Source organism: Tursiops truncatus, chromosome 2, assembly GCF_011762595.2.
Source record: "Tursiops truncatus isolate mTurTru1 chromosome 2, mTurTru1.mat.Y, whole genome shotgun sequence".
Taxonomy (NCBI): Eukaryota; Metazoa; Chordata; class Mammalia; order Artiodactyla; family Delphinidae; genus Tursiops; species Tursiops truncatus.
In genome coordinates this window covers 148,938,878-149,227,235 of record NC_047035.1, presented here as the reverse complement: position 1 = coordinate 149,227,235, position 288,358 = coordinate 148,938,878, and the positions used below count along the sequence as shown (strand labels likewise).

Sequence of the window (288,358 nt, the reverse complement as noted above, 5' to 3'; positions counted from 1 at the left end):
ACCCTTCCCCGAAGCCTGACCCTCACCCGTCCCCTAATCCTAACCCGTACGCTAACACTAACCCGCGCCCTCACACGTACGCTCCCCCTAAAGCGTTGTCGTACCCTCACCTGGACCCTAAACCGTCCCCGTCCCCTAACCCTAACCCTAGCCCGAACCCTAACCCTAACCCTTCCCCGAAGCCTGACCCTCACCCGTCCCCTAATCCTAACCCGTACGCTAACACTAACCCGCGCCCTCACACGTACGCTCCCCCTAAAGCGTTGTCGTACCCTCACCTGGACCCTAAACCGTCCCCGTCCCCTAACCCTAACCCTAGCCCGAACCCTAACCCTAACCCTTCCCCGAAGCCTGACCCTCACCCGTCCCCTAATCCTAACCCGTACGCTAACACTAACCCGCGCCCTCACACGTACGCTCCCCCTAAAGCGTTGTCGTACCCTCACCTGGACCCTAAACCGTCCCCGTCCCCTAACCCTAACCCTAGCCCGAACCCTAACCCTAACCCTTCCCCGAAGCCTGACCCTCACCCGTCCCCTAATCCTAACCCGTACGCTAACACTAACCCGCGCCCTCACACGTACGCTCCCCCTAAAGCGTTGTCGTACCCTCACCTGGACCCTAAACCGTCCCCGTCCCCTAACCCTAACCCTAGCCCGAACCCTAACCCTAACCCTTCCCCGAAGCCTGACCCTCACCCGTCCCCTAATCCTAACCCGTACGCTAACACTAACCCGCGCCCTCACACGTACGCTCCCCCTAAAGCGTTGTCGTACCCTCACCTGGACCCTAAACCGTCCCCGTCCCCTAACCCTAACCCTAGCCCGAACCCTAACCCTAACCCTTCCCCGAAGCCTGACCCTCACCCGTCCCCTAATCCTAACCCGTACGCTAACACTAACCCGCGCCCTCACACGTACGCTCCCCCTAAAGCGTTGTCGTACCCTCACCTGGACCCTAAACCGTCCCCGTCCCCTAACCCTAACCCTAGCCCGAACCCTAACCCTAACCCTTCCCCGAAGCCTGACCCTCACCCGTCCCCTAATCCTAACCCGTACGCTAACACTAACCCGCGCCCTCACACGTACGCTCCCCCTAAAGCGTTGTCGTACCCTCACCTGGACCCTAAACCGTCCCCGTCCCCTAACCCTAACCCTAGCCCGAACCCTAACCCTAACCCTTCCCCGAAGCCTGACCCTCACCCGTCCCCTAATCCTAACCCGTACGCTAACACTAACCCGCGCCCTCACACGTACGCTCCCCCTAAAGCGTTGTCGTACCCTCACCTGGACCCTAAACCGTCCCCGTCCCCTAACCCTAACCCTAGCCCGAACCCTAACCCTAACCCTTCCCCGAAGCCTGACCCTCACCCGTCCCCTAATCCTAACCCGTACGCTAACACTAACCCGCGCCCTCACACGTACGCTCCCCCTAAAGCGTTGTCGTACCCTCACCTGGACCCTAAACCGTCCCCGTCCCCTAACCCTAACCCTAGCCCGAACCCTAACCCTAACCCTTCCCCGAAGCCTGACCCTCACCCGTCCCCTAAACCTAACCCGTACGCTAACACTAACCCGCGCCCTCACACGTACGCTCCCCCTAAAGCGTTGTCGTACCCTCACCTGGACCCTAAACCGTCCCCGTCCCCTAACCCTAACCCTAGCCCGAACCCTAACCCTAACCCTTCCCCGAAGCCTGACCCTCACCCGTCCCCTAATCCTAACCCGTACGCTAACACTAACCCGCGCCCTCACACGTACGCTCCCCCTAAAGCGTTGTCGTACCCTCACCTGGACCCTAAACCGTCCCCGTCCCCTAACCCTAACCCTAGCCCGAACCCTAACCCTAACCCTTCCCCGAAGCCTGACCCTCACCCGTCCCCTAATCCTAACCCGTACGCTAACACTAACCCGCGCCCTCACACGTACGCTCCCCCTAAAGCGTTGTCGTACCCTCACCTGGACCCTAAACCGTCCCCGTCCCCTAACCCTAACCCTAGCCCGAACCCTAACCCTAACCCTTCCCCGAAGCCTGACCCTCACCCGTCCCCTAATCCTAACCCGTACGCTAACACTAACCCGCGCCCTCACACGTACGCTCCCCCTAAAGCGTTGTCGTACCCTCACCTGGACCCTAAACCGTCCCCGTCCCCTAACCCTAACCCTAGCCCGAACCCTAACCCTAACCCTTCCCCGAAGCCTGACCCTCACCCGTCCCCTAATCCTAACCCGTACGCTAACACTAACCCGCGCCCTCACACGTACGCTCCCCCTAAAGCGTTGTCGTACCCTCACCTGGACCCTAAACCGTCCCCGTCCCCTAACCCTAACCCTAGCCCGAACCCTAACCCTAACCCTTCCCCGAAGCCTGACCCTCACCCGTCCCCTAATCCTAACCCGTACGCTAACACTAACCCGCGCCCTCACACGTACGCTCCCCCTAAAGCGTTGTCGTACCCTCACCTGGACCCTAAACCGTCCCCGTCCCCTAACCCTAACCCTAGCCCGAACCCTAACCCTAACCCTTCCCCGAAGCCTGACCCTCACCCGTCCCCTAATCCTAACCCGTACGCTAACACTAACCCGCGCCCTCACACGTACGCTCCCCCTAAAGCGTTGTCGTACCCTCACCTGGACCCTAAACCGTCCCCGTCCCCTAACCCTAACCCTAGCCCGAACCCTAACCCTAACCCTTCCCCGAAGCCTGACCCTCACCCGTCCCCTAATCCTAACCCGTACGCTAACACTAACCCGCGCCCTCACACGTACGCTCCCCCTAAAGCGTTGTCGTACCCTCACCTGGACCCTAAACCGTCCCCGTCCCCTAACCCTAACCCTAGCCCGAACCCTAACCCTAACCCTTCCCCGAAGCCTGACCCTCACCCGTCCCCTAATCCTAACCCGTACGCTAACACTAACCCGCGCCCTCACACGTACGCTCCCCCTAAAGCGTTGTCGTACCCTCACCTGGACCCTAAACCGTCCCCGTCCCCTAACCCTAACCCTAGCCCGAACCCTAACCCTAACCCTTCCCCGAAGCCTGACCCTCACCCGTCCCCTAATCCTAACCCGTACGCTAACACTAACCCGCGCCCTCACACGTACGCTCCCCCTAAAGCGTTGTCGTACCCTCACCTGGACCCTAAACCGTCCCCGTCCCCTAACCCTAACCCTAGCCCGAACCCTAACCCTAACCCTTCCCCGAAGCCTGACCCTCACCCGTCCCCTAATCCTAACCCGTACGCTAACACTAACCCGCGCCCTCACACGTACGCTCCCCCTAAAGCGTTGTCGTACCCTCACCTGGACCCTAAACCGTCCCCGTCCCCTAACCCTAACCCTAGCCCGAACCCTAACCCTAACCCTTCCCCGAAGCCTGACCCTCACCCGTCCCCTAATCCTAACCCGTACGCTAACACTAACCCGCGCCCTCACACGTACGCTCCCCCTAAAGCGTTGTCGTACCCTCACCTGGACCCTAAACCGTCCCCGTCCCCTAACCCTAACCCTAGCCCGAACCCTAACCCTAACCCTTCCCCGAAGCCTGACCCTCACCCGTCCCCTAATCCTAACCCGTACGCTAACACTAACCCGCGCCCTCACACGTACGCTCCCCCTAAAGCGTTGTCGTACCCTCACCTGGACCCTAAACCGTCCCCGTCCCCTAACCCTAACCCTAGCCCGAACCCTAACCCTAACCCTTCCCCGAAGCCTGACCCTCACCCGTCCCCTAATCCTAACCCGTACGCTAACACTAACCCGCGCCCTCACACGCTACGCTCCCCCTAAAGCGTTGTCGTACCCTCACCTGGACCCTAAACCGTCCCCGTCCCCTAACCCTAACCCTAGCCCGAACCCTAACCCTAACCCTTCCCCGAAGCCTGACCCTCACCCGTCCCCTAATCCTAACCCGTACGCTAACACTAACCCGCGCCCTCACACGTACGCTCCCCCTAAAGCGTTGTCGTACCCTCACCTGGACCCTAAACCGTCCCCGTCCCCTAACCCTAACCCTAGCCCGAACCCTAACCCTAACCCTTCCCCGAAGCCTGACCCTCACCCGTCCCCTAATCCTAACCCGTACGCTAACACTAACCCGCGCCCTCACACGTACGCTCCCCCTAAAGCGTTGTCGTACCCTCACCTGGACCCTAAACCGTCCCCGTCCCCTAACCCTAACCCTAGCCCGAACCCTAACCCTAACCCTTCCCCGAAGCCTGACCCTCACCCGTCCCCTAATCCTAACCCGTACGCTAACACTAACCCGCGCCCTCACACGTACGCTCCCCCTAAAGCGTTGTCGTACCCTCACCTGGACCCTAAACCGTCCCCGTCCCCTAACCCTAACCCTAGCCCGAACCCTAACCCTAACCCTTCCCCGAAGCCTGACCCTCACCCGTCCCCTAATCCTAACCCGTACGCTAACACTAACCCGCGCCCTCACACGTACGCTCCCCCTAAAGCGTTGTCGTACCCTCACCTGGACCCTAAACCGTCCCCGTCCCCTAACCCTAACCCTAGCCCGAACCCTAACCCTAACCCTTCCCCGAAGCCTGACCCTCACCCGTCCCCTAATCCTAACCCGTACGCTAACACTAACCCGCGCCCTCACACGTACGCTCCCCCTAAAGCGTTGTCGTACCCTCACCTGGACCCTAAACCGTCCCCGTCCCCTAACCCTAACCCTAGCCCGAACCCTAACCCTAACCCTTCCCCGAAGCCTGACCCTCAGCCGTCCCCTAATCCTAACCCGTACGCTAACACTAACCCGCGCCCTCACACGTACGCTCCCCCTAAAGCGTTGTCGTACCCTCACCTGGACCCTAAACCGTCCCCGTCCCCTAACCCTAACCCTAGCCCGAACCCTAACCCTAACCCTTCCCCGAAGCCTGACCCTCACCCGTCCCCTAATCCTAACCCGTACGCTAACACTAACCCGCGCCCTCACACGTACGCTCCCCCTAAAGCGTTGTCGTACCCTCACCTGGACCCTAAACCGTCCCCGTCCCCTAACCCTAACCCTAGCCCGAACCCTAACCCTAACCCTTCCCCGAAGCCTGACCCTCACCCGTCCCCTAATCCTAACCCGTACGCTAACACTAACCCGCGCCCTCACACGTACGCTCCCCCTAAAGCGTTGTCGTACCCTCACCTGGACCCTAAACCGTCCCCGTCCCCTAACCCTAACCCTAGCCCGAACCCTAACCCTAACCCTTCCCCGAAGCCTGACCCTCACCCGTCCCCTAATCCTAACCCGTACGCTAACACTAACCCGCGCCCTCACACCTACGCTCCCCCTAAAGCGTTGTCGTACCCTCACCTGGACCCTAAACCGTCCCCGTCCCCTAACCCTAACCCTAGCCCGAACCCTAACCCTAACCCTTCCCCGAAGCCTGACCCTCACCCGTCCCCTAATCCTAACCCGTACGCTAACACTAACCCGCGCCCTCACACGCTACGCTCCCCCTAAAGCGTTGTCGTACCCTCACCTGGACCCTAAACCGTCCCCGTCCCCTAACCCTAACCCTAGCCCGAACCCTAACCCTAACCCTTCCCCGAAGCCTGACCCTCACCCGTCCCCTAATCCTAACCCGTACGCTAACACTAACCCGCGCCCTCACACGTACGCTCCCCCTAAAGCGTTGTCGTACCCTCACCTGGACCCTAAACCGTCCCCGTCCCCTAACCCTAACCCTAGCCCGAACCCTAACCCTAACCCTTCCCCGAAGCCTGACCCTCACCCGTCCCCTAATCCTAACCCGTACGCTAACACTAACCCGCGCCCTCACACGTACGCTCCCCCTAAAGCGTTGTCGTACCCTCACCTGGACCCTAAACCGTCCCCGTCCCCTAACCCTAACCCTAGCCCGAACCCTAACCCTAACCCTTCCCCGAAGCCTGACCCTCACCCGTCCCCTAATCCTAACCCGTACGCTAACACTAACCCGCGCCCTCACACGTACGCTCCCCCTAAAGCGTTGTCGTACCCTCACCTGGACCCTAAACCGTCCCCGTCCCCTAACCCTAACCCTAGCCCGAACCCTAACCCTAACCCTTCCCCGAAGCCTGACCCTCACCCGTCCCCTAATCCTAACCCGTACGCTAACACTAACCCGCGCCCTCACACGTACGCTCCCCCTAAAGCGTTGTCGTACCCTCACCTGGACCCTAAACCGTCCCCGTCCCCTAACCCTAACCCTAGCCCGAACCCTAACCCTAACCCTTCCCCGAAGCCTGACCCTCACCCGTCCCCTAATCCTAACCCGTACGCTAACACTAACCCGCGCCCTCACACGTACGCTCCCCCTAAAGCGTTGTCGTACCCTCACCTGGACCCTAAACCGTCCCCGTCCCCTAACCCTAACCCTAGCCCGAACCCTAACCCTAACCCTTCCCCGAAGCCTGACCCTCACCCGTCCCCTAATCCTAACCCGTACGCTAACACTAACCCGCGCCCTCACACGTACGCTCCCCCTAAAGCGTTGTCGTACCCTCACCTGGACCCTAAACCGTCCCCGTCCCCTAACCCTAACCCTAGCCCGAACCCTAACCCTAACCCTTCCCCGAAGCCTGACCCTCACCCGTCCCCTAATCCTAACCCGTACGCTAACACTAACCCGCGCCCTCACACGTACGCTCCCCCTAAAGCGTTGTCGTACCCTCACCTGGACCCTAAACCGTCCCCGTCCCCTAACCCTATCCCTAGCCCGAACCCTAACCCTAACCCTTCCCCGAAGCCTGACCCTCACCCGTCCCCTAATCCTAACCCGTACGCTAACACTAACCCGCGCCCTCACACGTACGCTCCCCCTAAAGCGTTGTCGTACCCTCACCTGGACCCTAAACCGTCCCCGTCCCCTAACCCTAACCCTAGCCCGAACCCTAACCCTAACCCTTCCCCGAAGCCTGACCCTCACCCGTCCCCTAATCCTAACCCGTACGCTAACACTAACCCGCGCCCTCACACGTACGCTCCCCCTAAAGCGTTGTCGTACCCTCACCTGGACCCTAAACCGTCCCCGTCCCCTAACCCTAACCCTAGCCCGAACCCTAACCCTAACCCTTCCCCGAAGCCTGACCCTCACCCGTCCCCTAATCCTAACCCGTACGCTAACACTAACCCGCGCCCTCACACGTACGCTCCCCCTAAAGCGTTGTCGTACCCTCACCTGGACCCTAAACCGTCCCCGTCCCCTAACCCTAACCCTAGCCCGAACCCTAACCCTAACCCTTCCCCGAAGCCTGACCCTCACCCGTCCCCTAATCCTAACCCGTACGCTAACACTAACCCGCGCCCTCACACGTACGCTCCCCCTAAAGCGTTGTCGTACCCTCACCTGGACCCTAAACCGTCCCCGTCCCCTAACCCTAACCCTAGCCCGAACCCTAACCCTAACCCTTCCCCGAAGCCTGACCCTCACCCGTCCCCTAATCCTAACCCGTACGCTAACACTAACCCGCGCCCTCACACGTACGCTCCCCCTAACGCGTTGTCGTACCCTCACCTGGACCCTAAACCGTCCCCGTCCCCTAACCCTAACCCTAGCCCGAACCCTAACCCTAACCCTTCCCCGAAGCCTGACCCTCACCCGTCCCCTAATCCTAACCCGTACGCTAACACTAACCCGCGCCCTCACACGCTACGCTCCCCCTAAAGCGTTGTCGTACCCTCACCTGGACCCTAAACCGTCCCCGTCCCCTAACCCTAACCCTAGCCCGAACCCTAACCCTAACCCTTCCCCGAAGCCTGACCCTCACCCGTCCCCTAATCCTAACCCGTACGCTAACACTAACCCGCGCCCTCACACGCTACGCTCCCCCTAAAGCGTTGTCGTACCCTCACCTGGACCCTAAACCGTCCCCGTCCCCTAACCCTATCCCTAGCCCGAACCCTAACCCTAACCCTTCCCCGAAGCCTGACCCTCACCCGTCCCCTAATCCTAACCCGTACGCTAACACTAACCCGCGCCCTCACACGCTACGCTCCCCCTAAAGCGTTGTCGTACCCTCACCTGGACCCTAAACCGTCCCCGTCCCCTAACCCTAACCCTAGCCCGAACCCTAACCCTAACCCTTCCCCGAAGCCTGACCCTCACCCGTCCCCTAATCCTAACCCGTACGCTAACACTAACCCGCGCCCTCACACGTACGCTCCCCCTAAAGCGTTGTCGTACCCTCACCTGGACCCTAAACCGTCCCCGTCCCCTAACCCTAACCCTAGCCCGAACCCTAACCCTAACCCTTCCCCGAAGCCTGACCCTCACCCGTCCCCTAATCCTAACCCGTACGCTAACACTAACCCGCGCCCTCACACGTACGCTCCCCCTAAAGCGTTGTCGTACCCTCACCTGGACCCTAAACCGTCCCCGTCCCCTAACCCTAACCCTAGCCCGAACCCTAACCCTAACCCTTCCCCGAAGCCTGACCCTCACCCGTCCCCTAATCCTAACCCGTACGCTAACACTAACCCGCGCCCTCACACGTACGCTCCCCCTAAAGCGTTGTCGTACCCTCACCTGGACCCTAAACCGTCCCCGTCCCCTAACCCTAACCCTAGCCCGAACCCTAACCCTAACCCTTCCCCGAAGCCTGACCCTCACCCGTCCCCTAATCCTAACCCGTACGCTAACACTAACCCGCGCCCTCACACGTACGCTCCCCCTAAAGCGTTGTCGTACCCTCACCTGGACCCTAAACCGTCCCCGTCCCCTAACCCTAACCCTAGCCCGAACCCTAACCCTAACCCTTCCCCGAAGCCTGACCCTCACCCGTCCCCTAATCCTAACCCGTACGCTAACACTAACCCGCGCCCTCACACGTACGCTCCCCCTAAAGCGTTGTCGTACCCTCACCTGGACCCTAAACCGTCCCCGTCCCCTAACCCTAACCCTAGCCCGAACCCTAACCCTAACCCTTCCCCGAAGCCTGACCCTCACCCGTCCCCTAATCCTAACCCGTACGCTAACACTAACCCGCGCCCTCACACGTACGCTCCCCCTAAAGCGTTGTCGTACCCTCACCTGGACCCTAAACCGTCCCCGTCCCCTAACCCTAACCCTAGCCCGAACCCTAACCCTAACCCTTCCCCGAAGCCTGACCCTCACCCGTCCCCTAATCCTAACCCGTACGCTAACACTAACCCGCGCCCTCACACGTACGCTCCCCCTAAAGCGTTGTCGTACCCTCACCTGGACCCTAAACCGTCCCCGTCCCCTAACCCTAACCCTAGCCCGAACCCTAACCCTAACCCTTCCCCGAAGCCTGACCCTCACCCGTCCCCTAATCCTAACCCGTACGCTAACACTAACCCGCGCCCTCACACGTACGCTCCCCCTAAAGCGTTGTCGTACCCTCACCTGGACCCTAAACCGTCCCCGTCCCCTAACCCTAACCCTAGCCCGAACCCTAACCCTAACCCTTCCCCGAAGCCTGACCCTCACCCGTCCCCTAATCCTAACCCGTACGCTAACACTAACCCGCGCCCTCACACGTACGCTCCCCCTAAAGCGTTGTCGTACCCTCACCTGGACCCTAAACCGTCCCCGTCCCCTAACCCTAACCCTAGCCCGAACCCTAACCCTAACCCTTCCCCGAAGCCTGACCCTCACCCGTCCCCTAATCCTAACCCGTACGCTAACACTAACCCGCGCCCTCACACGTACGCTCCCCCTAAAGCGTTGTCGTACCCTCACCTGGACCCTAAACCGTCCCCGTCCCCTAACCCTAACCCTAGCCCGAACCCTAACCCTAACCCTTCCCCGAAGCCTGACCCTCACCCGTCCCCTAATCCTAACCCGTACGCTAACACTAACCCGCGCCCTCACACGTACGCTCCCCCTAAAGCGTTGTCGTACCCTCACCTGGACCCTAAACCGTCCCCGTCCCCTAACCCTAACCCTAGCCCGAACCCTAACCCTAACCCTTCCCCGAAGCCTGACCCTCACCCGTCCCCTAATCCTAACCCGTACGCTAACACTAACCCGCGCCCTCACACGTACGCTCCCCCTAAAGCGTTGTCGTACCCTCACCTGGACCCTAAACCGTCCCCGTCCCCTAACCCTAACCCTAGCCCGAACCCTAACCCTAACCCTTCCCCGAAGCCTGACCCTCACCCGTCCCCTAATCCTAACCCGTACGCTAACACTAACCCGCGCCCTCACACGTACGCTCCCCCTAAAGCGTTGTCGTACCCTCACCTGGACCCTAAACCGTCCCCGTCCCCTAACCCTAACCCTAGCCCGAACCCTTACCCTAACCCTTCCCCGAAGCCTGACCCTCACCCGTCCCCTAATCCTAACCCGTACGCTAACACTAACCCGCGCCCTCACACCTACGCTCCCCCTAAAGCGTTGTCGTACCCTCACCTGGACCCTAAACCGTCCCCGTCCCCTAACCCTAACCCTAGCCCGAACCCTAACCCTAACCCTTCCCCGAAGCCTGACCCTCACCCGTCCCCTAATCCTAACCCGTACGCTAACACTAACCCGCGCCCTCACACGTACGCTCCCCCTAAAGCGTTGTCGTACCCTCACCTGGACCCTAAACCGTCCCCGTCCCCTAACCCTAACCCTAGCCCGAACCCTAACCCTAACCCTTCCCCGAAGCCTGACCCTCACCCGTCCCCTAATCCTAACCCGTACGCTAACACTAACCCGCGCCCTCACACGTACGCTCCCCCTAAAGCGTTGTCGTACCCTCACCTGGACCCTAAACCGTCCCCGTCCCCTAACCCTAACCCTAGCCCGAACCCTAACCCTAACCCTTCCCCGAAGCCTGACCCTCACCCGTCCCCTAATCCTAACCCGTACGCTAACACTAACCCGCGCCCTCACACGTACGCTCCCCCTAAAGCGTTGTCGTACCCTCACCTGGACCCTAAACCGTCCCCGTCCCCTAACCCTAACCCTAGCCCGAACCCTAACCCTAACCCTTCCCCGAAGCCTGACCCTCACCCGTCCCCTAATCCTAACCCGTACGCTAAGCACTAACCCGCGCCCTCACACGTACGCTCCCCCTAAAGCGTTGTCGTACCCTCACCTGGACCCTAAACCGTCCCCGTCGCCTAACCCTAACCCTAGCCCGAACCCTAAGCCCTAACCCTTCCCCGAAGCCTGACCCTCACCCGTCCCCTAATCCTAACCCGTACGCTAACACTAACCCGCGCCCTCACACGTACGCTCCCCCTAAAGCGTTGCTCGTACCCTCACCTGGACCCTAAACCGTCCCCGTCCCCTAACCCTAACCCTAGCCCGAACCCTAACCCTAACACTTCCCCGAAGCCTGACCCTCACCCGTCCCCTAATCCTAACCCGTACGCTAACACTAACCCACGCCCTCACACGTACGCTCCCCCTAAAGCGTTGTCGTACCCTCACCTGGACCCTAAACCGTCCCCGTCCCCTACTCCTAACCCTAGCCCGAACCCTAACCCTAACCTTCCCCGAAGCCTGACCCTCATCCGTTCCCTAATCCTAACCAGTACGCTAACACTAACCCGCGCCCTCACACGTACGCTCCCCCTAAAGCGTTGTCGTACCCTCACCTGGACCCTAAACCGTCCCCGTCCCCTAACCCTAACCCTAGCCCGAACCCTAACCCTAACCCTTCCCCGAAGCCTGACCCTCACCCGTCCCCTAATCCTAACCCGTACGCTAACACTAACCCGCGCCCTCACACGTACGCTCCCCCTAAAGCGTTGTCGTACCCTCACCTGGACCCTAAACCGTCCCCGTCCCCTAACCCTAACCCTAGCCCGAACCCTAACCCTAACCCTTCCCCGAAGCCTGACCCTCACCCGTCCCCTAATCCTAACCCGTACGCTAACACTAACCCGCGCCCTCACACGTACGCTCCCCCTAAAGCGTTGTCGTACCCTCACCTGGACCCTAAACCGTCCCCGTCCCCTAACCCTAACCCTAGCCCGAACCCTAACCCTAACCCTTCCCCGAAGCCTGACCCTCACCCGTCCCCTAATCCTAACCCGTACGCTAACACTAACCCGCGCCCTCACACGTACGCTCCCCCTAAAGCGTTGTCGTACCCTCACCTGGACCCTAAACCGTCCCCGTCCCCTAACCCTAACCCTAGCCCGAACCCTAACCCTAACACTTCCCCGAAGCCTGACCCTCACCCGTCCCCTAATCCTAACCCGTACGCTAACACTAACCCGCGCCCTCACACGTACGCTCCCCCTAAAGCGTTGTCGTACCCTCACCTGGACCCTAAACCGTCCCCGTCCCCTAACCCTAACCCTAGCCCGAACCCTAACCCTAACCCTTCCCCGAAGCCTGACCCTCACCCGTCCCCTAATCCTAACCCGTACGCTAACACTAACCCGCGCCCTCACACGTACGCTCCCCCTAAAGCGTTGTCGTACCCTCACCTGGACCCTAAACCGTCCCCGTCCCCTAACCCTAACCCTAGCCCGAACCCTAACCCTAACCCTTCCCCGAAGCCTGACCCTCACCCGTCCCTAATCCTAACCCGTACGCTAACACTAACCCGCGCCCTCACACGTACGCTCCCCCTAAAGCGTTGTCGTACCCTCACCTGGACCCTAAACCGTCCCCGTCCCCTAACCCTAACCCTAGCCCGAACCCTAACCCTAACCCTTCCCCGAAGCCTGACCCTCACCCGTCCCCTAATCCTAACCCGTACGCTAACACTAACCCGCGCCCTCACACGTACGCTCCCCCTAAAGCGTTGTCGTACCCTCACCTGGACCCTAAACCGTCCCCGTCCCCTAACCCTAACCCTAGCCCGAACCCTAACCCTAACCCTTCCCCGAAGCCTGACCCTCACCCGTCCCCTAATCCTAACCCGTACGCTAACACTAACCCGCGCCCTCACACGTACGCTCCCCCTAAAGCGTTGTCGTACCCTCACCTGGACCCTAAACCGTCCCCGTCCCCTAACCCTAACCCTAGCCCGAACCCTAACCCTAACCCTTCCCCGAAGCCTGACCCTCACCCGTCCCCTAATCCTAACCCGTACGCTAACACTAACCCGCGCCCTCACACGTACGCTCCCCCTAAAGCGTTGTCGTACCCTCACCTGGACCCTAAACCGTCCCCGTCCCCTAACCCTAACCCTAGCCCGAACCCTAACCCTAACCCTTCCCCGAAGCCTGACCCTCACCCGTCCCCTAATCCTAACCCGTACGCTAACACTAACCCGCGCCCTCACACGTACGCTCCCCCTAAAGCGTTGTCGTACCCTCACCTGGACCCTAAACCGTCCCCGTCCCCTAACCCTAACCCTAGCCCGAACCCTAACCCTAACCCTTCCCCGAAGCCTGACCCTCACCCGTCCCCTAATCCTAACCCGTACGCTAACACTAACCCGCGCCCTCACACGTACGCTCCCCCTAAAGCGTTGTCGTACCCTCACCTGGACCCTAAACCGTCCCCGTCCCCTAACCCTAACCCTAGCCCGAACCCTAACCCTAACCCTTCCCCGAAGCCTGACCCTCACCCGTCCCCTAATCCTAACCCGTACGCTAACACTAACCCGCGCCCTCACACGTACGCTCCCCCTAAAGCGTTGTCGTACCCTCACCTGGACCCTAAACCGTCCCCGTCCCCTAACCCTAACCCTAGCCCGAACCCTAACCCTAACCCTTCCCCGAAGCCTGACCCTCACCCGTCCCCTAATCCTAACCCGTACGCTAACACTAACCCGCGCCCTCACACGTACGCTCCCCCTAAAGCGTTGTCGTACCCTCACCTGGACCCTAAACCGTCCCCGTCCCCTAACCCTAACCCTAGCCCGAACCCTAACCCTAACCCTTCCCCGAAGCCTGACCCTCACCCGTCCCCTAATCCTAACCCGTACGCTAACACTAACCCGCGCCCTCACACGTACGCTCCCCCTAAAGCGTTGTCGTACCCTCACCTGGACCCTAAACCGTCCCCATCCCCTAACCCTAACCCTAGCCCGAACCCTAACCCTAACCCTTCCCCGAAGCCTGACCCTCACCCGTCCCCTAATCCTAACCCGTACGCTAACACTAACCCGCGCCCTCACACGTACGCTCCCCCTAAAGCGTTGTCGTACCCTCACCTGGACCCTAAACCGTCCCCGTCCCCTAACCCTAACCCTAGCCCGAACCCTAACCCTAACCCTTCCCCGAAGCCTGACCCTCACCCGTCCCCTAATCCTAACCCGTACGCTAACACTAACCCGCGCCCTCACACGTACGCTCCCCCTAAAGCGTTGTCGTACCCTCACCTGGACCCTAAACCGTCCCCGTCCCCTAACCCTAACCCTAGCCCGAACCCTAACCCTAACCCTTCCCCGAAGCCTGACCCTCACCCGTCCCCTAATCCTAACCCGTACGCTAACACTAACCCGCGCCCTCACACGTACGCTCCCCCTAAAGCGTTGTCGTACCCTCACCTGGACCCTAAACCGTCCCCGTCCCCTAACCCTAACCCTAGCCCGAACCCTAACCCTAACCCTTCCCCGAAGCCTGACCCTCACCCGTCCCCTAATCCTAACCCGTACGCTAACACTAACCCGCGCCCTCACACGTACGCTCCCCCTAAAGCGTTGTCGTACCCTCACCTGGACCCTAAACCGTCCCCGTCCCCTAACCCTAACCCTAGCCCGAACCCTAACCCTAACCCTTCCCCGAAGCCTGACCCTCACCCGTCCCCTAATCCTAACCCGTACGCTAACACTAACCCGCGCCCTCACACGTACGCTCCCCTAAAGCGTTGTCGTACCCTCACCTGGACCCTAAACCGTCCCCGTCCCCTAACCCTAACCCTAGCCCGAACCCTAACCCTAACCCTTCCCCGAAGCCTGACCCTCACCCGTCCCCTAATCCTAACCCGTACGCTAACACTAACCCGCGCCCTCACACGTACGCTCCCCCTAAAGCGTTGTCGTACCCTCCCCTGGACCCTAAACCGTCCCCGTCCCCTAACCCTAACCCTAGCCCGAACCCTAACCCTAACCCTTCCCCGAAGCCTGACCCTCAACCCGTCCCCTAATCCTAACCCGTACGCTAACACTAACCCGCGCCCTCACACGTACGCTCCCCCTAAAGCGTTGTCGTACCCTCACCTGGACCCTAAACCGTCCCCGTCCCCTAACCCTAACCCTAGCCCGAACCCTAACCCTAACCCTTCCCCGAAGCCTGACCCTCACCCGTCCCCTAATCCTAACCCGTACGCTAACACTAACCCGCGCCCTCACACGTACGCTCCCCCTAAAGCGTTGTCGTACCCTCACCTGGACCCTAAACCGTCCCCGTCCCCTAACCCTAACCCTAGCCCGAACCCTAACCCTAACCCTTCCCCGAAGCCTGACCCTCACCCGTCCCCTAATCCTAACCCGTACGCTAACACTAACCCGCGCCCTCACACGTACGCTCCCCCTAAAGCGTTGTCGTACCCTCCCTGGACCCTAAACCGTCCCCGTCCCCTAACCCTAACCCTAGCCCGACCCTAACCCTAACCCTTCCCCGAAGCCTGACCCTCACCCGTCCCCTAATCCTAACCCGTACGCTAACACTAACCCGCGCCCTCACACGTACGCTCCCCCTAAAGCGTTGTCGTACCCTCACCTGGACCCTAAACCGTCCCCGTCCCCTAACCCTAACCCTAGCCCGAACCCTAACCCTAACCCTTCCCCGAAGCCTGACCCTCACCCGTCCCCTAATCCTAACCCGTACGCTAACACTAACCCGTGCCCTCACACGTACGCTCCCCCTAAAGCGTTGTCGTACCCTCACCTGGACCCTAAACCGTCCCCGTCCCCTAACCCTAACCCTAGCCCGAACCCTAACCCTAACCCTTCCCCGAAGCCTGACCCTCACCCGTCCCCTAATCCTAACCCGTACGCTAACACTAACCCGCGCCCTCACACGTACGCTCCCCCTAAAGCGTTGTCGTACCCTCACCTGGACCCTAAACCGTCCCCGTCCCCTAACCCTAACCCTAGCCCGAACCCTAACCCTAACCCTTCCCCGAAGCCTGACCCTCACCCGTCCCCTAATCCTAACCCGTACGCTAACACTAACCCGCGCCCTCACACGTACGCTCCCCCTAAAGCGTTGTCGTACCCTCACCTGGACCCTAAACCGTCCCCGTCCCCTAACCCTAACCCTAGCCCGAACCCTAACCCTAACCCTTCCCCGAAGCCTGACCCTCACCCGTCCCCTAATCCTAACCCGTACGCTAACACTAACCCGCGCCCTCACACGTACGCTCCCCCTAAAGCGTTGTCGTACCCTCACCTGGACCCTAAACCGTCCCCGTCCCCTAACCCTAACCCTAGCCCGAACCCTAACCCTAACCCTTCCCCGAAGCCTGACCCTCACCCGTCCCCTAATCCTAACCCGTACGCTAACACTAACCCGCGCCCTCACACGTACGCTCCCCCTAAAGCGTTGTCGTACCCTCACCTGGACCCTAAACCGTCCCCGTCCCCTAACCCTAACCCTAGCCCGAACCCTAACCCTAACCCTTCCCCGAAGCCTGACCCTCACCCGTCCCTAATCCTAACCCGTACGCTAACACTAACCCGCGCCCTCACACGTACGCTCCCCCTAAAGCGTTGTCGTACCCTCACCTGGACCCTAAACCGTCCCCGTCCCCTAACCCTAACCCTAGCCCGAACCCTAACCCTAACCCTTCCCCGAAGCCTGACCCTCACCCGTCCCCTAATCCTAACCCGTACGCTAACACTAACCCGCGCCCTCACACGTACGCTCCCCCTAAAGCGTTGTCGTACCCTCACCTGGACCCTAAACCGTCCCCGTCCCCTAACCCTAACCCTAGCCCGAACCCTAACCCTAACCCTTCCCCGAAGCCTGACCCTCACCCGTCCCCTAATCCTAACCCGTACGCTAACACTAACCCGCGCCCTCACACGTACGCTCCCCCTAAAGCGTTGTCGTACCCTCACCTGGACCCTAAACCGTCCCCGTCCCCTAACCCTAACCCTAGCCCGAACCCTAACCCTAACCCTTCCCCGAAGCCTGACCCTCACCCGTCCCCTAATCCTAACCCGTACGCTAACACTAACCCGCGCCCTCACACGTACGCTCCCCCTAAAGCGTTGGCGTACCCTCACCTGGACCCTAAACCGTCCCCGTCCCCTAACCCTAACCCTAGCCCGAACCCTAACCCTAACCCTTCCCCGAAGCCTGACCCTCACCCGTCCCCTAATCCTAACCCGTACGCTAACACTAAACCGCGCCCTCACACGTACGCTCCCCCTAAAGCGTTGTCGTACCCTCACCTGGACCCTAAACCGTCCCCGTCCCCTAACCCTAACCCTAGCCCGAACCCTAACCCTAACCCTTCCCCGAAGCCTGACCCTCACCCGTCCCCTAATCCTAACCCGTACGCTAACACTAACCCGCGCCCTCACACGTACGCTCCCCCTAAAGCGTTGTCGTACCCTCACCTGGACCCTAAACCGTCCCCGTCCCCTAACCCTAACCCTAGCCCGAACCCTAACCCTAACCCTTCCCCGAAGCCTGACCCTCACCCGTCCCCTAATCCTAACCCGTACGCTAACACTAACCCGCGCCCTCACACGTACGCTCCCCCTAAAGCGTTGTCGTACCCTCACCTGGACCCTAAACCGTCCCCGTCCCCTAACCCTAACCCTAGCCCGAACCCTAACCCTAACCCTTCCCCGAAGCCTGACCCTCACCCGTCCCCTAATCCTAACCCGTACGCTAACACTAACCCGCGCCCTCACACGTACGCTCCCCCTAAAGCGTTGTCGTACCCTCACCTGGACCCTAAACCGTCCCCGTCCCCTAACCCTAACCCTAGCCCGAACCCTAACCCTAACCCTTCCCCGAAGCCTGACCCTCACCCGTCCCCTAATCCTAACCCGTACGCTAACACTAACCCGCGCCCTCACACGTACGCTCCCCCTAAAGCGTTGTCGTACCCTCACCTGGACCCTAAACCGTCCCCGTCCCCTAACCCTAACCCTAGCCCGAACCCTAACCCTAACCCTTCCCCGAAGCCTGACCCTCACCCGTCCCCTAATCCTAACCCGTACGCTAACACTAACCCGCGCCCTCACACGTACGCTCCCCCTAAAGCGTTGTCGTACCCTCACCTGGACCCTAAACCGTCCCCAGTCCCCTAACCCTAACCCTAGCCCGAACCCTAACCCTAACCCTTCCCCGAAGCCTGACCCTCACCCGTCCCCTAATCCTAACCCGTACGCTAACACTAACCCGCGCCCTCACACGTACGCTCCCCCTAAAGCGTTGTCGTACCCTCACCTGGACCCTAAACCGTCCCCGTCCCCTAACCCTAACCCTAGCCCGAACCCTAACCCTAACCCTTCCCCGAAGCCTGACCCTCACCCGTCCCCTAATCCTAACCCGTACGCTAACACTAACCCGCGCTCTCACACGTACGCTCCCCCTAAACCGTTGTCGTACCCTCACCTAGACCCTAAACCGTCCCCATCCCCTAACCCTAACCCTAGCCCAAACCCTAACCCTAACCCTTCCCCGAATCCTTACACTAACCCGTCACCTAGTCCTAACCCATACCCTAACACTAATCCGTGCCCTCACACGTACGCTCACCCTAAACCGTTGTCGAACACTCACCTGAAGCCTAAACCATCCCCGTCCCCTAACCTAACCCTATCCCGAACCCTGACCCTAACACTTCCCCGAAGCCTTACCCTAACCCGTCCCCTAATCCTAACCCGTACGCTAACACTAACCCGTGCCCTCACACGTACGCTCACCCTAAACCGTTGTCGTACCCTCACCTGGACCCTAAACCGTCCCCATCCCCTAACCCTAAACCTAGCCTGAACCCTAACCCTAACCCTTCCCCGAAGCCTTACCCTAACCCGTCCCCTAATCCTAACCCGTACGCTAACACTAACCCGCGCCCTCACACGTACGCTCCCCCTAAAGCGTTGTCGTACCCTCACCTGGACCCTAAACCGTCCCCGTCCCCTAACCCTAACCCTAGCCCGAACCCTAACCCTAACCCTTCCCCGAAGCCTGACCCTCACCCGTCCCCTAATCCTAACCCGTACGCTAACACTAACCCGCGCCCTCACACGTACGCTCCCCCTAAAGCGTTGTCGTACCCTCACCTGGACCCTAAACCGTCCCCGTCCCCTAACCCTAACCCTAGCCCGAACCCTAACCCTAACCCTTCCCCGAAGCCTGACCCTCACCCGTCCCCTAATCCTAACCCGTACGCTAACACTAACCCGCGCCCTCACACGTACGCTCCCCCTAAAGCGTTGTCGTACCCTCACCTGGACCCTAAACCGTCCCCGTCCCCTAACCCTAACCCTAGCCCGAACCCTAACCCTAACCCTTCCCCGAAGCCTGACCCTCACCCGTCCCCTAATCCTAACCCGTACGCTAACACTAACCCGCGCCCTCACACGTACGTTCCCCCTAAAGCGTTGTCGTACCCTCACCTGGACCCTAAACCGTCCCCGTCCCCTAACCCTAACCCTAGCCCGAACCCTAACCCTAACCCTTCCCCGAAGCCTGACCCTCACCCGTCCCCTAATCCTAACCCGTACGCTAACACTAACCCGCGCCCTCACACGTACGCTCCCCCTAAAGCGTTGTCGTACCCTCACCTGGACCCTAAACCGTCCCCGTCCCCTAACCCTAACCCTAGCCCGAACCCTAACCCTAACCCTTCCCCGAAGCCTGACCCTCACCCGTCCCCTAATCCTAACCCGTACGCTAACACTAACCGCGCCCTCACACGTACGCTCCCCCTAAAGCGTTGTCGTACCCTCACCTGGACCCTAAACCGTCCCCGTCCCCTAACCCTAACCCTAGCCCGAACCCTAACCCTAACCCTTCCCCGAAGCCTGACCCTCACCCGTCCCCTAATCCTAACCCGTACGCTAACACTAACCCGCGCCCTCACACGTACGCTCACCCAAAGCATTGTCGTACCCTCACCTGGACCCTAAACCGTTCCCGTCCCCTAACCCTAACCCTAGCCCGAACCCTAACCCTAACCTTTCCGGAAGCCTGTAGGTCTAGCGTCCCCTAATCCTCACCCGTACGCTAACACTAACCCGATGCCTCACACGTACGCTCCACCTAAAGCGTTGTCGTACACTCACCTGTACCCTAAACCGTCCCCGTCCCCTAACCCTAACCCTAGCCCGAACCCTAACCCTAACGCTTCCCCGAAGCCTGACCCTCACCCGTCCCCTAATCCTAACCCGTACGCTAACACTAACCCGTGCCCTCACACGTACTGCTCACCCTAAAGCGTTGTCCGTACCCTCACCTGGACCCTAAACCTGTCCCCGTCCCCTAACCCTAACCCTAGCCCGGACCCTAACCCTAACCCTTTCCGAAGCCTTACCCTCACCCGTCCCCTAATCCTAACCCGTACGCTAACACTAACCCCGCCCTCACACGTACGCTCCCCTAAAGCGTTGTCGTACCTTCACCTGACCCTAAACCGTCCCCGTCCCCTAACCCTAACCCTAGCCCGAAGCCTAACCCTAACCCTACCCGAAGCCTGACCCTCACCCGTCCCCTAATCCTAACCCATACGCTAACACTAACCAGACGCCTAAAAGTACGCTCCCCCTAAAGCCGTTGTCGTACCCTAACCTGGACCCGTAAACCGTCCCCGTCCACTAACCTTAACCCGTAGCCCTAAACCCTAACCCTAACCCTTACACGAAGACCGTAGCCTCACCCGTCCCTCTAATCCAAACCCGTACGCTAACATAACCCATAAGCCTAACACGTACGCTCACCGTAAACCGTTGTCGTACCCTAACCTGTACCCTAACCGTCCCCGTCCCCTAACCCTAACCCTATCCCGAACCCTAAAACTTTCCCGAAGCCTGACCCTAACCCAGTCCCCTAATCCTAACCCGTATCGCTAACACTAACCCGAGCCCTACACACGTACGCTCACCCTAAACCGTTGTCGTACCCTAAACTGTAACTTAAACTGCCCCGGCCCCTAACCCTAACCCTAGCACTAACCTTAACACTTACCCGAAGACTTACCCTAACCTATCCCTTAATCCTAACACGTACGCTAACACTAACCCATACCCTAACACGTACGAACACCCTAAACCGTTGTTGTACCCAAACCTGTACCCTAAACGTTCCCTTCTCCTAACACTAACCCTAGCCCTAAGCCTAACCCTAACCGTTACTGGAAGCCTTACACTAAATCCTCCCTTAATCCTAACCCGTATGCTAACACTAACCCGTACCCTAACACATACACTCACCCTAAACTGTTGTCATACACTAACCTGTACCATAAACCGTCCCTATCCCCTAACCCTAAACCTAACCCTGACCCTAACCCTAACCCTTACCCGAAGCCTCAGCCAAACCCGTACCCTAATACTAACCCTTACGCTAACACTAACCCGTACCCTAACAAGTACGCTCACCCTAAACCATTGTCGTACCCTAACCTGTACCCTAAACCATCCCCATCACCTAACCCTAACCCTACCCCAAAACCTAACACTTACCCAAAGCCTTACCCTATCCCCTCCCTTAATCCTAACACGTATGCTAACACCTACCTGTACCCTAACACGTATGCTCACCGTAAACCATTGTACCCTCACCTTTGCCCTAAACCGTCACCATCACCTAACCCTAAACCTAGTGCTTACCCTAACCGTAAACCTTATGGGAAGCCTTACCCTAACCTGTCCCCTAATCCTAACCCGTACGCTAACACTAACCCGTACCCTAACAAGTGCACTCACCCTAAACCGTTGTCATACCATAACCTGACCATAAACCGTCCCCGTCCCCTAACTCTAAGCATAGCCCTAACCCTAACCCTAACACTTACCCGAAGCCTCTGCCTAACCTGTCCCCTAATACTAACCCGTAGGCTAACACTAACTCGTACCCTAACACGTAAGGTCAACCTAAATCGATGTTGTACCCTAACTTGTACCGTAAACCATCCCCATCCCCTAACCCTAACCCTTACCCGAAGCCTCAGCCTAACCCGTCCCCTAATCCTAACCCGTACTCTAACATTAACCCGTACCCTAACACGTACGCTCACACTAAACCGTTGTCGTACCCTAGCCTGTACCGTAAACCGTCCCCGTCCCCTAACCCGAACCCTTGCCCTAAACCTAACCCAAACCCTTACCCGAAGTCTCAGCCTAACACGTCGCCTAATCCTAATTTGTACGCTAACACTAACCTGTACTGTAACACATACGCTGACCATAAACCATTGTCGTACCCTAACCTGGACCCTAAACCGTCCCCATCCCTTAACCCTAACCCTAGCCCTAACCCTGAAGCTAACACTTACCCGAAGCCTTACCCTAACCCGGCCCCTAATCCTAACACGTACGCTAACACTAACCCATACCCTAACACGTATGCTCACCCTAAACCGTTGTCCTACCATAACATGTACCCTAAACCATCCCCGCCCACTAATACTAACCCTAGCCCTAACCCTAAACCTAACCCTTACCCGAAGACTTAACCTAACCTATACCCTAATGCTAACCCGTACGCCAACACTAACCCGTACCCTAACACGTCCACTCACCCTAAACCTTTGTTGTACTCTAACGTGTACCCTAAACGGTCCCTGTCCCCTAAACCTAAACCTAGCCCTACGCCTAACCCTAACCCTTTCCCAAAGCCTTACCTAACTCGTTCCCTAATCCTAAGCCGTACACTAACACTAACCAGTATGCTAACATGTACGATCACACTAAACCGATGTCGTACCCTAACCTGTACCGTAAACCATCCCCATCGCCTAACCCTAACCGTAACCCTAACCCTAACACTTACCCGAAGCCTCAGCCTAACCCGTCCCCAAATCCTAACCCGTACGCTAACATTAACCCGTACCCTAACACATATGCTCACCCTAAACCGTTGTCGTACCCTAACGTGTACCCTAAACGGTCCCCGTCCCCTAACCCTAAACCTAGCCATAAGCCTAACCCTAACCCATACCCAAAGCCTTACCCTAACTCGTCCCCTAATCCTAACCCGTACGCTAACACTAACAATTACCCTAACACATACGCTCACCCTAAACTGTGGCTGTACCCTAACCTGTACCCTAAACCATCCCCGTACCCTAATCATAACCCTAGACCTAACCCAAACCCTAACGCTTACACGAAGCCCCAGCCTACCCCGTCCCCTAATCCTAACCTGTACGCTAACAGTAACCCGTACCCTAACACTTACGCTGACCCTAAACCGTTGTCGTACACTAACATGTACCGTAAACCATTCCCGTCCCCTAAACCTAACCCTAGCCCTAACCATAAACCTAACCCTTACCCGAAGCCTCAGCCAAATATGTCCCGTAATCCTAACCCTTACGCTAACCCTAAACCGTACCCTAACACGTACGCTTACCCTAAACCGTTGTCGTACCCTAACCTGTACCCTAAACTGTCCCCGTCCCCAAACCCTAAGCCTAACACTAACCCTAACCCTAACCCTTACCCGAAGCCTCACCCTAACCTATCCCCTAATCCTAACCCATACACTAACACTAACCCATACCCTAACACGTACGTTCACCCTAAACCATTGTCATACACTAACCTGTACCCTAAACCGTCCCCATCCCCTATCCCTAACCATAGCCCTAACCATAACCCTAAACCTTACCCGAAGCCTTACCTTAAACTGTCGCCTAATCCTAACCCGTACGCTAACACTAACTCGTACTCTAACACTTACGCTCACCCTAAACCATTGTCATACCCTAACATGTACCCTAAACCGTCCCTGTCCCCTAACCCTATCCCTAGCCCTAACCGTAACGATAACCCTTACCCGAAGCCTCAGCCTAACCTGCCCACTAACCTAACCCGTATGCTAACACTAATCCATACCCTAACACGTACGCTCACCCTAAACCTTTGTCGTATCCTAACATGTACACTAAACCGTCCTCGTCCCCTAACCCTAACCATAGCCCTAACCCTAACCCTAAACCTTACCAGAAGCCTTACCCTAACTCGTCCCCTAATCCTAAACCGTACGCTAACACTAACCCGTACCCTAACATGTACGCTTACCCTGAACCATTGTCATACCCTAATCTGTACTGTATACCGTCCCCGACCCCTAACCCTAACTCTAACCCTAAACCTAACCCTAACCCTTACCCGAAGCCTTACTCTAACCCGTCCCCTAATCCTAACCCGTACGCTAACACTAACCCGTACCCTAACACGTACATTCACCCTAAACCGTTGTTGTACCTTAACCTGTACCGTAAACCGTCCCCATCCCCTAACCCTAACCCTAGCCCTAACCCTAACCTTAACCCTTACCCGAAGACTTACCCTAACCTATCCACTAATCCTAACCAGTACGCTAACACTAACCAGTACCCTAAACCTACACTCACCCTAAACCGTTGTCGTACCCTAACCTGTACCGTAAACCGTCCCTGTCCCCTAATCTTAAGCCTAGCCCTAACCGTAACCCTACTTTACCCGAAGCCTTACCCTAACCCATCCCCTAATACTAAACCGTACACTAACAATAACCCATACCCTAACACGTACGCTCACCCTGAACCATTGTCGTACCCTAACCTGTACTGTACACCGTCCCCGGCCCCTAACCCTAACTCTGACCCTTAACCTAACCCTAACCCTTACCTGAAGCCTCAGCCTAACCCGTCCCTTATACCTAACCCGTACGCTAACAATAACCCGTACCCTAACACGTACACTCACCCTAAACCATTGTCATACACTAAAGTGTACCCTAAACCGTCCCTGTCCCCTAACCCTAACCCTAGCCCTAACCCTAACTCTAACCCTTACCCGAAGCCTCAGCCTACCCCGTCACCTAATCCTAACCCGTACGCTAACACTAACCCGTACCCTAACACGTACACTGACCCTAAACTGTTGCCGTACGCTAACCTGTACCGTAAACCGTCCCCATGCCCTAACCCTAACCCTAGCCCTGATCGTAACCCTAACCCTTACCCGAAGCCTTACCCTAACCCGTCCCCTAATCCTAACCCATACTCTAACACTAACCCATACCCTAACACGTATGCTCACCCTAAACCGTTGTCGTACCCTAACCTGTACCCTAAACTGTCCCCGTCCCCTAACCCTAATCCTAGCACTAACCCTAACCCTTACCCGAAGCCTTACCCTAACCCGTCCCCTAATCCTAAACCGTATGCTAACACTAACCCATGCCCTAACATGTATGCTCACCCTAAACCGTTATCATACCCTAACCTGTTCCCTAAACCGTCCTGGTCAGCTAACCCAAAGCTGAGCCCTATCCGTATCCCTAACCCTTCCCCGAAGCCTTACCTAACCTGTCCCCAAATCCTAAACCGTAAGCTAACACTAAAGCGTACCCTAACACGTACGCTCACCCTAAAACTTTGTCGTACACTAACCTGTACCATAAACCGACACAGTCCCCTAACCCTAACCCTAGCCCTAACCCTAACCCTAACCCTTACAAGAAACCTCAGCCTAACCCATCATCTAATCCAAACCCGTACACTAACACTAACTCATACCCTAACATATACGCTCACCCTAAACCATGGTCGTACTCTAACCTGTACCCTAAACCGTCCGTGTACTGTAAACCTAACCGTAACCTAGCCCTAACACTTACCCGAAGTCTTACAGTAACCTGTCCGGAATCCTAACCCATACACTAACTCTAACCCGTAAACTAACACTTACGCTAACCCTAAAGCGTTTTCGTACGCTAACCTGTACCCTAAACCATCCCTGTTCCCTTAATCTAAACCGAACCCTTACCTGAAGCCTTACCCTAATCTGTCCCCTAATCCTAACCCGGACTATAACACTAAACAGTACCCTACAACTTACGTTAACCTTAAATCTTTGTTGTACCCTAAGCTGTACCCTATCCAGTCCCCGTTCCCTAACCCTATCCCTAACCCTAACCCAAACAACTTACACAGATGATTGTATTTTCACAGAGTAAGAAACTCCCAGAGTTAAAAAAAACTATTCTTATCTAAAAGGAAATGTGGCAGGAATGGAAAATTAAGATTATGTTTACCATACGTGTACAAATACCTATTGAATACATATATCAAAAAGACAGACGATATAGCTATGGAGGTCAATGGAACACTCTGCAGTAATTTACATGGGAAAAGTTTCTGTACATGAATATATTATATATATTTATATACATATGCATATATATTTATGTATATATATGTATATATGTATATTGATATGTGTGTGTATATATATATATATATATATATATGTACTGTACAAATGAACCAGATTGTATAAACCTAGGACAAACAATATTCTGATTGTTACCCCGATTTAAAAAAAATTTTAAAAAACGGAAAGGAAATATTGGGATATAAACTTACATGGTTTTTTCTTGGCACATTCCATTCTAATTTACAACCTGGGAACACGACTTCCAGAATGGCTGTGCTGCCCGAGTAACCAGATTTGGGAATGGAGAAATGCTGCTGCCTTGTGGCCGTTTCTCACAAGAGCAACTTTAAAATCTGTGCTAATGGTCACTAAATATTCACACTCATTGCAAGCCTGTAAATTACACCTTCTCCTAAAAAAATCCTGGGGTCAAAAGTCAAAGAAAAAATTCAAAAGAGGGCAACCTTCCAATAAGACAATTTTAAGAGGTTTATTGTACTCATAGTTTTTTTCTCTGTTTTGTTTAACAAAAATAAATCAAGACGTGGAAAAATGCTGCACATTAGGAATAATTAAAGACAAGCAAATCCAAATTACAAAAACCTATCAGCTCACACTAGTCAGAATGGCCACCAGCAAAACTTTTACAAAGAATAAATGCTGAAGGGGTTGCGAAGGAATGTGTACACATGCTTCAAAGTACAACATGGTAAGACCCAGTAATGAAAACAAAAAAGAGATGCCTTGGAAAAGTAGATATTGAGCTACCATTCAATCAAGCATACCCACTGCTGTGCCTATCGCCTGAGAGGTTGTGAATCAAAAAGACACATGCTAGCAATCTTGCACTCCAGGAATATTTACCGCAGCCAACACTTGGAAGCAACAAAAATGTCCGCCAAACGAGGAATGCACAAAGACGTAGTGGTCAATGTACACAACGGAATATTACTCCAATAAAAGAAATATAAATTCAATTTAGAAACCATACATAAGTAAGGAAAAATCAACTTTTGCAGAGTTATCCGGGCACATTCCAATCTAATGTATAACCGAGGAACACCACTGGCAGAAAGGTCTGTTTCCCTTGTTACCAGAGTGGGGAAAGCAGAAATGCTGCCACCCAATGGCCGTTACCTGCCACAGCAGCTTTAAAACCTGTGCTTATGATCAATTCCTATGCACAAGTACTAGAGGGCCGTAAAAGAAACCTGCCTTCAAAATGTCCTCAGGGAGATAATGGCCAAAATATTTCAAAATGAGGTAAATACTTCAAGAAATCCATTTGAAGAGGTAAGCTGTACTCACAGTTTGAAGAAAAACAGCACATGCCTGAAAGCTCAATGTCAAGGGATTATGAGATGCATGCAAATCCAACCACAAAGAGTTATCAGCTCACACCAGTCAGAATAAACATAAGCAGGAAAACTACAAACAATAAATGCTGAATGGGTTGTGGAAAAGTGCGAACCCTCATCTTTAAGTGGGACGTAACCTGGTAAAAGCCATTAATGAAAACAGAATGGAGCTGCCTTTACAAGGTAAAGGTTTGTTTGCCATATCATCCAGCAGGCCCATTCCTACATGTATAACCGAAGAAGAGAGAATTGGAAAGACACAGGCAGGCAAATGTGCATTGCAGCAGTACTACAATAGCCAAGACATGGAAGCAAACAATAAGTCCACCAACAGATGAGTGGACAAAGAAATGGTACACGTACAGATGGAATATTAGCCAAGGAAAAAATGACACAATGCCATTTGCAGCACAGTAGATGAGTCCAGAAGTAATCACGCAACTTGTAGTAAGTCAGAAAGCAAAAGACACATATCCTATGATATCACTTATAGGTGTTACCTAAAAATTGATACCAGTGAAGATATTTCCACAAAGAAAGGCAATCATAGATTCATTAAACAAACTTATGGTTCACCAATGGAAAGGTGTGAGGATTGGATACATTAGGATGCCAGGTTAAACAGAGATATACAAACACAGGTGAAGTATAAAATCACCATAGACCTACGGAATACCACGAGAAGACTACTCAACATTGTGTCATAACCTACAATGGGAAAAGGATCCAAAGAACAACAGATATATGTATATATGTAAAACAACAACATCTTGCACACCTAGAACAAGCAAAAATTGTAATCACCCTTGCTGTGATAAAAAATGAAAATTACATTTAAAACACGAACAAGAAGTAGTCAGATATAAACTTAAGGGTTTTTTTCCCGGCACATTCCATTCTAATTGAGAACCTAGAACATGACTTCCATTGAGGCACTGTTGCTCTAGTAACCAGAATAGGTAAAGGAGAACTGCTGCCACCTTGTGGCCGTTTCACACAACAGCAGCTCTAAACCCAGCACTAATGGTTACTTGATAGTCAAAATAATTGCAGGCCTGTAAATGACACCTGCCCTCAAAACAAATCCTTGGGTCGTAAATCGAGCAAAAATCTCAAAGATGTGCATATATCAAAACGACAATTTCAAGACCCAGATTTTACGCACATTTTGTATTCTCTTTCTTTCTTTTTTCTGTTATGAAAGAAAGGGCATGGGAAAATGCTTAATATCAGGAATTAATAAAACCATGCAAATCCAGTCTACAAAAACTTTCACCTCACAGTCGTCAGAATGATCATCAGCAGAAAGAGGCTACATAGTATAAATGCTGAAGGGGTTTTAGAGAACTGTGTACCCTCTAGCTGCTGGTGGGATGTAACCTGGTAACAGCCAGTACTGAGAAGAGAATGGAGGTTTGTTTAAAGGTAAAAATTGAGCTACCATGTGATCTGGTAGGGCAATTGATGGGCCTATCACCTGAGTAGACCTGAATCAAAAAGGCAGACTGGCAAACCTGCACTGCAGCAACATGTACCAGAGCCAAGACCTGGAAGAAACCAAAATGTCCAGCAACAGAAATAGGCACCAAGAAGAAGTCGTCCATGTACACAATGGAATACTAGCCATGGAAAAGCATGGAACAGTGCCATTGACACCACCATAGAAGGATCTAGAGATAGTCACCCAACTTGAAGTAAGAAAGAAACCAAAAGAAAAATATCCTCTTACATCACTTATAGGTGTTACATAAAAAGTGATACCCATGAAATAATTTCCAAGAGAAGGACACTCACAGATTCAGAAAACCAAATTATGTTTAACCAAATGGAAAGGTGTAAGGAATGTATGAATTAGGATATGGGGGTTAACAGACATGTACTAATATATATGAAATATATAATCACAAAATAGCTATAGAATACCAAGAGAGGTCTACTCAACACTCTGTAATAACCTACACGGGAAAGGATCCAAAGGTGAATAGATCGATACATAGATATAATGAGCCAGATTCTGTACACCTAGAACACACACATTTTTCGCAAATTTGCTCTGATAAATAATAAAAATTATATTTAAAAAGCAAACTAGAAGTAAGCAGATATAAGCTCTTGGGGGTTTTCCCTGGCACATTCCACTCTAATTTTCAGCCTACAAACACGATTTCCAGGAAAGCTCTGTTGCCCAAAATGCCAGAGATGGAAATGTAGAAATGCTGCCGCCTTGTGGCCGTTTCCCGCAAGAGCGGCTTTAAAACCACAGCTAATGGTCACTTAACATTCACAAGGACGCAGGACTGTAAAGGACAACTGCCCTCAAGAACTGTGCAGAGGTATGGAATGGCCAAAAAAATTCAAAACTGGCAAATTTCTCAAGGAGATAGTATGAAGAGCTAAATTTTACTCACTATTTTAAAAAAAAGGAAAAAGGGTAAAAGCTAAACATCAGGAATTATTAGACTCATGCAAATCTAGCCTACAAAAAGGTTTCAACTCATGCAAGTCAAGTACCATCAGCCAAAAGTCTACAAACAATAAATGCTGATGGGGTTTTAGAGAACCGTGTACCCTCTAGCTGCTGGTGAGATGTAATGTGGTAAGAGCCAATAATGAGAACAGAAAAGAGCTGCGTTTAAAAGTAGAATTTGAGCCAGCATTCCACTCAGCAGGCCCAGTGCTGAGCCTCTCACCTCAGAAGACCAGAGTCGAGGAGGCACAGGCTGCAACAGCTTCACTGCAGGAGTTTTCACAATAGCCAAGACACGGAAGCAACCAAAATGTCCATCAGTGGATGAATGGATAAAGAAGAAGTGCTCCATGTACACAATGGATTATTAGCCATGGAAAACAGTGAAACACTGCTCTTTGAGGCACCATAGATGAACCTAGAGATAATCACAGAACGTGAGGTAAGTCGGAAAGCAAAAGATATACTATGATATCACTTATAGGCGTTATCTAACAACTGACACAAATGATGGTATTTTCACAGGAAAGAAACTCACAGACTTAGAAAACAAACTATTCTTATCTAAAAGGATAGGTGGGGAAATGGAAAATTAAGATTAGGGTTACCATACGTGTACAAATACCTATTAAATACATATATCAAAAAGACCGACCATATAGCAAGGGAGGTCAACGGAACACTCTGCAATAATTTACATGGGAAGAGTATCTGTACATGAATATATATTATATATATATACATATATACAAACACATACATACATATGTAATGTACAAATGAACCAGATTGTATACACCTAAGATAAACAATATTCTAATCATTACCCCGATTTTAAAAAATTAAAAGACGAACAAGAAATAATGGGATATAAACTTACGGGGGTTTTTCCTGGCACATTCCATTCTAATTTACAACCTGGGAGCACGACTTCCAGAAAGGCTGTGCTGCCCTAGTAACCAGATTTGGGAATGGAGAAATGCTGCCTCCTTTTGGCCGTTTCCTACAACAGCAGCTTTAAACCCAGTGCTAATGGCCACTAAATATGCACCAGAGCTGCAGTTCTGTAATGAGACCTGCCCTCCAAAAAAAATCCTGGGGTCGAATATCGACCAAAAATTCAAAAGAGGGCAACTTTCCAAGAAGACAATTTCAAGGGATATATTGTACTCACATTTTATTTTTAACAGAAAAGAAAAAGGCGTGTAAAATGATGAATTTTTTGGTATTTTTAAAGACATGCAAACCCAAATTACAAAAACCTATCAGCTCACAGCTGTCTGAATGGCCATTAGCAAAAATGCTGCAAACTACAAATGCTGAAGGGATTGTGGAGAACTTAGTACCCTCGGTTCTAAGGGGGATGTGGTAGGAGCCACTAATGAAAACACAATGGAGGTCTTTGAAAATGTCAACATTGAGCTACTAGTCAATCAGTCACACCCACTGCTGGGCCTATCAGCTGAGAAAATGAGAATCAAAAAGTCACATGCTGGGCTTCCCTGGTGGCGCAGTGGTTGAGAGTCCGCCTGCTGATGCAGGGGACGTGGGTTCGTGCCGCGGTCCGGGAAGATCCCGCATGCCGCGGAGTGGCTGGGCCCATGGGCCATGGCTGCTGGGCCTGTGCGTCCGGAGCCTGTGCTCCACAACAGGAGAGGCCACAACAGTGAGAGGCCCGTGTACCACAAAAAAAAAAAAAAATAGTCACATGCTGGCAATCTTGCACTACAGCAATACTTAATATAGCCAACACTTGGAAGCAAGAAAAATGTCCATCAACAGAGGAATGCACCAAGAAGTGGTCCATATACACAATGGAATATTACTCCAATAAAATTATAAATTAAATTTAAAATCAAACAAATGTAAGGAGACATCAGTTTTGGGGTTTTATTCAGGCACATTCCACTCTAATTTATAACCGACAAAGACCAGTGGCTGGAGTTCTGTTTCCCTAGTACCAGCATGGGGAATGAAGAAAGGCTGCCACACTCTGGCCATTACCTGCAAAAGCAGCTTTAAAGCCTGTGCTAACGGTCACTTCATGTTTACAAGTACTGCAGGGCTGTAAATCAAACCTCCCCTGAAAATGTCTTGAGGAAGGTAATGGCCAATAAACTTCAAAATGTGACACATACTTTAAGAAAACACTTTGAAGAACTAAGTTGTAATCACAGATTGAAAAATAAAAGTACATGCCTTAAAGCTCAATTTCAACGGATTATGAGTCACATGCAAATTCAACCACAAAGAGGTATCAGCACACACCAGTCAGAATATCCATCAGCAAGAAAACTACAAACAATAAATGCTGAATGTGTTGAGGGAAATTCATACCCTCAACTTTAAGTGGGATGTAACCTGGAAAGAGCCACTAATGAGAACAGAATCATGGTACATTGAAAAGGTAAACCCTGAGATACCATATGATACAGGAGGCCCACTCCTGGGCCTATAACATAAGAAGACAGAATTGGAAAGACACAGGCAGGCAAATGTGCAGTGCACCAGTATTACAATAGCCAAGACATGGAGGCAACCAAAAAGTCCATCAAGAGGTGAGGACAAAGAAAAACTGGTACATGTACAGATGGAATATTAGCTAGGGAAAAAAAATGAAACAATGCCATTTGCAGCACCGAAGATGATTCTGGAGGTAATCAGGCAAATTGCACTAAGTCAGACAGCAAAAGACACATATCATAAAATATCACTTATAGGTGTTAGCTAAACATTGATAACAATGAAGATATTTCCACAGAGAAAGGCAATCACAGATTCATTAAACAAAGTTATGGTTCACCAAATGAAAAGGTGTGAGGATTGGATACATTAGGATATTGGGGTTAACATAGATATAGAAACACATGTTAAATATACAATCACCAAGATCTATGGAATACCAAGAGAAGACTGCTCAACAATTGTGTCATAACCTACATGAGAAAACGATCTGAAGAAGTATAGATACATGTATATCTGTAAAAGAATGACATCTTACACACCTAGAACAAACAAAACATTTTAATCAAATTTGCTCTGATGAAAAATAAAAATTAAATTTAAAAAAGAACAAGAAGTAATGAGACATAAATTTAAGGGGATGGTTCCTGGCACATTGCATTCTAATTTTCAACCAGAACGCGACTTCCATTAAAGCTCTGTCATCACTAATAAAGCAGCTTTATAAGCAATGTTGAAGGTAGCTTAAAAGAAGTCTCACTAATTATTCATAGTAACAAGAAAACAAACAAAAGTAAAAGTCTCACTGCAAAAAGTATACATAGAGTAAGGGTAGTAGATCAAACACTTATTAAACTTCTGTCAAGAATAAGACAATAGTAGTATGTTTTTTTAAAAAAAGACAGGGCTCAAATAAATCAGAAATGAAAGAGATGATGTTACCAGAGCCACCACAGAAATACAAAGTATCCTAAGGTACACACAGGGTAACTCAGGGCTCAGACTGGACAGAGCCCACTCTCCATTCCCCTGTACATGACTTACAGGAGCTTCAGGAACTGAGGAGGGGCTCCCTGAGGAGAGGCACAAGATAAAAGACATTAGGCATTAACATGACTGCATTCATCTTAAACGTGCCTGAACGACATTCACATGAGATTATTTTGTCCTGTATGTACCTCATCACCTCTAGTCGGAACTGCAGATCTTTGGCTTCACCACCTCTACTGACAGCATTAGCTTCACCTGCTGTGGACCGTCTCCTATAGGATTTCTAGAACCACAAAGCATCGAAGCTTCACAGGACCCAGAGTCTGTGGGACTCCACTCCCAGTCTCAGAGTCTCAACTGCACTCAGAGACTCAGAGTCTCATCAGAGACTCCAGTCTTGGAGGGCACACACAAAGTAGTGGGCACATCAGGACCCAGGGGAGGAGCAGTTATCCCGTAGGCAAATGACCATACATACCTGCTAGTTTTAGAGGGTCTCCTGCAAAGGTGGGGAATGGCTGTGGCTCACCATGGGGGCAACGACAATGGCAGCATAAGTTCTGGGAAATACTCCTTGGTGTGAGCCCTCCCAGAGTCCACGATTAGCACCACCAAGAGCAAGGTAGGCTCCAGTGCTGGGTCATCTCAGGCCAAACAACGAACAGGGAGGAAAGCCAACCCTATGTATCAGCAGACAAGCAGATTAAACTTTTTATTAAAATTTTATTTAATCCACAGACAAGAAGATTAAAGTTCTGCCAACCAGAGCAACATCCAGCTCTACCCACCACCAGTCCCTCCCATAAGGAAGCTTGCACAAGCCTCTAAGATAGATTCAATCACCAGAGAGCAGACAGCAAAAGCAAGAAGAACTACAATTCTGCAGCCTGTGAAAGGAGAACCACATTCACAGAAAGATAGAGAATATGAAAAGGCAGAGTACTTTATACTAGATCAAGGAACAAGATGAGACCCCAGAAAAACAACGAAATGAGGTGGGGATAGGCAACCTTCCAGTAAAAGAATTCAGAATAATGATAGTGAAGATAATCCAAGACCTTGGAAAAAGAATGGAGGCAAAGATCGAGAAGATGCAAGAAATAGTTAACAAAAACCTAGAAGAATTAAGGAAAAAACACCTAGAAGAATTAAAAACAAACAAAGAGAGATGAACAATACAATAACTGAAATGAAAAATACACTAAAAGGAATCAGTAGCAGAATAACTGTGGCAGAAGAACGGATAAGTGACCTGGATGACAGAAAGGTAGAAATCACTGCCATGGAACAGAATAAAGAAAAAGAATGAAAATAAATGAAGACACCATAAGAGACCTCTGGGACAACATTAAATGCAACAGCATTCGCATTATAGGGGTCCCAGATGGAGAAGAGAGAGAGAAAGGACCCAAGAAAGAGATTATGGTTGAAAACTTCCCTAGCATGCGAAAAGAAATAGCCACTGAAGTCCACGAAGTGCAGAGAGTCCCAGGCAGGATAAACCAAAGGAGAAAAATGCCAAGACACACAGTAATCAAATTGACAAAAATTAAAGACAAAGAAAAATTATTTAAAGCAACAAGTGAAAAATGACAAATAACATAGAACGGAACTCCCATAAAGTTAACAGCTGATTTCTCAGCAGAGAATCTACAAGAGAGAAGGGAGTGGCATGATAAATTTAAAGTGATGAAAGGGAAGAACCTACCACCATGAGTACTCCACCCAGCAAGTATCTCATTCGGATTTGATGGGGAAATTAAAAGCTTTACAGACAAGCAAAAGCTAAGAGAACTCAGCAACACAAAACCAGCTCTACAACAAATGCTAAAGGAACTTCTCTAAGTGTGAAATACAAGAGAAGAAAAGGACCCACCAAGACAAACCCATAACAATTAAGAAAATAATAATAGAAACATACATATCGATAATTACCTTAAACGTGAATGGATTAAATTCTCCAACCAAAAGACACAGGCTAGCTGAATGGATACAAAAACAAGACCCATATATATGCTGTCTACAAGAGACCAATTTCAGACGTAGGGACACATACAGACTGAAAGTGAGGGGATGGAAATATATATTCCAGGCAAATGAAAATCAAAAGAAAACTGGAGTAGCAATACTCATATCAGATAAAATAGACTTTAAAATAAAGAATGTTACAAGAGACAAGGAAGGACACTACATAATGATCAAGGGATCAATCCAAGAAGATATAACAATTATAAATATATATGTATTCAACATAGGAGCACCTCAATACATAAGGCAATTGCTAACAGCTTTAAAAGAGGAAATCGACAGTAGCACAATAATAGCAGGGGACTTTAACACTTTACTTACACCAATGGAGATCATCCAGACAGAAAATTAATAAGGAAACACAAACTTTAAATGACACAATAGACCAGATAGATTTAATGGATATTTATAGGACATTCCATCCAAAAACAGCAGATTACACGTTCTTCTCAATGGCACATGGAACATTCTCTGGGATAGATCACATCACAGGTCACAAATAAAGCCTCAGTAAATTTAAGAAAACTGAAATCATATCAAGGAGCTATTCTGACCACAATGCTATGAGATTAGAAATCAATTACAGGGAAAAAAGCGTAAAAAACACAAACACATAGAAGCTTAACAATAAGTTACTAAATAACCAAGACATCACTGAAGAAATCAAAGAGGAAAGCAAAAACTACCTGGAGACAAATGACAACAAAGCTCGATGATCCAAGACCTATGGGATGCAACAAAAGCAGTTCTAAGAGGGAAGTTTATAGCAATACAAGCCTGCCTCAAGAAACCAGAAAAATCTCAAATAAACAATCTAACCTTACACCTAAAGGAACTAGAGAAAGAAGAACAAAACCTAAAGTTAGTAGAAGGAAAGAAATCATAAAGATCAGAGCAGAAATAAATGAACTAGAAACAAAGAAAACAATAGCAAAGATCAATAAAACTAAAAGCTTGTTCTTTGAGAAGATAAACAAAAATGATAAACCGTTAGCCAGACTCAAGGAAAAGAGGGAGAGGACTCAAATCAATAAAATTAGAAGTGAAAAAGGAGAAGTTGCAACAGACACCACAGAAATACAAAGCATCCTAAGAGACTTCTACAAGCAACTCTATGCCAATAAAATGGACAACCTGGACAAAATGGACAAATTCTTAGAAAGGTATAAACTTCCAAGACTGAAACAGGAATAGAAAATATGAACAGACCAATCACGAGTAATGAAATTGAAACTGTGATTAAAAATCTTCCAACAAACAAAAGTCCAGAACCAGATGGCATCAGAGGTGAATTCTGTCAAATATTTAGACAAGAGCTAACACCCAACCTTCTCAAACTCCTCAGAAATTTGCAGGGAAAGGAACACTCCTAAACTCATTCTATGAGGCCACCATCACCCTGATACCAAAAGCAGACAAAGATACTACAGAAAAAGAAAAGTAGAGACCAATATCACTGATGAATATAGATGTAAAAATCCTCAACAAAATACTAGGAAACAGAATTGAACAACACATTAAAAGGATCATACACCATGATCAAGTGGGGTTTATCCCAGGGATGCAAGGATTCTTCAATATACACAAATCAACCAATATGAAACACCATATTAACAAGTTGTAGAATAAAAATGTGATCATCCAAATAGATGCAGGAAAAGCTTTTGACAAAATTCAACACACGTTTATGATAAAAATTCTCCAAAAAGTGGGCTTAGAGGGAATCTACCTCAACATAATAAAGGTCGTATAAGACAAACCCACAGCAAACATCATTCTCAATGGCGAAAAATAAAAGCATTTCCTCTAAGATCAGGAACAAGACAAGGATGTCCACTCCCACCACTATTACTCAACATAGTTTTGGAAATCCTAGACACAGCAATCAGAGAAGAAAAAGAAATAAAACGAATACAAACTGGAAAAGAAGAAGTAAAATTGTCACTGTTTGCAAATGACACGATACTACACATAGTGAATCCTAAAGATGACACCAGAAAACTACTAGAGCTAATCAATGAATCTGGTAAAGTTGCAGGATGCAAAATTAATGCACAGAAATCTCTTACATTCCTATACACTAACAATGAAACGTCAGAAAGAGAAATTAAGGAAACAATCCCATTCAGCATTTCAAAAAAAAGAATAAAATACATAGGAATGAGGTCCTACCTAAGGAGGTCAAAGACCTCTACTCAGAAAACTATAAGACACTGCTGAAAGAAATCAAAGATGATATAAACAGATGGAGGTATAAACCATGTCCTTGGATTAGAAGAATCAATATTGTGAAAATGACTATACTACCCAAAGTAATCTACAGATTCAATGCAATCCCTATCAAATTATCAGTGGCATTTTCTACAGAACTAGAACAAAAAAATCTTAAAATATATATGGAGACATAAAAGACCCCGAATAGCCAAATCAGTCTTGAGGGAAATTAAAAGAGCTGGAGGAATCAGACTTCCTGACTTCAGACTATACTACAAAGCTACACTAATCAAGACTATGTGGTACTGGCACCAAAACAGAAATATAGATCAATGGAACAGGATAGAAAGCCCAGAGATAAACCTACATACCTATGGCTAACTCATCTATGACAAAGGAGGCAAGGATATACAATGGAGAGAAGACAGTCTCTTCAGTAAGTGGTGCTGGAAAAACTGGACAACTACATGTAAAAGAATGAAATTAGAACACTCCCTAACATCATACACAAAAATAAACTCAAAATTGATTAGAGATCTAAATGTAAGACCAGACACTATAAAACTCTTAGAGGAAAACATAGGCAGAACACTCTATGACATAAACCACAGCAAGATTCTTTTTGACCCACCTCCTAGAGAAGCGGAAATAAAAACAAACAAATGGGACCTAATGAAACGTCAAAGCTTTTGTGCAGCAAAGGAAAATAAACAAGATGAAAAGACAACCCGCAGAATGGGAGAAAATGTTCTCAAATGAAGCAAATGACAAAGGATTAATCTCCAAAATTTACAAGCAGCTCATGTAGCTCAATATCACAAAAAGAAACAACCCAATCCAGGAATGGGCAGAAGACCTAAATAGACATTTCTCCAAAGAAGATATACAGATTGCCAACAAACACATGAAAGGAAGCTGAACATTACTAATCATTAGAGAAATGCAAATCAAAACTACAGTGAGGTATCACCTCCCAGCAGTCAGAATGGCAATCATCAAAAAATCTACAAACAATAAATGCTGGAGAGGCATTTATTGGAGAAAAGAGAAGACTCTTGCACTGTTGGTGGGAATGTAAATCGATATAGCCATTAGGGAGAACAGTATAGAGGTTCCTTAAAAAACTAAAAATAGAAGTACCATACGACCCAGCAATCCAACTACTGGGCATTTACCCTGAGAAAACCATAATTCAAAAAGAGTTATGTTCAACAATGTTCATTGCAGCTCTATTTACAATAGCCAGGACATAGAAGCAACCTAAGTGTCCATCGACAGATGAATGGATAAGGAAGATCTTGCACATATATAAAATGGAATATTACTCAGCCATAAAAAGAAACAAAACTGAGTTATTTGTAGTGAGGTGGATGGACTTAGAGTCTGTCCTACACAGTGAAGTAAGTCAGAAAGGGAAAAACAAATACTGTATGCTAACAGAGATATATGGAATATAAAGAAAAAAAAGTTTGTGAAGAACCTAGGGGCAGGACAGGATAAAGGACACAGACGTACAGAAAGGACTTGAGGACACATGGAGGGGAAGGGTAAGCTGGGACAAAGTGAGAGAGTGGCATGGACATATATACATTACCAAATGTAACACTGATAGCTACTGGGAAGCAGCCACATAGCACAGGGAGATCAGCTCGGTGCTTTGTGACCACCTAAAGGGGTGGGATATGGAGGGTGGGAGGGAGATGCAAGAGGGAGGGGATATGGTGATATATGTATATGTACAGCTGATTCACTTTGTTATACAGGAGAAACTAACACACCATTGTAAAACAATTATACTCCAATAAAGTTGTAAAATGAAAAAAAAAAGGACAGAAAGCCCAGAGATAAACCTACACACCTATGTCCAACTAATCTATGACAAAGGAGGCAAGACTATATAATGGAGAAAATACACTCTCTTCAATCAGTGGTGCTAGGAAAAATGGGCAGCTACATGTAAAAGAATGAAATTAGAACACTCCCTAACACCAAAAATAAATTCAAAATGGATTACAGACCTTAATGTAAGACTGGACAGTATTAAACTCTTAGAGGAAAACATAGGAAGAATACTCTGACATAAATCACAGCAAGATCTTTTTTGATCCACCTCCTAGAGTAACGCAATAAAAAAGAAAACTAAACAAATGTGACCTAATGAAACATAAAAGCTTTTGCAAAGCAACGGAGACTAAAAACAAGATGAAAAGACAACCCTCAGAATAGGAGAAAATATTTGCAAACGAATCGATGGACAAAGGTTTAATCTCCAGTATATATATAAGTACCACGTGCTAACAGATTGTGCCACTGAAACTTCTCCAGTATATATAAACAACTCATGCAGCTCAATGTTAAAAAACAAACAAACAACCCAATACAAAAATGAGAAGAAGATCTAAATAGACATTTCTCCCAAGAAGACATAGAGATGGCTAAGATGCACATGAAAAGCTGCTCAACATCACTAATTCTTAGAGAAATGCAAATCAAAACTACAATGAGGTATCACCTCACACCTGTTAGACTGGACATCATCAGAAAATCTACAAACAACAAATGCTGGGGAGGGTGTGGAGAAAAGGAACCCTCTTCCACGATTGGTGGGAATGTAAATTGATACAGTCACTATGGAGAACAATATGGAGGTTCCTTAAAAAACTAAAAATAGAATTACCATATGATCCAGCAATCCCACTACTGGGCATATACCCAGAGAAAAACATAAATCAAAAAGACACATTCACCACAATGTTCATTGCAGCACTATTTACAATAACCAGGTAATGGAAGGAAACTAAATGCACACAGACAGACGGATGGAAAAAGATGTGGTACATATATAAAATGGAATGTTACTCAGCCATAAAAAGGAATGAAATTGGGTCATTTGTAGAGACGTTGTTGGATCTAGAGACTGTCATACAGAGTGAGGTAAGTCAGAAAGAAAAAACCAAATATTGTATATTAATGCATATATGTGGAACCAAGAAAAATGGAACAGATGAACCGGTTTGCAGGGCAGAAATAGAGACACAGATGTAGAGAACAAACATATGGACACCAAGGGGGGGTAAGCCGTGGGGGGGGGTGGTATGAGTTGGGGGAATGGGATTTACATGTATACATTTATATGTATAAAATAGATAACCAATAAGAACTTGCTGTATAAAAATATAAATTAAATAAAATGAAAAGATTAAAAAAATAAAACAGAACAAAAAGTTCTTCCTTTCACATACATGTATTTATATGAATGAATTATTTCCAAGCTTATATCTATAAATACAAAAAAGAGTAATAAAATCTACCTTGAACCAAAAAAGAAAAAAAAAAAACAGAATCCACCAGTTATACAGAGGAAACCCCTATCAGGGCACTTGCTCCAGTGGTAAACAATTCTGAAGATGGTCAGAGGTGGGGAATCGTCTCCCATGCAGCCAGCAGCCCCCCCCGCAAAGAGCATCCTCATTTCAAAGCTGGGGGACCGTGCCGAGGCATCTGTGAGTAAATGTGAGCTGAGCCCCATGTCAGCTGCTGCTGAACTGTTCCCACCCTTCCCAGGTAAAACACCTGAATGTGTGCAAGGACTTGAAAGCCTAGAGGAAGGGTCGTAGAGCCACACCAGTGACAGCAGGCAGGCCGACTTTGTGCCTGCAGGCCAGCCAGGATGATCCTGGCCCTGGGTGCTCTTCTGGAAGCTTTCCATTTCCATGCCTGAGATACCCTCCTGTCCCAGCTCCCACTGCTTCTTTCCTTCCTCACCTCTGCCCAGGGAGAAATTCCAGCAGCAGGTATGGGTGACACATCCTCTTCTTCAGCAGTTGGCAGCTTGGCAACTCCTGCTGAAAGCCCAGCAGAGCCCCACTCACACTGGGCCACCCACAAAACCGTGGCCCCTCACTCCCTCCCACCAGCCCAGCCCCGACACTGCTGACGGGGCAGAGAATATGGCGTCAGACACAGCTGCAGGGGCTCTTGCTGTCTGGAGCGGTGTTTATATTGACCTCAAACCAGTCACACCTGCAGAGGGCTGGCCATCAGTGTCAGGCTGCCCAGGTCAGCCAATCCTCGCCCCTCAGGGGCTCACAGCTGCAGAAAATGGACCTTGATGAACCGACCAGGTACAAGGAACAGGTGTGGGCTCCTGAGAGTCAGGATAGACAAGGGGCTGCAGCTCTGGCTTGTTTCTAATCATTTTATCTGGCCCATGAGTGGGAGACAACTTCAAGAAGACCCTCTCCTAATGAGAGGAACCCAGTAGTCAGGGAGAGGAGGGGTGGTTGGTGTAGACAGAGGCCTGGTGTCCCGACTGCAGTGGAAGTCTCTGGAAGGCCAGGCGGAGGGAAGCCACACAGAGCGATGCCCAGGGTCACAGACCTGTCTGAGCTGCTGTTTTTTAGTTCAAGTCCTGCTCTGTGGTGCTCTGTGTCAGCTCTGAGCGACAGGTGAGCTGGGGGTGCTCTGCAATGAGGGCTATGTGCAATGTTCCTGTGTGCCCAGCCCTGCCAGGGTGCCTTCCCAGGGGAGCTCTGTATCCTGGGAGGGGCCTGACCACGAGAGCCCCATGGGCTGCTGGGTAGCTGCCCAGATGAGCTCCATACCCTGAGAGGGGACTGACCAGGAGAGCCCCGTGGGCTGCTGGCGACCTGCCCATGTGAGTTCCATATTGTGGGAGGAGCGTGACCAAGAGAGCCCTGTAGGCTGCTGGAGACCTGCCCAGGTGATCTCCATATCCTGGGAGAGTCCTGACCATGAGAGCCCCATAGGCTGCAGTGGCATGAGGGGTACCTGCCCAGGTGAGCTCCATATTTTGGGAGGGGCCTGACCACGAGAGCCCCCTGGGCTGCTGGGGATCTGGTAAAGGACGTCAGCACAGTCAGTTAAGCCACCGTAGATATACATCCAGTAGTTCCTAATTCCTACACCCTTCTGGTCATTCTACCACCCACCAGGACATGGTATTCTGTATTAGACTTCAATGATGCCTTCTTCTGTATTCCATTAGTCCCAGAGTCACAATAAATTTTGGCTTGTGAGTGGCAGGTCTCAACATACAACAAAAACAATACTGCTGGGTGGTCCTGCCCCAAGCGTTTAAAATTTCCCACACCATCTTTGGGGAAATGTTAGCTAAAGAACTAAAAGTTCTACCTCTGGAAAAGGGAACCCTCCTTCAACATGCAGACGACATGCTGATCACCAGCCCTACTAAGGAGGCCTGTGAACTACCTAGCCAATAAAGGATAGAAGGTGTCCAAGAAAAAGGCTCAAATATCACAGACTAAGGTGACCTGCCTGGGCTTCATTCTCACAGAAGGTCGGAGAAGCCCATCCTAGGAAAGGGAAGAAGCCATTTGCAGCCTTACCCCTTCTAAAACTAGAAGACAGCTTAGGGGTTCCTGAGGAGGCCGGGGTTTGCTGCATCTGGATCCCTAACTACAGTCTACTAGCTGGGCCTCTATATGAAACATTGAAAGGAAAAGATGATGATCCTTTCGAATAGAATCCAGAAGCGGCCTTTAAAGAATGGAAAGAGCAGTCAATTCAGACCCTTGCCCTGGAACTCCCTAATTTAGCTAAACCCTTTGACCTTTACATTCCCGGTGAAAGGTGAATCGCCATTGGAGAATTAGTGCAAAAACTGGGACCACTTGAAATGGAACAACGCAAGAATGCCCTCCAGGTAGGAGAAGCTACAGTCACCAAGGGCTTGGCCCGCCGCCCCATCCGGCCAGGATACTGGCGGTATCTAAAAACCTGGAAATCAGCAGCCCACAAAATCAGCTCCCTCCTAAGGGAAAAGGACCCCACGTGGTGATCCTAACCACCCACCATGCCCTGCAGTTGCAGGGGTCGCTCCGTGGGCACACCGACCTCGAGTGAGGAGGTCTTCCAACTCCAACCTCCAGAGACAACCGGGGGCAACAGGCCCCCATGACGACTCGTGTGACCATCACTTGACATGGAGTTTCCTCAGAAAACAAGAGTGTGCCCCAAAAGAGCAGACTACTGCTTGCAGGATTTACTGCACCCAGAGGGGAGCTAATAAGCTTGGCGGGGAAACCGTATATCACACTGTCACCAGAGAAAAACCTACAGACACTGCAGTGACGGCGGCCAATAAGACCGGCTGGACTCCTCGCTACTTCAAAATTTCTTGTGACTCTGGGACTAATGGAATACAGAAGAAGGCATCATCTAAGTCTAATACAGAATACCATGTCCTGGTGGATGGTAGAATGACCATCAGGGTGTAGGAATTAGGAACTACTGGATGTATATTCTCAGTTGCTTCAATGACTGTCCTGACGTCCTTTACCAAGTACCCAGTAGCCCATAGGGCTCTTGTGGTCAGGCCCCTCCCAGGATATGGAGCTCACCTGTGCAGGTACCCAGCAAGACTGGGCACAGAGGAACCGTGCACATAGCCCCCATTGCAGAGCACCCGCAGCTCACCTGTTGCTCAGGGCTGACACAGAGCACCACAGAGCAGGACTTGAACTAAAAAACAGCAGCTCAGACAGGTCTGTGACACTGGGCGTCACTCTGTGCAGCCTCCCTCCACCTGGTCTTCCAGAGACTTCCACTGCAGCCGGGACACCAGGCCTCTGTCTCCACACACCACCCCTCCTCTCCCTGAATACTGGGTTCCTCTCATTAGGAGAGGGTCTTCTTGAAGTTGTCTCCCACTCATGAGCCAGATAAAATGATTAGAAAACAATCCAGAGCTGCAGCCCCTTGTCTATCCTGACTCTCAGGAGCCCACACCTGTTCCTTGGACATGGCAGGTTCATCAAGGTCCATTTTCTGCAGCTGTGAGCCCCTGAGGGGCGAGGATTGGCTGACCTGGGTAGGCTGACATTGCCGGCCAGCCCTCTCCAGGTGTGCCTGGTTTGAGGTCAATATAAACACAGCTCCAGACAGCAAGAGCCTCTGCAGCTGTGTCTGACGCCATATTCTCTGCCCCGTCAGCAGTGTCGGGGCTGGGCTGGTGGGAGGGAGTGAGGGGCCACGGTTTTGTGGGTGGCCCAGTGTGAGTGGGGCTCTGCTGGGCTTTCAGCAGGAGTTGCCAAGCTGCCAACTGCTAAAGAAGAGGATGTGTCACCCATATCTGCTGCTGGAATTTCTCCCTGGGCAGAGGTGAGGAAGGAAAGAAGCAGTGGGGGCAGGGACAGGACGGGTATCTCAGGCAGGGAAATGGAAATCTTCCAGAAGAGCACCCAGGACCAGGACCATCCTGGCTGGCCTGCAGGCACCAAGTCGGCCGGCATGCTGTCGCTCGTGTGGCTCCATGGCCCTTCCTCTAGGCTTTCAAGTCCTTGTATATATTCAGGTGTTTTACCTGGGAAGGGTGGGAACAGTTCAGCAGCAACTGGCCTGGGGCTCATCTCACGTTTACTCACAGATGCCTCGGCACGGTCCCCCAGCTTTGCAGTGAGGATGCTCCTTGCGGGGGTGCTGCTGGCTACATGGGAGACGATTACCCACCTCTGACCAACTTCAGAATTGTTTACCTTTGGAGCAAGTGCCCTGATAGTGTTTTCCTGTTTATGACTGGTGGGTTCTGTTTCTTTTTTTTTTCTTTTTAGGTTCAATGTAGGTTTTATTCCTCTTTTTTGTATTTATAGATTTAAGCATGGAAATAATTCATTCATAGAAATACCTGTAAGGGAATGGAAGAACTTTGTTTTCTGTTTTACTTTTTGTATGTTTATTTATTTTTTAATTTTTTTATTTTTATGCAGCAGGGTCTTTCTGGTTATCGATTTTATACATACAGGTGTATATAAGTCAATCCCAAACTCCCAATTCATCCCAGCACCACCCCCCCCGCCACGGCTTTCCCCCCTTGGTGTCCATACGTTTGTTCTCTACATCTGTGTCTCTATTTCTGCCCTGCAAACCAGTTCATCTGTTCCATTTTTCTTGGTTCCACATATATGCATTAATATACAATATTTCTTTTTCTCTGTCTTACTCCACTCTGTATGACAGTCTCTAGATCCATCAACGTCTCTACAAATGACCCAATTTCATTCCTTTTATGGCTGAGTAACATTCCATTTTATATATGTACCACATCTTTATCCATTCATCTGTCTGTGTGCATTTAGGTTGCTTCCATTACCTGGCTATTGTAAAGAGTGCTGCAATGAACACTGTGGTGAATGTGTCTTTTTGATTTATGTTTTTCTCTGGGTATATGCCCAGTAGTGGGATTGCTGGATCATATGGTAATTCTATTTTTAGTTTTTTAAGGAACCTCCATATTGTTCTCCATAGTGACTGTATCATTCCCACCAATCGTGGAAGAGGGTTTCTTTTCTCCATACCCTCCCCAGCATTTGTTGTTTGTAGATTTTCTGATGATGTCCATTCTAACAGGTGTGAGGTGATACCTCATTGTAGTTTTGATTTGCATTTCTCTAAGAATTAGTGATGTTGAGAAGCTTTTCATGTGCTTCTTAGCCATCTCTCTCTCTTCTTGGAATAAATGTCTATTTAGATCTTCTGCCATTTTTGTGTTGGGTTGTTTGGTTTTTTAATATTGAGTTGTATGTGCTGTTTATATATTATTGGAGATTAATCCTTTGTCTGTTGATTCATTTGCAAATATATTCTCCCATTCTGAGGGTTGTCTTTTCGTCTTGTTTTTAGTTTCCTTTGCTTTGCAAAACCTTTTATGTTTCATTAGGCCCCATTTGTTTATTTTTCTTTTTTATTGCATTACTCTAGGAGGTGGATCAAAAGAGATCTTGCTGTTATTTATGTCAGAGTATTCTTCCTAATTTTTCCTCTGAGAGTTTTATACTGTCCGGTCGTACATTAAGGTCTCTAATCCATTTTGAATTTATTGTTCTGTATGGTGTTAGGGAGTGTTCTAATTTCATTCTTTTACATGTAGCTGCCCATTTTTCTCAGAACCACTGATTGAAGAGACTGTCTTTTCTCCATTGTATAGTCTTGCCTCCTGTGTCATAGATTATTGACCACTGGTATGTAGGTTTATCTCTGGGCTTTCTTTATTTTTTTTCATTTTACAACTTTATTGGAGTGTAATTGCTTTACAATGATATGTTAGATTCTGCTGTATAACGAAGTGAATCAGCTATACATATACCACCATATCCCCACCCTCTTGCATCTCTCTCCCACTGTCTCTATCCCACCACTTTAGGTGTTCACAAAGCACTGATCTGATCTCCCTGTGCTATGTGGCTTCTTCCCAGTAGCTATCGATGTTACATTTGGTTATGTATATATGTCCATGCCACTCTCTCACTTTGTCCCAGCTTACCCTTCCCCCTCCCCGTGTGCTCAAGTCCTTTCTGTACGTCTGTGTCCTTAATCCTGTCCCGCCCCTAGGTTCTTCATAAACTTTTTTTTCTTTAGACTCCATATATCTGTGTTAGCACACGGTATTTGTTTTTCTCTTTCTGACTTACTTTACTGTGTAGGACAGTCTCTACGTCCTTCCATCTCACTACAAATAACTCAGTTTTGTTTCTTTTTATGGCTGAGTAATATTCCATTTTATATATGTGCAAGATCTTCTTTATCCATTCATCGGTTGATGGACACTTAGGTTGCTTCCATGTCCTGGCTATTGTAAATAGAGCTGCAATGAACATTGTTGAACATAACTCTTTTTGAATTATGGTTTTCTCAGGGTAAATGCCCAGTAGTTGGATTGCTGGGTCGTATGGTACTTCTATTTTTAGTTTTTTAAGGAACCTCTATACTGTTCTCCCTAGTGGCTATATCAATTTACATTCCCACCAACACTGTAAGAGTGTTCCCTTTTCTCCAATAAATGCCTCTCCAGCATTTATTTTTTGTAGATTTTTTGATGATTGCCATTCTGACTGCTTTGAGTGATACCTCACTGTAGTTTTGATTTACATTTCTGTAACGATTAGTGATGTTCAGCATCCTTTCATGTGTTTGTTGTCAACCTGTATATCGTCTTTGGAGAAATGTCTATTTAGGTCTTCTGCCCATTCCTGGATTGGGTTGTTTGTTTTTGTGATATTGAGCTACATGAGCTGCTTGTAAATTTTGGAGATTAATCCTTTGTCATTTGCTTCATTTGAAAATATTTTCTCCCATTCTGAGGGTTGTCTTTTCGTCTTCTTTATGTGTTCCTTTGCTGTGCAAAAGCTTTTAAGTTTCATTAGGTCACATTTGTTTATTTTTGTTTTTATTTCCATTTCTCTAGGAGGTGGGTCAAATAGGATCTTGCTGTGATTTATGTCATAGAGTGTTCTGCCTATGTTTTCTTCTAAGAATTTAATAGCGTCTGGTCTTAACATTTAGATCTCCAATCTATTTTGAGTTTATTTTTGTGTATGTGTTATGGATGTTCTAATTTCATTCTTCTATGTGTAACTGTCCAGTTTTCCCAGCACGATTTACTGAAGAGACTGTCTTTTCTCCATTGTTTATCCTTGCCTCCTTTGTCATAGATGAGTTAGCCATAGGTATGTAGGTTTATCTCTGGGCTTTCTATCCTGTTCCATTGATCTATATTTCTGTTTTTGTGCCAGTACTGTATAGTCTTGATTACTGTAGCTTTGTAGTATAGTCTGAAGTCAGGAAGTCTGATTCCTCCAGCTCTTTTAATTTCCCTCAAGACTGATTTGGCTATTTGGGGTGTTTTTTGTCTCCATATAAATTTTAAGATTTTTTTGTTCTACTTCTGTAGAAAATGGCACTGATAATTTGATAGGGATTGCATTGAATCTGTAGATTACTTTGGGTAGTATAGTCATTTTCACAATATTGATTCTCCTAATCCAAGCATATGGTTAATACTCCCATCTATTTATATAATCTTTGATTTCTTTCAGTAGTGTCTTATAGTTTTCTGAGCATAGATCTTTGACCTCCTTAGGTAGGTTCATTCCTATGTATTTTATTCTTTTTTTTGAAATGCTGAATGGGATTGTTTCCTTAATTTCTCTTTCTGATCTTTCATTGTTAGTGTAGAGGAATGCAAGGGATTTCTGTGCATTAATTTTGTATCCTGCAACTTTACCGAATTCATTGATTAGCTCTAGTAATTTTCTGCTGTCATCTTTAGGATTCACTATGTGTAGTATCATGTCATTTGCAAACAGTGAAAATTTTACTTCTTTTCCAATTTGTATTCCTTTTATTTCTTTTTCTTCTCTGATTGCTGTGTCTAAGACTTCCAAACCTCTGTTGAATAATACTGGTGAGAGTGGACATCCTTCTCTTGTTCCTGATCTTAGAGGAAATTCTTGTAGATTTTCACCATTGAGAATGATGTTTGTTGTGGGTTTGTCATTTATGGCCTTTATTATATTGAGGTAGATTCCCTCTATGTTCACTTTCTGGAGACTTTTTAATCATAAATGGATGTTGAATTTTGTCAAAGCTTTTCCTGCCTCTATTGAGATGATATTTTTCTTCTACAGTTTGTTAATATGGTGCATCACATTGATTGATTAGTGTATATTGAAGAATCCTTGCATCCCTGGGATAGACCCCACCTGATCATGGTGTATGATCCTTTTAATGTGTTGTTCAATTCTGTTTCCTAGTATTTTGTTGAGGATTTTTACATCTATATTCATCAGTGATATTGGTCTCTACTTTTCTTTTTTTGTAGTATCAATGTCTGGTTTTGGTATCTGTGTGATGGTGGCCTCATAAAATGAGTTTAGGAGTGTTCCTTTCCCTGCAAATTTCTGAGGAGTTTAAGAAGGTTGGGTGTTAGCTCTTGTCTAAATATTTGACAGAATTCACCTCTGATGCCATCTGGTTCTGGACTTTTGTTTGTTGGAAGATTTTTAATCACAGTTTCAATTTCATTACTTGTGATTGGTCTGTTCATATTTTCTATTTATTCCTGTTTCAGTCTTGAAAGGTTATACCTTTCTAAGAATTTGTCCATTTTGTCCAGGTTGTCCATTTTATTGGCATAGAGTTGCTTGTAGAAGTCTCTTAGGATGCTTTGTATTTCTGTGGTGTCTGTTGCAACTTCTCCTTTTTCACTTCTAATTTTATTGATTTGAGTCCTCTCCCTCTTTTCCTTGAGTCTGGCTAACGGTTTATCATTTTTGTTTATCTTCTCAAAGAACAAGCTTTTAGTTTTATTGATCTTTGCTATTGTTTTCTTTGTTTCTATTTCATTTATTTCTGCTCTGATCTTTATGATTTCTTTCCTTCTACTAACTTTGGGTTTCTTTCTTCTTTCTCTAATCCCTTTAGGTGTAAGATTAGATTATTTATTTGAGAGTTTTCTGGTTTCTTGAGGTAGGCTTGTATTGCTATAAACTTCCCTCTTAGGACTGCTTTTGCTGCATCCCATAGGTTTTGGATCATCATGTTTTTGTTGTCATTTGTCTCTAGGTTGTTTTTGATTTCCTCTTTTCTTTCTTCAGTGATGTCTTGGTTATTTAGTGACGTATTGTTAAGCCTCCATGTGTTTGTGTTTTTTACGTATTTTTTCCCTGTAATTGATTTGTAATCTCATAACCTTGTGGTCGAAACAGATGCTTGATATGATTTCAGTTTTCTTAAATTTCCTGAGGCTTTATTTGTGACCCAAGATGTGATCTATCCTGGAGAATGTTCTGCTTGAAGTTGAGAAGAACATGTAATCTGCTGTTTTTGGATGGAATGTCCTATAAATATCAATTAAATCTATTTGGTCTATTGTGTCAGTTAATGTTTGGGTTTCCTTATTAATTTTCTGTCTGGATGATCTCCATTGGTGTAAGTAAAGTGTTAAAGTCCCCTGCTATTATTGTGTTACTGTTGATTTTCTCTTTTACAGCTGTTAGCAGTTGCCTTATGTATTGAGGTGCTCCTATGTTGAATACATATATATTTATAATTGTTATGTCTTCTTCTTGGATTGATCCCTTGATCATTATGTAATGTCCTTCCTTGTCTCTTGTAACATTCTTTATTTTAAAGTCTATTGTATCTGACATGAGTATTGCTCCTCCAGCTTTCTTTTGATTTTCATTTGCATAGAATATCCTTTTCCATCCCCTCACTTTCAGTCTGTATGTTTCCCTAGGTCTGAAATGGGTCTCTTATAGACAGCATATATATGGATCTTGTTTTCGTATCCATTCAGCAAGACTGTGTCTTTTGTTTGGAGCATTTAATCCATTCACATTTAAGGTAAATATTGATATGTATATTCCTATTACTATTTTCTTAATTGTCATGTGTTTGTTTTTGTAGATTCTTTTCTTCTCTTGTGTTTCCCACTTAGATAGGTTCCTTTAGCCTTTGTTGTAGAGCTGGTTTGGTGGTCCTGAGTTCTCTTAGCTTTTGCTTGTCTGTGAAGCTTTTGATTTCTCCATCGAATCTGAATGAGATCTTGCTGGGTAGAGTTCTTTTGGTTGTAGGTTCTTCCCTTTCATCACTTTAAATATATCAGCCCACTCCCTTCTGGTTTGTAGAATTTCTGCTGAGAAATCAGCTGTTAACCTTATGGGAGTTCCCTTGTATGTTGTCATTTTTCCCTTGTGCTTTCAGTAATTTTTCTTTGTCTTTAATTTTTGTCAGTTTGATTATTATGTGTCTCGGCATTTTTCTCCTTGGGTTTATCCTGCCTGGGACTCTCTGTGCTTTCGGGACTTGGGTGGCTACTATTTCCTTTCCCATGCTAGGGAAGTTTTCGACTATAATCTCTTCAAATATTTTCTCGGGTCCTTTGTCTCTCTTCACCTTCTGGGACTCCTATAATGCAAATTTTGTTGCGTTTAATGTTATCCCAGAGGTCTCTTAAGCTGTCTTCATTTCTTTTCATTCTTTTTTCTTTATTCTTTTCTGCAGCAGTGAATTCCATCTTTCTGTCTCCAGACCACTTATCCATTCTTCTGCCTCAGTTATTCTACTATTGATTCCTTCTAGTGTATTTTTTTTTTTTTTTTTGCGGTACACGGGCCTCTCATTTTTGTGGCCTCTCCCATTGTGGAGCACAGACTCTGGATGCGCAGGCTCAGCGGCCATGGCTCACGGGCCCAGCCGCTCCGCGACATGTGGGATCTTCCCAGACCAGGGCATGAATCCACATCCCCTGCATCGGCAGGTGGACTCTCAACCACTGCACCACCAGGGAAGCCCCCTTCTAGTGTATTTTTCGTTTCAGTTACTGTATTGTTCATCTCTGTTTGTTTGTTCTTTAATTCTTCTAGGTCTTTGTTAACTATATCTTGCATCTTCTCGATCTTTGCCCCCATTCTTTTTCCAAGGTCTTGGATCATCTTCACTATCATTATTCTGAATTCTTTTTCTGGAAGGTTGCCTATCTCCACCTCATTTAGTTGTTTTTCTGTGGTTTTATCTTGTTCCTTAATCTGGTACAAATTCCTCTGCCTTTTCATTTTGTCTATCTTTCCGTGAATGTGGTTTTCCATCCACAGGCTGAAGAATTGTAGTTCTTCTTGCTTCTGCTGTCTGCCCTCTGCTGGATGAGTCTATCTTAGAGGCTTGTGTAGCATTCCTGATATGAGGGACTTGTGGTGGGTGGAGCTGGGTGTTGCTCTGGTGGGCAGAGCTCAATAAAACTTTAATCCGCTTGTCTGCTGATGCATGGCGCGGAGTTCCCTCTCTGTTCTTTGTTTGGCCTGAGGCGACCCAGAACTGTGGCCTACCTGGCTCTTTGGTGGGGCTACCTGCGGACTCTGGGAGGGCTCATGCTAAGGAGGACTTCCCAGAACTTCTGCTGCCAGTGTCCTTGTCCACACAGGGAGACACAGTCACCCCCCACCTCTGCAGGAGACCTCTAAAACTAGCAGGTAGGTCTGTTCAGTCTCCTATGGGGTCACTGCTCCTTCCCTTGGGTCCTGATGTGCACACCACTGTGTGTGTCCTCCAAGAGTGGAGTCTCTGTTGTGACTCTACGTCTCTGAGTGGGGTTGAGACTCTGAGACTCTGAGTGGAGTCTCACAAACTCTGTGTCCTGTGAAACTTTGATGCTTTGTGGTTCTGGAAATCCTATAGGAGACGGTCCACAGCAGGTGAAGCTAATGCTGTCGGTGGAGGTGGTGAAGCCAAAGATCTGCAGTTCAGACTAAAGGTGCCAATGTACATTCAGGACAAAACAATCTCATGTGAATGTAGTTCAGGCTGGTTTAACATAAATACAGTCAGGTTAATGCCTAACATCTTCTATCTTGTGCCTCCCCTCAGGGACCGCCTCCTCAGTTCCTGAGGCTCCTGTAACTCATGTACAGTGGAAGGGAGACTGGGCTCTGTCCAGTCTGAGCCCTGAGTTACCCTGTGTGTATCTTAGGATACTTTGTATTTCTGTGGTGTCTCTTGTAGCATCATCACTTTCATTTCTGATTTATTTGGACCATCTCTTTTTTAAAAAAACATACTACTATTGTCTTTCATTCTTTACAGAAGCTTAAAAAATGTTTGATCTATTACCCTTACTCTATGTATAGGTTTTTCAGTGAGATTTTTACTTTTGTTTGTTTTCTTGTTACTATGAATAATTAGTGAGACTTCTTTTAAGCTTAAGTAAATTCCTTCAACATTGCATATAATGGTTCAGGTTGTTACATTCCCGGGTCTCAGAGAAGTGGCCTTATATAGGAGATGACTGATAGGGCCCAGCAGCACATTTTCCTCTGGCCAGCAGAGCCACATGCTCCAGGGGTGTCCCCTGTGTGGGCTGCACACACCTCTCTCTTACAGCAGGGCCAACAGCTGTAGACAAGCTGGTAGGTGGTGTTGGACCCTGGCCGAAATGGCTGTGAGCCCCTGCAGTATGTGATTGCCATGGGTGTGCTGATATCCAAGGCAGCCCTCCATTATGGGTGGCTGTGTGGTGCTCCAGGTGCACAGGCAGACAGCATAGGCCCCCAGTGTGTCTGGTTGTGAGGCCTTCTGGTGCAGGAGTGCTATGGGCATGGTGGTAAATTGGGCAGGCCCCTGATTCTAATCAGTTCCAGGGAAGACTCTAAAATGTTGCTTGCCAATGTCTCAGTTCCTAGTGGGAGTCCCAGTTGCCTCTTGCCTTTCCAAGAAGCTCTCCGAGATTAGCAAGTGGGTCTGACACACGTGTCTTTCACTCTATTGGCTCTGCACAGGGACTGAGAACATGTGAGATTTGTGTGTGCCCTATGAGAGCAGTCTCAGTTTCCTTTAGCCTCCAGATTTCCTGAAAATAAGCCCGGCAAGTTTTCAAAGCCAGACCTGCTGTGTTCTTTTCTTCCAGTGCAGGAACCCTGGGCTGAGCAGCCTAATGCCAGGCTCATACCCTTCCCTCCATGTGGAGGACCTATGCAATTGTGATATCTTCCAGCTGTGGGTCACTGTGCTCCATGTGTGGGTTCCAGTTAGACTGTGTTTCCAGTCCTCCTACCTGCCTGTGGTTTCTCCTTCCTTATATCTTTAGTTGTGGAAAACGTTCCCTGCTAGTCTTCAGAGATTATTTCCGTGAAAGTTGTTGTAATTTGGGTGTGTCTTTGGCAGGAGGGGAGCTCAGTATCTTCCTACTCTATCATCTTGATCCCCTCTCAAGAATTCTTTGAAAATATATGCGTTTATTACTGTAAACATAACTCTTTGAATTGCAGTCTTGTTCCTGTATTCCATAAATTTAGGTACTTTGTGTTTCCAATTTTGTTTGCTTTAAGATTTCTTTTAAATTTCCGTTTTGATTTATTCCTGTATGCATTGGCTATTCAGGAGCTTATTGTTCAATTTCTAAGTGTTCTTTAATTTTCAATTATTCTTTTTAATATTGAATTTCAGTTTCATACCATTGTGGTTGGAAATGATCCTTGATATGATTTCAATATTCTTGGATTTTTGAAGACTTGTTTTGTGGCTTAACATAGGATCTACCCTAGGCAATGTTCTATGTGTACTTAAGAACAATGGAAAGTTTGCTGCTGTTGAGTGGAATATACTGTAGATGTATGTTAGGTTCATTTGATATCAAGTGTGTGTTCAGGTTCAGCGTTTCCTGATTGATATTATGTCCGGACGATCTATACAGTGTTGAAAGTTGGGTATCGATGTTTCTTACCATTATTTTATTTCTTCACATTTTCCCCTTCATGTGGGTTAATATATTCTTTATATGTTGAGAGACTCCAAAGCTGGGTACATACATATTTATAATTGTCATGATTTCTTGATGAATTAATCCATTTATCATTATATGATAACCTTCTTTCCTTTGAGAGGTTGGACTTCAAGTCTTTTTTACCTCATAATAGACTAATCAGTCAAGTATCATTTTCATGGAGTATTTTTTCCCCAATCTTTCAATTTTATGCTATATATGGATGGGAAGTTAACATGAATATCTTGTACACAGTATAATTGAACTTTCTTTAATCCATTCATCCACCCTATGGATTATTTAAATTGAAGTATAGTTGATTTACAATATTACATTAGTCTCAGGGGTACAACTTATGGATTGAATATTTTTATAGATCAGGCTCCACTAAAGTGATTACACAATAATGGCTATATTTCCCTGTGTTGTACTATATATCCTTGTTTGTTTATTTCATACATAGGGGTACTGGATCTACAGAAACAAACTACTGTTTTTCCCTCCCCCTTTTACTCGCCCCACCAGTAACCACTAATTTGTTCTCTGTGAGTCTATTTCTGTTTTGTTATATACATACCTTTCTTGCATTTTTAGATTCTACAAAGAAGTGAGAACATAGTGTATTTGTCCTTCTCTAACTTAAGTAGGTATAAATATTCTAGGCCTATCCACGTTGTTGCAAATGGCAGAATTTGATCCTTTTTAATGCTGAGTAATAGTCTATTGTGTATACATACCACATCTTCTTTATCCACTCATCTGTTGATGGACATTTAGTTTGCTTCCATATGTTGACAATTGTAAATAATGCTGCTATGATCATTGGGATGCATGTATCTTGTCAAATTGGTGTCTTCATTTTCTTTGGACATATACCAAGCAGTGGAATTGCTGGCTAATATGATAGTTCTACTTTTAGCTTTTATCAGCACCTCTATATTCGTTTCATAGTGGGTGTACCAACTTACAATCCCACCAACAGTGTACTAGGATTCCCTTCTCCATGTCATGAACAACATTTCATATTTGTAGACTTTGGAATAATAGCCACGTTGAGAGGTGTGACCTGACGTCTCATTATGGGTTTTCTTGTGGGTCATTCATTAAACTTAATTTACAAAAGAAGGTGATAGGCTGGATGTGATCTCCAGGTTTAGTTTGCTAATGCCTGGTATAGGTTAATTTGGGGAGAATTAATACCTTTACAATGTTATTTATTGCTTACATTTTTCAGGTTGACATTTAGTGATTGGAAACATTTAAAATTTTTTCTCCCTGAAGGATATCTGAAGTCTGTTGGTTTGTTTCTGTTTTATAAATTTGTTCATTTCTATCATTTTTTAGACTCCACTATAAGTGATATCATATGATATTTGTATTTTTCTATCTGACTTACTTCACTTAGAATGAAATAATGCCATTTGCAGCAACAGGAGTGGACCTAGAGATGATCATGCTTTTTTATTTCTGAGTAATATTTGATTGTGTACATGTACCACTTCTTCATTATCCATTCATCTGTTGATGGACATTTTGGTTGCCTCCATGTCTTGTCTATTGTAAACAGTGCTGCAGTGCATGTTTGGGTTTGGGTGCATTTGTCATTTTCATTTCTGGCTTTCTGCAGATGTACACCCAGAAGTAAGACTGCTGGATTATATGGTAGCTCTATTTTTACTTTTAAAAGGCATCTCCATACTGTACTTTATAGAGGCTCTCACCAGCTTACATCTCACCAACAGCACAGGAGGGTTCCCTTTTCTCCATGTCCTCTCCAGCATTTATGGTTTGTAAACTTTTTGATGATGGCCATTCTGACTGCGTGAGGTGATACCTTGTTGTAGTTTTGATTTGCATGTGTCTAATAATTCGAGATTTTGAGCATCTTTGCATGTGTTTTTTTTAAACACTGTGAGAAAAAGTTACAGTTGACATTGGCTTTTTGAAAGTCCGACTATTTTGAACTTTTGTTCGATAACTACCACAGGACATTTGTTAAGGGCAGGTGTCATTAACACCCTGGCAGTCCTTGTGAATATGAAGTGCCCATAAGCACATGTTTTAAAGTTGCTGTTGTGGAAATGGGCACAGATGGTAGGATTTCCTTCATGCCCCTCTCTGGTTACTTGGGTAACCAGACCCACTGTGGAAGATGGGCTCCTGGATTGTAAATTAGTGTGGGCTGTGGCAGAACAAACACCCCAAATCTTCTGTTTTGTTACTTCTTGTTTTTGTTTTAATTTAATTTTTCTTTTTTATTGGAGTAAAGTTGATTTAAAATATTCTGTGTGTGGTAGGCGTACAGAATCTTGTTCAGTTATGTATATTCATATGTCTATTCATCTTCAGATTCTTTTCCCATATAGGTTATTAGAGAGTGTTGAGTAGACTTCCCTTTGTTATGCAGTAGGTCCTTGTTGATAATCTGTTTTATATGTATTAGTGTGTAAATATTTTCCCCAGCCTCCTGATTTATTCCTTCTACCCACCTTTCTCATTGGGTAACCATAAGTTTGTTTTCTAAGTCTGTGAGTCTGTTTCTCTCTCTTTTATTTTATTTTTTGGCTGTACTACAAGGCATGTGTGATATTAGTTCTCCCAACACGAGGGATCAAACCCATGCCCCCTGAATTGGAAGCTCGGATTCTTAACCATTGGACCACTTGGAAAGTCCCTGTTTCTCTCTTGTAAATTAGTTCATTGGTATCAATTTTTAAATTTCAGCTATAAGTAGTATCATATGATATTTGACTTTCTCTTTCTGACTTACTTCACTTAGTATGATTATCTCTAATTCTATCTATGATGCCGCAAATGGCATTCCTTCATTCTTTTCATTTCTGAGTAATATTTCACTGTGAACATGTACCGCTTCTTTATCTGTCCATCTGCTGATGGATATTTTGGTTGCTTCCATGTCTTAGACATTGTAAATTGTGCTGCGGTACACATATGGGTGCATGTGTGTTTTCCAATTCTGGTTTTCTCCTGTTATACGCCTGGGAGTGGGACAGCTGGATCATATGGTACCTCTAAATTTACCTTGTAAAGGCACCTCCATACTCTTATTTATAGTGGCTGTTACCATGTTAGATCCCAACAGCAGCATAGGAGGGTTCCCTTTTTTCTACAACCTCTCAAGCATTTACTGTTTGTAGACGTTTCAATCGTGGCTATTCTTACTCATGTGAAGTGATCCCTCATTGTAGTTTTGATTTCCATGATGCTAATAATATAGGAATTAGAATATCTTTTCAAGTGCTTTTCTTTTAAACAGTGTAAAATTTGCCTATTAAAATAGGATCTTGAAAGTCTGTTCCTTTGGAATTTATTTTGCTTACCTACCCGTGGACATTTCCTGATTGTGGGTGTCATTTACAGCCCAACAGTTCTTCTGAATATTAAGTACCCATAAGCATTGTTTTTAAAGTTGCAGTTGCAGGAAAGAGCAACAAGGCAGTGGAATTTATTCATACTCAACTTGATTGCTCGGTAAAACATTGGCTTAGTGGAATTCCTCTTCCTAGATTGTAAATTGGAGTGTAAAGTGCCAGGACAAATACCCAAAATCTTGTGTCACATTACTTCTTGTTTAATTTAATTTTTATTTCTTATCAGAGTAAATTTGATTACAATGTTGTGTTTGTTCTAGGTGTAAAGAAGCTGGTTCATTCATATGTATACATATATCTAATCAGGTTTAGATTCTTTCCCATGTTGGTCATTAGAGAGAGTTGAGTAGACCTCCCTTGGAATCCAGTAGGTCCTTCTTGATTATATATTTTATATGAATTATTAAATGCATGTTAACCCCAACATCCTAATTTTTCCATTCCTTTCACCTTTTTCAAAGTCTGTATGGGTCTTTTGCAGTAGAAATATGTTCATGGGTATCAATTTTTAGATAACACTAGTAAATGATGTCATCGGATATTTGTCTTTCTTTTTGTGACTTACTTTACGTAGTATGATTACCCCTAGGTTCATCAGTGGTGATGCAAAAGACATTGTTTCATCATTTCCATGGCTAATATTTGATTGTGTACATGTACCACTTCTTTGCCCATTCATCTGTTTTTGAACATTTTGCTTGCATCCATGTCTGGCTATTGTAAGTATCGCTGAAGAGCATTTTTGGGTACCTGGGTATTTCTGAATTCTGGTGTTCTCGGGTTACAGGCCCATTAGTGTTTTGGCAGGATCACATAGTAGCTCAATTGTTACCTTTTAAAGGCACCTTCATTCTGTTCTGATTAGTGGCTGTTACCAGTTTACATCCCAGCAACAGCATATGAGTGTATCCATTCTCAGAAACCCATTCAGCATTTATTGTTTGCAGACATTTTTCTCTGATGGCCATTCAGACTAGTGTGAGCTGATACCTTTTTGTAGTTTAAAATTTGCATGTCCCTAATAATTCTTTTTTTTTAACATCTTTATTGGGTTATAATTGCTTTACAATGGTGTGTTAGTTTCTACTTTATAACAAAGTGAATCAGTTATACATATACATATATTCCCATATCTCTTCCCTCTTGCGTCTCCCTCCCTCCCACCCTCCCTATCCCACCCCTCCAGGCTGTCACAAAGCACCAAGCCAATATCCCTGTGCCATGCAGCTGCTTCCAACTAGCTATCTACCTTACTACGTTTATTAGTGTGTATATGTCCATGACTCTCTCTCGCCCTGTCACAGCTCACCCTTCCCCCTCCCCATAACCTCAAGTCTGTTCTCTAGGAGGTCTGCGTCTTTATTCCTGCCTTACCCCTAGGTTCTTCATGACATTTTTTTTCTTAAATTCCATATATATGTGTTAGCATACGGTATTTGTCTCTCTCTTTCTGACTTACTTCACTCTGTATGACAGACTCTAGGTCTATCCACCTCATTACAAATAGCTCAATTTCGTTTCTTTTTATGGCTGAGTAATATTCCATTGTATATATGTGCCACATCTTCTTTATACATTCATCAGATGATGGGCACTTAGGTTGTTTCCATGTCCGGGCTATTGTAAATAAAGCTGCAATAAACATTTTGGTACATGACTCTTTTTGAATTTTGGTTTTCTCAGGGTATATGCCCAGTAGTGGGATTGCTGGGTCATATGGTAGTTCTATTTGTAGCTTTTTAAGGAACCTCCATACTGTTCTCCATAGTGGCTGAACCAATTCACATTCCCACCAGCAGTGCAAGAGTGCTCCCTTTTCTCCACACCCTCTCCAGCATTTAATGTTTCTAGATTTTTTGATGATGGTCATTCTGACTGGTGTGAGATGATATCTCATTGTAGTTTTGATTTGCATTTCTCTAATGATTAATGATGTTGAGCATTCTTTCATGTGTTTGTTGGCAGTCTGTATATCTTCTTTGGAGAAATGTCTATTTAGGTCTTCTGCCCATTTTTGGATTGGGCTGTTTGTTTTTTTGTTATTGAGCTGCATGAGCTGCTTGTAAATTTTGGAGATTAATCCTTTGTCGGTTACTTCATTTGCAAATATTTTCTCCCATTCTGAGGGTTGTCTTTTGGTCTTGTTTATGGTTTCCTTTGCTGTGCAAAAGCTTTGAAGTTTCATTAGGTCCCATTTGTTTATTTTTGTTTTTATTTCCATTACTCTAGGAGTTGGGTCAGAAAGGATCTTGCTGTGATTTATGTCATAGAGTGTTCTGCCTATGTTTTCCTCTAAGAGTTTGATAGTTTCTGGCCTTATATTTAGGTCTTTAATCCATTTTGAGCTTATTTTTGTGTATGGTGTTAGGGAGTGATCTAATCTCATACTTTTACATGTACCTGTCCAGTTTTCCCAACACCACTTATTGAAGAGGCTGTCCTTTCTCCACTGTACATTCCTGCCACCTTTATCAAAGATAAGGTGTCCATATGTGCATGGGTTTATCTCTGGGCTTTCTATCCTGTTCCATTGATCTATCTTTCTGTTTTTGTGCCAGTACCATACCGTCTTGATAACTGTAGCTTTGTAGTATAGTCTGAAGTCAGGGAGCCTGATTCCTCCAGTTCCTTTTTTCGTTCTCAAGATTGCTTTGGCTATTCGGGGTCTTTTGTGTTTCCATACAAATTGAAAAATTTTTTGTTCTAGTTCTGTGAAAAATGCCAGTGGTAGTTTGATAGGGATTGCATTGAATCTATAGATTGCTTTGGGTAGTAGAGTCATTTTCACAATGTTGATTCTTCCAATCCAAGAACATGGTATATCTCTCCATCTATTTGTATCATCTTTAATTTCTTTCATCAGTGTCTTATAATTTTCTGCATACAGGTATTTTGTCTCCTTAGGTAGGTTTATTCCTAGATATTTTATTCTTTTTGTTGCAGTGGTAAATGGGAGTGTTTTCTTGATTTCACTTTCAGATTTTTCATCATTAGTATATAGGAATGCCAGAGATTTCTGTGCATTAATTTTGTATCCTGCCACTTTACCAAATTCATTGATTAGCTCTAGTAGTTTTCTGGTAGCATCTTTAGGATTCTCTATGTATAGGATCATGTCATCTGCAAACAGTGACAGCTTTACTTCTTCTTTTCCGATTTGTATTCCTTTTATTTCCTTTTCTTCTCTGATTGCTGTGGCTAAAACTTCCAAAACAATGTTGAATAAGAGTGGTGAGAGTGGGCAACCTTGTCTTGTTCCTGATCTTAGTGGAAATGCTTTCAGTTTTTCACCATTGAGGATGATGTTTGCTATGGGCTTGTCATATATGGCCTTTATTATGTTGAGGAAAGTTCCCTCTATGCCTACTTTCTGCAGGGTTTTTATCATAAATGGGTGTTGAATTTTGTCAAAAGCTTTCTCTGCATCTATTGAGATGATCATGTGGTTTTTCTTCTTCAATTTGTTAATATGGTTTATCACATTGATAGATTTGCGTATATTGAAGAATCCTTGTATTCCTGGAATAAACCCCACTTGATCATGGTGTATGATCCTTTTAATGTGCTGTTGGATTCTGTTTGCTAGTATTTTGTTGAGGATTTTTGCATCTATGTTCATCAGTGATATTGGCCTGTAGTTTTCTTTCTTTGTGACATCCTTGTCTGGTTTTGGTATCAAGGTGATGGTGGCCTCGTAGAAGGAGTTTGGGAGTGTTCCTCCCTCTGCTATATTTTGGAAGAGTTTGAGAAGGATAGGTGTTAGCTCTTCTCTAAATGTTTGATAGAATTCGCCTGTGAAGCCATCTGGTCCTGGGCTTTTCTTTGTTGGAAGATTTTTAATCACAGTTTCAATTTCAGTGCTTGTGATTGGTCTCTTCATATTTTCTATTTCTTCCTGATTCAGTCTTGGCAGGTTGTGCATTTCTAAGAATTTGTCCATTTCTTCCAGATTGTCCATTTTATTGGCATAGAGTTGCTTGTAGTAATCTCTCATGATCTCTTTTATTTCTGCAGTGTCAGTTGTTACCTCTCCTTTTTCATTTCTAATTCTATTGATTTGAGTCTTCTCCCTTTTTTTCTTGATGAGTCTGGCTAGTGGTTTATCTATTTTGTTTATCTTCTCAAAGAACCAGCTTTTAGTTTTATTGATCTTTGCTATTGTTTCCTTCATTTCTTTTTCATTTATTTCTGATCTGATTTTTATGATTTCTTTCCTTCTGCTAGCTTTGGGGTTTTTTTGTTCTTCTTTCTCTAATTGCTTGAGGTGCAAGGTTAGGTTGTTTATTCTAGATGTTTCCTGCTTCTTAAGGTGGGCTTGTATTGCTATATACTTCCCCCTTAGAACTGCTTTTGCTGCATCCCACAAGTTTTGGGTCGTTGTGTTTCCATTGTCATTTGTTTCTAGGTATTTTTTGATTTCCTCTTTGATTTCTTCAGTGATCACTTCATTATTAAGTAGTGTATTGTTTAGCCTCCATGTGTTTGTATTTTTTACAGATCTTTTCCTGTAATTGATATCTAGTCTCATGGCATTGTGGTCAGAAAAGATACTTGATACAATTTCAATTTTCTTAAATTTACCAAGGCTTGATTTGTGACCCAAGATATGATCTATCCTGGAGAATGTTCCATGAGCACTTGAGAAAAATGTGTATTCTGTTGTTTTTGGATGGAGTGTCCTATAAATATCAATTAAGTCCATCTTGTTTAATGTATCATTTAAAGCTTGTGTTTCCTTATTTATTTTCATTTTGGATGATCTGTCCATAGGTGAAAGTGGAGTGTTTAAGTCCCCTACTATGAATGTGTTACTGTCGATTTCCCCTTTTATGGCTGTTAGTATTTGCCTTATGTATTGAGGTGCTCCTATGTTGGGTGCATAAATATTTACAATTGTTATATCTTCTTCTTGGATCGATCCCTTGATCATTATGTAGTGTCCTTCTTTGTCTCTTTTAATAGTCCTTATTTTAAAGTCTATTTTGTCTGATATGAGAATTGCTACTCTAGCTTTCTTTTGGTTTCCATTTGCATGGAATATCTTTTTCCATCCCCTTACTTTCAGTCTGTATGTGTCTTTAGGTCTGAAGTGGGTCTTTTGTAGACAGCATATATATGGGTCTTGTTTTTATATCCATTCAGCTAATCTGTGTCTTTTGGTGGGAGCATTTAGTCCATTTACATTTAAGGTAATTATCGATATGTATGTTCCTCTTCCCATTTTCTAAATTGTTTTGGGTTCGTTATTATAGGTCTTTTCCTTCTCTTGTGTTTCTTGCCTAGAGAAGATCCTTTAGCATTTGTTGTAAAGCTGGTTTGGTGGTGCTGAACTCTCTCAGCTTTTGCTTCTCTGTAAAGGTTTTAATTTCTCCATCAAATCTGAATGAGATCCTTGCTGGGTAGAGTAGTCTTGGCTGCAGGTTTTTCTCCTTCATCACTTTCAGTATGTCCTGCCACTCCCTTCTGGCTTGTAGGGTTTCTGCTGAGAGATCAGCTGTTAACCTTATGGGGATTCCCTTATGTGTTATTTGTTGTTTTTCCCTTGCTGCTTTTAATATGCTTTCTTTGTATTTAATTTTTGACAGTTTGATTAATATGTGTCTTGGCGTATTTCTCCTTGTATTTATCCTGTATGGGACTCTCTGTGCTTCTTGGACTTGATTAACTATTTCCTTTCCCATATTAGGGAAGTTTTCAACTATAATCTCTTCAAATATTTTCTCAGTCCCTTTCTTTTTCTCTTCTTCTTCTGGAACCCCTATAATTAGAATGTTGGTGCGTTTAATGTTGTCCCAGAGGTCTCTGAGACTGTCCTCAGTTCTTTTCATTCTTTTTTCTTTATTCTGCTCTGCAGTAGTTATTTCCACCATTTTATCTTCCAGGTCACTTATCCGTTCTTCTGCCTCAGTTATTCTGCTATTGATCCCATCTAGAGTACTTTTAATTTCATTTATTGTGTTGTTCATCGTTGCTTGTTTCATCTTTAGTTCTTCTAGGTCCTTGTTAATTGATGCTTGCATTTTGTCCATTCTATTGTCCATTCTATCTCCAAGATTTCGGATCATCCTTACTATCATTATTCTGAATTCTTTTTCAGGTAAGCTGCCTATTTCCTCTTCATTTGTTAGGTCTGGTGCATTTTTATCTTGCTCCTTTATCTGCTGTGTGTTTTTCTGTCTTCTCATTTTGCTTATCTTACTGTGTTTGGGGTCTCCTTTTTGCAGGCTGCAGGTTTGTAGTTCCTGCTGTTTTTGATGTCTGTCCCCAGTGGCTAAGGTTTGTTCAGTGGGTTGTGTAGGTTTCCTGGTGGAGGGGACTAGTGCCTGTGTTGTGGTGGATGAGGCTGGATCTTGTCTCTCTAGTGGGCAGGTTCACGTCTGGTGGTGTGTTTGGGGTGTCTGTGGCCTTATTATTATTTTAGGCAGCCTCTCTGCTAATGGGTGGGGTTGTGTTCCTGTCTTGCTAGTTGTTTGGCATAGGTTGTCCAGCACTGTGGCTTGCTGGTCGTTGAGTGAAGCTGGGTGCTGGTGTTAAGATGGAGGTCTCTGGGAGATTTTCGCCGTTTGATATTATGTGGAGCTGGGAGGTCTCTTGTTGACCAGTGTCCTGAAGTTGGCTCTCCTACCTCAGAGGCAGAGCCCTGACTCCTGGCTGGAGCACCAAGAGCTTTTCATCCACACAGCTCAGAATAAAAGGGAGAAAAAGTAGAGGGAATTAGTAGAAGTATGAGGAAAGAAAGAAGGAAAGGAGGGGAGGAAGGAAGGAAGAAAGAAAGAAAGAAGTAAAGAAGGAAAGAAGGAAAGAAAGGAGGGAGGGAGGGAGGGAGGAAGGAAGGAAGGAGGGAAAGAAGGAAAAAAGACAGAAAGAAAGAAGATACAGTAAAAATAAAATAAAGTATAATAAAATTATTGAATTAAAAAATTCTTATTTAGGAAAAAAAAAAGGGACGGATAGAACCTTAGGACAAATGTTGGAAGCAAAGCTATACAGACAAAATCTTACACAGAAGCATACACATACACCCTCACTAAAAGAGGTAAAGGGGGAAAAATCATAAATCTTGCTGTCAGAGACCACCTCCTCAATTTGGGATGATTCGTTGTCTAAAGGAGGGAAGGAAGGAAGGAAAGAAAGAAAGAAAGAAAGAACGAAGGTAAAGTATAATAACGTTATTAAAATTAAAATTGATTATTAAGAATAAAATTTTTTAAAAAAACCATGGACGGATAGAACCCTAGGACAAATGGTGGAAGCAAGACTATACAGACAAGATCTCACACAGAAGTATACACATATACATTCACAAAAAGAGGAAAAGGGAAAAAAATCATAGATCTTGCTCCTAAAGTCCACATCCTTAATTTGGGATGATTGGTTGTCTATTCAGGTATTCCACAGATGCAGGGTATATCAAGTTGATTGTGGAGCTTTAATCCGCTGCTTCTGAGACTGCTGGGAGAGATTTCCCTTTCTCTTCTTTGTTCTCACAGCTTCCAGGGGCTCAGCTTTGGATTTGGCCCTGCCACTGCGTGTAGGTCGCTGGAGGGCGTCTGTTTTTTGCTCAGACAGGGCGGGGTTAAAAGAGCTGCTGATTCGGGGGCTCTGGCGCACTCAGGCCGGCGGGGCGGGAGGGGCACGACGTGCGGGGCGGGCCTGCGGCGGCAAAGGCCAGCGTGACTTTGCACCAGCCTGAGGCCCGCTGTGCGTTCTCCCGGGAAAGTTGTCCCTGGATCCCGGGAACCTGGCAGTGGCGGGCTGCACAGGCTCCGCGGAAGAGGGGTGTGGAGAGTGACCTGTGCTCGCACACAGGCCCCTCGGTGGCCTTATCTTCTCCCGCCCGTCTCTGGGGTCCGCGCTTTCAGCCGCGGCTCGCGGCCGTCTCTGGGGTTCGCGCGTTTAGCCGCGGCTCGCACCCGTCTCTGGAGCTCCTTTAAGCAGCGTTCTTAAACCCCTCTCCTCACGCACCAGGAAACAAACAGGGAAGAAAAAGTCTCTTGCCTCTTCGGCAGGTGCAGACTTTTCCCCGGACTCCCTCCCAGCTAGCCGTGGTGCACTAACCCCTTCAGGCTATGTTCAAGCCGCCAACCCCAGTCCTCTCCCTGCGCTCGGCCTCAGCTCGCAGCCCCGCCCGCCCCGGCAGGTGAGCAGACAAGCCTCTCGGGCTGGTGAGTGCCGGTCGGCACCGATCCTCTGTGCGGGAATCTCCCCGCTTTGCCCTCCGCACCCGTTGCTATGCACTCCTCCGCGGCTCCGAAGCTCCCCCCTCCGCCCCCTGCAGTCTCCGCCCGCGAAGGGGCTTCCTAGTGTGTGGAAACTTTTCCTCCTTCACAGCTCCCTCCCACTGGTGCAGGTGCCGTCCCTATTCTTTTGTCTCTGTTTTTTCTTTTTTTTTCTTTTGCCCTACCCAGGTACGTGGGGAGTTTCTTGCCTTTTGGGAGGTCTGAGGTCTTCTGCCAGCGTTCAGTAGGTGTTCTGTAGGAGTTGTTCCACGTGTAGATGTATTTCTGGTGTATCTGTGGGGAGGAAGGTGATCTCCGCGTCTTACTCTTCCGCCATCTTCAAGGTCCCCCCCCTAATAATTCTTGATGTTGAACATTTTTTCATGTCCTTAAAAAAAAAACACTGTGAGGAAATTTACCTCTTGAAATTGTCTTCTCCGGATTTTCTACTGTTTTGCATATTAATGTCCATTCCTGACCGCAAGATATTTTTTGAGGGCAGGTGTCATTTAAAGCCCTGCAGTCCTTGTGAATATTAAGTGACCAATAGCACTGGGATTAAAGCTGCTTTTGCGGGAATTGACCACAAGGCGACAGATTTCTACATTCCCAACTTTGGTTACAAGGACAGGAGAGCCTTCCTGGAAGTTGTGTTCCTAGGTTGCAAATTGTAGTGGAATGTCCCAGGACAAACTCCCAAAAGCTTATGTCTCCTACTTATGTTTGTTTTCTAAATTTATTTTATGTTTCTTATTGGAGTAATTTTTTTTAAACTAAATGCTTCCTCGATCTACAATTTCCCCTTTCTTCTTTGCCTTTAATATTTATTTATTTATTTTTGGCTGTGTTGCATCTTCGTTTCTGTGTGAGGGCTTTCTCTAGTTGCGGCAAGTGGGGACCACTCTTCATCGAGGTGCGTGGGCCTCTCACTGTTGCGGCCTCTCTTGTTGTGGAGCACAGGCTGCAGACGCGCAGGCTCAGTAGTTGCGGCTCATGGGCCTAGTTGCTCCGCGGCATGTGGGATCCTCCCAGACCAGGGCTTGAACCCGTGTCCCCCGCATTGGCAGGCAGATTCTCAACCACTGCGCCACTAGGGAAGCCCCTATTGGAGTAAATTTTATTAGAGTGTTGTGATTCTCTGGATGTACCAATTAGGATCAATTTTTCATACATATATCTGTTCATCATTGGATCCTCTTACCATGTAGCTTATTACAGAGTGTTGAGTAGAGCTCCCTTGGTATTTGGTAGGTGTTTGGTGATTATATAATTTATATATATTAATGATTATATAATTTGTATATTTTATATATTATAAGTTTATATACTTATAACATATATTAGTGTATGTATGTTAACCCCATAATCCTAATTTACGCATTCTCCCACCTTTCATTTTGGTTAACCGTTAGTTTGTTTTACACGTCTCTGAGTGTCTTTTCCTTTGGAAATATGTTCATTGGTAGGAATCTTAAGATAACATCTATAAATTATATCATAGGGTATATATCATACACTTTTGACTTCACATAATATGATTATTTCTAGACTCACCTGTAGTCATGAAAAGGACATTGTTCATTTTTTTGAAAGCTAATCTTCCATTAGGTACATGTACCACTTCTTCTTTGTCCATTCATCTGTTAACTGACATTTTTGCTGCTTCCATGTCCTGGCTATTTTCAGTATTACTTCAGTACAGGTTTGTCAGAGTGTGTCTTCTCGATTCGGCGCTTAGGTGATAGGCCCAGTGGTGTGCGTGTTGGATCAAATGACATCTCAATTTTTACTTTTAAACGCAGCTCCTTTCTGTTCTCATTACCGGATCTTACCACTTTACATCTCACAAGCAGCTAGAGGATACACAGTTCTCTAAAACACCTTCAGCGTTTATTGTTTGTAGACTTTTGGCTGATGGTAGTTGACTTGTGTGAGTTGAAACCTTTTTGTAGACTAGATTTGCATGAGTCTAATAATTCCTGATGTTGAGCTTTTATCCATTTTCTTTTTTTTTTTTTGAAAAATAGTGAGTAAAAATTAGCTCTTCGTACTATCTCCTTGAAAAATTTGCCAGATTTGAATTTTTTTGGCCATTCCATACCTCAGCACAAGTTTTGACGGCAGGTGTGCTTTACAACCCAGAGTCCTTGTGAATGTTAAGTGATGGTTACCTGTGGTTTTAAAGCCGCTCTTGTGGGAAATGGCACAAGGTGACAGCATTCCTACGTTTCCAATTCTGGGTTTTTGGGCAACAGATCTTTCCTGGAAATCATGTTTGTAGGCTGCAAATTAGAGTGGAATGTGTCAGGGCAAACACCCAAGAGTTTATATCTCCATAATTCTTGTTTGTTTTTTTAAATTTAATTTTTATTAATTATAAGAGCAAGTTTGAGAAAATTGTTGTGTGTGTTCTAGGTGTACAGAATCTGCTTCATTATGTCTATGTATAGATCTATTCATCTTTGGATCCTTTCCCGTGTAGGTTATTACAGAGTGTTGAGTAGACCTCTCTTGGTATTCCATAGCTATTTTGTGATTATATATTTCATATATATTAGTACATGTCTGTTAACCCCCATATCCTAATTCATACATTCCTTACACCTTTCCATTTGGTTAAACATAATTTGGTTTTCTGAACCTATGAGTGTCCTTTTCTTGGAAATTATTTCATGGGTATCAATTTTTATGTAACACCTATAAGTGATGTAACAGGATATCTGTCTTTCGGTTTCTTTCTTACTTCAAGTTGGGTGATTATCTCTAGATCCTTCTATGGTGGTGCCAACGGCACTGTTCCATGATTTTCCATGGCTAATATTCCATTGTGTACATGGACGACTTCTTCTTGGTGAATTTTTCTGTTGATGGACATTTTGGTTTCTTCCAGCTCTTGGCTCTGGTACATGTTGCTGCAGTTCAGGATTGCCAGCCTGTGTCTTTTTGATTCAGGTCTACTCAGGTGATAGGCCCATCAATTGCCCTACCAGATCACATGGTAGCTCAATTTTTACCTTTAAACACACCTCCATTCTGTTCTCAATACTGGCTGTTACCAGGTTACATCCTACCAGCAGCTAGAGGGTACACAGTTCTCTAAAACCCCTTCAGCATTTATACTATGTAGACTTTTTTGCTGATGATCCTTCTGATGGCTGTGAGGTGAATGTGTTTCTAGACTGGATTTGCATGGCTTTATTAATTCCTGACGTTGAGCGTTTTTCCATGTCTTTTTCTATAACAAAAAAAGAAACAGAATATAAAATGTGCATAAAATATGCCTCTTGAAATTGTCGTTTTGAAATATGGACGTCTTTTGAGATTTTTACTCGATTTACGACCCAAGGATTGTTTTGAGGGCAGGTGTCATTTACAGGCCTGCAATTATTTTGACTATCAAGTAACCATTAACACTGCGTTTAGAACTGCTGTTGTGTGAAACGGCCGCAAGGCGGCAGCTGTTCTCATTAACCAAATCTGGTTACTAGGGCAACAGAGCCTCAGTGGAAGTCCTGTTCTAGGTTGTAAATTAGAATGGAATGGGCCAGGAAAAAGCCCCTTAAGTTTATATCTCACTAAATATTGTTCGTTTTTTAAATTTAATTTTCATTGTTTATCACAGCAAGTGTGATTACAATGTTTTGCTTGTTCTAGGTGTGCAAGATGTGGTTGTTTTCCACATATACATGTCTCTTTTCTTCTTTGGATCCTTTTCCCATTTTAGGTTATGACACAATGTTGAGTAGTCTTCTCTTGGTATTCCGTAGGTTTTTGGTGATTATATACTTCACCTGTGTTAGTATATCTCTGTTAACTCTGACATCCTAATGTAACCAATCCTCACACCTTTCCATTGGTGAACCATAAATTTGTTTAATGAAACTGTGATTGTCTTTCTCTGTGGAAATATCTTCACTGGTATCAATTTTTAAGTAACACCTATAAGTGATATCATAGGATATGTGTCTTTCACTTTCTGACTTACTACAAGTTGCGTGATTACTTCTAGACTCATCTATGGTGATGCAAATGGCATTCTGTCATTTTTTTCCTTGGCTAATATTCCATCTGTACATGGACCAGTTTTTCTTTGTCCACTCACCTGTTGATGGACTTTTAGTTTGCTTCCATGTCTTGGCTATTGTAACACTGCTGAAATGCACATTTGCTTGCCTGTGTCTTTCAATTCTGTTTTCTTCGGTTATAGGCCCAGGAGAGGGCCTGTTGGATCATATGGTAGCAAAATGTTTACCTTGTAAAGGCGTCTCCATTCTGTTCTCATTAGTGGCTCTTACCAGGTTACGTTCCACTTAAATTTGAGGGTATGCCCTTGTCCACAACCCCTTCAGCATTTATTGTTTGTAGTTTTCCTGCTGATGTTTATTCTGACAGGTGTGAGCCGACACCTCTTTGAGGTTGGATATGCATGCATCTCATAAACCCTTGAAATTGAACTTTCAGGCATGTCCTTTTTTTTTCAAGCTGTGAGTAGCGCTTACCTCTTCAAATTGTTTTCTTGAAGTATGTGCCACATTTTGAAATATTTTGGCCATTAGATCCCTGAAGACATTTTGAGGGCAGGTTTCATTTCCAGCCCTCCAGTACTTGTGCATATGAAGTGACCATTACCACAGGTTTTAAAGCTGCTGTTGCAGGTATCGGCCATTGGGTGGCAGCATTTCTCCTTTCCCCATTCTGGGAATTAGGGAAAGAGTCCTTCCTGCCTGTGGTGTTCCTCGGTTATATATTGGAGAGGAATGTGCCCAGATAAACCCCCAAAAGCCGATGTCTCCTTACTTATGTTTGGTTTCTAAATTGAAATTATATATATTTTTTATTGGAGTAATATTCCATTGTGTACATGGACCACTTCTTCTTTGTGCCTTCCTCTGTTGATGGACATTTTTGTTGCTTCCAAGTGTTGGTTGTGGTAAATATTGCTGGAGTGCAGGATTGCCACCTTGTGTCTTTTTGATTCTCATCCTCTCAGGCCATAGGCCCAGCAGTGGGTATGTTTGATTGAATGATAGCTCAATATTTACCTTATCAAGGCACCTCCTTTGTGTTTTCATTACTGGTTCTTACCATGTCCCACTTAGAAACGAGGGTGCGCATTTCTCCACAACCCCTTCAGCATTTATTGTGTGCAGAATTTTTGCTGATGGCCATTATGACTGGTGTGAGCTGATAGCTTTTTTTAATTTGGATTTGCATGTCTTTAATAATTCCTAATGTTCAGCATTTTTCCATGCCTTGTTTTATTTCTGTTGAGCAAAAACAGAAAAAAACTGTGAGTACAATAAATCTCTTGAAATTGTCTTCTTCTGTCCTCTTTTGAATATTTTGGTCGATTTTTGACCCCAGGATTTTTTTTGAGAGCAGGTGTCATTTACAGGCTTGCAATTTGTGTGAATATTTAGTGACCATTACTACTGGTTTTAAAGGTGCTGTTGGGGAAAATGGCCACAAGGCGGCAGCATTTCTCCTTTCCCAAATCTGGTTATTAGGGCAGCACATCCTTTCTGGAAGTCGTGTTCCCAGGTGATAAATTAGAATGGAATGTGCCAGGGAAAAACCCCATAAGTTTATATCCCATTATTTCCTGTTCGTTTTTTTAAATTTTTTAAATCGGGGTAATGATTAGAATATTGTTTGTCCTAGGTGTATACAATCTGGTCCATTTGTACATTACATATATATATATGTGTGTATATACATATATGTGTGTGTGTGTGTATATATATATATATATATATATATATATATATATATATACAGATACTCTTCCTATGTAAATTATTGCAGAGTGTTCCGTTGACCTCCCTTGCTATATGGTGGGTGTTTTTGATATATGTATTTAATAGGTATTTGTACACATATGTTAACCCTAATCTTAATTTTCCATACCACCCACCTTTCCATTTAGATAAGAATAGTTTGTTTTCTAAGTCTGTGCGTTTCTTTCTCTGTGAAAATACTATCATTTATGTCAGTTGTTAGATAACGCCTATAAGTGATATCGTACTATATGACTGTTGCTTTCCGACTTACCTCATGTTCTGTGATTATCTCTAGGTTCATCTATGGTACCTCAAAGAGCAGTGTTTCACTGTTTTCCATTGCCAATATTCCATTGTGAACATGGACCAATTCTTAATCCATTCATCCATTGATGGACATTTTAGTTGCTTTCATGTCTTGGGTATTGTGAAAACTCCTGCGGTGAAGCTGTTGCAGCCTGTGCCTTCTTGACTCTGGCCTTTTCAGGTAAGAGGCTCAGCAGTGGGCCTGCTGAATGGAATGTCGGCTCAATTTTTACTTTTAAACGCAGCTCCTTTCTGTTCTCATTATTGGCTCTTACCACTTTACATCTCACCAGCAGCTGGAGGGTACACGGTTCCCTAAAACCCCTTCAGCATTTATTGTTTGTAGACTTTTGATTGATGGTAGTTGACTTGCGTGAGTTGAAACCTTTTTGTAGGCTAGATTTGCATGAATCTAATAATTCCTGATGTTGAGCTTTTATCCATTTTCCTTTTTTAAAAAAAAAACAGTGAGTAAAACTAACCTCTTCATACTATCTGCTTGAAAAATTTGCCAGTTTTGAATTATTTGGCCATTCCATACCTCTGCACAATTTTGAGGACAGTTGTTCTTTACAGTCCTGCGTCCTTGTGAATGTTAAGTGACCATTAGCTGTGGTTTTAAAGCCGCTCTTGCGGGAAACGGCCACAAGGCGGCAGCCTTTCTACATTTCCACCTGGGTTTTTGGGCAACAGAGCTTTCCTGGAAATCGTGTTTGTAGGCTGCAAATTAGAGCGGAATGTGCCAGGGCAAACCCCCAATAGCTAATATCTCCTTACTTCTTGTTTGTTTTTTAAAGTTAATTTTTATTATTTATCAGAGAATATTTGAGAAAATTGTTGTGTGTTCTAGGTGTACAGAATCTCGTTCATTATACCTATGTATCGATCTATCCATCTTTGGATCCTTTCCCGTGTAGGTTATTACAGAGTGTTGAGTAGACCTCTCTTGGTATTCCATAGGTATTTTTTGATTATATATTTCATATATATTAGTACATGTCTGTAAACCATCATATCCTAGTTTATACATTCCTTACACTTTTCCATTTGGTGAAACATCATTTGGTTTTCTGAATCTGTGAGTGTCCTTCTCTTGGAAATTATTTCATGGGTATCAATTTTTATGTAACACCTATAAGTGATGTAACAGGATATCTGTCTTTCTGTATCTTTCTTACTTCAAGTTGGGTGATTATCTCTAGATCCTTCTGTGGTGGTGCCAACGGCAATGTTTCATGCTTTGCCATGGCTAATATTCCATTGTGTACATGGACAAATTCTTCTTGGTGCCTATTTCTGTTGACGGACGTTTCGGTTTCTTCCAGGTCTTGGCTATGGTACATGTTGCTGCAGTGCAGGATTGCCAGCCTGTGTCTTTTTGATTCAGGTCTACTCAGCTGACAGGCCCATCAGTAGGCCTACCAGGTCACATGGTAGCTCAATTTTTACCTTTAAACACACCTCCATTCTGTTCTCAGTACTGGCTGTTACCATGTTACATCCCACCAGCTGCTAGAGGGTACACAGTTCTCTGAAACCCCTTCAGCATTTATACTTTGTAGACTTATTTTGCTGATGATCATTCTGATGGCTGTGAGGTGAACGTTTTTGTAGACTGGATTGGCATAGCTTTATTAATTCCTGGTGTTAAGCATTTCTCCATGCCCCTTTTTGTATAACCAAAATAAATAAATAAAAAGAGAATACAAAATGTGCGTAAAATATGCCTCTTGAAATCGCATTTTGAAATATGCACATCTTTGAGATTTTTGCTCGATTTACGACCCAAGGATTTGTTTTGAGGGCAGGTGTCATTTACAGGCCTGCAATTATTTTGACTATCAAGTAACCATTAGCGCTGGGTTTAGAGCTGCTGTTGTGTGAAATGGCCACAAGGTGGCAGCAGTTCTCCTTTACCTATTCTGGTTACTAGAGCAACAGTGCCTCAATGGAAGTCATGTTCTAGGTTCTCAATTAGAATGGAATGTGCCGGGAAAAAAACCCTTAAGTTTATATCTGACTACTTCTTGTTCGTGTTTTAAATGTAATTTTCATTTTTTATCACAGAAAGTGTGATTACAATGTTTTGCTTGTTCTAGGTGTGCAAGATGTTGTTGTTTTACATATATACATATATCTATTGTTCTTTGGATCCTTTTCCCATTGTAGGTTATGACACAATGTTGAGTAGTCTTCTCTTGGTATTCCGTAGGTCTTTGGTGATTATTTACTTCACCTGTGTTTGTATATCTCTGTTAAACCCGACATCTTAATGTATCCAATCCTCACACCTTTCCGCTGATGAAACATGTTTGTTCAATGAATCTGTGATTGCCTTTCTCTGTGGAAATATCTTCACTGGTATGAATATTTAGGTAACACCTATAAATGATATCATAGGATATGTGTATTTCGTGTTCTGACTTACAAGTTACGTGATTACTTCTAGACTCATCTACTGTGCTGCAAATAGCATTGTGTCATATTTTTCCTTAGCTAATATTCCATCTGTACATGTACCAGTTCTTCTTTGTCCACTTACCTGTTGATGGACTTTTTGGTTGCTTCCATGTCTGGGCTATTGTACTACTGCTGCAGTGCACATTTGCCTGCCTGTGTCTTTCCAATTCTGTCTTCTTCAGTTATAGGCGCAGAAATGGGACTGCTGGATCATATGGTAGACAAATATTTACCTTGTAAAGGTGTCTCCATTCTGTTCTCATTAGTGGCTCTTACCAGGTTACGTCCCACTTAAAGATGAGGGTATGCACTTTTCCACAACCCATTCAGCATTTATTGTTTGTAGTTTTCCCGCTTATGTTTATTCTGACTGGTGTGAGCTGATACCTCTTTGTAGTTGGATTTGCATGCATCTCATAATCCCTTGAAATTGAGCTTTGAGGCATGTCCTGTTTTTCTTCAAACTGTGAGTACAGCTTACCTCTTCAAATGATTTTCTTGAAGTAAGTGCCACATTTTGAAGTATAATGGCCATTGCCTCCTTGAAGTAATTTTGAGGGCAGGTTTCATTTACAGCCCTCCAGTACATGTGCATATGAAGTGACCATTACCACAGGTTTTATAGCTGCTGTTGCAGGTAACGGCCTGCATTTGGCGGCAGTATTTCTGCTTTCCCCATTCTGGTAACTACGGAAACAGACCTTTCTGCCAGTCATGTTCCTGGATTAAACATTAGAGTGGAATGTGCCTGGATAACCCTCCAAAAGCTGATGTCTCATTATTTATGGTTGGTTTCTAAATTGAATTTATAATTTTTTTATTGGAGTAATATTGTGTACATGGAGTAATATTTTTTTATTGGAGTAATATTGTGTACATGGACCACTGCTTCTTTGTGCATTCCTCTCTTGACGGATATTTTCGTTGCTTTCAAATGGTAGCTGTGGTAATTATTGCTGGAGTGCCGGATTGCCAGCCTGTGTCTCTTTGATTCTCATCCTCTCAGGCGATAGGCCCAGCAGTGGGTATGCTTGACTGAATGGTAGCTAATATTTACCTTTTCAAGGCACCTCCTTTGTGTTTTCATTACTGGCTCTTACCAGGTCCCACTTTGAAGCGAGGGTACACTTTTCTCCACAACCCCTTCAGCATTTATTGTGTGCAGAATTTTTGCTAATGGCCATTCTGACAGGTATGAGCTGACAGTTTTTTTAATTTGGATTTTCATGTCTTTAATAATTCCTAATGTTCAGCATTTTTCCATGCCTTGTTTTCTTTCTGTTAAACAAAAACAGAAAAACACTGTGAGTACAATAAACCACTTGAAGTTGTCTTCTGGGAAGGCTTCCCTCTTTTGAATTTTTTCTTCGATTTTCGACCCCAGGATTTTTTTTGAGAGCCGGTGACATTTACAGGCTTGCAATGAGTGTGAATATTTCGTGACCACTGTTACTGGCTTTAAAGGTGCTGTTGGGGGAAATGGCTACAAGGCGGCAGCATTTCTCCATTCCCAAAACTGGTTTCTAGGGCAGCACAGCCTTTCTGGAAGTCGTGTTCCCAGGTAAATTAGAATTGAATTAGGATTGAATGTGCTAGGAAAAAACCCCGTAAGTTAATATTCCATTATTTCTTGTTCGATTTTTTAGTCTTTTTAAATCGGGGTAATGTTTAGAATATTGTTTGTCCTAGGTGTATACAATCTGGTTCATTTGTACTATATATATATATATATATATATATATATATATATATATACACACACACACACACACACACACACACACACACATATATGTAATATATTCATGTACAGATGCTCTTCCCATGTAAATTATTGCAGAGTGCTCCACTGACCTCCCTAGCTATATGGTCAGTCTCTTTCATAAATGTATTTAGTAGGTATTTGTACACATATTGTAACCCTAATCTTAATTTTCCATACCACCCACCTTTCCATTTACATAAGAATAGTTTGTTTTCTAAGTCTATGAGTTTCTTTCATTGTGAAAATGCTATCATTTTTGTCAGTTGTTAGATAACGCATATAAGTGATATCATACTATACGTCTTTTTCTTTCTGACTTACCTCATGTTCTGAGATTATATCTAGGCTCATAAATGGTGCCTCAACGAGCAGTGTTTCACTGTTTTCCATGGCTAATATTCCATTATGTACATGGACCACTTCTTCTTTATCCATTCATCCATTGATGGACATTTTGGTTGCTTCCATGTCTTGGCTATTGTGAAAACTCCTGCAGTGAAGCTGTTGCAGCCTGTGCCTTCTCGACTCTGGTATTTTCAGGTGAGAGGCTCAGCGGTGGGTCTGCTGAATGGAATGCCGGCTTAATTTTTACTTTTAAACACAGCTCCTTTCTGTTCTCACTATTGGCTCTTACCAGTTTACATCTCACCAGTAGCTAGAGGGTAAAGAGTTCTCTAAAGCCCCTTCAGCATTTATTGTTTGTAGACTTTTGGCTGATGGTAGTTGATGTGCGTGAGTTGAAATCTTTTTGTAGGCTAGATTTGCATGAGTCTAAAAATTTCTGTTGTTGAGCTTTTATCCATTTTCCTTGTTTTTAAAAAATAATGAGTAAAATTTACCTCTTCACACTATCTCCTTGAAAATTTTGCCAGTTGTGAATTTTTTTGGCCATTCCATACCTCTGCACAAGTTTTGACGGCAGTTGTCCTTTACTGTCCTGAATCGTTGTGAATGTTAAGTGACCGTTAGCTGTGGTTTTAAAGCCGCTCTTGTGGGAAACGGCCACAAGGCGGCAGCACTGCTACATTTCCAACTCTGGGGTTTTGGGCAACAGAGGTTTCCTGGAAATCGTGTTTGTAGGCTGCAAATTAGAGTGGAACGTGCCAGGGCAAACCCCCAAGAGCTTATATCTCCTTACTTCTTGTTTGTTTTTTAAATTTAATTTTTATTTTTTATCAGAGCAAATTTGAGAAAAATGTTGTGTGTGTTTTATGTGTAGAGAATCTGGTTCATTATATCTATGTATCGATCTTTTCGTATTTGGATCCCTTTCCGTGTAGGTTATTACAGAGTGTTGAGTAGACCTCTCTTGGTATTCCATAGCTATTTTGTGATTATATATTTCATATATATTAGTACATGTCTGTTAAACCCCATATCCTAATTCATACATTGCTTACACCTTTCCATTTGGTTAAGCAAAATGTGATTTTCTGAATCTGAGAGTGTTCTTCTCTTGGAAATTATTTCATGGGTATCAATTTTTATGTTACACCTATAAGTGATGTAATAGGATATCTGTCTTTCAGTTTCTTTCTTACTTCAAATTGGGTGATTGTCTCTAGATCCTTCTATGGTGGTGCCAACGGTACTGATCCATGCTTCTCCATGGCTAATATTCCATTGTGTACATGGATGACTTCTTCTTGATGCCTATTTCTGTTGATGGACATTTTGGTTTCTTCCAGGTCTTGGCTATGTTACAAGTTATTGCATACCGTACCAGTTCCCTAACCCTAAACCTAACCCAAAGCCTCACCCTTACCCAAAACCTGACCCTAACTCATACCCTAATCCTAACCCGTACACTGAAACTAACTCATACCCTAACACGTATGCTAACACTAAATATTTTTCATTCCCTAACCTGTACACTATAACGTGTGCGTTCCCTAAACTGAACCCTAACCCTAAAACTACACCTTAAAATAAGCGTTAACCTACCCTGTACCCTAATCCTAACGCTATCACTGACACTAACCCATACCCTAATACATACCCAAACCTAAATGTTGTCATACACAAACCTGTTCCATAAACCGTATACCTTACCTAACACTAAGCCTAACTCAAACCCTAACCTTAAAACTAAACCTAAGCCTGACACTAAACCGTACCGTAATCCTATGTTGTACACTAACACTAACCAGGACCCTAACAAGTACCATAACCGTGATCCACTGTCATACACTAACCAGTACTCTAAACCGTATCCGATCCCTAACACTAACCCTAACCTAACCCTCATCCTACCCTTACCTGAAACCTTACCCTAAGCCATACCATAATCCTAAATGGTACACTAACACTAACCCGTACTCTAACAGGTACGCTAAACCTAAACACTTGTCGTACCCTTCCCTTTACCCTAAACTGTACCCAATCCCTAACCCTAACCCTAAACTTAACCCTTACCCAAAGTCTTACACTAAACCGTACCCTAATCCTAACCCAAACACTAGCACTAACTGGTACCCTAAAACGTACGCTAAACATAAACCGTTGTTGTACCATAAAGTGTACCCTAAACCGTACACGTTCCCTAACCCTAACACTAACCCTATCCGTAAACCTTACCCGAAGCATACCCTAACCAGTAACATATTCCTAACCCGTACACTAACACTAACACGTACCCTAACACATATGCTAAATCTGAACCATTGTCCTACCATAAACAGTACACTAAACCGTACCAATTCACTAACCCTAACTCTAAACCTAAAGCTAAGTCTTACCTGAATCATTACCCAAACCCGTACCCTAATCCTAACCCATACAATAACACTAAACCGTACGTAACACGTACGCTAAACCTAAAGAGTTGTCATACCCTAACCTGTACCCTAAACAATACATGTTACCTAACACTAACCCTAAACCTAACACTTACACGAAGCTTTACCCTAACCCCTACCCTAATCCTAACCCGTACACTAACACCAAACATTACCCTACTACATAAGCTAACCCTAAAACGTTGTCGTACCCTAACCTGTACACTAAATCGTCCCCGTTCCCTAACCCTAACCCTAACCTTTACCCGAAGCCTTACCCTAACACGTCCCCTAATCCTAAACCTTACAGTAATACTAAACTGTACCCTAACATGTACATTAAACCTAAAACGTTGTTGTACCACAATATGAACCGTACACCATCCCCGTTCCCTAACCGTAACCCTAACCCTAACCCTAACCCTTAACCTAACACTAACACTTACACGAAGCCTTACCCTAACCCGTCACCTAATCCTAACCCGTACAATAACACTAACCCGTACCCTAACACGTACGCTAACCCTAAACATTTGTCGTACGCTAACCTGTACCCTAAACCGTCCCCGTTCCCTAATCCTAACCCTAACCTTAACCCAAACACTAAACCTTACCCGAAGTCTTACCCTAACCCGTACCCTAAACCTAACCCGTACACTAACACTAACCTGTACACTAACACGTACGATAAACTTAAACCGTGGTAGTACGCTAACTTGTAACCTAAACTGTCCCCGTTCCCTAACACTTACCCGAAGCCTTACCCTAACCCGTCCCCTAACCATAACACGTACACTAACACTAACAGGTACCCTAACATGTACGCTAACCCTAAACCGTTGTCGTACCCTAATTTGTACCCTAAATTGTATATGTTCCCTAACCCTAAACTTAACCCTAACCCTAAACCATACCCGAAGCCTTACAGTAACACATCCCGTAATCCTAAACCATACACTAACACTAACACATACCCTAACACATATGCTAAACCTAAACCGCTGTCGTACACTAACCTGAACCCTAAACCGTCCCCGTTCCTTAACCCTAACCCTAACCCTAAAACTAACACTTAACCGAAGCCTTACCCTAACCCTTCCCCTAATCCTAACCCGAACACTAACACTAACACATACCCTAACACGTACACAAACCCTAAATTTTTGTCGTACCCTAAACTGTGCCCTAAACCATCCCCGTTCCCTAACCATAACCCTGACCCTAACACTTACCCGAAGCTTTACCCTAACCCGTCACCTAAACATAAAACGTAAACTAACACTAACGCATACCCTAAAACGTACGCTAACACTAAAACATTATCGTACCCTAACCAGTACTCTAAACTGTCCCCGTTCACTAACCCTAAACCTAACCCTAAGCCTAACCCTTAACCGAAGTCTTACCTTAAACTGTCCCCTAATCCTAACCCATACCCTAACACTAAACCATACCCTAACACGTACGCAAACTGTAAACTGTTGTTGTACCCTAACCTGTACCCTAAGCTGTTCCCATTCCCTAACCATAACCCTAACCCTAACCCTAACCCTAAACAATACCCAAAGCCTTACCCTGACCCGTCCCCTAATCCTAACCCATACACTAACAGTACAAGGTACCCTAACACGTACGCTAACCCTAAACCATTGTCGTACCTTAATCTGTAACCTAAACCGTCCCCATTCCCTAACCCTAACCCTAAACTTAACCCTAACCGTTACCAGAAGCCTTCCACTAACCCATCCCGTAATCCTAACCTGTACATTAACATTAACCCATACCCTAACACATACGCTAAACGTAAACCGCTCTGGTACACTAATCTGAACACTAAACCGTACCTGTTTCCTAACCCTAAACCGAAAACTTACCCGAAGCCTTACCCTAACCCGTCCCCTAATCCTAACCCGTACACTAACACTAACCCGTACCCTAACATGTACACTAATCCTAAACAGTTGTCATACCCTAACCTGTACTTTAAACCTTCCCTGTTCCCTAACACTAACCCTAATCTTAACACTAAACATTACTCCAAGACTTACCCTAACCTGTCCCCTAATCCGAACCGGTACACTAACACTAACTCGTACCCTAACATGTACGCTAACACTAAACTGTTGTCGTACCTTAAACTGTACCGTAAACCATCCCCATTCCATAACCCTAACCCTAACCCTTACCTGAAGATTTATCCTAACACGTTCCCTAATCCTAACCTGTACACTAACACTAACCCGTACCCTAACACGTACGCTAACCATAAACTGTTGTCGTACCCTAACCTGTACCCTAACCGTCCCCATTCCCTAACCCTAAACCTAACCCTAACACTAAACCTTATCCGAAGCGTTACCCTAACCCGTCCACTAATCCTAACCCGTACACTAACACTAACCCGTACCCTAAAACATATGCTAACCCTAAACCATTATCGTACCCTAAGCTATAACCTACACCGTCCAGATTCCCTAACCCTAAACCTTACCCAAAGTCTTACCCTAACACGTCCCCTAATCCTAACCCGTAAACTAACACTAACATGTACCCTAACACATACGCTAACCCTAAATTGTTGTCGTACCCTAACCTGTACCCTAAACCGTCCCCATCCCCTTACCCTCAACCTAACCCTAACCCTAAAGTTTACATGAAGCCTTACCCTCACCCATCCCCTAATCCTAACCCACACCCTAAATCTTACCCCTACCCTAACACTTATGCTATCCTTAAACCATTGTCATACCCAAACCTGTACCCTAAACCATCCCCATTCCCTAACCCTAACCCTAAAGTCTACACGAAGACTTACCCTTACCCGTCCCCTGATCCTAACACGTACACTAACACTAACACGTAATCTAACACGTGCGCTGACCGTCAACCATTGTCGTACCTTAAACTGTACCGTAAAACATCCACGTTCCATAAACCTAACCCTAACCCTTACCTGAAGCCTTACCCTAACCCGTTCCCTAATCCTAACCCGTACCCTAACACTAACCTGTACCCTAACACATACGCAAAACCTACGCAGTTTTCATACACTAACCTGTACCCTAATCCGTTACCATTCCCTAACTTTAACCCTAATCCTAACCGTAAGCATAAACCTAAACCTTACCCTAAGCCTTAGCCTAACCATTCCCGTAATCCTAAACAGTAAACTAACACTAACCCATATCCTAACACGTACGCTAACCCTGAAGTGTTGTCGTACACTAACCTGTACCTTAAAATGTCCCCGTTCCCTAACCCTAAACCTAATCCTAACCTTAACCCTAACCCTAACTCTCCCTGTTCCATAACCCTAACACTAACCCTAACGCTAAGCCTTACCCGAAGCCTTAACCTAACCCGTCCCCTAATCCTAACACTTGCACTAACATTAATCCATACCCTGAAACGTACATTAACACTAAACTGTTGTTGTACGCTAACCTGTACACTAAACCGTCCCCGTTCCCTAACCCTAGCCCTAAACCTTACTCAAAGCCTTACCCTAACCCGTCCCCTAATCCTAACCCATACGCTAACACTAACCCATACCCTAACACGTAGGCTCACGCGAAACCGTTGTCGTACCCTAACCTGTACCTTAAACCATCCCCATCCCCTAACCCTAACCCTAAACCTAACCCTAACCCTTACCCGAAGCCTTACCCTAACCCGTCCCCTAATCCTAACCCGTACGCTAACACTAACACGTACCCTAACACGTACGCTCACCCTAAACCGTTGTCGTACGCTAACCTGTACCCTAAACCGTCCCCGTCGCCGTGCCCTAAACCTAACCCTAACCCTAACCCTAACCCTTACCCCTACCCGAAGCCTTATCCTAACCCGTCCCCTAATCCTAACCCGTACGCTAATACTAATCAGTACCCTAACACATATGCTCACCCTAAACTGTTGTCATACCCTAACCTGTACCCTAAACCGTCCATGTCCCCTAACTCTAACCCTAACCCTAACTCTAACCCTAAATCTTACCCGAAGCCTTACTCTAACCCGTCCCCTAATCCTACCTCGTACGCTAACACTAACCCATACTCTACAACATACGCTCACCCTAAACCGCTGTGGTACCGTAACCTGTACCCTAAATTGTCCCTGTCCCCTAACCCTAACCCTAACCCTAAACCTAATCCTTACCTGAAGCCTTACCCTAACCCGTCCCTAATCCTAACCCGTACACTAATAATTACACTTACCATAACACGTATGCTCACCCTAAACCATTATCATACCCTAACCTGTAACCTAAACCGTCCCCGAACCCTAACCATAACCCTAACCCTAACCCTATCCCTAAACCTAACCCTTACCGGAAGCCTTACCCTAACACATCCCCTAATCCTAACCCGTACACTAACACTAACCCATATGCTAACATGTATGCTAACCCTCAACTGTTGTTGTACCCTAAACTGTAACATAAAACATTCCCGTTCCCTAACCCTAAGTGTAACCCTTACCCGAAGCCTTACCCTAACCCCTACCCTAATCCTAAACCGCACACTAACAGTATCCCTTACCCTAACACGTATGCTAACCCTAAACCTTTGTCGTACCCTAACCTGTACCTTAAACCGTACCTGTTCCCTAACCCTATCCCTAACCCTATCCCTTACCTGAAGCCTTACCCTATCCTGTACCATAATCCTAACCTATACACTAACACTAATCCGTACCCTAACATGTACACTAACCCTAAACCGTTGTCGTACCCTAACCTGTACCCTGAACCGTGCCCGTTCCCTAACCCTAACCCTAACCCTTACCCGAAGCCTTAACATAACCCATACCCTAATCCTAAGCCGTACACTAACACTAACCTGTACCCTAACACGTACGCTAACCCTAAACTGCTGTCGTACCCTAACTTGTACCCTAAACCGTACCCGTTCCTTAACTCAAACCCTAACCCTAACCCTAAACCTTACCCGAAGCCTTACCGTAACCCGTACCCTAATCGTAACCGTTACACTAACACCCGTACCCTAACATGTATGCTAACCCTAAAACTTTGTCATACCCTAACCTGTACCCTAAACCATACCCTTTCACTAACCCCAACCCTAACCCTTATGCAAATTATTACCCTAATCCGTACCCTAATCCTAACCCGTACACTAACAATAACCTGTACCCTAACACGTACGCTAACTGTAAACCGTTGGCGTACCCTAACCTGTACCCTACACCATACCCGTTCCCTAACCCTGACCCTAACTCTCACCCTTACCCGAAGCCTTACCCTAACTCGTACCCTAATCCTAACCTGTACACTAACACTAACCCGTACTTTAACAGCTACGCTAACCCTATACCGTTGTCGTACCCTAACCTGTTCCCTAAACCATACCCGTTCCATAGCCCTAACCTTAACCCTAACCCTCACCCTTACCCGAAGCCTTACCCTAACTCGTACCCTAATCCTAACCTGTACACTAACACTAACCCTACTCTAACAGCTACGCTAACCCTATACCGTTGTCATACCCTAACCTGTTCCCTAAACCATACCCGTTCCATAACCCTAACCTTAACCCTAACCCTAACCCTTACGCGAAGCCTTACCCTAACACGTACCCTAATCCTAACCCATACACTAGCACTAACCTGTGCGCTAAAACGTACGCTAACCCTAAACCGTTGTCATACCCTAACGTGTACCCTAAACCATACCCATTCCCTAAACCTAACCCAAAGCCTAAACCTAACCCTCATGCTTACCCAAAGCCTTACCCTAACACGTACCCTAATCTTAACCCTTACACTAACACTAACCCATACCCTAACACGTACGCTTACCCTAAATCATTTTCGTACACTAACCTGTATCATAAAACGTACCCGTTCCCTAACCCTAACACTTCCCTGAAGCCTTACCCTAAGCCATACCCTAATCCTAACCCGTACACTCACACTAACCCGTACGCTAACACGTACGCTAACCCTAAACAGTTGTCGTTCCCTAACCTGTAACCTAAACTGTACCCGTTCCCTAACGCTAACCCAAACCCTAAACCTAACACTAAACCTAAACCTTACCCGAAGCCTTACCCTAACCCTTGCCCTAATCTTAACCCGTACACTAACACTAACCCATACGCTAATATGTACGCTAATGCTAAACAGTTGTCGTACCCTAACCTGTACCCTAAACCATCCCCGTCCCCGTCCCCTAACCCTAACTCTAACCCTAACCCTTACCAGAAGCCTTACCCTATCCCATACCCTAATCCTAAACTCTACACTAACACTAACCCGTACCCTAACACGTACGTTAAACCTAAACCGTTGTCATTCCCTAACCTGTACCCTAAAGCATACCCGTTCACTAAGCCTAACCTTAACCCTAACCCTAACCCTTACCCGAAGCCTTACCCTATCCCGTCCCCTAATCCTAACCCGTATGCTAACACTAACCCATACCCTAACACTATGCTCACCCTAAACCGTTGTCGTACCCTAACCTGTACCCTAAACCGTCCCCGTCCCCTAACCCTAACCGTAACCCTAACCCTTACCCGAAGCCTTACCCTATCCCGTATCCTAATCCTAACCCGTACACTAACATTAACCCATACCCTAACACATGCGGTAACCCTAAACCATTGCAAAATGGATGACAAAACTCTATGGCAAAAAAAAAATCAACATTTTAAATAAAGACAGCATTACTATTCCTGATGTTTTTCTTGCCTCAGGCTTCAATATGTCTCATCACAAAACTGTCTTTATGTCAGATTTTGATACTTTGTTCATGATTTGTTGCATTAATTTTGATGTTTTGACATGTATTAAGATGGTATTTTTCTGTATTCCTGAGAGTGCTTTTATTTTCTTCCTTGTTTGGTTCCTCCTTAAATGTCACACCCAAGTGCATCGCTCGGCCCCTCGCTGGCTGCACCCCATCTGTAGAGAGGGGTGCTTTGCTCTTCCTCAGAGTCCTGGGGGCTGGGGTTCCTGGATCAGGCACCAGACACTCAGCGTCCGATGAGAACCCGCTTCCTGGGCTCTTAATGGGTCACATAAGGTCGTCAAGTTGTATCCCGTCTATGGAAGTCTTGGAATGATAAGGCAAGTTTTAAGTGACACATTCTTGGAAAAAATATTAAATATAGAAGGATCTGAACTTGCCTGCGGTCGTGTTCACCCCAAACCCGATCACCAGGAGTCTCCAGTTCAGATTCATCTGAGTTGTTTGCTGGGCACTGTGCTGGGCTCCTCACCCCGCCCTGTTCCATCTTTCCCCATTAGCATCCCAGAGGTCCCGGGACGGATGCCGAGACTGAGTGCACTGGCAAAGTTCTCAGCCAGATAACGTGCCACCAGCTTGAGCAGAGGACCTGGGAGGAGGGTGGGCAGCCTGGACCCAGAGGGACAGACGTTGTAGGGCATCCGAGAGTCAACTCCAGTGAGCTGTCCGTGAGGACGCCATGTGTCTTCCCCACAGAGATAGCAATGCCTGCATCCCAGGACATCTGAACTCTGTGAAATAAAGCTGATATTCTATTTCACAAAAATTATTCTTATTATTACCAGACAATAAAAGAGCCCCTCCTCCCCCGTTATTGATTACAAAGGCTTACAAACTCCCTCCAGGAGGATTTTTCCACAGGTTGTTTTATCATCATGGCTATTAAGGTCCTTCCTAGCAAAGTGCTAAAATTGTGATAGAGAAATAGAAACCTTTCTGCCTTTGCAAAGAATTGTTAGGCTGAAGAGTATGTGAATTGCAAAATAGCGTAACAAAGATTTGCAATGCATTTCTGTCATGTGGAAGAAGAATCGAAGTTACTCGACTTTATTTAAATGTTGTTGACAGGAAGTGGCTGCCTTCACGCCTAGGCATGGTGACGATTCACACGTACTTATAAACTAAAATGGTGGAAAAGAGACACTTGTCAATACAACCCTTAGAAAACCCAGAGACTCTTGGAACCTGGGAGCAGATTCATGGGAGAAAAAGGAGAAGTTGACAGCAGGGAAACCATGAAGGCCTCCCTTGGCTTCCATCTGCAGGAGCTGACGGGGGTCAGGACATCCCCAAAACGGGAGCTAGGAGTGGGGTTACAGGGCCCAGATCCTCTCCTGTCACCTGAAGGTTTGAGCTGCAACACCTCGGGTCTTTCCTCAAGCTCCTGCATCCATGCTGCTGTGAGTGGCTAATGCAATTGTTCCTATCAGCATCCAGGCAGGTCCCCTGTCTGCAGGTGCAAAGGAGGGAGCTGAAGTTTAGAGCAGTGAGGCAAACTTGTCCATGGCCATGATGGGGTTCAGGACACGCCTCCCAAATATGGCACCTTGGCACATTGAGTATTTCAAGGGGAAGGAATCTGAGGAACGGCAGGTGCATGTCGTGAGACCCTCATGTGAGAGGTGCCCTCCCTCTACCCCAAGGAAGGGAGCATCCTTGCCTCCAAGAGGAGGGATCCAGAGAAGGAACCCCATGAAGAGGCCTTGGCAGGTCCCCCCATTTCACCACCCTGAGCGCAAACTCTTTGCCTTTCACATCTTTCCATGACTCTCCACTCTTATCATACCCAGTATAAAAACTTCCAAGTGTAACCAGGTCATCATTTCCTTGTGAAGGCTCCCATGTCACATAAAACTTATATGGAATAAGTATGTATGATTTTCTCCTGTTAATCTGCCTTTCCTTAGAGGGCCCCAGCTGAGAATCGCCTTGATGCTGTTCTACATAAATCCCTCTCCCAGGCCATATTCTTGAGCACAGGAAACGTCTCTGATTCATCTTTGGAGTTCCCACAAAACCTCGCCCACCACCTTGACCTGTTAGAAAGCACTAATGATACTCTTATCTATTCCACAATCTTTCCTAAGTTGTACGTCTGAAACCCTGAGGTTCACAAGAGCGTTGTGGTGGGATAACATTTTGGTAGATTAACAATTTCTCCCACCATTTTCTGTTCACACCCTTCCCTCTGTTCACACAGCCCAGGGTTTGTCTTAACTGCCTCAGGAACCGAGGACAGGGGAGCAGCCCAGAGAGAAACAATAGAGGCAAATTCCTAGCTCTGGACTTTTGAAAAGTGGAGGTAGAGGCACAAAACAATAGATGTGGAAGGATATTTTTATCTGAGAGCCAGCTTTTCTCTCCCCCTACTTCCAGGCTAAAAGTGTTTTCCTAAATGGGAAGAAATGGAGAAAAAGGATCAGTTGGGAGAAAAGAAAAATAAAAACATTTAAACGCTAGTGGACTCCTGAGAAGGGACCTCTGCCTGTTCCCTGAGGAGGGGAGGAGAGGATTCTCAGATGGGCAGGGGATCCTGGTGAACACAGACCAAGGCTCCCAGTCTGAGAGTCAGTCCTGAGGAGACACACAGCCCCCTGCTGACAGCCACTGGGGTGTTGCAGAAATGCCCAGCCGAGAGTCTGACTACTCAGGCCAGCTTAGCCCCAGAAGTCCTGTGTGCCTGGGGTGGAGGGCAAGCAGTGGATTCATCTCCTCCACCCCAAAAGCAGAGGTCAGAGTGGGGCGAAGCTGAGACAGATGGACATGGGAACACCTTGTGGACACGAACAAGGGGGCACAACAGCGTCAGCCCATGGCCTAGCCAGGGAGGACCCCAGAGACAAGATGCTTCCAGCAGAGGCCAGGTGGCAAGTGACAAGGGAGCCCCAGGGACAGCCCTTCCTGAAGCCGAGAGCCCCAGGAAAAGAGCACAGTCCCCAGAAAGTTCAGGGGCCCAGGGTTACCTGATAATTGGCAGGAAGTACGTCCCCCACTAAATGGATGGAGCTCAGAACATACTGCATGTGGATATAAACTATGTGGCTGTTTTCCTGCCTGAATCCTAGAGAAATATGGTTTTCAAAGTGGGTGAAACCTCTCTCTGGTTGGTGTCTCATGTCTGGCAGTTGGACCCCCAGGAATGCAGACCGTGGTGTGGGGTTGGAGTTTCTGCGTGACTTTGGAGAAGGCTGCTCCTGGTAGAAACTCTACAAACTGTGGGGCTGCCTTCTGGTGGGTAAAATACTGCACTTTGGACCTTAGCACTCAGATGAACGGGGCTAACAGATACAGATCTGGGTATCCATGTCTCTGGTTCACTGCATGGACTTGGAGTAAATTGCAGGCATCACCATCCTAACGGCCCCTTTATCATTTCTTCTTAATCAGGGTGGACACGGCCCACAGCCTCCAGCCACTGCAGATCCCTCTGCTCCTTGTTGCAGCAAAACTCCTTGAATGGCTTGTCTGTGTCTCCGGCTCCATTTCCTCTTGTTACTGACTGTCCCATTCTGGCCCCAACAAGGGTCCTCCTGCCCGGTGTCGCTGGAGTTCAGTTCAGAAGCGAAGGAAAATGTGACTCCTTAGTCCAAGAAGGGAGCAGGGCCAAGGGCTCTAGGGCACATGCTCTCCTGACGGCGGGGTAGGTGGGGCGGGACTGCTCTACAGGGATCCTCAGGGGGCCGGATGGGCTCTGGGGGTGGGGGGGTGGGGCTGCGCTGCTCCTGTGCTCGCTCCTATTTCACGTGCTCACAGCGTCTCCCTAGCCATATCCGTGCGCACAGCCCTCAGACCCCGTCCTGCACTGAGGTGTTGGCACGTCCCTCCGCCCCAGGACCTCTGGTCTGCGACGCCAGGTGCAAGGCCTCTGCACCGCTCTGTGAGCAAGTGAAGCTAGAGGAAGCACAGAATAAAAGGTTAGACTTTGTTTTATTACCAGATCCTGTTTTTAATTGTCAGTGGGCTTTGCCTCCTGCTGGGCATGGAGTCCTGACCCGTTGGAGGAGCAGAGCTTGGTGGCCCCCAGGCCTCGGCCCAACTGTTCGTCGCTCTGAGGGACCCTCCCGATTTGTCTAACCTTTTGGGGACAAAGGAACCCGGACAACTTAGCTCCATGGCCCAAATATCAGCTAGAGTCATGGTCCTGACAACGCAGGTCCAGGACTTGGCTTGCGGGCAAGTGTGCCCTGAGGCCGAGGCTCCCAACGGCCTGGATCTCCCTGCCCACACGGCGGAGAGGCCTCAGGTCCGAGGGGATCCCCCGAGCCAGCAGGAGGCCATGGCCGCAGGTCGTCTCTGCCAAGGTGGGGGCTCAAGGCCTTTTCCCTCGAGTGTGAATTCTGGGCAGATGGGTCACCAAGGGGGATCTGTCCACTTAGCAGGGAGCTGGGCTTGCAGCCTCCAGTTTCCCCTGGGGTCCCAGCCGGAAGGGGTGGGGGGTCGGGTGGGGGGTGCAGGCAGCACCTGGTCACCTTATTCCATGAGACGTTTCCTGGTTCCTCCCACCTGACCGGCGCCCTTGAGTTGTTGCACTTCTAGGGGGCTTAGGTGTCCCTTCTCTCGGGCTGGGGGTGGGTCCTACCATCAGGAGTTCAGACACATGGAACATCCCTCGGGGCTACCGCACGCAGAGCAGGGCCATGGGAAGCAGCTGAACCCAGTTCTCTTGAGTCTTCTGACACAGTTTGGCTAAGATCTGCTTCAAGGTCTGACGGTGTCTCTCTACTTTCCCTGAAGACTGTGGTCTCCAGGCTGAGAGTGAGGTCCATTTTATGTCCAGGGCACTCATCATCCCCTTTGTCTCTTGAGACACGAATGCTGGACCATCATCGCTTTGCAGGGATCCTGGGAGCCCAAACCTGGGGATTATCTCTTCTAGTAACACCTTAGCCGCTTCACCTACTGGTTCGGTTCTAGCTGGGAATGCTTCTACCCACCCAGAAGACGCATGGCCAAGCACCAAGAGGTACCTGAAGTTGCCTGGTGCTCTGGGCGTGGTGGTGAACACAATCTGTCAGTCTTCCCCAGGATATGATCCTCTGGCTTAAATGGGCCTTATCTGGGGCCTCTGGCAGGTCTGGTGTTGAGATTGTTTATTGTGCAGATGGGGCAGGTCTCAGCTCTCCGACTGATTATATCAATACCTTTCATGCCAGGAGTTACCATGACCTCAACTCACTAATTATATAGGGCTTCCCTCCCAGGGTGAGCTCCTTGATGAGCCTCCCTGATGGCTGACAAGCTGCAGGTGGGGAAAAAAGTACGGCCCAAGTTCATTAACTAGCCATCCATGGCCTCCTAGATGTCTACTGAAACCCCGTTTTCAGGCTTTGTCTAATTCTTCCTCTGTGTAGATTGGGGATGATTGGATGGACCTGGTCTTCGAGGTGTGAGGGGTAGTTGCCAAGTTACTGGTTCTAGGGCTGCCGTTTGGCAGTTGTTTCCACCTGTTGCATCCCCCTTTTGGTGACCCCCACAGTGAGTCACTACCACCTTTTTGGGAAGCCGTAGTGCTTCTGAGAGCTTCACTGTGCTTTCAGCCATGTTTCCCCTGTTTATTCTCCTCAGTAAGCCTACCTCTTTCCTTCCAGATTGCCCCGTGTGCATGTAGGAGTCTGTGTAAACATTTCAGATCTTCCCTGTCCCGAGGCCTAAGGCTTGGGTGAGGGCTACAGCTCCACCTTTGGGCTGAAGTCCCTGGGGAGGCTTCGTGCCCCTCTGACTTGGGTCTGGGAGGTCACTGCGTATCCCACCAGCCTTTTTCCCTCCCTCCTGAAACTGACCCCATCTGTGGGCCATTCCTCTTCAGCACCTGGGAGAGGCTCACTTCCTAGGTCGGGCTAATGGAATAGATCGTGTCTGTGGTTTCTATACAATCATGCTCCAGGGGCCCTGTTTCCGTGGGTAGCAGGGTGGCAGGATTTACCATGTGACAGTTTCTTATGGTAGACACTGAGTTGTCTAAAGGCACAACCTGAACTTGAATCAACCTTCGGGGGATAGCTGTTCTGTTCCCTTAGAACTTACCGAAGCCTTACCTGGTGTGGAGCCCATATAGTGATTGGCTGACCGATGTTCACTTTCCAGCCTCCTTAGCAGGGTTATCACAGCTGCCACTGCCTGTAGGCAAGGAGGCCACCCCTTAGCGTTTTGACCTGATTGTTTGGAGAAGTAAGCAGCCACCCGAGTAAGAGACCCTGTGTTTGAGCTGATAGCCAAAGGGTGATTCCCCTTCTCTCATGAATGTAGAGGTCAGAGGGTTTAGCTGAATCTAGGAGGACCAGGCCAGGGGCCTGACGTAATTGCTTTTTCAGTTCTTGAAAGGCCCCTTCCTATTCTGAATTCCATTCAAAAGGGTCATCATCCTTTCCTTTCAACATTTCATATAGAGGCCCAGCTATTAGACCACAGTTAGGGATCCAGATGCGGCAAAACCCGGCCTTCCACGGGAAACGCTAAGCTGTCTTCTAGTTCTGGCGGGGGGGGGGGGGCAAGGCTACAAATGCCTTCTTTGCTTTCCTGGGGTGGGCTTCTCTGACCTTCTGTGAGAATGAAGCCCAGGGAAGTCACCATCGTTTGTGACATTTGAGGCTTTTCCTTGGACACCTTATATCCTTTATCAGCCAGGTGGTTCAGGGTGGTTACAGTATTTTGTCAGAGGCCTCCTTAGTAGGGCTGGTGATCAGAATGTTATGTACATACTGGAGGGGGGTTCCCTTCTCCAGATGTAGATCTTTTAGGTCTTTAGCTAAATTTTCCCCAAAGAAGGCAGGGGAATTTTTGAACCCTCAGGGCAGGGCTGTCCAGCAGTATTATTGTTTTCGTTGCGTGTTTGAGTCCTGCCACTCAAAAGCAAAAATTTCTTGTGCCTCTGGGTCTAATGGAATACAGAAGAAGACATCTTTTAAACCTAATACAGAATACCAGGTCCTGGTGGATTGTAAAGTGGCCAGCAGGGTGTAGGGATTAAGGGCTGCTGGATGTGTATCCTCAGTGGCTTCATTACTGCCCCGACATCCTGTATCATCCGGTATTCCCCACTGGGTTTCCTTACAGGGAGAGTGGGGCTATTACAGGCTGATTGGATGGTCTAACAAGGCCCTAGGGCAGTGCCCCACAAGGCCTCCTGATGGAGAGGGTATTGTTTTCTACTGGGCCATGTGTGTCCAGGTTTTAGATGGACGATCACGGGACTGGCTCCTACAGCTCATCCCACCTGTCCCTGGGCCCAGACCTCAGGATTTACTCCAGGGAGGTTTGTCCTCAGCCATTAACATCATCATCTTGTGTCCCTTTGTCTATGGGGACACCAATCTCCAGTTTGTCTCCTGTTAGGTGGATAGTAGCCCCCAATTTATGTGATATATCTCTTCCTAGCAGGGGTACAGGGCATTCGGGAACATAGGAGGGAATGGGTGAGCGTGTGTTCATCCAATTTACATTCTAGTGGCTCTACGAATGCCCGTTCTTGGGCCTTCCCTGCTAGCCCCATAATTTTACAACTCTTGTGACCAAGTGTGCCTGATCTGGTGTTCAGAACTAATTAAGTGGCACCAGTGTTGACTAAGAATTTGACAGGCTTTCCCCCTACATCCAGTGTTGGCCGGGGTTCCTCAGGGGGTCAGGTGGAGTGCCATCTTAGGAGACCCTGACCCCATCATTCTTCACCTGTGTGGACCATCTGCCTTTGAGGGTAGTGGCCAGGATCTGCCATTTCCATCCCCCTTTGGGGGTGGCAAGGATGTTCTCTCTTCCACTGTCTCCCTTGTTTACATATGGCACACTGGTTGGGTCCTATTTCCTTGGCTTGTTGTCCCTCAGTGGGGGCCAGGGGTCACTCACCAGAGTCAAGAGTCTCGTGGGCATTTAGTCCAGATTCCTGTGCCAACCAGTTGACATTGGAGGCCAACAGCCAGTAGCTGGGGCTGCCTCAGGGCCTTTTTCTCCTCTATATCTCAGTTATTAAGTACCCGGTAGGTGACCTTGACCAAGCGAGAAGTAAGGGGTACCTGGTTCTATTTCCAGTTTCTGAAGTGTGTGCCTAATGTTGGGGCACTTTGGAGAATGAAATACGACCTCAGGATGGCGTTCTCTTCCAGTGACTCAGGGTCTGTGTAGTGTAGATTCAGGGACAAAACAGTGGGCAAGACTGCCATGGCTCCCTCTCATCCACCAGTCCCCATCGTCCCTGGACATCTGGCGCTACAGGCAGACGTGTGTGAGTTTCCGTCTCTGATCTCCTGAAGGGGGCACAGTCCAGATTACTCTGGGGGCTATGCTGTGTGTGCACCACACCCGGGTATGGGGTTGTTGGGCAGAGTTGCTGTTAATTTGGCCAAAGCCTGATACGTTCTGCCCTGTCCACGTTCTCAAAGACCAGAGTCATCCTCACGCCAACCTCTGAAAGCCTCCACCGTCCTCCCACTGGAGCCAGGGCAAGCCTGGAGCCTAGGGGGTGGGTGCTGGTGAAGAGGCCACAGTCTGTCCCTTCGTGGTCACCAAAATTTTGTTACCAACCCTCTGGAGCCAGGCCCTAACAAGGGTCCTCCTGCCTGGTGTCATTCAAGCCAATAGAATGAGACCAAGTTCAGTTCAGAAGCAAAGGAAAGTTTTATTCTTTGATCAAAGAATGGAGATGTGCAAGCTTGCACTCTAGAGCACATGCTCTCCCCAGAAGGCCATGGGCGGGGCTGCCTTACAGTGTTCTTGTCAGCGGGTAGGGGGCAGGGTTCTTGTGGGTCAGGCTTACCTGTGCAGCTCCAGCTCCAGATCGAAGGGTCAGGCACAGCATCTCTGTACATGGAACACCCGCTGTCCTATCTTGAATTGCAGTGTCAGTGACATGCACCCTCAGAGCTGCCACCTCCATCTGCCCACCACAGGCTTCCCTCCCTGGTCCACAGGCTTCATAATTAGAAGCTCATACAAACGTGTACCCAGGCATGAAGCTTTTTGTAGCAAACATCCTGCAGGTCAATCCCCCGCTTTAGGAAACAGGCATCCTCTCTCCCTAAACCTCTAAGCCAAATCCCAGATGTCTCACAACTGATGTTTTTAAACTTGGAGAAAGAATGACTTGTCTTTACTTTCTGGAAACAATGTGCTATTTTGGAAAAAAACAAAACAACCAAAAAAAACCCCCAAAACAAACAAAACAAAACTCACTAAAAATCTCAGATTCTTGAACATCTCCATGGAAGGGAATGAGTCAACATCACTAGATGGTCACTGCGGTTTTAGGGAAGCTGGACCTTTGCTCTCTGGGAGCTCGAAATGAGCAACACAGGTTGGTTCAGTGGGCGATTTGCTTTGCCTTCCTGGCAAAAGGGTACACCTCTGGTATTTGCTCAGGACAGGTTGGGCACAGAAGACACAAAATCAGCTGTGAGCAGGTCGTTCAGAGAGCTGGCTGATAAGTACACAGGGGCTTATAATTCTACTTTTACATATGTCTGAAATTTTCCATATAAAAAGTTTTTTAAATTCACATCTGTCTCTGGAGCAGTGCCAGCATCTCCCACCCCTGTGGTACCACATCCAGTCTAATCCCATCTGTTCCCCTCAGGATTATCAAAACAGATTTTCAGACCACCATACTCCATCTAAATTCCAGAAATAGTCAGATCACTGCAACTTTCAAGCATTGTACCTGAGATAATTAGGAAAAAAAGAAGTCTGTGTTCATGTGTCCAGGATCATTAAAGAGTTTAGGAAGCAAGCCAAGGTGAGGGGAAAAAATCTTTCCTTTTATTAAAGTTAACTGTTGGTAGTTTATCCCAAGTCCGTTTTATTTTATGGATGAACCTTCTGAAACTCATGATATTTATATCCAGCAGAAGACTGTCTTCTCTTAGCCCAATGAAGAGAAGGGGGGTCAGGATGGCTGGGAAGCGGTGGGTGGGATGGTTTCTGAGCCCCCGTCAGCCTGATGCAGGCAGCCACTGTGAAGGTGCCAGTAGTGACAGAGTAGAGCCCACCACGGTCTCCCGGGAAGGCCTGCCAGGGCTGCCCGACTCAGCTCCTTCCAGAGCCCTCCTGCCGAACAGATCATGTAGATCCATTAAGCAGATCCCTGAACTTACACAGAAATTCAGACACAGAGTCAATGCCAATACCTTGGCATGGAGAGGCTCTGGGGGGGCGGGGGGCAGGGGCGATGAGAGTTGATGTGCTGTGTAACAGCATCTCCAGACAGAATGGGGTGGGGGGCCACCATGCTGTGAGCAGGGGCCATGCTGCTCCTAACTTGTCCCTTTGTATTTATTCTGGCGCTGAATTTAGGTTTCATCCAGTTATTATTCACATAGTCTTCGTCCTTTGCAAGTAGAGGCTTATAAAAATACATGGACTTTAAAAGAATGATGTGAAAGATGAAATCAGAGCAAGGGAAAAAGAAAGCAGCAGCAGCAGTGGGTTTAGCACACAAAATGCACACAAAGACTCTATTATATCCTTGGAGATGAGCCAAGGATTGGGCTCTGCACTGTCTACAGATGCTCCAAAGAGGAAAACATACCACAACAGGCCACGGGGTGCACATAGGTACATCTAAACTTACTTCCTGGGAGATACATCCCTAGTGCTGGAACAAGATCAGGGAGAAATTCCTCGAGAGTCTGTTGTTAGAGTTAGTCCATCTTATCTTCCAAGGGATAAGTGCTTTGCAGTGGGAAGATAGGACATGAGAAGGCAGAGGCAGTGACACAAACGCAAAGCAACTTGAGGTGGTCATAGCTATTTTTTTGGAGAGTGGTGCTCGCAGACAGTAGCACACCTAGCTAAACATTGAATCTACCTTCCTTGGGAAAGACTAAGATTAGACTCCTTCTTTTGATATACACATGGGCAACTGGCCTTCTCTGCTCCTGGGTGTTGTTTTATAAAATGGGCTGAGGCCAAAGGGCCTAGTACCAACCCTCACCATCACCATTATCAACACCATCACTAATATCACCAAAACCAAAAGCATCACCACCAACAACAACACCACCATCACCATCATCAACATCATCCCCATCCCCAGCACCATCACCATCACCAATATCACCAAAACCATCACAACCAACAACAATACCATCACCACCACCAACAACACCATCACCATCATCAACAACATCACCATCACTAATACCATCAGCATCACCAATGTCACTGACACTTGGACAGGGATTAAAAATCTCAATAATTAAGTATGCGAGGGAGTCAGGCATGAGCTTGTGATGCTGTGACATAAAATTGCACAGTAGTATACATGGAGACTAGGAGAACATAAGTAACAGTATTTTACTGAAAATTATGGGTTTTGATGTAAAGTTTTAACTTTTCTCAAAGATCTGTTGAACCAAGCAGTGGAATGAGAATAAAGATGAAGATGTTGCCTGGGGGGAAGAGAGAAAGCCCAGTAAAGGCCAATAGGAGTGGGACTAACGGGCAGACAGGATGCTGCCTTCTGCTGCTGGGGTGGTAGCTAAGCACCTTGGGGTTGACAAATGCCAGGTCTGCCCAGATCTTGCTTCTTTGAAGGTGGATAAGGAAAGAACAAATGGGGTTTCCCTGGAGGCACAGTGGTTGGGAATCTGCCTGCCAGTGCAGGGGACATGGGTTTGATCCCTGGTCCTGGAAGATCCCACATGCAGCAGAGCAACTAAGCCTGTGCGCCACAAGTGCTGATCCTGTGCTCTGGAGCCCACAAGCCACAACTACGGAACTCGCTTGCCACAACTACTGAAACCTGTGTGCCTAGAGCCCATGCTCCACAACAAGAGAAGCCACCGCGATGAGAAGCCCATGCACTGCCACGAAGAGTAGTCCCTGTTTGGCGCAACTAGAAAAAGACTGCGTGCAGCAGCGAAGACCCAACGCAGCCAAAAATAAATTAATTAATTTTTTTTAAAAAAAGGGCTCCAAGTGATCCCTTTAAAAAAAAGAGAGAGAAAGAACAAATGGCACAAGACCTTAAAAAACAGTGTGTGTATTTGTGTGTCCACATGTGTGCACACACGTGGGAGGCAGAGGAAGGTTCCGCCTCTAGAGTTATTTCCTGGGGACACAGACCCTTGGATGCCCTTCAGCATTCACTCTCAGTTGATGGCACCCAGATGCGGCTCCCATGAAAGAGGAGCACAGGACGATGGGGAGAAGGGGACAATGAAAAAGCAATGGAAAATACGAGTAAAGTAATAGACAAGAATGGACTGAAAGCACCTCTTACAGCAGCAGATGTGAATTTGAAAATAACCACTACACAACTGGACCAAGAATTATATTTAGAGCCAAAACAGAGAAAATAAAAATAGAAGAGTTAAATTCTGTAGCCGTAAATAATATAATTGCTGAATAATCGAGCCAGTCAGGTAGTCAATGAGCTTAAGAGAATAAGAGGAATAAGAGAATGCAGAGAAAAAGGATGAAGAGACCAAGTATGGGTAAAGTGAGACAGGCTGTGAGTGACAGGGAAACAGTATACAAATAAATGCCTTTCAAAAGGAGGCTCCAGGATGAAAAGAAAAAGCAAAGAAAAAACTAAAAGAAAACATGTCAGGGTATTCAATTTACAGTGCATACAATATCCCAAGCAATATCATCTGGGCACATAAAAACGAACAAGCAATAATACTTAAAGGAAAAAAACTCTGCAAACCCTCTGGTGGTTGGCATAGAGTAGAGTGGGTAGAAGTCTAGGGCAGAATATTAGCCCAGTCCACACAAAGAAACATGCAAAACACCGAATTCCACAGTGAAGGAGAAGTGAGGCAATGTTTTTGATACAAGGATTTTATACCAATCTGTGAAGATGGTAAAGTGAGAATCCCACAAATTTGAGACATCTGAAAATACTCCAGCCAGACACTTTTTGAAAGAGGGTGCTGGGGACACACACTGACTGATGGAGGGAAGGATGGAGTCTGTCTACAAGAATCCAGCCACTGTCGCTCAGATGAGTGAAGAGACAGCCACTCAACCAGCCATGGAGATCAGTCTTACTCTGTTCTGATAAGCTCCTTTCCATCCTTTTGCTATTACAAAGTTCAGCTTGAATAGCAAGCCTCACCCATACAGTGCATTTTTCAATCTCGTCTCTAAAGAGTAAAGTTTAAGTTGTTAGTAATGTGTGACTTTGTTTAAAGGAAAAATGTCAAATGCAATTACAGTAGCACCAGAACTGACCTATTTGAAAGCTGATTTAATTTAAGAGCGATCTATTTTTTCCCCAAACTATTGGTATCTTAGCAAGAAATTTAGAAATAATAAACAGTTCTGAAGCTACATTAAAAAGCCGAAAAATACACCATAATTTTTGCCCAAATTTCTAGCTGGTGGGTTTACCTCAGTGATGACAACATCTGTGGGCTGAGAACAAGGGCAAAAATAAACCTAAGGAGTAGCATGAATTGCCAAAGCACACAGAAAATGGTAAAGGGGGAAGTTTGCTCTCCAGTAAGATGCATGATGGCCTCAGAGTTTCAGGTCATTTAGTGATGGCCCACTCAGTGACTACAAGGTCAAGAGCAGCTTCTCTTGTTGACTAAGCGGAGCCTGACTTAAGGGCAGGGTATCTTACCAGGTGTGTGCTGGGGGAGGATGTGCAGCTCAGCTCCGAGGATGCACTGGGCCAGGGGTGGGGGCAGCGCTGAGGGAGGAGCCTGGCTCCTGCTTCTCCCACTGGGGGGTCTTCACCCCGGTCCCTTAGATCCAGGTGAGGGGCGGTGACACCCCTAGCAGCATACTCTCCAAATGGAGCTGTAGTCAGGGGACCCCGAGGACCAAGCTTTCCTTCCCTCTGCCTCTGGTCCCATTGGATGGAGAACCCTCTGCTCTCTCCCAAGCACTCAAGAAACTTCCTGAATATCCAAGGGCCAAGGACTGGCCTAGGTGCTAAAGCTGCAGAGTTATCACCCTTAAATTCACCCCATTCCTGTCTTTATCCACTCACACGGCTGACGAGGATGTCCAACACCTAAGAAAGCACACCAAAAAAATGTCCCCGTGAGTCCTGGGGGCCCTTGTGCGAGGCTGGCTGGCCTGACATGTGTCCCATTTATCTCCCTTCCCCCTCCAGCCTCCACAGGGGGCACAGGCCAGCCCTGCCACAGAGTCTCCAGAGGCTGTACCTCCATGAATGTACCCACGAGCTGTGTTCTCCTAAGGTCGCAGCCCCCTGGGGAAGTCTTCTCAGGCATTTCTACCATTCTCCCAGGGGTCTGGGGTCCACATTGCCAGATACTCCCTATTCTTCCCTTTCTTGCCTCTGAAGAGATGCTGTCTTAGCTCAGGCTGCTGTAACAGATTCTACAGACTGGGGGCTTCTAAATAAGAGACATGAATTTCTCACAGTTTTGGAGGCTGGACATCCAAGATCAAGGAGACCACAGATTTGTTGTCTGGTGAGAACACCTTTCCTGGTTCACAGATGGTGTCTTCTCCCTGTGTCCTCACCTGGAGGAAGGGGCGAGGGAGCTCTCTGGGGTCTCTTTTATAAGGACACTGATTCCACCATGGGGGCTCCACCCTCATAACCTCATCACCGCCAGAGGCCCCACCTCCTGACACCATCCCCTGGGGGGTCAAGTTTCCTTCTGCACCTGAATTTGGCGACACTCAGCCCATGGCAGATGCACGTGAGGCTTCGGTCTCTCGAGTTTATGTGTCTTAGTATATGCTTCAACAAATAAGCGATTAAGCGCTATTTTCTGTAATACAACTGCTGATAAAATTCCCACCCAACTGAGTCCCTTCAGCCACCACCCCTTGAAGGATCCCACAAAGGCACGCGGAAGCTGGGACATCACCCCACCCCAACTGGGAGGACCGCTCAGTTCCTGGGTGGGGACTCTGAGGTCCAGTGCGCCTGTGAGACTGTGACCGTCTTCCATGCCCACAGTTCACCTCATGGAAAGGGAGGCTCCCAGAGAGACCCAGGGAAGTCAGTCTCACCAGCGTCTTGTCAGTCACTCCAGGCGCCACACCTGTGCGCTCAGCCAGCTGAATGGGGGTGGCAGAGATGGCGGTCACCAGGGCAGAAGTTTCAGGAGCCACCTGGGGTCCCCCCTTTCTTTCCCTGTCCCTGCATTTGTGGGCACGTGGGTTGAGGGAGGTCGATAGATGGGTGACCACGAAGACAGCACTCCCGGCCATCCCACTGGGCTGACCCTTGCAGGAGAAAGCCCTTGCCTGCTGCTCCCACAGCAGAGCTCAGCCCATGGCCCCTTGGCACGTGCTCCATACTGAGAGCACGTCAGGCCCTGGACGTCACTCCCCATAAAGCCCGTGTGTATCTATGTGTCCATCTTATGCAGATTGTACGTTAGAACATGACTTCCCCTCCTTTTGCCCTTTTTCTTTGCAGAGAGTCGTGTAGGGCCCACGGAGCCCAGGAGGCCTCTGCTCTTCACCCCAGCCTGTCCTCTAGTTCACATCGTCTCTGCGTCAGGAGCTCACACGTGGGGCACTCAGCTTCAGGCATGGCTGGCCCCAACGGTCACTCCCCAGCGGGAGGCCTAGGGCCGGGAGGTCTCCACTACCCCTGGACCCTGTCCTGTCTCAAAGCCACTCCATCTTACAGGCGCTCAGCCTCTTTCTAACCAGTTCTTCATCCCAGCCTCGTACAGGAGGCCGCTGGCCAAGGGCAAGCATGGGACCAGTGGGGCTAGAGTGAGTCCTGTGTGAGTATAGGTCATGTTACCCTAGTTATTGCCAATGCCAAGAGATTAAGCTGCCCCTCTCTGGACAGGACGGCTGTGGCCCACTTCACAGAGCACAGCACCGCAGGGCCTGAGGTCCAGACATCCAGCCTTGGGCCCCCGCCTTGTGCAGCACCGGCTGTCACTGAAATCACAGCCTAAGGGGCCGGGGCACAAAGAGAGGTCTTCTCCCCTGACCGCAGGCCTCCTCTCCCCCTGCCCCCCTTCTCTCTCCGCACGCACACCGTCTGTGTCCATATTGCACTGCATTTCTCTCCATAATTCAAACCATAGTGATTGTTACTTGTGGTGAAGGGCAGCCTGGTGATTCCACCTTCTAAGGTAGCATCTCACACCCGTGATAACCTCACACAACATCCACCCCTGTGACTGATACACGAGAGAAACCCGAAGAGACCTTTTGTCAACATATGAATGTATGAATTGGAATTGATTAGTTAAGTTTCTGGAAACTACTTTACAGAGAAAGTTTGTTAATTCATGATTAATTTTACTTTTCATTTGCATTTCATTTGATGGTATTAATGAAGGGCTGATTGAGCATTAATGTGATTGGAATCTGAATTCATGTATTTTGATAATTTATTGTTTTCATCAGTCCAAGACAATAGGATCAGATGGATGGACCTCATGTTCTTAAACCAGTGGAATTCAAAATGAAAAGCCCATTTTACCTTCAAATACACTTAAATCTCTCAGTGAAAATTGGCTTGTCCTAGCACAATCATTTTCCTTGGTGATGACAAGTAGGTAAATTTTCTGGCTCTCACCAAGAAAACCCCATTTTTGTGAATCTGGAGGCCCGTCCTTCAGTGTTAAGAACGACAATGCACACGGTTCAGTAGCTGGTGGGGCTGTAATTCAGTCTTGAGACTGAATTCAAAAGGTGTAACCTTTCATCTGGCTCACACGCTGGAAAATTCTTGTCTGAGTTATGCCTTCGGTCCCATCCCTGCAGCCACCCCATATATTTCTCCCATGTAAATAGCGACGAGAGCACGATGTATGGATCACTGCTGTTGGCTGTTGCTGGTCAATAAAACATCTGTTTTCTTTTTCATTGTAAACAGATGGAAGCCACACAAGATGGAATTCGAATAATAATCCTGGGTGAGTTGAATCAAGTTCAGTTATCATTTCTAAGACACTGAGCATTGAAAAATCTACATAACTATGTTGAGTCTCACAAAGTGAAGTTTATACATGGACCACTTTTTTTGTTTTTTGCGGTACGTGGGCCTCTCACTGTTGTGGCCTCTCCCGTTGCGGAGCACGGGCTCCAGACGCACAGGCTCAGCGGCCATGGCTCATGGGCCCAGCCACTCCACGGCATGTGGGATCTTCCCGGTCTGGGCCATAAACCTGTGTCCCCTGCATCGGCAGGCAGACTCAGCCACTGTGCCACCAGGGAAGCCCCACACAGACCACTTTTAAAATTTTATTTGGTCCAATGCAAGTTATAAGTTATCTGATTTGAGCATTTTTACATGTCCGCAGCTAATTATTTCAGCTGAACAATGCATTAAGTGTGTGTAAAGCCACGTGTGAGGTGTTACCCTGGTGAAAAATGGAAAATAAAACCACGAACGCCTTTGTAATATGAAGGCAGGTGTAGTGTCTCAGAAATGTGTGCTTGAGACCATGATCTTAATGTCCATTAAGGTCTGTGTTAAAATACTTTAACGATACTGCTTACAAACTGAGCCGCCATTCTATTTCACGGTGTAGGAGTTTGGTGGTGTGATGTCACATCACAAATTAGGCTGTTACTGCCTTTTATTGAGTGATTTAAATAGATTGGTTACTGTGCCAGGTTAATACCTATGAGGTACAGTCCCACACGTCTGACCTGGGAAGCCACACAGAGAACTTGGAGGTGTGCAATGGAGGGTCAAAAACATAGTGACTGCCCTTCAAAGTAAACATAGCAAAGTCTGAAAGGAGCTGGACAGCAGACACTTTCTGACTGACCAGTAAGATTCTGTCAATAAGCTACAGCTATTTATCACAGCTGTGGTCAAAATTCTTGATAAAAATTCACCTGCTCATGATTTTTTTTATCTACAATTTAAAGTAATATTGAATGATTGGGGGAAGGATGAATAGGCAGAGCACAGAGCGGTTTTAGGGCAGTGAAACTATCCCGTATGACACTCCAGTGATGGACACATGTCATTATATGTTTTCACAAACCCACAGAATGTACACCAAGAGTGACCCCCTAATGTCAACCGTGGACTCTGGGTGATGATGACGTGTCCACGTAGGTTCATCAGCTGTAACTGATGCACCACCTGGTGGGGATGTTGATGGAGGGGGAGGGTATGCATGTGTGGAGGGAGGAACGGGGCATACGTGGGAAATCACCTTACCTTCCTCTCAGTTTCACTATGAACCTAAAACTGCTCTAAAAATATAAAATCTTTTTTTTAATCAAAATTACTGTGATATGTTAACTAAATCTCAGAGTATCTTACTTTTGGAGATGGTGTGGTTGGAAGATGCAAAGGGGAAAGTGAGAATATTCTATAGCTCTAAACGATCTTACATATCTATAAATTTATAAAGTGTTTTTTTACTATGGGAAAAAAAAGGAAATAGGGTAGAACATTCTAGTTGGAAAGAATTACTTCAACCACTTATCTTTAAAGCTAATCAGAACCCCTTATCAATATCCACCTTCCAACACAAAGCCTTTTATCCCTCCAGATGATTCGTGCTTTTACAAGACTCTTTCGGTAGGCATTGCTGGCCACCTCCCACTGTGTGTGGCAGAGGTCACACCTGCTCATACATATGGATGGATGGCTCCACGTGGTGGGCTGTCTGTAACAAGGCCCAGGCACAGGGATCCTGCTGTAAAAGCCCTTAAACCGATGTAATCCCAGGAGCCCATGGAATACACGGACAGTGTCTTTACAATCCAATCAGGATGTGCATTTTTTTTTAATTTCCCATTTTGGGGGTTTTTTTAAAATAAGTTTATTTATTTATCTTTGGCTGTGTTGGGTCTCCGTTGCTGCCCGTGGACTTTCTCTAGTTGCGGCGAGCAGGGGTTACTCTTCGTTGCAATGCATGGGCTTCTCATTGCAGTGGCTTTTCTTGTTGCAGAGCATGGGCTCTAGGCATGTGGGCTCGTGGTTGTGGCTTGTGGGTTCAGTAGCTGTGGCTCGTGGGCTCTAGAGCGCAGGCTCAGTAGTCATGGAACATGGGCTTAGTTGCTCCACAGCACGTGGGATCTTCCTGGACTAGGGCTCGAACCGTGTCCCCTGTATTGGCAGGCGGATTCTTAACCACTGGCACCACCAGGGAAGTTCAGAACATGCATTTTTGATAGAATGTTATTTCTGATTCTGCGGATACTGAGAAAAATTGGTAGAGTGAGCATATACTAGATGTTTAATACAAGGAATTCATTTATCAGCTTGTGATAATTATGTAAGGAGCATTCTTTCCCAGCTATCAGTTGCTTTTGGGTGCATTTGGATAGTTCTGAAAATATACATGGTAAATGATTTGAATATAAGGATAGACTGGGGAGATTTCATCTTCTGCTCACTCACTGTTAGCAGTTTCTGTTATATCCTTCCAGCTGGCCTAGATTATCTGTATTTAGGAATTTTTATTTTTTACTCAGACCTGTTACACTGTCCTGGGTCTTGCCTCCATTATATGATATGCTTTCTGTGTGTGTGTGTGTGTGTGTTTAACTTTTTTAAAGTTTAATCGTGCTAAAATATACATAACATAAAATTTACCATCTTCACCCTTTTTAAGGGTACGTCTCAGTGGCGTTAAGTACATTCACATTGTTGTGCAACCATCACCACCATCCATCTCCAGAACTTTCTTATCTTCCCAAACTGTAACTCTGTCCCCACTAAACACTCACTCCCTATTCCCCCTCCCCCAGCACCCACCATTCTACTTTTGTCTCTGATTTTGACTGCTTTAGGGACCTCAGGAATCACGTCTGTACTTTTGTATCTGGCTTATTTCATTTAGCATGGTGTCCTCAAGGTTCATCCGTGTTGTGGCCTGTGTCAGAATGTCCTTCCTTTTTAAGGCTGAACAATATTCTGTTGGGTGTGCAGACCACAGTTCTTCATCTGTGCAGCCGTCCATGGACACTACGTTGCTTCCACCACTTGACTATTGTGAATCATGCTGCTAAGAGCACGGGTGTACAGGGACCTGTTTGAGAGCCTGCTCTCACTTCCTTTGGGTTCATACCCAGAAGTGGAATTGCAGGTTCTATCTCTCATTTTGCTTTCTGTTTTCAATGCTTCTTCTTTTCCTTTTTTTTTTCCTTAAATTTTTCACTATGTGGTCTATGAGTGTAATGTTTACTTTATATGTGCTTTTGTGTCCTTTCTTTCATGCTAATTTAAGTTTTTCATTTTGCTTGTAGCTTTTACTACATTTTATTTACAATTTTTGTAGTTTTATATAGTTAGTTTTACAGTTTAAAACTAACTGTATAGTATGCTTAATCCTCTAACCCTCTTTAGACAGTATTTCTAGACTTCCTATTCAGTATGAAATTAGTGTATTTCTAACTTCTCTGTTCCCTCTTTTCTTAGCTCAACAATTTTAGTTTATTTAATTTTATTGTCCCTAGTTCTTCTAATGCTTTATACTTTCAAATATGCATCATTTGTCATTTTTATGCCATATGTTTAAACTCCAGACTACACAAGAAGAGGAACGCTGCCTATTTATACCACTGCCCATTCCCGTGATGGTGTCAGGGCTGTGGCATCTTATTTATAACATTCTGCTGTTATAATATTCTGCTGTGATACCATAATCCTCACCGTAGTTCTCGTCTCATTCCTGCATTTAAATGGCTTCAGGGCTCGCTACCCATGTTTCACTTCAGTTTCTCCACACACTGCATAGTAACCCCCAGGAAGGTCCAGGGGACAGAGCCACTGGGTCTTACATGCTCCAGGCTGCTCTACTCCCTTCTGGAATTAAGTATCGTTGGCAAGCATGAGGACAGCAGATTTTCCCCTTATAATATCTTGTTCTTTGTTTTGTTTCCTTGGCCTGGATGCCTAAAGAAACTTTTCTTCATCTTTTAATAGATCCCTGTTACTCATCCATTGTCAGTGTTTTCTTAGTGTCTGGCATGCTCTTGCAGTCTGCAGAGAGCGATTTATGCTTCTTTCTGTATCAGCTTGATTTAAATCTGTGCCTTTTTGACTTCTTCCCCTTGGTTGGTCTTGATACTGTTTTGTCCCACTCTCTGCCTCCATCTTCCTGCCCACTGCCGGCTCTTCCAACGGTGGCTTCCCTTCTGCCCTGACCTGCTGTTCCCTCCTGCTCTGGCTGAGGGCCCAGCGGAGCACGTGGGCCTCTCCCCATCTGTCTGAACACCTCCTGAGGGAGAGCGTTTCTACGAGCTCCCTGGACACACCAGGCCCATCCCTACTTGTTCCATGGCCCATCGGTTCCCATTTGTTTGATTTCTCCCTTCCCTCTATTTTAAAAAATAGTATCTTTAATAGACCCCTGCTTTTTTCTTTCTTGTTAAATTCATCTTTTAACAAAGGGAGTCTTTTCTGCACCAGCTACTTACACACCATACAAATGGGGCTCTTTGTGACTCAGGGCTGTGTGAGTGTTTGCACATGTGCATGCATGTGTGTGTGTGTGTGTGTGTGTGTGTGTGTGTGCATTAATTCCATTATTTCTCCCCAGCTAGTAGAGAGTGAGAACTGTGGGCTGCTCAGTCTGGAGTCTGTCCCCTTCACAACACTGTTACATGGCCTGCTGCAGAGGTTAATGTCTAAGTGTTTAGCATAACACCTGACACAAGCCACCAGATGCTCAAAAAGTACACTTGTTCTTTGTTTCTTTGTGCACCATCTCTGCTCCTCTGCGGTACTGGGGAAGTGTCTGCAGCTCCCATCTCCTAACCAGGCTCCACGTCACTCGGGAAACCTGAGGCACTGCCGGCTGTGTCTGGAGCCCAGGTGGTGGCCCCTGTCCACGGTCTTCCGTTCCCCATGTGATCTTCCTGCATTTGACACCCTTCCACATGCATGTGGTTCGTGGTTATGCTATAAGCTTCATGGAAGAGAGTTTGTTTTCTGGATTTGTTCTTATTCTCCGGGGATCACTTTGGAGAGGAGAAGATGGTCGAGATGTCTTTGCTGCCTTAAAGTGGAGACAACATATTGTTTTGTTTTGTTTTTAAGAGATAAAAAGGCCATCTACTCTAGGGTATTTCTTCACTCGTTATCATCCAGCAGAAGTTGATTTTGTGTTTATGTTGTTAACTTTGTTGGGTGTGAGGCATACAAAAATAAACAAGACCCAGGACTTCCCTGGTGGTGCAGTGGTTAAGAATCCGCCTGCCAATGCAGGGGACACGGGTTCGAGCCCTGGTCCGGGAAGATCCCATATGCCGTGGAGCAGCTAAGCCCATGAGCCACAACTGCTGAGCCCTTGTGCCACAGCTGCTGAAGCCCGCACACCTAGAGCCCGTGCTCTGCAAGAGAAGCCACCACAATGTGAAGCCCGTGCACCACAAAGAAGAGTAGCCCCCGCTCGCCGCAACTAGAGAAAGCCCATGTGCAGCAACGAAGACCCAACACAGCCAAACGTAAATAAATAAATTAATTAATTTAAAAAACCAAATAACTAAAAAATAAACAAGACCCCAAAGAATTGAAAGCAGAGACTTGAACCTCTATTTGTACAGCCATGTTCACAGCATGACTCACAGCAGCCAAGTGTGGATGTAACCCAAGTGTCCATTGACAGATAACTTGGTAAACAAAATGCCGTGTAAACATACAGTGGAATAATATTCAGCCTTAAAAAGGAAGGAAATTCTGACACAGGCTACAACATGGATGAACCTTGAGGACATTATGCTCAGTGAAGTAAGCCAGATGCACAAGGACAAACGTATGATTCCAATTATATGAAGTCCCCAGAGCAGTCACGTTCATAAAGTAGAATTGGGGTTGCCAGTGGGTTGAGAGAGTGAGGAATGATGATTTACTGGATACAGAGTTTAAGTATGAGATGATGAAAAAATTCTCAAGATGGATGGTGGTGATGGTCGCACAACAGTATGAACGTACGTAATGCCACTGAACTGTGCACTTAAAGATTAAGATGGAAAGTTTTATGTTGTGTATATTTTATCACAATTAAAAATAAGTAAACAGGGCTTCCCTGATGGCACAGTGGTTGACAGTCCGCCTGCCGATGCAGGGGACACGGGCTCGTGCCCCAGTCCGGGAAGATCCCACATGCCGCGGAGCGGCTGGGCCCGTGAGCCATGGCCGCTGAGCCTGCACATCCAGAGCCTGTGCTCCGCAACGGGAGAGGCCACAACAGTGAGAGGCCCGCGTACTGCAAAACAAACAAACAAAAATAAGTAAATAAGACACCGTCCCTGCCTTCAGGAAACCCACAAAACGGCGGGGGTCGACTTTGGTTGGGAAGAGATCCTGCTCCCCTGCAGATTCATGAAGCTCGGAGATGTCAGTACCCTGTCTGGCCCTGGTCTCTGCATCACTAGCACAGAGGATGGGGCAGAGTCTCCAGGTTCTCTGATATTCTATGATATTATGATCTTGCTTAATATTGCCCCAAACAGATCGTAAATATGAGTTGTTATCACACAACCCAGGCTTTTGCACACACAGGTCCCCTGCAGCATGGACAGGTCTGTACACACAGGGGCAAACCGAGGTGGAAAGTGCTAGGGTTTTGGAGATCTGTGCAGGGCTCAGGCCAGAGGCACCTGCTGTGCTTCACAGCCATCGCTGCCTGGTGACCAGAGCCGGCTTCCTGGCCTTGACCTCAGCAGGCGTCCGGCCCCGCCTACCTCATGCCCCGCCGGCACCACCTTGAATGGGGGCCCCACGCTTTCACGATGCACAGGGTTCCCGATCACGCAGCCAGTTCTGAATAGGCCTTAACCCAAAGTGGAGAAGGTCAAGTTAGAGTTACTTAATTTTCAAAGGAATCTGGCCCTTGGCTTCACTATGAAGACAGCTGACCAGGGCTTTAAAATAGCGAGAAGGACAGTACACCAGGAGCCCATAAACATGTCAGAGAGATGACGTAAAACCCTGCTTTATTATGCTGGAACTCTTGGCGTGGAGCTGGAATGAAGGGTGAGTCTGGGAGTCGGCTTCAAAATGACCAAACTCGGACTAATTTACATCACTTCTTGGCCTACACACTTGGCTCTTCGATTAGGGTTTATTTCTCTTCCACTCGCCCCTCCCTGGAAGGCTCCTTTCTCTGATCACAAATAGATGTTTACTAGCATTTTTTGAGAAGAAAAAGGAGCACAGGAGAGAGGTTAGGTGGCCCTCGTCGGCTTGGTTCTGCTTTAGGTGGCCATTCCTCACTGAAATTTAAATAGTTAACCATCTGGAAAGTGAAGAAAATAAAAGACAGCACTGGCTCGGCACCTCTTGGCTGTCGGCTGGGGCCGCAGTGGGTGCCCTTTCCATAAACTCAAGAGCTTCAGTTTACAGGACTACAAGGTTAAGGCAGTAAAGACCCAGCCCGGCCCTTCCCGCTGCCCAGGCCCGAGGCCCTCCGGCGTCAGAATCTCCACTGCTTGCCTCCGCCCTGGGCTGGTTGAGGGACGTGAGGTTTCCCAAGATCGCTCGCAGCCTCAGTTTTCCTGGCTGTAAAGTGGGAACCTTTCACAACTTCTCTAGAATGCATTGGGGTTTTGTGCATTTAAGTGCAGTAGCACGTGAAAGAACCTAGAAGGAACGTAAATGCCATGCTTGACCAAAGACAGGAAGGGTGTTAGAGCCTTTCCATTACCTTAAAACACCGCTGTCACCCGGGAGGCACAACGTAGCAGAGCTCCTGGGTGGGAGTCCCCAACTCACCTCCAAGACGTAGAATCTGGCCTCACCTCACCTTCTTGACCTCTTCTGCACTCTGGCCATCCCAGAGTATTCTCTGACTGCCCCCTGGGAGACCTGAGACTTTGCCATGCTGCCCCCTGCCTGGAACCCCCCTCCTCTGTTTTCCTTCTTACATTTCAGGACCTGTGTGTTCGTCACTTGTCCCTGCAAAGCAAATCACACAGATCTAGTGGCTTAAAACAAGGCCCCAGATCAGCTCTTAGTTCTCCAGGTCAGAGTCCCGGTGGGCCCAGCCACCTCTCTGCTTAGGGTCTCACAAGGCCAAAATATAAGTGTCGGCCCGGCCAGGCTCCTGTCTGGAGGCTTTGGGACAATCCCCCTTTGAGCACATTGGTTGTGGGCCGTGATGGTTAATTCTATATGTGAACTTGGCTGGGCCACTCTGTCCTGGTATCTGGTCAAATATCACTGAGTATTTCTCTGAGGGTGTTTTGGGTGAGACACTGAGTGAAGCACATTGACCTCCAGCGTGGTGGGCCTCGCCCAAGCAGATGCACTGCGGCACTGGGCTCAGGGGCCTGACACCCTCCACACCTCCCTGGGTGGACCCTCTGCTTGCTGTCACAAGCTGTCACGAACTGCAATGGGTCCGAGGTGTCCTCCACCCACAGGCTAAGTGGCGCACTGGCCACAGCCTGGGGACAACTCCTGGGTCAGAGACTATCGAGCCCATCACTCGCAGGAGCTGCTGGAGCCAGACTGTCCGCATTTGGGGTGTCAGCCCTTGAGCCCCAGTTCCCACACGGTGATGCACAGAGATGCCGGGTGATGTCTGCACATGTAGAGAGAACCCTGTACTTGGGGAGCCTGGGCCTGAGGAGGAGCCCAGGCCCAGGAAGCACAGCTGCTATCTGCTCCAGAGAGGAACGCCAGCCCTGCACGGGATGGACGATCGCCACACAGACAGCCCAGGGAGGAGCCTGGAGTGGAAGCAGCCAGGGCGCCGCCCCCAGCTCTGCAGAAGCACCCAGATGCGGGAGCGCCGTCTGGGCAGTAGCTGTGCTCAGAGGCAAAGGCCTGGGTCTGGTGACCGTGGCCTCGCTGGGAACAGCCAGAGGTCAGGGGGCCCAGCCGGCAGCCCCTCCTTCCCTGCCACGCTGTGAAGGCAGGCCCCACACCCCTTTGCCCTGGCCGTGCTCGCACTGGACTCTCCATCTTGTGTGTATCTTTAACAACAGCTTCTGTCTCTCCCCCGCCTTCTAAAGACACTCTTTATCTTCTCATGCCATGGGTCCCTTTGACAGTCTGGTAAGGACCCCTTCTCCAAATAAAATACATAAGAAAATAAAACACCTAAGAAAACGAGAAAGAATAAAATAACTAAGAAAATAAAGGAACTATTGTTACTGTTATTGAAAACCACTTGTCAGATATTTTAAAAATATGTAAAAAATTTAAAAACCTATTTGAGATTAAAATATGTGCTGCTTTGAGTATGAAGTAAAACAACCCAGCAGTGGGTCTGATAGATATTATAACTTCAGAGCAGTCTGGGGCATAAAGAATATTTAGAGATCTATGAAGCCCTTGCCCCCCGTGTTTGGAGCAAAGCCGATGTTCCAGACAAATTGCTGCCATCTGGGTCTGGTGCACGCAGGCGGGCAAGTGGAGACCCCATGGAGCAAGGGAAGAAGAGGGGAGACCCACAGACACACACGTGGGCCCTTTGATGTGTGGGGACTACAAGCTGCTTAAAGTCACTGAGTGGAGAGCAGAAGGCTAGGTCCGGGGGGGATGGGAGCCCAACAAGCAGGGCCCCACTAGCCTTCACCCCTCCACAGTGGCTGGGCTTCCTAGGATTCAGAAGTGCTTCTTTACTGGTTGGGGAACAGCAGCTGCCCCCAAAGTCCCTGCAGTGACCTACTGCCCAAATGACCCCGACTCCTCCCACTGACTCCCCAGCACCCCCAAATCCAAAATGGACAGGTTAACTCCCAGCCCAGCAGGGACCCTGGGGCCCTGCTCCTCAAGTGTTGGGTGTGGCTAGAGTGGCCTCTCCTCATGGTCTAACTTCACTGCTGCATGGAAGAGGAGGCAGGGTCAGCAAGCTGCTTGGGGGACAGACCGAGGGCCCAGAGGAAGGCCGGGGCTCCCTGTGGCCGTCTCTTAGCCTCAGGAGTGAGATGAGGCTCTTGGCTGTGGTCACAGAAGGAACTGGGTTGGTGGAACATTAAGGGGTGTCTGGAACCACGCCAACAGCTCAGGCCAAGAGGGCACCTTCAAGGTGTGGCCCTAGGACCACGGCCAGGTCACGCTCCTTGATTCTGAACCCTGCATGGGGTCAGAATAGCTTTCACGAATCAGTGTGAGGTTCTCGGGCCTCAGACTCAGACCAGGACTACAGCACCGGTCCCTGGATGGCAGCCTCCATAATCATCTGAGTCCGTTTCAGTGATGAATTTCCTGAGATACAGGTATATCTTATTGGCTCTGTTTCCATGGAAAACCCTGCCTGATACGGTAATGCAATGTGTGAAAACACAGATAGTGCAAATGTTCTATTTTAGTCAACATTCATTGAATATTTTATATTTCTTGCAGACAGGTCTCTGAGGTTTTCTTAGTTTTCATTTTTATTTTGGAATAACTAGATCTTGTACAGTGCCTGGCATACAGTAGATGCTCAATAAATTATCTGGACTTGTAAAGTTTATAGGGAAGTTCAAGGTGCTGATTAGGTATCTCAGTTATAATTAGGTACCTTCGTGAAAAGAGTGGTGAGAACCCAAGTACCAAGTACAGAAAACCCTAATGACAGTGGATACTAGCGACAGACGGGAAGAAAAGCCTGGAGATGATAGCCTCCCCTGGGGACGAGATGCCCATAAATACATCTGCTTCTGTTTTTAGATGCGCAAAATAGAAAGTTAAGATGAGCCCAGACCCAGGAAAACAGATTAGAGGACTAAAAAACTGTTCTTGAATCCCTAGATCCAGTGCAACTACCAAAATGAACCTGTGTGGACTCTTCGGAGACTTTACTTCACCAAGGGAAATGTGTCTGAAGGTGAGCTGGACACCTGGCCAGGTGTGCTGTGTCCTGACTGATGGGAGGGATTCCATGGTCCACGCTTCCTGCTCAGGGCTGATGCCCTGCATGGGGCGTTTACCTCCACGTGGACCAAATGTTTCTGGGTGACTTTGGAGAAATCTACAATTATCACAGTGGCTATCATTTATTTCTAAAATTTGTTTATTTTTATTGAAGTATAGCTGATTTACAATGCTGTGTTACTTTCTGCTATACAGCAAAGTGACTCAATTATACACATATGTACATTCTTTTTAAATATTCTTTTCCATTATGGTTTATTACAGGATATTGAATACAGTTCCCTGTGCTATACAGTAGGACCTTGGTTATCCATCCTATATATAATAGTTTGCATCTACTAATCCCAAACTCCCAATCCATCCCTCTCCCAGCCCCCTCCCTCTCAGCAAGTACCAGTCTGATCTCTACGTCTGTGAGTCTGTTTTGTAGATACGTTCATTTGTGTCATATTTTAGATTCTACATATAAGTGATATCATGTGATATTTATCTTTCTCTTTCTGACTTACTTCACTTAGTATGATAATCTCTGGTTGCATCCATGTTGCTGCAAATGGCATTATTTTGTTCTTTTTAGCTATCATTTATGAAGCACTGACTCTGGGCCTTGTACTGAGCTACATGTTCAATATATTTTCTCATTTAATGTCACAATCCCTGTTTGAGGCAACAGACTTAAAAAAGGTAACGCAAACACCACAACTAACAATCAGCTCATCTGAGCCCAGGTCTTTCTTATTCCCTCTCACTTTGACACCTCCCGTCCCAAACGAGATCACTCGTTTGAGCTGAAGAAGCTACAGATGTAGTGTCTGCATCCCCCAGACCCAAATGGTGAAACGTAACCCCCAGTGTGATGGTGTCAGGAGGTGGGGCTTTGGGAGGTGATGAGGTCATGAGGGTGGAGCCCCCATGATGGGATCAGTGCCCTTATAGAGACCCCAGGGAGCCCCATCGCCCCTTCCTCCAGGTGAGGACACAGCAAGAACACGCCATCTATGCACCAGGAAGCATAGGTCCTCACCAGACACTATGTTTGCTGGTGCCTTGATCTTGGACTTACAGGCTCCAGAACTGGGAGAAATGCATGTCTGTTGTGTATAAGCTGCCCAAGGAGACGGAGACCACAAGGTTACACAGGTATAAAAAGGCCACAAATGAGAATGAGTACACGACAGAAGACAATTTTGGGGGCTGCTTAAACAGTTCTGCAAATTCATGCAGCTAAGAGACAATAGTCATTGATGGTGTCGTGCCACAAATATTAGCATTTCAATGCTCATTAATTTTTTTCACCTGATTGAAAAAGCAGTGTTTTCAATTTTCTTCTCATACACCAGACTCCTATTTCCTTAAATCAGTATATCCGCTTGCCCATAGCCCAGGCGGTCCAAAGTATGATGTAAACACTGCACAGGTCTGTGGGGTTGGGGTGTGTATCCCTCCTCACAAGCGAAGAGCAGGATATCTTTTCTCTTTAGTGCTTGAAGCAAACTAGAACCACAGGTTAATATCTCTATTTTATGTTATTAAAGGTAATCTTCTTTAATTAACATAATCAGAGGAAAATAATATACTTTGGAGGTCAAAAAAGTGGCATATCTTAGATCAAAGATTCTTCCTGGTGATTGTGTTTGATTATCTTTCAAAAACATGCATCATAAGAATTTCTAGATTGTGGTAATTTGATTCTTGGCTTTATTTACTTTCTATAATACTTATTCCGATTTTTAAATCGTAGGACAACAGGGGGTTTCCTTTTATAATGTTTATGTGGTTGGTAATTCAGAGGGGAAAGTATATAAGCTGTACATTTTCTTAATGTTTATGAATAGAATTACACCTAGACCTGAAATTACTTTCTTATGAACAACTTTATTGAGAAGAGAGCTTGCCCCCAGCTGCCCCTGTGTTCCCAGTGCCTCCCTTCTTTCCATCTGTGGGAGAATAAAAAGAAAAAGCCGTAGCTCCCACACCTACAATGCTCATGTGTGTCTGTGTCTGTGTGTCTGTGTGTGTGTGTACATGTGTGTTTCTGTGTGTGTCTGTGTGGGCACGTGTGTGTGTGTGCTTTGAAGAACTGCAAGCCCCAGTGCGGTTAGGACTTTGCATGTCCCATGGAAGATCCATTGCGTGAGGCCCCTGCATAGACTGTTGCCTTTCAGAGACCCTGAGCTGCTGGCCTTCCTGAATCTCAGTTTTTCAGGTGCAGCAGGTGCAGAGAAGGCCATTGCTAAAATAAATGAGATAACACACAGGAAGTGCAGGCGGGCCCGGGAGTGCCTTCGGGGTGGTCCTGGTGAGCGCCCTCTTCCGGGCCTGCAGATGGCGCCTCCTCGCTGAGCTGTCACCAGCGGGGAGCCAGCTCGTGGGTCCCTTCCTCTTGTTATAAGGGTCCTTTCAGATCAGGGCCCCACCTTCATGACCTCATTTAACCTTAATAATGCCCTAGAGACCCCATCTGTAAATGCCTTCACATCGGGGGTCAGGGCTCAGCGTGTAAATTCGGGGGGACACAGTTCAGTCCCTAACAGGGGTCCCAGGGACTCCGTTGCAGTGTCCTCGTCTGTGTTTTGCTGACGTACCTGTCCTGACGGGACAGTGTGAGAGGGTTTGTGGGACACAGAGACCCGACCTCAACTTGAGACCTGGGTCCTGCTAAGTGGGGCAGCGAACACTGAGGAGGTGACTGCTGGCCCAGCCAGGGTCTGTTCTGCACTGAAAATCCTGGACACACGTGAATGCCATCACAGGACACCACTCGTGTCAGCTCGTGCACACAGAGTCCTCGGGACCTCACGATACTGGGGCTTTTCAGTGCACGTTGAAAGAACTCACGAAAAGAGCAAGGTATTGGCAAAGTCATAATAGAGGGGGAAGCCTTGGCTTTGGAAGCTATACCCGCCCTTGACTATAAGCCTGGGCAGTGTTTTCTGTTATGGAGTAAACTCGGGGCTACAACTCGTGGAAAACCCCGAGGTCGGACAGTGCGTCCGTAATAAACAGGGTCACCACTGTGAATGACCATGACAAAGCAAAGCATGTTCTTCCTCTCGTGTGAGACCAGGTGTCATTGCTGAAGGGCCCCAGGTTTTCCTACACACCTGTCCAAGGACAGGCAGCGCCGACCTGCTGAGCCAGGCCATCGGGAGGAGAGGGGCTGCCGACCACTAGAGACCGCTGTTACACACGCCCATCTGGAAGGACAGCCGATGTGAAAGCATTTGAGTGAAAGCTTTGAACAGAGCAGAGTGTAAATGTGAGGAAGGAGGGATTTTAGATTTCAAAGGTGGTTGGAGGAAAACATTTCTGTGCCACAGAAAATGGGTGAAATTTATTATCCCAGGTGTAACACAAGGTAAACATAAAATGTCCTGAAGGCGCCTTTGTGTAAGACAATGAAAGATTGCTCCATGACCGATTGCTGTAGGTAGGTAAGGATAGGTATTCCGAGGATGCTGGGCTGGACCATCTGCTGAGCTGTTGCCACAATGATCCTCTGCTGCTTTAGGGTCACGGCTGAAAGCAAACTGGTTCAGCTGCAGCTGTGTCTCTGCTGTCACAGTGAGACATGGTGCGTGAACTATGTGATCCCACGTGACATCTGAGCTTCTAACCCGTCCGATTCACACGGCAGTCAGGTAGATGTGGGTTCATGATTGATTTGGAATGCATTAAATATTTCTTCTTCCATATATACTTTTTTCTTCTTCAACAAGTTCTCTCAATGTCCTCATTTATCTTTGGCTTGTTTTCTTTCAAAGGGGTTCTATATCCCCTCTTCCGTTTTCCTAATACTTTCAGTAGACGTGACCCCAGATTTGAAAGAAAGAGGTAATCACCATCTGTCTTAGGGAGGGATGATTGGGGCCCTCTCTGTGTTGGCATTTCCAGTGAAGGGGTCCATTAGGAGAAAATGCTCACCCTCTTCAACCGTGGACGTGCCCTGGGTCCTTGGAACAGCTCTTCATTGCCCTGTCCAACCAGACAGCAAGGTTCCCAGGACAGTGGAACCTCCAGGGTTCTGACACAACCCCTGCGATGCCTTCCTGGGAGGTCAGCAGCCGGTGGCTAGTACACCTCTTAGCTGCTGTTAGTCTAGCCCTTGCCGGGATTTGGCTGGGATGCACTGCAGCCTGCTTTGTCAGAAACTTAGTTTTCCTTTTATTGTCTGGAATTCACACTCTAATTTCCTGTCTATTGTCTACACCCTAGTGAGTCCTTAGAGCTCTGAGCTTTTTATAACAGAGAATGTGATTAAAGCTATTTGACCCTCTTCTTAGAAAAAAATGTGGATATAGATACATGCAAAAAAAGTTGCAGCTGACTTTAGAAGGTCAAAGTCCATAGAAGCTTGAATAATTCTTGAGATTTCCAGGTTGAAACAAGGTGAGCAAATAAATTCCAAACCCCACAGAACCATTAGGAAAATTTTGACTAAGGAGTTTTCTGTGGACTAGTAGATGACAGTAAACTGTTCACTTGTTCCACCCGCTAATTTACCCCCATTCCCAATGTACCTGGGAGGTCTTAGAACCACCCCCCTGTCCAGAATTACAGCCCTGAGCAATGTTTCAATGCAGAGTTATTGAAATGTTGTCTGTGGGTGCTGGAGTGTGTGTTCTTTATTATATTATGATACAGCATCTACTGTATGTCAGATCAGGTTGGCATCCTGGGGCAGTGCCCACCGGGTTACCAGCTACTGTCCAGTACCTGTCTGATCACACAGCGATTCTGGAAGCAGCCTGTTCTGTGTTTTCTGCTGCCAGATCTTCTTCATTGCCACAGAGTTTTAGGTCTTCTATTTATGACCTTAAGATATTCTCAGATTGGGAGACAAAAAGATCACGGGGGGAAAATTGCATCCCTGACTCTCGGGGGATTTGAAGAGTTCTTCTAACCTAAGAAAGAAGCCTTTAGTAATATTCTAGCACAGTTCTTACTTCCCTGGTTCCTGATAAGAGGTTAGGACTTTGTTTTTAAGAAAGGTGTTTAAGACTGCAGCTTCAGTTAGTAATGTATTTGTTTTTAATAAAACTCAACAAAATGTATCTATCTCAGCATCTCTCTAGGACATTATTTTATATTTTGCTATGTTTGGTTTCTTAATTTTCTTTTGTGGTGTGGAAGAATGGGGGAAAGCATTCATTAGCAGAGAGAAAATTGGACAGATAATCAACTGGATTCCTGGAGGTTGAGTCATCTGACTGGCCTGAACTTTGAGGAGGGCATTCTTCATTTTGAGCTTATCTTCTTCAATTTCTGCCTCATTAATAATGCCTGATTTTTGTTTGCTCCTGTGGGTGCACCATCTCCGGGTCTTTACTGCGGTCAGAGGTTTCAGATATTCCATTGTTATTGCCCCAAAGAAACAGTCTCACTATTGTGCCGAACTTGGAACACAGAACAATGAACATTTTTCAAAGAGGAAGAAATCTGGGAGATTTCTTTTCATTTCACAAACTTCTTAGTGGCCGTTTCAGGAAATGGAGTCTACCCAGGTGACAGGAATTCAAGAGGAAAAAAAAACTTTTCTGAGAAGCAGGTAAAGAGAGCGTTTGGGATACAGGAGAGCTTGGCTGAAGCGAAACCATGAAGATGTGTCACCAGGGCCCTGCATCCTCCATCCTCCATCAGGTGATGAGAAATTACCTGCAAGTGTCAAGAGTCCCTCAGGCTGTTTGCCTGGGATCCTTTGAAGACCAAAGCATGAGTGCATTTCAGATGTCATGGCAAATATTTCCAAAATTATTGTGCAGGTTCTCCCTGGGCTTATATATCAGATATCTTATTCACATGTTGGCTTGAAAGCTTGTTGTGTAATAGCTGGATAAGAACGACAGGAAGGAGTACATCCAGGATACGTGACAGGTGAGCACTGGATAGTTATTGCTCTGAACCTCTCTGAATAGGCCACCTAGGATCCTTTTTGTGGGATGGAATGGACCAGGCTGTGTGTGAAGCAGCAGATGGCTGTTGCTGTCACCGAGTTATAGTGACCAGCACAAATAGGAAGGTCATTATCATTGGTGCTTTTTTTTTTTTTTGGCCGCACCGAGCAGCATGCGGCATCTTAGTTCCCCCAGGGATTGAACCCGTGCCCCCTGCAGTGGAAGTGTGGAGTCCTAACCAGTGGACTGCCAGGGAAGTTCCTCATTGGTGCTGTTTGCACAAGTCTCAGCACGGACACTTGCTCCAGGTTAATCCCAACCTTCTCAGCTCCCAAAGCACAGAACACATACCTCCCACCTTCCCTCTCCTGCTGGAATACAAACCACTGCACCCCGGAACTAACCTATTTATGTCTGTATTTTCAGAGCTTCGTGCGTGGCCTGACACACTAATTTCTATGCCCCAAACACGTGTTTATTGAATGAATGAATAAATGAATGTATGAGTGAAAACTAAGTGATTCATTGTGTTTCAAAAGTACCTCTACCACGTGTGCATTATTTAGAGGTAGGGGCACCTCTGAGGCAGTTACTTTCCCACTCTTTACTGTAAACTGTGCACTAGGTCAGGCTGCAGTCTGACAACTACCCTCTATCCACTCAGTATCCTTCTCCCCACTGTGTCTGGTATCCTTCCTTGTTTAGTTGAACAGGTTGTGATGCTACATCTCCCTCAGACCATGCCCTCCCATTTCCCACCTCTCCATCCCCCCTGTACCACTACCCCTGGCAACAGCTCTGACCTGAAGTCACCAACCATTCAACTCACTCTGAGCTGTCACTGCTGACCTGATTTTCACAGCAGAGCAATTCAACCATGCTTCACGTGGTTGTGAGCCTCCGCGTGTTACCTGCCCAGCAGACCGCTGCCAGGGGGGACCAGATCTGTCTGTGGACCCCCCTGCCCTCCCTCTGAAGTCAGCCTTTCCCAACTCGCTCTCCCCCAGCCCTTCAGAAGGTTCCTGTGGACGATGGGAAAGTGAGGATTCCGCGTGGGATGGCTCCGCGAGAGTCCGGTTCTTTTCATTCCAGTTAGCTTCCATGCTCAGGGACATCAGGGACTGCCCCCATCCCCTGCCCCAGCCTCCCCAGTGCTGGGTCCACGCTAGGCTGTACAGCCCGAGCCACGGCCAGGTGCTCCCACTTCTGGGAGGAGCCACAGCCGTGCTGGGATCACCAGGTGTGGTTCCTGTCGTTGCCTCACTTTGCCCTCAAGGTCACACAGGTGACCACCTGTTTTTTTGGTGTGTTACCTGCCTGCCTCTGGGAATGTCGCTCTGGTTTCTGCTAAAACTAAATGCAGCCAACTTTCCAGCAGGCGGGAGCATATCTGGGGCTCTGCAGGAGTGGAGGGGAAGCAGAAGGGCTGGGGGCTTTGGCTCTGTCCCCCCAGCCCCCTGCCCCTCACAGCCTTTCTGCTGCTTCTGCACAGGCTGAGCGATCTCCTCCTGTCGGGTTGGGGGCAGTGGGGAGTCACCTGTGTCATGAGCTCGGGTGGTCGTTAACAGGTACCACGTATGGAAGCTTGTAGAAGGCTGACATTTATCTCTCTCACTCCTGGAGGCCGGATGTCCAAGATCAAGGTGTCAGCAGGGCTGGTTCCTCTGAGGCCTCTCTCCTTGGCATGTAAATGTGGTCTTCTCCCTGTATCCTCGTGTGGCATCCCTCTGTGTGTGTCTGTGCCCTAATCTCCTCTTCTTGTAAGCACACCAGTCAGACTGGATCAGGGCTCACCCACTTGACCTCATTTTACCTTAATCACCTCCTTTAAAAGCCCCATGTCTGAATACAGTTACATGGGTTTAGGGCTTCAGCATATGAATTTGAGGGGGTGTAAATCAGCCCATAACACAGGCACAGGGTTCACCAGTGTCATGGACTGAATGTACCTCCCCGAAAATCCATATATTGATGCCCCAGCCCCCAGTGTGACAGTGTCGGGAGGTGGGGCCTTTGGGAGGTGATGAGGTCATGAGGATGGAGCCCCCATGGTGTGCTTAGACTTTATAAGAGACACCAGAGCTCTGTCTCCATCATGTGAGGACAGTGAGGACACAGTGAGAAGGTGGCTGTCTGCAGGCCAGGAAGTGGGTCCTCACCAAGAACTGGAAACACTGGCCCCCTGATCTCTGACTTCCTGCCTCCAGAACTGAGAGAAATAAGTGCCTGTTTTTGCAGCTCCCAGTCAGGGGTGTTTTGTTGTAGCAGCCAGAGCTGAGTGAGACACCAAGACCACCTTGTAAACTGGTTTCCGTGATAGAAAAAGTGCTTCCTGGAGCAGAGTTTAGCCCTGAGCCTGGTTCTGAAAACCTGGTTATTCCATTCCCAGATAATAGAGTTGACTCTACTTTAGACTGTGCTCAAATGCCAGAGAATAAACAAGGAAATGCAGTGTTTAAAAAGAAAATAAGGTTTGAGTTATATCAGTGACCCACATGTATCCAATTGACTGGGTTTTCACCTTCTTAAGTATGTATTTGCACAGATGCACAAGGGAAACTGTATTCCTAAGTGTCACTTGAGGAGACAGTTTTGTGGGGTCTCGTGACCTGCACCCGCTTTAGAGTCTGTTTGCTCGGTTGAACACGGAGCTCCCCAGCCCCCCAAGAGCGACCGGCCCCGTCACAGGGACAGGACAGTGAACTCTTTCCCGAGGCCCTTCTCCTTGCTTCTTCTCTCCAGTGACACCAAACACAGACCTTTGTCTCTGATAAGCCTTGTTAGTCCCAGAAATACCCAAACAGAGGCATGTCCCTGCGTTACTGTGCTTTCGAGAAGATCCCAGAGGACGTGTTGAGCCTCATTTGCTCCAGCCGCTTCCTGAAGGGCCTGTGCTGACCGCTGGGCCTGTAGGAGGAACCCGCACAAGCTGACCAAAGAGCAGCAGAGGTCCCACCGGAGAGCTTCCAGGCATTTCCCTGCAGTCACCCTGGTTGGCACGTCAGCTGGGCCTCTGCTGCCACCCAGTGTCCCTCAGTTGCCAGGTTGATGGAGGTGGGGCTGCAGAACCTGTTCAGGGCTGCTGAGCTGTCTCCCGGGGTGAGGGCCGGGCGCCCCCAGGATGCGGAAGATTCACAGGAACCGCTGAGCCTTCAAACTCTGGTTCTCCCTTCTCCCAGCACTTTTCTTTATTGGTAAAAACAGGTGAAATGAACCCACAAAGGTAGCCTTCAAGGTGGGAGACTCCAAACAGAAGCCTTGGAAGACAGTGTGAGGATTAACCCTTTATTCTCGGCTTTCTTCCTTCCTCCCACGTGCCCCTCAGGGGGTGGGACCTTCTAGTATAAAACACCAAGGACACCTGCCCCCGGGTGTCTGGGTTGGGACCGACCTGCAGTACCCTCTCCTCCGTGGATGAAAACGAGTCCCATGGGCCCCAGCGGGCAGGACGTCTCCCATCACCACAGATACGGTGCCTGCTGTTGTCCCTGGATGAAAGTGTCCTCAGTGCTTGCTGGGGTGGGTCTTGGGAAACCGCCAGAAAGTCAAAGAAGGTTACAGAGACCACGCTGAGGTTGGAATGACATGCTCACCGTTCACTGACTGGAGGAAACGTGACTGAAACAAGAATGGGAACCACACCCGCTTTGGAAAGATGACCGACTGAAAAGCGCCCAGATTCTGAAGAAACTCAAGGCGCATCTCCCAGGGGAGAGAGGGCCGTGGCGGGCAGGCCAGGACGTGGCTGCACCTCAGGCAGGTGTTAGACCCACGAGACCATGCTACCTTCTTCCCCAAACTGGGGGAGCCCTCAGGGCACAGCGCTGGGGCGAGCAGATCACCAAGATGGGTACAGCCTGTGGGCCACCTCCCAGGCCCAGCCTGGGGCCTTGTCTGTGTGTCTTGCGAATGTGGCCTTAAAAGATGAAATGTCAATGCCAGGCGGCCTCTGTACCCCCGAATAGAGTATTCCACTTTGGGCCTGGTTGAGATAAACTGGCTTCAGAGAAACAGTGCGTCAGTAAATGGAGCAAATTGAGTTTTGGCAAACTGGACATTCTAGAAATGGGTCAACCATGAGCTGATTTTTGGTGGGTTGGCCGGTTTCTGGATTTATGACCAGTGTCGGGTCAGGTGAGCAGAAGCTGTTCTCAGTTCCACTAGAATTATTATATCCAAGGGAGGACCTCCAAAGCAGCAGAGGGAGCCTTGCAACAGGGCGTCCAGGCAGGGTGCATGCAGGGCGAGTCACAGGAAGTGACAAACAGGAAACTTACTTGGGAGCCACTCACGGATCCTCACTCACCATCGGGGATTCACCCAGGACACGGGGACACGGCAGTTTCTGTGCCAACTGTGGGGATAGGGATAATAGTAATAGGAGCAAACATTTACATCTCACTTATTCTGTGCCGGGCACTTTGCATAAATTTACTGGCTGATTTTTACAACAACCCTTGAGTTAGGGACTGCGATTCCCACCCCGTTTTGCAGAAGACGAAACTGAGTCATGGGGTACGTGACTCCCCGGGGCCAAACTCTCTCGGTGGCAGAACTGGGTTCCAGCCCAAGCAGGGGGCAGGCATCACGGGAGACCACCCTCTTGAGCCCTCTGTCAGACCACCCCCCGCCACCCCTGTCTGAATGTCCTAGCTCAGTCTTGGACTATTTTAACGAACGTCTCCGCAAAATTGCAATAAAATCTCTCTTCAAGCGAATTCATGAGAACTTCCTATTTCCTCCACCTGTTCTCTCAAGCCGTTTTCCCTCCAGTCACTAGCTTTTCCTGAGTCAACCAATATTTCTTTCAGGAAGGCATGAAATATATAGGAAGGATGCAATATTGATCCTCCTCTTTGTGATTGCTTTGATAGGCAAACATAAAGCAATCAATAAGTATTTACGGAAACCTGACGATATGCATGGACGTACACGGCATGTTTGATAAGATCTTCATGTAGCATAAGTTCACAAAATGACGGTCAAGTTCATTTGACCGAGTGCCAAACACATGTCCCTACATTTTGTACAGGAAATATGTGATTACTTTATAAATTTATTATTTTTGGCTGCATTGGGTCTTTGTTGCTGCATGCGGGCTTTCTCTAGTTGTGGCGAGTGGGAGCTACTCTTCGTTGTGGTCCATGGGCTTCTATTTTGTGGTGGCTTTTCTTGTTGCGGAGCACGGGCTCTAGGTGCGCGGGCTCAGTAGCTGTGGCGCGTGGGCTTAGTTGCTCTGTGGCATGTGGGATCTTCCCGGGCCAGGGCTCAAACCCATGTCCCCTGCACTGACAGGTGGACTCTTAACCACTGTGCCACCAGGGAAGTCCCTATGTGGTTACTTTAGACAAACAAATTAATAAACTCTAATTTATTAGAGTTAGAAGCCTAGTTGATTCTTGGGGCTTCCCTGGTGGTGCAGTGGTTAAGAATCCGCCTGCCAATGCAAGGGACATGGGTTCGAGTCCTGGTCTGGGAACATCCCACATACTGCAGAGCAGCTAAGCCCGTGCGCCACAACTACTGAGCCTGCGCTCTAGAGCCCACGAGCCACAACTACTGAGCCTGCCTGCCACAACTTCTGAAGCCTGCGTGCCTAGAGGCCGTGCTCCGCAACAAGAGAAGCTACCGCAGTGAGAAGCCGGCGCACCGCAACAAAGAGTAGCCCCCGCTCACCGCAACTAGAGAAAGCCCGCGCACAGTAACGAAGACCCAACACAGTCAAAAATAAATTAATTAATTATTTTTTTAAAAATATCGGTAAGCAATAAGGATCTCTTGTGTGGCACAGGGAAATACAGCCGTTATTTTAAATAAAAAAAAAAAGCCTGGTTGATTCTTGCTTTGGAAAATTAAAATCTGTGAGCATCCACATTCTAAACTGCATGTGGAATAAAATTCAGTTTAGAAATGGGGGTACAAGTAAGTGTGCATCCATGTGGATTGAAGTAGAAGGGGCTGTCTCGGGCTAAGGGGATTGATTTGTATTTTTAAAAATAAAGAAACATAATTGAGGAAAAACGAAACAATAGTCATGGGCTAACATAAATTGAAGTGTCAGACTCCATTTTCTACTGTAATAAGGATGAAAACCTGGAGATGGAAATCGCCACAGTATTTTCATGATGTTAACTCTATTTAATTTTACCAAATGTTACCTTAAATACCAAAATGTTAACTCTATTTAATTTTACTCACCTAATATTCAATTCTCATTATAATCTCCAGTCTCCCTGGAGAGGTTTCCCAAGTATGATTTTGTAAAACAGTTCACAATTCACCAAGATATTCAACACAAAATCCAATCTCAAATTAATGTAAGTGCCTGAAATGAATTACCCATGACAAATGGAGAAATGAACCGAGAAATGAATGATGTTCTCTGACCAAAGAGAGCACGGGTGCTGTTGTCAGCCTCCTGCCCCGGACGGAGGAGCTGCCTATGGTGGAGGATGTGTGGGCACCGCTTCTGTCTGCAAGTGAGGGTGTGCGGGCATCACTTTGATCTGCAGGTGAGGGTGCACGGGCACCATTCTATCTGCAGGTGAGGGTGCATGGGCATCGTTCCGTCTGCAGGTGTGGTTCAACTTGTTGCCAAAGTTCAATCCCTTCGTGACTCCCTGTTAGCATATTTTCTCCTCAAAATAATTGCAATTGGAAGAGTTCTTTACTAGTAGGAAAAATGTCTTATGTTAGAAAAGCCAGTGGGAGCTTCCTAGGGCCATTTAAGGCTATTTTTTAATATTCAAAGTTATATTGTGAATCTCTGGATGAGGGTATTCTAAGAGACAAACTGATATTCAGAAGTTCTGACAATGATGATTCAGGAGAGGCAGCAGAGTGTGAAGGGATAAGTAGTCTGATTGTAGAATGGAATGCTGCACAGCCATTAAAGATTATGACATAGCAGAATATACAAGAGCATAGAAATACTAAGTATGACTGTATCTTTACAAGCATGTACATAGAGAAGTACTGAAGCATATGGGTAGCAGGAAGAGAGGGGTCAGGCTTAGGGGTTGTTATAATTAAAGGAAGTCCCTACGGCTGGGAGAGCCCTGTACGGGTGAAGGGGGAGCCATGGGTGTTTGGGAAAAGACTGTGCTGCGGGAGGGAACAGCAAGCATAGGCCCAGATGCAGGGTGCGCTTAGAGTAGGATACTGATGGACCTATCATGTTATTTTGAAGACCTGGGCTGGTACCAGGAAGTGTGAGCGCAGAGGGCGGCTTTCGATTGTTGCTCAGCTGACAGTCAAGGGCTTATGAGATAAAGACGCGAGACCCAGAAGACAAGCGCCCCCGTGTAGAGGATGTATTTCAGCCTCTGTACCCTCCCCTCTCGACATCCCCCTTTTTTCATGGAATGTTAAGCCACCAGGGTGACGAGAAGAAGCCCTGCCTGAACCATCCTGAGTCCTCACACCCTTGGGTCGGAGAGATGGGCGTGCTGTTTCTTGAGAGCCGGCAGACGGAGCCGCGGCTACGGAAGTCCAATGAGAAACTGTCGTCCCAGCAAGAAGGCGCCAGGCTCTGTCCGCCAGCACACACCAGGGAACCTCAAAAACACGAAGTGAGTGAAGATGGGGTGAGGTGTATTTCCAACACCACAGCTAGAAAGCAGTCAGGTCAGAAAATCAACAAATGAATTTTGACTTTGTTTCTCCAGGAGTTTGGGCTGCCAGTAAACGGAGATGGCTTAAAATCGGGAAACTGCCCAAAACCCAAGAACAGAGAGTGCTTCGGAGCACAAAGGCTGCCTGGTCCCGCTTTGCCACTGCTTCTTCAAGTAGGGACTCAGGCTCTGTTCTCTTCCCCCAAGTGAAGAGTGAAAATATCCTTCCGTAGAGTCCAAAAAAGTTCTAAGAAATGAGTTAATTGCTTGAATCTTTGGCCTATTCCTTAACCAGTTTCTGTAGCTGGCGGCACAGAACGCTCTGGCAGGCCTCAGTGAGGAGCTGGATGAGTCCGTGCAGAGCAGGGCTGGAGGCCGTTGGGGGAGTTCACGGATGCCCTGGAAGCCAGTAGCGCAAGACTCACTCCTCCATCGTGAGGCACTGCTTATCATTTGTTTATTGTAAAAGCACATAAAGCACAATAGGAATTCCTTGTGGTTCTAAACTCCCTGTTACTTTTCATTTATTTACAGCGACCATGGCTTGTCCTTTTAACAGTGCCAGCCAAGCAGGCTGAAGTGGTTCTAAGTGTGAATAACTGCCATGAAAGCAATTTCAGTGAAAATAAATAAACCGGGTAAAAGAGTATTTATGCAAAAGCAAGATCCTTGCCACAGAAACGGTGAAATTTAAGGAAAAGTCACCACCTAGTGGCTGCCTCTGTTCACACCGTCGCTGAAAACCGAATTGAAGGCTTTGGGAAGACAGCTCTGTTGGCGAGGAAACTATTTTATCTTTTCCGTGGATGAGAGTCATTTCCAGGTGGCTGAGGGACCCTGGAAGATGTGTCTCTGACTGCACTGAAATCAGTCCTCCAAATCACTACTTCCCCAACTACCTGTGATGAAGGACAAGTTTTGTTTTTTTCAAGTGTCCAATCCTGATGGGCTGATACTTTTCTAAAATTAAAAAAAGGAATTATTTTAAAAGGGCAAAATAAATACGGAAGAGGAATCTTGAATTTTTAATATTAGATTTAAAGAAACGTTTCTGAGTTAGAATGTCATAAAAGCTTCTAAACTTACGAAACTCAATTTCTACACTTAATTTCTTCAGTTTCTAATCTCTTAATTTCAGAATGTTAACTTCTAAACTCTCAGGTTTTGAATTTACCTCATTTCAGACCAGAAGCAGCTGCTCACGGAGCACCGTGAGTAGCCCAGAACGCGACACCTCTTTGCAGTGATTTGAACTTGGCAGAGCATGGGGGAGGTTCACGCTTTAACTCTGTCATGTCAATTTCATGAAAGTTACATAATTATATTTCATATCGTTAGAGACCAGGCCTACTGAATAAGAATAAATTAAAATTTTGAATTCCAGTTTTATTTCACATAATGATTGATCATGAACAAGCCATTGAATCCTAACCTGGTTTTCCAATTGAGTAAATTTATCTATAACCACTGCATATTGATTTGGAGGCTAAGTCTTTGCAAAGCAATGCATGAACTCTGTTGGAATTCACTTAGAAGATTGTAAGGCAATTAATCAGCTCACCAAGTAGTTGATCCGAATCATTTATAATGACAACTAAGACAGCAGGCTCACCTGGTTCACCCTTAACATATATTGTGTTCTCTGAATATTAGGTTTAATGTTCCCCTTATAATATTCTAAGAATTTGAATATTCAAAATGTCTTCTAAATGCCAGAATCTGTTTAAATCATTTATATATAATTTATGTTGAAAAAGAAAAATCTAAATGAGATACTTTAATTCAATGGTTAGATTATCTGATACAAATGAATAATAAACACACAACAATGAGCTTGATGGTCCATGTGATGGCATTAGTAGGGAAAATTACATATTTACTCCTAGTGGGAAAAAATGTACTGATTCTGGATAGTTTTCTAAATATGCCCTTCTGTAGTATCACACAATTAACAGCATAACTGTAGTGTGAGAGAATAATTCAGAAGCTTTGGTAAAGGTACTTATTAAGTGGACAATGTCCTGAGAAACGGAAGTGCTGGAAGAAAGGGTAAAAACAATGAACGGTGAACAGCTTTACTCTTTTTATCAGAGTGATAAATAAAATTATTATGAGAACTATTTGTGGGACACTTTGATGAGCGCTTCAGATACATTATCTCCTTAAATTTTAGCTAAATCCCATGAGATGAGTTCCATTATGATCAGCCCCCGTTTCATTTCACAAAGGAGAGTAGTTTTATGTGATGTGAGTTAAAGGGCTAATCATACATCCTGACAAGTCCAGGGTAATCTATTCCTCTGAGTTAATTGAAACAATCTCTAAAATATCAATTTCCAAGTTAAATATTTCCAAGCTAAGAAATCTGTTTATCATTTGTAAAGAAACAACAGATTATAAACTCTTGTGTTCTGTTTTTATGTATTTTAAAGTGACATTTCTTTACTAAGGAGTAGACCCTTTAAGAAATCTGTTTAGAGTAAGTTAGATGATTAGAATGACAATTATCATTATAATGGTAGTAATTGGTAATGTCAATTTTAAAGCTTTTACAGTACCATTTATTCAGTTCCTACTATGAAAAAGACGCTATGCTAAGTATTTTATATTTTCTATGTGGTAGGTGATATTGTCTATTACAGAAAATTGAAATTTAAAGAATTTAGGTCATGTGCTGAAGGTCAAATGGCTCTAAGTGGTGGGACAGACATCTAAATCCAGACGTTTCTAACTACGAAACTGTATTCAATACAACAGCTTCCTCTCAACTTAAGGATAATCCTCAGCAATTTGATGGAAATTATATTTTATGTAGGTTGAAGTCAGATGAAGAACTCTTATGGGAGTAAAGGCCGCGTGATAGAATTGAGGCACAAAGATGCCTCTTTTCTGTCTGAAGGGAAACAGGAGAGAGAAAGTGAGCGACAGAGAAGAAGTGATCTCCTCTGCAAAGCAGAGGCTGTAGAGGTAGGAATTACTCACAGCCCAGGTGGTGTTCTCAGGGATTGGCCAAAACAGCCACTAATAACAGAAAACACTAAGCACTGTCCACATTCTAGAAATGGCATTAGGCACGGGTGACATGAATATAAATTATGCACCACCCCTGCCTTCAAGGAGCCCCCAGACAAATGAATGAATATCGTTCTTTCCCGGGAAAATTAATGCAGAAAATCAGAAACTGTGAGCAGCACACCTTAAATTCATCCAGGAAAGGAACTGGGTAGAAGCCTGAGGCTTTTCTGTTTGATGTTTTCTATTAATCTGTTGGAAAGCATATCGATGGCAATTGTACACATTCTTATTCCTTGTTATTACTGAAGTAATATACAGTTCTGAAAAAAATAACCAGTTCAGAAAGGTGTAAAGTGAAAGGAAAATGTTCTCTGATCCCCACATTTCACGTCTACTCCTTTTAGATAACCATTATTCATGGATTTGTATGTTTCCAGACTTTTTTTTACTTTTTTTTTTTTTTTTTTTTTTAGCGGTACGCGTGCCTCTCACTCTTGTGGCCTCTCCCGTTGCGGAGCACAGGCTCCGGACGCGCAGGCTCAGCGGCCATGGCTCACGGGCCCAGCCACTCCGCGGCAAGTGGGATCTTCCCGGACTGGGGCACGAACCCGCGTCCCCTGCATCGGCAGGCAGACTCTCAACCACCACGCCACCAGGTAAGCCCTTCCAGACGTTTTTGATTGCTGTGAGGTCTGTGTCTGTTCCTATATTTTTATTTTAACCATTTTTATTTTTATAAAGGATCATATTGATGGTTTCTCAGAAAAGTAAAAATAGAATTACCATACAATCCAGCAATTCTACTTCTGGGCACGTACCCCAAAGAATTGAGAGCAGAGACTCAAACAGATATTTGCATACCCATGTTCACAGCAGTGTTATTCACAATAACCAAAGGTGGAAGCAACCCAAGTATCCATGGACAGGGTAGTGGATAAACAAAATAAAGTAAATACAGACAATTATTAGCCTTAAAAAGGAAGGAAATCATGACATTCTACAACATGGATGAACCCTGAGGACATAATGCTAATTACAATAAGCCAGATGCAGAGGGATGAGTATTGTATGATTTCATTCGTATCAGGTACTCATAGAGTCATCAAGATCATAGAGACAGAAGCAGATGGTGGGTACCAGAGGCTGGGGGAGGGAGAATCAGGAGTCGCTATTTAATGGGGACAGAGTTTCAGTTGGGGGAAGATGAAAAAGTCCTGGAGATGGATGGTGGTGATGGTTACACACAGTGTGCGTGTACTTAATGCCACATAGTGTACACTTAAAAGTGGTTAAAATGGTCAGTTTTAGGTTATGTATATTGTGTCACAATTAAAAGTTAATTTAGGGCTTCCCTGGTGGCACAGAGGTTGAGAGTCCGCCTGTCGATGCAGGGGACACGGGTTTGTGCCCCGGTCCGGGAGGATCCCACATGCCTCGGAGTGGCTAGGCCCATGAGTCACGGCCGCTGATCCTGCGCGTCTGGAGCCTGTCCTCCGCAACAGGAGAGGCCACAACAGTGAGAGGCCCGCGTACCGCAAAAAAAAAAAAAAAAAGTTAATTTAAAAAAGTAAAGATACTTTTCACAAGTTGCAATGTTTACATAACACAGTGGATTGGCCATCTTGTCGTGTGGGCACAGGGAGCCCTGTCCCATTGTTATTGTAGGAAGATATTGAACGGGTTTTGTCTCCTGAGAATCTGTAGGAGAGTGTCTATCCCATGTCAGGGAGACGACACGCCCCCCCTCCCCCCCAGCAGGAGCTTGATGGAGGTTCCATTAGATGAACATAAAATAACCTGTTGGAGGACATTTAGGCGTATCTGCATTTACAGCTTCCCTGCACGTATATTTTTCTGCAATCTTTTGTGAATATATGCACGTGGTAAGCTGTGAGAGGTAAAACTGCCACTCTCAGGAATGTGTATTATTTTACCATTTGAGTAACATGCCAAGTACTGCTCTAAAATATTCCTAGCAATTGATATTCCCACCAAATTATGTGGGAGTAGTTACTCGAGACAGCAACCGTTTTCAAACCTTAAATCTTTGCCAACTGGATTGGTTAAAAATGGTTTCACATTTTAATTTTCTTAGTTCTGAGGCTGAGGGTCTTTCTTTTTTGTTGGTCATTTGTAATTCTGTTTTTGAACCAACTCTCCTAATTTTTTGATTGGCATTTTTCTAAGAGATTTGTAAGAATTATTTGTATACTAAGGCCTTTTTCTGTCATGAGATTTGTAAATTTTTTTTATGGTTTGTTGGTCTTTTGTTTGTAATGATACTTTTGTTGCACACATATTTGAGAATTTTTACTGACAAAGATACCAGTTTTTTTCTTTACGGATTCTAGATTTTTATACCATACTTATAAATAATTCATAAATTATGTTTTACATTTACTCATCTTTTATGTTTTTATGAGCCCATTTTATATTAAACGCATTGATCTATCTGGAATCTCTTTTGGTGTAAAGAATGGGTCAGTATTGAACTGATTTATCTCAACTTCGTTTCTTAAACAATCTTTTCCTCAATGATTTAAAATGCTTCCTTTATCGTATATGAAATTTCATATGTTCTGGGTCTGTTTCTGGACACAGTATTCTGGGTCCCTGAGATCAATCTGTCTTTCCCCTCTTGAGCAGTAGCCATCTATGCTGGTTTTCTAGGGTCGCAGGGGGACAAATACAACACCCTGGGGTCTTAAACAACAGTCATTCATTGTGTCTCAGTCCTGGAGGCTGGAAGTTCGAGATCAAGGTGTCGGCAGGGCTGGATTCTCTGGAGGCCTCTCTTCTTGGCCTGTAGACGCTTTCTCCCTGTGTCCTCACATGGTCGTCCCTCTGTGTGTGTCTGTGTTTTCATCTTTTAAGGGTACCAGTCAACTTGGATTAGGTCCCACTCACCCTAAACAATTTTATGTTAATCACCTCATTAAAGACCCCATCTCTAAGCACAGTTACATACTGAGGTCCCGGGGCGTCAGGTCTTTACAATATGCATGGGTGGGGGGGACACAATTCAGCTTCTAACAGCATCTCATAACCATAGACAAAAGATGGGTCCAGCAGAAGCTAAAATCAGTTAGAATATAAATTCCTGTCTGTTTAATCCGTGGTGACTTGGGTCATTTTCCACTTTCAAAGCACTACTAAATGATCACAAATAGATAGTCCAACTTTTAGTTTCCCTAGAAATACATTGGACAAGAACACAAGGGTAGCAATGGGCCCATGAGTCACAGCAGACAGAATCGGCTTCCAGCTTATCTCTTAGGACCAGATTCCCCCCCTGCACACCATACACTTGCAGGGAAGCAGCACAGTGGAGAAGGACGTGCCGAAATCCCTCAGCAGCCGGTGCTTTGCCTCTGACCAACTTCTTTCTGCTCCAGTCACTGAACCTTAGTTCTCTCTCTCCTTGGACGTGGATTTCACATTGGAATGTAGTCCTTCCCAACTTTGTATTTTCAAACTCAGGTGCCCTCAAGACCCTCACATTAGAAATAAGACCAGTTCTGCTCTTCCCACTCTGGGAATATTATCAGTATTCCCCAAATTTGATATTATTTAATATTTGATGATTATCAGTTCCCCAATTGATAATATAGATAACATTATCAATATTATTGATACAAAAGTAATTTTAATGATTAGTACATTAAGAGATCTGTTGAAATCAATCTATTTGAATGATGATATGGTCTCTGAGTTTAAAACAGGACCAATTGAGAATTAATTAAAAACAGCTTTTCCCCCATTGAGCTTTTTATTGTATAAGTATGCTGTTGCCTCTGGCTTGTTTCCAGTAAAAAGCCATCTCACTAATGAATATTTATTTCACTGCCACAAACAATAATACATTAAAATGTTGTACAAATGCTATCATGTGTATTCTTTTCCAACCTCCTACCTGCAATAGTACTCATCTATTCTTTCTCTGACAGATATTTGTGTCAAAGCTCCAAAAAGTGATGTGTGAAAATTCAATTACAATATATTTTTTTCTATTTCTGGTGTGTTAAAGTTCCCCCTTCATACAAGTAAGGTAGAATATTGTAGAATGTTTTGCTGAGAAAAACAACAATTTTGGAATAAACTTCACATTTGTTTCATGAAATAATGATTTTGACCAGTAAATAAAGTCAGGAAAGAAGCTCCGGGGAAAAACAAAAAAGAGTGAATGGATATCAACAGACTGCCTGTTTTTAGGAATAGAAACCCGACAATTTTGTTCTCACATATCAACAACAGATTAGTAAGACATTAATTTTTACAACTAAATATTTTTTTAAAGACTTCTGGCATTTCATAATATAGGAGGTGATTTATTTTAACACTGTAGTAGGTAGCATAATGGCCCCAAAACATGCCACTTCCCAGTCCCTGGAACCTGTGAGTCTGTTGTGATTTGTGGCAAAGGGGAATTAAGGTTGTCAATCAGATGACCTTAAAATAAGGAGATTATTTTGGATTGTCTGGGTGGGCCCAGTGTAATTACAAGGGTCTTTAGATAGGGAAAAGGGAGGCAGAAGCATCAGATCCAGAGAAATGGCATCGGAAGAAAGACTTGGACCAGCCATTTCTGCCTTTGAAGTTGAAAAGAAGGTGCCATGAGTCAAGGAATGTGGGCATCCTCTAGAAGCTGGAACAGGCAAGAAAAAGGATTCTCCCCAAAGCCTCCAGAAGAAACACGCCCCTGCTGACACCCTGATTTTAGCCCAGCTAGACCAAAGAGCCCATAAAAGTAGGGGTCGTGTCTTTAATCTCTGCCTGAAGAGGTAATTTGTAAAAATTTACCCAAAATTTAGCAGCAGAAAAGTATGCAGCCTGTCCTAGGAGCTCAAAAAAATTTTATCCAACAAGAGAGTGATTATGAACACATTGCACTCCTACCTTGGAAAGCGATTACAAAATTATTATAGAGTGTTACAAGTATTGTAAAATGATTTATCACATAAAGCAAGTAATTCATGACCATGGAGCAGAAAAAAGGTCAGACATGGAGCCTTGAACTGGATGGTTCTGTGTTGTAACCAACTGAGTAAACCGTGGTTTAGTTTTACAAGTTACCAAATCGTTCACAAGGAAACAGTAGCTTTTGAGTTGCTGTTAAAACATCTGAAACATATAAAATGATTAAAATTTGAGTAATGGCTACCCTTAGAAAAGAAACATTTGAAGAGAATAAATGTTGTCTTTGGAAGTTTCTAGGTTATATTTTTTTCCCTCTTCATTTTCTCATTTCCACCTGGCGATGAACCCTTTGCCCATATCCTTTGACATTCTTTCTGTATCCCCTGTCAGTCATGTTCCTTACACATGGTCAAGAAGAGTCATTCACTCTCAGTGTGATTTTAAGAAAATGGGTATTGCATTTCAAGCATTTTGCTGAATTTGGAACATAATTTTCTCCCACTGCGGTATTTCAGGCATCAGTGCTTGCATGCTGAGGACGATGGGGTGGGAGGGAAGGTCCTTCCTCTGCCTCGACTCCAACTTAAAATTGTACCATGAGTCAGGGGGCCAACCTAATGACTCATTCTGCGGGCATTTTAATCTTCAGGATTTTTCTATTACAGGGAGCAGAAACAAAATTCAAACTACATGTATTAAAAGCATAAGTGAGAAAAGTAAAACTTTTAAGCCCTTAGAAGAAGTATAATATCATTGTGGCCTTGAGGTATGTACAAAGTGATTTGAAGTAGCAATTCCACTTTTTTCCCATGTAATTTACAAGATTTATTGAATCTGTTCTCCAGTGCCCTAGGTGTCTATTCCTGGCTTTTTCTAGATTCTTTCAGCCTCTTTGCCTCTCTCTCCCTCTGTGTTAATACACACTATCTTATTTGCTATAGCTTTGTAGACTTAATAAGTCTAAAAGTCCTTGATAAGACTTTTTAAAATTCCTGCTAAAATAAGTTTCCCACACTGTGCTTCAAAATTGCTTTGCCTGTTCTTTAGTCTTTTCTCCTTCATCTCTGTCTTAGGATCACCTTGTGCTCCTAATCTGTTGGGATTTTTATCAGAATTGCATTGCATTTTTGGAGGGGAATGACATCCTTATCATACTGAGCTTCCTGTCCATGGAAACAGAACCCCTTGCCCTTTATTTAGGTCTTTGTTAAATGCCTTTTGCTAAAGTGTTATATTAGGTTCACAATTAAGATCTCCTTTTTGACTCATTCCACTCAAATGCAAGTGTATTTTCCCCACTCAAGTGAGAGCTTCAGCGTGCATCCGGATTTTTTTTTTTTTTTACTAATTTGTGCTGGATAGATAGATATAGATGTAGATATAGATATATGAAAGATAATACATATCTATTTCTACTATCTGTGTAGTATTTAATTATATAAATGTGTTACATTTTATTTAAGAAAACCCCTCTTGGTAGACTTGTATGTTCAATATTTGTTGTAGTCAGAAAGTGCTGCAGGGAACATTATTTATACATCATTGTGCCCATGTGAGAATATAGCTGTAGGGTAATTTTCATGAAGTGAAATTTCTGGTGAATGAGTACATGCATTTAAAATATGCATAAATGATGCCAAAGTGCTTTCCAAAAGGTAAATATATATAGTATAGCTCCCAGAGCATAAAAATACCTGATCCCTGTAATTTCACAGACCTCACTAGCCTTGAGTTTTATCAAACTGTTACATTTGATAGATAATATCTCATTGTTATTTTAATGTACCTTTTCTTAACCATTAATCCTGGCCTTTTTGTCTCATAGTTATATGTATATTTGTAGTTTTTTTTTTTTAAGTATTATTATTAAGGATTTTAGCCAAGAGGAATCTCAACAACATCTTAGGTTTTCTAAAACAATTACTTAAAACACCCAAAGTTAAACTAATTTCAGGGGAAGAGGTGATGTGCATCAGAGGTGGACATCAGGGAATGTACCTAGAAGTAGAAATGAAATCAAAATCTGCGAAATTATGTGAATTTCTGAATGGGTCATTTTAAACAGACAAAACAGAAGACTGAAGTCAGTGTGTGACCAACGTCAAAATTAAGACCTAAGATGACAAAACTATAGGACCTTAGGGTTGAAAGTCAACTGAGAGAAAATTGGGACCTCTTTCTCTACAGACAATCCCGGTTTTACAAGCTCAACAGAAAGATGAAATGCTTTATGCAAACTTATCGGTAGAAATATTCAGTGGTTGCAAACAGGTGACACAGAATAAACATTTATTGAGTGAAAAAAAAATAAAAGAGTGCTAGGATTGCAGTTTGGGTTTTAGTCTGAGGCTGTTTCCCCTTATTTCATGTTATCAGCACTGAGTCCGTTAACATTTTATACCTTTCCTTCATGCCAACTTTGGAGACACTTACTTTGCATTTCCAGCAGTCATCACTTGATTGCTGTTTATGAAGGATTCAGAAATAAGGGATTTGCAAAAGCATGCATTTTATCGATGACATGAAATCCTGAAAACAACATATTCAGTTAAACTACTTCATATTTTTCTTCTGGAGGTAAAAGAACCATGACATCTTGGTATTAATTTGCTAGGGATTTGTAACAAAGTACCACAAACTGGGTGGCTTAGCACAGCAGAAATTTACTGTCTCATCATTCCGGAGTCCAGAATTTGGAGAGCAAGGTATTGGCAGATTGGTTCATTTTGAGGCTGTGAGGGAGAATCTGTTCATAGCTCTCCCCCAGCTTCTGGTGTTGCTGGTAATCCTTAGGTACCTTGGCTTGTAGAAGCATCACCTCAATCTTTGCCTTCATCTTCACGTGGTCTTTTCCTGTGTGTGTCAAGGTGCCTAACTATCCCCTTTTAAAAGGACACCAGTCATATTGGATTATCATTTTAACTTGTTTACCTCAGTACAAACCCTATTTCTGAATGAGGCCACATTCTGAGGTTCTGGGGGTTCAGACTTCAACATATCTTTTTGGGGAGACACAATTCTACACATGACACTCCGATATTCGCTTGATTGCCTTTCTATGTCCCAGGCACAGTCTATTCTGAGAATGCTCACTTGCTAATCTTACTAACACAACGTTTCATTATAACATAGGATTTGTTTTTGTAGCAAGATATTGCATAGACAATTTTTGATGTTTCTTTTCTACCTTGCAAAGATTTGTGTTAATGTAAATTGAGATTACATATGAATGTTAATATTATGTTGGTGCTGCTAAACATAATTATGTATAAATTCTTAGTGTGTATGTGTGGGTCAGCCATCAGTGAGGTTTATCCAGTGGAAACATTCTACTAAGTGGCAATTACTGGATTTATGTAGCATTTATTCTTCAGAGATCAAAATTCTAGAACCTTCCAGTGCCTCAGTTTCCTGCACAATCACAGCAGGGTTAATAACACCCAACTGTCTCCCCCAAGATCACAGAGATGTTGTGGGTCTAACATTTATCACCCAAATTCTCATCAGAGGAAAGGTATTTGCACGGAGTATGTTTGTGTCCGTACCTTCTCATCATTACCCTTGTTTGTCCTGGTTCAGCTGGATTCTCCTCTGAATAAGTGGTTAACTGCAGACTCTTCTGCATCGTGGAGAGGTTTTTGTAGGCTTTGGTGACTTTTCCTTGCCTTATTACCCTTTACGTTGCTGTCGAAGCGTTTCGTGTTCAAATCAATTGCACCTGTCTACTTAGCGTTCTTTCTTTAGAACCTGGAGGAAAGGTCAGGGAGATATGAGTCCCTTTGAAGTCCCGGGATGGGGGAGGGGGTGGGTGGGATGCGGAAGTCCAGAGAATGGAGGAAACAAAAGCTCTGAGGTCGGACTCGGGTCCTGCATTCTTCCAAGTCCCTGCCATACCGTGCCCAGGTGTGTTTAATCCCAAATGCCCTTGACAGCCCACAGCCGCCTGCCGGCCCACCCACTCATGCTCTGCCCTCCTGGAGCCACTCCCTTAGGTTCGAGTAGGCCACGTGTGTACTCCCCCCAGGCACGAAATGCCGGTGGGGAGCTGCCCTGCGGTTTGCTGTGGGTATTCTGGTTGGGACCGTTCGTAAGTAAGAGCATGACATCGTGGAATCGTGGCCGTGGAAAGCAGGTGATGCAGTCCTCGAACCTTATCCACGAAGCTACACAGCCCGGGGCTAGGACACCCGAAAGGAGCCTGAAGCTGGACGCCCTTCTCACTTCACTGCCCGAGACCTGCTAACGGACGCCTGAGTACGCACAACCTCCATTCCGGAGACCAGCGCCCACCTGCGGCCAGAGGACCACGCAATTCACCTGGCTCAGAGTAAGTCCGCCCCACCCCTGCACACGCCCGCCCCTCCCTACGCCTGCCCGTGGCTCTCAGCCCCGCCTCTCCGTCGCCTCGCCCTCCCCGCCCTCGAGTCCCGCCCCGCCACAGCGGGGCCCGCCCCCTTCCTCGCCAGCCTATTGAGGGAGCCGTCGCCTTGCGCACTGACCAATACGGTGGCGGCCGGCTCGTCCCGCCCCGCGCCGTGCGTCGGGTTAAGTGGGGTCACGGCCGGTGGTGCGCCGGTCACAAGCCATGTGGCGCAGCGGGTGCAGAGCCCGGGTTTTGCTGCGGAGGCCGAACGGCCGGTGAGAGGCGGCGGGGGGGAGGAGAGGGGGAAGTTTATGGGGAGCGAGGAAGCGGAAGGGAAAGTGAAGCGGGTAGGGAAGGTGGGCGGCGAGGGCGCCGGGAGCCCGGCGGGCGGGCGGGTGCTGGAGGCCTCGGGGTCTCTCTCTGGTCCGGGGTGCCGCACCTCACCTCCTTTTTCTGGGGCTCCCGGGGTCCCTTCGCCTCGGGGCTCCTCTGCTGCGGCCTCCTGCACCCCCGGCCCCCTCGTCTGGTGGCTCGTGCACCCCGGGGCCCCTCGCCCGGGACCTCTCGCTCCGAGAGCCCGTCGGGATGGCAGAGCATCCCCTCCAGTGGCCTCCCCCAGAGGAAGGGAGTTCCTGTCCAGTTACCAGGGTTGGGGTGCTGCAGCCAGGAAAGACTGGGGTACAGCCGTGGAGGACCCGGCCTGACCCCTCTCCCTCCGGGCCTCCCAGAGCGGTGGCCCTGCGTGCAGGCTGTCGGGGCTTTTGAGGTGAAGACTGTCGTTGGTGTGGATTTTAACGCGAGAATGAAAGTAGGCGGCAGTTACGGGTCTCATTAGGCGTTAGCTCCATTCCCCTGTGTGTAGTTGTGGGCAGGGAGGCCTCAGGCTCCGCACCTGCCCTTACTTACCTGCGGCCTTGATGAGAGTGGCGCCTCCGGGAGTGGAGGAGCATTGTGTTTAATGAGAAGGTTTATGGAAAAAGAGTGTGTTTAGCTGCAAACCATGAATAAGTATCATGTCTTTTGAGTTTGTAAAATAGGACAATATTTTACTTTTTAAACAAAGATGAATTGTTTAGTTTCATGCTAATTCACAGAATCTTGTTGAGTTTGTAAAATATTGCAACATTTTACGTTTTAAAGAAAGATGAGTTGTTTAGTGGCACGCTAATTCACAGAATCTTGTTGAGTTTGTGGTGGAGTTTAGCTGCTGTTAGCCCAGGGGAGGGAGCAGGGGGGTGTCTGTTGTTGGGCTGCCCTTATTGGTGTTTTGGGTTAAAATCCTCTATCTCATAATTCTAAGAGTGGCTAAATCGGGGAGGGAAATGTTGGTTGTTTATAGAACATCCCCGTACTATTGCCTGATATTGAATGAGTCAGTGTATTGTGTGCTTATCTTAAATATTTTTGGGATACACCGTTAATGTAGAAAACACCATAAAACGTATAATGCAGGTGAGACAAAAATTATTTAAAAATAAGCTGTGTCACCATTACCCAGTTTAAGATTGCTCCTTACCCGTCATACGTCATAATTCTCCTCCCTCTTAAATGAAATTGCCCTTCTGGTTTACAGAAATAACCTCCTTATTTTTCTTTGTGTTTTTACCATCCATCCATACTCCCACGCTACGGCGTTACCTGATTGAACAGTACCTGTTTAGACTAATATTGCGTCTGTCCTTTGTAATTTTTTTTGGTTTAGCATCATGTGCCCACATCTTTGATACATGTAGTTGTAGTCCATTAATTCTTAGGACTAAGTTTATCAACTAAATAGTCCACAATTTATGTGTTCTCTGTTGCTGGACATCTGGGCCGCTGGGGTTTGGGGCTCTTGGGAATGGTGTATGTGGTGTGTGTGTGTGTGTGTGTGTGTGTGTGTGTGTGTGTCTGTCTGTGTGTCTGTCTGTGTGTCTGTGTGCACGCGTACGGGCGCGCGCGCCAGGGCATGAGCGCAGGTCTCCAGGGCACATACATCCAGGGGAATGAACTGCTAATCTGAATAAGGCCAGTGCTCTTTCGCAGTCTCCATTCAGTGTGCACACCCAGTGGCTGTGTGTGACTCTCTGGTAATAACTAGACTTCTTGGTTTTCACCCATTTGGTAGGTACGTAATGGGACTTTATTGTAGACTCAGTTTATTGGCATACTGTGATTTTGACATGAGTTGTTTTTTACACAAGGGAAGTGGGTGTCATAATTGTATTATAGTTATTTATGGACATGTACAAATAAAAGGTTTTCAGCATTTATTTATTAGTTGACGTTGCATGAGTTGAGATAAAACTGAAAGAACTTTAATGGAAATTTCCTGGAATGTGTTTAGAAGATGCAGGTTTTCATTTTTCTTTGAATTCTTTATCCCATGACAGCGTTTTCATTATGTTGCTGAATTATGTTAGCCAATCTCCCTGCAAATCATGTAACTTTGATTATTTTCCTTAAACATAGCACCACCAGCCTCGGAGCATGGAGGTGGGCGAGCACCATGGCCTGTGAGAGGGCGCTGCTGCGGTACCGGGTCGGAGAGAAGATCCACGGCTTCACTGTCAGCCAGGTAGGCCCTGTGTGCTCTTCCTGTGTCAGGTCCCAGAGCAGAGACCGCAGGGGTTTTCATCTTTGTCCCCAGGCCCTGGCTTCCTCCTGTTTCACAGCAGGTGCTCAAAGGAGCGTAGTTTTGCAAATGAAGGGATTTTCTGACTCTTAAATGAGTACAAATCCCTAATGCCTTCCCTGAATCCCTACACGTCTCACATCTTTTCAGAGCTCAGAAAGTAAATGAACTCATTTTTGTTTCTGCATCAGTCGTGACCGGTAATGAAGACTGAAGGCCCCACATCTGTTCAGGTCAAGTTTCACCATCGGCTGAGTTTGCTCCAAACTTGGGCAAAATCTTTCTGTTTTTGAGCCATTTGGGTTTCAGGATTATAGAAAAGAGATTGTGGGCCTATAGGTACTTAAGTTTATGTAAAAATGGATTTTATTTTGTTATTGCTTTGTTTGGCTTAAATTTTCACATTGTTTTTTTCTTTAATGCTATAATTGAAAACAATGCACATCATATAATTGACTGGTTGCTGGTGTCACACTGTGCTTGACACTCTAATGAAAACAAAAGCAAGCAGCTCACAGTCAGAAGGACACGTGTGCAGCTTCAGGACAAGGAACAGCTTGCTGAGGTGCAGAGAGCAAGAGGAAGACGCAGGAGAGGGGGCTGCTGGGCGCTGGGTGGGGACAGGTTTGTAGAGCATGAAAGGAGAGCCGCCATCTGTCTCCAGGAAGTGGGAGCGGGCCCAGCGCAGGGGCAGGGAGTGTTCAAGGCAGGGTCCAGGAGCTTTGAGCCACTTAGAGGGGTTCATGGCTGTGGGAGAGAGCCCCTAAAGACTCCCGTTTAGGGGCCTTTTGTGAGGCCCCTAAAGACTTCTCAGGGGACTTGGGATTTCTAATACAGTTGTGGTTAATAATGCCTTGTTCAGAGGCTGATTCTTTTCCTTTATGTTTCAAGTGTTGTAGAAACTTACTTATGATAAGCTATCAGAAACTTAGTTTATGATAAGCTGTCATGCTTTTTAGAAACAGTTACTGTGAAAGTTGTTTATGAGGCAGACTGGTTTTAAATTCATTGATCGCGTCTTACAAAGTATAGTTGTGAACTCTGAGGTGTAAATGATTTTGAGACAAGTGATTTCATAGGTATAGCTTACGTGGGCATCAGTAGAGCACTTGAAGCACATAGCTTTTGTGGCAGGGCCCCCCAGAGCAGCCTCAGGACACCCGAGTTCTAATCTCTACCCTGCCAGTAAGTTGTCAGCGAAGACAAGTCACTCTCACGGCTGTGTGGTGGTTACGATGACGCGGTGCTGCGGTTGAAGGAGAGGGACCTTGACACAGTTGCTTTAGTACCAAGGACAGTGGAAGTTACGGAAGCACGCCCGCACACACAACCTCCACCGGGGGTGAGAACGGGTTTGCCTCTGTGGGGAGTGATCTGTACCCTCATGGACCCTCCCACTAGGAACAAGTAACTGGTGATAGCCCCAGCTCACTGCCAGGAACTCAAACCAGTAGAAGCAAAGTTTAGTCCCAAGAGCATCCTTCAGCTGCCCCAGGCTCAGGTCCATCCCCGTGTTTACCTCCTGGCAGGGCTGTTCTGAGCGTCCCTGGAGGTGAAGTGTGCAAGAGACACCACAGACATTCCAGGCGAAAGCCTGATCTCCTTCGGGGCAGCCTGGTGTGACGGAAGGGGTCTCAATCCAGGCTCTGTGGTCTTAGCAAACTGTCTCATCACCCTGATGGGGTGGGAATGCTTGCTTCCCAGCGTTACCTGTGGCGCAGTCAGGCAATCCCTAGCCAACAGTGAGCATTGAGGAGAGAAGGTGTGCCTTGTACTCAGCCCCGGGTCCTGTCTTCCTGGTCTGTGGGCTCTGGACGTGGTGGTTCCTGCCAGTACTGCCTTAGCCTCAGGCAGGTGAGCTGGTCCTGCAGACCTGGATGCACTGTCACCGTCCTGGATGCCTTCCCAGCCGAGTTGAGTTCTTCCTGTTTTCCTTGTTGGTTCAGGTAACATCTGTTCCTGAGCTGTCCCTGACCGCCGTGAAACTCAGCCATGACAGCACGGGAGCACAGCACTTGCACCTGGCCAGAGAGGACAGAAATAACCTGTTCAGGTGTGTGCTGCGTCCTGAGGTCACGATCTGGATGCTCTGCTTGGAGCATCTACTGCACCTTCAGCAGTTTAACAGGGAGAGTAGAGGAGTTTCCCTCCTCCGCTCCCCATGGCCAGGCGGTGGCTGACCAGGTGAGGACCCTGTCCCCGCAGTGTGCAGTTCCGCACCACCCCCATGGACAGCAGCGGTGCCCCGCACGTCCTGGAGCACACGGTCCTGTGTGGCTCTCAGAGGTACCCCTGCCGGGACCCCTTCTTCAAGATGCTGAACAGGTCGCTGTCTACGTTCATGAACGCCTTCACGGGTGAGACGCGGTCTCGGGACACAGCCCTGCCTTCCCGCAGTTTCTGAGATGGCGGGAGGGGGTGGGGTGTTGGCACTCAGGAGACTGGGGTAGATTTCCCATTCCCTGTCTGGAGGACGTTAGAAGCTTAATCATTTGGGAAAGCCAAATTGTGGTTGATTATAAAACCTGGAGTTTTAGGAAAAATGTGTCTGAGTTTTGTCTGGAAAAGGTGACAGCCATTTTCTTTGGGAAGTAATGTTATAAAGCTCGGCCTCTGGAGCTTAGGTTAGCGGTGATGGTGCTGGTGTCTGGGTGGTGACTGCAGGAAGCCGGGCAGTGACGGACTGGCGACGGGGGCGGCTGGGCACACACAGTGGGCGCTCCGTGGGCCAGGCCGTCCTCTGGGCCCGCGGTGACCCCGGCGCCAGACCTGCCGCCCAGAGTGGGTGCTGCTGCCTCTGTGCCCCTGCCAGGTCAGGCCTGCCGTGAGGCTGAGACGGGGCTGAGGTGGAGGAGTCCTGCGGGAACTACTGCTGTATTTAAAATCGCCCTCTTCATTGTGTCCAGCTAGTGATTACACCCTGTACCCATTTTCCACACAAAACCCCAAGGACTTCCGGAACCTCCTATCCGTGTATTTGGACGCAGCCTTCTTTCCCTGCTTACGGGAACTGGATTTCTGGTATGTTGTGATTGGTTAATTGATCTTTACCTTAGTGATAGAGTCACCGTCCCCATGTAATTGTTTGTTACTCTTTAGGCAGGAAGGATGGCGACTAGAACATGAGGATCCCAATGACCCCCAGACGCCGTTGGTCTTTAAAGGAGTCGTCTTTAACGAAATGAAGGGAGCGTTTGTGAGTGTTTTCCTTTTTCATGTTGGGCTAAATTATCTTACTGTATAAAGTGTTGAAGTATAAATAGGCTCGGTAGCTAGTTGGCGTCATGCCATGTCACAGTTTTCTCACTATGAGAACTGGAATTAGCGGGCACAGTGCTGTGAGCAGGGACCGCAGGACGGTGAGCTGGACAGCAGTTCCCAGCTGTGGTGTGGGAGCCACTGTGACCTGTGACCTGCAGGGCGTCAGCCAGGTGAAGACCGCGTTTCTGACGATCCCGAGACCGTGTCTTTTCCACTCTCTCTTGCCCGAGTGTATGGTGGGGTTTACAGATCTAATTACATATCAAGTTATTGGTAAAGACCACTGCATAAAGGGAACGTCTCAGGCGGGTCGCGGGGTTTTTTGGCTCCCGGTGCGTGTAAAAGTTATGTGTACACTTTACTGTAGGGCTTAAAAGTGTGCGGTAGCACCACGCCTGAAAAAACCATACATAGCTTAATTAACATCACTTCATGGCTGAAAGATGCATCGGTGGGCGTCCTCATGTACCACGAGAACAGTTGTCCTTGCGGGATGTTGGTGGGTGTGCTCCCAGGACGTGGCTCATTTGTTGAATTACACGAACAGTGCCTGCGTTGGTCTTCACGTACACGTGTACTTTTACTTGAAGACAGATAACGAGAGGATGTTCTCGCAGCACGTTCAGAGCCACCTGCTTCCCGACCACACATACTCAGTGGTCTCCGGAGGGGACCCCTTGTGCATCCCGGACCTCACGTGGGAGCAGCTCAGACAGTTCCACGCCACACACTACCACCCCAGCAACGCCAGGTGACTGCCTTGTGAAGCTCGGTGCCAGGAGTTTGCTTTCCTTGCACTGTCATGCTTTTCTCCAGTTCGGCTTGGAAAGGTTTGCTTAATAATGGGTGCGTTTAGACACTCCTTCGGGTCTGCGGCGGTAACTCTCACACGCCCAGCAAGGTGAGGGCCTGGGCTGCCCGCCTGCCTCCTCTGCAGCTCAGCTTTGTGCTGAGGGGGTGACAGGGGAGGCTGGCAGGTCCTCCTTGCAGGCTGACATGGGCCCTGGAGAGGTGCCCCCAAAGTGGCAGCTGCATCAGTAAACCTCAGAGATTTACTTCCTATTAGATTGCTTGTGTAAGCTACTGTTAATAATAAAACGCTAATAGCCGTGTTTGCAAATACATTAAGCGTTCACGTAAAGTCATACTTGCAAGATTATTTTAAGTGCAAAATTTTAAAATTTAAATTATGAAAAGTCTAAAGCATCCAGGAGAGTGTAAAGAGTAGAACAACGAACTCTGTACACTTACCGCGTAGCTTCATCCTTTGGACGTGTACATGGGTATACGTAGATACATGCAGATATGTTCGAGGATGTTCTTTTACATAAGATAATAGCATTTTCACGTTTAACAAAATAAAAAATAATTGATTAAAACTGATTAAAACCACCTATACCTCAGCCCAAATTGATTTTCCAGTTGTCCCTGAAATGTTTGATCAGATGAGGCCCACAAACTGCCTTTCCCTGCCGTGTCTCCTAAGCACCCTTTCTAGTGGGACAATGCCCCCTCCTCATTCTCATGGACCAGTTGAAGACGTTAGGCCAGGCCCCCTCTTGACTTTCTCGCCTTCTGGGGTGTCTCGCCGCTTCTCTGGTATTGGCGGACGTGCTTCTGTGTTTCCTGAGAGCTGGACGTGGGTCCAGAGACTGCCTGCACCCTCGTAGGTGATGCCTGCATGCCTGCGGCACCCAGCGGGGATGCCAGGGCTGGTGGGATGGTGATGGCGACCTCGCTCCACTGAAAGCCCGCTCCCCCTGCGGACCCAGGCCGTCTGCTGGGGTGGCGTGCTGGCCCCAAGAATATTCACACTCCTCACGGCCTGGGAGCGGCTCTCATGTTCAGTGATAATTGTTGCCTGGAGCAGTTACTGTGATAGGATTTGCAAATTTTCTAAAGAATTCTGTAATTTCTTCTATGTTTATTGGCTGGGTTTCTGTAAAGAAGAATTTACCCTGAAGTACTGTTCTCCCGGGAAAGGCGGTGGGTGGGCAGTGGGAGTGAGGTTTCCCTTGGCTGTCCAGTTTTGGGGGCTGGCACTCCTCCAGTGACGACAGAAAGGACTTTTTTTAGTCTTGTTTGAATTATTTCATTTTTTTAAATATTATTACAACCTCATGGAAACGTTTTCATATATGTGTATATTTAAGGTGTGATCAAGTGAAATTAAAATAAATTTTTTTAATGCTCAAATTTGCCCCACTGTGGCCTAAGGAAGTTCCTTGACAGTCATCCTGTCTTTCTGAAGGTCTTTAGTCTTCAGTAACTTCACTGGTTTCTGCCCCAGCCCCAAATCCAGGCTCATCCTGCCCCCAGTCCATAGCTGGCCTTTTCTCGGGGAGTTCTGGAGCTAAATGCAGACGGGCATATAGAGACTGTGTTTAGATGGCACCGGGGGTGCTTGTTGCCCTGGATTATCACATTCTATATTCCGAGTGGGAGATGTGACGGGATCTTTAGGATGCTACTTCCCTAGCCCTTAAGCGTAGCTCACACAGCATTCTGTTACAAAGATGAAGTCTGTCATTGTCTTCTTTATCCCCGATGAATAATATGTTGTCTTAAAAACATGTGTGACCTGAAACTTGTAGCCTAAATTTGAAGTTTGTGAATTAAATTTTGTTTGGTAGTCTTAGGTGGATTATTGTGTTACTGTAGCTAAGGTCTTAAGTATTTTAATGTGCAACTTCTTTGGTTTTTGAAACACCTTTAATAGTAGATTCAAAATGAAGAGCAATTTTTGCCAGAGTACATTTAATTAATACCTTTTGTACAGTTTGTGTTTTGTTTGAACCATATCTTGTAAAAAGAGCAAAAGCCTCCTCAGTGTTTGTGGTTAAATTAAGTGAAAAAAGGTGTTCCTGTGTGAAGTTCACTTCAGCCTGGAAACTGGCGTGTTATCGGCTGTCATGTCCTGCACACCCTCCAGTTCATACAAAGCCGTCTGTGTTGATTTCTAATCTTTTAACCTAAAATAAACTAAGGTATTCTCTCAAAATTTCAGGTTCTTCACTTATGGTAATTTTCCGCTAGAACAGCATCTGAAACAAATTCATGAAGAAGCACTGAGTAAATTTCAGAGAATCAAGCCACATACCACAGTGCCAGCCCAGAAGCCTTGGGATAAGCCTGTAAGTGCCGGGTCCAGAGTCATAAGTGTCACCAGGCCTGTGAGATACATGCTACGGAGGCACGGGCATATGTTAATAGGGTTTTCAGATGCCGTGGACTGTGCCGTGTACGTAACAGCTTCTCAAGCCTGAAGAGCAGTTATTTGTTTGGGAGGAAAGTTAATCTAGTGAAAAGTATCCTGTGGACCGTTCTATACATCAGGTAACCTGTGCTTGGTTGAACCCCTTCACACACGCTCTGTCCTCTTCCAGAGGGAGTTCCAGATCACATGTGCCCCGGACTCTCTGGCCGCAGGCTCCTCAGAGCAGACGACCATCAGTGTCAGCTTCCTTCTGCCAGAGTGAGTGTGCTCACGCTGCTGACCCAGTGGGGACGGGGTAGCTGGGAGGTCGGGGGCGGGGGACGCTCCACTTGGGCGTAAGTGAGTGGACAGTAAGAATTCAGGAGTCCAGCAGTGTTAGCTGTGGGGTGTTTTTAACAACGTCTGGGATGGTTTGGGTTTAGTGTTGGGGGTCGGGGATGCCTCTGTGTGTGAGAAGAGCACTGTGAACTGTGGCCTTGAAAGAACATTTGTTCACACGAGACTAATCCCAGAGGCCTGGACCCGCAGGGTGTGTGGGCAGGAAGGGGTCCTGTCTGTGTCTGCCCTCTGCAGCTGCACAGCCTGACCGAATGGCCTCGTTTCCTGTGTGTCTCTCATCTGCGTGTGGGCGGTGCGGTTATACTGAAACAGTGCACGTCAGAGTGCTGGGCACCCTGTTGTATGATAGCATGCGATGTGCAGCTCTGTTAGCCTCAGGGTTTGGGAGCCCCAGAATCCCAGCATATGAGAGCTTTGAATATCAAAAAATACTCTCTTTACCCGTGTAACTGTTAAAATAGAAGTTGAAATGCAAGAATTTCTAGTAGAATTTCAGTTTTTGGGGGAAATAAGTGTCAATTTATTAGTGATTTTAATAATTTTGAAAACATTTATAAGGGCCAACCATTTCCCTTTTTTTCTCCCCCCTCCCGTGTTTATAAATGAAGCATCACTGACACATTTGAAGCTTTCACGTTGAGCCTTCTGTCTTCACTCTTGATCAGTGGCCCCAACTCGCCCTTCTACAAAGCCCTCATTGAATCTGGACTCGGCACAGACTTTTCCCCTGACGTTGGGTACGTTTTATTATCAGATCAGATCATTAGTCCACGATAGGGGCAATTTTGACATCTCACAATGTCGGGACACATTTTAGGTTGTCACAACTGGCAGCTCATGGGCGGGGGTCAGGGGTGTAGATGCTCCACATTCCATAGTCACAGGACGGCCCTCTTCCCGCCCCAGCTATGGTTCCAGGACAAGCTGTTTGTGTCCCCTGCAGGGGACATTTGGCAAAAAAACCCAAACAAAACCCAACAAGGTAGCTCTTCCAAGATCTCAGAATGGCATACTGCTGCCTGTTTTAAAAATCAGGCCATTAAATATTCTTTGAAATCTTAAGATTTTGTTAAAACTCTCTAGATTTATTCTGCTTTAAATCTAAAATTTAAATTGTGATTTTTAGAAATGTTAAAAGGACATGAATGTAAATGTGACTAGTTGTATCTGAGCAGCAAATACCCGAGGACGCTGCTTTACTGGCGTTCTCATGGGGGAGTCCTTGCCTGTGTCCTGTAGAGGATTTGATCTCAGTAAAGCATCTTATAAACGAGTGATGGAGGCTGTACAGATTCTAACGCATTACCTGCTTTTGTATCCCAGGTACAATGGCTGCACACGGGAGGCCTACTTCAGCGTGGGCCTGCAGGGTATCGCAGAGAAGGACATTCAGACAGTCCAGGACCTCGTGGATAGGACACTGGATGACATCATCGAGTACGTGAGGTGTCTGTGGGGCTGGGCTGGAGTGCCCCCTCCTGAGTGTAGGGGGCACTTTACGTCACAGAACACATACTCCTTCATGGGAGCTGCCTTGTTCAGAAACATGGATTTCTTAACATCTGAGTTCTTGGTGTTTCTATAGGAAAGGATTTGAAGATGATCGAATCGAAGCCTTACTTCATAAAATTGAGATACAGATGAAGCACCAGTCTGTCAGCTTTGGACTCGCCCTGACGTCTGTGTGTATTGCTCAAACGCCTCATTTCTCTTTTTTTGTTACCTTTATAATTAGTGGTTCTCGAAAATACAGATTGTTATTCACAGCACCTTTCATTTGAACCTTGAAAGTTAACGGTGTTTCAGATCGGATATAAAATTACTGTTAATTTTAGTAATACGTTGCTTGTCTTTTTACTAGCTTAATTCATTAGCTTTCCGATGTCTTATTTTTTAATAGATTTATGCAGAGTGCTTTAAACGGATAGGGATTTATGGTAACTATTAGTAATTATATTTTCCAAAAAGTAATTTTTGAACCTGTGCTTTTTAATTTGTTAGGAAAAAAACTCACATAAAATGAGTTTAGTTTTCCTTCTTCTAGCCAAAGAATGACTTAATTTTTGTCATGAACAGTCATCTGTGATATTTTTAAATATAGAAACTGAGTCTTAATGAAAAGGCAGGCTTGGATGTTGGCTGAACCGACGCAGAGTTCACAGGTAACGTGCCACATGTTGTGACCCCCGTTGCAGTACGTAGCTTCCTGCTGGAATCACGACGGGGACCCCGTGGAGCTCCTCAAGCTCGGGAGTCAGGTGGCCCAGTTCCGGAAGTGCCTGGAGGAAAATCCAAAATTTTTGCAAGAAAAAGTAAAACAGTATTTTAAGGTAAGAAACTTGGAGGATTTATATCTGTAGTTTTGAAGTGGAATTTTATAACAATGAAGGGAACATTAGGAATATAATCTACATTGTGTAAGTCCATTTCTGCTAATAGGTGACATAATTTCTTACTTACTAATTAAAATTGTAAATGGTCATGTTAGCTTTAAAAATTCAATTTTCCAGATTCTTAGGCAGGTTGGTTTTTATATGAATATGTGCATGTGTTTTTTTACGTGTGAATTGTGTAGGAATGTGTATAACAAAACAGCTGCCTGTGTTTTTGTCGTGTTTTGGTAATGGGATATATAGAATACAAGAGTCGCCTAAAAGTGTAAATGTTCTGGTGGTTTTTACCAAGGCGTCTTCTGGTGCTCGCTTGTTTGTCTCCACAGATTTGTGGGCTTTTGTGCTTGGTGTGTGTTCCTTGGTGGATGGTCATTAATAGGACAGAATGTCATCTACCTCCCTTTCCCTGGGGGTCGGGGGGTGGGGGAACGACACCGTCCTGCCATGAGTGGGAGCCACGTTCCTGTGCGCCAGCATTTGGGACCATTCAGCCAGCAGTCTCTCTTGAGTTACGAGTTATTTTGCATGAGGTGCTTGTCGTGCTGTACTTCTCCCACTCTGTGTAGTGTCACAGGTGAACCTTTTGCGTGCGTGTGTTTCTAGTGGCTGCGTAAATCGGGCACATTAAGTCACCTAACATTTATTTTCACGTTAGGGCAACATCTGTTTTGTCCTCATAATTTATAAAAATATTGAGTGCAGAATTTAGTCCCAGCCTTTGAGAAGTTAACAGTATAATGAAGACTAGGTAAAAATTAAATAACTTTATTGTACGTTATTTTCAATTTAGACTAAAGCCAAAGGTTTATAATATTAAAAAGTGCAAGCGGTTTCTTTGTACAACCAACGTGTAAAGGGAATGTTGAATGTCAACGCGTTTGTGGTTAAGACGTAGTAACCACAGTGGTCATGTCACAGCACCGGCCTGTGTGGAGTACGTGGTCCCCGCAGAGCACATGGACCTCGAGGATTGCGTGTGGACCTCAAGGATTGCGTGTGGCGCACAGGCTTTCCGCACACAGCCCTTCGGGGCGAGTTCTGTCGTCGTGACTGTGTGAAATGGGAAAATGGAACTGCTCGAGGCTGGCTCGGTGCTGGACATGATAAAATCTTGTTTTAATTTGGCTTTTTTGTTGCAGAATAATCAGCATAAGTTGACTTTATCAATGAAACCAGACGACAAGTATTCCGAGAAACAAATGCAGCTGGAAGCAGAAAAACTGAAGCAAAAGGTCAACTCTCTTTCCCCGGAAGACAAGCAGCAGATCTATGAAAAAGGTCAGGCCTGGTAATTCCCTCGCCTTCGCCCAACCCCACTGTGCTGTTTAGGGATAAGTGTCGTTTCAGCCAACAATCCTCTGTTGGGTGCCTATGGAGTTCTCTGTTTGGTGCAGTGGGTTCAACCCCAGTAGGATTGACCCTGTTTTTAGAAAATCCACCCTGTGATTCAGCAGGAAAGGCAGGCATACTGGAAAAGAGGTGGCTTTATAAGGTTTATTCATTCACAGATTTTACAAATGCCTTTTCTATACCAGCGGCTGTAATAGGTCACTAAATGTGTGTTGTGTTGCAGTACATAGTTAACTGCAAACGGGCCCTGTGGACAGTGTGAGCTGTGGGTTCAGGAGAGGCAGGTCTCGGGGGCGACACAGGCCTTGAGCTCCTCATGGAACCCCCCCCACCCCGGTCCCTGTGGTGCAGGCGCTATGAGCACAGAAACGGGTCTGTGGTATATCCCAGTGCTAACCTGCACTGCCTGTAAAGCCCGGTGGTCCTACTCCTGAGCGTTTACCCAAGAGAAGTGAAAGCATCGGTCCACACAGAACTTGAGCTAGCCTCATTTCCACCCACGTGGTGTCCACACAGGGAAATACTGTGAAATATCCACACAGTGAAATGCTGCTCAGCCATAAAGGGGACCAAAATACTGATACACTCAATATCCGTGAGCCGCAAAGCATTGTGCTAAGTGAAGTTAGGGGCACAAAGGAACACCTGTGGAACAGGTTCATTTACCTGAAGCCCTAGAAATGGCGATGCTCTAGTGCCAGAGGCTGGTGAGTCCAGGAGCACAGCAGGGATCACCTGCGGGGAACCTTCTGGGGGTGGCGGCACCTTCCGTATCGTGATACCTTTGTCAGAATCCATTGGGTTGTATCTTTAAAGTTGTGAATTTTATCATATGAGACTTTATATTAATGAAGTCTATTAATATATATATGCATACACACAGTGCACACAAATACATATACACCCCCCAACCCCCCCGCTGAAAAAAAAAAGTTGGCTGGGATTACATGAATTTATCAGGCTTGTCAGGAGGTGGATTTGACTTTAAGTGAAAAGTAATTCCATTTGATCATGCTAAGTTGGAGGTGATATAATTTTGTAAAGACAATGTCAACTTATAACCTATTTATAATCTCTGAATTCTTTAGACATACAAAGAGTTAGTTACTTTAAGCTCTTGCATAAATTTTTTTTTAATTGAAGTATAGTTGATTTACAATGTTGTGTTAGTTTCTGGTGTACAGCAAAGTGATTCAGATATAGCTATAGATTCTTTTTCAGACTTTTTTCCATTATAGTTTATTATAAAATATTATGTTTTTATACAGCAGGTTCTTATTAGTTATCCATTTTATACATATTAGTGTACATATGTCAATCCCAATCTCCCAGTTCGTCACGTCATTCCACACCCCCCTGCCACATTCGCACCTTGGTGTCCATACGTTTGTTCTCCACATCTGTGTCTCTATTTCTTCCCTGCAAACTGGTTCATCTGTACCATTTTTCTAGGCTCCACATATATGCGTTAATATACAATATTTGTTTTTCTCTTTCTGACTGACTTCACTCTGTATGACAGTCTCTAGATCCCTCCACGTCTCTACAGATTTCGTTCCTTTTTATTGCTGAGTAATACTCCATTGTATATGTGCACCACATCTTCTTTATCCATTTGTCTGTCGACGGGCATTTAGGTTGCTTCCTTGACCTGGCTATTGTAAATAGTGCTGCAATGACCATTGGGGTGCATGTATCTTTTTGAATTATGGTTTTCTCTAGGTATATGCCTAGTAGTGGGATTGCTGGGTCATATGGTAATTCTATTTTTAGTTTTTTAAGGAACCTCCATACTGTTCTCCATTGTGGCTGTATCAATTTACATTTCCACCAACAGTGCAAGAGGGTTTGCTTTTCTCCACACCCTCTCCAGCATTTGTTGTTCGTAGATTTTCTGATGATGCCCATTCTAACTGGTGTGAGGTGATAATGTCACTGTAGTTTTGATTTGCATTTCTCTAATAATTAGTGATGTTGAGCAGCTTTTCATGTGCTTCTTGGCCATCTGTATGTCTTTGGAGAAATGTCTATGTAGGTCTTCTGCCCATTTTTGGATTGGGTTGTTTGTTTCTTTAATATTGAGTTGCATGAGCTATTTATATATTTTGGAGATTAATCCTTTGTCCGTTGATTTGTTTGCAAATATTTTCTCCCATTCTGAGGGTTTTCTTTTCATCTTGTTTGCAGTTTCCTTTGCTTTCCAAAAGCTTTTAAGTTTCATTAGGTCTCCTTTCTTTTTGTTTTTATTTCCTTTACTCTAGGAGGTGGATCAAAAAAAGATCTTGCTGTGATTTATGTCAAAGAGCGTTCTTCCTATGTTTTCCTCTAAGAGTTTTAAGTATCCAGTCTTACATTTAGGTCTCTAATCCATTTTGAGTTTATTTTTGTGTATGGTGTTAGAGAGTGTTCTAATTTCATTCTTTTACTTGTAGCTCTCCAGTTTTCCCAGCACCACTTATTGAAGAGACTGTCTTTTCTCCATTGTATATCCTTGCCTCCTTTGTCATAGAATAGTTGACCATAGGTGCGTGGGTTTGCCTCTGGGCTTTCTATTCTGTTTCATTGATCTGTATTTCTGTTTTTGTGCCAGTACCATATTGTCTTGATTACTGTAGCTTCTTAGTATAGTCTGAAGTCAGGGAGTCTGATTCCTCCAGCTCCGTTTTTTTCCCTCAAGACTGCTTTGGCTATTCACGGTCTTTTGTATCTCCGTACAAATTTTAAGATTTTTTATTCTAGTTCTGTAAAAAAAAAAAAAAGCCATTGGTAGTTTGATAGGGATTGCATTGAATCTGTAGATTGCTTTGGGTAGTATAGTCATTTTCACAATATTGATTCTTCCATTCCAAGAACATGGTATATCCCTCCATCCCTCCATGGTATATCCCTCCACTAAACTAAAGTTTTGTGTCATTTTTAATTTCTTTCATCAGTGTCTTACAGTTTTCTGCATACAGGTCTTTTGTCTCCCTAGGTAGGTTTATTCCTGGGTATTTTATTCTTTTTGTTGCAATGGTAAATGGGAGTGTTTCCTTAATTTCTCTTTGCCATTTTTCATCTTTAGTGTATACAAATGCAAGAGATTTCTGTGCATTAATTTTGTATCCTGCTACTTTACCAGATTCATTGATTAGCTCTAGTAGTTTTCTGGTGGCATCTTTAGGATTCTCTATGTAGAGTATCATGTCATCTACAAACAGTGACAGTTTTACTTCTTCTTTTCCAATTTGTATTCCTTTTATTTCTTTTTCTTCTCTGACTGCCATGGCTAGGACTTCCAAAACTATGTTGAATAAGAGTGGCGAGAGTGGACATCCTTCCTTGTCTTGTTCCTGATCTTAGAGGAGATGCTTTCAGGTTTTCACCATTGAGAATGATGTTTGCTGTAGGTTTGTCACATATGGCCTTAATTATGTTGAGGTAGGTTCCCTCTATGCCCACTTTCTGGAGAGTTTTTTTATCATAAATGGGTGTTGAATTTTGTCAGAAGCTTTTTCTGCATCTATTGAGATGATCATATGGTTTTTATTCTTCAATTTGTTAATATGGTGTATCACATTGATTGATTTGCATGTATTGAGGAATCCTTGCGTCCCTGGGATAAATCCCACTTGATCATGGTGTATGATCCTTTTAATGTGTTGTTGGATTCTGTTTCCTAGTATTTTGTGAGGAATTTTGCATCTATATTCATCAGTGATACTAGTCTGTAATTCTATTTTTTTGTAGTATCTTTGCCCGGTTTTGCTATCAGGGTGGTGGTGGCCTCATAGAATGAGTTTGGGAGTGTTCCTTCCTCTGCAGTGTATTGGAAGAGTTTGAGAAGGATGGGTGTTAGCTCTTCTCTAAATGTTTGGTAGAATTCACCTGTGAAGGCATCTGGTCCTGGACTTCTGTTTGTTGGAAGATTTTTAATCACAGTTTCAATTTCATTACTTGTGATTGGTCTGTTGATATTTTCTTTTTCTTCCTGCTTCAGTCTTGGAAGGTTATACCTTACTAAGAATTTGTCTGTTTCTTCTAGGCTGTCCATTTTATTGGCATAGAGTTGCTTGTAGTAGTCTCTTAGGATGCTTTGTATTTTTGCAGTGTCTGTTGTGACTTCTCCTTTTCATTTCTAATTTTATTGATTTGAGTCCTCTCCCTCTTTTTCTTGATGAGTCTAGCTAATGGTTTGTCAATTTTGTTTATCTTCTCAAAGAACAGCTTTTAGTTTTATTGATCTTTGCTATTGTTTTTGCTGTTTCCTTTAGGTGTAACGTTAGATGGTGTTTTTGAAATTTTTCTTGTTTCTTGAGGTAAGCTTGTATTGCTATAAACTTCCTTCTTAGAACTGCTTTTGCTGCATCTCACAGGTTTTGGATCATTGTGTTTTCGTCGTAATTTCTCTCTAGGCATTTTTTGGTTTCCTCTTTGATTTCTTCAGTGATCTCTTGGTTATTTAGTAACATATTGTTTAACCTCCATGTGTTTGTGTTTTTTATGGTTTTGTTCCCTGAAATTGATCTCTAACCTCATAGCGTTGTGGTCAGAAAAGATGCTTGATATGATTTCAATTTTCTTAAATTTACTGAGGCTTGATTTGTGACCCAAGATGTGATCTATCCTGGAGAATTTGCATGCGCACTTGAGAAGAAAGTATAATCTGCTGTTGGATGGACTGTACTATAAATATCAATTAAATCTATCTGGTCTATTGTGTCATTTTAAGCTCATGTTCCTTATTAATTTTCTGTTTGGATGATCTGTCCATTGGGGTAAGTGAGGTGTTAAAGTCCCCCACTATTATTGTGTTACTGTCGATTTCCTCTTTTAATTAGCAGTTGCCTTATGTGTTGAGGTCCTCCTATGTTGGGTGCATACATATTTCTAATTATTATGTCTTCTTGGATTGATCCCTTGATCATTATGTAGAGTCCTTCTTTGTCTCTTGTAATATTCTTTATTTCAAAGTCTGTTTTATCTGATATGAGTATTGCTACTCCAGCTTTCTTTTGATTTCCATTTGCATGGAATATCTTTTTCCATCCCCTCACTTTCAGTCTTTATGTGTCCCTGGGTCTGAAGTGGGTCTCTTGTAGACAGCATATATATGGGTCTTGTTTTTGTATCCATTCAGCGAGCGTGTGTCTTTTGCTTGGAGCATTTAGTCCATTCACTTTTAAGGTAATTATCGATATGTATGTTCCTATGACCATTTTCTTAATTGTTTTGGGTTTGTTTTTGTAGATCCTTTTCTTCTCTTGTGTTTCCCACTTAGAGAAGTTCCTTTAGCATTTGTTGTAGAGCTGGTTTGGTGGTGCTGAATTCTCTTAGCTTTTGCTTGTCTGTAGCTTTTGATTTCTCCATCGAATCTGAATGAGGTCCTTGCCGGGTAGAGTAACCTTGGTTGTAGGTTCTTCCCTTTCATGACTTTAAATGTATCATGCCACTCCCTTCTGGGTTGTAGAGTTTCTGCTGAGAAATCAGCTGTTAACCTTATGGGAGTTCCCTTGTATGTTATTTGTCGGTTTTTCCCTGTTGGTTTCAATAATTTTTCTTTGTCTTTAATTTTTGTCAATTTCATTACTACCTGTCTCGGTGTGTTTCTCCTTGGGTTTATCCTGCCTGGGACTCTCCGCACTTCCTGGACTTGGGTGGCCGTTTCCTTTCCCGTGTTAGGGAAGTTTCGACTATAATCTCTTCAGATATTTTCTTATGTCCTTTCTCTCTCTCCTCCTTCTGGGACCCCTATAATGCAAATGTTGTTGCATTTAATGTTGTCCCAGAGGCCTCTTAGGCTGTCTTTATTTCTTTTCATTCTTTTTTCTTTATTCTGTTCCTCGGCAGTGAATTCCACTATTCTGTCTTCCAGGTCACTTATCCGTTCTTCTGCCTCAGTTATTCTGCTATTGCTTGCTTCTAGTGTAGTTTTCATTTCAGTTATTGTATTGTTCATCTGTTTGATCTTTAATTCTTCTAGGTGTTTTTTAAACATTTCTTGCATCTTCTCGATCTTTGTCTCCATTCTTTTTCCCAAGGTCCTGGATCATCTTCACTATCATTATTCTGAATTCTTTTTCTGGAAGGTTGCCTATCTCCACTTCATTTAGTTGTTTTTCTGTGGTTTTATCTTGTTCCTTCATCTGGTACAAAGTCTTCTACCTTTTCATCTTGTCTGTCTTTCTGTGGATGTGGTTTTTGTTCCACAGGCTGCAGGATTGTAGTTCTTCTTGCTTCTGCTTTCTGCCCTCTGGTGAATGAGGCTATCTAGAGGCTTGTGCAAGTTTCCTGATGGGAGGGACTGGTGGTGAGTACAGCTGGCTGTTGCTCTGGTGTGCACAGCTCTGTAAAACTTTAATCTGCTTGTCTGCTGATGGGTGGGACTGGGTTCCCTCCCTGTTGGTTGTTTGGCCTGAGGCGACCCAACACTGGAGCCTGACCCAACACTGGAGCCTACTGGCTCTTTGGTGGGGCTAATGGCAGACTCTGGGAGGGCTCACGCCAAGGAGTACTTACCAGAAATTCTGCTGCCAGTGTCCTTGTCCCCATGGTGAGACAGCCACCCCCCGCCTCTGCAGGAGACCCTCCAACACTAGCAGGTAGGTCTGGTTCAGTCTCCTGTAGGGTCACTGCTCCTTCCCCTGGGTCCTGATGCACACACTACTTTGTGTGTGCCCTCCAAGAGTGGAGTCTCGTTTCTCCCAGTCCTGTCGAAGTCCTGCAGTCAAATCCTGCTAGCTTTCAAAGTCTGATTGTCTAGGAATTCCTCCTCCCGTTGCCAGACCCCCAGGTTGGGAAGCCTGACGTGGGGCTCAGAACCTTCACTCCAGTGGGTGGACTTCTGTGGTATAAGTGTTCTCCAGTCTGTGAGTCACCCACTTAGCAGTTATGGGATTTGATTTTACTGTGATTGCACCCCTCCTACCATTTCATTGTGACTTCTCCTTTGTCTTTGGATGTGGGGTATCTTTTTTGTTGAGTTCCAGTGTCTCCCTGTCAATGATTGTTCAGCAGTTAGTTGTGATTCCCGTGCTCTCACAAGAGGGAGTAAGCGCATGTCCTTGTACTCTGCCATCTTGAACCAGTCTATTGTGAAATATTGAATATAGTTCCCTGTGCTATACAGTAGGACCTTGTTGTTTATCTATTTTATATATAGTAGTGTGTATGCTAATCACAAACTCCTAATTTATCCCTCTTCCCTTTCCCTTTGGTAACCAGACGTTTGTTTTCTATGTGTGTCTGTTTTGTAAATAAGTTCATTTGTATCATATTTTAGATTGCACATATAAGTAATATCATGATACTTGTCTTTCTTTGTCTGACTTCACTTAATATGATAATCTCGAAGTCCATCCATGTTGCTACAAATGTCTTCCATAAATTTAACATACTAATTGTGATTAATATGATAAACTTCTGCCTTGTGAGTGCCAATTGACAAGTTCCATCTTCCTTTTTTTTTTAATTGAGGAATAACTGACATAATGTATTAGTTTCAGATGTACGACATACTGATATGATACATTTGTATATTGTGAGATGGTCATCACAATTAGTCTAGTTAACATCTGTCACCACATGTAGTTTTTTGTCTTGTGATGAGAACTTTTAAATTTTATCATCTTAGCAGTTTTCAAATCTCAATACAGTATTACTGACTTTAGTAACAGTGCTGTACATTACACCCTCAGGGCTTACTTAGAACTGCAAACTTGTAGCTTTGACCCCTTCATCCATTCCCCGCCCCCCCCACAACCACCAGTCTGTTCTCTGTATATATGAGCTTGCTTTTTTGTGTTTTTATTTTGTAGATTGCACCTATAAGTGAGTTCATAGGTATTTATTTTTCTCTATCTGACTTATTTCACTAAGCATAATACTCTCAAGGTTCATCCACATTGTTGCAAATTGCAGCATTTCCTCCTTTGTGACTGAGTAGTGTTCCACTGTGTGTGTGTATCACATCTTTTTTTACCCATTCATCCGTCAGTGGACATTTAGTTTGTTTCCATATCTTGGCTGTTGTAAATAGTACTGCTGTGAACATTGGTGTGCATATATCTTTTCAAATTAGTGTTTTTATTTTCTTCAGATAAATAACCAGGAGTAGGAGTGCTGGGTCATATGGTAGTTCTAGTTTTAATATTTTGAGGAACTGCCATACTGTTTTCCATAGTGGCTGTACCAATTTACATCCCCACGAGCAGTGCACAATGGTTCCCTTTTCTCCACATCCTCACCAACACTTGTTATCTCTTGTCTTTTTTATTATAGCTATTCTGACAGGTGTGAGGTGATGTCTCATGTGTTTTGATTTGCATTTCCCTGAAGAGTGATGTTGAGTACCTTTTCTTATAGCTGTTGGCCATCTGTGTGCTTCTTTGGAGAAATGCCTATTTAGGTCCTCAGCCCATTTTTTAATTGGATCGTTTGTATTTTGCTATTGAGTTCATTAAATATTTTGGATATTAGCCCCTTACCAGATAATATTTGATTTGCAAGTTTTCCCTCCTGCTGTGTACATGCCTTTTCATGTTGACAGATTCCTTTGCTGTCAGAAGCTTTTTAGTTTGATGTGGTCCCACCCATCTTCTGTCTGTGCTTATAGCCATTTGTGGCACAGAAGGTAATTCCATGCCTCAGCACAGACCGTGCGTTCCCTGAGTTGTCAGGCGTCTGGCCTGGCCGTGGAGGTACGTGTGAAGGGATGCAGGGCCTGGTTAAAGAGCGTGTTTCTGTCTTCCAGATCACTGCACAGTCCCTTAGGGAGGACACAGTGCTAGAGCATTTACTGTTAGGATAGTAAGTCTTGAGTGTGGACTTCAGTGCAAAGAATCAGTGAGTCAGGGTCCAATCTGGAGATGAACACCAATGAGAAGTGGGAACGGGAGATTAATTTATTGGAAACATCAAACAAACAATCTTCCAGTTTGGGGGTCTGTGTGTATCGTGTGAAGGGCCGTGGCTGGACCGTTGGGAGCCTGTGTCTGGTGGAGGAGAGTGCTCGCAGCCTCTGCTGCCCTGATGCACTCCCCCCCCCCCCAGAGGAGCAGCATCCAGACGGGAGCAGCTGAGCTGGGGCCGGTAGGTGTGTTCTCCAGGACAAGGACAGGAGGCCAAACGCAGAGAATGAGGAAGCGTCTGAGGGGTGGTGTTGGGGTGCTCTGCTTGACTGTGGGGAGACGGCCAGGTCGGGGGGCCTTGAAAGTGCAGGGGGTTCCTCAGAGCATGGGGAGCCAGGTCCTCGGGCTTCCACGGGGCACAGGTGGGTGCCTGGGAGCAGCTGCGCCGAAACCCCTCCGCGGGCCCGGGGACCCAGTGCTGGGGACTCGGGGAGGTAGGCATGGGGGGTGAGGTGACAGCGGGAGCACTGACTTTACCCTGTGACGTCCCCCAGCTACAGCCCGGGGCCCCTCCCCATGGGCTGCCCAGTCTGTACAAAAGGGGCATCTACCCTCTGATCAGGCCCAGAAAATGTATTTTACCCATTTTTGTAATTTGTGAACTTTATGTAATTACAGAAGCATATTGCTGAGGTTTGTGAAAATGACATAAGAATAAACAAGCACAAAAGTTAGTAAGTTTCAATCCACTAGTTCAGTCTCTAGTAGAAAATTTTGGTTGGGGGCAGAGGGGAAACTGCTTGAGCAAACTGCTCCCCGCTTCCCCCAGCAAAATCGTTCTCTTAAATTGCTGAGAATGAGAATTAGGAAGAGAGCTGCCTGCCGAGCTGGTTATTATGCTTCTAAATCTGGTTTCCTGGGAAACCTGAACCCCAGTGCTGACAGGCTCCCCACACTTGGCATGGGAGAGGCTGAGTCTTAATGGAAGTTAATAAATAGCTGAACTGAGTAAGAGCTTCTGAGTATCATCCTGGATGTTTATTCCCCTCTTAGGTTTGGAATTACAGGCGCAGCAAAGCCAACCTCAGGACGCGTCGTGTCTGCCCGCGTTGAAGGTGTCGGACATCGAGCCCCGCATCCCGTTCACTGAGGTGGAGGTGGCTCTGGCAGGTCAGTGGGGGGTCTTGGTGCCCCGGCTGGGGTTTAGGCTGCGTCTCAGCGTCCACAGGGGGAGAGTCACCAGTGGGTGTCTTCATAGGACGTTCAAGCCCTGTTCCTAGTCCAGCTCAGCGATGGCAGATGTGGACTCGAGGGCCTGCGTGTGTTTTTCCCCGGGTGGGTCCGACAGGGCCGAGCTGCCTCTGGGGGCGGGGAGGCCTCAGGTTCCGCTGTGTGTGTGTTCATGCAGTTCTCAAGGGCACAGGCATGCTCTGGGCCCCTTGCCCACGCCCACTCCTTAGCCCAGCCGGGGTCCAGGGGCCCACAGCACTAGGTGTCGCATTGTGGGGCACGGAGGGGGTGGCAGCCGCTCCTTCCTGGCATCCCCCCACGTCTGCGCGCATCACTCGCTTCTGCTGGACACAGACATGCCCTGTGGTGCTGACGCTTCTCCACATGGCTGTGATGTGACTTTGCTGCTCCTTCCCGAGCAGGTCTGACAACAGCCTTACACCTTCACTGGTTCCCGCGTCTAGTTTAGGATTCAGGCTGTGCGCGAGCATCCCTTTGACTTGTGTGACATGCCTGTTGTCGTCGTCCCGGGGCCCGTCCCGTTTACCACACCTGATGCATTCATTTGCGCATGTACATGAGGCCTCCTCTCCGGCCCAGGCTTCTGGGAAGTGGGGTTCATGTGCCACTGATCGTTTAACCCCCTCAGGTTAGGTTTATCAGTGAAGTTCATTGTGTTCAAGGAAGGAATCAGTGAAGTAATTTGTCGTCAGTAGATGCCTTAGATCCTCCGCTGGTTCAGGGCACTGCGCTCGGGGTGTAAAAAGTAGAACACACAGTTGTGAGGGACCTGGGGCCACAGAGGCCTGGGGTGTCGAGCGTGGTGGGTTCCAGTGTGCTGTGGGTCATGAGGGTCCTCGGGTTTGGGGACAGGACTTGTTAGGGGGTGAGTTGCGTTTGGGGTGGGTGAAAGTGAGGTCACCTGTTGTGGGAGTGGCCTGCCAGAGTCCCTGCCGATACCCAGGAGGGTCTGGGTGCAGGCGGGGAGGGCGGCTGGACTGCAGCTGGACTGTGGGGTGTTTAGAAAACCCCAAGAACGTTCAAAGCGCAAGGATTACTTAGCGTTGAAGACTTTCAGCTTTTGTTGTAATGAAAGTCCAAGAGGGAAATTTGTCTCAATTATGGCAAATGAATAGTGTTTTTTTGCTAATATAAAATGTAAACCATCATCCTTGAAAAGCTTTAGCATTTAAAAAATATTAAATGATGGTTACATGGTTAAAACTTTACTGGTAAAAATTATAAAGAAGTGCCTTTGCTCCTGCAGCTGGGGACATACCCGTCCAGTACTGCACGCAGCCCACCAATGGCGTGGTCTACTTCAGAGCCTTCTCGAGTCTGAACACCCTGCCCGAGGAGCTCCGGCCCTATGTGCCCCTCTTCTGCAACGTCCTCACCAAGTAAGGGGCTCCTTCTGGGGCGAAGACACGCATTTATAGAACTCTGCACGTCGTCTCATATTTATTAGTGGATGTTTTCTGTGTGTGTTGTTTCAGTGTATCAGTAATCAATTTTCAGTGAGTCATTTTAATTTTCAAATCCCGTAGTGTTACAGAAAGATGGATGGTGTATTTGTTGAGAATTTTCCTTATGGTAATCATATTTTCTTACTAAAATACAGTACATTAAAATATTTATAAATGTAGAGCACAAGGTATTACAGATATAGCTATATCTCAACAACTGAGTTCTTTTTAAGATTATGAAGAGATGATTATTTTCATCAGAAAATGTAAGCCTTTAACTATGACGTGTAGGCCTGGGGTCACCCCCGGAGGAGGTGAACCTTTCCTGAGTTCTCTGCCCTTTTATCAGTATGGCTCCCACCACCTGCCCTTCCACGGCGGCGTGGATTCAGGAAAACTCAGTCATCGCCTCGGCTTGAATTAGTTCTTACATTAGGAACAGCGATTAGAAAGTTTCTTACAAAAGAAGTCGAAGTGACTTTCTTTTCTTAAGGCTCGTTCTTCACATTTCACCCCCAAGACTACCTGACCAGAGCGGCTGCAGCCTGCAGAGTTTGGGGGTGGGGGCGGGAGCAGCTGCTGGGCTGGCAGGCGGTGGTTGGGGGGACATGCTGCATGGGAACCCGGCCCTCCCCGGTGACTCCACGCTCTCCCTGCACAGGCTGGGCTGCGGTGCCCTCGACTACAGGGAGCTGGCCCAGCAGGTGGACCTGAAGACGGGGGGCCTGGCTGCCACCCCCCACGTGCTCCCTGACGACTCACACCTCGATACTTACGAGCAGGTAGCCGTTTCCTCAGCACAGGGTGGTGAGGGTTGGCTTCTCCTGCGTCTTTTTTTCTTTTAAATTACATCATAATTAATTTCTTATTCTTTTTCTTCTGCCATGATTTAGGGTGTGCTCTTTTCATCTTTCTGCCTTGATAGAAACCTACCAGACATGATGCATCTGTGGAGTGAAATCTTTAACAAGTAAGTATTTGCAAAGACGTAAATCCCCAGACATGCCAGAGACCCGAGTCTGCCGGGTCCTGAGAGCGGAAGCTGCATGCCTTTGTTGGTTGTTGGTTTCTTTCCCCCTGTGACTCCTATGGACTCGTGACATCTCCAGGGGCGGTTTACATCATCTAAGAGCCTACACTTAGCAAATTTCCCTGCTGTTGAAGGGGGCGTGGCTGGGTCTCATTTACTACCTTTTCTTTCTCTGCAGCCCCTGCTTTGAGGCCGAGGAGCACTTCCGAGTGCTGGTGAAGATGACAGCTCAGGAGCTGTCCAACGGGGTCCCCGACGCAGGCCACCTCTACGCGTCCATCAGGGCAGGCAGGATGCTGGCACCCGCGGGGGACCTGCAGGAGACCTTCGGGGGGATGGACCAGGTGACGCGCTCAGGGGCGGCTGGGTCTCCGGGGCTCGTAATAGATTGTTCGTGTCTCAGGAAGTCTCACTCAAACTGGCCAAGTTTCATGGGGAAAAAGTTTTTTCGCTCACCCTCCTCCTTCCAGCCTGCAGCCCCTCCCGCACCCCCCCAGCCGAGCAAGTACGCATCCCCCACAAGCACAGAACCTGGCCCTGCTGCTGCCCCACCCCGTATCCCCGCGGGACCCCGTATCAGGGAAGTCTGGTCCAGGCCAAGGGCGCGTCTATCTCTACCTGTCAGTTCTCTGGCTTAGGTGAGGCTCATGAAGAGAATCGCAGAGATGACAGACATCAAGCCCATCCTGAGGAAGCTCCCGCACATCAGGAAGCATCTTTTGAACTGTGATAACTTCAGGTGGGGTTGCAGTTTGTTTCTAAGCAGAGACTCCATCCTCATCCTGTGTCACCACGTGTAGTTTTAGATGCTTTTTAGAAAACGCTTGGGAGACTACAGAACCGTTCTAGACTCCAGATGTTCTAACCATGAAAGAGCTGTTTTATACAGAATTTGAACAAGTGTCTTGGGAGGTGGGGAGGAGGGCAGGCTGCTTTAACCTGGAGCCACAGGTGGACTCCCTGCTGCACGAGTCAACAGCCGATGTTCCGTAAATGAGCCTCAGCGAGACACCGCCGAGGTCCTCTTGCCCGAGGCCACGGTGAAAGCGCAGAGGTTCTTGTGAGAGTAATTGTGCACCAGTTTGGGGTGAACACCAGCTTCTGCACGTGGTCGGCCTTCAGCTCAGGTTGTGACACGAACGAGACTTAAAGGGGACGACAGCTGTTGAGGTGGCAGCACCCGCCTCACCACCAGCGCCGCTGCCTTAGATGAGCTTGCAGCTCCCTCCCTGGAACACGCCCCAGGACGTTGGCCCGGCAGTTCTTGGGAGTCACTAGCAGGCTCTCCCGGACCATCTGGGCAGCAGGAGGTTGGGGCCTCTGGCCAGCAGAGCTGGTGCCCAGTTAGTTCCTGGGCCGCCCGTGCACTTACGGCTGGAGTCTCAGGGAACTTAACCACGGGGACCTTCTCTGTTTCCTCCATGAAATAGTCCTTTGCAGGTTTAGGGCAAGGAAAGAGCATGTTTGCAAAGCAGTTGGTCTAGAGCCTAGAACACGTTGTCATAGTACCTGTTATTTCAACGAAAATAGACTTAGTATTTATGGCCAAAACCAGAAAGGATACAATTTGTCAGTATGTATGATGGTGTCTGTGATTCTGTAGAGTTCAGAAGAGCCACAGAGAAATGTTTTTGGGGAGCGTGGCAGTTCTTTGCCTAATGACCGGTTCATTCTGTTCCAGACAGTAATTACGTTTTCAGTCCTCTGATACTGCAGCCCTGAAGGCACTGTTGGAGATCTAGTCTCTGCGTCCTCCTTGTTCTCAGGAGAGCACAGAGTTTAGCGGAGCTGGCTGCTTATTGTCTGTAACACACTGAGATAAGGGACAGGCTTTTTTGTACCTGGAAAACATGTAGTGAAGGAAGACGGCTGTAGTGTTGCCTTGTTTGGCTGCTCTTTTATTCGGTTTTTGTTTTTGAGCATTATTTTGTATGTGATTCATTTTTGTTTTAATTATGCAAAATGTAACATTTTTATTTTTCATAGTAATGGTTTTCTGCACATAGACTTTTTTAAACAGATGTTCCGTGAATGCTACTCCCCAGCAAATGTCTCAGGTGGAGAATTCGGTGGACAACTTCCTCAGGACCCTCAGCCGGAGTAAGAAGGAGCGGAAGCCTGCGCACCCACACGTGGTGGAGGTGAGGCTGTGCCCCCTGCCCGCCTGCCTGCCCGTGGGGCCAGGAACCCCAGTGAATCCAAACCCTGTAGTCTGGCCTTCGATGCTGTGCTCCCCTGTAGCCACTTGAGCCTTGCAGTGAAGTCTCCTGATTGGAGGACCACTTGGGCTGGGGATGCAGCAGCCTCAGAGCTTGAAGCCTTGAGCAGATGTGCCCTGACGCTTGTCGTGAGCTCTGTGCACTTCCTGGAACGTACCTTACCTGCCCACGTGAGCTTAGGTATTTACTCATTTCTCTGGGAAACTTTACTTTCAGAAACCTGCACCTAAGGGACCTGGCAGGCACTCCCCATTCACGAGGAAGCTGGTGACGGTGAGTCCCTTCTGCTTAATGCCCTGCCCGCTGCGCATCCGTGGGCCCTTCCGTCACCAGCTGGGCGGTGTCGGGTAGGACCACTAGGTGCTGTCTGTGGACGCCTTGTGTTCAGTCCACCTGTGTTTAAACGTCACTGCCACATAGGGGTCACCTCCCCTCCTGTGCGCCCTGCTGCCCCTGAGCTCTGGTGGCTGGCCTGGCTTGTCCTTGGGGAGTGACCGAGCAAGATCACACACACTGCCCTGGGAATGGCGTGGCATGAGATGGTCCCAGGGGAGTCTGGGTTGGGGGTAGGATACCTCATTCAGCTGTGAGGTGAGGTGGTGCAGGACGAGGTCATCAGTGCCTGGCTGTTACGTGTGGGGACGTGGCTGGTGCCACCCAGGGCGTCGCAGTGCGGGGGGGCTGGGTACTCGGGGCACCTGCCCAGCTGGCCCCTGGGCCACACGTGGTGACGGCCTCTGCCCCTAGGACCCCACCTTCAAGCCCTGCCCGCTGAAGACGCACTTCCAGCTCCCGTTCCCGGTCAACTACGTAGCCGAGTGTATCCGGACTGCCCCGTACGCGGCCCCGGCCCACGCCAGGTGCGAGGGTGTGGGGCGCCGCCGGGACGCTTAATGGTGGGTGCAGAGCAGGTGTGGAGCGCGGCGCTGCCGCCGGGCTCACGGGAAAGTGTGTCTGTGGGAAGTGTCATCACAGCTCCGCTTTTCCATCAGCTTGTTTCCGTGTTTACAGGAATCAGACACTCTGCCAGGCCATCAGGAGTAGGAACGTGTGTTTCAATGTTGAATAGAAAGATGTAGTTGAATAGAAAGATGTAGGTTCAGAAACAAAAACAAGAGGTACCTACTCCTGGGTGCTGGGATTATAGGTGTTTTTTCCATTCTTCTGTATTTTATAATTGCCCTTACGTAACAGAAATAAGTTTCTGAAAAAATGCGTGGAGGGTGGACCCCCCCCCATCCCTGTTGGGGATCAGGGCCTATCTGCATGGGGTCTCCACCCTCTCCTGGAGCCTCGGGTTCACTCCTCCACCCGCGTCCCCTCTGCCTGAGTCGACTGCTCTGTTGTAGAAAAGACCAGTCAGGGGGCTGGGGGGCATGAGTGGGCAAGTCCCCCGTCGGGTCGGCCTGGCTGCTGTCCTTCCGGAACCACCTCGGCTGTGCTGGGGCAGCAGCTGTCACTGCTCACGATGGAAGTCATGGGGACGTGGGACCCCTGATAGAAGCTCACGCTGTTGGAGTGTTTTCTGAGGGAGGGACGCCTCGTGTGTACACGCGTGAGTGCACAGCTGACGCAGGGGTTTAAGTAAGTGATGGGCCACACGTTTGCCTGCATCATGGAAACCACTCACTGCTAAACGTTCCGTGTGCCGCGGCAGGTCGAGCAGGAGGGACGTTCCTGTCCCACCCCTGTCACCCAAGCGTCTGAAAGTTCATCTTCCTCACATTTTTCTCCTATTTTAAAATTTAAAAAGGGTCATGATGTATGTATCACTTTACTTGGTTCTAATTTTGTTCTCAGACACACTTGCCATTGTCTTGGGTTACTGTGTGTTATATATTTAGTACTGCCCTGCCAGCTGCGTTGTTTTTAACTCAGGTTTTTTTCATCTTTTCAGTCTCAAGATCCTGGCACGCTTGATGACAGCTAAATTCTTGCACACGGAGATTCGAGAAAAAGGCGGTGCTTATGGTGGAGGCGCCAGACTCAGCTACGGCGGGATCTTCACGCTCTACTCGTACAGGTGAGTCGGGCCGTCTGGCCCCAGTGTTCTCACAGGCGGAGTGAACTTCAGAAAAACGCTTCGCCTGTCGTCGCTGGGCCGGCGTGTAACCCCACCCAGCAAGGTCGTTTAGGCTGCAGGCCTTAGGGACAGCGGGAGGAGACAGAAAATAGCTCTGGGGTTTGGTAACCAGGGTGTGTAAGGAGATGACCTGGAAGCTCTCCGGGGCTGGGCTAGGTCTTCAGGCCCAGACTGTTCCGCCCTTTTACGTCTCTGTTCTGTGGCCCTGCTGCCTCTCTGGCACGTCCGAGATGGAGGGTTTCTCTCTGGCCCCGACTGCTTCATGTCCCGTGACATGGACTGATGTGGTCATGCGGGGGCTGCGGGTCTTGAGGGACATGAAAAATGAGGCGTTTCCCACAAGATGCCCTCAGGACATGCACGTGAGAATGAGGGGCCTTGGAGCTCTTTCTGTTCAGGGGAGGACCCCGGAAACTGGCCTCTGAGGTGATCATTGTGCCGTCTGGGTGCATGTTATGAGCGTCTTCTGTTCCTTCCGGCCGGTCCCCCGGCTCTCCTGTCCTGGGTCACAGTGGTGTAGTCAGTGATCAGGTGGCGAAGTGCGGGTGACAGGTGAGGTCTGCACGGAGAGTGTCGGTGGCTTGTGTGGCCACATGTTAATTTCCAGAGTGCTGGGTTGTCTGGACTGTTAAAACAGCATTAACAACCCCGAAGCATGGAAGAACTGAAGTCATGCCTGGGTGTCCCCTATACTTTTTCTGCCAAACATGTGAGTCTGACTCCTTGGGTCTCCAGGGACCCGCATTCCACGGAGACGCTGCAGTCCTTCCTGAAGGCCATCGACTGGGCCAAGTCTGGGAGGTTCACGCAGCAGGACATCAATGAGGCAAAGCTCTCTGTCTTCGCCGCCGTGGATGCTCCGGTGGCTCCTTCAGACAAAGGTATCTGGCGTAGGTAACGTGCCTCGAGCCGTAGTGTCAACAGCCGGGACCCCACGCGGCTCCCCGGGCTCGCGCCATCCCAGCCTCCACGAGACCGTGCGTCTCAGCCAAGTCGGGAGGAGAGCGTGCTGCGGGCGCGTGACGGGCAGCGGTGTGACCTTTGGTGGAAACAGGCTGTAAAGGGCCAAGGTGGCCACATGCCACTCCATCATATCGCTTGTGCTCACTCAGGCCTGGACTGCTTCCTGTATGGCCTCTCAGATGAGGCGAAGCAGGCGCACCGCGAGCAGCTCTTCGCTGTCAGCCACGAAGATCTGGTTGACGTGAGCAACAGGTGAGTAGGGGCCAGGTGGTTTAGTGCCCAGACCCTGTGCCCCCTGCTGCTGCCTGGGTGACCCCCACCCATCCACCTGCAGGTACCTGGGCGCTGGGAGGAGCACACATGGCATGGCTCTGCTGGGACCAGACAATGAGAGCATCGCCAAGGACCCGTCGTGGATAGTGAGATAGCAGATGACCCTGACTCCATGGGACTTGGCCCAGCCTTAGGCCTCCTGACACTGAGCTCTGTGCTTTTCTGACCTTTATTATTTTTTTGCAAAACTCTTGATCATATGTATATGTGATCATATATATGTATTTATCATTCTTATGATTTTGCCTGGCAAGTCAGACGAAAACTCTTGTCTTGAAGAAGGAAATAAGTGCCAGAGATGCACAGATTATAGTTTTTAAGACTTTCTAATGCTATGAATGCTTATTTTACCTGTTAATCCTAGAACATGTATTTTAAAAATAAAAGGTGACTCTGACCTACCTATGCTTTATAGTCATTATTATTTTAAATCACTTTTTGTTAAAGCAGTTTTTAGGGCCTTTATGGAAATGCACGAGCAAAGGGACAGAGGTGTCCCGACGTCTGCTCTCCACTCACCCTGGCGGCGGGGCTGCACCAAGGCCGCGGCTGTGGTGGACAGGCCTGGAGGACGTGGGGCTGGGGAACAGCATCAACTCTGACTCCGGGATCTGACTCCTCCACCCCGTCAGGCTGTCGGACAGAAAGGAAACTGCCGGCCCTGCCTTGAAAGGAACTGAATCCCCTCCTCCGCCTCCTGCAGGTGCACAGCAGGGGCAGACTCAGCTCATGTCTAAAGACTCAGGTGCGCATCCACCCCTGCCCCCCCCCCCGGGGGGTATCACCTTACCTGGCGCCCTGGTCCAGGGCCCTCCCGGTGCACTTGGTGAGTCACCCACGCGCCTGCCAGTCAGAGTGCCACCTCTTTCCTCCGGGTGCCTCTGTCCTTGCCTGTCTCCTGGCTCCCCAGTTCTCTAGAAAACATGTGCCTGTATCTGCCGACAAAACCCTGAGAGCCACTCACACCCTGAGGTTTTCAACTCCCACTTAGAAAACAAAGAAACCGGGCACTGTGGTTGGCTTTTAGCAAACATTTAATTCTGCGGGAGCCAGTTTGTGAAGCAGGACACACAAGACAGCACAGCTGACACCCCGTGCGGGGGGCCAGGGGATGGGGAAGGTGGGCCGCGCTCAGGGTTCACTTGGACGATGCTCACGTAAAGTGCTCATAAATAACTTAAACGTTACAAAATGGGCAGGTGGGGCGTCTAGATGGTGGCAGGCTCCTCGGGCCCACGAGGCTGCATGGGCTCCAGCGGGCCCGCGTCCGACACCTCGAAGCTGGCCTTGTACTTGGCCAGGATCTTCATGAGGGGCCGCAGCTTCAGCCACCACTGCTCCTTGGGGATCCTGTGCCTGTGGGAGGGGGAGGGGCAGCTGAGCAGGGCCTGGGCCCCCCACCCAGCAGGCCTCCCTCCCGCTCCCTCCCACAGGGCCCCGTGCACTTACACGAAGTCCGTCTCCTCCTTCAGCTCGGCCACGGGCTGGAAGAGCAGGTTTCTTTTGCTTATTCCCAGCACACAGACGGAATCGTCACTTACAAATCTTCTTCCTATAAAACAGAAAAATGATGTAAGAAAATGAGGGGGTGAAGTCAAGGTATCGGCACAAATAACCAACGTCTAGAGTGAAGGGAGGACGAAGTGCTGCGGGCACTGAAAAGAAGAGGGTATTACAAAGATTTTCATGCTAAATTTTCTGAAAATTTAGAACTTCGTGGAAGATAAAAGACAGATTCAAGGAACAAACACCAGCAGGTCTATAAACACTGAAGAAATTCAGCTGTCAGCTTTCCCTGCACAGAAAGCAGAGCTGGGATGCAGGTAGAGGTTTAGCAAACATCCAAAAATCAAAACAAAAGTTGCCTTAGAAATGCTCTGCCCGGGGAATCCCCCCACCCCAGCCTCTTAGACGCTAGAACAAGGCTGCCCACCCCCACCACAATGGACAGAGCGGATGGGGCCAGCCTGCAATGAGAAGAGCATGCACAGCCGGGGGTGTCAGGGGCGCACCCCAGGAAGGCGAGGTGGCCTTAGCACTAGCAAGTCGGCTGAAGGAAGTTCAAGTGACCGTCTCATTCGACGCAAGTGCTATTATCATAGCCTTCACAACTGAAAAACTACTTAACATCAGAGGTATCCAGTAACTATTAAAGACCATCAGCAAATAGTAAGTTGCAGAAAGAAAGACTTCAGTTAAATATTAGTAAGAATTCTCAGTCATGAAACATTGAAGGCGTTCCTTGTGCCATTAGGGTCGAGAACAAGACAGGAGTTCTGCTGTCACTATGTCAGGATTTCTCTGGAGGGAACACAAACACCCACAAAAAGTATCAAGGAAAAAACTAAAAGGTTGTATACAGATGCCATATGTGTGGATAATAAGAACCAAAAAACTATCTACAAATTACTAGAATTGAGTGTGTAGAAAGTTACAGATTGCAAAAATCAGTGTACAAAAATGAGTTGTTTCTGTACACCAGCTATAAGAAACTAATACCATTTGCAATAATATATATTTTTAATAAATTTATTTATTTTTGGCTGCATTGGGTCTTCATTGCTGCTCGCAGGCTTTCCCTAGTTGTGGTGAGCGGGGGCTACTCTTTGTTGTGGCACGTGGGCTTCTCATTGCGGTGGCTTCTGTTGTTGCAAAGCACAAGGCTGTAGGCGCACGGGCTCAGTAGTCGTGGTGCACAGGCTTAGTTGCTCTGCAGCATGTGGGAACTTCCCAGACCAGGGATTGAACCCGTGTCCCCTGCATTGGTAGGGGGATTCTTAACCACTGCACCACCAGGGAAGTCCCATACAATAATTTATTTTTAAAATCACTAAGTCAGGAATAAACTTATCAAAAGATATGCAAGATCTTTATGTAAAACGATGCTTTAATATAACAAAAGGCCTAAATATATGGAGATTAAATGTTCATGAGTTAGAAGTTCAATACTTTAAAAATGTCAGTTCTTCCTCCAAATGATTTATTATTTAAATGTAACCACCACCACCCCCAAAACAAAAAATCCAACAGAATTGATGGACCTTGATACAAAGGGCCAGGAATAGCCAAAACTGGAAGAAGGCCCAGGTAGGACTTGCCCTACTAGATATTAGTAATTGTTCACAAAACTGGAACATTGGCACAGATCGGTAACTGAATGCCAAAACATCAACCTAACAATCCAAAAATAGTGCCTTAAGTTTTTGGATACCTGGTCTATGATGGAGTTTATATTGCAGGGTAGGGGAAAAAAACGGATTTTTCAATGACTGGCACGCAAATAACTGTACACATGGAAAATATTACACCTTAAACTACATATCAGTTCAAGTGGATTAGACAGCTAAATGTAAAAGGTGAATATTTTAGTAACACAAAAAGCTCAAATTTTCAAGGACAAAGTTAAAAAAATTGGGTACATTAAGATGAAGAGCACTTGGGATTTCCCTGGTGGTCCAGTGGTAGAGAATCCGCCTTCCAATGCAGGGGACATGGGTTCGATCCCTGGTTGGGGAACTAGGTTCCCACACACCACAGGGCAGCTAAGCCCAGGCGCCACAACTTCCGAGCTTGTGCCGCGTGCCGCAAACTACAGCCCACGCACCCTGGAACCCACATGCCACAACTAGAGAGAAGCCTGCATGCCACAACGAGAGATCCCATGTGCCGCAGCTAAGACCCAGTGTGGCCAAAAAACTTAAAAATAAAATGAATGTTAAAAAAATTAAGAGCGCCTCATTAAAAGATAACCTTGCAGAAAATGACAGGGTTTGCCACAAATGGGAGACACACGTCTGCAACATGTGACTTTAACAATATAAAATACGGACTTCCTTATAAAATATTAAAAATCCCTCTAAAATCAAAATATTTTTAAATCCTAAGATGATATAGACAAACAAGAAATCGTCGGATAACATGAAGCAGTAACAGAATAAACAAGAATGACCCATAGGCAGGAAGGTCCTGGCATTTCCCTCATAACCTAGAGGTTTAGCCACTTACAGCCACGGTGGGGGTGGGGGTGGGGCCTGTCTCAGTCCCACCCAAGTCCCACCCAGCATCACAGCAATACTTCAAAGGTGACGGATCCATCGGGTGTGGCCCAGGAAGGGAGGGGATCTCGTCCTGCAGGCGAGCCTGGGGTGGGTGAGACTGGTCTGAAGAACCCGGCCCAGGGTCAGGGCAGGATCCAGAGGCCCTGGTTGGGCCGGGTGGCCGGAGAGGCCAGGGTGGGCCACAGCAATGGTCTCAGAAGCCGGCCCTACAGGGAAACGCACTCTGTGCTTCTCTCACCTAAACCACAAAACCAGAGCCTTGGAAGGTTTAATCCTACGAGGTCAAACCCTGAAGGAGAGCCGGGGAATGACATCACCAAATCCCGAGCTTGCTGCCAGTGGGACAGGACGGAGTCAAATGTGGAGAGAGGACCCACCAAGGAGGACATAGTCCAGGCACCTCCCCATCCTCCGTCATTTTCTCCAAAAAGAGAGGCCATAAGGAATCAATGAAGAAGCCAAGTATCTTAAGTAAAAGCCAGTTCAGAGCGTCCACGAGGCAAAGAAACACAGCCAGGAAAGCTCCCATCTGGGGTCTTGCTAGCGGAGCCCTCACCGTAAGGCCAACTGGCCCGAGGCAGGGGAACACAAGCAGATTCACAGGTTGCATCAGACCGAAACTCTCCGGACCACCCAGTTCCAGAAACTGCCCTGGAGACATTCTGGACCACCCAGTTCCAGGAACTGACCTGGGGACTTTGCACCCGGCCCAGCCTTCCCGCCTTTCGAGGGGCGGGACTAACGGTCCCCCAGGATACCCCAAAAGACCACCAAATAAGGAATACCCTGCGCCCTCCCAGATTCACCACACCCCTTTCCCTTCCCCTATAAAGTCTTGCCCAACCCTCGCCCGGGTGCGACTTCTGGCCCCTTTCTCTCGGACCAGTGAACCTCGCCTGGGAGCGCTCCCTAATGAAGCTCCCTTGAAGCTTTCCTCTGTTTCACGGTGCCCTTTGTTAAGATCTGACCTTACGCTCACGAGCTGGCAGTTTTCCATTAAAGGAAGACAGATGTTGCCACGTGACTGGAACACCTCCCTCAGTAATGAGCATTTTGTTTCATTAATTACTTTTATTCCTAATTATAACCTGAGTCTTAAGCAGCAGCCACAGAGTTGAGTGAGAGCTGATTCTGTCCCATGCAGTCCAAGGCTGGGTGGAAGCCAGGGAGAAACGGGGACCCAGAGCACGGCCCCCCCAGCGCTGCGGCCGCCCCGCTGCCCACTTGGTACCTCTCCCCGCCGGCTCCTTCAGCTTCGCGCTGATCCACTGCATGGCTCTGGCGGAGATTTTGGTTCCAAAGTTTCTATCAAATGGAGAAGGCGCCCCACCCTGTTGGTGGTTAGAATTACCTGAATGTTAGTTACACAGCGACACCTTTCTGGCTGTTAGTTTTTTAAAATGGAATAGAAATTAAAATGACTATTTAACAAAATTCACATCACATTTCTGAGAGACTCAAATTTGTAAATATGGGTTTTGGGGGGGTTTTGTTGCATATTTCTATCTCCTTGTATATGGCTGGGACCAAACAAACCAAAACAAACCCCATAACTCCTGCAGCCAAAGCCCAGCCCCTCAGGCATCTCAGTGCTTCCCCGAAGGAGGAGGCTTTTTTAATCAACCAACCGGTCAAGGAACATCTCTGTTATTTTAGAATCTTTAGCAGGATTCCTTAACCTTGTTTTGGGGTAGGTTACGCGGGTGGGGAGGGGTGGTCACGGTTCCTTTAAGAATCTGATCAACTCTGTGGGCTCGCTTTCACAAAGGTGCACACACGCCCACCAGTCCATTATGTAGTTTCAGGGGATTCAGTGCATTAATGGGCCCTGAGCTACAAGTTCCTAAGACACAGGACTGAGTGGTGGTGATGGACAGGCCTGCTGTCAGGGGACCGGGTCCCTCCACACCCACCGCCTGCCTTGTCGTCTGGGTGCATTTATATGTGTACCCCAAGATTCTTCCCAAATCGCTCCAATTTGATGGAAATCTCAAAGAAGTATCATCTGTCTGAGATTCCAATTTAAATGGGTAATAAGGCCTGAAACTGGATCAATAAGGCCTGAAATTTGAATGTCTATCCACTCAACTGGTGTCACTATTTATATGAAAGTGGATGGTTTTCCTTAAAAAGCCCATCTGCCCAGATATCACAAACAGTGGAAAGGATTCCTGAGGCTGGTGATATCTGGTGTAACAATAACACAGTTCAGATGTTGATTTTAATCATCTTGGAATTTACCCATGAATACACATTCTTTTCCAAAATGGCTAAAGTAGGACACCCATCTGAGAAAAGTCACAAGCATCTGGCCGCCTCCCTAGCCCACGGCCCACCTGCTGCATGTGACCCAGCACGTTCTTCCTGCAGTCGAACACCCCCTTGCCCTCCTCTGAGTAGAGCTGGTAGATGAAGTCGGTGGTGTAGTTCTCACTGCAGCTCTCGTTCCTGAAAGACATGGCAGCTCGCTCCCATCCTGCCCGCTGCTGCACATGGCCTTCTCTATTAAGGTCAGTGGCTTAAAGAAATGACTTGCAGAATCTTAAACAAGAAAACTGACTACACAGCAAAAATGAATTTTTAAAAATCACCGTCCAATTATTTAAATGCCTGCAATTCTGAACACAAAGCAGCACAGTGACTCCGCTCATTTCTCCAGGATTCAGAGGGATATTGTGCAGAGAAGTGGTCGCTCGCGGTGGGTTAGGCGAAGCGGGTTCTTTCTGAGCAGCCGGGGCGCAACTGGGGGCAGCCAGAGGCCCCTTACCTGAGCACGAGTCCCCTCTGGATGGTGGTCTTCATCTTCTCCGTCAGGTGCTCCACGTTGGACTAGGAAAGAGTGTTGTTCCCTTAGGACACTTTCATTAAGCGCCTACTGTGTGCCGGGTACTGTCCGGCCCTGTGACAGTGGCAGCGGGGAAGTCGGGGCAGCTGCTCCGAGTTCACCTCGTAGCGGAGAGGACAGCAGACGCGTGACGTATCAGCTAGTGACAAACACCAGGGAACCTGTAACCCAGCAGCCCACGGCCACGGCAGGGGGAGGGGGGTGTCACTGAGTCAGTGCCACGCATGGCGTCCATGAGAAACGCTTGCCCAGATGAACGGTTTCCCTTGAACACATCAGTGTGTGTATTCCATGTACTCGCCTAGAGCTGCTACTTTCCTCCACGGCTCCTGATCCATTTCCATGACAGTGTTTTCTATCTCAGAGGAAAATACCTGTTACCTGACTTTATACAGAAACTCGTAAAACTGCCTACCAAGCATTTTCAGGCCAGGAGAAACCTAGAGACTCAAATCGGTGCACAAATTTTCTAAGGAAGGACTGTTGTGTCTTGAGAAAGGAAATGTGCAAGAAAGGGAGAGAGTGACACAAAAGCAAACATTTTTAGAAAGAAGCACGCTGCAGGTAGTGAGTGTATTTCCTGTCCTGGTTTTAGCTGAAAACACCTACTTTGCTGCGTCCCTGCCTGGTCAAGCCTCCCCGGTGGGCGCCGGGCAGCCCTCATTACGTCCTGCGGTCCCAGGGGACGAGGGGCTCCTCTGGGCAGGGGTGCTGTCCTCCAGCTGCTGCACATTTCGCCCCACTCAGCCCCACAGGGACACCCGAGCTCTGGCCTTGTGTGTACCCCACAGCCTGGACATCCGTAGCCATCAGCCGGCAAAGCACCGGCTCCCCTGAACACGTCCGCATCCCTGTGGGTGTGGGGCCTTCCCAGGAAGGGCGATAACTGCTTCGTAGACAAGAGTGTAAGAGACAGAAACTTACAAGCTGGGGTTAAAGAGCAGCAGGTGCCCGGAAATGTGTCTGTTCCTGCTGTTACCCTGTCACTGCGGACAGAGCCCTAACGCGTCACTGGCGTGAGTGCTGTCAGACGAGGGGGGTGGCGGCGGGTGCCCGAACCTGGCGCATCACCAACGCCTCTGTCGACCCATCAGGCGGCAGCGCCCCCAGCCCTGTGTCCGCGTACCTGCAGGTCCCGGATGTCGAAAGGCTCCTCGAAGATGTAGGCGGCATCGGCGCCGGCAGCCAGCGCCCCCATGTTGGCCAGGTAGCCGCAGTAGCCCCCCATGGTCTCGATGATGAAGACGCGGCGCTTGGTCCCGCTGGCCGACTGCTTGATGCGGTCACACGTCTGCACAGAAGGACACGGTCAGGCCACGTGGGACATCATCCTACAGCCCGGCCCTGACCTCGGTCGGTGCGCTGGGGCCCCTGCGCCCTCTGCCCGCGGCCTCGTGGGGCTGCGCTGCCGGGCTTGTCGGGCTAGGGCAGCGGGCAAATCCCTTGCTTTATTTTCTCCTGGAAAGCCCCGTGGACGCTTGGACCTGGCTGTCCTCAGTCTATCCCTGGACTACTTCCCGTGGGGCATCTCTCCCCAGAGCCAGACGATGGTTCCAGACCTGCCCCCGGAAGACTCGCCGATATGCAGATGGTCGTCCCCCCCACGCCCCCACCCCAAGGAAACGCCTGCACCGGGCCCTCAGGGACACAGAAACCCATCCAGCCACCGTCCTCTCTCGGGGGAGCCTGCAAGACCCCTGCCCTGGTCTGTCCACCACACACGCTCGTGTCTGCATCTGGCCTCGCTCAGCCCTTCAGGAGCATCACACCAGTCTCCCCCGCTGCCTGCCCCAGGGGCCTCTCACAGCCTGCTCGTTGGGGCTGGACTGCGGCCCCCAAAGACACCCAGGGCCTCGTGCCTGGAACCTGAGACTGAGCCGTTATGTGGGAATGAAATTCAGCATGCGTGGTCGCCAGGACTGCAGGTCCCCTCTGCCAGGGGCTCTGGTGACACCTCGAGGCCTCTCTCCACAGGAGTCACCACAGCACAGGTTTCTGCAACTCAGTAATTCTCTGATTCGGGGGTGGGGTGCCTTCCTCGCTAGACTGCAAATCCCATGAAGACGGGAATCACACAGTCAGCGCTCAGTAAGTGTCTGACAATGAAAGAAAGAAAAGCAGGCAGCATCCTGCCCCATCCATCAACCAGTCACGGGTAACTGTACAGGGTTCCCTAAATCAGTCCGAACAGCTCTGAGTCCAGAATGAAATCTTAAATGGGGGGTGGGGGCTTGGGAGACCAGGGGTCACGTTTCGCGGAAAACAGGTTTGTGCACCAAAGTATAACACCACCCATGTGGAGGTCCTCACTCCAGTGCTTCGGGTTAAACGAGAAGGAGCATTTTGATGAACAAACACAGGCTCCCTTCCATCTATTCCTTACTATACTTTCAATGTGTTTGATGGATCGTCACCCTCCCCAAAGAGTTAGATTGATTTAATCAAAATTCAGTGCGCGCTTCAGCCGGTGGGCAGCTCTGCGTTCTCCAGGAGCCAAGATAGGAAGAAGAAATCGCATCAACGCGACCCATCTTGTCTTCCCGGTACTTAGGCGGGGATGTGGGTTCCCGGCAGTGCGGGGGTCACAGGAGGCGGGAGGGTTTCCACGGGCTCCTTTATGTGGCCTTCGAGCACTTAAACCTTCCTGCCTGGTCTTTGTCTCAGAGGAATTCAGGGCTGGGGGTGTACAGGCCCCTCCCAAGCTGCAGGTCATGTGGGTTCCTTTCCTGACCCATCCTGACACTGAAGGCGGAGAGTCACTGTCACTATCGCAGAGAGCAGCATTGTAACCACCTGACAGCAAAGCCCCTCTCCTCTGAGGCAAGTACCTGCGTCTCGGCCCCGACTCGGGGACGGTGAAGAGGGAGCCACCGCGGGCGCCTGGCAGTTGACCCGGCCTGGGCAGCTGGGAGCCCCGGGGAGCCAGGCGCTTAAACCCCTGTCAACTCTCTCATTCACCCAGGTTGTGTCTGAGGCTTGAGTTCACTTGATCTAAAAATAGCAAGTCGTCCCGGCAGCGTCTCATCCAATTGCTGAGAGCAGGGCTGGCATGGAAGAGGCCGCAGGACCGTGCGCCCCAGTCCCTGGTGGGTGGTACAGGGCCGGCTGGCTCTGATTTCTGGGGTGAGAGGAGGGCATCCAGGAGGGCCGACGCCCCTGCCCGGCGCGGACCAGCCCTGACTCCATGGCCACTGCGGGAACATCCCCTCTCGTCCAGCGCTGGCGCCCTCTGGTGGGGACAAAGGATTCCCCAAGAAAAATCCCTGGGAATTCTCCAGTGTAGGAAAATCCTCAAGTTATTCAAAGTCCCAGAACTGCTCACATTTTGCCACATGGGTGTTGTAAACATAAAGCCCAATGTGCTACCTGATGGAAGTGGAGAGGCTACGTGTTGGGCCCACAGAGCCCCCATCTTGGGGAGCAGAATGCCCCAGACGTACCCGTCGGCCTGGACGGCGGAGATCCTGGTGACGGCCTCCCCACCTTGCAGTCAGAGCCTGCACTGAATTGCTCATTTCCAGGGGTCTGTGCCCAGCTGAGCGCGAGAACCCTTCAGCACAGGGGGCTCTGAACCTCTGCGGGGGTGGGGTCTCGATGGGGCAGGACACGCCCCAGAGCAGAAGCCGGGTGGGCGGGGCTCGGAGGCGCTGGCCCCGCAGACAGAGCGCGGGTGACACCTGAGCTGCTGGACCCCCACTTGGATGCGGAGGGGAGGGGCTGCAGGTGAAGCGCCCGAGGGCAGTGCCCTCACACCACAAGGAAGGGCGTCTCCTCCCCATGGCCCGTAGTCCGCTGGACTCCCCCGCCCCAACCTGCTCCATGTTCCGTCTCCTCCAGTGGACCACGCAGCCAGCTCGTCACCTGGGGACCAGGCAGCAGCCTCACCACAGTGGGAGGCGCCTCAGGCCTCTGGTCCAGGGGGTGCAGGAACAGGGATCACCCAGAGCACCCATGGAACAGCCTATTTTTAGTCAGCACGGGGAGGCTGACCTCTCCGACCCAGAGACAGAGAAGCTGGGTGTGAAGTGACGCAAACTTGAGCTGATGGTAAACTGGGTTCATTTGTCCTGGAAGATCGGATGGGGTCCCCCTTCCGTTTCTCCTGGAGGGGGAAAAACAGACCCTACGGGTTCCACCTGATGGGCTGTCTTCTTGCAGCAAAGAAACAAACCACAAAGGCAAACAGAGAAGCTCTTACCTCCATGACCACATTCAGGAAGGTGTCACAGCCCACGCTCAGGTCTGTGCCTGGGACGTTGTTGCTAATGGTGGCGGGCACCACATAAATGGGGACACAAAACTCAGGGTAGCTATTGCTCTCCTTCAACAGCACCAGCGAGCTATGGAGAGCCTGAACCAAGGTGGGCACACGGTCAGAGGGAACCTGCATGGATGTGGTCAATGCAGACTAAAAAGTGGGGAACATGGGGTGCAAGAGGGGAGATTAACAAGTGGGGGGACATGAGGTGCAGGAGGGGGAACCCAGTAGTGGGGGTATATGGGATGGAGGAGGGGTGACCCAGCAGTGGGGGGACATGGGGTGCAGGAGGGGACAATCAGAAGGGGCACCTGGAGTGCAGGAGGGGGGCCCCAGCAGTGGGGACACATGGAGTACAAGAGGGGAGACTCAGAAGTAGGGACCCTGGGGTATAGGAAAGGGGACCCAGGAGTGGGGGACATGGGGAACAGGAGAGGGGACACAGCAGTGGGGGGACATAGGGTGCAGGAGGGGCGACAGAGCAGTGGGGGCCGTGGGGCGCAGGAAGGGAGAAGCAGAAGTGGAGCACCAGGGGTGCAGGAAGGGGGACCCAGCAATGGGGGGACGAGTGAAGGGGGGACACAGCAGTGAGGGGACATGGGGTACAGGAAGCGAGACTCATAAGTGGGATCCTGGGGTGCAGGAAGAGGGACACAGAAGTGGGGGCCTGGGTTGAAGGAGGGGGGACTCAGAAGTGGGGGCCTGGGAGGCAGAAGGCGGGACCCAGCAGAGGGGGAACATGGGGTGCAGGAGAGGGGAACGAGCAGTGAAAGGGATCCAGCAGAGGGGGGACAGGGGGTGTGGGAGGGTGGACGAAGTAGTGGGGAGCCTGGGGTACAGAAGGGGAGACAGAAGTGAGGGGACATGGGGTATAGGAGGAGGGACCCAGCAGTGGGGGGATATGGGATGCAGGAGAGGGGACCCAGGAGTGTGGGGACATGGAGTGCAGGAGGGGAGACTAAGAAGTGGGGCAGCACCAGCCCTAGGTCCCCCTGAGCTTTGACCCCACCAACTAGTGTTCTGACACAGACTCTGGGACACCGAGCCCTGCAGCCAGAGACTCGGGACCTGGTCCACACAACAGGGTACAGAACTAGCACCAGGACCTGGCTTCACCCACCAGCAGGTGGACACCCACTGCAGAACCACTTCAGCACCACACCCTGACTTGTCGGGACCCAGCCAACATACAGGCAGGCTGGCACAAACTCCAGGACCCCTGGGTCCTAAACCCACCACCAGCAGGCTGACACCAGCTCTGAGAGTTCTGGACTCCTCAGTCAGCGCCACCCACCTTCAGACCAGTACTAGCTTTGGGACACCCCAGAAGCTGCAGCCAGCTGTGTCAGGAACTGGCCCAATCCACCAGCAGGCTGACACTGGATCTGGGAACCCTGCAAACACACACCCCAGAACCTGGCTCTGCCCACCAGTGAGCCAGCACTAGCCCCGAGACCACCCAGGGTTCCACAGCCAGCTGCCTTGTGACCTGACCCCTCCAACCGTAGCTGGCAGCCTGGGCATAAAGCAGGGGCTCACAACCAACCAGACCAGGGGCCGACCATACCTACAAGACTGCCCTCAGCAGTCAGCTCACCAAAACAGAAGGAGCCACATAGCTCACACAGGGGACACCCCTAAAGCATACAGCTCTGGTGACCAGAGGCAAGTGTGCAGCTGGGATGTATAGGACATCTCCTGCAAAAGGCAACTTCTCCAAGATCAGGAAATGTAACCAACCAACCAAATGCACAGAAATGAAAACTGAAAATTAGGCAAAATTAGGTGATAGAGGACCATGTGGAAGGAATAAGATGAAAACCCCAGGAGAAAAACTAAGTGAAGTAGAGATCGGCAATCTATCCGATAGAGAGTTTAAGGTAATGATCATAAAGATGATCAAAGAACTCGGGTAAGAACTGATGAACGGAGCAAGAAATTTCAAGGTTTTCACACGGAGTTAGAAAATATAAAGGCGAAACCAAACACAGGTGAAGAACGTATACAACTGAAATGAAAAATACACTAGGAGCAATCAACAGTAGACTAACTGAGGCAGGGGAATGAATCAGCTAGGTGAAGACAGAGTAAGAACTGGGGTGCCTGGGGTGCAGGAGGGGGGACACAGCAGCAGTAGGGGGACATGGGGTGCAGGAGGGGAGACTCAGAACTGGGGGGACAAGGGGTGAAGTTGGGGTGACTCAGAAGTGGGGGTACATGGGGTGCAGGAGGGGAGACCCAGAAGTAGGGGGACATGGGGTGCAGGAGGGGAGACTCAGAAGTGGGGCACATGGGGTGCAGACTCAGAAGTGGGGGGACATGGGGTACAGGAGGGGAGACTCAGTAGTGGGGGGACAGAGGGTGCAGGAGGGGAGACTCAGAAGTGGGGGGACCTGGGGTGCAGGAGGGGAGATTCAGAAGTGGGGCACATAGAGTGCACACTCAGAACTGGGGGGACAAGGGGTGCAGGAGGGGAGACTCAGAAGGTGGGGTACCGGGTTGCAGGGGGGACCCAGCAGTGGGAGGACATGGAGTGCAGGGGGGGAGACTCAGAAGCGGGGTGACATGGGGTGCAGGAGGGGAGACTCAGAAGTGGGGCAGCACCAGCCCTAGGTCCCCCTGAGCTTTGACCCCACCAACTAGTGTTCTGACACAGACTCTGGGACACTGAGCCCTGCAGCCAGAGACTCGGGACCTGGTCCACACAACAGGGTACAGAACTAGCACCAGGACCTGGCTTCACCCACCAGCAGGTGGACACCCACTGCAGAACCACCTCAGCACCACACCCTGACTTGTCGGGACCCAGCCAACATACAGGCAGGCTGGCACAAACTCCAGGACCCCTGGGTCCTAAACCCACCACCAGCAGGCTGACACCAGCTCTGAGAGTTCTGGACTCCTCAGTCAGCGCCACCCACCTTCAGACCAGTACTAGCTTTGGGACACCCCAGAAGCTGCAGCCAGCTGTGTCAGGAACTGGCCCAATCCACCAGCAGGCTGACACTGGATCTGGGAACCCTGCAAACACACACCCCAGAACCTGGCTCTGCCCACCAGTGAGCCAGCACTAGCCCGAGACCACCCAGGGTTCCACAGCCAGCTGCCTTGTGACCTGACCCCTCCAACCGTAGCTGGCAGCCTGGGCATAAAGCAGGGGCTCACAACCAACCAGACCAGGGGCCGACCATACCTACAAGACTGCCCTCAGCAGTCAGCTCACCAAAACAGAAGGAGCCACATAGCTCACACAGGGGACACCCCTAAAGCATACAGCTCTGGTGACCAGAGGCAAGTGTGCAGCTGGGATGTATAGGACATCTCCTGCAAAAGGCAACTTCTCCAAGATCAGGAAATGTAACCAACCTACCAAATGCACAGAAATGAAAACTGAAAATTAGGCAAAATTAGGTGATAGAGGACCATGTGGAAGGAATAAGATGAAAACCCCAGGAGAAAAACTAAGTGAAGTAGAGATCGGCAATCTATCCGATAGAGAGTTTAAGGTAATGATCATAAAGATGATCAAAGAACTCGGGTAAGAACTGATGAACGGAGCAAGAAATTTCAAGGTTTTCACACGGAGTTAGAAAATATAAAGGAGAAACCAAACACAGGTGAAGAACGTATACAACTGAAATGAAAAATACACTAGGAGCAATCAACAGTAGACTAACTGAGGCAGGGGAATGAATCAGCTAGGTGAAGACAGAGTAAGAACTGGGGTGCCTGGGGTGCAGGAGGGGGGACACAGCAGCAGTAGGGGGACATGGGGTGCAGGAGGGGAGACTCAGAACTGGGGGGACAAGGGGTGAAGTTGGGGTGACTCAGAAGTGGGGGGACATGGGGTGCAGGAGGGGAGACCCAGAAGTAGGGGGACATGGGGTGCAGGAGGGGAGACTCAGAAGTGGGGCACATGGGGTGCAGACTCAGAAGTGGGGGGACATGGGGTACAGGAGGGGAGACTCAGTAGTGGGGGGACAGAGGGTGCAGGAGGGGAGACTCAGAAGTGGGGGGCCCTGGGGTGCAGGAGGGGAGATTCAGAAGTGGGGCACATAGGGTGCACACTCAGAACTGGGGGGACAAGGGGTGAAGGTGGGGTGACTCAGACCTGGGGGGACATGGGGTGCAGGAGGGGAGACTCAGAAGGTGGGGTACCGGGTTGCAGGGGGGACCCAGCACTGGGGGGACATGGAGTGCAGGGGGGGAGACTCAGAAGCGGGGTGACATGGGGTGCAGGAGGGGAGACTCAGAAGTGGGGCAGCACCAGCCCTAGGTCCCCCTGAGCTTTGACCCCACCAACTAGTGTTCTGACACAGACTCTGGGACACCGAGCCCTGCAGCCAGAGACTCGGGACCTGGTCCACACAACAGGGTACAGAACTAGCACCAGGACCTGGCTTCACCCACCAGCAGGTGGACACCCACTGCAGAACCACTTCAGCACCACACCCTGACTTGTCGGGACCCAGCCAACATACAGGCAGGCTGGCACAAACTCCAGGATCCCTGGGTCCTAAACCCACCACCAGCAGGCTGACACCAGCTCTGAGAGTTCTGGACTCCTCAGTCAGCCCCACCCACCTTCAGACCAGTACTAGCTTTGGGACACCCCAGAAGCTGCAGCCAGCTGTGTCAGGAACTGGCCCAATCCACCAGCAGGCTGACACTGGATCTGGGAACCCTGCAAACACACACCCCAGAACCTGGCTCTGCCCACCAGTGAGCCAGCACTAGCCCCGAGACCACCCAGGGTTCCACAGCCAGCTGCCTTGTGACCTGACCCCTCCAACCGTAGCTGGCAGCCTGCGCATAAAGCAGGGGCTCACAACCAACCAGACCAGGGGCCGACCATACCTACAAGACTGCCCTCAGCAGTCAGCTCACCAAAACAGAAGGAGCCACATAGCTCACACAGGGGACACCCCTAAAGCATACAGCTCTGGTGACCAGAGGCAAGTGTGCAGCTGGGATGTATAGGACATCTCCTGCAAAAGGCAACTTCTCCAAGATCAGGAAATGTAACCAACCAACCAAATGCACAGAAATGAAAACTGAAAATTAGGCAAAATTAGGTGATAGAGGACCATGTGGAAGGAATAAGATGAAAACCCCAGGAGAAAAACTAAGTGAAGTAGAGATCGGCAATCTATCCGATAGAGAGTTTAAGGTAATGATCATAAAGATGATCAAAGAACTCGGGTAAGAACTGATGAACGGAGCAAGAAATTTCAAGGTTTTCACACGGAGTTAGAAAATATAAAGGCGAAACCAAACACAGGTGAAGAACGTATACAACTGAAATGAAAAATACACTAGGAGCAATCAACAGTAGACTAACTGAGGCAGGGGAATGAATCAGCTAGGTGAAGACAGAGTAAGAACTGGGGTGCCTGGGGTGCAGGAGGGGGGACACAGCAGCAGTAGGGGGACATGGGGTGCAGGAGGGGAGACTCAGAACTGGGGGGACAAGGGGTGAAGTTGGGGTGACTCAGAAGTGGGGGGACATGGGGTGCAGGAGGGGAGACCCAGAAGTAGGGGGACATGGGGTGCAGGAGGGGAGACTCAGAAGTGGGGCACATGGGGTGCAGACTCAGAAGTGGGGGGACATGGGGTACAGGAGGGGAGACTCAGTAGTGGGGGGACAGAGGGTGCAGGAGGGGAGACTCAGAAGTGGGGGGACCTGGGGTGCAGGAGGGGAGATTCAGAAGTGGGGCACATAGGGTGCACACTCAGAACTGGGGGGACAAGGGGTGAAGGTGGGGTGACTCAGACCTGGGGGGACATGGGGTGCAGGAGGGGAGACTCAGAAGGTGGGGTACCAGGTTGCAGGGGGGACCCAGCAGTGGGGGGACATGGAGTGCAGGAGGGGAGACTCAGAAGCGGGGTGACATGGGGTGCAGGAGGGGAGACTCAGAAGTGGGGCAGCACCAGCCCTAGGTCCCCCTGAGCTTTGACCCCACCAACTAGTGTTCTGACACAGACTCTGGGACACCGAGCCCTGCAGCCAGAGACTCGGGACCTGGTCCACACAACAGGGTACAGAACTAGCACCAGGACCTGGCTTCACCCACCAGCAGGTGGACACCCACTGCAGAACCACCTCAGCACCACACCCTGACTTGTCGGGACCCAGCCAACATACAGGCAGGCTGGCACATACTCCAGGACCCCTAGGTCCTAAACCCACCACCAGCAGGCTGACACCAGCTCTGAGAGTTCTGGACTCCTCAGTCAGCCCCACCCACCTTCAGACCAGTACTAGCTTTGGGACACCCCAGAAGCTGCAGCCAGCTGTGTCAGGAACTGGCCCAATCCACCAGCAGGCTGACACTGGATCTGGGAACCCTGCAAACACACACCCCAGAACCTGGCTCTGCCCACCAGTGAGCCAGCACTAGCCCCGAGACCACCCAGGGTTCCACAGCCAGCTGCCCTGTGACCTGACCCCTCCAACCGTAGCTGGCAGCCTGGGCATAAAGCAGGGGATCAAAACCAACCAGACCAGGGGCCGACCATACCTACAAGACTGCCCTCAGCAGTCAGCTCACCAAAACAGAAGGAGCCACATAGCTCACATAGGGGACACCCCTAAAGCATACAGCTCTGGTGACCAGAGGCAAGTGTGCAGCTGGGATGTATAGGACATCTCCTGCAAAAGGCAACTTCTCCAAGATCAGGAAATGTAACCAACCTACCAAATGCACAGAAATGAAAACTGAAAATTAGGCAAAATTAGGTGATAGAGGACCATGTGGAAGGAATAAGATGAAAACCCCAGGAGAAAAACTAAGTGAAGTAGAGATCGGCAATCTATCCGATAGAGAGTTTAAGGTAATGATCATAAAGATGATGAAAGAACTCGGGTAAGAACTGATGAACGGAGCAAGAAATTTCAAGGTTTTCACACGGAGTTAGAAAATATAAAGGAGAAACCAAACACAGGTGAAGAACGTATACAACTGAAATGAAAAATACACTAGGAGCAATCAACAGTAGACTAACTGAGGCAGGGGAATGAATCAGCTAGGTGAAGACAGAGTAAGAACTGGGGTGCCTGGGGTGCAGGAGGGGGGACACAGCAGCAGTAGGGGGACATGGGGTGCAGGAGGGGAGACTCAGAACTGGGGGGACAAGGGGTGAAGTTGGGGTGACTCAGAAGTGGGGGGACATGGGGTGCAGGAGGGGAGACCCAGAAGTAGGGGGACATGGGGTGCAGGAGGGGAGACTCAGAAGTGGGGCACATGGGGTGCAGACTCAGAAGTGGGGGGACATGGGGTACAGGAGGGGAGACTCAGTAGTGGGGGGACAGAGGGTGCAGGAGGGGAGACTCAGAAGTGGGGGGACCTGGGGTGCAGGAGGGGAGATTCAGAAGTGGGGCACATAGGGTGCACACTCAGAACTGGGGGGACAAGGGGTGAAGGTGGGGTGACTCAGACCTGGGGGGACATGGGGTGCAGGAGGGGAGACTCAGAAGGTGGGGTACCGGGTTGCAGGGGGGACCCAGCACTGGGGGGACATGGAGTGCAGGGGGGGAGACTCAGAAGCGGGGTGACATGGGGTGCAGGAGGGGAGACTCAGAAGTGGGGCAGCACCAGCCCTAGGTCCCCCTGAGCTTTGACCCCACCAACTAGTGTTCTGACACAGACTCTGGGACACCGAGCCCTGCAGCCAGAGACTCGGGACCTGGTCCACACAACAGGGTACAGAACTAGCACCAGGACCTGGCTTCACCCACCAGCAGGTGGACACCCACTGCAGAACCACTTCAGCACCACACCCTGACTTGTCGGGACCCAGCCAACATACAGGCAGGCTGGCACAAACTCCAGGACCCCTGGGTCCTAAACCCACCACCAGCAGGCTGACACCAGCTCTGAGAGTTCTGGACTCCTCAGTCAGCCCCACCCACCTTCAGACCAGTACTAGCTTTGGGACACCCCAGAAGCTGCAGCCAGCTGTGTCAGGAACTGGCCCAATCCACCAGCAGGCTGACACTGGATCTGGGAACCCTGCAAACACACACCCCAGAACCTGGCTCTGCCCACCAGTGAGCCAGCACTAGCCCCGAGACCACCCAGGGTTCCACAGCCAGCTGCCTTGTGACCTGACCCCTCCAACCGTAGCTGGCAGCCTGGGCATAAAGCAGGGGCTCACAACCAACCAGACCAGGGGCCGACCATACCTACAAGACTGCCCTCAGCAGTCAGCTCACCAAAACAGAAGGAGCCACATAGCTCACACAGGGGACACCCCTAAAGCATACAGCTCTGGTGACCAGAGGCAAGTGTGCAGCTGGGATGTATAGGACATCTCCTGCAAAAGGCAACTTCTCCAAGATCAGGAAATGTAACCAACCTACCAAATGCACAGAAAAGAAAACTGAAAATTAGGCAAAATTAGGTGATAGAGGACCATGTGGAAGGAATAAGATGAAAACCCCAGGAGAAAAACTAAGTGAAGTAGAGATCGGCAATCTATCCGATAGAGAGTGTGAGGTAATGATCATAAAGATGATCAAAGAACTCGGGTAAGAACTGATGAACGGAGCAAGAAATTTCAAGGTTCTCACACGGAGTTAGAAAATATAAAGGAGAAACCAAACACAGGTGAAGAACGTATACAACTGAAATGAAAAATACACTACGAGCAATCAACAGTAGATTAACTGAGGCAGGGGAATGAATCAGCTAGGTGAAGACAGAGTAAGAACTGGGGTGCCTGGGGTGCAGGAGGGGGGACACAGCAGCAGTAGGGGGACATGGGGTGCAGGAGGGGACTCAGAACTGGGGGGACAAGGGGTGAAGTTGGGGTGACTCAGAAGTGGGGGGACATGGGGTGCAGGAGGGGAGACCCAGAAGTAGGGGGACATGGGGTGCAGGAGGGGAGACTCAGAAGTGGGGCACATGGGGTGCAGACTCAAAAGTGGGGGGACATGGGGTACAGGAGGGGAGACTCAGTAGTGGGGGGACAGAGGGTGCAGGAGGGGAGACTCAGAAGTGGGGGGACCTGGGGTGCAGGAGGGGAGATTCAGAAGTGGGGCACATAGAGTGCACACTCAGAACTGCGGGGACAAGGGGTGAAGGTGGGGTGACTCAGACCTGGGGGGACCTGGGGTGCAGGAGGGGAGACTCAGAAGGTGGGGTACCGGGTTGCAGGTGGGACCCAGCAGTGGGGGGACATGGAGTGCAGGAGGGGAGACTCAGAAGCGGGGTGACATGGGGTGCAGGAAGGGAGACTCAGAAGTGGGGCAGCACCAGCCCTAGGTCCCCCTGAGCTTTGACCCCACCAACTAGTGTTCTGACACAGACTCTGGGACACCGAGCCCCTGCAGCCAGAGACTCGGGACCTGGTCCACACAACAGGGTACAGAACTAGCACCAGGACCTGGCTTCACCCACCAGCAGGTGGACATCCACTGCAGAACCACTTCAGCACCACACCCTGACTTGTCGGGACCCAGCCAACATACAGGCAGGCTGGCACAAACTCCAGGACCCCTGGGTCCTAAACCCACCACCAGCAGGCTGACACCAGCTCTGAGAGTTCTGGACTCCTCAGTCAGCCCCACCCACCTTCAGACCAGTACTAGCTTTGGGACACCCCAGAAGCTGCAGCCAGCTGTGTCAGGAACTGGCCCAATCCACCAGCAGGCTGACACTGGATCTGGGAACCCTGCAAACACACACCCCAGAACCTGGCTCTGCCCACCAGTGAGCCAGCACTAGCCCCGAGACCACCCAGGGTTCCACAGCCAGCTGCCTTGTGACCTGACCCCTCCAACCGTAGCTGGCAGCCTGGGCATAAAGCAGGGGCTCACAACCAACCAGACCAGGGGCCGACCATACCTACAAGACTGCCCTCAGCAGTCAGCTCACCAAAACAGAAGGAGCCACATAACTCACACAGGGGACACCCCTAAAGCATACAGTACTGGTGACCAGAGGCAAGTGTGCAGCTGGGATGTATAGGACATCTCCTGCAAAAGGCAACTTCTCCAAGATCAGGAAATGTAACCAACCAACCAAATGCACAGAAATGAAAACTGAAAATTAGGCAAAATTAGGTGATAGAGGACCATGTGGAAGGAATAAGATGAAAACCCCAGGAGAAAAACTAAGTGAAGTAGAGATCGGCAATCTATCCGATAGAGAGTTTAAGGTAATGATCATAAAGATGATCAAAGAACTCGGGTAAGAACTGATGAACGGAGCAAGAAATTTCAAGGTTTTCACACGGAGTTAGAAAATATAAAGGAGAAACCAAACACAGGTGAAGAACGTATACAACTGAAATGAAAAATACACTAGGAGCAATCAACAGTAGACTAACTGAGGCAGGGGAATGAATCAGCTAGGTGAAGACAGAGTAAGAACTGGGGTGCCTGGGGTGCAGGAGGGGGGACACAGCAGCAGTAGGGGGACATGGGGTGCAGGAGGGGAGACTCAGAACTGGGGGGACAAGGGGTGAAGTTGGGGTGACTCAGAAGTGGGGGGACATGGGGTGCAGGAGGGGAGACCCAGAAGTAGGGGGACATGGGGTGCAGGAGGGGAGACTCAGAAGTGGGGCACATGGGGTGCAGACTCAGAAGTGGGGGGACATGGGGTACAGGAGGGGAGACTCAGTAGTGGGGGGACAGAGGGTGCAGGAGGGGAGACTCAGAAGTGGGGGGACCTGGGGTGCAGGAGGGGAGATTCAGAAGTGGGGCACATAGGGTGCACACTCAGAACTGGGGGGACAAGGGGTGCAGGAGGGGAGACTCAGAAGGTGGGGTACCGGGTTGCAGGGGGGACCCAGCAGTGGGGGGACATGGAGTGCAGGGGGGGAGACTCAGAAGCGGGGTGACATGGGGTGCAGGAGGGGAGACTCAGAAGTGGGGCAGCACCAGCCCTAGGTCCCCCTGAGCTTTGACCCCACCAACTAGTGTTCTGACACAGACTCTGGGACACTGAGCCCTGCAGCCAGAGACTCGGGACCTGGTCCACACAACAGGGTACAGAACTAGCACCAGGACCTGGCTTCACCCACCAGCAGGTGGACACCCACTGCAGAACCACCTCAGCACCACACCCTGACTTGTCGGGACCCAGCCAACATACAGGCAGGCTGGCACAAACTCCAGGACCCCTGGGTCCTAAACCCACCACCAGCAGGCTGACACCAGCTCTGAGAGTTCTGGACTCCTCAGTCAGCCCCACCCACCTTCAGACCAGTACTAGCTTTGGGACACCCCAGAAGCTGCAGCCAGCTGTGTCAGGAACTGGCCCAATCCACCAGCAGGCTGACACTGGATCTGGGAACCCTGCAAACACACACCCCAGAACCTGGCTCTGCCCACCAGTGAGCCAGCACTAGCCCCGAGACCACCCAGGGTTCCACAGCCAGCTGCCTTGTGACCTGACCCCTCCAACCGTAGCTGGCAGCCTGGGCATAAAGCAGGGGCTCACAACCAACCAGACCAGGGGCCGACCATACCTACAAGACTGCCCTCAGCAGTCAGCTCACCAAAACAGAAGGAGCCACATAGCTCACACAGGGGACACCCCTAAAGCATACAGCTCTGGTGACCAGAGGCAAGTGTGCAGCTGGGATGTACAGGACATCTCCTGCAAAAGGCAACTTCTCCAAGATTAGGAAATGTAACCAACCTACCAAGTGCACAGAAATGAAAACTGAAAATTAGGCAAAATTAGGTGATAGAGGACCATGTGGAAGGAATAAGATGAAAACCCCAGGAGAAAAACTAAGTGAAGTAGAGATCGGCAATCTATCCGATAGAGAGTGTGAGGTAATGATCATAAAGATGATCAAAGAACTCGGGTAAGAACTGATGAACGGAGCAAGAAATTTCAAGGTTTTCACACGGAGTTAGAAAATATAAAGGAGAAACCAAACACAGGTGAAGAACGTATACAATTGAAATGAAAAATACACTACGAGGAATCAACAGTAGATTAACTGAGGCAGGGGAATGAATCAGCTAGGTGAAGACAGAGTAAGAACTGGGGTGCCTGGGGTGCAGGAGGGGGGACACAGCAGCAGTAGGGGGACATGGGGTGCAGGAGGGGAGACTCAGAACTGGGGGGACAAGGGGTGAAGTTGGGGTGACTCAGAAGTGGGGGGACATGGGGTGCAGGAGGGGAGACCCAGAAGTAGGGGGACATGGGGTGCAGGAGGGGAGACTCAGAAGTGGGGCACATGGGGTGCAGACTCAAAAGTGGGGGGACATGGGGTACAGGAGGGGAGACTCAGTAGTGGGGGGACAGAGGGTGCAGGAGGGGAGACTCAGAAGTGGGGGGACCTGGGGTGCAGGAGGGGAGATTCAGAAGTGGGGCACATAGGGTGCACACTCAGAACTGGGGGGACAAGGGGTGAAGGTGGGGTGACTCAGACCTGGGGGGACATGGGGTGCAGGAGGGGAGACTCAGAAGGTGGGGTACCGGGTTGCAGGGGGGACCCAGCAGTGGGGGGACATGGAGTGCAGGAGGGGAGACTCAGAAGTGGGGTGACATGGGGTGCAGGAGGGGAGACTCAGAAGTGGGGCAGCACCAGCCCTAGGTCCCCCTGAGCTTTGACCCCACCAACTAGTGTTCTGACACAGACTCTGGGACACCGAGCCCTGCAGCCAGAGACTCGGGACCTGGTCCACACAACAGGGTACAGAACTAGCACCAGGACCTGGCTTCACCCACCAGCAGGTGGACACCCACTGCAGAACCACCTCAGCACCACACCCTGACTTGTCGGGACCCAGCCAACATACAGGCAGGCTGGCACAAACTCCAGGACCCCTGGGTCCTAAACCCACCACCAGCAGGCTGACACCAGCTCTGAGAGTTCTGGACTCCTCAGTCAGCCCCACCCACCTTCAGACCAGTACTAGCTTCGGGACACCCCAGAAGCTGCAGCCAGCTGTGTCAGGAACTGGCCCAATCCACCAGCAGGCTGACACTGGATCTGGGAACCCTGCAAACACACACCCCAGAACCTGGCTCTGCCCACCAGTGAGCCAGCACTAGCCCCGAGACCACCCAGGGTTCCACAGCCAGCTGCCTTGTGACCTGACCCCTCCAACCGTAGCTGGCAGCCTGGGCATAAAGCAGGGGCTCACAACCAACCAGACCAGGGGCCGACCATACCTACAAGACTGCCCTCAGCAGTCAGCTCACCAAAACAGAAGGAGCCACATAGCTCACACAGGGGACACCCCTAAAGCATACAGCTCTGGTGACCAGAGGCAAGTGTGCAGCTGGGATGTATAGGACATCTCCTGCAAAAGGCAACTTCTCCAAGATCAGGAAATGTAACCAACCTACCAAATGCACAGAAATGAAAACTGAAAATTAGGCAAAATTAGGTGATAGAGGACCATGTGGAAGGAATAAGATGAAAACCCCAGGAGAAAAACTAAGTGAAGTAGAGATCGGCAACCTATCCGATAGAGAGTTTAAGGTAATGATCATAAAGATGATCAAAGAACTCGGGTAAGAACTGATGAACGGAGCAAGAAATTTCAAGGTTTTCACACGGAGTTAGAAAATATAAAGGAGAAACCAAACACAGGTGAAGAACATATACAACTGAAATGAAAAATACACTACGAGGAATCAACAGTAGATTAACTGAGGCAGGGGAATGAATCAGCTAGGTGAAGACAGAGTAAGAACTGGGGTGCCTGGGGTGCAGGAGGGGGGACACAGCAGCAGTAGGGGTACATGGGGTGCAGGAGGGGAGACTCAGAACTGGGGGGACAAGGGGTGAAGTTGGGGTGACTCAGAAGTGGGGGGACATGGGGTGCAGGAGGGGAGACCCAGAAGTAGGGGGACATGGGGTGCAGGAGGGGAGACTCAGAAGTGGGGCACATGGGGTGCAGACTCAGAAGTGGGGGGACATGGGGTACAGGAGGGGAGACTCAGTAGTGGGGGGACAGAGGGTGCAGGAGGGGAGACTCAGAAGTGGGGGGACCTGGGGTGCAGGAGGGGAGATTCAGAAGTGGGGCACATAGGGTGCACACTCAGAACTGGGGGGACAAGGGGTGCAGGAGGGGAGACTCAGAAGGTGGGGGTACCGGGTTGCAGGGGGGACCCAGCAGTGGGGGGACATGGAGTGCAGGAGGGGAGACTCAGAAGCGGGGTGACATGGGGTGCAGGAGGGGAGACTCAGAAGTGGGGCAGCACCAGCCCTAGGTCCCCCTGAGCTTTGACCCCACCAACTAGTGTTCTGACACAGACTCTGGGACACCGAGCCCTGCAGCCAGAGACTCGGGACCTGGTCCAAACAACAGGGTACAGAACTAGCACCAGGACCTGGCTTCACCCACCAGCAGGTGGACACCCACTGCAGAACCACTTCAGCACAACACCCTGACTTGTCGGGACCCAGCCAACATACAGGCAGGCTGGCACAAACTCCAGGACCCCTGGGTCCTAAACCCACCACCAGCAGGCTGACACCAGCTCTGAGAGTTCTGGACTCCTCAGTCAGCCCCACCCACCTTCAGACCAGTACTAGCTTTGGGACACCCCAGAAGCTGCAGCCAGCTGTGTCAGGAACTGGCCCAATCCACCAGCAGGCTGACACTGGATCTGGGAACCCTGCAAACACACACCCCAGAACCTGGCTCTGCCCACCAGTGAGCCAGCACTAGCCCCGAGACCACCCAGGGTTCCACAGCCAGCTGCCTGGTGACCTGACCCCTCCAACCGTAGCTGGCAGCCTGCGCATAAAGCAGGGGCTCACAACCAACCAGACCAGGGGCCGACCATACCTACAAGACTGCCCTCAGCAGTCAGCTCACCAAAACAGAAGGAGCCACATAGCTCACACAGGGGACACCCCTAAAGCATACAGCTCTGGTGACCAGAGGCAAGTGTGCAGCTGGGATGTATAGGACATCTCCTGCAAAAGGCAACTTCTCCAAGATCAGGAAATGTAACCAACCAACCAAATGCACAGAAATGAAAACTGAAAATTAGGCAAAATTAGGTGATAGAGGACCATGTGGAAGGAATAAGATGAAAACCCCAGGAGAAAAACTAAGTGAAGTAGAGATCGGCAATCTATCCGATAGAGAGTTTAAGGTAATGATCATAAAGATGATCAAAGAACTCGGGTAAGAACTGATGAACGGAGCAAGAAATTTCAAGGTTTTCACACGGAGTTAGAAAATATAAAGGAGAAACCAAACACAGGTGAAGAACGTATACAACTGAAATGAAAAATACACTAGGAGCAATCAACAGTAGACTAACTGAGGCAGGGGAATGAATCAGCTAGGTGAAGACAGAGTAAGAACTGGGGTGCCTGGGGTGCAGGAGGGGGGACACAGCAGCAGTAGGGGGACATGGGGTGCAGGAGGGGAGACTCAGAACTGGGGGGACAAGGGGTGAAGTTGGGGTGACTCAGAAGTGGGGGGACATGGGGTGCAGGAGGGGAGACCCAGAAGTAGGGGGACATGGGGTGCAGGAGGGGAGACTCAGAAGTGGGGCACATGGGGTGCAGACTCAGAAGTGGGGGGACATGGGGTACAGGAGGGGAGACTCAGTAGTGGGGGGACAGAGGGTGCAGGAGGGGAGACTCAGAAGTGGGGGGACCTGGGGTGCAGGAGGGGAGATTCAGAAGTGGGGCACATAGGGTGCACACTCAGAACTGGGGGCACCTGGGGTGCAGGAGGGGAGACTCAGAAGGTGGGGTACCGGGTTGCAGGGGGGACCCAGCAGTGGGGGGACATGGAGTGCAGGAGGGGAGACTCAGAAGCGGGGTGACATGGGGTGCAGGAGGGGAGACTCAGAAGTGGGGCAGCACCAGCCCTAGGTCCCCCTGAGCTTTGACCCCAACAACTAGTGTTCTGACACAGACTCTGGGACACCGAGCCCTGCAGCCAGAGGCTCGGGACCTGGTCCACACAACAGGGTACACAACTAGCACCAGGACCTGGCTTCACCCACCATTAGGTGGACACCCACTGCAGAACCACTTCAGCACCACACCCTGACTTACCGGGACCCAGCCAACATACAGGCAGGCTGGCACAAACTCCAGGACCCCTGGGTCCTAAACCCACCACCAGCAGGCTGACACCAGCTCTGAGAGTTCTGGACTCCTCAGTCAGCCCCACCCACCTTCAGACCAGTACTAGCTTTGGGACACCCCAGAAGCTGCAGCCAGCTGTGTCAGGAACTGGCCCAATCCACCAGCAGGCTGACACTGGATCTGGGAACCCTGCAAACACACACCCCAGAACCTGGCTCTGCCCACCAGTGAGCCAGCACTAGCCCCGAGACCACCCAGGGTTCCACAGCCAGCTGCCTTGTGACCTGACCCCTCCAACCGTAGCTGGCAGCCTGGGCATAAAGCAGGGGCTCACAACCAACCAGACCAGGGGCCGACCATACCTACAAGACTGCCCTCAGCAGTCAGCTCACCAAAACAGAAGGAGCCACATAGCTCACATAGGGGACACCCCTAAAGCATACAGCTCTGGTGACCAGAGGCAAGTGTGCAGCTGGGATGTATAGGACATCTCCTGCAAAAGGCAACTTCTCCAAGATCAGGAAATGTAACCAACCTACCAAATGCACAGAAAAGAAAACTGAAAATTAGGCAAAATTAGGTGATAGAGGACCATGTGGAAGGAATAAGATGAAAACCCCAGGAGAAAAACTAAGTGAAGTAGAGATCGGCCATCTATCCGATAGAGAGTTTAAGGTAATGATCATAAAGATGATCAAAGAACTCGGGTAAGAACTGATGAACGGAGCAAGAAATTTCAAGGTTTTCACACGGAGGTAGAAAATATAAAGGAGAAACCAAACACAGGTGAAGAACGTATACAATTGAAATGAAAAATACACTACGAGGAATCAACAGTAGATTAACTGAGGCAGGGGAATGAATCAGCTAGGTGAAGACAGAGTAAGAACTGGGGTGCCTGGGGTGCAGGAGGGGGGACACAGCAGCAGTAGGGGGACATGGGGTGCAGGAGGGGAGACTCAGAACTGGGGGGACAAGGGGTGAAGTTGGGGTGACTCAGAAGTGGGGGGACATGGGGTGCAGGAGGGGAGACCCAGAAGTAGGGGGACATGGGGTGCAGGAGGGGAGACTCAGAAGTGGGGCACATGGGGTGCAGACTCAAAAGTGGGGGGACATGGGGTACAGGAGGGGAGACTCAGTAGTGGGGGGACAGAGGGTGCAGGAGGGGAGACTCAGAAGTGGGGGGACCTGGGGTGCAGGAGGGGAGATTCAGAAGTGGGGCACATAGGGTGCACACTCAGAACTGGGGGGACAAGGGGTGCAGGAGGGGAGACTCAGAAGGTGGGGTACCGGGTTGCAGGGGGGACCCAGCAGTGGGGGGACATGGAGTGCAGGAGGGGAGACTCAGAAGCGGGGTGACATGGGGTGCAGGAGGGGAGACTCAGAAGTGGGGCAGCACCAGCCCTAGGTCCCCCTGAGCTTTGACCCCACCAACTAGTGTTCTGACACAGACTCTGGGACACCGAGCCCTGCAGCCAGAGACTCGGGACCTGGTCCAAACAACAGGGTACAGAACTAGCACCAGGACCTGGCTTCACCCACCAGCAGGTGGACACCCACTGCAGAACCACCTCAGCACCACACCCTGACTTGTCGGGACCCAGCCAACATACAGGCAGGCAGGCACAAACTCCAGGACCCCTGGGTCCTAAACCCACCACCAGCAGGCTGACACCAGCTCTGAGAGTTCTGGACTCCTCAGTCAGCCCCACCCACCTTCAGACCAGTACTAGCTTTGGGACACCCCAGAAGCTGCAGCCAGCTGTGTCAGGAACTGGCCCAATCCACCAGCAGGCTGACACTGGATCTGGGAACCCTGCAAACACACACCCCAGAACCTGGCTCTGCCCACCAGTGAGCCAGCACTAGCCCCGAGACCACCCAGGGTTCCACAGCCAGCTGCCTTGTGACCTGACCCCTCCAACCGTAGCTGGCAGCCTGCGCATAAAGCAGGGGCTCACAACCAACCAGACCAGGGGCCGACCATACCTACAAGACTGCCCTCAGCAGTCAGCTCACCAAAACAGAAGGAGCCACATAGCTCACACAGGGGACACCCCTAAAGCATACAGCTCTGGTGACCAGAGGCAAGTGTGCAGCTGGGATGTATAGGACATCTCCTGCAAAAGGCAACTTCTCCAAGATCAGGAAATGTAACCAACCAACCAAATGCACAGAAAAGAAAACTGAAAATTAGGCAAAATTAGGTGATAGAGGACCATGTGGAAGGAATAAGATGAAAACCCCAGGAGAAAAACTAAGTGAAGTAGAGATCGGCCATCTATCCGATAGAGAGTTTAAGGTAATGATCATAAAGATGATCAAAGAACTCGGGTAAGAACTGATGAACGGAGCAAGAAATTTCAAGGTTTTCACACGGAGTTAGAAAATATAAAGGAGAAACCAAACACAGGTGAAGAACGTATACAATTGAAATGAAAAATACACTACGAGGAATCAACAGTAGACTAACTGAGGCAGGGGAATGAATCAGCTAGGTGAAGACAGAGTAAGAACTGGGGTGCCTGGGGTGCAGGAGGGGGGACACAGCAGCAGTAGGGGGACATGGGGTGCAGGAGGGGAGACTCAGAACTGGGGGGACAAGGGGTGAAGTTGGGGTGACTCAGAAGTGGGGGGACATGGGGTGCAGGAGGGGAGACCCAGAAGTAGGGGGACAGGGGGTGCAGGAGGGGAGACTCAGAAGTGGGGCACATGGGGTGCAGACTCAGAAGTGGGGGGACATGGGGTACAGGAGGGGAGACTCAGTAGTGGGGGGACAGAGGGTGCAGGAGGGGAGACTCAGAAGTGGGGGGACCTGGGGTGCAGGAGGGGAGATTCAGAAGTGGGGCACATAGGGTGCACACTCAGAACTGGGGGGACAAGGGGTGAAGGTGGGGTGACTCAGACCTGGGGGGACATGGGGTGCAGGAGGGGAGACTCAGAAGGTGGGGTACCGGGTTGCAGGGGGGACCCAGCAGTGGGGGGACATGGAGTGCAGGAGGGGAGACTCAGAAGTGGGGTGACATGGGGTGCAGGAGGGGAGACTCAGAAGTGGGGCAGCACCAGCCCTAGGTCCCCCTGAGCTTTGACCCCACCAACTAGTGTTCTGACACAGACTCTGGGACACCGAGCCCTGCAGCCAGAGACTCGGGACCTGGTCCACACAACAGGGTACAGAACTAGCACCAGGACCTGGCTTCACCCACCAGCAGGTGGACACCCACTGCAGAACCACCTCAGCACCACACCCTGACTTGTCGGGACCCAGCCAACATACAGGCAGGCTGGCACAAACTCCAGGACCCCTGGGTCCTAAACCCACCACCAGCAGGCTGACACCAGCTCTGAGAGTTCTGGACTCCTCAGTCAGCCCCACCCACCTTCAGACCAGTACTAGCTTCGGGACACCCCAGAAGCTGCAGCCAGCTGTGTCAGGAACTGGCCCAATCCACCAGCAGGCTGACACTGGATCTGGGAACCCTGCAAACACACACCCCAGAACCTGGCTCTGCCCACCAGTGAGCCAGCACTAGCCCCGAGACCACCCAGGGTTCCACAGCCAGCTGCCTTGTGACCTGACCCCTCCAACCGTAGCTGGCAGCCTGGGCATAAAGCAGGGGCTCACAACCAACCAGACCAGGGGCCGACCATACCTACAAGACTGCCCTCAGCAGTCAGCTCACCAAAACAGAAGGAGCCACATAGCTCACACAGGGGACACCCCTAAAGCATACAGCTCTGGTGACCAGAGGCAAGTGTGCAGCTGGGATGTATAGGACATCTCCTGCAAAAGGCAACTTCTCCAAGATCAGGAAATGTAACCAACCTACCAAATGCACAGAAATGAAAACTGAAAATTAGGCAAAATTAGGTGATAGAGGACCATGTGGAAGGAATAAGATGAAAACCCCAGGAGAAAAACTAAGTGAAGTAGAGATCGGCAACCTATCCGATAGAGAGTTTAAGGTAATGATCATAAAGATGATCAAAGAACTCGGGTAAGAACTGATGAACGGAGCAAGAAATTTCAAGGTTTTCACACGGAGTTAGAAAATATAAAGGAGAAACCAAACACAGGTGAAGAACATATACAACTGAAATGAAAAATACACTACGAGGAATCAACAGTAGATTAACTGAGGCAGGGGAATGAATCAGCTAGGTGAAGACAGAGTAAGAACTGGGGTGCCTGGGGTGCAGGAGGGGGGACACAGCAGCAGTAGGGGTACATGGGGTGCAGGAGGGGAGACTCAGAACTGGGGGGACAAGGGGTGAAGTTGGGGTGACTCAGAAGTGGGGGGACATGGGGTGCAGGAGGGGAGACCCAGAAGTAGGGGGACATGGGGTGCAGGAGGGGAGACTCAGAAGTGGGGCACATGGGGTGCAGACTCAGAAGTGGGGGGACATGGGGTACAGGAGGGGAGACTCAGTAGTGGGGGGACAGAGGGTGCAGGAGGGGAGACTCAGAAGTGGGGGGACCTGGGGTGCAGGAGGGGAGATTCAGAAGTGGGGCACATAGGGTGCACACTCAGAACTGGGGGGACAAGGGGTGAAGGTGGGGTGACTCAGACCTGGGGGGACATGGGGTGCAGGAGGGGAGACTCAGAAGGTGGGGTACCGGGTTGCAGGGGGGACCCAGCAGTGGGGGGACATGGAGTGCAGGAGGGGAGACTCAGAAGTGGGGTGACATGGGGTGCAGGAGGGGAGACTCAGAAGTGGGGCAGCACCAGCCCTAGGTCCCCCTGAGCTTTGACCCCACCAACTAGTGTTCTGACACAGACTCTGGGACACCGAGCCCTGCAGCCAGAGACTCGGGACCTGGTCCACACAACAGGGTACAGAACTAGCACCAGGACCTGGCTTCACCCACCAGCAGGTGGACACCCACTGCAGAACCACCTCAGCACCACACCCTGACTTGTCGGGACCCAGCCAACATACAGGCAGGCTGGCACAAACTCCAGGACCCCTGGGTCCTAAACCCACCACCAGCAGGCTGACACCAGCTCTGAGAGTTCTGGACTCCTCAGTCAGCCCCACCCACCTTCAGACCAGTACTAGCTTCGGGACACCCCAGAAGCTGCAGCCAGCTGTGTCAGGAACTGGCCCAATCCACCAGCAGGCTGACACTGGATCTGGGAACCCTGCAAACACACACCCCAGAACCTGGCTCTGCCCACCAGTGAGCCAGCACTAGCCCCGAGACCACCCAGGGTTCCACAGCCAGCTGCCTTGTGACCTGACCCCTCCAACCGTAGCTGGCAGCCTGGGCATAAAGCAGGGGCTCACAACCAACCAGACCAGGGGCCGACCATACCTACAAGACTGCCCTCAGCAGTCAGCTCACCAAAACAGAAGGAGCCACATAGCTCACACAGGGGACACCCCTAAAGCATACAGCTCTGGTGACCAGAGGCAAGTGTGCAGCTGGGATGTACAGGACATCTCCTGCAAAAGGCAACTTCTCCAAGATCAGGAAATGTAACCAACCTACCAAATGCACAGAAATGAAAACTGAAAATTAGGCAAAATTAGGTGATAGAGGACCATGTGGAAGGAATAAGATGAAAACCCCAGGAGAAAAACTAAGTGAAGTAGAGATCGGCAACCTATCCGATAGAGAGTTTAAGGTAATGATCATAAAGATGATCAAAGAACTCGGGTAAGAACTGATGAACGGAGCAAGAAATTTCAAGGTTTTCACACGGAGTTAGAAAATATAAAGGAGAAACCAAACACAGGTGAAGAACATATACAACTGAAATGAAAAATACACTACGAGGAATCAACAGTAGATTAACTGAGGCAGGGGAATGAATCAGCTAGGTGAAGACAGAGTAAGAACTGGGGTGCCTGGGGTGCAGGAGGGGGGACACAGCAGCAGTAGGGGGACATGGGGTGCAGGAGGGGAGACTCAGAACTGGGGGGACAAGGGGTGAAGTTGGGGTGACTCAGAAGTGGGGGGACATGGGGTGCAGGAGGGGAGACCCAGAAGTAGGGGGACATGGGGTGCAGGAGGGGAGACTCAGAAGTGGGGCACATGGGGTGCAGACTCAGAAGTGGGGGGACATGGGGTACAGGAGGGGAGACTCAGTAGTGGGGGGACAGAGGGTGCAGGAGGGGAGACTCAGAAGTGGGGGGACCTGGGGTGCAGGAGGGGAGATTCAGAAGTGGGGCACATAGGGTGCACACTCAGAACTGGGGGGACAAGGGGTGAAGGTGGGGTGACTCAGACCTGGGGGGACATGGGGTGCAGGATGGGAGACTCAGAAGGTGGGGTACCGGGTTGCAGGGGGGACCCAGCAGTGGGGGGACATGGAGTGCAGGAGGGGAGACTCAGAAGCAGGGTGACATGGGGTGCAGGAGGGGAGACTCAGAAGTGGGGCAGCACCAGCCCTAGGTCCCCCTGAGCTTTGACCCCACCAACTAGTGTTCTGACACAGACTCTGGGACACCGAGCCCTGCAGCCAGAGACTCGGGACCTGATCCACACAACAGGGTACAGAACTAGCACCAGGACCTGGCTTCACCCACCAGCAGGTGGACACCCACTGCAGAACCACTTCAGCACCACACCCTGACTTGTCGGGACCCAGCCAACATACAGGCAGGCTGGCACAAACTCCAGGACCCCTGGGTCCTAAACCCACCACCAGCAGGCTGACACCAGCTCTGAGAGTTCTGGACTCCTCAGTCAGCCCCACCCACCTTCAGACCAGTACTAGCTTCGGGACACCCCAGAAGCTGCAGCCAGCTGTGTCAGGAACTGGCCCAATCCACCAGCAGGCTGACACTGGATCTGGGAACCCTGCAAACACACACCCCAGAACCTGGCTCTGCCCACCAGTGAGCCAGCACTAGCCCCGAGACCACCCAGGGTTCCACAGCCAGCTGCCTTGTGACCTGACCCCTCCAACCGTAGCTGGCAGCCTGGGCATAAAGCAGGGGCTCACAACCAACCAGACCAGGGGCCGACCATACCTACAAGACTGCCCTCAGCAGTCAGCTCACCAAAACAGAAGGAGCCACATAGCTCACACAGGGGACACCCCTAAAGCATACAGCTCTGGTGACCAGAGGCAAGTGTGCAGCTGGGATGTACAGGACATCTCCTGCAAAAGGCAACTTCTCCAAGATCAGGAAATGTAACCAACCTACCAAATGCACAGAAATGAAAACTGAAAATTAGGCAAAATTAGGTGATAGAGGACCATGTGGAAGGAATAAGATGAAAACCCCAGGAGAAAAACTAAGTGAAGTAGAGATCGGCAACCTATCCGATAGAGAGTTTAAGGTAATGATCATAAAGATGATCAAAGAACTCGGGTAAGAACTGATGAACGGAGCAAGAAATTTCAAGGTTTTCACACGGAGTTAGAAAATATAAAGGAGAAACCAAACACAGGTGAAGAACATATACAACTGAAATGAAAAATACACTACGAGGAATCAACAGTAGATTAACTGAGGCAGGGGAATGAATCAGCTAGGTGAAGACAGAGTAAGAACTGGGGTGCCTGGGGTGCAGGAGGGGGGACACAGCAGCAGTAGGGGGACATGGGGTGCAGGAGGGGAGACTCAGAACTGGGGGGACAAGGGGTGAAGTTGGGGTGACTCAGAAGTGGGGGGACATGGGGTGCAGGAGGGGAGACACAGAAGTAGGGGGACATGGGGTGCAGGCGGGGAGACTCAGAAGTGGGGCACATGGGGTGCAGACTCAGAAGTGGGGGGACATGGGGTACAGGAGGGGAGACTCAGTAGTGGGGGGACAGAGGGTGCAGGAGGGGAGACTCAGAAGTGGGGGGACCTGGGGTGCAGGAGGGGAGATTCAGAAGTGGGGCACATAGGGTGCACACTCAGAACTGGGGGGACAAGGGGTGAAGGTGGGGTGACTCAGACCTGGGGGGACATGGGGTGCAGGAGGGGAGACTCAGAAGGTGGGGTACCGGGTTGCAGGGGGGACCCAGCAGTGGGGGGACATGGAGTGCAGGAGGGGAGACTCAGAAGCAGGGTGACATGGGGTGCAGGAGGGGAGACTCAGAAGTGGGGCAGCACCAGCCCTAGGTCCCCCTGAGCTTTGACCCCACCAACTAGTGTTCTGACACAGACTCTGGGACACCGAGCCCTGCAGCCAGAGACTCGGGACCTGATCCACACAACAGGGTACAGAACTAGCACCAGGACCTGGCTTCACCCACCAGCAGGTGGACACCCACTGCAGAACCACTTCAGCACCACACCCTGACTTGTCGGGACCCAGCCAACATACAGGCAGGCTGGCACAAACTCCAGGACCCCTGGGTCCTAAACCCACCACCAGCAGGCTGACACCAGCTCTGAGAGTTCTGGACTCCTCAGTCAGCCCCACCCACCTTCAGACCAGTACTAGCTTTGGGACACCCCAGAAGCTGCAGCCAGCTGTGTCAGGAACTGGCCCAATCCACCAGCAGGCTGACACTGGATCTGGGAACCCTGCAAACACACACCCCAGAACCTGGCTCTGCCCACCAGTGAGCCAGCACTAGCCCCGAGACCACGCAGGGCTCCACAGCCAGCTGCCTTGTGACCTGACCCCTCCAACCGTAGCTGGCAGCCTGGGCATAAAGCAGGGGCTCACAACCAACCAGACCAGGGGCCGACCATACCTACAAGACTGCCCTCAGCAGTCAGCTCACCAAAACAGAAGGAGCCACATAGCTCACACAGGGGACACCCCTAAAGCATACAGCTCTGGTGACCAGAGGCAAGTGTGCAGCTGGGATGTATAGGACATCTCCTGCAAAAGGCACCTTCTCCAAGATCAGGAAATGTAACCAACCTACCAAATGCACAGAAATGAAAACTGAAAATTAGGCAAAATTAGGTGATAGAGGACCATGTGGAAGGAATAAGATGAAAACCCCAGGAGAAAAACTAAGTGAAGTAGAGATCGGCAATCTATCCGATAGAGAGTTTAAGGTAATGATCATAAAGATGATCAAAGAACTCGGGTAAGAACTGATGAACGGAGCAAGAAATTTCAAGGTTTTCACACGGAGTTAGAAAATATAAAGGAGAAACCAAACACAGGTGAAGAACGTATACAATTGAAATGAAAAATACACTACGAGGAATCAACAGTAGATTAACTGAGGCAGGGGAATGAATCAGCTAGGTGAAGACAGAGTAAGAACTGGGGTGCCTGGGGTGCAGGAGGGGGGACACAGCATCAGTAGGGGGACATGGGGTGCAGGAGGGGAGACTCAGAACTGGGGGGACAAGGGGTGAAGTTGGGGTGACTCAGAAGTGGGGGGACATGGGGTGCAGGAGGGGAGACCCAGAAGTAGGGGGACATGGGGTGCAGGAGGGGAGACTCAGAAGTGGGGCACATGGGGTGCAGACTCAAAAGTGGGGGGACATGGGGTACAGGAGGGGAGACTCAGTAGTGGGGGGACAGAGGGTGCAGGAGGGGAGACTCAGAAGTGGGGGGACCTGGGGTGCAGGAGGGGAGATTCAGAAGTGGGGCACATAGGGTGCACACTCAGAACTGGGGGGACAAGGGGTGAAGGTGGGGTGACTCAGACCTGGGGGGACATGGGGTACAGGAGGGGAGACTCAGAAGGTGGGGTACCGGGTTGCAGGGGGGACCCAGCAGTGGGGGGACATGGAGTGCAGGAGGGGAGACTCAGAAGCGGGGTGACATGGGGTGCAGGAGGGGAGACTCAGAAGTGGGGCAGCACCAGCCCTAGGTCCCCCTGAGCTTTGACCCCACCAACTAGTGTTCTGACACAGACTCTGGGACACCGAGCCCTGCAGCCAGAGACTCGGGACCTGGTCCACACAACAGGGTACAGAACTAGCACCAGGACCTGGCTTCACCCACCAGCAGGTGGACACCCACTGCAGAACCACTTCAGCACCACACCCTGACCTGTCGGGACCCAGCCAACATACAGGCAGGCTGGCACAAACTCCACGACCCCTGGGTCCTAAACCCACCACCAGCAGGCTGACACCAGCTCTGAGAGTTCTGGACTCCTCAGTCAGCCCCACCCACCTTCAGACCAGTACTAGCTTTGGGACACCCCAGAAGCTGCAGCCAGCTGTGTCAGGAACTGGCCCAATCCACCAGCAGGCTGACACTGGATCTGGGAACCCTGCAAACACACACCCCAGAACCTGGCTCTGCCCACCAGTGAGCCAGCACTAGCCCCGAGACCACCCAGGGTTCCACAGCCAGCTGCCTTGTGACCTGACCCCTCCAACCGTAGCTGGCAGCCTGGGCATAAAGCAGGGGCTCACAACCAACCAGACCAGGGGCCGACCATACCTACAAGACTGCCCTCAGCAGTCAGCTCACCAAAACAGAAGGAGCCACATAGCTCACACAGGGGACACCCCTAAAGCATACAGCTCTGGTGACCAGAGGCAAGTGTGCAGCTGGGATGTACAGGACATCTCCTGCAAAAGGCACCTTCTCCAAGATCAGGAAATGTAACCAACCTACCAAGTGCACAGAAATGAAAACTGAAAATTAGGCAAAATTAGGTGATAGAGGACCATGTGGAAGGAATAAGATGAAAACCCCAGGAGAAAAACTAAGTGAAGTAGAGATCGGCAATCTATCCGATAGAGAGTGTGAGGTAATGATCATAAAGATGATCAAAGAACTCGGGTAAGAACTGATGAACGGAGCAAGAAATTTCAAGGTTTTCACACGGAGTTAGAAAATATAAAGGAGAAACCAAACACAGGTGAAGAACGTATACAATTGAAATGAAAAATACACTACGAGGAATCAACAGTAGATTAACTGAGGCAGGGGAATGAATCAGCTAGGTGAAGACAGAGTAAGAACTGGGGTGCCTGGGGTGCAGGAGGGGGGACACAGCAGCAGTAGGGGGACATGGGGTGCAGGAGGGGAGACTCAGAACTGGGGGGACAAGGGGTGAAGTTGGGGTGACTCAGAAGTGGGGGGACATGGGGTGCAGGAGGGGAGACCCAGAAGTAGGGGGACATGGGGTGCAGGAGGGGAGACTCAGAAGTGGGGCACATGGGGTGCAGACTCAGAAGTGGGGGGACATGGGGTACAGGAGGGGAGACTCAGTAGTGGGGGGACAGAGGGTGCAGGAGGGGAGACTCAGAAGTGGGGGGACCTGGGGTGCAGGAGGGGAGATTCAGAAGTGGGGCACATAGGGTGCACACTCAGAACTGGGGGGACAAGGGGTGAAGGTGGGGTGACTCAGACCTGGGGGGACATGGGGTGCAGGAGGGGAGACTCAGAAGGTGGGGTACCGGGTTGCAGGGGGGACCCAGCAGTGGGGGGACATGGAGTGCAGGAGGGGAGACTCAGAAGCGGGGTGACATGGGGTGCAGGAGGGGAGACTCAGAAGTGGGGCAGCGCCAGCCCTAGGTCCCCCTGAGCTTTGACCCCACCAACTAGTGTTCTGACACAGACTCTGGGACACCGAGCCCTGCAGCCAGAGACTCGGGACCTGGTCCACACAACAGGGTACAGAACTAGCACCAGGACCTGGCTTCACCCACCAGCAGGTGGACACCCACTGCAGAACCACTTCAGCACCACACCCTGACTTGTCGGGACCCAGCCAACATACAGGAAGGCTGGCACAAACTCCACGACCCCTGGGTCCTAAACCCACCACCAGCAGGCTGACACCAGCTCTGAGAGTTCTGGACTCCTCAGTCAGCCCCACCCACCTTCAGACCAGTACTAGCTTTGGGACACCCCAGAAGCTGCAGCCAGCTGTGTCAGGAACTGGCCCAATCCACCAGCAGGCTGACACTGGATCTGGGAACCCTGCAAACACACACCCCAGAACCTGGCTCTGCCCACCAGTGAGCCAGCACTAGCCCCGAGACCACCCAGGGTTCCACAGCCAGCTGCCTTGTGACCTGACCCCTCCAAACGTAGCTGGCAGCCTGCGCATAAAGCAGGGACTCACAACCAACCAGACCAGGGGCCGACCATACCTACAAGACTGCCCTCAGCAGTCAGCTCACCAAAACAGAAGGAGCCACATAGCTCACACAGGGGACACCCCTAAAGCATACAGCTCTGGTGACCAGAGGCAAGTGTGCAGCTGGGATGTATAGGACATCTCCTGCAAAAGGCAACTTCTCCAAGATCAGGAAATGTAACCAACCAACCAAATGCACAGAAATGAAAACTGAAAATTAGGCAAAATTAGGTGATAGAGGACCATGTGGAAGGAATAAGATGAAAACCCCAGGAGAAAAACTAAGTGAAGTAGAGATCGGCAATCTATCCGATAGAGAGTTTAAGGTAATGATCATAAAGATGATCAAAGAACTCGGGTAAGAACTGATGAACGGAGCAAGAAATTTCAAGGTTTTCACACGGAGTTAGAAAATATAAAGGAGAAACCAAACACAGGTGAAGAACGTATACAACTGAAATGAAAAATACACTAGGAGCAATCAACAGTAGACTAACTGAGGCAGGGGAATGAATCAGCTAGGTGAAGACAGAGTAAGAACTGGGGTGCCTGGGGTGCAGGAGGGGGGACACAGCAGCAGTAGGGGGACATGGGATGCAGGAGGGGAGACTCAGAACTGGGGGGACAAGGGGTGAAGTTGGGGTGACTCAGAAGTGGGGGGACATGGGGTGCAGGAGGGGAGACCCAGAAGTAGGGGGACATGGGGTGCAGGAGGGGAGACTCAGAAGTGGGGCACATGGGGTGCAGACTCAGAAGTGGGGGGACATGGGGTACAGGAGGGGAGACTCAGTAGTGGGGGGACAGAGGGTGCAGGAGGGGAGACTCAGAAGTGGGGGGACCTGGGGTGCAGGAGGGGAGATTCAGAAGTGGGGCACATAGGGTGCACACTCAGAACTGTGGGGACAAGGGGTGAAGGTGGGGTGACTCAGACCTGGGGGGACATGGGGTGCAGGAGGGGAGACTCAGAAGGTGGGGTACCGGGTTGCAGGGGGGACCCAGCAGTGGGGGGACATGGAGTGCAGGAGGGGAGACTCAGAAGCGGGGTGACATGGGGTGCAGGAGGGGAGACTCAGAAGTGGGGCAGCACCAGCCCTAGGTCCCCCTGAGCTTTGACCCCACCAACTAGTGTTCTGACACAGACTCTGGGACACCGAGCCCTGCAGCCAGAGACTCGGGACCTGGTCCACACAACAGGGTACAGAACTAGCACCAGGACCTGGCTTCACCCACCAGCAGGTGGACACCCACTGCAGAACCACTTCAGCACCACACCCTGACCTGTCGGGACCCAGCCAACATACAGGCAGGCTGGCACAAACTCCAGGACCCCTGGGTCCTAAACCCACCACCAGCAGGCTGACACCAGCTCTGAGAGTTCTGGACTCCTCAGTCAGCCCCACCCACCTTCAGACCAGTACTAGCTTTGGGACACCCCAGAAGCTGCAGCCAGCTGTGTCAGGAACTGGCCCAATCCACCAGCAGGCTGACACTGGATCTGGGAACCCTGCAAACACACACCCCAGAACCTGGCTCTGCCCACCAGTGAGCCAGCACTAGCCCCGAGACCACCCAGGGTTCCACAGCCAGCTGCCTTGTGACCTGACCCCTCCAACCGTAGCTGGCAGCCTGGGCATAAAGCAGGGGCTCACAACCAACCAGACCAGGGGCCGACCATACCTACAAGACTGCCCTCAGCAGTCAGCTCACCAAAACAGAAGGAGCCACATAGCTCACATAGGGGACACCCCTAAAGCATACAGCTCTGGTGACCAGAGGCAAGTGTGCAGCTGGGATGTACAGGACATCTCCTGCAAAAGGCAACTTCTCCAAGATCAGGAAATGTAACCAACCTACCAAATGCACAGAAAAGAAAACTGAAAATTAGGCAAAATTAGGTGATAGAGGACCATGTGGAAGGAATAAGATGAAAACCCCAGGAGAAAAACTAAGTGAAGTAGAGATCGGCAATCTATCCGATAGAGAGTTTAAGGTAATGATCATAAAGATGATCAAAGAACTCGGGTAAGAACTGATGAACGGAGCAAGAAATTTCAAGGTTTTCACACGGAGTTAGAAAATATAAAGGAGAAACCAAACACAGGTGAAGAACGTATACAATTGAAATGAAAAATACACTACGAGGAATCAACAGTAGACTAACTGAGGCAGGGGAATGAATCAGCTAGGTGAAGACAGAGTAAGAACTGGGGTGCCTGGGGTGCAGGAGGGGGGACACAGCAGCAGTAGGGGGACATGGGGTGCAGGAGGGGAGACTCAGAACTGGGGGGACAAGGGGTGAAGTTGGGGTGACTCAGAAGTGGGGGGACATGGGGTGCAGGAGGGGAGACCCAGAAGTAGGGGGACATGGGGTGCAGGAGGGGAGACTCAGAAGTGGGGCACATGGGGTGCAGACTCAGAAGTGGGGGGACATGGGGTACAGGAGGGGAGACTCAGTAGTGGGGGGACAGAGGGTGCAGGAGGGGAGACTCAGAAGTGGGGGGACCTGGGGTGCAGGAGGGGAGATTCAGAAGTGGGGCACATAGGGTGCACACTCAGAACTGGGGGGACAAGGGGTGAAGGTGGGGTGACTCAGACCTGGGGGGACATGGGGTGCAGGAGGGGAGACTCAGAAGGTGGGGTACCGGGTTGCAGGGGGGACCGAGCAGTGGGGGGACATGGAGTGCAGGAGGGGAGACTCAGAAGCGGGGTGACATGGGGTGCAGGAGGGGAGACTCAGAAGTGGGGCAGCACCAGCCCTAGGTCCCCCTGAGCTTTGACCCCACCAACTAGTGTTCTGACACAGACTCTGGGACACCGAGCCCTGCAGCCAGAGACTCGGGACCTGGTCCACACAACAGGGTACAGAACTAGCACCAGGACCTGGCTTCACCCACCAGCAGGTGGACACCCACTGCAGAACCACCTCAGCACCACACCCTGACTTGTCGGGACCCAGCCAACATACAGGCAGGCAGGCACAAACTCCAGGACCCCTGGGTCCTAAACCCACCACCAGCAGGCTGACACCAGCTCTGAGAGTTCTGGACTCCTCAGTCAGCCCCACCCACCTTCAGACCAGTACTAGCTTCGGGACACCCCAGAAGCTGCAGCCAGCTGTGTCAGGAACTGGCCCAATCCACCAGCAGGCTGACACTGGATCTGGGAACCCTGCAAACACACACCCCAGAACCTGGCTCTGCCCACCAGTGAGCCAGCACTAGCCCCGAGACCACCCAGGGTTCCACAGCCAGCTGCCTTGTGACCTGACCCCTCCAACCGTAGCTGGCAGCCTGGGCATAAAGCAGGGGCTCACAACCAACCAGACCAGGGGCCGACCATACCTACAAGACTGCCCTCAGCAGTCAGCTCACCAAAACAGAAGGAGCCACATAGCTCACACAGGGGACACCCCTAAAGCATACAGCTCTGGTGACCAGAGGCAAGTGTGCAGCTGGGATGTATAGGACATCTCCTGCAAAAGGCAACTTCTCCAAGATCAGGAAATGTAACCAACCTACCAAATGCACAGAAATGAAAACTGAAAATTAGGCAAAATTAGGTGATAGAGGACCATGTGGAAGGAATAAGATGAAAACCCCAGGAGAAAAACTAAGTGAAGTAGAGATCGGCAATCTATCCGATAGAGAGTTTAAGGTAATGATCATAAAGATGATCAAAGAACTCGGGTAAGAACTGATGAACGGAGCAAGAAATTTCAAGGTTTTCACACGGAGTTAGAAAATATAAAGGAGAAACCAAACACAGGTGAAGAACGTATACAACTGAAATGAAAAATACACTAGGAGCAATCAACAGTAGACTAACTGAGGCAGGGGAATGAATCAGCTAGGTGAAGACAGAGTAAGAACTGGGGTGCCTGGGGTGCAGGAGGGGGGACACAGCAGCAGTACGGGGACATAGGGTGCAGGAGGGGAGACCTAGAACTGGGGGGACAAGGGGTGAAGTTGGGGTGACTCAGAAGTGGGGGGACATGGGGTGCAGGAGGGGAGACCCAGAAGTAGGGGGACATGGGGTGCAGGAGGGGAGACTCAGAAGTGGGGCACATGGGGTGCAGACTCAGAAGTGGGGGGACATGGGGTACAGGAGGGGAGACTCAGTAGTGGGGGGACAGAGGGTGCAGGAGGGGAGACTCAGAAGTGGGGGGACCTGGGGTGCAGGAGGGGAGACTCAGAAGTGGGGCACATAGGGTGCACACTCAGAACTGGGGGGACAAGGGGTGAAGGTGGGGTGACTCAGACCTGGGGGGACATGGGGTGCAGGAGGGGAGACTCAGAAGGTGGGGTACCGGGTTGCAGGGGGGACCCAGCAGTGGGGGGACATGGAGTGCAGGAGGGGAGACTCAGAAGTGGGGCAGCACCAGCCCTAGGTCCCCCTGAGCTTTGACCCCACCAACTAGTGTTCTGACACAGACTCTGGGACACCGAGCCCTGCAGCCAGAGACTCGGGACCTGGTCCACACAACAGGGTACAGAACTAGCACCAGGACCTGGCTTCACCCACCAGCAGGTGGACACCCACTGCAGAACCACCTCAGCACCACACCCTGACTTGTCGGGACCCAGCCAACATACAGGCAGGCTGGCACAAACTCCAGGACCCCTGGGTCCTAAACCCACCACCAGCAGGCTGACACCAGCTCTGAGAGTTCTGGACTCCTCAGTCAGCCCCACCCACCTTCAGACCAGTACTAGCTTTGGGACACCCCAGAAGCTGCAGCCAGCTGTGTCAGGAACTGGCCCAATCCACCAGCAGGCTGACACTGGATCTGGGAACCCTGCAAACACACACCCCAGAACCTGGCTCTGCCCACCAGTGAGCCAGCACTAGCCCCGAGACCACCCAGGGTTCCACAGCCAGCTGCCTTGTGACCTGACCCCTCCAACCGTAGCTGGCAGCCTGGGCATAAAGCAGGGGCTCACAACCAACCAGACCAGGGGCCGACCATACCTACAAGACTGCCCTCAGCAGTCAGCTCACCAAAACAGAAGGAGCCACATAGCTCACACAGGGGACACCCCTAAAGCATACAGCTCTGGTGACCAGAGGCAAGTGTGCAGCTGGGATGTACAGGACATCTCCTGCAAAAGGCACCTTCTCCAAGATCAGGAAATGTAACCAACCAACCAAATGCACAGAAATGAAAACTGAAAATTAGGCAAAATTAGGTGATAGAGGACCATGTGGAAGGAATAAGATGAAAACCCCAGGAGAAAAACTAAGTGAAGTAGAGATCGGCAATCTATCCGATAGAGAGTTTAAGGTAATGATCATAAAGATGATCAAAGAACTCGGGTTAGAACTGAAGAACGGAGCAAGAAATTTCAAGGTTTTCACACGGAGTTAGAAAATATAAAGGAGAAACCAAACACAGGTGAAGAACGTATACAACTGAAATGAAAAATACACTAGGAGCAATCAACAGTAGACTAACTGAGGCAGGGGAATGAATCAGCTAGGTGAAGACAGAGTAAGAACTGGGGTGCCTGGGGTGCAGGAGGGGGGACACAGCAGCAGTACGGGGACATAGGGTGCAGGAGGGGAGACCTAGAACTGGGGGGACAAGGGGTGAAGTTGGGGTGACTCAGAAGTGGGGGGACATGGGGTGCAGGAGGGGAGACCCAGAAGTAGGGGGACATGGGGTGCAGGAGGGGAGACTCAGAAGTGGGGAACATGGGGTGCAGACTCAGAAGTGGGGGGACATGGGGTACAGGAGGGGAGACTCAGTAGTGGGGGGACAGAGGGTGCAGGAGGGGAGACTCAGAAGTGGGGGGACCTGGGGTGCAGGAGGGGAGATTCAGAAGTGGGGCACATAGGGTGCACACTCAGAACTGGGGGGACAAGGGGTGAAGGTGGGGTGACTCAGACCTGGGGGGACATGGGGTGCAGGAGGGGAGACTCAGAAGGTGGGGTACCGGGTTGCAGGGGGGACCCAGCAGTGGGGGGACATGGAGTGCAGGAGGGGAGACTCAGAAGTGGGGCAGCACCAGCCCTAGGTCCCCCTGAGCTTTGACCCCACCAACTAGTGTTCTGACACAGACTCTGGGACACCGAGCCCTGCAGCCAGAGACTCGGGACCTGGTCCACACAACAGGGTACAGAACTAGCACCAGGACCTGGCTTCACCCACCAGCAGGTGGACACCCACTGCAGAACCACCTCAGCACCACACCCTGACTTGTCGGGACCCAGCCAACATACAGGCAGGCTGGCACAAACTCCACGACCCCTGGGTCCTAAACCCACCACCAGCAGGCTGACACCAGCTCTGAGAGTTCTGGACTCCTCAGTCAGCCCCACCCACCTTCAGACCAGTACTAGCTTTGGGACACCCCAGAAGCTGCAGCCAGCTGTGTCAGGAACTGGCCCAATCCACCAGCCGGCTGACACTGGATCTGGGAACCCTGCAAACACACACCCCAGAACCTGGCTCTGCCCACCAGTGAGCCAGCACTAGCCCCGAGACCACCCAGGGTTCCACAGCCAGCTGCCTTGTGACCTGACCCCTCCAACCGTAGCTGGCAGCCTGGGCATAAAGCAGGGGCTCACAACCAACCAGACCAGGGGCCGACCATACCTACAAGACTGCCCTCAGCAGTCAGCTCACCAAAACAGAAGGAGCCACATAGCTCACACAGGGGACACCCCTAAAGCATACAGCTCTGGTGACCAGAGGCAAGTGTGCAGCTGGGATGTATAGGACATCTCCTGCAAAAGGCACCTTCTCCAAGATCAGGAAATGTAACCAACCAACCAAATGCACAGAAATGAAAACTGAAAATTAGGCAAAATTAGGTGATAGAGGACCATGTGGAATGAATAAGATGAAAACCCCAGGAGAAAAACTAAGTGAAGTAGAGATCGGCAATCTATCCGATAGAGAGTTTAAGGTAATGATCATAAAGATGATCAAAGAACTCGGGTAAGAACTGATGAACGGAGCAAGAAATTTCAAGGTTTTCACACGGAGTTAGAAAATATAAAGGAGAAACCAAACACAGGTGAAGAACGTATACAACTGAAATGAAAAATACACTAGGAGCAATCAACAGTAGACTAACTGAGGCAGGGGAATGAATCAGCTAGGTGAAGACAGAGTAAGAACTGGGGTGCCTGGGGTGCAGGAGGGGGGACACAGCAGCAGTACAGGGACATAGGGTGCAGGAGGGGAGACCTAGAACTGGGGGGACAAGGGGTGAAGTTGGGGTGACTCAGAAGTGGGGGGACATGGGGTGCAGGAGGGGAGACCCAGAAGTAGGGGGACATGGGGTGCAGGAGGGGTGACTCAGAAGTGGGGCACATGGGGTGCAGACTCAGAAGTGGGGGGACATGGGGTACAGGAGGGGAGACTCAGTAGTGGGGGGACAGAGGGTGCAGGAGGGGAGACTCAGAAGTGGGGGGACCTGGGGTGCAGGAGGGGAGATTCAGAAGTGGGGCACATAGGGTGCACACTCAGAACTGCGGGGACAAGGGGTGAAGGTGGGGTGACTCAGACCTGGGGGGACATGGGGTGCAGGAGGGGAGACTCAGAAGGTGGGGTACCGGGTTGCAGGGGGGACCCAGCAGTGGGGGGACATGGAGTGCAGGAGGGGAGACTCAGAAGCGGGGTGACATGGGGTGCAGGAGGGGAGACTCAGAAGTGGGGCAGCACCAGCCCTAGGTCCCCCTGAGCTTTGACCCCACCAACTAGTGTTCTGACACAGACTCTGGGACACCGAGCCCTGCAGCCAGAGACTCGGGACCTGGTCCACACAACAGGGTACAGAACTAGCACCAGGACCTGGCTTCACCCACCAGCAGGTGGACACCCACTGCAGAACCACCTCAGCACCACACCCTGACTTGTCGGGACCCAGCCAACATACAGGCAGGCTGGCACAAACTCCAGGACCCCTGGGTCCTAAACCCACCACCAGCAGGCTGACACCAGCTCTGAGAGTTCTGGACTCCTCAGTCAGCCCCACCCACCTTCAGACCAGTACTAGCTTTGGGACACCCCAGAAGCTGCAGCCAGCTGTGTCAGGAACTGGCCCAATCCACCAGCAGGCTGACACTGGATCTGGGAACCCTGCAAACACACACCCCAGAACCTGGCTCTGCCCACCAGTGAGCCAGCACTAGCCCCGAGACCACCCAGGGTTCCACAGCCAGCTGCCTTGTGACCTGACCCCTCCAACCGTAGCTGGCAGCCTGGGCATAAAGCAGGGGCTCACAACCAACCAGACCAGGGGCCGACCATACCTACAAGACTGCCCTCAGCAGTCAGCTCACCAAAACAGAAGGAGCCACATAGCTCACATAGGGGACACCCCTAAAGCATACAGCTCTGGTGACCAGAGGCAAGTGTGCAGCTGGGATGTATAGGACATCTCCTGCAAAAGGCAACTTCTCCAAGATCAGGAAATGTAACCAACCTACCAAATGCACAGAAATGAAAACTGAAAATTAGGCAAAATTAGGTGATAGAGGACCATGTGGAAGGAATAAGATGAAAACCCCAGGAGAAAAACTAAGTGAAGTAGAGATCGGCAATCTATCCGATAGAGAGTTTAAGGTAATGATCATAAAGATGATCAAAGAACTCGGGTAAGAACTGATGAACAGAGCAAGGAATTTCACGTTTTTAACAAGGAGTTCGAAAATATAAAGAAAAACCATACACAGGTGAAGAATACAACCGAAATGAAAAATACACTAAGAGGAATCATCAGTAGATTAATTGAGGCAGGGGAATGAATCAGCTAGGTGAAGACAGAGTAAGAATTGAGGTGCCTGGAGTGCAGGAGGGGGGACACAGCAGTAGGGGAACATGGGGTACAGGAGGGGAGATACAGAAGTTTGGGGCCTAGAGTGCAGGAGGGGAGACTCAGAAGTGGGGGGACATGGGGTGCAGGTGGGGAGACTCAGAAGGGGTACATGGCGTACAGGAGGGGAGACAGAAATGGGGGACAACGGGTGCAGGAGGGGAGTCTCAGTAGTGGGAGGACATGGGGTGCAGCAGGGGAGTCTCAGAAGTGGGCGTGACATTGGGTGCAGGAGGGAAGACTCAGTAGTGGTGGGACATGGGGTACAGGAGGGGTGACTCAGAAGCTGGAAGACATGGGGTGCAGGAGGGGTACTCAGTACTGGGCGGACAAGGGGTGAAGGTGGGGTGACTCATAACTGGGGGGATATGGGGTGCAGGAGGGGAGACAGAAGTGGGGGGACAACGGGGGCAGGAGGTGAGCCTCAGAAGTAGGAGGACGGGATAGAAGGGGAGATTCGGAAGTGGGGTGCCTGCGGTGGAGGGTGGACACAGCAGTGCGGGAACATGGAGTACAGGAGGAGAGCCTCAGAAGTGGGGGGACATGGGGTGCAGGAGAGACTCAGAAGTGGGAGGACATGGGGTGCAGGCGGAGAGACTCAGAAGTGTGGGGCCAGGGGTACACGAGGGGAGACTCAGAAGTGGGGGGAAATGGGGTGCAGGAGTTGGACCCAGCATTAGGCGGAAATGGGGTGCAGGAGGGGAGACTCAGAAGTGGGGGGACATGGGGTGCAGGAGGGGAGACTCAGAGGTGGGGGGCCTGGGTTTCAGGAGGGACCCAGCATTGAGAGAACATGGGGTGCGGGTGGGGAGACTCAGAAGTGGGGGACCTGGTTTGAGGGAGGGGGACCCAGCAGTGGGGGGTATGGAGTGCAGGATGGGAGACTCAGAATTGGGGCACCTCGTGTGCATGAGTGCGGACCTAGAAGTGGGGGTTCTTGGGGTGCAGGAGGGGAGACTTAGTGGGGGGACATGGGGTGCAGGAGGGGAGACTCAGAAGTTGGGGCACATGGGGTGCAGTACGGGAGACTCAGTGTGGCTCCTGGGGTGCTGGAGGTGGGACCCAGCAGTGGGGGGACATGGAGTGCAGGAAGGGAGACTTAGAAGTGAGGGGACATGAGGTGCAGGAGGGGAGACTTAGACGTGGGGGGCCTGAGGTACAGGAGGTGGAACGCAGCGGTGGTGGGCTATGGAGTGCAGGAGGGGGTCCCAGTAGTGAGAGAACATGGGTGCGGGAGGGGAGACTGAGAAGCGGGGGACCTGCTTTGCAGGAGGGGTGACCCAGCAGTGGGGGGGCATGGAGTGCAGGAGGGGTGACTCAGAAGTGGGGGCCTGGGGTGCAGGCGGGGGGACTCAGCAGTGGGGGGCTATGGGGTGCAGGAGGGGGGACCTAGAAGTTTGGCGACATGGGGTGCAGGAGGGGGGACTCAGCAGTTCGGGGATCCAGCAGTGGGGGGACATGGGGTGCATGGGGGAGACTCAGAATTGGGGGCCTCGGGGGTGCAGGCTCAGGCAAGGCCTCAGGACCAGGCACACCACTGTGCCAGGCAGGCGGGCAGCAGAGCGGGGCCTGGCGGCGCTGGGACAGGGCTGGAGAAACAACCTGTCCCTTCTTGGCATCTGGGAGGAGGTGAGGGCCACCACTGGGGGTGGGCGCCTGGGGAGAGCTTAGGGGCTGGGCCAGTGCGCTGGGTCCCACATCAGAGACGCAGTGCCAGCTGCCACAGCTCTGAAGGCAGAGCGTGGGAAGCCCCCTCCCCTCGGGGCCCTGTGAATCTCACACCGAGCAGCGCTGGGTGCCCTGAGCCCCGAGTTGGTTGGGATCCCAGTGAAACTGTTGGGCTCAGGTGTCAGAGAAGCGGGCCTTCTCAAGCACAGGTCTGGGGTCCAGATCCCCTGCCTCAGTGTTAGTCAAAGTGGCTCATTAGTGACCCGGGTCCCTGAAGCCACAGCTCCAAACACAGCCCGATGCGCAGCAGAACGTGCGCCCGATGGGCGTCTGCCCCGTCCGTCTTCATTCCTCCCGCCTAAAACCACCTTGGGGTGCCTTCTGCAGGAAAATTCACAGGCAGGATGGATCCAGGCCTCGAGGAGGGCTGTGCTCTCTGCCCACCCCCTACTCCTCCCCCCATCCATTCCCTAGAGTCCCAAACAGGCCGGGTTTCAGGGGGCTGCAGCCCAAGGACGTGAGGATGGGGCACCCGCGGTGGGTTAGTCCAGGGAGTGGCCGGGAGGAAGGTGAGGGGCTCCAGGGGGTTGCTCACCTGCCTCTTGCTCCCTCCACCCGGCCTGGCTCCCACACCCCACACGGACCCTCCTCCGCCCAGTGCAGCTCAGGACCACTGCAGGGCCGCCGGATCCGGACGTGAGCCCCACAGTTAGACGGACTCCTGGGCTGTGTGAACCCCCGCCCCGGGATACTCTGGGTCAGGGGGCGCACGACGTAGGCGGTGGACGGGGCGCCAGCACCTTGAAATCTGACGGCGGTTCTACACCTGCAGGTACTCTCCACCCTCTGGTCACCATCGCTCCCCTGCTTTTCCTCTGATCTCCAAGAAAACGGGAGGGACACTGGGGGCCCGGGGAAAACCCTGTCCAGACGCGAGCCCGAGGTCCTGGGGCCGACGCTGAGCCACCCACACCGACGTAATTCAGGGCCACCAGCAGAGCTGTAGCCACGGCCACCTCCCGGGGCCCGGGCAGCCCCGAGGTCGCTTCAGCTGCGGTTCTGAAGGGGACGAGTGAGCTGGTTCTAGGAGTAGATGCGATGCACAGCCTCACCCTGTGGAGTCCCTGAAAACCTGCCCTGAGGCATTAACTCTGCCCCAGAGACGCCGTGACCTTAGAGACATTAAATCCCCTGGGGATGTTTCGGGTGACATGTCTGTAAGCTCAGCACACAGGCTGACAAGGAGGTGACATGAGGACAGTGGTTAAGGGTCCAGAGGATGTGACAGCTGACCACATGAGGCCACCTCGGGGTCCTCACCCTAGGCCCTGGGGACATTCTGCCCACCTCAGGCCCCTCCCCCAGCACGGTCCTGCCTGCTGCCCCACTCCTTGCAAGTGTCCGGCCCAGCCGAGGCCCGAACCCAGGCCTCCTAAGAGACTCAGCCTCACTGTGGCTTAACACACACAACCCCGGGAGAAACCCAGCGACTTCAACACACCAGCCCGGCCTTCTGTCACCCCAGCTCCAGGATCCACTGAGCAGGCCCGGGGAGGGGCAGGCCCCCTGACCATCCTTCATGAACCAGAACAAGACACCCTACTTAGGCCCTCAGAGCATCACTCCCACCTACCTTGTAAGGACAGCCCTGGCCCAGTCACGGACAGGCATTGCCCACTTTACAACTGTGAGCCTGGCTCCGAGAAACTTGAATGAATAAAATCCTGAACGTAAAGGGTCACGTAATAATCTCAAAACCCCTTGAAGGGAAGCAGGATGGATCATTTGGAATTTTCCCTGGACTTATTCTGGTTTTCAAATTTTCAACAACACACGTAAGAAATCTTTATCACCTGGAAAAATCATGCTTTGTAGCAAAGTAGCCTGGAATTATAAAGTGGGAGAATCCCGTCCTGCCTGAGGGCGCGTGAAACATCACAGGGTGGTAGCACCGACCTCGGTCAGGACCCACCAACGACCACTCCCAGGGTCCCTGCCACCCCAAGGGGGTCTAGTTAGGTGACAACTAGGAAATGAACTTCCGTTGCTCTACTGCAAGCGTGGAGTGAGCAGATTCAGATCCAGCTATGCAGGAGAAGCAGTGACACAGTGATGACATTCATTTTGCGACAGACATGACCTTTCAACTCAGAGCTTGAGCATCGATCAGGAGCTGAATTAGTCCCACAGCAGCGAAAGCACAGATGGTGTCACTGGGGAGGCACAAGCAGCGGCAGGCAAGCGGGCAGGGACGCGGGTCAGGAGGTCCAGCGTGGGGACACAGGCGACTCTGGAGGGCTTTTCAGTAAAGAAACTGCGGAAAGTTTAAGAGGCTCAGGAAAGCAAGAAACAAGCATTGCTTACAAGGTAAATTCTATCCAATAGAGAATTCTATCCACAAAGCTTTTCTTTTATCTACCAGCACTGTAGAGACAGATTTGATGCCATGGGTTTAAGGAAAAATGCTTAGAAAAACAGTCACAAGATCTACGTCTTGCAAGGAAAATAAAATGTTAGAATTTACTGAAAAATTTTAGATGCCGAATTTTTTGAAAAAAGGGAGTGATGCATTCTGTGTTAGATACTGACCTTCAAACTCCAATGTGATTTCCCAAGCGTGATTTACAAATACAATGATTAAGAGGTATTTCTATGTTTTGTTATGGCCATTTGGCTAAAAAAAAAAAACAAAAAAAAAAACCCACATTCAAATAACATCAATATTATTTTAGATGTGCTTTATCGTCCCAGTCCACAAAGGGGAAGATGAGGATGAGGCTATCGGCCGAAACCAAAAATAATACGATTGTTTAAAAGAGGATTCAGGTCAATGAATAAAATTATAAAATCTTTAGTCCACCTTCTACCCTCAAATATCAAAGCACGGGCCAGTGGACCCAGGATTTATCACAATAATGTGTTTTAGGCTTTTGGTAAATTTAGCTCAGCCAAAAAAAAAAAAAAAAAACAGGCATTTAAATGAATATCCACGTCACTGTGACCCAAAACTACCTGCACTACAGATGATGTCACCCTGGCCGTGGCACAGGAAAACGGTGGCAAAAGATCTTTGGAAGCCGAATCGGTGATTGTCAGACTTTTTTTTTTTTTTTTTTGGCTGCATCAGCATGTGGGATCTTAGTTCCCCACCAGGGATCGAACCCGCGTTCCCTGCATTGGAAGCGCAGAGTCTTAACCACTGGACCTTTTTTTTTTTCTTTTTTTTTAACTTTTCAGCAAACCACCCTAGTGCCCTGGTTCTGCCTCGAGTGCACAGGTAGATAAAAGCGGGCCAGGCGCCCTGGGTTAGTGTCCGCGGCACCTGCTCTGCTGTCAGCACTCACGTCGGTGATGGTGTTGAGGGCGGTGTCTGCCCCGATGCTGAAATCGGAGCCGGGCACGTTGTTGGAGACGGTGGCGGGAACCATGACCATGGGGACGCAGAACTCCTTGTGCTTCTCCCGGGCGGCCGACAGCTCCAACAGTCCCAGGTAGGCCTGCAGGTGGGTGTGTGCAGTTGTGAGGATGGGACAGGGGTGGGGAGGGAAATGCATCGCCATCACGGGCAGCGCTGCACCCAAGGTGAGGCTGCGGGCATCGTCCCGTCGGGGTGAGACTAAGCCGCTCACGGGTGAGAGTCTGACTGTTTGAGGCTCTCACATTTTCTTTAAAGGAAACAGAAAGGTCATCATGGGACTGATCTTGGCTGAATATCAAAAATGAAGGTGGACAGTCCAACATGTAGTTAAAAGATAATGATCTGGCCCCATCACTGCCCTCCTCTCTGAATAGCCAATGGGCTTCCAGTTCAAGAGAGAAGGTCATCTCTACAGACTCGACAGAGGTGAGAACTCCCTGAGCGGACAGACCCCAGACATGGAGTCAAGCTTTCGCTTCTCGATCGAGTCCCTTTACATAGCTGGGCCAGTGTCTGTCCCCGAGTGCTGCCACCCCTCATTCTCTGCATCACCATTACTGAGTGGCCGCTGGGCCCGAGGCTGCATCACCCCTGGTCACACCGAGGGACAGACGGCACAATGTTTACAGGAGCCGGCACGGGGTCCCCATTCAAACCAACAGCGCTAGCCAGCCAGCAGGGGAGCAGAATGTACCTCGAATCCACCGATGATCAAGAGCGCGTTGATGCCATGGGTGTGCATCTGAGCAGCGATGTCCTCCAGGTACTTCCCGGGGAGGGTGCTGGGGACGGTTCAAGGGAAGAGCGGTCAGGCAGGACCCCCTTGGTGCCCCACCCTCCGAGGCTGAGCTGCACGGCACTGAGCGGCAGGGGGATGTCCGCTCCCTCGTCCATGCTGCTGGTGGACAGAGGGGCTGGGGAACCACACGCGGCAAAGCGGCCAGCAGTCAGGTCTCAAAAGAGGGTCTTTTCAAAAGAAAAGGGGAAGAAACTTTGCAGCTGTCCAACACCTGGATCTCAAAGAACCCTGCTGCCTGGTTAGGAAAAAAAATGAACCACAAAAGCTTTCAAGTGTTCACAACGATAATTGGATGGAAACTTCCAGTTTTTGAGTCACGTACAGAGTACATGTACCTTATCCCATCTAAGTTCATTTAAAGTCACCTCCACGCACACCTGCTCATGTCGTCCCATTTTACCACCTGTTCAAACACGGCCGGCAAGTGGAAGAGACAAATGACAGTCAGCCGTGCCCCATCCTGAGACCAGCACCCACCCCGATCTCTCCCTTGTGCTGTCTGGAGTATCAGGGGTTTATAGTTGGGGTGGATGTAGAGAAGTCATAGGGCCTGGGTGGCCAGGGCACATAAGTGGTCATGATGTCGACTACAGGGTCCCTCCCAGCGTCCGAGCATCGTGAGAATACGCTGCCAGCTGGCCCCTCCAGCCACCCCAGAGCAGCCCCGGGGTGGGGCTCGTGAAGCCGACTGTGCTGAGGCATTACAGTTGGTCGGAAGGGGCCTAGGAGGCAGCCGATAGGGACCTGGCTCCTAACTGGAGCTCTGCTGTCAGAACACCATCCCCCGAGGGCGCTGGGGGGTGACGGGACCAAAAGAGCTTTGGAGAACTAGGCCAGCTCCACAGATTCCTGGGTGACGCGGGCACCCAGCTTCACAGCAGGACAGAGGTTGGGACGACTCCCCTGGACAACAAACAGGCTGACACTCATATGGAGTGCAACACTCGTTAGGCTTAAGTACCAACTACTTCCTTTCCTCATTAAAATGTGCCACTTAATGATGGCTGCACCCTGAGATCAGAGAAGAAACAGCTTCGTATTAAATCAGTGCCTCGGGAACACACCCCATCCCCAGCTGTGCCCGAGAACAGAAGCGGCTGCACTTCAGAAACGTGTGGTTCTGTGTGGAGCCCCCCAGGTCCTCCCTCCGGCTGTGGGGACCTGGCGGCTCAGGCCTGCAGTCCCCACGACACTGAGCCAACATCAATCCTGTCTACACAGCAAGGTCACCGCAGCTCAGACATCCCTGTCTGCATCACCTCAAGCGAGATGAGGGGTTTCTACCACCACTGGGTTCTTCCAATCAATGGAAACAAGGAATTATCAGAGGAAGCCATTCCCAGGTCCCCTGCTTTGTCTCTTTTTCAGGCCACATCTCATCAACTCCCCATAACACAACCCAGGTCCCTCCCGGACCGGAGCCAGGACGTGAACCAATTCCTCCTGGGTTCCTTTACGGGAACTTAAAGCAGCAGCATCTGCACCAGCTGCTCCCCGCAAGAACATTCAGGTCAGAATCAAGATAGGAGAATTACCGTTTTGTCCCAAGAATGGAGCCGCCTTGGCCGGTCCAGCCGCCGACATCTGCCCAGCCAAATTCCTTTACCTAATGTGCAAACAGAAAGAAACAGCTGTAGCGAAAAAGAAAAAGGAATTAGAGAACTTTAAAAACAGCTCAGATGTCTGCACCTCTGACAGGCTTTGTGTCTGTAAGGATTTGAGAAATGTTAGGAAACGGCTTTCATTTCAAGGCTGAATGAGCTGCAGCCTGAACCAGATTCTAAGGCTCAACAATTAGGAACACGGACAGGCAAAGCCCCCCGCATGTAGGAAGGACCCTGCATCTTATTCCCCGCCATGCCTATCAGAGGCATGCTTTAGTTAGCCAAATCCCACCATTGCGAAGTAAAAGAAAAATTGATATTACAGTTTTCTTAATCAAACTAAGATTAAAAAAATGCTTCTTAAAAATTGAGAACCACCTACGAGCACCAATAAATGCCCACTAGGTGTTTGCACAACACCCCACAGCCATAACAGCAAAACGCTTTCCCTTCCCCCCGCCACACACACTCGGGGCGGCCACAGTTTGGAATATCACCGGCCTCCAAACACGCATCTTCGCCCAGGTCTCCTGAAGACCCTGCACAGGGTGCCACCTGCTCACTGGGCACCTCCCACTCCATCCAAGTCCCAGCGCCTCTCAGATCTCCCATGTCCATCAGTTGCAACTCATTCCTGCCTCCTTTCTTCACACCTGTGCATACTTAGTACTAGAGCAAATCTTATTGGCCAGGCCTTCAAAATGCACCCAGACCATGGAAGACTTCCCATGGACTCTGCCATCACCAGATTGGACCAAGCCGCCCGCATCCTGCCTGGGCTATTGCAGATAGTCCCCCAAGTACTCTCCTGCTTCCCTACTCCTGCCTCTTACGGAAACCTGTCAGAATGCACCACACCCCTGCTCCAAACCCTCCTGTCTTTTCAAAGCAAAGGCCAGACCCCTTAGGATCACCTACAAACCATCCGGCCCTCTCCTCCTTTTCCCTCACCCTCTTCCTCCATCCCCCTCGCAGTCACGTGAGCCCCTCCCGTCCCACCCCTCAACAGCTCAGGGCCTTTGCACCGCCCGCCCTGCCTGGGACCAAGATCCGGTGTCCCCGAGGGCACTTGCTCAGCCCTTCACACGTTGGTCTGGGGTCACCTCCCAGCATCACTGGCTGGAGGGCCTCAGTGAAGATGCCCATGGCACTCCAACCTCCTCCCCTGCGTTTTTTTAGCCCCAGTCACGTTCTGATATGCTGGAGAGTTCACTCCACTGATTTTTACCTCTGTCATCTCCCTCCCTGAGATGCAGGGAGTCTTGTCTGCGTTCTTCACCAATTTGGTTCCACAGCCTAAGAACTCAGTAAGTAGCTGCTGAGTCACTGGGTGAATAAACACAGCCGCCCCCTTATCTGCAGGGAGTATGTTCCAAGACCCCCAGCGATGCTGGAACCCTACATATCCACCTTTCCCTATACATACACGCCTAGGATAAAATTTAATTTATAAACAGGCGCAGTAAGAGAATATCCAAATTGCCAGCATCACCCGTCTTGCACTTTGGGGACATTATTAAGTAAAGTAAGGATCACCTGAACTTAAGCACTGCCATACCATGAGGGCTGATCTGATCACCAAGTGATTAACGGGCAGATACCCTGGACGAGAGGATGATTCATGTCCCGGGAGGACAGAGCTGACAGTTAGAGATTTCATCACGCTACTCACAACGACACGTAATTTAAAACTTACAGACTGTCTATTCTGGAATTTTCCATTTAATATTCCTGGACCACAGGTAACAAACCGCAGAACTGAAACCTCGGATGAGAGGGAACCAGGAAACACCCGGCTAAGAGCGTAGCGTCTGTAGCCTCCCCACGTGTTTAGCACCCTGCATCCTATGACCTTGGTCTTGTGAATTAAGTCTCGGTGCCCCAGCTTTCTCATTAGGAAAATGGGGTAATATCTTAGATTTTTGAGAGATTTAAATGGGTTAACACAGTAAGTAAATCGCGGAGGAGCAGTAAGTGTATTCAGTAAGCACTCAAGCAGCTAATCTCTTCCCTAGGTTTTTATCGGAGTGGGTGCTCAGCGCGCTGGCCTTGTGCATCACCCACGGCATCCCACGCACACCCCACTGCAGCCTCGTGCGCACGTGCTCCCCTTTCCACCTAATGCCCGGGTCCTCGGACCCCAGAGAGGCCCTCCCTACCACCTTTGAGAAATCCGGAATCTGCCTTCTCAGCAAGGACCTCCCTCGCCAGGCGCCCCCGGGACTCACCTGGCCTTTGGCGAAGCCCTCAAAGCCGTCGTACACAGCGAACACCTTGTGTCCGTCGGAGATGCCCACGCGCACGGCCGCGCGCACGGCTGCGTTCATGCCGGCGGCAGGCGCACCCACGTTCACAATGCCCACATTGCAGTTGCTCTGTAAGTCGGAAGGGGGGCGTGTGGGTGTGTGCGGGTCGCAGCAGAGACGGCTCGCACCGCTGCACCCTGGAGCCGGAGCGTATGGGCTGAGCGCGGGGCCCAGGCGCTGGAACTGAAAAGCCTAATCGCCCAGGTGGGAGGGGGCAGGAGGAAAGGGTCGGCGAGGCGCGGTGTGGTCTCCTGGGAGCCAAGACCCGAACTGGCCAGGGCAGAAGGACACCCAGGCCAGAGGAGGACCCAGGCATTGCCGGAGGCGGGGACGTGGCGCAGCGCAGCGTCTCCTACCTTACGGATCTGGGAGTCTGGCAGCTTGATGGCGAGCCGCTTGTAGGTGTTCAGGTTGTTCTCAAAGCTCCTAGAAGAAAAGGACGGTGTCAGACCAAAGGTTAGAATGTAGACGGAGCAGTATGGGCTCATCTGGGGAGAAGGGGCCTCAGAGGACGCTTGTGCCGGAGGCAGATGGCCCGCAGGTGCCAGCTTTGTGTTCGGGCTCGCAGGGAAGGCAGCCTCAGGTGTTCCCAGTGACTGGAATGGATGTCCTATAAGGGGCTGAGGGGCATGGGGCGTTTAGGATGCAGCAAGTTTCTTTCCCCAAATGCTAGCAGCCACACGCCACTCTCTATCCTAATTTCATCAGCTTCTAAACAACCCCACCCCCACCCCCCCAAAAAAATAAATTTCTCTGTAATTAGTCACCCGGGCCATTGACCTTTAGGAACAGTGCCTTGACTGCATACTGTCTTAATTTCTGACTTCTTATGTTGATACAGAACAAGCACCGCCTGGAGGTACATTCTAACACCAGGCCTGACGAACAAAGGCTCCCAGTAAAACAGGTTTTTTCCCGGAAGACCCACCTTCCTCGGAGTTGCACAGCGTCCTTAAATCTCCTCTCATCCATCGCCTTTTGTACTTCCTGGGTCTTTAAGGAATTAACGAAAGGAAGAAAGAACATGTCAAGACGGTGCATCCTCAGATCCAGGCTAGGGACCTGGAACCAGCTTGGTCCTTGCATCCGGGTCCCTTCACGTCCAACCTTGTAGCCAGCAGCCTGGGGTCAGCGAGCCTGCACTGCCTGGCTACGGGGGGGGAAGCCTAGGCCGCCCACCCAGGCTGCTTCGTAGAAAAGGACGAGGTGGGACCACTGGCCTTGCCAGAGTAAGCGAGGCCTGAAATCTTAGGGATTCCGGCCCATGAGAGCGAGGCCAGAAGGAAGCGGATCTCCCAGGCCAGGCTCTGAAAAATCCCCGTTTGACGCTGGTGAGGAAAGAACGAACAGAACCACCCCTGTCCCCGGGGAGTGGAGGACGCAGGTGACGCTGTGGCAGGGGCGGGGGGCCGACTGTCCCGGGGAACAGAGCGCTTTGGGACCAGCACCGCCCCCCCACCTCCACCACCTTCAACCTCAGGATCCCAGGCAAGTCATCCATCACTCTGAGCTTCAGTTTCCTCCTCTGTGTGGTGAGAAAAATGCCCCTACTTCCACTGTCATTGTGGTGGTCAACGCTGCCAGGCCCTTAGGAAGACACCTCGCAAGCAGTGGTCAGTGAGGGGTTGGCTGTGGCCTCATGAACAGTCTGGCTGAGACGTATGGTCGTTCAAGGACAAGCTAGTGGTACCTACTGGCTGTCTGTCTCAAAACGGACAGAGACACACTGGACAGAAGAAATGTGCTCACAATAAGCTGCTGCTCATCATTCCACATTCTGTTCTTTTGAGCCACAGCCTCAGAGTCCACACACGTGCACACACCCTCATACACACATGCACACACACGCACAGACTTCCTCTACTGCCATCGGCTTTTGGAAAGTATGTTTCTGAGGGGTTACTTTCAACAAGTCCTGTGACTTAATTACCTAATTACCTCTCTGTACATGTTATAAAATACATACACCTCAGAGCCACTGGGAAGACCAAATAAAATGAGAGTCGTGAATAGACTTTGCAAAATAAAAAACAGTAACAATTCCTAACGCAACTCCACGGCCGCTGCAGCTACTGGACGGTCAACTGGAAAACCATCCCCTGCTTCCGTGCAGCCACTGGCCTGCGCTCCACACCCAGAGGAGGTGGCGCACATTGGGGTCCCCCGAGTCGGCCATCCCTGTCACATCACAGGTGTGAGGGCCTCGGGGATGGGAGGGCAGGAGCAGCTGACCCTGGAGAGGCTGGATGGTGCCCTCCCCACCCCGAGAATCTCCCCGCGGTCCCTGCAGAGCCGTCTCCGGCCTCTCTGACCTGCCCACAGGAAGCGCCCGGGCACCCCGAGGACACCCCCTCCCGACAGACTAGACTCGCGGAGGGGGCCCGCGTGCTCGGTGTCATGGGCCCGGGGAGGGGGCCCTGGGTCCTGGGGAAGGCCGTCCGCCTGTGCTGGGGGAGGTACCCGCCCCCGGTCCGCCCTGTGCTGGGCAGGGCCCAGCCCCGCACTCACCATCTGCACGCATTCCATCAGTGGCAGCCGCACTGCCTGGTTCCCGCTCAGCGACACCACGCAGGCCGGGGTCTCGGGGGTGGCCTGGAGGAGGGCGACCACGGCCTCCACCCCCATGCGGCTGGCCTGGTAATGACATCACGATGGTTGGAGCTGGCCCCGGGCCGACCCGGAGACCAGCCCGGCGCCCACAGAGGCTCCCCTCGTTCAGACAGGACCAGCCCTGTTCTCAGCTCCTCCGTCCTCAAGGCCCCCTTGCTTCTCCTGCACCGAGTCCCCGTTAGTTACTCAGAGCCCTTCCCGCTTACTTCTAACCACCTCCAACAACGAGATCAACTCCGCTAGGAACTGGCGCGCTGGGGGGCGGGGTGGTCAGAGGCGTGCGGAGCAGGAAACCAAGAATTGGACTCTGGGTCTCTGTGGTGCCTGGGTCCATTTCTAGAAACCTGCCCGTGGACACCCCGTTTCCACCTTCTGGGTTTGTCCCCCACATTTGGCAGGGTCTCTCAGTGTCTGGGTCACCAGGGGCCTAGGAACCCCCCTCGGTTAGCAGGTCTCCCTATGAGACTACGGGCCGTAGCACCCTAGGGACAAGCCAGCCGGCGCTGTGGGCAGAGATGCCTTTTACCGATGGCTCTACTCAAGATCACCCAGTCTTCGTAGCAGACTGGTCCCTTTGCAATCCCAGAGGTGTTCCTTTCCTTGTGACGATGCCTGACCATTTCCAGCCTCACTTACCAAAATCCTGTCAAAGGCTGAAGGCGTCCCACCTCTCTGCACGTGTCCAAGGATGGTCACCCGAGTGTCATAACCCAGCTGTGTGACCACGAGCTGAGGGGAAACACAGGACATGGCTGGGCACATCAGCTTGTTCTAGGGCTGGGGGCTGGGAGCAGGGGAAGGTCTCTCTCCCCTTCCTACACATCTATGTTGAAGAATGTTCTAGTTTCTAAATTTCACTTCCTGAAAGAATGTTTAACGGCTTGCTGAAATTAATATTTTTTAAAGAATACTTTTATCATCAAATAAAACCTCTGTGCTCCTACCTCGCAAGTGAACATAAGTAACACAATTTTAAAAAAAAACACTGTTTCTATAGCTTGTATTTCAAGCATATACTTTGTAAAAATCTAAACATTTCCCTGAAATCACCTTGAATTTGTAAGGTTGTATTTGAAAAGCATGACACAGTAAAATCAAAGCGTCCCCTCAGTCCAGGGCCCAGGTGAACCCAGCCAGTGGCCGGGACAGGCTACCTGCCTTGACTGGCCCTCATTTACTTTATAAAAATGATGGGGCTGGGTCACAGGAATTCCATGGTCCCTTTTGGCTCTAATATTCCACAATCCAATCTCAACTTCAGTTAAGTGGGAAGGAATATCTTTGCCCTGACTGTATTGATTACTTCTGTAAATACTGGCAGATGACTTTCACAGATATTTTGATAATCAGGTGAAAAGCTGGTCAGGGAATACGTAAAAGGCATCAGAGAAACCAACTTGCAAAGCCAAGGTGATGATGTCCTTTGCCCTGATGGGCGGCTTCCACCAGAGCCTGAGTCTGTCTCCCCAGCACTGTGTCCAGAACCTGCCCAGTTACCTGGGCAACCGGGGAGCACAGCAGATCCCTCCTGGGCCAGACAAGCCAGCACCCGCCGACCAAGCCCAACAGGACTCGGGCAACAGGATTGCGGGGTCAGCCTCCATGCAGGGTGGAGGAGCAGTGACTAAGGCCAGCCGAGCGGCTTTCTCTGTGAATAAGGCCATGCTCAGCTGATGCTCCGGTGGGAGACGGAACTCTGCTGACCTCCTAGCTCCCGGGCAGCCGCCACCCAGAGCTGGAACCTTCTAACCCCACCCGATTGCATTTCCTCTGTCTCTGTCGGGGGAGCCCGGGGCCTCTGGGAATATTCCCAACAGTATTCCAGAGGCAGGGGCTCACCAGAAGCCAGGAGCTGTATGATTCTGATGCCAATAAAGTTATGAGCCATTACGAAAATATTTTTAATGAACAAGAAGAACAAAAAAACTTTCAATAATAGCGCATGGTTCCAGACTCCCGCCCTGCCCGGGGTGTCTAAGTCTCCCGTTTCTAGACAGGCTCGGGGGGTGAGAAGCCTGAGACACTCACCTCCTTGATTTGCTCAGAGGTGATGGCTTTGTTTTGGGTGTCAATGGCTCCTTCGGCCACAATGATGATGTTCAGTCTTTTTTTCCGGGCACGGTTCTAAGGAAACAAAAGATGAAATCCTCAAATGCCTAAACCATTCTTAACGACACAACAGGGGCCTCTGCCCCACCTGAACTGGCCTCTCTCCAGGGAGAAATGGTCACCTGATTTCATAGGTGGTTCTTAAGGACACAGGCAGGTCAAGGTAAGCAGGTGGGACAGGACTGCAGACACAGAAGCTGCTGTGACATCACCACAGGCAGAGGCCGGCCCCCGCTGCCTTTGACCCCGACCCCCGGACGGTGATGAGCTCCGAGGCTGGGCTCTCCGGGGAGGGGGCTCTCTACTGCAAACCAGGCCCAAGAACTCCCCCGGAAGGCAGAGCTTCCTGCCACCTCACCTCAAGGAGGTTTGCACATAAGACCATACAGTTACAGAAATAATGGGGAATAAAAATCAGTGCTTAGGGCTTCCCTGGTGGCGCAGTGGTTAAGAATCTGCCTGCCAATGCAGGGGACACGGGTTCGAGCCCTGGTCTGGGAAGATCCCACACGCCGCGGAGCAACTAAGCCTGTGAGCCACAACTACTGAGCCTGCGCGTCTGGAGCCTGTGCTCCATAACGGGAGAGGCCGTGACAGTGAGAGGCCCGCGCACCGTGATGAAGAGTGGCCTCCACTCACGGCAACTGGAGAAAGCCCTCCCACAGAAACAAAGACCCAACACAGCCAAAAATAAATAAATACATTTATTTAAAAAACAAAAAATCAGTGCTTAAAAACTGATTTTCGCCTTTGTGATGGGCAGCGCCAGCCCCAGGCCTGGGCAGGAGGGGCACAGAGGGGAATGTGGGCTCAGGCGGGGTCGGAGCCGCCCTGCAGGAACAGCCAGGCTGGCAGCATCCAACACTGGGGTCCGCAGTGCTCCCAGGCTCACGGCCAGCATCCTGTGATGCCCCAAATCACTCTCAGTGAGTCTGTTCTCCCTCAAGTCCCCAGTCAAGGACCCTCCTCTGGGGGGTGTGAGCTGTGTGGGGCAGTGAGCCCAGAGTGGGCAGCACCTGAGAATGTCAGCCAAGAGGGCTCGGCCCGTCCTGCATCACAAACACACATGCTGTCTTGTTGGTTTATGATAGATGTTAAATTTGCTACACTTTTTTTTTTATTGGCCACACCGCGTGGCATGCAGGATCTTAGTTCCCCATCCAGGGATCAAACCAGTGCCCCCTGCAGTGAAAGGTCTAGTGAAACCACTAGACCACCAGGAAAGTCCCAAAATGTGCTACACTTTGAAGAACTTATTAATCAGAGTACTTTCTAAAAGGTATAAAGATACGACAACAAGAATGATTATTTTAGCATCACTTGAAAGAGCAAAAATGGAAGTAATGACTGGTCCACAAATATGGAATTGGCCAAATAGCCATATTTCATCCATACAATACAATATTCCAAAGTGGCTAAAAAAAAATAATGGGGTCGGGGTCATCCCTGGTGGTGCAGTGGTTAAGAATCCGCCTGCCGATGCAGGGGACATGGGTTCAAGCCCTGGTCCAGGAAGTTCCCACATGCCGTGGAGCAACTAAGCCTGTGCGCCACAACTACTGAGCCTGCACTCTAGAGCCCGCGAGCCACAACTACTGAAGCCCATGAGCCACAACTACTGAAGCCCATGAGCTACAACTACTGAAGTCCGCACGCCTAGAGCCCATGCTCCGCAACAAGAGAAGCCACCGCAATGAGAAGCCCGCACACCGCAACGAAGAGTAGCCCCTGCTCGCTGCAACTAGAGAAAGCCCCGGCACAGCAACGAAGACCCAACGCAGCCAAAGATAAATAAACTTATAAAAAAATAAACAAATAATGGGGTCACCTATCCACTCAGGTGGGAAGACAGCCAGCTTGTCTGTGTAGTTCATTGACTGCCTCCTGGTCCCCCACCCGGATGGAGTCACTCATTCACTGAATCCTCACAAAATCTCTAAGGAGCAGCAGCATGACCCTGAGTTACAGCTGAGGAACTTAGGACATGAAGGGGAGGTCGTCTGACCAAACATCATTTGCTCCATGGTTGGCAGAGCCAGGATCCAGCCCTGGGACTTCTGATACCCCCGAGTCCTTTCCAACTTTATACCGAAATGCCCATGACTGGGGGATGCTCTGGGGCTTGCTTCCTGGGCCAATTATCTGGTAAGGTGTTTAGAGAAACTCTCACAGTGCTACACTGATAACCAATAAAAATTAATGACAGGCACTACAATATCGAGTGTTTCCACCCAAGTGAGCTTAAGCCATTAGTCCTAACTCTGCCAACGCTTAAGGGGGAATCCCAACACGTCCTAGCTGACAGGGCACTTTACAATGTCCGAAACTCAAGGAGGTTTGCAGATCAGACCACACAGTTACAGAAATAATGGAGAAACCTAAAAATCAGCCCCACGGCCTCACTGCTGATCTTCTGACCAGCCAGGCGCTTCCTCACAGCCAGGGTGCTTCCGGCTCTCTAAGGGCATTAGACCTTGGCCTGTGTAGTGTCACTGTCAACGAGGGCAGGGACTCGGGAGGAGAAGGGACAGATGCAGGGACAGGCACGTCCCTCAAGTAATGCCCCGTGGAATGGCAATTAAGTGGATGTCCTCAGCACCACGATGAAGGGCCTGCCTAACAGGAGGGCCAGTGCTTGGCTCCTGCAACCAGCCACGTACCTTCCCACACCAGCTGGCCGGCACAGCATGCCGCCCAGGTCCCCAGGTCAGAACCAAGAGATAATGAACTCGTTTGTTACTTCAATGGTCATAGTCATCCCTGGGACGTGCCCCTGGCCTGCTGCAGCCTAGAGCTCCAGCCTCAAAAGGGTGCATGATTCTTCCTAGTAAAAGGACAGCTTTACCAACAGTTTCTTACAGAGGTTCTGGGTCAGCAAAGCTTATTTGATTTGTTGCTGGAATTCCTTTCTTGGAACCCATCCCTTTGAAGGCAATGGCCATATCTTAAGAAACGTGGGTCCTGGCTATATGCCATGTTTACGTGTTTGCTGAATGCAACGATAATTAACCTCTGCCATATGTTTACTTTATTGCCTATGGAACAGCGATAAGATGGTTATGAAAATAAGAGAAGGGAAATTCAATACGCATTGGGATTTCTGTCCCGAATGCTAACCGTTGTTTTCTACGAGGCCTCGCATGCCTTAGTTAGAAGCCTTAACTAGAGGAAATCTGCCCGACACTGATATTCCACGGGGTGAAACACAAGCCCAACCCGCAGACAGAAGGAAGGAAAAGCCTGGCTCAGAGGAGACAGCAGGCCCACCCACAGCAAGGCCAGCATGGTGGGGACCCCACAGCGGAAGGAGCTGTCACCACGTGTGCCACACGGCAAGATGGGGGAGTCGGATGGAGTCAACACACAGGTCTCCTGTCCCTGTTACGTGGGGTCAGGGAGGCAGCATGTTCCCCAGACCCTGGACTCTCACATCACCTCTTCTGTTTACAGTTGTAGCTGCTGCTTTACACGAGAAACACAAAAGCTTCAGCTGTTTTCCCTCGAATCACTCTTTGCAACAGTGGGAGGTGGATGGACGCGTGAGGGGTCGAAGCCCCCAGCAACCAGCCTGAAGCCACTTTGAGCAGAAAGCTGTCACCTGTCTAAAACTCCATCCAAACCGAACATGCTAACAGTCACCGCAAATCACGGCCGGGGCAGCGCAACCAGAATCACTGGCAGTTAAGAGAGGCGAAACGTGGGTTTACCTCTGAGAGTTTGATGCACATGTTTTCCTGCCAACCTTCTTCTGGTGGAGATTCTGGAAGGAACACCCAGTCGGCCCCACAGGCCAACGCACTCACCAGGGCCAGGTACCTGCACGGAGACAGCAATGACCTCGTGGGGCTGCTCAGGGCACCCTGAGCTCAGGGCCGGCCCCGGCAGACAGGACGCCGTTGGCTCCTTGGGAACACTTCCTGGCACCTTCGTGCTAGGGTGCAGGGCCCCGCAGGGACTGTGCTATCGGTCCTCTCCATCCCCGTCACATCCGCACATACGTACCCGCAGTGCCTCCCCATGACTTCCAGGACGAAGGTCCTCTGGTGGCTGGAAAAGAGATAAAGGAAACATCCACTTAGCACAACCGGGAAAGCAAACAGAAACACCTGCTTTGTGTTTCCAGCAGGTACCTGAGCTGCCCCGCAAATGACCCACTTTCTACACAAGCAAATGCTATTGTGAGTGTGTTTCAAGCTTTTTCCAGCAAAGGGGCTGCAGCAGTGAGAAGCACCTCCCGGTTGTGTTTTACAGCAGGTGTGCTTATGCCAGACACGCTCATGCTACCAGGACACGTGTGTGCTCTTCCCAAGACAACGGCTCTGCTGGGCAGCGTCAGCTGCTTCTCGGGCCACAACCATGGGTTGGAGACCGCCCGCAGCAAGGCAGGACACGACAGTCACAGAGTCAGGTCCACACCCGGGGACCACAGCCTTTCCACAAACGGGAAACTAACCGCCACCAGTGACCCTGGGAACCCGAAGGGGACATGGTTTGCCACCGGTCGCAGTTCCACTGGGCGTGGCCCTGAGACAGTGGCAAGTGCCTCATCCACGAAATGGAGGCACGTGTTCCATTTCCTCTCTCACGTGGCTTTCGTGAAAGTGCTTCGGAAACCCAAGGGCTCCACAGAAGGCATTATGGTAAAGGTTCTGCCATGAGTCCACAGCACGGGGACAGAAGGTCTCTGCCTCATCTACATGCTGGGAAACCCACAGGTGAGAAGCGGAACAGGTGGGATGCTCGCCCAGCTCTGATGACAGCTGTGCAAACTTGGGGCTTTACTTTCTGTGATTCCTGCAGGAGAGCTTTGGGTGGGACTTTATGTACTGCTTTGTCTTTTTCTTTTTTCTAAATTCTCTCCAATGAACACTTTTTTCTTTTACAATTGGGAAGCAGTGACTTTTGAAAATTGAAAATAAAAAGCAAACCAATACAAAATTGTTTCTAATATCAAGTGACAAGGCTTGTGGAACCTTCCAGAGCAGGCACTGAGGTCTCCGCAGCCCATGTCTCAAGCCCAGGGCCGCCTGCCCGCCCGCCCGCCCACCGGGTCCCCATGGCCACCACCTCTGGGCAGTCGTCATGATGGCGTCCACCACCTCGATGATGCGGTGCAGGGCAGAGTCCGTGCCGATGGTCATGTCGGTGCCACAGAAGTCGTTATCGATGGAGCCCACCATCCCCACCACGTTGAGGTACCCGTGCTTCTGCACCTCCTCCGTGTTGATCTTGCCTGTGGAGGGACAAGCCGCATGCCCAGCATGACACGGGGAGGGGGGAATGCACACTTCGACATGGGTTTCCTACCCACTGCATCAGATCTGTACACGACCTGATCCTGCATACTGACGGAGAGAAAAGCCACACAAAGGTGGAGCTGGGGACAAGATAGGAGCAGTCATTTGACACCCAGACAAGAACACCGACCCAGGCGTAAAAATTAAAGGAAGGAAGGATCGCACGCTGCAATCAGTGGATACAATGACTTCTGTCTGGCAACAGCCTTGGAAAACAGCCTGGCTCCGAATAAGACACGTCACCACCCCAGATCTAAGTCTGAAAGAACATTGTACAGCTGGTATATTGACTCCTTACAGGCCCATGGGGGCTAATTAGTTGGTAGAGATCTACTTAGCGCTCTCAGGAAAGACCACCGGGGATGGTAGAGCTGCTTAAATGGGACCAGAAAGGTCAAGGTCAAGGGGGAGGCAGCTATCCCTCTCCTGAGTTACCACCCCAGGCGCCTTACACCAGAGCACGGTGCAGAGACATCGTTAGGTCCTTTGCTGCTGGCGTCTGACAGCCCCTCTCCATTCCCCAAACAGATGTCACAGAACTTGGGGTCATCGCTTTAGCGCAAGTTTACACTTTTCATAAGGTTGCTATTAGTTCAATTTGCTTCCACTGGCCATATTTTATATTAAAGTGGAATTTTGTAACAACATGTTTAAAAGACAAAAACCACAGAATATATAGGTTTCTTGAAAATCCCTTCCTATGATAAAGGACCATCCAGCAGCAGGTCGTTACCATCTAAATTTAAGTCTTGTAACAACTGATAGAAAGACCCCAGGGGAGCTGGGGGGGGCAGCCATGGGCGTCTGAGGACAGGTGTGAGCCAGAGCCACACACATGGCTGTTTGGCTTCGCCTCGAGCCTCTGACCCTCCTCTGTAAAGTGGGGATCGATACAAACCCTCTCAGATGGTCGTCACGAGCAGTGCACAAAACCGCCTATGTCAAAAGTGGAGCCATGCCTGGCACGTAGGATGGCGGAATGAATGTTATTCTTATTACCATTACTGTCATCATTTGAGGCACAAATATAAGTACTGAGGTGGCGACTGTAAGATCTGCATCGCCACCAGCAGCAAATACCTCTGGGACAGTTAAGCAGGCAGAATGTATGAACTCAAAGCTCTCTGAGGGGATGGGGAGACAGAGCCCTACGAGAGTAATGTGCGTGGAGACAGAGACACACCCTCCCGGGCCAGCTCCTCCAGCAGCCCACTCCACTCCTTCCGGAAGATATTGGCCCCGGTGAGACTCCCGTCCCCGCCGATCACACACAGGTTGGTGATGCCCAGCTGAAGCAAGTTATGAGCAGCCTTCAAGCGGCCTTCCCGAGAACGGAAGTCCTTGCAACGGGCGCTGCCAATAATGGTCCCTCCCTGGAAAAGAAAGAAAACCGTGTTTATCTGTTTCCTCCCATCTGGACAGAAAGATGGACAGATTGGTGCATGTGAGTGCTGATGTAAAACCACAGGACTTTCAAGGCGTAGGTTTCCTTCCTTTTCATCTTTTGAATCGATCAACTGTGAAAGTTTAGAGTTTTCCCATTTTTAGCTCTACCCCAGAATTCAATGGCTAAAGACACTGCATCATTCCCAAGGGAAACAGAGTCGGGGACGGAAACAAGGATGAACGGCAGCCATCAGCTAAATGCGTGGAGCTGAAGAGTCTGCAAGGTAACAACAGCTGTCCCGTGGGGAAGCTGCTCCAGCACAGGGAGGGCTGGACCCCGCACACTCTCTGAGCCTAAGACGGGCCCGAGGCCGGTCAACAGCCACAGCCAGAGAAGCACTGTGTCCAGCGGCCCCAGGTAATAAGACTCCCCTTCTGTTAGTCAGGGCTCCCCACGAGTGCCAGCAAAGTAGAAATCTGTGAGCCAAAGGGATTTATTTTTGCATGAGATCTGCCCCACCCCTCCCTGCCCACACCCCTTTTTCAAGCTTAAATCTTAGCTGGATTATCCAAACTTCCGGGAGAGAGACATCATGATTTTTCATACTTTGTTTTTCAAAAGCAAAGGATCCCTAGTTGTATATAGAAAAATTCAGGATGCCTTTACACAAACCCTGCACACACTGATAAAACTTCAGTTTGTGCATGACCTTCCAAGTGCACGCCTGCTTCATAAAGCAAGGTGCCCATCAGCAGAAGTGATCCTGGGTTAATGATGACGGTCAGTGTGACAGGGGTGACGTCAGGACCTGGCACAGCACCGGGAAGCCTGGGTAGAAGGTGCAGGGTGCAGAGCAAAGATAAGCCAGTCCTCTGGACTTTGATTTGACCAAGAGCAATTAGAAGGTCACATAATTTCTATCAACGGGAAGTCAGCAACCCATAAACATTGAGGAGATAACATGGACAGGGCCCCAGGAATGAAACCCAGGACCGAGTAGGTTGCAAAGAAGTGGATACCAGTCTCTCTCTCTCTGTCTCTCACACTCACTCTCTCTCACACACACACACACACACACACACACACCCCAACCATACTTGTATTTCGTATCTTTCTTCACAATCACCATAGTAGAGGGGAAATGCTCTCCTCACACGTGGGTTTCCTGTCTGGAATTCAGATGACAATGTCCTGACTTTTTGCAAATATTACTCTACCTAAGTATCCATGGTTGTCCAACCTCCAACCTTCAGCCTCTTCTTAGGAGTAGTAGAGCAAAAAGCCTCAAGTGCAGACTTAAGAGTCTGTGACGGCATTTCAACTCACACCCCACTAGCATCCGCCCCCGCCCCCCCCAGCTTTACTGAGATGCAATTGACATACAACATTTGTAAGTTTAAGGTGCACACTGTGATGATTTGATACATGTATATATTGTGAAATGATGACCACCGTAAGATTAGTTAATACCTCTATCAATCCACATAGCTACCTTTCTGTGGTGAGAACCTTCGAATATATAATACAGGATGGTTATATTTTTAAAGGTATAGAACATGATAACTCAATATTGGTGCACATTGTGAAATGATCACCATGATCAAACTAATTAACACCTCCATCACCTCATCTGGTTACCTCTGTGTGTGTGTGTGTGTGTGTGTGTGTGTGTGTGTGGTGAGAACATTAGTCTCTTAGCAACTTGCAAGTATATAATACGGTAGTGTTAACTACCGTCACCACGCTGTACATTAGATCCGGAAGCTTGTGTCCTTTGACCAGCACTTCTGCAACCCCCTCAGTCCCTGGCAACCACCATTCTACTCTGTTTCTCTTGAGTTTGCCTTGTTTAGATCCATGTATCAGTGAGATCATGCAGGGTTTGTCTCTCTGTGTCTGGCTTGTTTCATGTAACATAATGTCCTCAATCTTGTCCTACATTGCTGGACTTCCTCTTTAACGGCCAAATAATATTCCGTTTATATCTATATACCATATTTTTTCATCCCTTCTTCTGTTGCACTAGCACCTTCAGAGGGAATGGGACCGATCTCTTTTCTTTCAATTAAAAAAATACTCAACATGAGTCACACATGAATACATACATTTCAAAAGATCAAATCGCAAGAGCTTTTCATGAAATCCATTCCTTCCATGTAATCTCTTTATTTCTCAACTGACTTGGAGTCTTCACTAAGCTACATTGTTCCAGGAATTTATTACGCATGAAATATTCAGGCAAGAGGTTCCTTTAAGTTCCACGTGAGCAACTGTTTCGCCTGAAGTGATTACTTCATCCTTGTGCACACCAAGGAAATCAGCCCTGTCTGGGTCAGGGCAGAACAGGGATGCTGTGTTCCCACTAAATCCACAGCCCCTGGAGGCTGCCAGTCGGGATCTCTCCCATGCTTTGTCACACTGATGCCAAATGACTCCCAAAACCCAACAGGCAAGGAGATTTGCCGCTAAACACACAGCACCAACAAACCAAAACTGCCTCAACGTTAATCTGCTCTAAAAAGATACCAGATCTCCCCCTTCAAGTGCCACTAGCCATCCCATGTAACTTTTTCTTGCAAGGATAATTCCTTAGTGTGCATGACGTAGAGCTTCTTAAAAAATTTAATTAAATGGCAAATTAAGAATGTTATCTTTCCATGCGAGTAGATAAGAATGATGCCAGGCAGCACTTTAATCTGTTGTAGGTATTACTGGAGCATAAGCACAAGAGGTTTCAAACCGAAGAGTTACTCAGAGAGAGAAGCAGGATGGAAGCTCAGCACGTACCACTTGCAGGATGCTGGAGACACTTTCCCAGTCGGCTTCCACAATGTTGCTGCCACCATCCACCATGCCCTGGTAACCCTGGGGGAGGGAAGGAACATCTTTTTAAGACTGGGTTCAACTGTGTTGAGACATTAACTGATCCATGAGTTACGTAAAATGGAAACTCCGATGACAATGAATCCAAATTCCTAAGAGCCCCGTGGTGAGAGAACACAGCGTAACACTAGTGCTCCTTCCAAGCCCTACATTGTGGGAAAGCCTCTTCAGTTTCAACTCCAACACTGGGAATTTCCACCCAGACTCATCCAGAGTAGCCCAGGGAGTCAGATAGTTTGCCTGGTGTCTACTGGCTCCTGAGAGATTGAAAAGGGACGTATTTACCCTAACACTGTTGGTGACTCAACACAAACTCACGGAGAGCAGTGGTGTCAATCACACCGCGTACAGGAAAGCATCTGCCGGGTAATCCGCGACTCTCCACACACGTGAAATAGGGTCTAAAAGCACAGCTGGATGTCACCCCATCCTCATCTTCCTTACCTTCCAACTAGTGCCAGTTTACTACACTGAGGGGAGACCCTGAGTAAATCTGGACGACGATGCACATTTGACCAAAGACAATTACATTTCAACTCTAAATGCATCTCATTCTCCTCACAGATTGTCCAAGATCAAGAAGGATCCTGCGCTACAGCTAAGACTTGGCACGGCCAAATAAATACTTTTTTTTTTTTTTTAAAAAAAAAAAGGAATGACAGAAATGTTCATTTGCATCTCTATCTATGTGACTCACCTTCCAGGGCATTTACCCCTGAAAAGGAATAGGCATTAGCCATTTAGAAAAGTTTATCATAATAGATTATTGTTGTGGATTCCTATCTCCTGCCTAGTGAAAGTCAAGAGGGAAGGAAAAAAAGGAATACAGATTTTTAAAAATGAAACAGCCCATGGAGTATGGAGCAAAAATTAATCAACAGTGCAGCCACCTTTATGGGTGATCAATTTGCATATTTATAGGTGTAAAATTTCCAACAAAATATAATACATATGATATATGACATTATAATTCTTATGTATAACACTATGTTATAAAACCTAACACTAGATTATAGACATTTATTTATATATTTCATATATAATATACACATATTATATATCATAAACTTTTGTAAATGAACCTGCTCTCAGCTTCTCTCTTTTCTATTTGATTCCATGCTCGTTCCCTTTCCTAGCTGTCACATATTAACACAAGACTATACACACATGCACATATGTATTTATATATTGATACATTATATATAATAAATATCAGTCATTATATACAGTATAATTATATTACACACATTATATTAATTACAATATAATACATATAATATCAATATTGTATAGAAATACATCTATACCCATGTGTGTGTGTACAGTCTAGTGCTACACACGTGACAGACGCTCCCTCGGCCTCAGGATGGGCTGGGACAGGGACTCCCACAGCCTGGCCTTCACGGAGAAGCAGTGGAACTTCCTCCAGACACACCTCGGTCCAACTCTAAGATCGCTTTTATCTTTCTGTCCCCATCTCCCTTCTTTCTGGAAACCGTAGACGGTGTACATTTTTAGCCTGTTCCATTTAAAGTACTGAGCCTGGTATGGCTGTTACCATGGAGGGCAAGGGTGACAAGCGTGAGTGTGATGTGATCCAGCACCCCCATCCCCCCGAGAGGGAGCACTTATCAGAGGTGTTGTTTAAGTTGCATCCCGGCATGTAAGCTACCTGGGACAGGCTGGCCTGCAGACCACCCTGCCGCTCCAGGAGTGGGAGCAAAACAAGATCCTCTCCTCTTCTAAGTGGCCCCCAGGGAGCTTCTTTCCACAGAATATTAAAAATAGGTAGACAGACAGATGATAGGCAGCTAGACAGTGGCGGACAGATAACCGACAGTAGGTGACAGGTGACTTGGATCAGAGATACTGGCAGAGGATAGACAGGAGAGAGAGGGAGAATGTGGCTTTAGGGCTGCCCTTTCAACGACCTCTCCCTCCTCCAGACTCCCAGGCCTCTGGTGGGAATGACGCTCACCCTGCGTGCACAGGGCAACTGAACAAACCACAGTCAGTGGACGTTCGTTTCCAAGATGCCTGGGAGGCAGGGAAGGAGAAGGCGAGCAGCCCCGGGACCTGGGGCCAAGTTTCAGACCTTCGGCTGCTGTGCTGACATGCACCCTGCAGGGAGGGGTGATGTTTAATCATCCAAACCCAAGTGCTTCTGAGAATGAGAGGAAACTTGACGGTAATTCAGTCCGAACAGCTGGCACAAAACCAGACCGACTCTGGCAGAGCAGGATGGGGAACTGGGCTGACCCGAAGGCCTTGACAAAACAGATAGTGAAAATCTTCTAATGCCTTCACACTGATAGCCACCGGGGAGATTTCTGCACACTCAGCCCTAGGTAAATAAAGAGACTAGGGAACCCGTCCCCTAGTTTCCTACAAGGATGCTTACAAGGATGACGTCGACATAGCTACAGGGTCAGGGACTGCCGTGGGGCCGTGTCAGCCGTGCAGGTGACAGCAGCAACTTTTAGATGATTCCAGCAGCACCTGCTTCTTAGCCAAGCACCGGGACGGTTAGCTGCTTAATACCTGCCCTATGGGGAATGGAAACATTTCCTTTCCCTTGATTATTTCTGAGAATTTAAATACGGATCTAATAAAAAACATCTGCAAATCCCTTTGCTCCTACAGTGAGAACATGGCAAACCGTTCTCCAGACCGGAACGCTTATTCTGAGAAGTAAAATGTTCTCCAGAAAGAATCTGCTTATTTTGTGTAGCCTAAATACATACAATAAAGAAAGTGACTAAGAAAGTGGATGATTTTGCGAGTGTTGCACTCAAAGCAGCTCTCTATTGTGCCCATGGGCTGGGTCATAGGAAATGACTCACTCACTGTAGTTTGTGAAGTTGTTAGGCCCATGGAACATCTGAATAACAACTACCAACTACAGTTTTAAGTTGTCTTTTGCTAACACAGAAGATGTTACTAAGTGAGGGAGACTAGTTTCACACAAATGTACCATGATTTACAAATTCAGAGGAGGTTTTGCAAGTCTCCTTAGAAGGTTGAACACTCACTGTGACACAGCCAGAGCCCAAAATACTTTCTCAAATTCTGTTTTAGGATCCGCCTTCCGAGCCAGTTCTACGATTCACACAAGAAAGGCAAACCGTAAGACACTGGCAGCCATGCTTAGCTTTGGACCAAAAGTAACACTGTCTCGTTGGTCCTGGTTCATAAGGGGACCCCAGGAGACCCTCGGCTGGTGGTATCAAATCCAGCGCTGATCTGTCTAAGAACATGCCAGAGGCTCTGAAAACATCTTGACTTCTTGTCTGGGATTGTTTTGAGCAAAACAGGCACAGTCTCTCAAAGGATTATGTAGGAGAGGCTGCCACATGTAGGGGTATTTATAGGCATTTGTCAAATCTGTTCTAAATAGGGTAAGAGTTAGTCCACCTGAGGGTGGCTTTCGCTTATAAGAAATCGCAGGTGAACTGTTTAAAATTAAAGACCCAGAGGGAAATTACGATCTTGTGCTATGGCAAAGTTGGCTTTTTAAAAAAATTTATTTTTAATTTATCTCATTCTGAGAGAAAAATTACAGTTTTATGCTCTAACAAAGTTGGCTTTAAAAAAATTTTAATTTATCTTATTTTCATTTTTTCTGGGAGGTATGTATCTATATATAATTATGGTATCACTAGTGTTTGCATTTGTCCAGACTCAAACCGTACATATTTACTATGTACAGTCCTTTGTATATCGATTATACTTTAATAAAACTTAAAAAAGATATTTGCAATATATACCAATTGAAGACAAAGGTGAAGGTGAAAGAAAATTACTGGTATTTTAACTCTGCCTGATGGCAACTTTGCCTTCATTTTTCTGATTACTTTCAAAGAGACAAAGTCTAATAGCCCGCCTCTAGTCCTTTCTACTTATAGCCCACTGAATTAGTTGCATTAAATACAGAAGCTTTAAGGCCAGTTCTTGCACTGAAGCCAGGTAAGATGCTTCTGCTCCGTTCAGTCTTGGCTTTTTGTTTCAGAAAACTGTCGGATGGGTCCTCATGTCTTCTCAACTTAGTGATGCTTTTCCCGAATCCTGGATTCTTCAGTCAGCAACTCTGTTTGAATGTCAAGCATTCCAAGGACCAGAGGAAACAATCGCTAAAAAGATAACAGTATCTAGAAAACACTTTGGAAGTGTGTTATCACTGACATTCAGAGACTTCTCCAGGGGTTCCAACTAAATACCTGTGTTTGTTTCCTACAGAATGAAGGTTTTCCAATTCCTTAATAAATAAACTTTTCGCTTATAGGATTTAAGAGCCAGCACATAGAGGGGTTGGCTCTGAACTGCTCAAGGGTAAGTGCACTGTGCCGAGCCAGGTGTGGTGCAGGAGAGACAGGCGGTGACGGCTCTCCATGCTGATGGTTTTCAAGGTTTGGGAATCATGAGTTTATTCAGCACATAGGAGACTCATGCGCAGAACCTCAGATCACACACTTCCTCCCTCACCCAGAGCCTGCTCGGCCCCCACTAGGTTTTAAATGCACAGATGCCCTGGTCCAGGGAACCAAGTCACTCCTGCGTGCTGATTTCACAGCTTTGGGGAAAATGCCTTTGGGTTTGTCCTTGGTGAGATGTGGTCAACTCCAAACTTCTGAACGGGTTACAACACTACGAGTCATGGTACAGCCCTGAACTTTGTGCTTTTGGAAACCCAATGATTTATTGAGCCCTCTGGTGCTATTAGATTTCTTTAAGCCAAAGCTCATAATACACAGTTCCTGGTATGTTATAAACCAAAAGTCACAGCAGGACAAAGCCAGTCGCATAAGCCAGCCCTCTTCTCTCAGTGAATTATGTACTTAATTAGTGGTATCAGCTGGCAGGGCAGAGGCAGGGAGGGAGGAGATCTTTTTTGCAACTTGGGCACTAAAATGGTTCCTAGAACTAGGTGGTCTAAGCCCAAGTCAGATGTTGAGGGTGTGAGGATCAAGCCAGATCACATGGGAAGGATTCAGCTGGACCTGGCAGGGGGCAGGCATGCAGTTAAAAAGGGTGCTTCCCTGGTGGCGCAGTGGTTGAGAGTCTGCCTGCTAATGCAGGGGACACGAGTTCGGGCCCTGGTCTGGGAGGATCCCACATGCCGTGGAGCAACTGGGCCCGTGAGCCACAACTACTGAGCCTGCGCGTCTGGAGCCTGTGCTCCATAACAGGAGAGGCCACGACAGTGAGAGGCCCGCGCACTGCGATGAAGAGTGGCCCGCGCTTGCCACAACTAGAGAAAGCCCTTGCACAGAAAGGAAGACCCAACACAGCCAAAAATAAATTAATTAATTTTTTAAAAAAAGAAAAAAAAAAGAAAGGAAGGTATCAAGTAGAGAATATCTATAAAAAAAAAAAAAGGTGCTCAGGGCCGTAAGAGTTCACTCTTCCAGGCGTGCATAAGCCAGCCTGTCACCAAGAAGGTAGGTCTCGCCCTGCATTCCCCAGGTCATCCACCTTTTGTGAATTAATTTAAAGAACTCAACCAATCCAGCAAGGGGCACGTCAGCCAAAGGGCCAGGCAGCACCGCCTCTCTCCCAGCTGCACAGAGAAGCTTCTACCCATACCTTCCGGCATCGCTGTTACAATTTTTAGACAGGCGGTTAGTGGTTAAGGAGTTCTGTCTTTAAACAAGTTAAAATGCAGAAATGGTACGTGTAAAACCTCAAGGAAATGAGACAACTTGATTCTGGTCACCTCTCTTGGCCTTCACGGAACTATTGGGGCACAGGTGAGGGTGGTGACCGCAGGCGAGAGCAAAGGGGTGACAAAGCCAGACACGTCCCTAAAGTTGACCTTCTAACCTGCTCTCTGTGTGGGTGGGTGGCTTTACCATCTGTCCTGCCCACACATCCCAGGATCACAGGACACCCAGCAAAGCCACCTGCGTCTCCCTCCCTCCCTCCCTCCTGCTCGAATCCCCTGCAGGGACGAGCCCGGGGTTCCGACAGAAGAGCGGAGGTGGTGGTGGGATGAACTGGGAGATTGGGATTGAGATATATACACTAATATGTATAAAATAGGTAACTAATAAGAACCTGCTGTATAAAAAATAAATTAAATTAAATTAAATTAAAAAAAAAGCAGAACGTCAGCTTCTGGGCAGGACTGCCCACGCTGCCCTCGCTGGGAAAGTGAGTTTTTGTTGTCCTTTGGTCACAATGTGACATTTCTCACTTGAAAAATTGTGAAAGCGGGCAGTTCACCATATACAAGAAGAAAAATAATGTGCCTTTGTGGCAAACAGAGGCAAGGAAGGGAGACAGGGTACCAGTCTATTAACTGACAACTAAAGCTTGCTCATCATCATAGGATGCCAGGCCGGGATGCTCAGGGCCCTGACCAAGTGCAGCTCAGATTCCAGGCTGGTCCGAGAGGGACCCAGGGCTCCCGTGAGAAAGCCGCTCACTGGACCTCCTGTGATGGCCGAGGAGACCAGAACGTTAGCTCCTAATCTTTTTCTGATGTCCCTGTTCTTTTACAGTAGGAAGTCCTGACTCACCTCACCCATTTAGAATGTGTTGTTTGTAATAAGAAGATTAGCTGCTGAAAGTGATGCTCTACTCCTAACCTTTCTTCAATGGGTGACGATGGGTGGGCCTGATATTCACAAATGCTGGGCTTGAGGAGGGCCAAGCCGTTAGAGTTCTTTTAAAGAGGAAAGACTTTTAAGTTAGTCATAGATAAAGAGCTATAATAAGAATAATGACTTCTTTTAATCTGCAGGAAAATCTGCACCTAATAGGATGTTGACCCTGCATATTAAATGAAACACATCTAGACTATTTCTGTAGCCGAGATCAGAGCAGGTAACTTAAGGACTCTCCCCACCCTGATTCTCATCCACCTAAACCTGGGACAGTCCACCCTGAGCACAGTCTTCTGCAAAAGGTATGTAATGTACTCGCCCTCACTGTCTCCAAGAAGCTTAAGGCACCTGTATCTAAGGAAAACCCCTATCTTAAAAGGAAAAAACAAATAAATCTACAAGTGGCTTGGTAGGTGGAAAGAACGGGTTAATCCACACCCCACCCCAACCCTCCCCGGAATGGCGCCCAAGGGCTGGCATGTATCACACGTAGACTTGTTCCAGATTTACAGCAGGCCCAGTGGCAGCCAGACAGAACAAATCCCGTGCCAGACCTTTAGCAGAAATACCAGTGTTTCCCGATCAATATGCTTCCCACATGCTTTCTACTCAAGAAAAAGCCAAAAAACCTCCCTTTAAATAATTGATGCTGACCTGTTTAACTGGTTTGATGTTGGTAACCTGGAAAGCTCTAGCTGAACTTAGAAACTAGACTAGGCATGGACAAATGTGTTGGATAAATTACCAAATGATTCTTTAAAAAAACACACAAAACCAAACGTCTTCTAAATTTGAACCCCAGTGGGTATAGGATGGTGGTCCCCAGCTAGAGGACATCTGCTGACATCTGGAGACATTTCCGGCTGTCACTGCTGTGGGCTTGGGGGTGGTCCTGGCTTCCGGTGGGCAGAGGCTCTAACCAGGATGCACAGCCCAGCACCTGCAACCCCCCAGATCCTCCAGCTGCAGGTGCCAACACTGCTGCGGCCAGGAAGGAAGCCATGCCCGACGGGATGTGACCCAGACTGCAGACATGTGGACGTCCACAGTCCTGAGACGGTCCACAGGGAAGTGATTCACCTGAGCCCCTAGTTCTGTGCCTGGCAACAACCAGAGGAGTCGAAGGCACCTGTAGCATCATGGCCCCCTTGCCCGGTTTGTGCACAGATTTTTTCCAAGTACAGGAAGGGTAAATATGATTTTCACCAGACAGACGAGGAAGCAGGGCCAGGTTAACGTGTTGATTCCCAGCCATTGGCTACATATGTGGGTCCACAATCGCTTCCCCAAACCCTAGGGGTGGGAAGTGTGCCAGAATTTTGAAGGCTGGGATTTTAAGAAGCAGTATGGACATTACGTGTCACCTGGCACTGTCAGCAGCGTGAACAAGCCTTCCCATTCCCCTCCTGCCCCCTCCACCGCCCCGGGGACAGTCACACTAGAGGGCAAGTCTGGGTTACATGCAGCTCCACCAAGGATTGCTGCCCAAATGAGTTCGGGAAAAACTGGCAGGTTTTAGAGATTTTTGGATTCCAGAATTACAGATGCAGAGTCGTTACACCTGTAGTGAAGGGATGATTGGATTTAGGGAGATAATGTTGATACTGTCAGTGCCCAGGCCCTGGGTTGAGTGATCCCTGAGGCAAGGCTGACACTGAGGACCCCCTTCCATGGGGACGTAAACAACAGGCCCTGTTCACTAGAATCACTCTTTTTGGGGTGGGGAGGGGGTGTCATGAGAAGCACGGCATCACCTCCTAACAGGCGATTTCGGATCAATTGTGTCCACCTCTAGGCTGTTTCTATTTCCCTCCAGAACATACGGACCTCAAAGTTCTGACCATTCCTAGGGCCGACCCACAAAGGCTGTGCTCAGTTGGATGCTCTGAGATGCCCGTAAAGCGGTTATCATGCGAATCAGACTCACTCCGATGCTGCTCCACACAAGGGTTCTCTTTGGCATCTTCCTGATGGAGGAACCACAGAATTCCCTGCTCCCTTAAAGGGGGTGTATCTGTTCAGACTCAGGATGCCTTACGGCCCACCTGAGGGTGGGCAGGAAGCGGGGCTCCCACCGGCCGACCGTCCCCTCACCCCCACTCACCCTCATCCTGAGAGGACGTGAAGAGTGCAGCCCCAGGACATCAGGAATAAGATCCCCGTTACCCATGAGTAAAGTGGGCCCAGGAGCCCTTTCTGGTTGGCAACGTGGGAATAAGTCTGGCTTCTCTGTGTCGAGATTTCTCCAAAGTGAGCCCAAATGTTCTTAAAAGGGAGTCCAAGTGTTGGTAGGCTCAGTCCCACCTGATACATCCCCCTTCAATTCCTTCATTTTGAAATGTACAAAGTCTGGTAGGTATAAGTCAAAATATACCACAATGTCCCCAGAATACAGACACAGCCGCAGGACACAGTGCCAATAAAAAACTAAAACCAAAACAAAACAAAAACAACAAAACCCTTTGATCTGAGAAAGATGATGTAAAGTTGACCAGGCACTACATTGGTTGCAGTCCCCACAGATGCCCCACCCCCCGACTCCTCCCACCGACTTTCATGCCAAACACAGATGTGGCCCTTGGTTTAAGGCAGGGCATCACTGACTCTCGGCATCCCTGATGCATCCCACGCGATGTGGCATGTTGAGCAGCATCCCTGGCCCACGAGATGCCAGTGGCACCACCAGCCCCCTAATAGCGGGACGATCAAAGACTGTCTCCAAGGCACCAATGTCTGGGGGTGAGACATGCCCCCATCACTGGTTTGATGGGGGTGTGAGCTCCCATCTCAGCCCTGCCAGCACCGAGGACTGACACAGAGAAACTGAACCACCCACAACCAGTCCGCTTCCTCAATGAAGTAACTAAACCGACTTCCTTCCCTTCCCTCCTGGACCTGCAAGTTGGTCTTGAAGATCAAATGAGTCACTGTAGGGATGGAACTTCATCTCTGCCAGGGAGGCAACAAGAAGGGCAGTGGGCTAGGTGATCAAAGGTTTCCTGGGGAACAGGCTGCAAACCGGAAGCCTAAGGACATTCGTCTACTGCAAGTCTGAAAGCATTTTATTACTCAGAACAGAAAAGCCTGATCTAAGGGTGCTCCACCCTCAGATGTTTAAAGCACGTTCACTCATCAGGCCAGCCTGGGGTGACTTCTGTCAATTTCTAGGGCAGAGCAACCCCTCCCCAAAGTAAAATAAAACAAAAAGGCAGAGGAAACTGTATGCCACGCACACTCTCCAGTAGCAGCAGGAAAAGAATCAGCTTCAAGGTCAGAGGAAGGGGAAGAAGCAAGGTACGCGAGTTCATCACAGTGGCTAACGTGCTCCCTCCATGTTAATGGTGGGGCCATGGCTGCCAGGCAAGGCCCAGGATAGACGGGCATGAGGACAGTTTGACCCTAAACATATCCCAAAAGAAAACAACAAAACTATAGCTCTGTAAAGGCTTTGATAAGACCCACTGTTTCAACATTGTCCAAATCAGGTGAATACAAACCCCAAGCCCACAGAAACACAGTTTTAAAAAGCAAACCGGGAGGAGGAACCAAGATGGCGGAGTAGAAGGACGTGCTCTGACTCCCTCTTGCGAGAACACCAGAATCACAACTAGCTGCTGGACAATCATCGACAGAAAGACACTGGAACTCACCAAAAAAGATACCCCACATCCAAAGACAAAGGAGAAGCCACAATGAGACAGTAGGAGCGGCGCAATCACAGTAAAATCAAATCCCATAACTGCTGGGTGGGTGACTCACAGACTGGAGAACACTTATACCACAGAAGTCCACCCACTGGAGTGAAGGTTCTGAGCCCTGCGTCAGGCTTCCCAACATGGGGGTCCGGCAACGGGAGGAGGAATTCCTAGAGAATCAGACTTTGAGGCCTAGTGGGAATTGATTGCAGGACTTCGACAGGATTGGGGGAAACAGAGACTCCACTCTTGGAGGGCACACACAAAGTAGTGTGTGCATTGGGACCCAGGGGCAGGAGCAATGAACCCAGGGGAGACTGAACCAGACCTACCTGCTAGTGTTGGAGGGTCTCCTGCAGAGGCAGCGGCGGGGGCGGGGGGGGGGAGTTTGTGGCTCACCATGGGGACAAGGACACTGGCAGCAGAAGTTCTGGGAAGTAATCCTTGGTGTGAGCCCTCCCAGAGTCCGGCATTAGCCCCACCAAAGAGCCCAGGTAGGCTCCAATGTTGGACTGTCTCAGGCCAAACAACCAACAGGGACGGAACCCAGCCCCACCCATCAACAGTCAAGTGGATTAAAGTTTTACTGAGCTCTGCCCACCAGAGCAACAGTCAGCTCTACCCACCACCAGTCCCTCCCATCAAACCTCTTAGATAGCCTCATCCACCAGAGGACAGAGAGCAGAAGCAAGAAGAACTACAATCCTGCAGCCTGTGGAACAAAAACCACATTCACAGAAATACAGACAAGATGAAAAGACAGAGGGCTATGTACCAGAAGAAGGAACAAGATAAAACCCCAGAAAAACAACTAAATGAAGTGGAGATAGGCAACCTTCCAGAAAAAGAATTCAGAATAATGATAGTGAAGATGATCCAGGACCTCGGGGGGTGGGGGGGAACAATGGAAGCAAAGATGGAGAAGATACAAGAAATGTTTACCAAAGATCTAGAAGAATTAAAGAACAAACAAACAGAGGTGAACAATACAATAACTGAAAACTACACTAGAAGGAATCAATAGCAGAATAACTGAGGCAGAAGAACGGATAAGTGACCTGGAAGACAGAATGGTAGAATTCACTGCCAAGGAAAAGAATAAAGAAAAAGAATGAATAGAAATGAAGAAAACCTAAGAGACCTCTGGGACAACATTAAATGCAACAACATTTGCATTATATGGGTCCCAGAAGGAGAAGAGAGAGAGAAAGGACATGAGAAAATATTTGAAGAGATTATAGTCGAAAACGTCCCTAACATGGGAAAGGAAACAGCCACCCAAGTCCAAGAAGCAGGGCAAGTCCCATACAGGATAAACCCAAGGAGAAACATGCCGAGACACCTAGTAATCAAATTGACAAAAATTAAAGACAAATATTATCGTAAGCAGCAAGGGAAAAATGACAAATAACATACAAGGGAACTCCCATAAGGTTAACAGCTGATTTTGCAGCAGAAACTCTACAAGCCAGAAGAGAATTCAGCACCACCAAACCAGCTCTACAACAAATGCTAAAGGATCTTCTCTAAGTGGGAAACACAAGAGAAGAAAAGGATCTACAAAACAAACCCAAAACAATTAAGAAAACTGTCATAGGGACATACATATCAATAATTACCTTAAATGTGAATGGATTAATTGCTTCAACCAAAAGACACAGCCTTGCTGAATGGATACAAAAACAAGATCCATATATATGCTGTCTACAGGAGACGCACTTCAGACCTAGGGACACATAGAGACTGAAAGTGAGGGGATAGAAAAAGATATTCCATGCAAATGGAAATCAAAAGAAAGCTGGAGTAGCAATACTCATATCAGATAAAATAGACTTTAAAATAAAGAATATTACAAGAGACAAGGAAGGACACTACATAATGATAAAGGGATCAATCCAAGAAGAAGATACAACAATTATAAATATATATGCACCCAACATAGGGGCACCTCAATACATAAGGCAACTGCTAACAGCTATAAAAGAGGAAACTGACAGTAACAGTAATAGTGGGGGACTTTAACACCTCACTTACACCAATGGACAGATCATCCAAAATGAAAATAAAAAAGGAAACAGAAGCTTTAAATAACACAATAGACCAGATAGACTTAACTGATATTTATAAATATTTAAATATTTATAAATATTTATATTTATAATATAAATATTTATATTTCCATCCAAAAACAGCAGATTACACTTTCTTAAGTGTGCATGGAACATTCTCCAGGATAGATCACATCCTGGGTCACAAATCAAGCCTCAGTAAATTTAAGAAAATTGAAATCATATCAAGCATCTTTTCTGACCACAACGCTATGAGATTAGAAATCAATTACAGGGAAAAGAACGTAAAAAACACAAACACATGGAGGCTAAACAATACGTTACTAAATAACCAAGAGATCACTGAAGAAATCAAAGAGGAAATCAAAAATTACCTAGAGACAAATGACAATGAAAACATGACAATCCAAAACCTATGGGATGCAGCAAAAGCAGCTCTAAGAGGGAAGTTTATAGCTATACAAGCCTACCTCAAGAAACAAGAAAAATCTCAAATAAACAATCTAACCTTACACCTAAAGGAACTAGAGAAAGAAGAGCAAACAAAACCAAAAGTTAGTAGAAGGAAAGAAATCATAAAGATCAGAGCAGAAATAAATGAAATAGAAACAAAGAAAACAACAGCAAAGATCAATAAAACTAAAAGCTGGTTCTTTGAGAAGATAAACAAAATTGATAAACCATTAGCCAGACTCATCAGGAAAAAGAGGGAGAGGACTCAAATCAATAAAATTAAGAGATGAAAAATGAGAAGTTACAACAGACACTGCAGAAATACAAAGCATCCTAAGAGACTACTACAAGCAACTCTATGCGAATAAAATGGACAACCTGGACGAAATGGACATATTCTTAGAAAGGTATAACCTTCCAAGACTGAACCAGGAAGAAACAGAAAATATGAACAGACCAATCATAAGTAATGAAATTAGAACTGTGCTTAAAAATCTTCCAACAAACAAAAGTCCAGGATCAGATGGCTTCACAGGTGAATTCTATCAAACATTTAGAGAGGAGCTAACACCTATCCTTCTCAAACTCTTCCAAAAAATTTCAGAGGAAGGAACACTCCCAAACTCATTGTCTGAGGCCACCATCACCCTGATACCAAAACCAGACAAAGATACTACAAAAAAAGAAAATTACAGACCAATATCACTGATGAGTATAGATGCAAAAATCCTCAGCAAAATACTAGCAAACAGAAACCAACAGCACATTAAAAGGACCATACACCATGATCAAGTGGGTTTTATTCCAGGAATGCAAGGATTCTTCAATATACACAAATCAATCAACGTGATACACCATATTAACAAATTGAAGCAGAAAAACCACATGATCATCTCAATAGATGCAGAAAAAGCTTTTGACAAAATTCAACACCCATTTATGATAAAAAAAAAAACTCTCCAGAAAGTGGGCATAGAGGGAACCTACCTCAACATAATTAAGGCCATATGTGACAAACCTACAGCAAACATCCTTCTCAGTGGTGAAAACCTGAAAGCATTTCCTCTAAGATCAGAAACGAGACAAGGATGTCCACTCTCACCACTATTATTCAACATAGTTTTGGAAGTTCTAGAAAAAGATCTAAAAGGAATCCAAATCAGAAAAGAAGAAGTAAAGCCGTCACTCTTTGCAGATGACATGATACTATACATAGAGAATCCTAAAAATGCCACCAGAAAACTACTAGAGCTAAGCAATGAATTTGGTAAAGTTGCAGGATACAAAATTAATGCACAGAAATAAACCCACGCACCTATGGTCAATTAATCTATGACAAAGGAGGCAAAGATATACAATGGAGAAAAGAGAGTCTCTTCAATAAGTGGTGCTGGGAAAACTGGACAGCTACATGTAAAAGAATGAAATTACAACACTCCCTAACACCATACACAAAAATAAACTCAAAATGGATTAGAGACCTAAATGTAAGAATGGACACTATAAAACTCTTAGAGGAAAACACAGGCAGAACACTCTGACATAAATCACAGCAAGATCTTTTTTGATCCACCTCCTGGAGTAATGGAAATAAAAACAAAAATAAACTAATGGGACCTAATGACACTTCAAAGCTTTTGCACAGCAAAGGAAACCACAAACAAGACGAAAAGACAACCCTCAGAATGGGAGAAAATATTTGCAAACGAGTCAATGGACAAAGGATTAATCTCCAAAATATATAAACAGCTCATGCAGCTCAATATTAAAGAAACAAACAACCCAATCCAAAAATGGGCAGGAGACCTAAATAGATATTTCTCCAAAAAAGACATACAGGTGGCCAAGAAGCACATGAAAAGCTGCTCAACATCACTAATTGTTAGAGAAATGCAAATCAAAAGTACAATGAGGTCTCTCCTCACACAAGTTAGAATGGGCATCATCAGAAAACCTACAAACAACAAATGCTGGAGAGGGTGTGGAGAAAAGGGAACCCTCTTGCACTGATACAGCCACTATGGAGAACAGTATGGAGTTTCCTTAAAAAACTAAAAATAGAATTACCATATGATCCAGCAATCCCACTACTGAGCATATACCCAGAGAAAACCAGAATTCAAAAAGACACATGCACCCTAACGTTCCATTGCAGAACTATTTACAATAGCCAGGTCATGGAAGCAACCTAAATGCCCAACAACAGACAAATGAATAAAGAAGATGTGGTACATATATACAATGGAATATTACTCAGCCATAAAAAGGAACGAAATTGAGTCATTTGTGAGACGTGGTGGATCTAGAGACTGTCATACAGAGTGAAGTCAGAAAGAGAAAAACAAATATCGTATATTAACTCATGTATGTGGAAGCTAGAAAAATGGTATAGATGAACCGGTTTGCTGGGCAGAAGTTGAGACACAGATGTAGTGAATGTATGGACACCAAGGGGGGAAAACCACGGTGGGGTGGGGATGGTGGTGTGCTGAATTGGCGATTGGGATTGACATGTATACACTGATGTGTATAAAATTGATGACTAATAAGAACCTGCAGTATAAAAAACAAACAAAAGAACAACTAATACTAAACTTTCTTTGGGTTATTTCTATGGAAATATGTTAATATGTTAATATAAATGTTTCAGACATTACCTGAAATTTCTAAAAATCTTATATGTTTTTTCAGAACTCTAATGGTTTTCCATTAGATGATTTCATAAAAGTGCTAACAAAAGATCAACATGAAAAAATAATTATTAATTACATGGGACTGAGTGAACTGAAGAGGATGATTATAATTTTTGTGACTTTCTGTTTGAATAAAAATAAATAAATAAATTAAAAGATAAAAAGCAAACCTAAGCCCAGGAAAAAACATCTTTCCCGCAAACGATAAACACATGGTCATTTGGACCAACGAGCAAAACCTGTGAGCAGTTACTTCTCAAGTAGAGAAAATGACTCAGTAAACAGACTCTGGAGCCCGGGCCAGCTCTCAGCAAGGTGGGCCGCACACACAGAACTGGCAGGGTTGGTGCCACCTGTGTGCCCGGCGTGGGCCTGGGATGGAACAAAGAAATCACTTTGGCAAGACACACTGAGACCCGTTAGGACGACCACCGCTTTTAGCTCGGCAGGTGCCGTATCCTGGGATCACAGCAACGATACAAAGCATAGAAGAGCTTCAAATATTAACCTAGAGCTTGCTGTGTTAGGATAGTTGAAAAATGGGCAGTGACCTAAATGTTGCCGGTGGCATAGGAATGCAAGGATCAAGTAGCTGAGGGGTCAGGTAAATGATGAGACATCAGGTTAATGGAATTTTACACGGACATTTACGCGATAGTTGTGGAATGTACGTTAACACATACAAAATTGTTGTAACATACTGGCAGGTAAAAAACATAGTATACAAAATACATTTGCTATGGTGCTAATAATGTATATATTTCCTTCCGGTATTTCACATGTATTACACTGGGAAGAATCAGAATAAAACACTAACAGTGATTTTGGAAGAGTTAAGCAATTAAAAAAACCATTCTCTTATTTCCATTTTTAAGCTTTATTCTGTTTTATAAATTTAAAAACTAAATGTTATTTTTTCTAATAGTTTTTGAAATAAATCATGTGGTCCAAGCTGTATGGGTGCCTTCCCTCCAAACACAACTTACTTCTAAGCTGCCAGGACTTTAAAAGCAGGAGATAATGGGCCATCTGTTTGCTTTCAGATGCTTCATTTTGAAGTTAAGGCATAAAGAGATACTAGGGAGGTGGTCTGGGTTTTACATTAATGATGAAAAGCCCAAAGTGGCCACTCTCCCCCCCATTCAGCTTAATGTTTATTCAAATTCAGGTCCCATTTTTAGTGACCATATCACTTCTGTAAGGAATGAGAACTGCAAATAAATACAACAGTTTGATATCATTAATCCTACAAGAACACTAGGTGGATATCAAAATGGCATTTTGAGCCCCGTTTCATCACCTTTCTCCCCTTGTTCCCTAATACAAATCTCACAGACGTGCATCTAGACCGGGGGTGTAACCTCTCCTGGTACCTGGGCTCCCCTATTGGTACCCAAGTTTGCCCGTCACCTGCTGCCTCTTGCCTGCAGTCAGCAGCCCCAGGCAAGCGTGAGGCCCCCAAGTGAGTACGAGGCAGCGATTCCTGAGAATCAGAGAAAGCGGGAAGGGGACGTGACACTGACCTCGTAGATAAAGTACACTTTGGCCCCCACGTATATTCCCATGCGCACGACAGCTCGGACAGCAGCATTCATACCTGCAAAGGAATAGGGACAGTAGTTACTGAGGAGGCTGGGGAGAATCTAGTGATGCCATTTAATTAGCTGTGATGGTGGGAAAACCGTGTAACCTCTCGGACGGCCCCTATGAAAAGTGGTCACAACACAAACCTCCAGGATTAGTGCAGGGAGAAGAGAAAAAAGTACAAGGCAGGGGCCAGCATGTTGTGGCCTAGTCCACAGATGAACAGAGCCTGGAGCACTGTTGGTTTAGAACATCGCTGTAAACACACTCGGAACATGAGCGACCTCAATTTGGTGTCAATTCGTAGGTTGATTCCATCCAATTGCAAAACAACACACAGGAGAGATGTTTGTTTATAGGTAGCCAATTTCAAAGAAAATAGGCCTGAAAAGGCCATTGGTCTGGGGAGGAGATGAAAAATTATTACCAGCTACTAGTGTAAAAGAAAGTAATTTAGTCAGTAGCCTTAAATATAAATCATGCAATTTTATTAAAAGAAAGATCCAATTAAACCAGTATACTATAAATAATACCTAATCAAGATAAATCTAGGCCATTTTCCACACTTCCCCAGAGGGCCTTGAAGGAAGTTAAAAGTGCAATGTATCCTTGTATAAAACAGCCACACCCCATTTTGCTTTCCACTGAAGCCCCATTTTGGGGCAGCCAACTGTGCGATGGACCGTAAGTCTAGACCTACGTGAACAGGTCAGGATTTCACATCTGTAAAACCCTGTATCATCATATCAGCTGATATGATATCATCATATCATCAGGAGAGCAGTGAGAAGGCAGGATCATTCCTCTCGTTAAGGATGCAGCCCTGAGCCTCAGAATATGCAGCACCTGGGCATCCAGCCTAACTGCTCCTGGGCCAATAGTTCCAATCTGCCTCCTTCGTAAATTTAAATTTTGGGAACAAACTTCAGGACTAAAGGTGTTGGAGAACATGGACCACACAGTAAGTGGTACTTCTGGTAAGTAAATAAACAAACGAAGGCACCTTGGGTCCCAGGGAATATACTCCACAGACAAGGAGATTAAATTTGTATGTATTTGGATGGTAAACCTGCTCAGAGGATGGTTACAAATTTACAAATTACATTGAGCCAGTTTGGAAATCTGGAGTGAGATTGTTGCCTCTGAAAGGTGACAATTTTGCAAGGCTACAGTGTTCACAGAGCCGGAAAAGCTGGAAATAAATCCATGTTAAATGTATATCTAACATCTACGCACAGGTAGACATTATGTATTTGGTAGTCTCACCACTTCACGTTCAAACCTAGTTTATTACACGAAGGATTTTAATGACCTACTGATTCATTGCTGGCTGTCTCTCATACCCTCAAACTCAGCATTTCAAGATGCAATAAATCATTTCACCTGCGTCATCTTCTCCTCCGTTTCCTGTATTCTCTCACTCAGATTAGCAAAACTTTTCACTCTCGCACAAGCTGGGTACTCCTGATACCCTCCACAGCTCCTTGCCCATAAAACTGACATTTCCCTCCCCAAACTTCCCCTGAATCCACCATCTCCCTCTAACATTATTCACGTTATGGCCAGAATGAGTAAAGCAGCTTTTCCTCTTTTGTTATTATACAAGTAATTTATAAATATATTCTTCTTATTAAAAAAAATTACATATGTCGGAAAAGGCAAAGCTGTGGAGACAATAAAAAAAAAAGTCAGTGGTCGTTGGGGGATGAACAGGTGGGGCACAGAGGATTTTTAGTGCAGTGAAACTGCTCTGTATGACGTTATAATAATGGATACACCTCGTTATACATGTGTCCAAACCCATAGAACGGGCAACACCAAGAGTGAACCCTAAAATACCAACTATGGACTCTGGATGAGGATGACGTGTCCATGTAGGGTCATCAGTTATAACAAATGCACCATCTGGTGGGGATGTTGATGGGGTGGGGGTGGGTCTGCATGGGTGGGGGCAGAAGATAGAGGGGAATCTCTGGAACTTCGCCTCTGTTTTGCTCTAAAATCTAAAACTCTGAAAAACACGGTTAAAAAAACAAACACAGATGAGGCCGTGTCTTGCTTTCCCATGCCCGCCCCTTTGGAGCGCAGTGCATACACCCTGTAGACACACTCCCCTTGTGCTAGCTGTAATCTCACGCACTTTTTTGAGATGTTTTCTATGGTAGCATCAGCATTCTCTTTCTCAAACTCAAAAACGCCCAGGTTCCTCCCTGGATTCCCCAGGGCCTGTGCTCATAAAACCAAGCTCTTCAGGTGAGATCTCCAGCCCCCCGGGCTCTTCCTACCTGCTCAGTCCCACCTGGATGCCCCATCTACACGTCAGGACTGCAGCTCCCCCAGAACTGCCACCACGTCCCGGAGGGGCCCTCGCTCAACCTCCAGGAGGGACGGGGCTCCTGCACCTCCAGGAAGGCTTCCCCACCGGCCTTTCCTCACCGGCCTTCACTACACCCACCTGGGCGACACACCTGCATCTCATGCAGGCAGCCTCAGCTCTCAGGCCTGAACCGAACGGATAAACGAGCTCCTCTCGGCCCCTTCCCACAGACCCCGCGATTCTAGGACTTTATTCTGTGGCCCCGGAATCGAGAGACTGACCACCAAACGCTGGAGCCCTACCAACCCTCCATCACCAGGACGCAAGCGCACGGGTTAACGCCGGCTCCCTGGCCCCCGCCCTCCCCCACGTGCTTCTGAAGACCTCATTTCTGGCGGGTGGGGGATGGGGACGCTTTCATAAAGGCATGAATAAAGAGCAGTTGGGGGATTTTAGAAAGTGCAAGTGGAGAAAAAATGGCAGAAGGAACGACAAGTGGGACACTATCCAGAGGTGACCCCAGGGGTCCCCGTGTGGAAGAAAAACATGCCCAGGGTGACCCCTGCCTGAAAGTTCTGACCACCTTCACAGCAGGCCTGGGGCCTGAACTCCTCCCCTGCCCCATGGGGTTGAGCTGGACTCACCTGGGAAAGCGGCCCGTCCCCTCGGGGCTGGTCCCCCCTCAGCCCGCAGCAGGCCTGGGGTGGGGGTGCGGGGGGGGGGTCCCAGGTCAGGGAGGGTCCTGAGCACCGTACTTCTCCCAAGTCCCCCGGAGAGGAGGCTCCGCGCGTCTGAGCCTCACCGCCAAACCCCCAAGGCTTTTATACCAGGGTCCTTAAGGTAACTTGGCTACACCTGCTGCCTTTCCCGTGCAGCCCGGAGCTGGCCGCCTTCTGATTGGGGCCTGAGAGGAGCTGTGGTAACAGCTCAGTGGTAACCAGGGTAACCAGTGCCGAGTGCTCTGAGCACCTGAGCTGATGCTCCCAGAAAGCCTGTGGGGCCTGGGTCCTCCTGAGAGATGAGGAAGTTGGGCTCTAAGTGGATAAATTAACAGCCGAGGGAACAAAACTTGTAAAAGGCAAAGCTGGAGTGTAAACCCTACTCTTCCTTTTATTTTAACGTAAAAGCCGTTATAATTCCCTCTAGTAGGAAGGAAACTTGGAGAAAACAATGCCCATGGGGCCCCAGTTCTTGCGTAATTGTTTGGGGAGGGGCCGGCTCTCCACTTGAATTTGGGAAGGACAGGACAGAGCTGCTATCTGGTGCTGGGCCCACAGGTGGGTGCCTTCAGGGAAGGGCCCAGGGGACAGAAGCCAAAGACACAGGAAAGGCCAATTTTCACCGACAGCCTCTTTGACACACGCAACTGGGATTCAGACATATGATTTGGGGTCTGAGGGCCTTGTGGGTGAGCAGTGCCGATTTTCTGGTTCTGTTGGATGCTGTCCTGTCCTGGACTGTCCACAGAGAGCACAGGGCACTCCAGCTGCTGTTTTCAATAAACGTTCAGACATAGTTGAGTTCCTTCCTTTTGTTTTTGGTTTTGTTTTGGCAGCCAGGCTCTGGAGTTCAAACAACTTCCATAATTGTTTCCATGGGAAACCATCATCCTGCCACCAAGAAAGAATCTTAGTATTTGGAAAGTATCCTCTTCATCACTTGCAAAAATTAAAACCCTCGTCCTCAGGGAATGTGCAGACTTGCTACGGGAACCAAAAATAAACAAATCTTGAAAGAATTAAGGAGCAGCTAAGTGGAAAATGTGAGAAAATTACTTTAGGTGCGCTAGAAAGAAGAGACTTATTGTTTTCTTGATGTGACATATTCTCAAATAGGTTCTTACTAAAGCATCATGCACGTAAGATAGTCATTAAGATAACTTCTTCCTTGAGGTCAGGGAGGCCGTGGACCCAAAGGTTTCCTGAGATTCTGTTCTGGTAACGTTTATTTATTTAAATTTATTTATTTATTTATTTTTGGCTGTGTTGGGTCTTCATTGCTGCACGCGGGCTTTCCCTAGTTGCAGTGAGCGGGGCCTACTCTTCATTGCGGTGCGCGGGCTTCTCATTGCAGTGGCTTCTCTTGTTGTGGAGCATGGGCTTCAGTAGTTGTGGCAGGCGGGCTCAGTAGTTGTGGCTCACAGGCTGTAGAGTGCAGGCTTAGTAGTTGTGGCACACGGGCTTAGTTGTTCCGCGGCATGTGGGATCTTCCTGGACCAGGGCTCAAACCTGTGTCCCCTGCACTGGCAGGCGGATTCTTTTTTTTTTAACATCTTTATTGGAGTATAATTGCTTTACATTGTTGTGTTAGTTTCTGCTGTATAACAAAGTGAATCAGCTATATGCATATGTATATCCCCATATCCCCTCACTCTTGCGTCTCCCTCCCACCCTCCTTATCCCACCCCTCTAGGTGGTCGCAAAGCACTGAGCTGATCTCCCTGTGCTATGCAGCTGCTTCCCACTAGCTATCTATTCTACATTTGGTAGTGTATATATGTCCATGCTACTCTCTCACTTCGTCTCAGCTTACCCTTACCCCTCCCTGTGTCCTCAAGTCCATGCTCTATGTCTGTGTCTTTATTCCTGTCCTCGCAGGCGGATTCTTAATCACTGCGCCACCAGGGAAGTCCCTCTGATAAAATTTAAACTTCAAGTAATTTGTTAAAAACAAGGACTGTGTTGATTCCAATAAAATAACTTGGGCTTTGTTTTACTTCCTATGTGGTCTGAAGAGTCTAATTAAACCTCCTTACTTAGCCCTTTATGACCGTGTGGAGCTGTTTCCCCTGCATATTTCTCAGTGCCCATAACCACTCCCTGCCTAATTTCAATATTTAAATTCTCTTTTGAAAAATAAGATCTGGTGCTTAATCCTCTTACTGGTTTCTCCCTGGCTATATGGAGTTTTCACCTTTGTACCAAAGCGAGGATGTTAGCATAGGTCAGAAAACAAACTTAAAGCTCACCTTATCTTGCTCTTGCTACTGACGTTCTCCATAAAGCTTCCTTGTTTAATAATTCAGGTGTGGGAGGGGAAAAAACGTCCTCAGGAGAAAGTGTCGGGATGCTGGATCCCCTGTGAGTCAGTTACCAACCGGGGGTTTCTCATCATCCTGCAGTGTCCAAATCACTGAGTCTTGTCTTAGATGTCAGAGACATAAATCTCTGAGCGGGTTCAATCATTCATTTATTCATCCGTCCGTCCATCCAGGACACACGGATGGGGTGTCTTTTCTCTGCTGGCACTGCCGGGCGATGCAGTGACAAAGAGGGGAAGGTCGTGGCCCTGGTGGGGCTTGTTGCAGCCGGTAAACAACACACAACACACACACACATTTCACCCAGAGGTGGAGGAGAAAGAAGGAAAGCAGAGCAGGGCTGGGGGTTGCCATGGAGGTGTGCAGAGGGGCAACAGCCGCCTTGAGACGTGCCATTTGGGAGAGAATGGAAGACGGTGATGGAGGCTGGCCAAGTGGCCATCTGGACGTCTGGGAAGGAGGACCACAGCAGGCCCAGGGCCACTGCAGGCACCAGACCACTGCCAGAGGTCCCCTGCATGGCCCCTGACTGTGACATGAACACGCAGGAGGGACCGTCTGAACCTGAGCGCCTCACACACCCCTCCCTCTAGACCCCCATCCACTGGGATCCCCACCGACCACACCAACACGCACTGGGGCAGACGCACGCTGGATTTCAAAGGCTCAAGATGGAAAAAAGAATGTGAAACAGCTTATTAATCACCTTTGTATTGACAATGGGTTGAAACATTGGACTGAATAAAACAGAGGCTTAAATTAATTTCACCTGTTGCTGTTACATTTCCAAACGTGGTGACTAGTTTAAAATTACACAATCACACGTAAGCCTCATCTCTGCCATTTCCCTCCATCTTGAACCTGCTTTTAACCCCCAACAACGCATGTCTACCTTGCCACACCTACCAGCGCGAAGCGATGCATATTCCATCCGGAATCCTAATGCAGCTCATTCCCTGTGATGATTTTCCACTGGTTTTCCCACTATTCACTGGTATGAACATTGTGTCAAGAATGTCCTTCTGCCAGCCTGCCTGTCCCCACCTGGGCTCCTCGCTCGGCCTTTCTTCCCGCTGCATGGACCAGCTCCAGCCTGAGGCTCCACTGACACAGCCCACCCCCAGCTCACCCTCCACGGCCCAGTCCGGCTCCTCAGGACACTGGGGCCCCCTCCACAGCCCTCCCCTCCTCTCTCCACAAAGCCGCCCTCATCAGAAGCAGCTGGCACCCAGGTGGCTTCCAGGTCACACGAGGTAAATCCAAAGTCCTCCCCGTGGCCCCCCCTGGCCCCGGCCCCGCCCCCCACACTGGCCCAGCCGCTCTCTCCCAGCCCTGCCTGCTCCTGGCTATTTCCTGCTGGTCATTCCTTCCCCCTCCCATGGCAGGTGGGGGGGCCGTCCGTGGGAGAAGGGGCTCCACCGTCAGCCTAAGGCAGGCCGAGGAGGCCGTCACTCATCTGGGGGACGATTTAACGAGAGAGAAAACAAAGCCTGAGAATATTCGACCAGAGCTGAAAAAATAAGGAGGGATGGCAGCTCGAGGTCCCCCTGGCCAGCCTTCAACACTTGTAATCAAAAGAACCCTGGCCCGACCACTTGCTCACACCCTTACACAAGAGGCCTCCATTCACTGATCTCCCCGTCAGAATCCTCACCATAAAACCATCCCAGGAAACATCAGATGGTCTGAACCGCCACCTGGACCCAGGACTCCAGCGAGGTCCTCGGCCGACCACAGGGACCCGTTGCTGCGGGTGTCAGGCCTTCCCTGGACCCACAGAATTAGAATCTACGTCTCAGCCAGATCCTCAGGCAGCTGTCTGCATCCAGGATAAAGAAGGAAGCTGAGGGCCCTCGGGGGCAGCGGGGCCTCCCTGGGCCTGAGTAGTGCTGCCTTTTCTCTCCAGCAGGTCCTGCTTGAGACTCAAGGTTGTCTTAGGGGCAGGGGAAGGCAGGGAAGGGGAAGGGGAGAAAACAAGAGGGGGGAGAAGACAGGGATTGTGTGATTCCACTTCGTGTTGCAAACCAACAATCGCAGGCCCTGTCCCACCAGGACTGGAGAGCAGAGCCAGACCCTGTAAGGAAGTCCCTTCACGCTCAGGATGCCGCTCGGCCACACACTGTGCTGCCTCTTGTCCTGACAGCACAACGTCTGTGATTCCCAACACCCTAAGCGTGTGGTGGTGAAGACATGTGGAAGAGAGGGTGGGAGGAAACTGGGGCCCCGGAAGATGCTTTCTCACAAATAAAATACACCACCATACAGAGCTCGCTGCAAAGAATAACTCGAAAAGGTGACTCAGCTCTTTTCTTAACATAAAGCCATCTGTTCTTTACGCAAAGACACCTTCCAACATGATTGCAGTCGTGGCGGGTATACATCTGTGCCCTTATATCTGCCTGTAACATGTCACTACCCTATCCCCATATTTCTACTGTAACTGCTCCTGGCACCCCATCAGATCCGTGTTCACACAGCCCCAATTCTCCCGGATAAAAGGTTTGAGTCCTGTATCAAAGCTTTCAGTTTTCTGGAACCGAGGGGGAAAACATGCTTTTTTGGAAAGATGACAAAATGTCTAGTTTCTAAAGGTCATCTAAGTGTGTCACACAACGCTATTTGCACTCCTAGAAAAGGGTGCAATTGCATGGATTTTCCACGGTACCCATGGGGTGAACACTAACATTCTAGTGCACGGCCTCCTGGACCCAATAATTTTTGCTAAATTAATGATTACATTGTCAGTGGGAAAGTTCCCATTACAGAATGTAAGTGCTCAGAGCCAGGGCAGGAAGGGCCCCAGAGCTGTGTGACGTGAGATGCCCACTGTTCTCATCTTACTGGGCTCTCAGGCCCTCAAAGTTTTGGGTGGGCATGGAAGGAACCCACCCAAGCAGGGCCCAGATGCTGTGTTCAAGAAACACGTGTTCAGGGGAGAACCAACCAGCACCCAGCTCTGGTTGACTAGTACTTCACATTTCTGAGGATGGTTTTTAAGTTCTTATCTTGAGACATTAGTTGTTCCCAGATACAGCTCTGCAGATAAAAGAGTGCTTTTGTGTGGGAGTTCCCTGGTGGCCTAGTGGTTAGGATTCCAGGCTTTCACTGCCCTGGCCCGGGTTCAATCCCTGCTCGGGGAACTGAGATCCTGCAAGCCACTCGGCAGAGCCAAAAAAAAAAAAAAAAGAGTGCTTTTGATTAGTGAAGGTTTAATTCATTAAAATGACTTCATGAGAGAGCTTCCCTGGTGGCACAGTGGTTAAAAACCCACCTGCCAATGCAGGGGACACGGGTTCGAGCCCTGGTCCGGGAAGATCCCACATGCCGCGGAACAACAGAGCCCGAGCGCCACAACCATTGAAGCCCATGCGCTTAGAGCCTGTGCTCCACAACAAGAGAAGCCACTGCAATGAGAAGCCCGCGCACCGTAACGAAGAGTAGCCCCCGCTCGCTGCAACTAGAGAAAGCCCGCGCACAGCAACAAAGACCCAATTCAACCAAAAGTAAATAATAAGTTAATTAATTTTTATAAAGCATATTAAAAAAAAAGACTTCATGAGAAAAGACAGCCAGAACATCTAGTCGCCCACCATTTCGCAGAAGGAAGTGGTCCACACTCGGTGAGATCCCAGGAGGGAGACATTCAGCAAACATCTGGGTACCTGCCGAGTGCCCCGTACTGTTCTGAGGCACACCCTGGTGAATGGACATATGTCCTGGGCCACCCCTTCTCACTGCAGCCCGTAGCCTGGCCAGTTCATCTCAAAGCTCACTTGCTCGTGCGTGAAGCAGATGAGCCACTGTGTGGAAGCATTAGTGCCTACTGCTAAGCAAATGTTCACTCGATGTTAGTCACTCTTTTTTTTTTAAATTTTATTGGAGTATAGTTGATTTACAATGTTGTGTTAGTTTCAGGTGTACAGAAAAGTGTATCAGTTATACATATACATATATCCATTCTTTTTCAGATTCTTTTTCCCATCTAGGTTATTACAGAGTATTGAGTAGAGTTCCCTGTGCTATACAGCAGGTTCCTGTTGGTTCTCTATTTTATATATAGTAGTGTGTTAATCCCAAACTCCTAATTTATCCCTCCCCCCGCCTCCACGTTTCCCCTTTGGTCACCATAAGTTTGTTTTCTAAATCTGAGTCTATTTCTGTGTTGCAAATAAGTTTATTTATGTCATTTTTTTAAAAAAATTAATTCCACATATGAGTGATATCATATGATATTTATCTTTTTCTGTCTGACCGTACTTAGTATGATACTCTCTAGGTCCATCCATGTTGCTGCAAATGGCATTATTTCATTCTTTTCTATGGCTAATTCTTCCTATTAGCGGAAAGGCTTATACAGACTCCATCTATATGAGCTTTCTGCAAACAATGTCTTCATGCTTACTTTGCCACAGGCCAAACAGGACTCAGCTTTCCTGTTCAGTCTACCCTCTGGGTCCATTTCTGTGCATTCTCAGCTGCACCAGGCCCTTCAGAAGCCCTCAATTTGTGTCTAAGGCAATGAGTCATTTTTGGCGTATGACATAGTGTTGCTTGGGGGTGGATACCTAGTCATGGTAAGTCTGTCCAGTGACCTGGAACTTATTTTTAGTTAAAGTGAAAATCAATTTAAACTTGCAGACATTCCTTGTGACAATGGAAGCAACCCAAAGAATGAAAAAAACAATAATTAGTCTTAGAAATAGTCTTCCCTAATGGCCAGGGCTGGGGGATTCAGGAATATAGCTGGGGGATTTTCATTTTGTTCAATAATCATATTATACAAATTCCACTGGAAAACAAGCATTTCATCACTTTGGTATCAGGTGTTACATCAATTTAGCCACCCCAATGCTCTTACTGTACAAACGTGTTTTCTATTATCAAAACTGTGTAAAAATCATCTGTATAATCTATGTAATATCTTCCATTTCTTTTGACTAGTAAGTAGGGTAGCTATTGTCTCATGTTTAAATATCTATCTGAAATTTTAGGTTCATTATTTTAGATGATTATAATTTACCTCTTCATTAACTTAGTGAAGAAATCATTAAGGCATTTTATACCAATTAAATAGTTTATGTATTTTTAGTATGAGGAATTTCACACAGTGGTCCTGTTTTCCAATGTAATTTGTAAAGCACAATCTTAAATTCCACTTGAGTTTTTAAAAAATTTTAAGGTTTTTGTCTCTAATTTGATAAAAAAAATTTGATTTGGGGCAAATTATTTAAATACTTCTTGATTTTTTAATCTTAAAAACGGAAAGAAAATGCCACCCGCCTTACCAAATAAAGTTCTGGTGTTGCGAAAAAAAATCATCTGCATAATTTTGAGCAAACCAGGCTTTGCTCCTCTGAGTATTAATTAGTTGTTACAACTGTAAAAGCAGGGCTTACTGAAAAGTGTTTGGGGTTGAGACCTCACAGAATTTCATTTAAATCCTACCATGGGCCACCTATGAGCCTGCCACCTTAATGAGATTACTTCTCTCCCCTTGAGCCTCTCTTGTCACCTCTGAAATGAAGATGTGTGTGTCTTGGAGCCAGGTAATCAGGCCTGGAGATAAGAACAATAAAGCTCCTAGAACATCAAGTGAGCTCAATAACTAGAAGCTATAGTCATCTCAACATGAAATTTTACCGTAATTTCACATCTGATTAGAAAACTATCCTGAAATTAAGACTTGTGATTATTCTCCTTGGTCTTTATTAGCTGTGAGCAAAACTCTCTTATCCCAGGGAAAATCAAGCACTGATACCATTTAGAGTCAAGATAAGACGGTAAAAGGATATGGGTATAAATGACAGCATCTCTAGGAATAACCTCCTCCAAGGGGCTGTAAGTCTGCTGCTGCCTGCCAAGACCGGCCCCTGGGTGCACATCTTAAGGTGAACTTTCTTGGAAAGAAATGCATTCAACTGTTCAGTCAGGTCTCAGGTAGGATCAAAAGAGGAGGTGGCTCTTGGCATGAAGTCCAAGAAGAACTGGAGACTACAGCCTCAGCTCTGCCTGAGGGAAAATGCCCAGATGCCCGGCCATGGTCGGCTCTCCAGGGACGGCCCAGATGTGTCAGTTCAGAGCATTAGGCGATCTCCCATCAACCTGACAATACACTGACCAAGCCACGTTCTCATATAATTTTGATTCTCAAAGTATCTTTTCCACTGACAAGAAGAGATGTGGACTTACTGACCTCTATTATTCATAACTGCTCGCAAGCTGCAGAGATAAGTAGCAGGTAAGTATCAGTAGCAGAAAAAATGCTGGTTCTGTCTATTGCATCATTACCTCAGTTGCCTTTGCACCAGCTACCAGGTAGTTGAGAAGACTTTTGGACAGGAACTCAAAAGAGTGACCTATATTTTTTTCAACAGACAGAGCACCTTAATTCTAAAATGACCTTGAAACTCTGACCTTGAAGCCTGGAGGGTTAAGAGACCAGTTCCTCTTCCTGTGCCAACAATTTATTCTCTTTCCAAGACCGGGGTAAGAGTCACTCAAGATGCTTCCTAATTTGGGCTAGCCCACTTCTCCAGAGGCACGTGCTTTTGAAGCCCTTTGACGGGGAAGCCTCTCTCAGCCCCACCCCGACCCCGCCAGACCCCATCCGGCACATCATTTAAGTAACTTGGGCGATGTCATCTATTTCACTCTGCCACTTCCCCAACCCCAGCCTTGTTTATATCACAACATTTTCTCTCTTCAATGTTTATACCAGGAGCCACACTTTACTAGAATACCAAATTAAACCAGCCCTGCCTCGCGCTGACGCAAAGGCAGGCTTGTAGGGCTTCGACAGTGACTGATGTCGCGAGCGCCACCTTCAGTAGGACAGGGAGGGGCTTCCAAGGGACCCACGTGCCGGGGACCCCCACGTCTCCTGCCCACCGCAGGCTGGGTGCCCAGGGTCGAGGGCGCGGGGCGAACGGGCGGTGACTGGCCAGGCATCACGTACGCGCCCGCGGCGGGCGGGGCTGCAGCCTTAGCGCCCCACCTGCCGCACCCCCCCCCCAGGCCCCGCCCGGCTCAAGGGCGAAGGGAAGGTCACGGGCAGGGTGGGCGGCAGGCGAGGGCGCCGGGCCCAACACTTAAGCATCCCTGCACCGTGTGTGGTGAAAATGAGGCATCAGGGCCTTTCAACTCATCCGGGACGGGAGGAAGAAGGTAAAATAAAAACCAAAACCTAGCTCGAGAGGCGTCTCCGGCCTGCGATCCTCGGGCTCCGAGGACGCAGCCGCCTGAGCACAGCCCTGCTACTTTCTAGCGGTTGAGTCGCCCCACCCAGGTATTCACCGGGATCAGGAAACCCCAGCGTCTGGGAACCCCTGCGTCCCCATGTGCGCCCAGCGCTAGGGACCCGGGGCACGTTCTGTGTCACCCTCGCTTTACATTGAACTATTCTCTCCGTGTGTCCGTGGGCACCGAGCCTGGGTCCCCTTCTCCCCGAAATCAGCTTCCACGCTTGGGGGTGGGGGGCGGTTGCTGGAGTCCGCACTTGCGGGGCTGGTGACGCCCCGGAGTCCCCGCTTCCTGTTCCTTCCCATCCAGGGGAGGCTGGCGGGGAGGGCCCAGTGACCCGTTTCAGCTTTCAGTTTGGTGACGAGCCGGAAGGGGACAAGAGATTAGAGCGGAGAAGAACCGTTTTTAAAATTTCCCAGCGGAAACGCGAGGTGGTACCGGGCCGCCGGGCAACCCCGGGCAGGGACCCCCGTGCGTCCCCCGCCGCGTCCCGCCGGACAGCAGCGGGGACGCCGCCCGCGCGGCGCGGGGATCGCGAGGCTGCCGACGCGTCGCAGGGACCCAGCGAATTTTTCCAAGACATTGGGGGTAGGGAGTGGGTGACGGAGCTGGGGAGGGAGCCGCGGCATCGGAAGTGGCCGCGCTGTAGCCAAGCTTTGGAGGGGCGTCCGGCTTCATCCTACGACTCGGAAGAGAAATGACCACCGAGCGCGGTCCAGGCGGCCCCGTAGCCAGTCGCAATTTAAAAAATAAACATGAAGGTGGAAAACTGACCTTCCTGGTAAGGGATCCTACTGCCATAGCCCTCCCTCCGCCCCCCCACCGACTCCGCAGTGACTCCTTCTGAGGCTGCACGGCCCGCACCCGCTCCCGCCACAGGAAGGTACCCCCGAGGTTCCTGGGCGCGGGGCTTCTCCCCCACCCTTCTCTTATCCCCGGTACCCGCTCTCCTCCTCTCTTCTTTGCTTCCCCCATCTCTTCTCCCTGGAGCCTCATCCTTTCTCTCTGGTCCCTGCTCCCCATCCTTTCTCCCAGGTACCCCCATCCTTTCTCCCAGGTACCCCCATCCTTTCTCCCGGTTACCCCCACATCCCTTCTCCCTAGTCCCCTCCCTTCGCCTCCGGCCCGGGATCCGGGGAGGCGGTGGCGCACCTTGGGCATCCCCGCCGCTGGTCAGCACGCCTATGGCTTTGCCGGCCCCGGAGAGTTGCTCCAGGAACTTTCGGAAGGAGCCCTTGGGGTTCGGGGAGACGTCGTGGTCGCCCATGGCGAGCAGGCCGGAGATCGCGCTCGGGAGGGTGCTCAGCAGGCACTGCGCCCCTCCCGCGCCGCCGCCACTGAAACCGCCGGCCCCGCCCGCGCGGCGCGCGCCAATGGGCGGCCAAGGGCGGGCTCAGGGGCGCGGGTAGGCGGGGCAGGCGGGACTGGGGGCGCCAGCTTTCAGGGAGCCGCGCGGGCCAGGGAGCTTGGCCTGGAGGGAGCACCACTTGGGGGGGGGGTTGCATCGCAGGTGGGAGGAGCGTTACGAGCCGGAAGCACCTCAGAGGGAAGGAGAAGCACCGCAGGTGGGTGGGGAAATCACCGCAGGTGGGCGGAGCATCCCCGGTGGGGGAGGGGAAAGCACCCTAGGAGGGTGTGCAGCGAAGGTGGGAGGAGCATCGAGAGGGGGAAGCGCGGCAGGCGGGGGAAAGCACAGCAGCTAGGTGGTAGCATCTTTGGGGAGCGCAGCAGGTGGGGGGAGTAGGAGGAAGGCGGGGCGCTACAGGTGGGCTGGATCACCGTAGTTGTGGGAGCGTGGCAGCATCAAGCACGGGGAGCGCAGTAAACGGGGCGGGGGGAGGTTGTGCGGAGCGCCGCAGGTGGGAGCGCCGGGCCCGCGGCAGTTGGGGGGACCGAACCGTCGCAGGCGCACGCACGTTCCCGCAAGATTCCTTCTGGGGGCGGCATTCGGAGCCGCGGGCACCCCAGCTTTTCCTCAGGCCTGAGGTGAGGGAGGAAGGACACACCAGCGGATCCTCCAGTCGGTGGGCGAACGTGGGCGTCGCTGGCTGGCGACGACGAAGCGCCGGTTCCGTCCCCAGAGAGGCTCTGGCCGCATGAGGAGGAGAAGGAACGTGGTCGTAGAGGACGCACGGGGACCCTGGCGACCCCTGGCGCCAGGCCGGGTGCTGAGAATGGAAGGGGCGGGAGAAGGGCAGGAAAGTCCTGGCGGGGCGATAAGACCCGAGTGCTTGCGAAGGAAACCGCGATGTCCTGTGTCGCCAGCCAGATGCTCGCAGCTCCGCTGGGAGCTCCGGGACTGAGGCGCTCACGTCCAGTCCGTTGGGTGATGGATGAACAAGAAGCCAACTCTTCCGGGAGCTTAATCTAGGCTGGGTTCCAGCCGCGGATGTGCGGACGGATGCTTCCTCGGGCGCAGTCTTGCGGCGCACACAGCGCTGAGCTTGGGGTAGGGTCATCCCCAGGAAGGAGTTTCATAAGCAGCCGCATCAGCAGTTCCTGGTGGGGACGGCACAGTATCCCCTACGACCTGCGCGACGGATGTGCGTCAGGTGGATACAGAGGGGAAATAGGTTAAGTCAAGGCTGTCCCGTCCACCCGGAGCAGCCTGTGGTCGGCTGACAGCTGTTTACTGCGGGCCACCCTGGACAGAGGAGGGGGAGAGGGTGCGCGCACTTAAGCCGGGCTCTTTCTTGCCTTATCCTCCTGTTCATCCCTCTGAGCATCAAAAATGTATTGCAATAGATGAACAAATACCTGTTGTGGACAAGGCCAGAGACCTGATCTCTGCCCTGGGCCGGAGGTAATGGAGCAACTTCTAAACACCCGTGGTCATCTGAATCGCCTGGCCTGGTTTTTCCCTCTCCACCAGAACCACGGAAGTCCAGTTTCTGGGAGTGCTGCCAGAAAAGGTGTATTTTTAACAAGTTCCAACGCATTCTGATGACTGCAGAACCTGAGAGCACCTGTTCTAACGGGTTGAACCTGAGCGAGTGATGCTGAGAAGATACTGGGCATCTTGAAGGTGTCCCCAGGGTGCCCTTCACTCTCCCGGTGCAGGAGAGTGGCGCCAGGCTGTGCAGCTCTGCCCAGAGGTGTCCCCGGCCCAGGATTTGTGCTGTAGAATCATCCATCCCTTTCTAGGGCATTCTACACTTTCCAAAGTTGGTGCACATTGAATTTTATTTTAGCCAAAAGGCCTTTATCTTCTTATAAAATTGATATTTTTGTAATTTAGAGGATTGGCCATTTGTCATCGAGTTGTCTGTCATATGGAAAACAATAGATACAAACTAAGAGTCCAAATAATGGGTTAAGTAAATTTTGATACAAATATATGAGTAGTTTTCTATTGCTGGTATGGTTATGAAGATAAATATCCATTTGCATGGAAGTATATTCAGGATATATTAATAAATGAAGAAGCAGGGTCAGAAATACCTTGAACCTGTGTGTGTGTGTGTGCGCGCGTGTGTGCATAAATTAAGATGTAAATAAATTTAGATATTTTAATTTCCTTTCTTCTTATTATTATAGGTATTGTCTTTTTCTCCAATGAACAAGTATTGTTTTTGGAATAAAATATTATACTTCATTAAAAACAATAAAATTTAGAGTTGTCAGACCACCAAGGTTATGTCTGTTTTGCGAAAGCTGAGGTGGCATTGTGGTTCAGACAGGTAATTCCTTATTCTTTCCAGTTAGGCCCATGAGCTCTGACCCATCGCTCAGTCTATCAGGGTGTAAAATACAGATGGCTGCAGCAGCTATGGAAAGACGTGGCCATCTCTCCCTTCTTTTTCTTTTGCAGTACATGTATTTTAGTAGTTCTTCAACTGGTGGTGGGGTTGTTTGTTTGTTTGTTTTAACTTTGGCCTTAGAAGAGGCTTCTCTGATACAAGAGGGAGAATTGCAAGGCATGTGGAGGGTACAGCTTACCTCCAGCAGGACATGCCACGTGCCTTAGTTCTCCATTGATGCCTAAAAAATTACCCCAAGCTTTTGTGGCTTATATAAGCACCCATTTACATCACAGGAATATCGTCCCAGGGCTTTGCTGGACGCTCTGCTCCTTGTCTCAGAAGCTGCAACAAGGTATCCGCCGGGGTCCAAAGTCTCATCTGATCCCTCATCTTGGCAGTTTCCTTCCGTCCCAAGCCCTGAGCTGATTTTGAGCTAATCTACAACCACAGCTCCATAACCATCTTCCCTTTTCCTGGTGCCTCATCTTCGCTGTCCTTCTTCCCTAGACTTTACAAAGCCCAAGAACAAATGCAACCACTTGCTAAACAAGGAAACGCCGCCTTCAACTCCCCCCACCCACCAGTTGTCTTTCAGTGTCTTTGTCCAAACTGAGAAATAATTCTGCTTTATATCTAGCAGCTACACTTTAAATTATATATTAAAAAGTTGGATGCCCTCCAAGACCTTGACGCAGAATCATGTTGTCCTGAACCAATTAAAGTCAATATTTAAACACTTTCCAAAAAAAATGGAAAGAAAGCCCGTCTCATTATTTCTGCAAAGTAGGTGGCCATTAAAAGTTTTAACCCCTCCAGGAAATGTCATCGGTGATGTGCACTGGACCCTCTCACAGCACAACTATTTCCTTCTCCTGTGTTGGTGAAAGTTGATTAACGGAGACTTCCTCAAAATTCCAACACTTCTCTCGTAACAGGAGAGCACAGGTGCTGATAAGGCAGAAGAAACTGACCTGTTCTTTCAGAGGAACTTCCGTAATTGTGGTTATTTCAGAAAACAGAGGATAGGAGAGAGGACTGTCTGTTGAAAAATGAGTTATACAGGAATTTCCCAGTTAGGAAAGGAAATTATGATGATTTTAGCAGTGTGCCATGTGATGGTTAATTTTATGTGTCAACTAGGCTGGATCACGGGTGCCCAGATAGCTGGCAAAACATTGTCTCTGGATGGGATGGTGAGGATGTTTCCAATGAGATTAACATTTGAATCAGTGAATTGAGTGAAGCAGATCCCCTCCCTGACATGGAGGTGTGAGGCTCAGCCAGCCTGCTGAGGGCCTGAGGAAGGGTGAATTTGTCCTCTTTCTCTCTCCCCATGTGTGTGTGTGTATATATATATATATATATCACTGATTCTGCTTCTTTGGAGGAGCCTGACTAGTACATACATTCAGGTTAAATATGTTCATTCTATGTTTTAGTTGTGAGATGCTAAATCTGAATACCAATTTGCATATGGTCTATACAGAGTCCTGTGTCCCTGATGGTATTTACACGTTTGAATTTGAATTTGATGACAAGTTCTCAAAGCTCCCTTACTTCTGTATCAGAATCAAAGTGCTTCATGGCCAGCATTCAAGGGCAAACATGCTGAAATATCCGAAACCAAAGCTATAAACAGCAGTGCTTTTGCAATTCGCAGACGGGCACACATGGACCATGCGTGTGTGATTGGCAATGCCAGCACGTAGCCCGAGTTTTGAACGTTTTCGGGTGTAAAACTTCTAAGATTCCCATATAAGACACAGATGTCTTCCTCTACCCGAATGTGCACATGTACACACACACAACCCCCTGAATGTAGCGTACAGTTTAGGGAACTCATGAGTCTGGTGACTGACCAGGCCACAGCCGAGGACAGAGGATGGAGCCTGGTCACAGGTCCAAGCGGCGGAAAGCTGAGTCCTCCCGAGCAGCCTCCCTCTGGCTGCTCACCGTTCACCATTGGGACCTTGTCTTATCTTAGAGCCCAAGCTGACCCCAGGCCAGATGGGGACCGGGGGCCCGTTCCCGGGGAAGCACTGGAGTCTTAGTCCTGAGTCTGGGGGGAACACCCCTCCCCTCCCATATGATGCTGTTTGGAGAGCATCACTTTAAGGGCTCCCGCTGTCTCCACTGATTACGTGGTCCTTTGATCCTGTTTAGGAGCAGACCATTCTTTTGTCTGTAAGACCTTTCACCAGCATAGGCCATTCACTTAGAGCCATATTTCCACAATCATGAGGCATTTCTGCAGCAGTCGGGACTGATCTTGTTGTCATGTGAGGTGATCTGAGTCCCTTCTGCCCTGGAGTCCATGGCCCTGCTCCACCCTCATCCCCCAGGGCCCTGGGGGCAGCCGGTCACTGGAGCTGCTCTCCAGGTCACTTAGGGGGCTCTCTCCTTTCCTCCGTCCAGGTCACCGAGAGGCATAAGATGAAGGCCCTCCAGGCACTGCCACCCCAGCCTTTAGTGCCAGAGCCCATGGGAAGGACCCTTTCCGGGGTCATTGGATCATCAGGTGGAAAGAGTTTGCACAGCGAAGACAGAGACATGAGAGATGGGGGGAGAGAGACAGAGGCAGACAGACAGAGACAGAGATACACAGAGAGAGACAGACAGAGCCAGATAGAGAAAGCAAAATCACAACATTCCTTAAGTTTGCCCCTCACTCAAGCTGCTGTCCTGCTTCTGTGCCACGATAACCACCAAAAATGTTTAAAATTGCCACTCCCCCCTTCCACATCTTTCCCACTCCCTCAGACTCCCTGAAGTCCTCTTTCCTCTACTGCAGCTTCTCTGAAACTTCTGAATGTCACCAACTGTCTGTCCAAACAACCAGCCAATAAAACAGCTTTTGAAACCAATTACTCAGTTGCTTCTTGTTGATATTTTTCTAAACTCTATGGTGCTATTTCCTAATACCTCCTCCTAAAACCCTCTGTAGGTTGGATTTTTTTTTTGTTTTTTGGTTGTGATGTTACATGAATTAACCTTAAAATAGAACATAAATAATGATGGTCAATGTAAGTGAAGAGACGATCAAGCATTTCAGGAATGATTTCTGTTCGTGGGCTCGTGCTCTTTAGAAAGCGTTGGGTCTCCTTCCCTCACAATTACAATGAGAACCTTAGCATGTAGACTTGCTCTGTGGAGAATAAAATACCAGATAATAAGCATGAATCTCAAGGTTTCTCCTGCATCCAAATTTTTTTGTTTTAATTTTCATTACGTTGGGTTGGTGCCTCCTGTGTCCTGTGTCCCAGAGATTCTGGAAGAAAGAACATTTGGGAAACCCTGGTTAGTCCCATGCAATCTGTTCCACGGTGTTTAACATATTCTAACTCCGAATTACTGATTCACGGGACTTGAAGCCCCTTCTGGGATGCACCTTGCCCTGCCATGTTCTGATTCACTCAGAATACCTGTGGGCTTGGAGTTTAGACCCAGTAAGTAGGGCAGGAAACAGCCTGAAGGAGGACTGCTATTAGCAAGAAAGACAAAATTCTTCTGGAAACAATGTAACTGGTCACTAGACACACGAAGATAGTTCTCTAGCTATGGGGGTTACTGACGATTCGGTTAAGTACCAATATTCAAAATAGCATCTTCAATATGCCAGCACTCACAGGGCGGATGTGGGGATGAAGGTCTGCCCTGCTCAGTGGGTCAGAGGCTCAGATTCTCCCACGAAGGGAATCGAATGGATCCCCACTCCCACTCCCCCACCCTGTGGGCCTCACACCCAGCCCCCAGGTGGGCAAGGAATGAGCCCATTCTGTCATTGCCTCACTTGACCTCGGCCTCTTTGGCTAGAACACGTTTATTAATACTTCCCAAGACTCTCCACTGGAGCCGCACACAGAAACCTTTGTCCCCCACTGGCTGCACGCTTCTGGCGCAGGAGGTGCTGGTCTCAGGCTGCTTGACTACTGGTCTTCCACTCTGTCTCCAAGATTTTGACCTCAGTGGAGGGTTCAGGAACTGTCTTTTTCAACTTATTCTCAGACTTTTTTTCTTTTATTTAAGTCAAGCAACCCAAAAAAATAAAGGACACAACCAAAGTAAGGTGAGTCAGATGCAAGTGGAAAGTTTAGGTGATGAAATGGAATATGCATGTGTATTAACACTCAGTGTGGCTACCATACTGGGGGCTTGTTGGGCTGTGAGCTTCCTGGCACCTGGAACCAAATAAAATAGATAAAAAATAAGGAAATGCTGAGATTCTCTGTCAGATTTTATGGGTTTTACAGTCTTTTTCTTAAATTCTAGTGTTTTGCAGTCATAGAAATAATACAACAGGATCTCTTACGAGCAGTGTGGGCCTTCCCAGGTGGGCAGAAGAATTAAGAGCTGGTGTACAGACCAGAGGGCAGTTTGTATCAATGGAATGAGTACAAAGGATGATGGATTATCTGATGGGAATTTTCTACCAAAATATGAAATGGAGAATGTGGGGAGGGAGAGGGAGAGAGAGAAGAACAATTCATCACTCTTGCCCAAAGACCCTGGGCCGATTATCCAGACCACCTCCCCTGCACCACAAGCATTCTGGAGAGAGGCTGGTACAGCTGGGGCTGCTCTCTTTCTAGAACATGCCATCCTCTGGCTGTTCTTGTTCTGCCCTTCACTCTCCATTTTGAAAATGAGGCCCTGTGTTTGGAGCTTGTTTTCACATCTCGTTAGCTATGTCCTGGTGACGGTCCAGAAATGACTCCAATTTTATTAGCAAATGGGTCCTCAGATTTCTTTCCATGAAACGTGCTCCTGGAAGCCTTCCCTGGAGGCGGCTGACTCTAGACTGTGTTTATGGACTCCTGAGCTCTCCTTCAAGTCAGTTGTTCCCTCACGCCTGTTTGTTCTCTGCATTGCTATAATGCATGTGTGGACAAAGGTACACGTGCACACACACACACACACACACACACACACACACACCAGGTGATTAAACAAGCTTCCTTTGCGTCCCCAGCTTTCAGGAGGCGAAGCAGGGGCAGCTGCCACCCTGCTTCTGTTCCCAGCCATGCGCTCGCCTCTTTTGCGAGATCAGGGGCGTTCCCCCAGGACTCGGCCTCAGGCCTGCACCCCTTTCCTGGGACTTGGCGTTCTCCGCCTCCTATTCACCTGCTGTGTCTTTGATGCCCCATCTCTGCCACTGTCGCCGAGCCAGCACCGGGTCCGCAGCTCAGGGAGGATGGCCATAACGTGTGGCAGCGTGTTTGAGCGTTCAGCAGAGTCTCTAGGGCCTTCAAACCGGCTTCCACGAGTGGTGATATGACCTGCGACTAGAGGGACAGGTAAGGGCTGGGAATGTTCTAGACCGAGGCCACAGGAAAGAAGGATGTGGGTACTGTGCTGCGCGGTGGCCAGGAAGGGTATCGGGAGAGCTGGAGGAGAAGCAGCTGGCAGGTGGGGGCAGAACTCAGGTGCGGGGGGAGAGCAGGTGAGGAGAGCTGGGCAGGTGCTGACTGGGGAGGGGCCCTGAGCGTCTAGACTACAGGGGGCTGCCCCTGGGGTCCTCGCACTGGGGGTGTGGAGTCAGAGCTGTCCCCACACCCCTGCTGTTCACCCTGGGGGCCAGGACAGACCCAGGCTGTCACCTCTGCAGTACTGGGCTGTGAGGTGCTGAAATTAATACACCACCCTCTCCTTTCTCCAGACCTGTGGTTCCCTTTACTCTTTTCGGGGGTGAGGGAGAAGCGGGATGGAGGTGTCACTCAGTGAGGGCCTGTGACTTTCCACCAAAAGACATACCGGAGCAAGATGGTGTGTACTGCCAAGGAGGCCTTGTCTGCCCCGTCCTCCCCGCCCTCCCTGTCCAGGACTTCCTTGTACGGCCAAACCCTGGAGCTGTGAGCCTGGCCTGGACCCTTTGGAGGAGTCTGTCTGGGGCAGTGTTGGGCAGATTCCAGAGGCTGGGACGGGCAGAAGAAGAACATTTAGACAGGCTGGAGCTGCAGTCCCCGTGGTCACAAGGCCAGGACACTCGGGGCCTCTTTTCAGGCAGCAGGGAAGGGCTGACAAGTCTGCTGCAGGTGGTAGGACCCCTGCAACTGGGCGATGGAATCAGCTTGGGGGGTGGCGACCAGGGTGTTTCCTTTAATGCAAAGAAGGAAGATAGAAAATATATGAAGGCATCACATTTAGCGAGAGTAACTGCTGTTTTGTGAAACACTCCAGAGGTGTGACAGTCAAATAAGACTCCTTTCTTTGTGGGATTCATGGTTTGTAAAACATGGTTTCAGTGCATGATATTTCAGTAAATCTGTTAAAAATATCACTTGGAAATCCCGCACGGATGTGGGAGATGGTGCATCTGTTCTCCTTCTCTCTCCTCCCCCCATCCCCGACTTCTTTCCCGCTGGGTGTCTTCTTGTTACTCCTTGAAGTCTGGGACCAGGCCCCAAAGGGCCACTTAGTAGGATAAAGAGCAGGACGACATGGCATCCGTGTCCACAGGGGAAAATGCCCTTTCATCCTAAGGGCCTTTGTCCAGCACAGGGCCAGGCTCTTTGAGGACGGGGCTGTACTTGCTCAGCGTCCCACAGGGACCCAGTACCCCAGGTGCTGCTGGACCTGAACCTTCATTCTGGAATGGGAGCTGAGCTGCGTGTACATTTCCATCTCTATTGTTGGGAATAACAGGAATCTAGACACGTCATCGTTACTCTGTTCCCTAGTTCAAGTTGGAATTTAGAGAATATATACATACCTAAAAATCAGTTTCAAATAAATAAGCTTTATATAAGTGGTACCATGACTGAATATTGAGAAAGTAAAATCCTGACCAAGCAGACGGGATTTCATTGGTTTCTGGACAGTTGGCAAGATTCTGTCTCCTGACCCAGCTCGGTCTGGCTGGGAACACTGAGATCTAAGCTTAGCCAAAGCTTTTCACTGCAGTCAGAGAAACTGTGCGTGTGTGTGTGTGTGTGTGTGTGTGTGATGTAATACTACATTCTTCTTTGGATTTATCTCAAGATATTTTAAAAACCTTTGGAACTTGTTTCCATCTCTCCTCACTGCCTTGCTTCTCAAAGCGTCGTCTGTGCCCTGGGAACCTACATCCCTGGGGCCTGTTAGAGATGCGGATTCTAAGACTTCATTCTCCAGGTGATTTTATGAGTATTAAACTGTGAGAAGCAATTTCCTCACTAAGCTTTTATAGAAGACCCCTAAGCTTTAGACACCCGCCATCCCCTACAGCCTCTTCCATCTTTACTCTGTTCCTCCTCTAACAGAGATACATGCAAACCTCTGACGTTTGTGCTCTTCTTTCTCTCCACATGACGGCCCCAGAACCGTGGATGTGGAGACTTAGTCAGCCCTTTTGACAGTCATATAGATCCCCTGATTAAAAAATTAGAGGAGGGCTTCCCTGGTGGCGCAGTGGTTGAGAGTCCGCCTGCCGATACAGGGAACACGGGTTCGTGCCCTGGTCCGGGAGGATCCCACATGCCGCGGAGCCTGCGCGTCCGGAGCCTGTGCTCTGCAACGGGAGAGGCCACGACAGTGAGAGGCCCGCGTACCTCATAACAAATTTCAAGTGCACAATACAGTTTTAACTACAGTCACCATTCTATACATTAGATCCCCAGAATGTATTCCTCTTATAGCTGTGCATCAATTATACCTCAATAAAACATGAGAAGAGAATGAATAATTTCCCTAACGAATAGACTTGAAATCCATTTATTTCCAAGGAATTTATTTCCCACGTCATCAGGGATTAATGGGTCCCCGTTAGATAACGTGGTGTTTCTCCCTTCAGTACAAAGCACTTCCTCAGACGTAGTGTGGGTTTGAAATAAATAGTAACCAACTCAGAATTTATTCTTTTTTTTTTTTAGGACACTAAGATTTACAGAAGTACCTCTGAGCTCAGTATTTTAAGTGAATCTGTATACCTTCAAATTCGAAGGTAAAGCCTTATCATATATTTTTGGGGCTTCCAAAGGACAAAGTGTGTTTGATTCTTTCCCTGAGCCCTCTCTCCTTCACCGCCACCAACCTCACAGAAAGAGCCGCCTTCTGTCACTGTAGACTTATTTACGTTTTTTAGAATTGTATACAAATGAAATAATGTGTTACGTCCTTTATTTTTGTTGGCTGTTCTTTTGGAGCATTGTGATTTTGAGATTTGACCATGCTGTAGCATGGATCCATAGCCCTTTCCTTTTTATTTACTGAACAGTTTTCCATTGTATGGACATCACTCGTTGATGGCCGTTGGCGTTATTTCCAGGCTTTGGTTGTTACAAATAAAGCTGCCGTAAGCACTGGTGTACAAGGCTTTGTGTGGGAATCTGCTATCATTTCTTTTGGGTCATTACCTGGGAGGGGAATGATTGGGTTATATGGACGTGTATGTTTAATTTTTAAACACACTGCCAAATTGTTTGTCGAAATGGTCGCACCACGTTACCATTTTACAGCCCCGCCAGTAGCGTGTGAAGTTCCAGTTGCTCCACATCCTCTCCAACACTTGGCAGAGTCAGCCTTTGACATTTTAGCCCTCCTGGGGGTGTGTAGAAGTACCTCCTACTGGTTTTAAACTGCATCTCCCTAACCACCAATGGTGTTCAGCATCTTTTCATATGCTTATCTGCCATCTGCCATCTTATCTGCCACCCTTTAGCAAAGGGTTTATTCAAATCTTTTGCCCACTTTTCAATTGGGTTGTTTGTTTTCTTATTATTGAATTGTGAGAACTCTTTATAAACTGTAGATACAAGTCCTCTGTCAGGTATATCTTTCACACATAATTTCTTCCAGCCTTTACCTTGAAGATCAAAGCTGTTGACTTTTGATGGGGTTCAGTTCATAAATTTTTAAGAAGCTTTATGATTGTGCTTTTGGTGCCATCTCTAAGATATTTTTTTATCTAACCCCATTTCACAATTAATTTTTGTATGTGGTGTGAGGTAAGCGTTGAGTTTTATCCTTTTTTCATTTCCTGTGCAGTGAATATGCTGCACTGTTTCAGAGACGTTTGTTGAAAAGACTCACCATTTACATTGAATCACCTTTTCACCTCTGTTGAAAATCCATTGGCCATATAAATGTGACTCTATTTCTGTGCTCTACCATTGATCCATGTGTCTGTCCTTTCTCCAGTGCCACATTCCTGGGGTGTCTTAGGATTGATAGAAATACTTGAAAAGAAGCAGCGTGAGTCTTATTTTGCTCTTTTTCCCTGGATGATAGCATGTTTTGAACCCATCACGATACAAGTTTTCTGAGGAAATTTGGCTGAAGTTTCAGTTTCTTATTTTTGTAAACTGACTTTGTTCATTTAGGGGTCACAACAGTCAAATTGCATTTCACTGAATCTTAACTTCCATCTGCTCTACAATGAAGCACTATTTTGTGTACTGACCGCAAACAAACAAATAAAAAGCCCTCTGGTTGTACTATGGATCCTGAGTTGGAGATATTAAAATGTTAAAAAATGTGTTTCACAGTATAAAGGGGAAAAGGGAATTGTTAGAAATTGATAACAAAGAGGGACAATTCATCATGGTTGCACAGTCCCCAGGAAAGCGGAAAGTTGTCTTGACTTCACAAACGAGCAGAATTTCCTTCCCTGGAAAGTGACCACTTCTGCTTCTCCATAAAAACTAGAAAATGGAGACATCCCTGGTGGCACAGTGGTTAAGATTCCACCTGCCAATGCAGGGCAAACAGTTTCGATCCCTGGTCCGGGAAGATCCCACATGCCGCGGAGCAACTAAGCCCATGAGTCACAACTACTGAGCCCACACCCCGCAACTACTGAAGCCCGTGCACTCTAGAGCCTACGTGCTACAACTACTGAAGCCCGCACGCCTAGAGCCCGTGCTCCACGACAAGAGAAGTCTCCGCAATGAGAAGCCCGCGCACCGCAACGAAGAGTAGCCCTCGCTCGCTGCAACTGGAGAAAGCCCGCATGCAGCAATGAAGATCCAATGCAGTCAAAATATAATTGAAACAAAAACTAGAAAATGCGCCTTTACATCTAGGCAAAAACATCCATAGAAGACCCCTGGGACCACCTTTCACTGGTTTCTTTTTTGGTCCTTGGAGATTTTTAGATTTTATCAGCAGTAACCAAACCATTGGATGAGATCACGCGTACAATGCTGGGCTCATGGGCACAAATTTGCTGGTTTCTCTCCTCTTTCTGGTTTCAGATCTTGCAGCATCCTTCACTCTGACCTTGGAACCTTCACCGTGGCCCTTTCTTCATTAGTTAATCTGCTCATCACAGGATAGAATCACCTGATGGACAGTTAAAAACACACAGGCAATCTCCCAGGGGTTTTAGAATTGTGTTATTGCCGTATAAGTAGAGCTGAAGTTTATTTAGCACATGCTGTGTGCAAGACACTGGTTTGAACAAGTTGAACAATTTATTTAACCCTCATCACCCTCTTATAAAGCAGGGATGTCAGGACCCACATTTTATCACTTTGGAAGCTGAGTCTCAGAGAGGCTACAAACTTTCAGGTGGCCACACAGCAGTAATGAAGGAGCCAAGACTAGAACCCACACAGCCTGACAACAGAGCCGGGCCCTCACCTACCAGGCACCCTGTCCACCCTCCATCCCAGCCAGGCCCTTCATCCTGGACCCTGGACACTGGGTCAGATGAATCTAGCTGGCAATTCTAGAAAAGTCCTTCCCCAGCATTTAATTTCTGATAAACAAAACCTTAAAAATAAACCATAATTTCAGAGTTATCTATATTTGAACAGATGGTATTTGGTTACCATCTTGTATTCATGACCTACCTTTACTTCTTTTATTTTTATTAGACAGTGATAGAAAATGAAATTTTTTATTCCTCACTATTTGATATTTGTGGCTTCTGATGTACTGACCTTCATTATGAATCTACATGGATGTTCTAGAGTCTGAGATTCTAAACTGCATTATACAAATACTTTCACTATCCTGAATTGCTAATTTGTTCTGTTTCCCCCTCCAATACCTCCATGGCTGTGGGCTTGTGTATCATTGCCATTCACCATTCACTAAAATTCCATTTCCTCCTTTCTTCTGGAAGTCTTATTCCTCAAGGCTGTAAAATGATGCAATCCTTACCGGCATTGGTTCATATACTCATTCTTCCTTATTGTGTTCAGCATGCTTTTCTTCCTGATACTTGGACATATGGGGCTTTAGGTACCTGGAAGAAATGCCCACCCCAGGCACCCCCCAGCATAGCTGATTCCTAGATGTATGAAAGGATTTGCTTGGGAGTGTGCCTTTTGTCTGCAAACCAACAAACTCAGAGCCCAAACCCCAAACCTCCCCTTTCCTGAGCTCTTAGATGTCCAGCCTCTCCCCCGCTGCCCTAGTCACCCAGGGCCAGGTATCCAACAATTGGCCCCTTCTGGTCAGAACCCATCGAAATTATTCAAAGTAGCCAATCCTAAGCTTACTTGCCCTCCCACTCCTGGCTCTTATGCACATATCCCCCCTCCCTCTGCCTCCCCACCTACCCTGGTGCCCCCCTCATGGCCCTGCTGGTGTGGCCTGCCCCCTCCTCTTGGAGCTGTGAGGAGAAAACCATCTTGTCAAGGACAGGGTCTCCTGACCTGTTGGCCCCGCCATCCCTGAATAATAATAAAACCTGCATTGTAAAACTTCTCTAGAAAGTATTTCTTTCTTCACGAGGGAAATATGTACAAATGAGACTAGAAAGATGTAAGCAATGCATTCTGTAAGGTGTGAAAATACGGATATTCTGTTAAATTCAAAGAGAAATGCTTAAGGCTGAGGCTATGGAACTCTGTATCTTATGCTCCAACAGAGTTGCTTTGAGAATGAAATG

The 288,358-nt window shown here is 48.5% G+C and overlaps 2 protein-coding genes and 1 long non-coding RNA gene across 11 annotated transcripts; 2 read left to right on the top strand and 1 right to left on the bottom strand.

Annotated features, from left to right (window-relative positions):
* Positions 1-139,895: 139,895 nt before the first annotated feature.
* On the top strand, positions 139,896-171,450 carry PITRM1 (pitrilysin metallopeptidase 1). Of its 7 annotated transcripts, XM_019945854.3 has the most exons (27): positions 139,896-139,998; positions 142,175-142,280; positions 144,284-144,390; positions 144,543-144,694; positions 145,244-145,358; positions 145,437-145,533; positions 146,189-146,349; positions 148,606-148,732; positions 148,985-149,073; positions 149,763-149,891; positions 150,478-150,591; positions 150,740-150,836; positions 151,350-151,484; positions 152,687-152,825; positions 162,779-162,895; positions 164,223-164,355; positions 165,083-165,203; positions 165,315-165,391; positions 165,630-165,795; positions 166,090-166,190; positions 167,472-167,592; positions 167,887-167,943; positions 168,418-168,530; positions 169,568-169,693; positions 170,489-170,634; positions 170,866-170,968; positions 171,051-171,450. In XM_019945854.3, the coding sequence occupies exons 1-27, from the start codon at positions 139,946-139,948 to the stop codon at positions 171,142-171,144; spliced, it is 3,096 nt and encodes a 1,031-aa protein (XP_019801413.1). In that variant the 5' UTR covers positions 139,896-139,945; the 3' UTR covers positions 171,145-171,450. The 7 variants fall into 7 exon arrangements, 6 of the variants coding, with proteins under 6 accessions (XP_019801413.1, XP_019801414.1, XP_073657601.1 ...); XM_073801499.1 differs by lacking the exon at positions 139,896-139,998; XR_002178498.3 differs by lacking the exons at positions 168,418-168,530; positions 170,866-170,968; positions 171,051-171,450 and having other exon boundaries at positions 170,489-170,627.
* Positions 171,451-172,065: 615 nt separating this feature from the next.
* PFKP (phosphofructokinase, platelet) lies at positions 172,066-274,156 on the bottom strand. Of its 3 annotated transcripts, XM_019945858.3 has the most exons (22): positions 273,953-274,138; positions 260,144-260,217; positions 243,010-243,087; positions 240,019-240,208; positions 238,606-238,771; positions 237,541-237,585; positions 237,246-237,354; positions 233,458-233,553; positions 232,066-232,158; positions 231,328-231,453; positions 229,748-229,812; positions 229,176-229,245; positions 228,742-228,888; positions 226,445-226,515; positions 224,805-224,892; positions 224,037-224,189; positions 179,079-179,243; positions 177,875-177,936; positions 177,444-177,555; positions 176,339-176,438; positions 172,499-172,601; positions 172,066-172,405 (listed from the first exon to the last, which is right to left on the bottom strand). In XM_019945858.3, the coding sequence occupies exons 1-22, from the start codon at positions 274,065-274,067 to the stop codon at positions 172,258-172,260; spliced, it is 2,376 nt and encodes a 791-aa protein (XP_019801417.1). In that variant the 5' UTR covers positions 274,068-274,138; the 3' UTR covers positions 172,066-172,257. The 3 variants fall into 3 exon arrangements, with proteins under 3 accessions (XP_019801417.1, XP_073657603.1, XP_073657602.1); XM_073801502.1 differs by lacking the exon at positions 240,019-240,208 and having other exon boundaries at positions 273,953-274,156; XM_073801501.1 differs by lacking the exons at positions 260,144-260,217; positions 273,953-274,138 and adding an exon at positions 255,025-255,044.
* On the top strand, positions 272,606-276,428 carry LOC141278079 (uncharacterized). The gene is made up of 2 exons (XR_012330335.1): positions 272,606-273,581; positions 274,780-276,428. It is a non-coding gene; the product is annotated as an uncharacterized lncRNA (long non-coding RNA).
* Positions 276,429-288,358: the final 11,930 nt, after the last annotated feature.

What these genes read in the sequence shown, in the direction of transcription:
- PITRM1 (XM_019945854.3), top strand. Translation starts at nt 139,946, where the DNA reads ATGTGGCGCAGCGGGTGCAGAGCCCGGGTTTTGCTGCGGAGGCCGAAC. An exon ending in ACGGCTTCACTGTCAGCCAG is followed by an intron (nt 142,281 to 144,283) that starts GTAGGCCCTGTG and finishes TTGTTGGTTCAG; the next exon opens with GTAACATCTGTTCCTGAGCT. An exon ending in TTACGGGAACTGGATTTCTG is followed by an intron (nt 145,359 to 145,436) that starts GTATGTTGTGAT and finishes GTTACTCTTTAG; the next exon opens with GCAGGAAGGATGGCGACTAG.
- PFKP (XM_019945858.3), bottom strand. Translation starts at nt 274,067, where the DNA reads ATGGGCGACCACGACGTCTCCCCGAACCCCAAGGGCTCCTTCCGAAAG. An exon ending in GGAGGAGCTGGCCCGGGAGG is followed by an intron (nt 238,772 to 240,018) that starts GTGTGTCTCTGT and finishes GTCCCTCCACAG; the next exon opens with GCAAGATCAACACGGAGGAG. An exon ending in CCCTCAACACCATCACCGAC is followed by an intron (nt 179,244 to 224,036) that starts GTGAGTGCTGAC and finishes CCTTCTGTGCAG; the next exon opens with ACGTGTGACCGCATCAAGCA.